This window comes from Podarcis gaigeae (genome assembly GCF_964106915.1).
Source record: "Podarcis gaigeae genome assembly, chromosome: 4".
Lineage (NCBI taxonomy): Eukaryota > Metazoa > Chordata > Lepidosauria > Squamata > Lacertidae > Podarcis > Podarcis gaigeae.
This window is the reverse complement of record NC_139677.1, coordinates 71,003,246-71,291,603: the sequence shown is the minus strand read 5'-3', so window position 1 is coordinate 71,291,603 and position 288,358 is coordinate 71,003,246. Positions and strand designations below refer to the sequence as shown.

The window sequence follows — 288,358 nt, the reverse complement described above, 5'->3', positions numbered from 1 at the left end:
TGGTAGCTGCAGTAACACCGGAGGTACTGCTCCAGCACCGCGTTCGCCCATTCCGTCTGGCCATCGGTCTGTGGGTGGTAGGCTGACGAGAGGCAGACCTCTGTCCCGAGAGTCTGGTGTAATGCTCGCCAGAACCGGGACGTGAACTGAACGCCCCGGTCGGACACCACGCGCTCAGGTAGGCCATGCAGGCGGAAGACATGCTGAAGGTACAGCTGAGCGGTTTCCTTGGCTGTGGGTACAGATGGGCAGGGGGCGCAGTGCACCATCTTGCTGAAATGGTCGGAGAAAACTAGAAGGCAGGTACAGCCACAAGACGGGGGTAAGTCCACTACAAAGTCCAACGAAACTGTGTGCCAAGGGCGTGGTGGAACTGGCAATGGCTGAAGTAGGCCGGGGGGTCGCCCGGTAGGGCCCTTGGCACGCCGGCAGACCTCACAACCAACAACGTAGCGAGCCACGTCAGCCTTCAGGCGGGGCCACCAAAACTGACGACTTACCAGATGGGTGGTCCGATACCGTCCAAAATGCCCCACTGCTGGGGCATCATGAGCCATCCGGAGAACCTCCAGCCGCAGTGGCCCTGGTGGGATATACAGACGACCGTGGTGCAGCAGAAGGCCCTGATGCAGGACCAGCCCCGGATACTGAGGGCTGGACCCTTCAGCCAGCTCCCGGAGTCGTTCCTGGGCCCAAGCGTTGACCCACTGCTGTTCCCGCACCCGAGCCTGCAGTGGCTCCGCCTCCTGGGTGGCCAGGAATGCAGCTGGAGTTAGGATCGTGGTGGGTACTGCTTGCTGTACCGTGTCTGCGTTGTCTTCAGGTTTCCGGGACAGGGCATCCACTTTCTGGTTCTGAGAGCTAGGGATATAGCGGATCCGGAACTGGAACCGGGAAAAGAACAACGCCCACCGGATCTGTCTTTGGTTCAGCTTGCAGGTGGTCTGGAGGTACTCCAGGTTCCGGTGGTCGGTTCTCACCTCCACCAGATGTCGTGCCCCCTCAAGATGGTGGCGCCAGACCTCAAAGGCCACCTTGATGGCCAGTAGTTCCCACTCCCACACAGTATAGTTACGCTCCGCTGGTAGGAGCTGGCGGGAATAGAAGGCACAGGGTAAGAGTGGCGCTTCAGGTCCATTCTGTTGAGACAGGACGGCACCGAGAGCCGTACTGGAGGCGTCGGTCTCCACCACAAAGGGTCGACAGGGGTCAGGGTGTTGTAAGAGTGGCACCCTCTGGAAACAGGCCTTCAACCCCTGAAACGCCTCCTCTGCCTCCTTGTCCCAGGAAAACGGCGTCTTTGGGCGCAGTAGCCAGGTCAACGGGGTGGTGCGATGAGCATAATCTGCAATGAAGGTCCGGTAGTAGTTGGCGAACCCCAGGAAACGCTGTAGGTCCTTGCGGTTCCGGGGTGCCGCCCATTCTCGAACCGCTGCCACCTTCCCAGGGTCTATCCGCACCCCATCTGGAGAGAGCCGGTGACCAAGGAAGTCCACAGTCCGCTGATGGAACTCGCACTTACTGAGCTTTGCGTACAAACGGTGCTCACGCAAGCGCTGCAGCACGGTCCCTCATGGCGAGCCGGGTCACGGGAGTAAACCAGTATGTCATCCAAGTACACCACCACGTACTTGTCTAACAAGTCCTGGAACACGTGGTTGATGTAGCGTTGGAACACAGCAGGCGCGTTGCACAAACCGAAAGGCATAACCAAGTATTCAAACTGCCCGTACCGGGTCCCAAACGCTGTCTTCCACTCATCCCCGGTTCGGATCCGAATCAAGTTGTAGGCCCCCCGGAGGTCCAGCTTGGTGAACACCTGTGCCCCTTGCACCCGCTCCAGCAACTCCGAGATAAGGGGCAAGGGGTACCGGTCTGGGATGGTAATTTTGTTCAGGGCTCGGTAATCATGGCAAGGGCGGAGTTCCCCACATTTCTTCTTAACAAAGAGCACTGGTGCCGCGGTAGGCGAGGTGGAAGGCCTAATGAACCCACGCTCCAGGTTCTTGCGCAAGAAGTCCTGCAAAGCCTCGCGCTCTGGCTCTGTTAGAGAATATAAGCGACTCACTGGTAAAGGCGCTCCGGGTTGGAGGTCTATGCCGCAGTCAAAAGGCCGATGCGGTGGCAGCTGGTCTGCCCCCCGTTCCTCGAACACGTCCTGGTAGTCCTGGTACATGGCTGGGAGCGTGGCTGCTGCCTCCTCCGTGGGCGCGGCCGCCAGCGTCTCGGATTGAGCATGGGAACATGGGTCTGGGAAGTGAACAGTCCGTTTGACCCAGTCAATCTGAACGTTGTGAGCTTCCAGCCAGTCCATCCCGAGCACTAGGGGGAACCGGGGCATAGAGGCAATGTCCAAAGTTCGCAACTCCCGGTGCTGCTGGAGACACAGGACCAGGGGCTGGGTCTCCTGAGAAACGGCACCTGTACTGGTTCTGGCTTGTTCCGAAGTGGCACCTGATGATGAGCGGCAAAGGCAGCGTCCATATAGGAGCGGGTTGCCCCCGAATCTACCAGAGTGTGGGTAAGAATCCAGGGCCCACCTGGAGGGTAGAGACGCACCAGAACCATGAGATGTCGCAATTCCACTGGCGAGGGCCCCTCTTGCATGGTTTGGGACCCCAGGTTGCTAGGGCCTTCGGCTACCGAGGTTGGCGGTTTTCCTGCGACTGGCATCTTCTCGGGACAGGATCGGGCGTAATGTCCACTCCCACCGCAGTAAAGACACAGGTTCCCCTCCCGACGCCGCGTCTTCTCCGAGGGGGAGAGGCGAGGTCGCACAGCCCCGAGTTGCGTTGGCTCGTCCGGCAACTCAGCTGTGGGCGTGGACCTGCTGGGAAGGACTGGAGCCAGGAGCCAGGGGTGCTGGCGGTCCCGGGCCTGGCGACGGTCCTCCAACCGATCGTCTATCTGCAGGCTCCGCTGAATAAGGGCGTCCAACGTGGTGGGACGATCCATCATGGCCAGCTGGTCCAGTATCTCATCCGAAAGCCCCTCAAGATACTGGTCCCGAAGTGCAGAGTCATTCCAAGACAAGTCTTGCGCCAACAACCGAAATTCCATGGTGTAGGCGGCCGCAGTAGACTTGCCCTGTTTCAAACGCCTAATTGCCCGGTTGGCCTGACTCTCCTTCTGGGGGTTGCCGAACGCGGCCTCCAAATGGTTGCAAAACCCCATATAGTCTGCCAGCAAGGGGGAGTCTTGCCTGAGTAGCGGCAACGCCCACTTGGCCGCCTGGTCCTTTAACAAACTAATCAAAAAGTGCACCTTGGTGCGGTCGTCAGGAAAGTTCCGGGCTCGCCCCTGAATATACAGCTTGGCCTGGGCAAGGAACATGGGAAAGCTGGCCGGGGCCCCATCAAATTTCTCAGGCAAAGCCACTGGGTACTTGCCAGGAGCCGGGGCGTCGGCCCCAGGAGCCGGTAGGGCTTCCAAGCGCTGCTGAAGTGCCGTAACTGCGTCGCTGAGCTGCTGCACGGTGTGAGTCAAGGCCTGGTTCTCCTGGGCCAAAGCCACCAGCGCAGCAGCCTGGTCAGCCATGGCCTCTGGCTCTTCCCGAACGCACCCCAACGAAGGGGGAGTGCGGGTGTGGTGGGAGCAAACTGTGCTGGTCCTGGGGGTAAGGTACCATGGGCGTAAGCAGAGTCCACACGAAGAGGGGCGAGGTCCGAGGCGGAGAGCCGGGCGGGGAACAGGAACGCTGGAACAGGAGACCGAGCAGGGAACAGGAACACCGGATGATCAGGAACAGGAGGCCGAGCAGGGATCAGGAACACAGGAAGGTCCGAAGCCAACAACGACGTTGCTCCCGCAACCTGGGACCGGGCTGACTAGGCCTTTATCCTCTTCTAAGGCCGGGGGCGGTCCCGGCCCCCAGGAGCCCCGCCTCCTCTGGCCTTAAGGCGAGCACTCCTCCTGGGAGCAACCAGTTCCCTTCGCCTCTCTGCCCTAAGCCTCTGCAGATCAGGAGAGGCCGAAGGGTTACTGGGCCCTGGAGGAGGCTCACCTGACGCCACTGAGTCCTCAAGCACCTCTGGGGCCAGAAGGGTTTCACCTGGGGCCAGCTCCTGGTGCTCTGCCCCAGGTGCAGGCTCTTCAGCATCTAGGCCTTGCCCCAGTTCAGCCGGCCCTGGAGGCGGGGACTCCTGTGCAGGCTGGGATTCCTCTGGTTCATCCTCTGAATCGGAATCCCAGGCCATCACAGGGAGGTGCTTTTTCCAAGCTCCGCATACTTCCTACAGCACCTCCCATGCTGTTCCAAAAGATCCCCCAACCCTTTGGAACAGATTGTGGGAGCATAGGGTAAGGTGGTATAAGTGAAAATAGCTTTTCTCCCTGTTCTACTAATGGAAGCCTCTGCTGCATCAGTGGACCCATTGTTGCTTTGACCAGTATATAGATGACAATGATTAATTATTTTAATAGGCCTCTAAAGTAAGTTCAGATTGTGAGTGGAAGATTTTTACAGAACTCCATAAGATTTTGCTGGCACCAGGTATTAGTTTATTCTCACACATTTTCACCACTAATCACCATTCCAAACATAAACAAGCATTGAAGCGGGTAAATAATATAATTTTACTGCTCCTTTATGTCCCTAATTTTGATACAAATGAATGATTAAAGTATTATCATTCATGTCTTCATTATACAGCACCTAATAATAAAAATAATAAACCCTACAATAAAAATATATTAAGGGGAACTAATCTGTGTTGAAAGTTACCTGTATGCCTTGGGAGAGAGTAACCATCGACTAAGGAATATAGAAAAGGAAAACCAATAGATGAGAAAAGTAACAGGTTCCTTAGAAGTGACCATGACAGGTTTTGTCAATGGGATATTCAGAATAGCAAATTCCGGGATTCCCTCCTGAATAATCTGCTATCTGAATCCAGACCCCTTCAATGTTTGGGCACAGTTCAGTACCACCATTAAACTCCTGACACATAGCCCTCATCAAGTTGATGGCTTGTACAGTCCTGGGAGTATGCAGAGGAGCATGCTTAAACCCTGGATCTTCTTGTGAGCATAAAGTGGACAGTCCATTGATGTCGGGAAGCATGGGAAAGGTAGCTTCTTGTACTTTCCACATCTCTAACAATTGCAGGAATAATTGGGAACGACATTTGTGTGTTGAGGTCCCCAAGCCACCCCAAGTTAACTCACACTTCACACAGAAATTTTTGTTTAAGGTTTTTGGCATAATTTTGGCCCTCACGTCTCCCCGCATGCTCCCAGGAGCTTGTGCGGCCCAAACCCGATGCCAGGGATTTGGACGAAGGCATGGCAAGCCCCTGGATTCCTTTAACGGAATTCCCTTGCAGCACCAGCATTGGAGGGGTAGGCACTTACCCCTCCAACAACCAATTTTTTAACCAATGCCTAACCGCAAACCTTACAAGTTATGACGATTTGCTACGCAGTAGGCAAAAAACCAAATGGCACCAGCCAATCAGCCAAATGGACAAAATTCCTACCAGGCCCCTGCCCCAAAAGCAGGTGACCCCATGACAGGCATAGCAAGGTCAAGCGAAATAACCCTCATTTCAGGGAGAGTGGGCGGGTGATCTGGTGCACGTATGCAAAAGAGAAAGTCCAAAGCTGTGTGACCTGTATTTAAAACCTTTGTGTCCCACCCCCAAATGGGCAACATGAAAATCTCCCCAGAAACTCAGCTGCCCAATGATTGCCTGCGGCCATCCAAACAGATCTGCCCAGCAACAGTGGGGTGGCCTGCTAGACCCCACTGCAACACGTGCTCTCTATTAGGGAGAACACGCTTTCCCATGCCTGATGACATCAATAGACTCTGAAGCTTATGTTCACAAAAATATCCTAGATTTAAGCATGGGCCCTCTACTGCTACAAGCCCTCCTGAAAACAATTTCTCCTTATCAGACTAAATCTGACAGGACCGGGTTGGTGGCAGTGCTCAGTGGAAAGCTCTACAATCATAGCACACAGAACAGAGGAAGATCAATTCCAGAATATCTGACCTGTGGATCAGGGTGATGTGGCATGCCTCTGAAGACCAAATGCAGGAATCAAATAACCTGTTGCCTTCATGACCTGTTTCTGCATTTCCTCCAGATAACTGGCTGCCCACAGTTGGAAACAGGATACTAGGCAAGACAAATGTTGGCCTGATCCAGTGGGACACTTCTTATGTTCTTCTGAAGACATTACTAAGAATCAGCAGCTCCTCTTCTCTTATGCCATCATCCTTCTTACTACTCCTCTTTCTGAGGGAAAAGAGAGGTGTCATTTGAACATGATGTGGAGAATTGGAAGTTAAGGATCTTGGAGGCTTGCTTGCCTCTGCTACCATTCTTTTGTGTGACCTTGAGCAGGTGACTGTTTAAAGTCTTTAAACAGAGACTGCCTTTCCCCCCCCTCCTGATATATTTTGAGCAGATGAGAGAGAGAGAGATAGGACAGAGAGAAGCTTTCAAAAATTGGGCTTGTGCTAAAGAGAGAAGAAATCCCAATCAATAAAGCATTCTGTCATATCCAGCTTGACACTGTCTGCCCTTGGGGTTATCAGGCTCACGGATGACAATGGAGCAAAGCCTCCTCAGTTAATGTGATATACGGTATGGGGCATTTATATATTGGTAGATGAGATACTGTTAGGGAGAATTAATGAATCTGTAGCCATGTTTATGTTTAGTGGTCATTAATACTTGGCTGTGCCTAGATAATTGCAGAACCTCCCTTCCACATCATCAGTGAGGGGATTAATAATTATTCTTTGACTGTAAGCTCCGCAATTGCTTTGTATTTTGCAGGATAGGCTTAGGGTCTTGAACACTGCTTTTCATGCCTCTGCTGTATGTTAGGGGCTTTAAAAAGGCTACATACACACTATATCTTGACAACAAATTTAAAGCACCTTTCTCCCCCTCAGAAAATTCTGGACACAGTAGTTTATCCCTCATAGAGATAAAATTCCCAGCACATTTGGCAAACTACAGAATTCTTCAAGGCGGTAAATATGCTTTGAAAGTGTTTTAAAGTTATAGTTTGTCTGCAGCACTAGTTTCTCAAGAGGTTAGGTAAAGGACCCCTGGACAGTTAAGTCCAGTCAAATTCGACTGTGGAGTGAGGCTCATCTCACTTCAGGCCAAGGGAGCCGGCAGTTGTCCACAGACAGCTTTTCTGGATCATGTGGCCAGCATGACTAAACTGCTTCTGACACAAAGGACACCACGACAGAAGCCAGAGCACACGGAAACGCCGTTTACCCTCCCACCATAGTGGTACCTATTTATCTACTCATGCTCAAGAACGGTTAATATAAATGTGACACAGCTTGGGCTGCTTCTGAAAATGGCAGCCACACACCTGGATGCCCCTCCTCCTCAGTTAATGTCTAATAACGTCACAACATACTGCATTTTTTCCTGCCCTCCCACTGCTATTGTCTGCTAACAGGGAATGGGAAAATGGGAAACGCATCCTGACTTCATTGTCTACATTGTGAAGTAGAAGTGTTCGTTATATACAGAACTGCCATTTCAAGAGCAATCTCACATTAACATCATACAGCTAGTTTGACCCTGGATTTGGCCAATAACAGACAGGTGTGTTTCTGTTTTATGTGCTTCCCAATGTAATATTGGGGGCTGTACCCAGTAACAGAGTGTGGTGGTGTTGCTTACCTGGTTTCCCCAATACAAAGTTCACTGCTGGTAATTGCTGTGGAGGAGCTGTGAGGACGTGTGAGGAGGTCAGTTCAGTGTGGGCACAGCAGCTTGGCCAGCTCAATGTTCCTGCCACTAAACCTGCAGCATGCCAACCTCCCCACTGCCTTCCTCCCTCATATGTTGGGCAGCAAATCTCAACATTTGGAAGGCAGGTAACCAACATCTCCACACCCCATTGGCTGTTACTGGTTGTACCCACATGTGGAGCACTGTCTCACCAGAAGGAAATATTACACAAGGGTGGATGCCATCCCTTCATGCTTCCCTTCATCTGTGGGCATGTAACATCAGCCTTAAAGGATACTTCATTTGTGACAAAATGTCTTATAGGGTAGGCCTCTCTGTACCAGAATGAAGATGGTGTGCATTCGTATTTGTATGGCCTTCTGAAAGGATCAGTCAGATGTTTTTACTTATTTCTGGTGTTTCAGCAGGTGATTTTTCAGAACTAATAGTACAATCCTGTGCATTCCTACTCAGAGTTAAATGGGGCTTTCTCCCAGGTAAGTGTGTTTAGGACTGCACCCTGCGGCTAAAGAACTAGCATAACAAAACAGCAGCATTTCATTACCCTGAAGAGGTTTCCTGCTGCATTTTATGCCATCTCACTCTACTACACCTGCAGTCATGAAAAGCACATCATTATAATCTATCCTGAAGTTGATGAAGACAGCCTCAAGACATGGAAGACACCCTCAAGAGATTGCTCCTGGCTGAGCAGAGCAGAAACGTCCATTTGCCTGCTCTTTGGGACAAATGCATTTTGATAACATATTTTGAAGTTTATCCTCCAGGTTATAGCATTTGTATCTTGAGGCGAATAAGGTTGTTAAGAGTTATTGCATCAAGTACTGACTTTTTAAACTTGGGCCGAGCCCTGGTAAAGTATTGATCCTGAGCACATTTATAATTTAAGGTGAAAGAAAGGGTCTATTCCTAAGCGAGAGTGATGAAGGACCTCCTGCATAACAGGATGCAGTGCTGCTCAGGCAGCATTTTAAAGAGGATCCATGAGGGTTATAAAATATCGAGCAGAGGTAGGGCTGCAGGCCAAATGGCCCTTGGAACTTTCCTTGCTATACCCCTCATCATCTCTGCACTGTGACTTACTTGAGTACTTTTGCCTGAACTGTGATAATGCTTCTTGCTTCCCTGAACTGAATGGGACGTGGGTGACTCTGTGGGTTAAACCACAGAGCCTAGGACTTGCCGATCAGAAGGTCAGCGGTTCAAATCTCCACGACGGGGTGAGCTCCCATTGTTCGGTACCGCTCCGGTGGGAAGGTAAACAGCGTTTCCGTGTGCTGCTCTGGTTCGCCAGAAGCGGCTTAGTCATGCTGGCCACATGACCCAGAAGCTGTCTGCAGACAAACGCCGGCTCCCTCGGCCTATAGAGCGAGATGAGCGCGCAACCCCAGAGTCGGTCACGACTGGATCTAATGGTCAGGGGTCCTTTCCCTGAACTGAAGCTTATTTAAAAACCTGTAGCTTTTGTGTAGCTGGAATGTACCCTACTGTATGCAGATTAGAGTCACATCTATTGCTCCACCCACTTTTGCCTCTGGCCACACCCATTGTCATGCATCCCTCCAACATTTCTCTGATAAAAATAGGGACTTCCTATTCAACAACAACAATGACAATTTTATTATTTGTACCCCGCCCATCTGACTTGAGTTGTCCCATCCACTCTGGATGGCTTACAACATATATAAAACACAATAAAATATTAAACTTTTAAAAATCTCCCTATACAGGGCTGTCTTCAGATGTCTTCTAAAGGTTGTATAGTTACTTATCTCCTTGGCTTGTGGGTCACATAATTTCACACTCCCAGCGTTTCTCTGATGAAAATAGGGACGTCCTTGTTCAAGTTAGAAGGTGTAACTTGAACAGTCCTAAGAAAAAGCAGGACATTCTGGGATCAAATCAGAAACCAGGATGGCTTCTGTAAATGTGGGACTGACCCTGGAAATCCGGGACTGTCCCTGGAAAATACCCAAACTTAGAGGGTCTGCATCCATGGAAGGTTGCTCATGGGGAATGCAGCCCTCTGGCTGAAAAAAAAAGGTCTCCACCCCAATGTAGAACAAGGCAGAAATACAGTATTTCAAGCCACCAGAGGGAGCAGTAGAGTTTACACAACACTTTTGCTAAGAAAGCACTGGAAGGCTGCTGGTCAGTTTCTGCTGTTTCAAAGGTAAAACAGTAGTGACCTGCTTGTGAGAGATCAGAGGAATATCAGTGCCTTCATTTGTTTTTACAGATATTATCAGAGCTATGTGCAATCCAGGCCCTCAACAGTAAATCAGACCTCTAAGTACTGCTTTCCCCATACATCATGCATCTAGGTCCCAGTGCAATTGACTCAGACAATACGAGATAAGAATATGGGCATATATGCTCAGCATGCGCACGTAAGCCATACTTCAGCTCCAGATATGTGGAAGTTTCTTTAATGACGGTGGTGATGTTGCTGCTCACAGAGAAAAGGCATCTATACTATTTATGGTTAGCAGATCAAGTAAGAAAAGTCAAACATATTTATAAATATGGTGTTCAAGTGTGCATGAAAAGTGCAGCCTATGTGAGCTGCCAAAGGCAGGCAGCGATGAAAGAGGAGGGAACAATGATGAAAGAAGCAAAGGAAATTGGATGGAACAATTTCCCTACCCACATGAAGGCGGAAAATGTTGCACATGGCAAATAGTTGTTTTTATTCTCCTGGAAGAGTCTTACATTTTAAAATGAAACAAATGGCTCCAATAGCAGTTAAACAGGCCCAGGGAAGGAGGGAGGGAGTATTTTTACACAATGTAGAGGCAAGATGTGTCGCTGCCGGCACAGGAGGGGTGACATTGGCGAGGAGAACAACTGTGAAGTGATAAAGAAAAATGACCAGGGGAGGAGGAGAAAGAGGGTGAGGAGAAATGGAGCAGGAACAGCATTATTTTGTGTAAATGAAATTTAAATAAGAAAAGATGGCACTCGCTCTGATCTTGTCAGGCTAAGGCATTCTATTCCCAGGGCTTGGCGGTAATAAGAGAAATATACATACACCAAGTGCCACTGGCCTGTCTCTTTTTGGGTACTAATAACAGAGCTGCTGCTGCACATTTGTCAGGAAGACAAATAAACCGGGGGAAAGAGTAGCCAAGAAAAATACAACAGTCTATTTAAGTGCATATCCTTGGTGATTGCACTAAGGTAAGAACAGATGTAAGAGAAAGTCAGGAAGTTTAAAAAAAAATGCAGCAGACCTTTGAGAGTTGCCTCTTTCGTGACCCGTCTTTACAGTGTCTGTCAATCTTCCTTTGAAGCTGGGCACGGGATGGAATGTCCTTTGCTTTGTCCTGCAGTTCCTTTGCTGCTGTACAAGTTCCCTCCTGATCTAAGGAGTGCAGCAGCAGATGTCTTCAAAGGCAAAACCACTCCAGCTTAAAGAAAGGAAATGACCTTAGCCAGGACTTACAGGAAAGGTTCTTTGAAAGCTAGGACCTTTGTGCCTAGCTTATTTCAGTGAGTACTGACCAGGGCTTTTTTTTTTCCAGCAGGATGTCACTGGAACTCAGTTCTGGCACCTTTCAGCTGGGCGCCATTGCCATTCTAAGAGAATGAGGGAGGCATTCATGGTGAGTTCTGGCACCTCTTTTTCTAGAAAAATAGCACTGCTGATCACTATTGCACTGCGTTTACAGTAGCATGCACCATACTCTCCTGAGTATCCAAAAAGTTAAATAGTTTGGGAATCCGCAAGATGCCCACAGGAAGAGTTTCCTGCTGGTGATACCTGGATGGAAGGGGCAATAAATGCTAATTAACTCAAGGACTGAGTCACTTACAATGCAAACCAAAATAGGATTTTTACTGCATAACGGCAGAGAGGTCATGAACGCTGTCTGGCCAATCAGAACCCACCACCAGCTGACTGAGTTGTCCCTTGTGAGGAAAAGGCAGTTGTGCTTTCTGAGGAAATGCAAATTTAGACTCAATCCACCCATAGAATAAGAAGTGTGTAGAAACCACTGGCTATTGAAGAAGAAGAAGAAGAAGAAGAAGAAGAAAGAAGAAGAAGAAGAAGAAGAAGAAGAAGAAGAAGAAGAAGAAGAAGAAGAAGAAGAAGAAGAAGAAGAATAGTAGTAGTAGTAGTAGTAGTAGTAGTAGTTTGGATTTGATATCCCGCCTTTCACTCCCTTTAAGGAGTCTCAAAGCGGCTAACATTCTCCTTTCCCTTCCTCCCCCACAACAAACACTCTGTGAGGTGAGTGGGGCTGAGAGACTTCAAAGAAGTGTGACTGGCCCAAGGTCACCCAGCAGCTGCAGGTGGAGGAGCGGAGACGCGAACACGGTTCCCCAGATTACGAGACTACCGCTCTTAACCACTACACCACACTGGCTCTGGTATGTGACCTTCTGAACTAGAGGTAAGAGTCACACCCATTGCTCTACCCCCTTTTGACTCTGGTCCTGCTGGCCTGTGGTCGCATCTACAAAGAGGTTGTCCCCAGGAAATGTGGCTTCAGGCTCATTGGGGCTTACATGGTGCCTAGAATACTATCACCATCGTCTTTTCTGTCTGTGGAAACCTCAACTAGAGAACATGGGCACAATTCGAGACCTGGGAAGAAGCAAATCTCATCTCCTTTTCACTTTTTTTAAAAAATCTACCCTTCCGAGCTAGAAAATATATATGGTAGTCCAACACTAACTGTCCCCAGGAGTGTCTGTGGAGTGGCACATTTACCCAATCCACATTTCAAATAAGAGCAATTTTAGGGCATAGGATAAGACACAAAACAGTTCCAAATCTAGGCAAAGAAGGTAGTTTATTGCTGTTGAGCTTAACTTCCTTGTAATTTCCTATGCAAGGCAGCTCAGAGTAAACAGAAATTCTGTACTACATTTCCCAGTGATTTATTTTCACATGGGAGTGTTAATGATATCATTTACAATCATAGCTGTAATATTAGTTATGTGTGTTATTAGGGAGCATGATTTATTTTCACAGTCTTAATGATATGTTTACACATATCAATGACATTGTCATCAGCAAGTAATCTGACAGATGACACCAGCCTTTTTAAAAATAAAAATAAAAAACCTCCTGAAAGGAAGCATTTAGATAAAATATTGAGGAAACTGCTTAGGAGAGAGCATTAGGCTAACCAGCAGCGGATTGTTATTTTTGGATTAGACTTCTAATATTTTTGTATGTTGAAGGGTTTGTTAATGCCTAGAAGTGAAGTTAAAATCTTGAACTCCTATCAACTTCCTTGTCCTGAGCTTTTGGGTCTGCAAGCCAGCCCATCTACTAAGACATCAGTCTTTGAGGGGTGGGTCTGAAGATGACTTACAAAAGAGTGGGTCCTAAGGTGGGTCACACAGTGGCAATTTTTGTTTATGGTGCTTTCTAAAAAGCTGAAACTATGGTAGGGAAAACCACTGAAGGGGACAGAGAGTAGGAGGCAGGGGATAGAAGCTAGCCTGATTCAAAGTGTGGAAGATAATTGAAAGGGGTGACTTCATCACCCCTGTATGACAAGTTTCACCTGCAAAAATAATCCATACCATTATTAAAAGTACAGGACTCATCCTTTATGTATGCATCTGTGTGTGTGTGTGTGTTAAGTCTAGTCAAAGGCAACTATGAGGTTGCAGTGCTCATCCCACTTTCAGACCAAGGGAGCCGGTGATTGTCCACAGACAGCTTTCCCAATCATGTGGTAAGCATGACTAAACTGCTTCTGATGCAATGGAACACCGTGACAGAAACCAGAGCGCATGGAAACACCATTTACCTTCCTGCCACTGCAGTACCTATTTATCTACTTGCACTGGTGTGCTTTTGAACTGCTAAGTTGGCAGGAGCTGGGACAGAGCAATGGGAGCTCACTCCCTTGTGGGGATTCCACATACGCATAAACATACACATATACTAAAGAGAGAAGGATGGGCATATATAATAATAACAAAACTGAAGTTAATGAATCCCTTGTTGCAGCAGTCAGAGCTAAGACATGTCCAAACCCATTCAAATGAAGGGGTTTTTAAGGAACCAAATTTTGCATAAGACTTTAACTGTAAAGTAATCATAAAAACTAGAATGTTTCAGAGCAGGTACAGAATGTTTCAGAGCCTATTGGTCCCTGATCAGCCTCAGCTCTTTAAAGGATTATGGGGCAGGAGGTTTCTTGGTCTGAAGTTGTTAATTCCAGGGTCAAGTTTAAGGTCAGTACCATTGAGATGAATACTTTACTGCCAGAGCAATGCATACCACCCCCCTATGCACTGAAGGAGGTTGGATTAAGAGGAGGGGCCCCTCTGCCCAACACTGTTGCTATCAGTGAAATCACTCTGCCAGCTCAGAGTTCTCCCTTCCACCCAGCAAACATGTCAGTGGGCTGAAGTGCCGCCAGCAAAATCTTTGCTTTTTCGTGAGTCGTGCCATGTTTTGATTATGTGTGTACAATTTTGTAACAATAAAATAAAAAATAATAATAACATGGGATTTAACTTTGACCGTGAAGGGGGGGAAATGCTAGTATAGTGATACCTCGGGTTACATACGCCTCAGGTTACATACTCTTCAGGTTACAGACTCCGCTAACCCAGAAATAGTGCTTCAGGTTAAGAACTTTGCTTCAGGATAAGAACAGAAATCAGGCTCCGGCGGTGCGGCAGCAGCAGGAGGCCCCATTAGCTAAAGTGGTGCTTCAGGTTAAGAAGAGTTTCAGGTTAAGAACAGACCTCCGGAAAAAATTAAGTACTTAACCCGAGGTACCACTGTACTGTAATGCTCACACTATGCAAAACAGATGGTCCTAATCACAATAGAGATGTGTCAGGTAAATGCTTTCAAATTTGGAGAGACCAACGTCTTTGTCCTTTTCATACCTTGCTTTCATTTTGTATAAAAAATATGTAAATTCTGCTTCTGGGTAAAGTGTTGAAGGCTGGTCAAGGAATGAGATGTGCAACAGTGACATCTAGTGAAACCGGTAGAAAAATAGCAAAGATCTATGCCAGCCTTCAGAGGAAATGAGATAATTAACAGCAGAATGTTACCTATAAACCTAAATTGATTCCAGTCCACACTTGCTATTTTCATGAAGGGGTCAATCAAATGTAGGTTGAGCAATTAAAGCTGATTTGGAGCTGCTGCACAACTAACCGTCATCCCCACTCTACGCCAAAGTGGAGTGTGGGATAACACTTCCTTGATGATACATTATCTAACCTGCTCACTCTCAGTTCAGAAGGAATGCTCAATGAATAGTGAACATCAGCTAACCTCCTTGCAAACGTTGTGCAAAGAAATCAGGATGAATCTTCAAAAGCCTGATCATCTGGAAACAGACATTGAAAAAGCACAGTCACCATAACCAGCAGCCAGTGATGAATTTCCCCCTCATAAATCTGCCTAACATCTCCTTTTAAAACCATCTGAGCCGGTTACCATAACAATTGTGATAGTGAAATCCATGCATTAACTCTGCAGTCTGTTAAGAAATGCTTCTGACTCTCCTGCTAATCAACAACAACAACAACAATCTTTATTACGGTCCAGAGACCCAACAAAACATTACAAATCAATACAGAGTTCATACAGCCTACCTCCAGGTTAATCAAGCACTTTGTTTAGAATATAGGGCTTGTTTGTTCTTGCCACCACCGATAAAAACTTTGCCACTGCCAACGTTCTAGCTTTTGTCCGGTCTTCCAGTAGGAACCTGACATAGTGAGCCTCTGATTTTCCTGGGAAGGCACCAGCAAGGGTAGTATCAGTTCAGCCCTGGCCTGCTCATACTTCGCACAAGGCAACAGAATATGATTTATGGAATTGATGTCTTGAGCACACGAGCAAAGTCTGTCCTGGTAGGGAACTCCTCTCAACCTACCATCCAGCACTGCAGAGGGGAAGACATTTAGTCTGGCTTTGGTGAAAAGCCTTCGATAGTTGGGTACTGTCAGGTTTTTGATGTAAGATGTTAACTCAAAGACATACCCATATTGAACTCCTGCTGCCAGCGGACTACAGACTGCATGGGATCGAGATCGCAAGTCACTGTGTGCATTGTCCCATAATCTTTGCTTTAAAACCTTTTGGGCGCCTTCATAACCCAGGTAATACAGTTGGGGGGGGGGGGAGACAGACCAATAGAGGTGGCTTTTTTAGCCATGGTTTTCTCCCATTTGCTGACAAATTCCTCATTGGTCAAATGTTGGTACAGACCCTTCCCTAGATTAAACACTGAAATCCTGAGCCAATGTTTTAGGGCAGCCCACCACGCTCTAGCTGAAATTGGGCATTCACCAGCTTCCAACAGAAGTACAGAGTTGGGGACGCAGTTAGGTACCTGCAGCAGAGATTGTATACATTTTGCCTGAAAGCCATCTAGCTTTGGCAGGTCCCCATTATGCCAGACATTTGCCAATGGAGCTTCCAAGATCCTGTATGATGGAATGTGAGCCCTAGGTAACTGAAGTATTTTACCTGTTCAAGGTTAATGCCATCCAGCACCCATTTAGACTGGGAGAATCTTCTTTTGAAGAGTAAAATTTTAGATTTTTCATAATTAATGGATAAACCATTTCCAGAACAGTAATCAGAAAATTTCCTCAACAGATAAATCAAACCCGGTCTGGAACGCGAGATGATGGCCGCGTCATCAGCATACAACAACAAAGGGGTCCTTCTCATTCCTATTTTTGGAATGTGTCCATCTGGTTCCATTGAGTTCTCTTCTAGATCATTTAAGAATAGACAAAACAATGTTGGGGCCAAAATACAACCCTGTCTCACCCCCCTAGTCATTTCGATGCTGTTCGATAGCTGTCCCTGTTGACCACATCGGACCTGCAGTTTGGTTCTATTGTACAGAGAAGTCGTTTGTCCTGCAAAATCAGACTCAATTTGGACCATAGCTAGGATCTGGGGATGGAGTCAAATGCTGATTTCAGATCCATAAAGGCCACGAAGAGTTTACCCTGTAGAGGTCTGGTATACTTCTCAGCTAGGAAGGACAGCATTAGACAATGGTCTGTTATTCAATGGTTCTCACAAAAAGCTGCCTGGGCTTCAGAGAATATATTATGTTCATTTAGAAAAGTTGTCAGTTTGCTACTGAGGAAACGGGCATATACAGTTTCCCAATTATTGAGAGCAGGCTAATAGGCCTATAATTTGAAGGTACATTTGGGTGGCCTCTCTTAAAGATTGGAACTACTATAGCATGTTTCCAGCTATATGGTACCTTACCCGAGTTATTTACTACCGTAAAGAGTGCTGCCAGAAGCGGAGCCCACCAATGCTGGTTTGATGTAATCAACTCAGCTGGGATAAAGTCTTTCCCCGGAGCCTTTCCACTCTTCAGATTCCCAATTAATGTATGGACTTCCTCCACAGTAACCGGCCTCCAATTAGGGAGCAGTGACAATTCTGCCCTGTCATCCTCCTGTAAGCTGGAAGAGAGGTTTGGATTTTCCATAAATAAATTTCTGAAGTGGTTCTCCCAAACCTGAGCTGGAATGTCACAGCTGGGGCTAAGGAACTATTTTTCATAGAGTCAGAGACCAGTTGCCAAAAGAGTTTAGTTTCATTGTTTAGTGAGGCATTCAATAGTAGGGACCAGGAATTTTGTTCGGACTGCCTTTTTTTTTGAGGCCAAAAGGGCTTTATACTCTTTTTTGATTTTAAAATAATATTGAGGTAAGTAGTTTAATCCAGCATTTCTATAGGCCAAATAGGCGTTCCTTAAGGCTTCATTCTTTGTGAGGCACTCTTGGTCAAACCAACCGCACTAATCAAAGGACTGTGCCTTAGTGTACAACATCTGTATATTTACCAGAATATGCAGTACTGACAAAGCCATATTCAGGTTACCCACTCTTGAGTTCTGTCAACACCCCAAAAAGGCAAAATAGAGGTCACGGTTAACTAAGAGAGCCAGTGTGGTGTAGTGGTTAAGAGTGGTAGATTCGTAATCTGGTGAACCAGGTTCGCGTCCCCACTCCTCCACATGCAGCTGCTGGGTGACCTTGGGCTAGTCACACTTCTCTGAAGTCTCTCAGCCCCACTCATCTCAGAGTGTTTGTTGTGGGGGAGGAAGGGAAAGGAGAATGTTAGCCGCTTTGAGACTCCTTCGGGTAGTGATAAAGCAGGATATCAAATCCAAACTCTTCTTCTTCTTCTTCTAAGGAACTAGACTAGAAAATAAGATCTGTAGTCAGTAATTAAAGATAGCTGAGGTTTGTGCATACAATGATCTGATGCTTGACTTCCCTTTTTTTGGCCTAGTTTGCCTGGTCTGATAAGGTTAATTCTTATCAGGTAAAAGTACAGTGGATAGTAGCACATACCAACTGTAAGGCTAAAGGTAAAAGACCCCTGGATGGTTAAGTCCAGTCAAAGGCAACTATGGGGTGCGGCGCTCATCTCGCTTCAGGCCAAGGGAGCTGAGGTTTATCCAACAGCTTTTCCAGATCAAGCATGACTAAACCGCTTCTGCCTCAACGAAACACTGTGATGGAAGCCAGAGCGGATGAAAACACTATTTACCTTCCTGCCACAGCAGTACCTATTTATCTACTTGCACTGGTGTACTTTTGACCTGCAAAAAAGGAGGTGCTGGTATTCTGTACAGGTGAGAACTGTCCACATATACACACACTCATGGAAAATTGCTGTGAGAGGAATTTTATGGTCTTTTATGTGAAGCCATCTTTTTTTACTTTTTTATCATTTTTCTTTCATGTGCTGTGTGTATCGAAGATGCATTAAAAAAAATAATCAATCTTCTTTAGGTCTCCAAAGGAAGCTTTTCTTCTAACTATGCTATTAGGTTATGTACTCAGCAGCTGGTTCTCAGAGCCCTTTCGCTGTTGTATCCGAATGAAGGGAGCATGGACTGGTGGAACAGTTTTTAGAGATTGGATGACCATAATGTAGAGCACACAGAGGAGGGCCTTTGAATGCAGAGTCCTTATCACACAGGAAACACATTTTTAGAAATTTATTCCAGCAGTTGATGGGAATTCAATACAGAAAAGCCCTATTCAGATAACATATGTGAGTGAACACATAAAGATGTCTTCTATTATGTCATACTATTATTTCCTATCTCAAGTGCCTCGAAGCGTTCCAGTGTCTTGGGCATGGTCTTTCAAGGTAGGGTCATTGCTCAGTAGTAGAGGATCTGCTTTGCATGCAAAGGTTCCAAACTTCAATCCTGGCGTGTCTAGGCACTGCCAGTAAAGAATCCTGTCTTAACCCTTGAGAGCCGCTACCAACCCATGTAAATAATACTGAACTACATGGACCAATGGCAACTTCTTTTGTTCCTTTCCCATTGCCTGCTGTCTGATTCTTTTAGCTGGAGAAGCCAGAACTGAACCTGGGACATTTTAGATGCACCCTGTTGTTGAGGGATGGTCTCTCACCATGTACACATGGAGGGAGAATGGAACTGAAGCAGGACGTCTTGGTTGTTTTGTGGTCACTTGGTCCCTAAAGCCAATGGCTTGGCTTGGGGGGTGGCCATGAAATATTATTTAATCCCTGCGCGATGTTTGCTGGACCTCTTTGCCTTCGTGTAGCAGATCATCCACCCACCCAACCCCTTTATCTGCTGCGTTGGCCTTGCAATGGACATTGTTGGTTGCCTGTTTTGCAATGGGGGCCTGGTAGGTATTTTTCCATCTGACAGATTGGCAGAGCCATTTGGTTTTTGCCTACCGCGTAGCAATTGTCACCACTTTGTAAGGTTTGGCGGTTAGGCATTGGATCAGCAATGTGTGGGGAGGGGAGGGGTGGCCATCACCTGCCCCTCCAAGCTCAAGGGTATTCCGTTAAAAGAATCAGAGGTTGGCCTGGGTCTTGTTCAGAACCCCACGGTAGAGGCTAGGCCCATACCAGGACCCCACAGGGGCACCCGGGGTGAGCCTGAGTCAGTCCGCATTGGCGGGGCTCCCTCTGGCAGTGTATCACCCTTTTATCAGATTCCCCGTGATGAAGGTGGGAGTCTGATATAGTCTGGATAATTCCAATGTCTAAGCCAATACTACTCACATTCTGTATTCAATAAAGTTGTGCCCTAAATTTTGCCCAGTAACTTAAACTAAAATCCTGTGTCACTGTGTCTTCATTTGGGGGGGGGGGGTTGGGGGTCTTGAAGCGCAAATGGGAGAATTACATTCAGTTTGCCTCAGAAAGTGAACCTACCCCATTCACTGTTTCCAAAACAACATGAAAACCAAAACGCAGTCAGCCTGTGAAATTCTCAGTTCTCTGAATTTTGCAATGCAGTTCTTGAACCAGGTAATGTGTACAAAAATGCATATACAAAAGTAAAGTGTGCATGAAAATGCATATATTAATGAGAATAAGATGCAAAAATTCCTATAAGGAGAAAATCACAACAAAATGCTGCTGGGTTTTCATGAGGATTTTTTTTTTTTAAGTTGTAAACTGATGCAGAAATGCAGAGTGGTAAGATTGTTAAAAATGAGAAATTGAGAGGAAATCAAAATGGATAGATGTGCCATTCCATACCAATTTATGGGGGTTTGTGATGAGTGGCCTTCATGTACCTCATCTTTCTTCAGGTAGAGGTCTTTTATTCCCTCCACCCATCTATAATAAACCCTGAATGTGTGCAACCTCAGATATTGGGGTGCTACAATTCAGGTCATGGAGCAGCAGAGGTCAAATGTAAGTAAAACAGGATAAAGGCTCTGACAATTGTTGCAGACAATTGTTGCACTAGCCCATATTCCATTTTGAGTGTGCCTGCCTAGAATGCCTGTGCCTGCTCCTTTTTATCTTAGCTTGACTCTGAGCAAAGGCTCCCTGGGCTTTAAAGAGAGAAGGATTCTGTAGGGAGAAATGCATAAGAAAATGAGCATGTATTATTAAATAGTTCCAACTTTGATCTTCTCTCCTCTCTGTGGGCAGTGTGTTTCATAATTCTACCTGGTGACATTGTTCATTTGAGATTCAGAATTTTCTCCTAACCACACAAACCTTGTTGTCATCTCCCTGTCATCCTGAAATAATCATGCTTTGCCAGAAGGTGTTTTACTCATTGATGCCACACATAACATCAAAACGAAAAGTTCTATAAAGAAAATGTTTACCACACATTCATAAAGCTGCGGAGGGAAGGGTTTGGGGGTGTTGTTTTTTTAAGTGACCAGTTCAAATGTGATAAAGGGAGCCAGCGTTTGTTCACAGACAGCTTTCTGGGTCATGTGGCCTACATGACTAAACCACTTCTGGCGCTGTCAGGACTGCCGCTAGGTACCAGCTCACAGAGGACCAACGCCCAGTGGATATTATATACAAAAGTCTTTATTGAAGTTTAGTTTCCATTTCCAAGCTCTGGGCGCGCAGGCCCACGTCTTAACGCTAGACCGGCTAAGTCCCCTCTGACTCACTGCTCCACCCACACCAGTTTAAGATTCTAGCCCGGCTCCACCTCTTGCGCTGCTCTTTCCTGCGTTGGGTCCTTCTGCCCTCTGGGGTTCCCTCCTTCCTGGACTCCTCTGACGCGGAGCCTCCTGAGTCTTGCCCCTCCCTCCGGCGGGCTTTAGGACCTGGCTCCCTTCCTGGGCTCCCCGCTGTGCCGCGCTCCTGTACATTCGAACTTGGCGCGCGCGCCCAGCCGGTGACTTTCCTTCTGACCGTTTCCCCGCTTCCTGATGTGGGTGTTGCCAAACCTGACTCCTCTCCTCCCTCTGGTGGTGAGGACACTGGTCCCGACTCCTGGGACTCCCCCTCCCCACTGCGCTCTGGTGGAGACGCTGGCCCTGATCTCCAGCTGCTGTTCAGGGACTCCCCGCTGGCCCCTCCCTCTTGAGGTTTCTCCCTTGGAATCTCCCTTGCTCTGGCCACCGGCGCTCCCTTCTGTGAGTCCTCCGATTCGCTAGAGAGGCTTGTGGAATAACTCTGGCCACTGTCACTGCCTGCGCCCCCCTCGTACTCCTCCTCCTCACTCTCCATTTGCTCCCCCTCCTGTGTCTCTCCTTCTGAACCCCTGACATCCATCCCCCCCTCGAAGCCCCCCCTTCCCCCCTCCCCCTCTTCCGGTGCGGGTTCCGGGTGCTCCATTGTTGTAGGGGTGAGTCCAGGATACAGCTCGTCCCCTGAGGCTTGCAACCATCGAGATAAGTCCGGGAAGTCCCCCATGGGCTCGTCGACGACGCCCTCCTCCGCTTCCATCTCCTGCGCGGTGTGCTCGAAATCTGCGCTCGACCCCAAATCACCCAAGAGCCCTCCTCCCCCTGTTGCTTGATGGGGGTCCACCTCCCAGGGCCCCTTCGGCATGTCTCTGCGCCAGCCCACTTCGGGTTGGTCCTCCCACCAATAAGATCCCCCCGTGCCAAAACCTGAAAGCGATCCCTCCGGAGAGCTGCCTCCCGGAGCCGAGTCCTCAGCTGACGAGAAACCCCGGAAAGTGCTGGCCGAGAGTGTGGGTGTGAACAAACAATCCTCGAAAAAGCCCGCCGGCATAGGCTTGTGCGGGAAAAGTGTGTGGAATTCTTCCTTGAGCAACTGCTCTTCCACTGCGTAATCCGGCACCCACCTGTTGGCGCTGGCCGGGGTGTCCTCTGTGGCGAGAAGATATTCAATCCCGTCCTCCCCCCACCTTGAGTCTAAAATCTCAGTGGCTTCATTAAGTGGCTCCCCTTTCGGCGACCCCCCTTTTTTGGGCGCTTCTCTGAGCGGGTCTGGCGCCTTCTCCGGTGCTTGAAACCTGTGGGGCTCTCTGTAGGGCGTGAGCACTGATCTATGAAAGACCGGGTGCATTCTGGAACCCTCCGGGAGTGTCAACCGGAAGGCCACTGGGTTGATCTGCGCCTCTACTTGGTAAGGCCCTAGCTGCTTGTGCCCTAGTTTCTTCTTGGCTAACGATCTGGCTGGAACTGCTTGTGCTGCCAACCAGACCCAGTCTCCCACCTGGATGTCCTCCCCAACCCTCCTGTGTCGATCTGCCTGCACTTTGTAAGCCTGTTTTGCCAACTCTAACTGCCTCCTGAGCTGCTCGTGGATCTCCTGCAACTCCGCTGCCACGTCCTCTGCTCCCTGTGGCTCCCCCTCCCGCACTGTGTCCAGACCCGGGAAGGTTCTGGGATGCCTCCCGTAGTTGGCGAAAAATGGGGTCACCCCCGTGGACCCGTGCTTCGTGTTGTTGTAGGCAAACTCGGCCAACGGTAGATAGTCCACCCAGGTCGATGGCTGCTGGTTCGCGTAGCATCTCAGGTACTGCTGCATGATGGCGTTGACCCTTTCCGCCTGCCCGTTAGTTTGCGGGTGTCTCGCCGACGCCAGGCTGACCTTGACGTTCAGGAATCCCATCAGCTTTTGCCAGAAGTTGGAGATGAACTGGCGCCCCCGGTCGGACAAAATAGACCGTGGTAGGCCGTGCACCTTGAACACGTGGTCTATGAACATCTTAGCGGTCTGCTCGGCCGTGGCCACCTTCGCGCACGGAATGAAGTGGGCCATCTTGGTGAACAGGTCCACTACCACGAGCACTGCCGTCTTGCCCCTTGAGCTGGGTAGATCTGTGACAAAGTCCAGGGCCACCCTCTCCCACGGTACGAACGGTGTCTGTAGCGGTTCCAACAGGCCCGCCGGCGGCTGGTGCACAGGCTTAGCCCTTTGGCAGGTGTCGCACCTATTGACATAGTCCGCGACATCCCCCCGCATCTTAGGCCACCAAAAGTCTCTGGCTACTAAGTCCACCGTCTTCTCCTTGCCGAAGTGCCCCGCGCTGGGCGCGTCGTGCAGCTGTTGCAGGACCTTCGCGCGGAGGCTGTCTCCTGGTACGTAGAGGACTCCCTTGCGTAGGAGCAGGCCGTCGCGCACTTGGAATTCGTCGCCCCTCGCCTTGCCACTGCACACCTCCTCCATCTTGGCTCGGGCGAACGAGTCCGTTTGCAGCGCGCGGCGCACCGCGTCCAGGTCCACCGTGGCTGACGCGCATGCCCACGCCTGTGGTGTGAAAATGTGCTTGGCCGCCGCCGGTGCCTCTGCCTCCAGATACTGCGGTTTTCTGGACAGCGCATCCGCCAAGACGTTGCTGTTTCCTGGGATGTACTCAATTCTGAAGTCGAAATCTGCAAAGAACTCCGCCCAGCGGATGTGTCGCTGGTTCAGGAACCTCGCCGTGCGCCAGTACTCCAAGTTCTTATGGTCTGTGCGGACCTGCACCGTGTGCTTGGCTCCGACGAGGAAGTGCCGCCACGCCTTGAAGGCTGCATGTATGGCCAGCAACTCCCTGTCCCAAATGGTGTAGTTCTGCTCCGCTTTGCTGAGTTTTCTGGAGTAGAAAGCGCACGGCCTCCAGTCCCCCTGGTGGTCTTGCTGCAACAGAACGGCTCCCACGGCCCTGTCTGAGGCGTCCGTCTCCACTCTCATGGGCCTGCTGGGATTTACGTGCAGTAGGTTCTCTTCGGAAGCGAAGAGCTGCTTGAGCTTCTGAAAGGACTGCTCTGCCTGCTCCGTCCAGATGAACCTCTTCTTCTTGGAACTGAGGGTGTCGGTGATGGCCGCTGTCTGCATGGCGAAACCCTTGATGAACTTGCGATAAAAGTTGGCAAAACCGACAAACCTCTGTACTTCCTTCCTATTGCGTGGGCTCTTCCAATCCAGTACTGCACGTACCTTGGCACCGTCCATAGCCAGTCCCTTGTCGGACAGTTTGTAGCCCAAGAAATCCACCTCCGTCTTGTCGAACTGGCACTTCTCCAGCTTGGCGTACAGCCTGTGCTCCCGCAGCCTCTGCAGAACTTCCCTAACATCTCTCTCGTGAGCCTCCGGCGATTCCGAGAAGATTAGGATGTCATCCAGGAAGCAGACGCACTTCTTGTAGAGGAGACCCGCCAAGACATGATGCATGAAGGCTTGAAAGCAGTGGGAACCATTTTTTAATCCAAAAGGCATAACTCTGTATTCATAAGTGCCCAGTGGCGTAAACATGGTTGTTTTCCACTCGTCGCCTTCCCGTACGCGAATGAGATTGTACGCTCCGCGCAGATCCAACTTGGTAAAGATGCGACCCTTCCTCACCGTCGCCAGCAGGTCATCAATCTTGGGCATAGGGAAGGCTGAGGGCTTGGTCTTGAGGTTCAAGAAGCGGAAATCAACGACCAGCCTCTTTTGGGGCGTGTCCCGCTTCTTCACAAAGAACACGGGACTGCCTCCTGCCGCCTTGGACTCCCGGATGAATCCCCGCTTCAGGTTGTGATCTATGAACTCCCTGAGCTCTTGCAATTCATCCTCAGACATGGAGTACAGTTTCCCCGTCGGGAGCGTCGCCCCGGGCAGGAGGTCGATCTTGCAGTCGTAGGGTCTGTGGGGTGGCAGCTTATCCGCCTCTTTCTCGCAGAAGACCTCCAAAAACTCCTTGTATTTGTTAGGCACCGCTTGCAACATGCCCAAGTTCAGCTGTGGTCCATCCTCGTGCCCCTCATCTTCCAAGTCCGCCAGGATGCAGTGTTCTGCGCAGTAAGAGGAGCCGAAGGTCAGTTGCCGCTGGTACCAAGCTAATGCCGGGCTGTGCCTATCCAGCCAACTCATTCCCAACACTATGGGCGTGTCTGACAGGCGGGTGACGTTGAAGCTGATGACCTCACGGTGGTTTCCAATGCGCATCACCATTGGCGGCGTCTGCTGTAGCACTTGCCCTCCCAGTAGCTCCCTGCCATCCACTGTGACGACTTTCAGAGGTACCGCCGCTGGCAGAAGGGCTATGCCATGTTGCTGGAGGAACTGCATGTCTATAAAATCTGCATTGCTCCCCGAGTCGATGGTGATGGGAATTTCCACAAGTAGCCCATTGGGGAGCTGAAGGGATGCGGTGAGCTGCACTACTGGTTTGGGTGGGAGGGGGTCGGTGGGCTGTAAGATCCCTGGGGATTGCTTCACTGACTTGTCTGGCTGGTCCCCAGAGACGCCATCTCCAGCCAGACAGTGGAGTTTTCCTGCTGCGACTCCCTCTGCTGAATTGCGTCTGTTACTGTCGCTGCGGCTGCAGTATGCTTGTGAAACCGCTGGGGACACTCTTTTGCCATATGCTGAGCACTGTCGCAGATGTAGCACTTCCTGGTTCCTCTAGGAGGCTTCATCTTGACTGCTCCCGGAGTTAGGGCTCCGACTGTGGAGTGAGCCTTAGCACCACCTATCTCCATCGGCTCCTCTCCCCCTCCCAGCGGAGGCATGGATCGAGCGCGCGCCGCCTCCTTGGGGAAGGGAGGCAGTCCTCTCGCTGGCGTGCGTCCCAAATGCCCTTCCTCCTTGCCCCAAGGGCGTCCTTCCAACCGAACCCCAATGGAGAGTGCCCGTTCCACCACGTCCTTGGTGGTTTGGGGTCTTCCCCCCCTTGCGATCTCGTCTTTCACAGCTCCGCTCAACCCCTCCCAGAACAGGTCTCTGACGGCAGGCGATTCTTTCTCCCAGGCTAGTACATTCACCAATCCGAAAAAACGTGAATGATATTGCCTCACAGTGGCTTTACCTTGTCTTAGTCCGTGAATCTCCCTCCTAGCGATATCCACATCAATCTCAGATAAAAAACACGCATCCATCACTTTAATGAAGGCAGCCGCATTTTGGAGGGCTGGATCCTTGTCTCTCCATAGATTGCGCAGCCACGATTTTGCCTCCCCCCGTAAATGCGAAATAATAAATCCCACTCTCTCTCCCTCATTTTTAAAGTCTTTGTCAAGTAGCTGCAATGCATAAATTACATCTGCTCTGAAGTTAGGATACACCTGCAGGTCCCCATTGAAGTGAGATACCAGGCTCCCTCCTCTGTTTCCCAGCCCAATCCCTTCTGGTCTGGTGGCGGGTAGCCTCTGTGTACTTAGCACTTCTAACCTGGTTCGCAGATCCTGGCAGGCAGCAGCTGCTTCCTGTTCTTTCTTTCTGGAAGCCGCAATTTCTGCAGTCAACTGCGTCACTGCGTTTTGCAAACTCGCTATCCTCTCTTCGGTAGTCATTTCCCTGTTTTTCGTGAGCTCGCGAAGCACCAATCTTCACCCCTCGCTGCTTTCCCGCACTCCACGAGGTTGCAAAATTGGTGAAAATGGAGAGGGGACTTACTGTCAGGACTGCCGCTAGGTACCAGCTCACAGAGGACCAACGCCCAGTGGATATTATATACAAAAGTCTTTATTGAAGTTTAGTTTCCATTTCCAAGCTCTGGGCGCGCAGGCCCACGTCTTAACGCTAGACCGGCTAAGTCCCCTCTGACTCACTGCTCCACCCACACCAGTTTAAGATTCTAGCCCGGCTCCACCTCTTGCGCTGCTCTTTCCTGCGTTGGGTCCTTCTGCCCTCTGGGGTTCCCTCCTTCCTGGACTCCTCTGACGCGGAGCCTCCTGAGTCTTGCCCCTCCCTCCGGCGGGCTTTAGGACCTGGCTCCCTTCCCAGGCTCCCCGCTGTGCCGCGCTCCTGTACATTTGAACTTGGCGCGCGCGCCCAGCCGGTGACTTTCCTTCTGACCGTTTCCCCGCTTCCTGATGTGGGTGTTGCCAAACCTGACTCCTCTCCTCCCTCTGGTGGTGAGGACACTGGTCCCGACTCCTGGGACTCCCCCTCCCCACTGCGCTCTGGTGGAGACGCTGGCCCTGATCTCCAGCTGCTGTTCAGGGACTCCCCGCTGGCCCCTCCCTCTTGAGGTTTCTCCCTTGGAATCTCCCTTGCTCTGGCCACCGGCGCTCCCTTCTGTGAGTCCTCTGATTCGCTAGAGAGGCTTGTGGAATAACTCTGGCCACTGTCACTGCCTGCGCCCCCCTCGTACTCCTCCTCCTCACTCTCCATTTGCTCCCCCTCCTGTGTCTCTCCTTCTGAACCCCTGACAGGCGCAACAGAACACCGTGGCAGAAACCAGAGCGCACAGAAATGCCGTTTATCTTCCACCCCAGCAGTACCTATTTATCTACTTGCACTGGCGTGCTTTCGAACTGCTAGATTGGCAGAATCTGGGACTGCGCAACAGGAGTTCACATCATCACGCTGATTCAAACCGCCGACCTTCCAATTGGCAAGCCCAAGAGGCTCAGTGGTTTAGACCACAGCGCTACACATGTATACATACATTCATACATGGATTCATACATGGGGCACACAGTCCACTTCCACCAGTGTCCGTGTGCATGTGCAGGGGAGGAGGCCAGCAAGAAAAGGGAAATTAATTACAGGAAGGCACTTACACACATGCTGAGCTGCCCATGCAACATAGATGGAGCCAAAGAGGTACCCTCATGTTAGAAACATAAACAGATCTCTTCTTTATTTGAGAGGTAAACAGGCACAAAGTGCTGCTGTGAATGTAGCAATTAAAACTGCAAATTGCAATTTTAAACATGGGTAAATCACTGTAGGCTATAATCTGCAAGCCCCCCCCCCCGCCCTAGAATCACTAAATTTTGGTTTTAGTGATAGGAATTAAAGACTATAACTTGAGGGTGTAACACGATTAAAATCCTTGTGGCTTTGACATGAAAGATAAAATGCCTTTTACATGGAAAATATCAAATAGTAAGACAGCATTTGATTCATAGTGGGTCTTTGTGTGTTTGTTTCTGTTACAGATATCTCACCACAGAAATAAAATAAAATAAAATAAAATAGCATACTTTTTCTGAGACTACATTTATCTTCTGTAGGTGCATATAGTGGGAAGAGAGAGATAGGAGCTATGCTCAGAGCAGAATAAAAACAGATTACAGCTTTATTAAATCAAGAAGCTATGCTAGGACAACATATCACAGATGTAATATTAAACTGCATGGACAGACAACGTAGAATAGAATTGTAAAATTGCAAGGGACCACAAGGGTCATCTAGTCCAGCCCCTGCAATGCAGGGATCTTTTGCCCAATGTGGGGCTCAAACCCAAGACCCTGAGATTAAGTGCTCTACCGACTGAGTTGTCCCTCCATATTTTATGGACTACAACTCGACCATGACATCCTTCTGGTCTGTCTTGAGGGGCTGGGAACTGGGAGCACTGTTATACAGTGGTTCCGCTCCTTCCTCCTGGGCCGTGTCCAGAAAGTGTGGGGGGGATGAGTGTTCGGACCCCTGGGCCCTCACTTGTGGGGTGCCTCACAGTTCCGTCCTCTCCCCCATGCTTTTTAACATCTACACAAAGCCGCTGGGAGAGATCATCAGGGGTCTGGGCTAGGTGTTCATCAGTATGCGGCTGATACCCAGCTCTACCTCTCTTTCAAATCAGAACCAATAAGGGCAGTGAAGGTCATGTGTGAGTGTCTGGAGGCAGTTGGAGGATGGATGGCGGCTAACAGATTGAGGTTGAATCCTGACAAGACAGAAGTACTGTTTTTTGGGGGGAGAAGGCGGGCTGGTGTGGAGGACTCCCTGGTCCTGAATTGGGTAACTGTGCCCCTGAAGGACCAGGTGCACAGCCTGGCAGCCATTTTGGACTCACAGCTGTCCATGGAGGTGCAAGTCAATTCTGTGTACAGGCAGCTGTCTACCAGTTCCATCTGGTACGCAGGCTGAGACCCTACCTGCCCATGGACTGTCTCACCAGAGTGGTGCATGCTCTAGTTATCTCCCGCTTGAACTACTGCAATGCGCTCTATATCAGGCTACCTTTGGAGGTGACTCGGAAACTACAATTAATCCAGAATGTGGCAGCTAGACTGATGACTGAGAGTGGCTGCCAAGACCATATAACACTGGTCCTGAAAGATCTACTCCCAGTACATTTCCGAGCACAATTAAAGTGTTGCTGACCTTTAAAGCCCTAAATGGCCTTGGCCCAGTATACCTGAAGGAGCGCCTCCACTTCCATCGTTCTGCCTGGACACTGAGGTCCAGCGCCAAGGGCCTTCTTGTGGTTCCCTCACCGTGAGGTTACAGGGAACCAGGCATAGGGCCTCCTCAGCAGTGGCACCTGCTCTGTGGAACGCCCTCCCATCAGATGTCAAGGAAATAAACAACTATCTGACTTTTAGAAGACATCTGAAGGCAGCCCTGTTAGGGGCAGTTGAAAAAGAGACAAAAGCTTAATACGGTTACAAATCTAGAGATCGAAGGGAGAATGGTTCAGAAACCCGAGGAAATCAGAAAGTGCTTCCAGAGGTACTTCAAAGAACTTTATACACAAGGGCCGCAAAAAGCCTCAGAGGTGGATCAATTTCTAAAAACTAATGGATTACAAAAAATACCCCTGGAAATGAGAACAAACCTGAACTATAATATTACACAGCAAGAAATTGAAAGTGCCATTCAAAATCTTCAACTTGGCAAGTCCCCAGGCCCGGACGGCTTAACCTCCAAATATTATAAAGTTTTAAAGGATTATTTGATACAACCTTTGATGGAGGTTTGCAACCAGATAATGGAGGGAGGGAGGGCACCGGAAACGTGGAAAGAAGCTTTCATCACATTGGTACCTAAATCAGAGACTGAAAAGACCCAACTTAAGAACTACCGCCCCATCTCACTCCTAAATGTGGATTATAAAATTTTTGCAGATATTTTGGCAAATAGACTTAAAAAAGTACTAAATGAAGTGATTCACAAAGACCAGGCTGGCTTTCTCCCTGGTAGGCATTTGTTTGACAACACAAGAAACATTATTGACATTTTGGAACTTCTACAAACAAATCTGAATACCAGAGCGGTTTTGATTTTTGTTGATGCAGAGAAGGCCTTTGATAATATTTCTTGGATGTTTATGAAGAAAAATTTGGAAGGGATGGGAGTGGGGCGGGGGTTCGAAAATGGTATAGAAGCAATCTACACAGAACAAAAAGCTAAATTGATAGTAAACAATGTGGTGACAGAGGAGTTTAAAATTGAAAAAGGGACACGCCAGGGGTGCCCTCTATCCCCCTATTGTTTATTTCAGTCCTGGAGGTGTTGCTAAATATGATTAGAAAGGACCGGTTGGTCCAGGGAATTGAGGTCGGAGTGAAACAATATAAATTGAAAGCATTTGCAGATGACTTGGTATTAACACTTCAGGAACCAGTCTCCAGCACTAAAAGAGTGTTAGAATTAATTTCTGATTTTGGTCGGGTGGCGGGGTTTAAGTTAAATAAGCAAAAAACCAAGGTTTTAGCAAAAAATTTGACAGCTACAGAAACAGATGAGTTCTCCAAAGAAACGGAGTTGAATGTGGTTAAAAAAGTAAAATACCTAGGGGTGTACTTGACCTCCAAAAATTTGAATTTGTTTAAAGATAATTATGAGAAATGCTGGTCAGAAATCAAAAGAGACTTGGATATATGGTCAAGACTGAAACTTTCCTTGTTAGGCCGAATAGCTGCTGTAAAGATGAATGTATTGCCGAAAATGTTATTTTTGTTTCAGGCCCTACAGATCGTGGACAAGGTGGAATGTTTTGGAAAGTGGCAGAAGGATATTTCTAAGTTTGTTTGGCAGGGCAAAAAGCCCCGAATAAAGTTTAAAATATTAACTGATGCGAAAGAAAGAGGGGGATTTGCCCTGCCAGACTTGAGGCTATATTATGAATCTGCAGCCTTCTGCTGGTTGAAAGATTGGATTTTATTGGAGAACACTGATGTCCTGGATCTGGAAGGGTTTGACAACGCGTTTGGGTGGCATGCATATTTGTGGTATGACAAGGCCAAAGTGCACAAATTGTTTAAAAACCATATTGTCAGAAGAGCAATTTGGAGGGTCTGGATAAAATACAAAGACTTATTGGAGAGTAAAACTCCGAGATGGCTCTCACCGGTGGAGGCCAAGGCACGTAAGAGACCCAACATGGAGGCCCACTGGCCTAAATATTGGGAAATAATTGAAAAAACTGGAGACAATTGGAGGTTGCTAAGTTTGGAGAAATTGAAAACTAAGGTACGAGATTGGTTGCACTATGCGCAAATTCAAGAGGTATTTAAAATAGATAAAAAAGTTGGATTCCAGGTGGAAAAATCGAAACTAGAGACTGAATTGTTAGAGCCAAAAAGTAAACTACTTTCGAGAATGTATAACTTGCTGCTTAAGTGGAATACACAGGATGAGACAGTCAAATCCGCTATGATAAAATGGGCTCAGGATGTGGGGCATAACATTATGTTTGCAGACTGGGAAAGGTTATGGAACACCGGTTTGAAATTCACGGCATGTACTGCCTTGAAGGAAAATATTATGAAAATGGTATACTGGTGGTACATGACCCCAGTCAAGTTAGCCAAGATATATCATCTGTCTGACAACAAATGTTGGAAATGTGGAGAGGCGGAAGGGACATTCTTTCATCTCTGGTGGACCTGCCCGAAAGTGAAGGCCTTCTGGGAAATGATCCATAATGAACTAAAAAAGGTATTGAGATTTACCTTACCTAAAAAACCAGAGGCCTTCCTTCTGGGCATGGTGGACCAGAGAGTGCTTAAGAAGGACAGAACCTTTTTTATGTATGCTACCACAGCAGCAAGGATCCTGATTGCAAAATACTGGAAGACACAAGATTTACCCACGCTGGAGGAATGGCAATCGCAGTTGATGGACTATATGGAACTGGCTGAAATGACTGGCAGAATCCGAGACGCGGGAGAAGAAACAACTGAGGAGGATTGGGAAAAGTTTAAGGACTATTTGAAAAAACACTATAAGTTGTATGAATGTTAAAAAAAAAAAAATGCACCTTTCAGGAAATTCTAGCTTCAGCAAATGTAAGTTATTGGAATGAAAATTAAGACACAAGAATTCAGAGGTAAAATAATGAAATAACTTTATTGTGTTTAATATAAAACATATAAGAATTGAGCGACAGTAAAATTGAAAATAGGGAACATGATAAAATGGAAGTTACAATAAGTTTTGAAATAAGTTAACAAATTGCTGATGCTTTATAAGACAGAGAACGCAGGGTTCGGAGGATGTGGGGAAGTCCTATAGGTTAGATGGAAAAAGAATATGCAAATTTGTTATTTATATCTCTCTTTCTTATAACCACTCTTTATTCTTTTTTCTGTATTTCTGTACTTTTAAAAAAGCAATAAAAAAAATGTTTAAAAAAAAATGAAGGCAGCCCTGTTAGGGAAGTTTTTAATGTTTGATCTTTTATTGTGTTTTTAATACCCTGTTGGAAGCCACCCGGAGTGGCTGGGGAAACCCAGCCATATGGGCAGGGTATAAATAAATTATCATCATCATCATCATTATCCCATCATTCCTGACTTATTGGCCATGCCAATGTAAGTGATAGGAGTTGTAGACTAGCAATGAACACACATTGGGAGGGGCAAAATGATATGAACTGCCCACAACCTGCGGACATTCATTTGAAGGCTTGCAAAGTTGTGCACAGTTGTACAACTGTAACATGTAACACATTCAAACAAACAACTGTAGGTTGGGGCAGGGCTTTACACCATGAGCCCCCAGCTGTGTTGAGCGTACACAGACTGAAAGCCTAGAAAGTGCTAATGTAATGATGGAAGCCGCCATGATAAGTACCTCTAAATGTGACGGAAGGGGGAGGTGGTAAATTCTCCATATGGTGGCAGCGCTGTCACAAGTGTAGCAGGTAGTCCTGAAGTTTCTCGCTTCCTGGAAACGATAGGCCAGGCATAGGCAAACTCCGGCCCTCCAGATGTTTGGGACTACAGTTCCCATCATCCCTGACCACTGGTCTTGTTAGCTAGGGATGATGGGAATTGTAGTCCCAAACATCTGGAGGGCCAGGTTTTGCCTATGCCTGCAATAGACTTTACAGATCCAGTTAGAGATAAGACCTGAGACATTAGAATTTCTAGAGCAGGAATGGAGAACCTGTGACTCTTCAGAAGTTGATGGATTCCCATCATACCTGACCATTAGCCTAGATGGCAGGAGCTGCTAGGAGTTGGAGTCCAACAACATCTGGAGGTCCACAGTTTCCCCATCCCTGTCCTAGAAGTTCTATAGTGTTCCCCTCTCTGTGGTGGAGAGTTGTAGGAGAACTCAACTGCTGAGGTTTAGCCACTGTTTCTTCTTTCAGGGCAGTGCTGAGCTGTCACTGACAGTATTACAGTATTCCCAGATACTACATATTATCCTCATTCAACAATATATAAATGTTTCTGCCCACATGAAAATGCCTTGTATCTGTCTGTCTCCTGTTTTTCCCCTTCTTCCCTTTTCTCCTAAATTTGTCACATTTATTAAGGCTTTTATATATTTTTTTCCTCACACACTGTTTTAATTGAAATTGGAAAATACAGCTCCTTTGAGGATGGGCTGAGCATTGTCTCCAGTTTTACGCAATACTTTTCCCATTTTGTGCAAAGAAGGGTGGTGCATTCCAATTAAACTGCAAGGAAATTTAGGAAGGCAGGACGTAATTACCTTGGAAGTTGTCCAGGATGCAAGCATTAACTCTCATAAGGGGGATTTTAAATCTGTTAATTAGCTAGTATAGGGGAATGTGAATTTAATATAACTTGCTTAAGACATTTTTAATATGGATTTAAAATAGAGCTGACAAGTGGCTGTATATCTAGAAATGTCTGGCTTAGCATGCTTGCAACAGAGCTAAGGTCTTGCAAGGAAATCTACTGGGCAATATGGCATTTATTTTATTTTATTAATTTGCACAGGAGCAAAGGGTCTTATCATGAACTGTGCTTTGACCTAACAGACTAGGTTTAGCAAAGGCAATTAACCAGCAAGATGGATTCTTAGAATTTGATTAAGATGATGAGAAGAATTTACATCAGACCCTGGAATGACAAAAAGAGCACAGAATGTGTAATCTGTAGCAAAACAAAGGAAATAATAAGAGCATTTAAGAACTATGATTGCCCAGGTTTAGAAAGGAAGATCTGTGTGTCCTAGCAAATGTTCATACATGATAAGTACTCTTGCTTGATCTCCGTGAAATTTTCAACAGAAACATTGTGTACTGCATGAGCTGGATGCTCAACTCCTGGAACCCTTCATGTTGTATTGATTGGGAATTGTGCATGAATTTTCATAATTGGACAAATAATCCATACTTTAAAGACAGATGTTTTGCAAATGCTATATGCTAATCAACATGATTTATGAATAGGTGCTTATATATTTTGGGAATCCTTTGCAGCATAGGCGATGACTACAGCTACAAGTGAAACCCATATTATATTTGCATATCAGCCCTTTTCAGTCATTCTTCTCCACAACTCCATATGTGGTGACATGAGTGACAGGGTGCCTCTCCTCCATATCATCCATGGCAGTGGCTGCAGCAAATTCCATGTTGGAAGGGGAACCTCTGCAGCAGGGAACCTGCTGAGTTCATGTGGGTTCCCTGTACAATTCAGAACCCTGCTCTTCCAGGTTTGTAAACCATGTGGGTATTGAAGTTATTAATATTGCGCATATGGAAGCAAACTGGATACTTAAAAACTGACTCTTCTTCCAATAAAAATTGTCCGGTCCAAACATACAGTTCAAAAGCTCTACTACAGAACTTTACTTCAAAACAACTTGCAACAAATAAGAGTTGCATTCTGATAGTTGCATAATATCATATGTTGATCCCAGCACAGGTAAAATATGAAATATAGTGCATCCAGAGCTAGAAATCAAAATCCTGCTTCTCCTCCAAACAGCCTCCATTAGCCTGAGGCTGTTTTCCTAGAGAGAGAATTAGTGCATCCTTTATCTCCTGTGGCTTCAGAACAAAGACTAATACACCCAAGATGGAGACCTACAAATTATATCATATGCACAGACTTGTAATAGAATACTTTTCATGTGACTCAGGCAGCAGAGATCCAGCCCTACTAATCATTAACTTCTTAGGCTCTCTGCACCTCTTGTTTAGCTTCAGTGGAAGTTTCCATGCCAAGCTACATTGTATACATACAGACATATTACAGAATTATTTTCCATTTCAATGTACAATTAAACAATTACACTTAGCAATGGGGGCCTACTTGAGAAGGGAAGCCTTCCCTTCTCATGTAGGCCCCCATCGCTAAGTGTAATTGTTAAGTCTTCCCCTTGCAGAAGTTGCCTTCCCTTAATATAGAAGATTAGGAAGCCAGCATCAGGGCTGTGTGGACATCTATTTTAAGGATCATTCTCTATTTGCATGTTTTCCTGTGTGGATGAACATCCATTCTAATCTAATCTACCATTCAGTGTGTGTGTGTGTGCACATGCACACACATGAATGGCCAATGAGTGGGTATAACTGTACACTGACTGAAAGAAAAATAGTCAAAATATTAGCCAATTCATTGACATGCCTATTTACCTGTCATGGCTGTGGTACTCAGAGTCAGGGAAGGCTGCAAGGTGCCCTGCACTCATGTCAGGTGCTTTTTTTATTCTGACACAACTAAATACGATAGCTATAGTTATGTTTGACAAAGTGGAAAATGGGAAATGAAAATTCACCTATTAACTTGGTTCATAACAAAATTGCTTCAGAAGGATAATGCTTTCGTGACTAAATTTGGTACCAACTCACTAAGCAGCGACACTTAAGTCTCGGTGTCTTTGTCAAGTGAAACCACAAAAGGCAGGAAATGGGGTGTCAGATTCAAAGATTATTCTCCATGACTGATTTCAGAAAGAGAGAAAATGACGCTCAAGTCTTGCCCTGAAAAAAACTCATAATTCGGAAGCCCTTCTTGCTAATTCTAAAAGTATGGTGAATAGGTCAGTGGTGAGGAAAAGATACTGAGCACAGCCTGCATATGATTAATGTGCAATTTATTGAGAAATATGTCCAGTTCCCAGTGGTGGCCCCTCCTTAGCCAACTGCCTCCATGGGGGCTTCTGAAAAATCATGAGGCCCTGAGAAGCAGAGACAACTTCTTGAAGACAATAAGGTGTGGGTGTGGGTGTATTACAGTGCTTTGTTTCTTTAAAAAATGTTTAGGGGTACTCTCATTTTGACTCTAGAAAATCACCATTTTATCGTTCAAATTGGGGAAAATAAATACAGTAAATGGACAAAAGTACAAAGATTCACAAAATGTTTAGGGGTATGCGTACCTTTGCGCACTCTCTCTCTCTCTCTCTCTACACACACACACACAGAGAGAGATTATATATATATATATATATATATATATATATATATAACTATCAGACTTTGAAAAGCTGAATCAAGCCCATCAGTTTTGTTGAATTCATTAAACCAAATAGTTTTAACTGGATTTTGCATAGATGTGCAATTCATTGTTACTGTTTTGAACTTTATTGTGATATCATATTCCTCAGTGGGTCATGCAAACCCCTGTTCTGAATAATGCTTTTTATAGGGTTGGAGGCACTGGGGATGAGTTTATGGAGCCAAGAGGGTGCTGGCCAGAAAAAGTTTGTGAACTGCTGATTTAGACCAATGCGGAACTTAGTTCTGTGGCTCTGCACACCTTCTACATGTAATCTAGTGCTCTGCTGCTTTGTCTGTGCTTGCATCCCCACAAAGCAGCCCCCTTTCCTAGGAACTGTCTACCTTTACACTTCCAAACGCGCTATTAAGAACACATAAGTGTTTTTCCTTCTGAACCGTCTGCCAATCGTGTGACAAGAGAATAGGCAGCATTTCCTATGCCATGGGAAGGACAAGCAGACTCTCTGCAAGGTTGGCTGTGGAAGTCCAAATCCAGCTGCCTCCCTGCTCAACAGCATGCTTGGGATAATAGTCAATCCAACCCTTTATGTAAGTAATAACTATTGACCACTGTTATGCTTTGATTCATAGAAAAAAATCCCTCTCACTCCGGGGGATTTACAGCTGTGTGCTTGAGATTTAGTCCTGAAAGTACTTGTGCTGCTTCAGTTGTAGACTTTAATTTCTTTGAGAACCATTTATACATTCAAGTTGACAGTAACACTAATCCTCCATTATCTATTTGATTATCTTCTGCAGAGACTTGCTGTTAACTGCGGGTGACCAAAGCTTCTCAAAATGAAACATTATTGGCTGCTCCTAAGTGTCAAGGAGTCTTAATTTTTTCCCCCTTACTAGATGGGTTTCTCATTCATGCAACCAAGTAATTAAGGGTATTAGAGTCAAAATTGCTTGTAACAGGCCTATTCATCCCCGTTTTCACTTGCGCAATCCAATCTTGATTTCTCATCCCCCCACTTTGAACATTTACAAGGCCAGACAAGTGCATTATCTCTGCATCATATTCATTATCAGACTTGACTGGAACAGGTAGCAACATACTGATGTGCATTTAATGAAACTCACATTTGAATACATATTTCGAAAGCAAGGAAGTGATTTCTTTTCTAATGCTGTCAAGCCAAGTCAGGCGACAATAGTTTCGGGGATGTGCTACAAAGTCCCAACTGGCATTTTGCTTTCATGTCTCGGAAAAGCATGTTGTTGTTTTTCTTTTTCTTTTTTTTTTTTCTTTTTTTTTTGTTTGTTTCCTTCTTCACTGATGTCTGCAGTGAGTGAGTCTACTGGTACACTAATTTCCCCCTTCTCCCTCTGTTCCTCTGTGTGTTTGTGTGTGTGTAGCCTCTATCTAACAGTGTGAAGATGATTAAACTGAATCACAGAGAATAACCACAAGTGGCACAGTGGGAAAACTAGCACGTACAAGAGTGTATCACTCATACAATCCCTCTTGTCCTAGTCTTCTACAAACAGCCATGAAGCAAGTTCATGAAGGCAAATTCACAGGCTCAAATGCGAGCTTCTAAATTTAGTACAGTGCAGAATTTCTTAACTTTCCCGGGATAATTAGATGTGCATCATAGGCTGTAATGGTAGGTGACCTGGTTGCTTCAACCCTTACTTGCTAGTAAATATTATTAAAGTGTTTTAAAAAATAATAATACAGTGGATCCTTTAAATTATATGCCTTTTTATTAAACTATAATTACATCTAAATCACAGAAGGTGAACCCATCACCCCCCAGGTGTTGATGCATTTTATATCAGGGATGATCAGAGCTGGAGATGAGCAACATCAGGAGGGCTGCATGTTCCCTCATTTCTGATCCTGATAAATAGATAAATAAAGCAAAGGTAAGAAAGGGGAAAAGGGAAGATAAGGGAAGAGTTATCTTTGAGTATTGCTAAATGTGTTCATAAAGTTTGTAAAAATGAAACCTAGAAGCTTGCTGAGTAAGTTACCAGCATGAATGCACCTTGCAAGAAACAGAAATGCTTTTTTTTTTAATTACAACTTTATGTGACCTCTGGGGTCCTGATCATGGTGTGGTTAAAAACGTTTGGCCACAGTTTTGTTCATGAGGAATACCCAAACAATGTAAACCAGGCAGTGTAAATGATCATTTCAGATAATACAAATGGCAGGTAGGCTTTACTCATTTTTCACATTCAATTCCCCTTCTAAACAGGCATAGAATTAAAGGTGAGTAAGACAAGGGTTATACTGTGATCTGCACTCTGAAAGTACTACATATAGGTGTCTTTGAAAATCACAGCCCTCTTTATAGGAATGAAATGAACCTCGTGGCATGGCCTCTCTTTTCAGGAGAGTAACTGATCTACTAATAAATGTCAATCATCTTTCATTCCATCAACCGATACATAGCCAGGCCAGTCTTACTATTTGCAGGCAAAAGGATGAAAATAGAACTAATGAGCTTCATCCACAGAGACCCTTAGCAATGGTGTGTCAAAGATGGCAGCAAGAGAGCCAAAGGCTTTCCATTAAGTTCTGTCCTCTTTGGCCATGGAGCTCTTTGCTTTAGCAATCAGAATTTTAATCTTAATATCGATGTGAGGCTATGTCACCAGCACTGATGCCATGAGCTATACGTTTCCCCAAATTCAGACAGAATATATTACATTGAAAGGTGTTTTGTTTTTGTTTGGTTTTTTTTTAAAGGTAAAGAACCCCTGGATGTTTAAGTCCAGTCAAAGGCGACTATGGGGTTGCAACGCTCATCTCACTTTCAGGCTAAGGGAGCCGGCGTTTGTCCAAAGACAGCTTTTTGGGTCATGTGGCCAGCATGACTAAACCGCTTCTGATGCAATGGAAGACTGTGACAGAAACCAGAGCACACAGAAAAGCTGTTTACTTTCCTGCCACAGCAGTACCTATTTAGCTACTTGCACTGGCGTGCTTTCAAACTGCTAGGTTGGCAGGAGCTGGGACAGAGCAATGGGAGCTCACCCCATCGTGGGGATTCGAACCACCAACCTTCTGATCGGCAAGCCCTAGGCTCTGTGGTTTAGACCACAGTGCCACGTGCGCTTTAAAAGATATATTACAGATATATTACATCTATAATAGATGTATAATATTACATCTATCTAGCTTTTCTTCTATACTCTCCCACAGCCAACACTACACTGTGAGCAATCAGCAATTAATTGGTCAAACCAAGAAGAGAATCGTGATGAATATGTTGGAAGGGGAAGTTTTTAAGCAGAGGTTGAATGGGCATCTGTCATGGTTGCCATAGTTGTGATTCCTGCATTGCAAGGGAGATGGACTAGATGAGTCTCAGGGTCACTTCCAACTCTACAATCGTATGATTCTGTGTTGTGCAGAGTTACTAGAGATAAATAAGAACCTTTTCTCTCTCTTTTTTTGGTAACAAAAGCAGTCAAATGCAAAAGCAGTTGCACAGTGCTCTTTCTTTGCTCCTACCAGTCATCGTCTACTGATCAGTTCAACTCCCCTTGTGTACCATGAAATCACAGCTCTTGGAAAAGGCACAATCCCACAGTCAGCAACAGATGCAGGCAGGTGTGCTGGGAAACGGTGGGCTGATTTATCCCCACAGGTGACAAGTGTGATATAATGAGGTACTGGAAGGGAGCAAAGCTAAGCTCTGAGCTGCAGGCTGACTCATTCCTGCTGCCAATACTAGAGTTTTTCCTTGAATATTAAAAACATCCTTTTGGCTCAAAGGGATAAGGCTTAAATTGTAAGTGCAATTTAGGAGAGGGTCTTCTGTCAGACGGTGTAAAGCCCCAGGCTGTCTCAAAACACGAACACATCTGTACTGTCACCCAATTTACTATACATTTTGAAATGTACTTAAGTAACTCTCTTTCACTGTGGTGGTTATAACAGTCATTAAGCACTCGGCACTGGCACTCCTGTGAGTTTGAAGAGTTGCAGGTTATTACCCAAGGACCCAGAGCACTGCATTATTCAATAAATTGCCTTTTATTACTACATATAATTCTAAAACATTGGGTCCCTTTATGGGTGAGGCAAAAAAGGGCCCTTGTGAGAATTAAAATAAACAAGTCCTCATATTACATTGTAATCAAACCACCTGAATGTAACAAGTCAGTTCCTTTTACATTATAAAGAGGAGGTATCTTCAATCTGTTTTTTGTTCATCATTTGCCAGCGTAGTCTTTCATATGGCTCACTCCCCATGTGTAGCAGAAAGTTTTAGGAAGATCATTTTAAAAAATCTGTTTCCATAAGAAGGTGTCTTATGGAACTGAGGTGTCTTTTCGGTCATGGTCGGTGATGTGGTTCACAGAGGGACCCAATGGTCACCCTTGCAGGGTGACTGAAATGGGGAACTGCAACCTGTAGCTATAATTATTGGTAGAGGCAGGGGAGATCTTAATCAGCACCACGGATAGGGATGTAAGAAGACTGAGATTTCCATTCAGGTCTGTACCTCCAGTCCACATGGATTCCATTCTGCTGCATTTTCCATTCTGCTACATTATTTGTCACACTGCTAATTAATGTAACTATTATTATTATTATTATTATTATTATTATTATTATTATTATATTTATTTCAATTTATATTCCACATATCCTCCTGATGGAGCACAGGGCAGCAAAAGCATCCATAATAAAATAATTACAGTGGTACCTCAGGTTACATACGCTTCAGGTTACATACGCTTCAGGTTACAGACTCTGCTAACCCAGAAATAGTACCTCTGGTTAAGAACTTTGCTTCAGGATGAAAACAGAAATCATGCTCCGGCGGCATGGTGGCAGCAGGAGGGCCAATTAGCTAAAGTGATGCTTCAGGTTAAGAACAGTTTCAGGTTAAGAATGGACCTCCGGAACGAATTAAGTACTTAATCCGAGGTACCACTGTACATATAAAACATTATAAAACAGTTAAAAACATTATCTCATCCAATGATCTCAGAGCTGTCAGGGAAGTGTTTTTCAGCCATCAAATGTCTGAGTAAACAGGAATGCTTTCAAATTCCTTCTGAAAAGCAATAATGAATGAGACAGATGCACCACATAAGGGAGGGCATTCCACAAATGGGGAACTACTATTGAAAAGGCCAAGCCACAGGTCAGTGTCAACCGGGCAACACCTGATGGTGACGCCACCAACCACGACTCACCTACTGACCATAGGTCCGAGATAGTTGATATCAGGAAATGTCCTCTTTTAAGTACGTGGCTCACAAGCTTTATATACTACACTGAATGCCTTGAATTTGGTCAGATAGCACACTGGCAGTCAGTGCATTCAGGACTGGTGATGCATTGTCTCATTGCGCTGCCCCACCTTACCAGCCTAGCAACCACATTCTGCATTAGTTCTAGACCATCTTCAAGGGCAGCCCCACATATAGTACATTGCAGTAGTCAAGAAAAAAGGTCATTAGAGCCAGACTATACTGGTTCAGGAATGGCCTTTGCTCAGCCTAAGCTGGGCAAAGGATTCCTAGATACAGAAACCACTTCAGGCTCTAGTAAAAAGTTGGAACCTAGGAGTACTCCCATACTATGAACCTTCAAGGTGAGTGCAGCCCCTCTCAGAACAAGTCATAATTCCCAGACACAGGAACTGCCCACCCACAGCACTTCCATCTAACTGGGATTCAGCCTCATGTAGTTGTCTCCATCCATACTACCTCTGCTTAAAGACCCCTATCCAATGCCTTCACTGCCTCTCCTAATTCTGATGGAATGGAGAGACAGAGCTGCATGTGATCAGCATAGCAATGACACCATTCTCCAAATCCCAGAATGACAGCTCCCAATGGGTTCATATAGATTTCAAATAGCTAAGGAGACAGAATGGACCCTTGTGGGACCCCAGAGCTCCAAAACCATGTAGCCAAGCAACCATATCCTGGTGCTACTTTTGGATAGTGACCCTGGAGGTAGAAGTGGAACCACTGTAATACAGGACCTCCCACCTCATTGAATTGCTCCAGAAGAACACCATAGTCAATGGTGTTGATGGTGTCAAAAGCCACTGAAATGTAAACTGGATCCAAGAGTGTTGCACTTTCCCTGTTGCTCTCTTCTGATGGTCACCCATGGGGTGACCAAGGATATTTTGTTGCCCAAACAAGGCCAGAAGGAATCTAGATTATCTGCTTTCTGCAGGTATATCTGCAGCTGGCTGCAGCCACCACCCTCTCAGTCACTTACCCCAGGAAGGGAATATGTGAAACTGAACCATAGTTTCCTAAAATGTCTGGAGTAAGGGAGGACCTCTTCAAGAGGGTGCACACACTACCACCTCTTTCGAGTTAAGGTATGTCTCTTTTTGTGGCATTTGGAGGAGGAGAGACCTGGTGGCTGTGGCTATTGGCAATGATTTTTATTGCGTTTTTATGTGTTTTTAAGCACTGTGTTATTTCATGAAGTTTATGTAAACCGTCCTGTGGGCTGTGAAAAGGGAGGTATATTAATTTTCTAATTTCACACTTTTTCCAGGAAGCAGATTCCACTGCAATTTCCCAGGCACCAGCTTTCATGGGTTTAAAAGCAGGCTGTAAAGAAGTCGGTCCCTCCCTGCCCCCATTTCTTTCCCTGCAAGCCATTGCAACTCTGCTGAATTTGATTTACTAAAGACATCTAGGGTTTCTGAACAGCTTCTTATATGAGATAAGTGGATTCTCCTCAGGGATGCCCTCTAATATAGATATTGTTGTTAAGAAGTTCAGTGGGAGATAATCCTTGGTGCTCATAATTCTCTGAAAAGATATTGTGACTTGTCGGAGAGACTTGACCTGAAGCTGAGGAATGTGCTGTGAATCATCAAAACAGATCTATAGATTAATAAAAGGAAACGAAAAGTAGCACTCTGTAGAGGAAAGGAAATGCAGTGACTAAATGTATGTGCTGCCACAAAACTGCTCCTCAGCTGATTAGAGAAGTCAAATCTGATATATCCTCTGCATCTTAATGGGTTAATCACTCTATTAATGGTCAATTAAATTTTCACATTACAAAATTCTCAACGTTGGTATTTCTTTACAATACTGATAAGAATGTGAGATAACTTAGTAAATAAAAACTGTCACTCATCGACAGAAGCAAAGGAATTCTTAAGGTACTTTTGTTTTTGTTTTTTAGCTCTTTTTCCTTATAACACTAGGAGAAAAATAGTCTCCCAAAAAACAACAACCATGTATTTGGAGAGGCAACAGCTCCATCTGGTGTCTGTGATTAATATAAATCAAACTAAAATCTTAAATTCCATTGAGGATATAGGCCACATTTTGGCTACATACTATCAGAACTTTTATAGTCTGAGAATCCAATGGGGGGGGAAACCATCATCATCATCACCATTTTTTATTTGTATGCCACCTTTCCACAGTTAAAAACAATGCTCAAGGCGACTTACAACATGACAAGATTTACATACAGTGGTACCTTGGGTTACAAACACTTCAGGTTTCAGACTCTGCTAACCCAGAACTAGTACCTCGGGTTAAGAACTTTGATTCAGGATGAGATCAGAAATCGCATGGCGGTGGCACGGCAGCAGCGGTAGGCCCCATTAGCTAAAGTGGTACCTTAAGTTAAGAACAGTTTCAGGTTAAGAACGGACCTCCAGAATGAATTAAGTTCTTAACCTGAGGTACCACTGTATTTACCAAAGCCATAAACAATAAATAAACCACATCAAAAAAATACACAACCAAATGGAAAACAATTTCCACATAAATCAAAATCTAAAACTAAGAATACAGCATTAATATCACAGTTTAAAATGACATAGGTAAAAAATAACAGCAATTTAAACAAAAAACAAAACAAAACAGAGCCCTCTCTGCCCAGCTGCAGCAGTGGCAGCAGTCCTTTATCGAGCTCATCAGGCCCTGCCCTGCGTCAGGTGGTGAGTGGCAGGCTTGGGGCCGTCAGGCACTGACCAATTTACATTACCAATTTTAACTGTATGCACGTGTTCTGCAAACTTGGGAGTAAAATTTATTCTTGCAGTGTGAAAACTTGGCAGGACCACCAAGCTACCTGAAGGAGCATCTCCATCCCCACTGTTCAGCCCAGACAATGAGGTCCAGCTCTGAGGGCCTTCTGGTGGTTCCCTCACTGCGATAAGTGAGGTTGCAGGGAACCAGGCAGAGGGCCTTCTCAGTAGTGGCACCGGCATGTGGAATTCCCTCCCATTAGATGTCAAGGAAATAATATTCAAGGAAATAAACAACTAGCTGACTTTTAGAAGACATCTGAAGGCAGCCCTGTTTAGGGAAGTTTTTAACGTTTGATGTTTTATCATATTTTTAAAACTCTGTTGGAAGCTGCCCAGCCAGATGGGCAGGGTATAAATAAATCATTATTATCATCATTATTATCATTGGGATGTGCATATATTGGAATGCATGGCAAGAGGAAGAGAATTACATAAGCTGCCTGTTTCATGCAGGGTTAGGGAACTAGTGGCCTTACAGACTCCAACTCCCAACAGCCCTGGCCAGTACAGCCAATGGTCAGAGGGTGCATCCAAACATGGGCGACATTGTGTTACATTTCTTCACTTGTTTACTATTCTGCATGTCTTAACAAACTATGTCATTCTGCTTTATGGGTGTAATGAGGTGATGTTACAAACCTGTTGGTGGATGGAATGACCTATGACGAAGGTAGTCTTATTCAGCTATGGGAAAAGAGAGTCCCAATGAAATCAGCAAGGGCATCATCTGATGTGACTGCACTGGGAGTGATGCTGTGCATTTAGGCATGATGGCCAATGATAAAGCAATGTTTGGAATGGGATCCAAAGCATATGACAGTGGGCAAACAAACACATTTCCTGATATTGCCAAAAAGATTCCAGTTTTTGCTTCTCTAAGAAAAACAAGCATTGTGTGATTTCTGTTCTGAACTTTTCACTACTTAGAGAAGATGGGAATAGAACGACGACTTGGGCACGCTTTCTTATGTAAGATTAATGGAAGCAGACCACCCCTCCACCCAAAAAAGTAGCCATTTTTTAAAAAAATCTCTCATTCTTGAGGACACTTAAAACCTGAAAACACTTCAAACGAGTCCACTGAAAACTTATGACAAGGTCAGTGAAAAGTCTTGATACAAGTTTATGTTTCTTCATAAGACTTGAAATGCCTGCGTTCTATTCCATCTAGATGTATTTCAAAGCAGAATAACATGCTTGTATGACTAAAGAGATATTTTAGTTGCCCTGTTTGAAATGTTCAATAATTAAAAAGAAAACTTAAATATGGAAATGAAATGCCCTCTCACTAAACAGACACTTCCTTTCCTTTGAATATATTATATAATATGCAGCAGACATGAGCTGTTGACACTTCATGTTGACTTATAATATAATGTGTTAAATAATGTATATTATGTGGGTACAAGTTCTGGCAAAAAAAAATAGCCATCTTTAGATATTTATTTAGATTTACAGGCACAATAAATCTTCTCCAGGAAATTCATGCCATCACTCATGCATTAACATGTCACCTTGAGTAATATGGTTCACAGACATCATTTCAAATCTTTTCTGTGTAAAGTTGGTTGAATAATGCAAGAGGATGGCATGGCCCCCTTGATTTGTAGCTTGCACCACTGCTGAAATGGTTTTGACCACAAATAACCAGTTCAATTAACCACAATGCGACTTCCCTTTTGGGACTAGTTCTAATGCAAACCTCAAAATACTTTAGCAATAAGAGGGGCATGTTCTTCATATCTGCAGGAAGAGACACAATCAAAATACTTACTGCTGCAAAAGATGATGAGGCAGTTATGGACCACGTCCTATATTAGAAACATTGATTCCACTTCACTAAACAGCTTGCTGTTTCCAGCTCTTTCTCATCCTTTACTACTAACAACTTCTTTTACTGTCAAGACTATCAGAAACAGCATATTTGTCACATAATTGAAAAATGGCTATCTTGCTTCTCGGGTCTTCCTTTAATGTAGGTACCCTATGTGATATGCAAAATGTATTCTACCTAACCCACTTGAACATTAAATCTACTCTTCTCTTGTCTGCATCTATCTTCACAGTGCTAGAAACAGTGTTGTTTGAAAAAGGAAACAAAGGTGGACTAGGAATCATTTGTGTAATACAGTCATAGAGGCAGAAGAGTTAATCTTGATCATTCCTCTTGAAAAAATAAGAATACAGTAATGAGCTCCATGAATGCCAGGTGGTTACAGCCAGCAAGGAAATGCCATTTTTCCTGCATTAAAAATATGCAACTTCATTGATGCCTGTGCTTATCACTTTCACATGTCCCCATGGTCACTGTAGCCAGGTAATAGGTATGCACGACAAAGAGATAAAAGTAATTGGAAGACATCCAGAGCAGGACACCAGCTAGGTTCAGTTTGTGCAAGGTTTAGGAAAGTATGGATTGGGTAAGTTCACTTGAAAATGCAAACTGGATCAAATTTATCTCCCATGGCCTGCAGACACAGCAGTTGTAAGGAGCTGTAAGGAGCAGACAGATCCCATAAAACCCTCAACTCAGAGGTGTCATGCTGATGAGAGAGTCTCCCTTCCCATGTTCACATAATGATTTAATTCAAGATGTGATGTTCACAAGCTGGAAACAGAACCTGTGAGGCACAAAGCACAATGGAGATCCTGTAAGGAGCTTTGTAGTCATTGTGGGAGAAGAAATCAAAACAGACACTTTCTGCCATGCACTAGGAAATAAAATACAATATAAAATATGTCCCTCAGCTGAGAAAGGGTAAATGGCTTGTCAAGAAAGAAAGAAATCTGAGTTGTGCAAAGCAGTTTCCTTGTAATTCTGTTTCTTCTCAGTTTATGGCAGCCTGCCACCACCTACCAGATCTGCAGTGAACAATCATGCAAAGCAAAATTGATTGTTTTGCATTCCCGTAGCTGCTGCAAAAGCCACAGCACATACAGTAGAAAGCCAACATGATGCATCTATGTAGAAAATGTCACATGACACCTTGGTCTGAAGCTGACAGACCAGGGAAGGTTTTAAATAAAAAACAAAACATTAAAATGCCTTTCATCAATTAGATAGCAGAGCAATGTTCCACAATGGGGGCAGCCTTCTCTGCTATAGTGCTTCCCTGTGTTTAGATCCACTCCTAGATAGGGGAGGTGTGCTTGCTTGTAAACAGAATGAATAATTATAGGAGACAATCAGTCCATGAATACAGGCAGATTGTAATTCCACGTGTGAGAAGTCATACAAACAGCAAAGACAGACAAAAAACGAGGATCAACCCACACCACAGAATCATTAGAGGTGTGTTAATTCTGGAATAAAATACTGTAGTAATTTAGTACTGGGGAAAGACGACAATGATTTTGGACTCCCGAAAACAAACTTACATTCAATGAATCCCTCACACTGGGGGAATAGAACGCCACAAAACAACTCCATACCTCCAAGGGGGAAGAAGGACAGGGGTCATAACCCTAACACCCACCCTGAAAAAAATGTTTAGGATTAGCATCCACATTTTAGGTCAATGGGACTTCAGAAGAGCTCCATCAGATCACAGCAACGAGATGGTAATGTGTACAGATTAGACAGTAATCCAAAACAAACTTTTTAAAAAAATAATAATATAAAATTTAGATTAAATTTATATCAAGTGATATAAGTTTTAAAGCCTTCTTATCAAAAGGTAGGACTTCTGGTGAAAGGAAGGGTGCAGCACCTGTCAATTTTTGTGGGTGTTGTAAGGTGGTCCCTATATTCTTCTGGCATTTTCTAAAACAAACAAATAAAACAAATGCATAATTGCCTATTCATCTTATGTGCTTACAGAGATGTGCACATACACCCTAATACAAATTCAGGAACAAAATGTTCAGGCAGATAGTGAAGGCTGGGAGAAGAGTGAGAAAACAAACGGCCGCACTGGTTGGGCACATTGTACCGTTTCACAACCGCCAACAATGTACCCAGCACATCAAGAACCAAGCCAATTATTTGGTACTTTATGAAGAAGAAGAATTGTGTAAACCTTGTATGACATGTGAATATATCTCCATAACTGTAGATTCCTAGCTGTGCTAATCAGTTTATGGGGCTTTACATGTCTGGTGCCTGCCAGATTTTTGGGGCTGCATCTCATACCAGGCCCAGCTAGCATGGAAGGCACTAGGCTGGCAAACTCTGTTTTATGGTATATTTCTCTGGACGCTGCCAGACCAAATTTTCACCCAGGTGTGTCCTTATTCTATAGCAGCAAGTGATTTCTCATAACCTTATTTAGGGAAAGAACAGTGATATATAAGCAGACACTGAGCAGACTGAAATTATATTCTTTTTTCCCTAAGGACAATGTTTGCAAAATTTGTTTATTAGCCGCAAATGCAGAGTAATTGAATTTTGCTTTCCGGTTCCACATAGCCGTCATCCATTAGTCATGCTCAATTAAAGACATATGTATTTCATATTGTCAGATATCTCTTAGGCCATAGCTTGCATAGCATTGTGCAATAGCACATCTGTCTCTTCACCAGGTTTGGAAATTATTATTTCTGCAGCAGAACAAAACACATTCTCTTTGCCTATGGCTTTTGCAAGATATTTTGTCTTTTCCTCCATTTTTGGATTTTAATATCTATCTTTCTTGGAGCTACTTCATCTTTGTATCATTGCAGCAAGCAATGTGATCTTCGTTGTATGATCAGCAAGTGGCACAAATATGTTTTAAGATAATTGTGCCCCGCCCCGCCCCCCATTGCTGAATCATAATACTAAGATGCTAGTTAGCAGTTGCAAGTTGTTTTTTCCACATCCAGACACACATATAACTTCATTTCCCTTTTTACATTTGCACTGGGATTAAATTATTTGGCATCAATCGCATTTTTCAATTAAGTTCCGTGTCATGATCTGGCAGGACGATGGGAAGGAGGAAAAGGATCCTAGTGAGGGGGATAGCTGGGAATGGGACACACCAGGGCAAGCAGGGAATGGGCAAGAAAGTACTCACAGGATGATGGAGAATGGCAAGGGGATGGAGGCTCATGCACAAGAACCAGAGTACAAGGACCCATCACCAGAGTTCGAAGGGCCCCTGTCTCCATGATCATGGCAGGCTTTGAGGTGTAAGGAGCAGTGGGATTGGTGCTCCAGGAGGCTGAGGCAAGCAGGTGGGGGTCGCTAGTTCTGGGAGGTGGTGTGTGATTCCTCAGCTGGAGTAGGCTTGGAACAGGTGAGGGTCATATTCCTTGCCAAGCCCAGGTGCTGCAATCAGCAAAGTACAAAAGGGAAGCAGAGCTGAGGGTCTGCTGAGCTGCCCATATTGGTGAACCTTGACTTGGGTTCTCCTGGATCTCTATGGGACTTGTGCTTTGGGTTTGACTCTGGACTATACCCTGAATGTGGGATTTCAGACTTGGCTGCTGGTCCTGGACTGTGTTTCCTGACCTTTGGATTTTGGATTCTGCTTGTGTGGATTGACCCTCAGGCTTTGAACTTTGGACCGCATACTGACTTGCTGCCAGGTAGGCCAGGGGTTCAGGACAGACGGCATCATTTGGGTAAGTGTTATTTCCTTTTAGAAAATAATTCATTTCATTTGGCAATGGAACATCTTAATGACAGTTATTCAGTGGGCTGTTTAAAATATTTATTGAATTTATTCCTTTCATAATTTTTGTTTAAGGGACGCGGGTGGCGCTGTGGGTTAAAGCCTCAGCGCCTAGGACTTGCCGATCGAAAGGTCGGCGGTTCGAATCCCCGCGGCGGGGTGCGCTCCCGTTGCTCGGTCCCAGCGCCTGCCAACCTAGCAGTTCGAAAGCACCCCCAGGTGCAAGTAGATAAATAGGGACCGCTTACTGGCGGGAAGGTAAACGGCGTTCCGTGTGCTGCACTGGCTCACCAGATGCAGCTTTGTCACGCTGGCCACGTGACCCGGAAGTGTCTCCGGACAGCGCTGGCCCCTGGCCTCTTAAGTGAGATGGGCGCACAACCCCAGAGTCAGTCAAGACTGGCCCGTACGGGCAGGGGTACTTTTACCTTTAATTTTTGTTTACATATTTCTATATGGAACAAGAATATATTGTATAGAAGTACAGTCAGTTCACATTTTTTCTAGCATACTGTCTCTTTCCATTTAATCAATTTCACCCAGAGTTTCCAGTAATCAATACCAATTTATTTTTAAGACCTTTTGTTTAACCAATGTATTCACCCACTTGATGTCTTGCACTCTGATCCTAAGAATACTTAATGGAAGTTTATCTTCTCCTTGATTTAGTCTAAATATATATTGATAACTCCACCACTGGGTATAATTCTTCCCACTGCATTTCTCCCCATATTTACTACATCCCTAAATAATTTTACAGTTATGCAAATTATAAAAAGCAGCAAGCGTCCTTCATTGGTTTTCTCCCATTGCGATTACGGCAACCTCCTCCTCTCTCTCTCTCTCTCTCTCTCTCTCTCTCTCTCTCGCCTAATCTTCTCATACCTCAGTCCTTATCTCTCTGCCTAAAATTCCACTCCCTGGGCCCATACGTTCAGTCCATATGCTTATTCATGATAGTCTTGTTTTTTAATGTCTTTTGACAAATTACATGAAAACTGTGGTTTGGAAATTAGCAAAAAAGTAAAATACCTGGGTATATGGCTCACACACAAAAAATAATCTATTTCAGGGTAACTATGTTAAGATTTTAAGGAGATAAAAAAAGAATTTGGAGATTTGGAACCGATTAAACATCTCCTTTTGGGGAAGAATATCTACAATAAAGATGAATGTGCTCCCAAGAATGATATTTTTGTTTCAATCAATTCCAGTGATTGAGGGACCAAGCTGTTTCAGAGATTGGCAGAGGGACATCTGAAGTTTTGTTTGGTAAGGGGGAGACCCCAAGATCAAGCACAAACTATTAATTGGTGTTAAAGAGAAACTGTATGAGGCGGCTTGTCTCTCCTGGATCCGGGAATGGTTGATACTACAAAACACTGATTTGCTGGATCTGGAAGGATTCGATAATCAGTACCATTGGCACACTTATCTAGATTATGAAAAGGTTAAAGTTCACAAAAGCTTCTTGAACCATATGGTTAGAAAATCGCTATACCTGCTTTGGGCTAAGTATAATGACTTGTTAGAGCCCCAAAAGCCATGGTGGTTATCCCTGATAGAAACATTCTTGGTAATGAAAAGAAAGAAAAAAAGAGAGGTAATTGGGCAACTTACAAAGATTTAGAGAAGGAAAATAGGCTAGAACTAAAACAACCTGAAGACATTCAAACCCATTTAACAGATTGGTTACAATATTTCCAGCTAAACGAGACATTCCAAAAAGACAAACAGAATTATCAAGACTTGAGAAAGATCTAATTCAAACAAAAACAAAAAACCACCGCACTCTAAAATGTAGAGACTCCTCCTAGACTGGGAGGTCAAGGAGGAAGAATTAGAATGGGCCAATGGGCCAAAGATTTCGGTTACAATATCCAAATGTAAGCTTGGGAAACATTATGGAGGGAGGACCTGAAATTCACTGCGTGCAATGACCTGAAAGAGAATTTCATGAAAATGCTTTACCGATGGTACCTAACACCTGTAAAACTGGTCGAAATGTATAAAACCAGGTCAAACATTTTCTGGAGATGCAGAGAGGCGGAAGACACGATGATCCACATGTTGTGGAACTGTAAAAAAAAATAAGAACATTCTGGGATATACCGGTAATATATAATGAGCTTAAGAAAATGTTTCAATTTTCCTTCTCCAAAAAGCCTGAGGCCTTTCTGCTGGGTATAATGAGTAATGAAATTCCAAAAAATCTAAGGAGAATTTTTATGTATGCAATAGCCACAGCAAGAATTTTAATTGTAAAAGGATGGAAAGGAGATTCCATCCCTACCAAATTGGATGGGCAGTTAGCAAAAATGACAGCAAGATTGAGATGATACAGAACAAACATTCAAGAGAGTGGGATATTTACAGAGTATACTTAAAAGAACATTGTAAAAATCTAAATTCTTTGGCAGGCCTGGATTGACTTCTGCATGAAATTAAGGAATTTTACAAAACCAATATAACTGAAACAACCTAGGAGAGACAATGGAAAGTGCGTAGTCGGAAATGTAATTTAGGAACCACATTGGGGTGATCGGAAGTCATGGTGGAATTTGCTACATGTGAATCAAATTATTATTCTTATGGTAATATGTATTTATTTTGGATTGTTTTTGTCGATGGTTTTGGTGTTTTTTTTAAAAAAATTAAGCATTTAAAAAAATAAAAAAGACAATGTTTAACAAAAGCAGAAGATAGAAGATATCCCCTCTTCTTTCTTCATCAGTCATGACCAAAAACTCAGTTACTAGCCAGTCTTTGGGGGCAGTTTTGGAGCTGCATGGTGTGAAAAAGTGGTTTCTGTTCTATCCTGCTCACAGCTTTAGCCACCTTGTGAAAGAAGTAAAGTCAATAGTGTCCAGAGCGGACTATTAGGAATGATGAAGTGATTGTGCAGATGTCTGCATTGAGGGAGGTGGTCAATGCCAACTTTGATGAATTCTGCCAACATTAATCATACACATAATCATTGTATTGTGGCACCCAGGATTTTACCCATTGTTCACTACCTGATCTACAATGCATATTTCATATGAACTGCAATGTGTATCTTTCCTAATGTTTTTATCGGCAAATTATCTCCGATGCCAATTGTTGCTTCAAAAGGCAGTGGCAAGTCACATCCTGGGCTGGGCATTCTTGTTGTTCTGCAACCCTGTTTATACTTTTGAATCAGTAATGGCAGTAATGAAAACTGTCACTCTTTGTTTCAAAGCAACATTGGCTACTGTTTAATATTCTGCAGCTGGACACAGTTTCATCCAAGGTCACAACTGCAATGATGTCAGCTGGATTATTAAAAAGTGCAATAATTTATCCCTCGTTTCCATTACAAATGTGCTTTGCATACTGCTGGTCTTGAGGTGGGGGGAGGTTGTGTACTCAAAACAACAAGATATACCCACTTAGTATGCTATAATTAAAATTAAAAGATACAGCACTGTAATGCACACTTTTTAGTGTATCTCATATAATGGTTTTTGCGATGGCTGCAGGATCAGTATGGTACAACATGGAATACCAACTGTAAACACAATTTTTTAGGAAGCCTCGTTGATTTCAGTAAAACATATCTCCCTTAGTCTAAGGGTATGTTTAAACAATAGTTATTACCTCTCTTTGGGGAGCCTTGGGAACATGTTCTTTGAGGAGGGGCCAGGAATCTCTACCACTGATGAATCAACATTCTTTTCAAATTTGGGGAAAGGCTGCCGTTTAGTGGTAGAAAATCTGCTTTGCATGCAGGAATGTCTCAAATCTTGAAGAAAGGCTGCCAGTCAGGGCATACAAGCTAGGTGTGCCAATGGTTTGACTTGATAAAGGCAGCCTTCTAACAAAGACTCTTTTGGTTTAATAACAGCTTAGTTTATGAACAACTTGGATTAAGGGTGTTGCAAACCCGGAAGTAGGTGTTTTGGTTTGTGAACTTTGCCTTGGAATAAGAACATGTTTTGCTTCCTGTTGAGTGTGTTCCATTTGTAAATTGAGTCCCCCACTGATATGGGAAAGCACGCCTTGGTTTAAGAACGGGCTTCTGGAACAGATTAAGTTAATAAACCAAGGTACTGATATAAAAGCCCTGTACTTTTAGAGTGTAACTATGTCCTAAGAGTATCAAACCCCTCTGTCATTTTTTTTTATTTTTTTTTTGGAAGCCTAACAGCCCCTTGCTTGTAATACTGCCAATGGCTGTGCCTCTGTTCTCTGCCCTCAGGTAGGGTGAACAGCACAGCCAGAGGTTTGATGTTTTATTGTGTTTTTAATATCCTGTTGGAAGCTACCCAGAGTGGCTGGGGAGGCCCAGTCAGATGGGCGGGGTATAAGTAATAACTTTTTATTATATTATTATCTCTTCACAGTAAGGTTGACAAAGTCTGTATCTTTATAGGTGAAAAGCAAAGCCACCATCTGTATTTCTTTCATTGCAGGGATATTCCTGTTGAATACTTAAGCTGTTTCTCAGTCCTTCATTACCTTTGCAAAATCCCCGATTCTCATAATCTGATCTTATTCTCCTGTCTGCGCCTGTGTACTGAGATTCAGTACAGCAGAGAGAAGACTCAATGGGGATAACTTTTATCCATTTAGTTATTTATCTGCAATATTTATTTTTTCCACTTATTATCCAAGCTAGTCCACAGAAAATGAAACAATTAAAACATCCCATCACACACAATAATTCAGCCAACTAAAAATTTTAAAAGACAGACAGAGGGAGCAGAACAGCTGTAATTAAATGTTTAAGCGTGAAGTTCTTCAAAAGGCAGGGATAACACAGCACAGGTGGGGCAAGATCTCTACGTTATAGTAGGGAGTTATCAAATGCAAACTCATCAATGCGGGAACACTTCCCACAGCTGTCCCTGCATGGACTCAAGCCACCAACCTTCTGGTCAGCAGCCAGACCCACTAACCCATTGTGCCACTATTAACCAGGATCAGAAACCTCTTGATTTAAGAATAGGTTGCAAATGTTCACTTCACATGTTTAGATGCCCACTTAAAAAGAATACAATGGGTAAACCAACCTTTAGAGTGGTATCTCAAAATACAGTAATAAGAAAGAGCCTGGTTTACAATAAAGTCACATTCACTGAACTATGTATGGAGTAAAACCCTACTTTTCAATAAATTTCACTTTCTGAGGATATTCCTTTTTAACTGTGTGAAAGTGTGATACAGTTAATAGCTCCTAGCTCATTTGTTTGCTATAAGATGTGAGGCATAGGTCTTGGGTTTTGAAAGTACAGAGCTACAGGTTAGAGGTCCAGTGCAGGATTGTCCAGTTTATGCACATCCAATCTATCAACACAAAGCACTGGTGTGTTGTAAGAAAACGGTATAAGATTTACATTACCTTAGTGGCTCAATGGAGCATGGCTGAAATCAGTGGTGGCTCCTCATTCTGTCGAACACAAAACTGGTTCTAAATGGTTAATGTTGGGTTGAATACAGAGACAGCACATTCAGAACTCGGTGTAAAGAAATCAATTACTTGAAACCAAGTTTCACCTCTGAATTTGCGATGTCTCAGGTAAGACTAAATTACAGTGCCCTACTGTGTATGGGGTCAGCATTTTCCTATGAATGCCTTTTCAGCCTAGTGTACCATGGCAGTCCCAGAGACTCAGAGATGTGACAATGTCTGGAGGTAAGAATTAAAACTGTTCTGGGAACTATTGTTCACCTTGCACAAGGGAGTCAATTTGGAAACGGCACAGAATAGCTTTTTCTTTTCTTTCTTTCGTTTATCTTCAAACACAATCTATATTCTCCAGGTTAACAACTTTAGCATCCATGGTCAAATGTTGCCTGCATTATTTTTTCCCCAGACTCCTTCTTTTTAATAGCCTTGACCAGTGCTTTTTTTCTATTAAAAAAAATGTTAAGGGGTGCTCTCATTTTGACTCAATAAAATCACCATTTTATAGTTCAAATAAATACAGTAAATGGACTAAAGTACAGTGGACGCTCTGGTTGCGAACGTGATCCATGTGGGATGCATGTTCGCAACCCGCAGTGGCGCGTCTGTGCACGTGTGGGTTGCGATTTGGCGCTTCTGCGCATGTGCAAAGCGCAATTTAGCACTTCTGCGCTTGCACGACCACCGAAACCCGGAAGTAATCTATTCCGGTACTTCCGGGTTTCGGCAGTCCGTAACCCCCAAAAATGCAACCTGACACGTCTGTGACCCGAGGTATGACTGTTCAAAGATTCACAAAATGTTTAGGGGTATGCGTACCCCTGTGTCCCCTCAGGATAAAAAGCACTGGCCTTGACCATTCCCATATATGAATTCCTTATTTCAGTTTGTCTCATGGAAGACTTCCCATAAGCACATGCACTTGGGAGCTGCTTTTTCATTTTATGCTACGCCGCACTACATGCAGTATGGGAAAAGGTAGCTATTTGCTGCCAACGTGCTTACATGTAGCACACCATTAGAAAGGGGTCCCATAGTAGCTGCTCACTATCACTATACATTCAAGAGCAACATTGTTGCTGCTGTTTTAATGACATGATACCCTCTTTCTGCAGCTTGGGAGGAAGCTGTCAACAGGACGTTCTGGGCAGAGGGAATACTTCAAGTCCTCCTCTGAGGGATACCATTCCTAGTTAGAGCCCCATTGAGTTCTGGGTCACCACAACAGGATAACTGAACATGCCCCTGTTTATGGCCTAGGGAATATTTTTGTCTGAGGGCCACAGGTGAACAGAGCCCAGAGGCAAAGAAACCAGGCAAAATAATTATATTGCCTTGGTAGTAGGCTAGGTCCCCCCCCCCCCTCAACCTCCATTCAGGCAACCATGAGGCATTGCCAGAGTTCAAGGACAGGCAAAACCATTCAAGGAGGCAAGTGATGGAGTCTGACCTGGGCAGAGAGTGGGTGGCCTGGGAACAAGTCCTAATTCAACAGAATTCTTTGTTGAGAAATATCTTGTGATCTCCAAGAAACCTATGCTACAATAAGACTGAAATCCTGTGTACACTTTCCTTTAAGTTAGCTGCAATGAAAACACAAATAAAGCATAAGTAAACATGAGTAAATCGAGTTGTGCTGCACATTTCTTACTTCTTCTAAATGTTAATTATTTTGATTTAGATAGAGGAGATAAAATTTGCAGAGCAATCCTATTTAGTCTGTTCAGAAATAAGCCCTGCTGAGTTCATGGGGAATACTCCCATGTAAGTGTGCATATATACACTTAATGAATAAGCCCCACTTAACTCCATGGGTCCATTTGCCCAAATAAACATTTATAGGATAGTGCTTTAAGTTTGCTTTTTCTGGAAACCAACTAACTGCTTGGAATAGTAGCACTGCATAATATACCATTAAAGGAACATTTTATATCTGAACAAAAATATAGGTCAGCATGTGAAAAAAAGAAAATAGTATAATTGTTGGTGATCACGTTGGAATTAACAGTATAACACCGTCTTCCTTAGTTGTTAATTTGTGTGAAGACTTTTCACTTTCACTATATGTTAGCAGGCAGTGCCCCCTGGCGGCACAAAATTAATCAAGTTTCATTTTAGTCACTAGGAAGGAAGTACGGGTAAGGCACTAGCCAATTTACAACTAAGGCACACAATGATGTAGTTGTGGGGTTTTTTTTTCCCTTTGAAAGCATGAAACCTTCTGCATTTAAGAGATATATCTTCTCCCATGCAGGTGAACATCAATGGGACAGGAAGGGACTCCTTGTACCGAGTCAAACCATTGACCCATCTTGCTAAGTATTGTCTACAACTCTCCAGGATTTCAAGGAGCCTCTCCCAACTGTACCCAGAGATGCTGGGAATTGAACCTGGGAACTTCTGCTTGAAAGGCAGATGCTCTGCCACTGAGCAATGGCCCTTCCCCAGCTGCAGGCTTCTAGATTAGACACCGACGCACAAAGTATTGTTTGAAAAAACCAAGACTCCTTGCACTCTCCTCTGCTCCCTCTCAGTGACGTAGCATGGGTTGTCAGCACCCGGGGCAAGGCAAGTAATTTGTGCCCCCTAACCCGTGGATTTTAGCACTTGAGTCTCTTCCACTAGATTAGCACACACACACACACACCCCCTTAGATGTTGCGCCTGGTGCGGCCGGGCCCCCCTGCACCCCCCATGCTACGCCACTGCTCCCTCTTTCTTTCCACCCAGGGCAGCCCTGCCTTCTGGGCCTCAGTGGCGGCAGCCTCTCTCCTCCTCCTCACCTGCTCTCGAGTAGCCACTACAAGCTGCCCAAGGGAGGAGACCAGCAGCAGCAGCAGCCAGGGAGAGGCAAGGGGATGCTTCCTTGCCGCTGTCACTCAGGACAAACGCCTGCTCATACACTTTCCTGAGCTTGGCAGTAGCAGCAGCACTGGCAAGAAAAATAGGGACATTCCGGGATCAGATGGCTTTTGTAATTCCAGGACTGTCCCTGGAAAATTGGGATAATTAGAGGGTATGGAGTCATGTGTACTAGGCCTAGGATTCCATAATTGGGGGGGGGGGGGATTGGATATAATTGTAAAAGAATAATTAAAAAAAACACTTATTGGGAGTTAAGCAGGCAGGTATACGTTTGCATTGTTAGTCACTTATATCCACCTAATAATTATATGCTGGCATTGGATCTTGCCTTGAGATACACAATATTTATTTACTTATTTATTTATTTATTTATTTATTTATACATATCACACTCACCTGGCTGGGTTTCCCCGGCCACTCTGATCTGAGCGGCTCCAAACAGAATATTAAAAACACCAAACATTAAAAACTTCCCTAAACAGGGCTGCCTTCAGATGTCTTCTAAAAGTCAGAAGAAGAGTTTGGATTTGATATCCCGCTTTATCACTACCCAAAGGAGTCTCAAAGCGGCTAACAATCTCCTTTCCCTTCCTCCCCCACAACAAACACTCTGTGAGGTGAGTCTGGCTGAGAGACTTCAGAGAAGTGTGACTGGCCCAAGGTTACCCAGCAGCTGCATGTGGAGGAGCAGGGAATCGAACCTGGTTCACCAGATTATGAGTCCACCACTCTTAACCACTACACCACACTGGCTCTCAGATAGTTGTTTATTTCCTTGACATCTGATGGGAGGGTGTTCCACAGGGCAGACACCACTACCAAGAAGGCCCACTGCCTGGTTCTTTCCCGGCTACTATGAAAGTAGCCTACTTTGGTTCTTTCCAGCTATGTAGACTTGGAAGGGCATAGCAAAGCACCATATGTGTCTTGAAGGATGTGCTTCTATCTTTCCTCCCACAGAGACCCATGTGGTGGAAAGAGAACATAGCTCAGTAGCAGAGCAAATGCCTTGCGCTGGATAGGTTCCAGATTCAATGCCTGGAATTACCAGGTAAAAGGTTTGTTTAGTAACTGAAGTAAAGAATTTGGCCTGAGACCCTGAGACAATACTGGGCTAAATGGATAAAATGTCCGCTCTGGTATAAGGTAGTTTCCTTTGAAGCTGTTTTATTCTGTACTAGAACTAAACCTGCGCAGGCGTATTTATCAATTCAGCAGTTACAGCCAAATGATAGAGGGGCGAACCAAACCGTATTTCATAGTCTGTAGTTTTATTTGAATAAAAAAGATGGCCTTCATTACAGCTTTTTCGTTCATATCCTTTCCAAATATCACGCTTTCTGTCTTCAAATGAGAGATGACAGGGAAGAGATAACTTGTAGGATCTGTGCAGGCTTCTGCTATTCTTAACTGACCCTCATCAGGGTGCATCTCATTTTAGCTCATTTTGCGAGAACTGCTTAATGCAATTAGCGAATGCAGAAGACAAAACGAGGCAATGTCACCAGCAAACGGAGAATAAAAGACAAAGCATGCAGGAGTCATTAGCTCTAATGGAGATGATTTAAAAATAATCAGGAAATTCCTCATTCACCGAACACTATCTACATTGGGATGGGGCGGGGAAATGAGGAAATCTAATACTGCCAGCCTGTTCAGGGAATGGCTTTTGAGCTAGTGAAGGCAGAAATGCCTTTATTTCTGATTCTGTGTGATTTTTCTGATTTTCATGGTGTTCCGGTGGGCTTCCCCAGTCCTGCGGAACAAGTTTTCAGAGTATACTGGGAGCTACGGGGATAAGCAGGAGTCAACAAACATCACCTTCCCTTCTCTTACGTTGGTAAAGAAGGTAAAGGTAAAGGTACCCCTGCCCGTACGGGCCAGTCTTGCCAGACTCTGGGGTTGTGCGCCCATCTCACTTAAGAGGCCAGGGGCCAGCGCTGTCCGGAGACACTTCCGGGTCACGTGGCCAGCGTGACATCGCTGCTCTGGCGAGCCAGAGCCGCACACGGAAACGCCGTTTACCTTCCCGCTGGTAAGCGGTCCCTATTTATCTACTTGCACCCGGAGGTGCTTTCGAACTGCTAGGTTGGCAGGCGCTGGGACCGAGCAGCGGGAGCGCACCCCGCCGCAGGGATTCGAACCACCGACCTTTCGATCGGCAAGTCCTAGGCGCTGAGGCTTTAACCCACAGCGCCACCTGCATCCCCTCTCTTACGTTGGTAGATGCCTCCAAAAGATATTCATGGGTTGTCTTTACAAAGGCTTTTAGGCTCTTGTCTGGAAGATCGTTGTACCTTAATGCTGTGGATTCGACGCTTCTGGTTTCCTATGGCAGGCTTGATGGTTTCATAATAATAATAAAAAATATTTTCAAGTAGGGCCGCAGGAAGCTGTCAGTGTTAAAACACTCAGAAGCCTTCTATGACAGGAAAAAGAAAACAAGGTTCAGAATGGAAGAGAGAAAATTCATAGGTGCTAGAAAAAGAGGTGGAAGAGTATCTGGCCACAAGAAGGCATATGATAATTATACAGTGGTACCTCGCAAGACGAAATTAATTCGGTCCAGGACCTCTTCTGAAGGCTGGCGGTGGGTGAAAGTCTTTGCTCCCGACCACCAGCATTTTAAAAGAGGTCCCCGGAGATTTCCCTATGGGCTTTCTTCTTGTGAAGCAAGCCCATAGGGAAATTCGTCTGGCGAAGCACCTGGAAAAATGGAAAACTCTTTCTTCTTGCGAGTTTTCTGTCTTGCGAGGCATTCGTCTTGCGAGGTGCCACTGTAATCATAATGTTCTGAGTGTACTATCGACCTTCCTATGGGCAAAGGTAGCAGATTTGACTGGTGTGGTTCTTTGTTGTTGTTTCTTTGCATTATCGGCCCAACCTTTTTGCTCTTTGAAATAGGATGCTCACACATTTGGGAGATACAGGGGCATTTTTATGATATGAATTATTATGTGCCTGCTTATGCCTAGATACGATTCCCCTATCAGCAAATAAATGACAAAGGGTGCATTAGTTGTTAGAGGAAGAGATGCATTTTTTCTGATTCTCTATTCTCTCTGCAACACTCTACACCACTTCTGTGTTTCAAGGTGCAGACTCTGTATGTATGTGTGTGTGTGTGTGTGTGTGTGTGTGTGTGTGTATACACATACACACACACACATGCGCATGCACGCTTGCGTGCACATACACACACACACACACACACACACACACACACATTTTTCCATGTATAAGACTAGGTTTCCCCCCTAAAAAATAATGTCCAAAATTTGGGGGCATCTTATACATGGGGGCCATCTCCTTCCGTTTTCTTAAACTGGAGTCCCCCAAAATACATGGGGGCATCTTATAGACGGAAAAATACAGGGCGGTGTATAAAATAAAATATCTCCTTTTTATAAAAGGGCTTCATGAAGACAAAGACAGAAAATTTAGGGATGATGGGGGGGAACCCTCAAGTTTTGAATCCTGAGGCAAGTCTAGCTGTCTCACAAATTCATGTTAGATGCAGAGCCATACTTGAAATACGGTGTTCCTGAACTGCTTAAAGTAAAAGATCCAACCACCTTGGTTTGAATTGGTTTGGTAATTACAAGGTTTCTTAATGAAAATTTTCGGCGGGGGGAGGGGAGAGATGCTGGGGGCTTCTGTCATCATCTGAGAGTTCTCACCTAGCTTGTAATGTTGTACGTAGGGGTGGGGATTATCTACTTTTATGTTCTCTCTACTATACTCTCACGTGGTAAAAAGAAAAAACACATGTATTCCAACAACAGCTAATGCAAAATTGTCACATTAGTAATTCATCCTTCTTCCTGAGTGGATGTGCTCTGACCTCTAGTGGCAAGAGAGATAAATTATTGAGTTCTATCCATTTCTGCTCATACATTGTGACATATGACATAATACCTGATATGATTCATACAATAATATAATTAGAAGTCATACTATTAATAATCTAAAAAGGTTAATTATGCATTAAATACAAAAATGGCCTGCAGCTTGATTGGCAATGTTCCTTGTTTTCCTTATCTTCAAAACAATAGAGCTGATATTTTATTTTAATGTTTAAAATATTACTTAAAATGCAAATAAGTAATAATAAAATTACTACTCCTACTCCTATTTACACCCCATTTTCTGCTCTCTTCTCAGACTGCTGTATAACATAACCATGAAACCATACCGTAAAATTATTTAAACACAACTAACAAATATTTTTTTAAAAAAACAACACAAGAATAAGCATGCATATAATCCCTAATTTCTATGAAACATTGCTTGTAAACATACTGAAAGCTTAAGAAGCAGTAAAATGCCAATTAAACTGAATGAACAAAAATATTTGTCAAAGGAGGGTGGGATATTATCAAGTGCCTTGTTAAAATAAACACCTTTAATTATACCAGTAAAATGAGTCCAATTCTTGCCTTTTTTAAAAGGAAAAAAAAAGTCCCCATAGGAATACTATTTTTTTCCTACACAGAGATTATCTCTATTGACAAAGCAATGCACAGACAATAGGAAGTGGAGTGTTCTGGCTTGTCCTTGCCAGATCCATGCATTCAGGGATATGAGTAGAGCCTGCATGCTTACCTGCTGTTACATATGTAGACTCCTGCCATGTGACCAGGGGTTTTCCAAAGGTCTGAACAGAGCCTACTCAAGCTCTCCCCCTGAGACTGGCCATGTTTCATTCTGCTTGCATGTGTACATCTTATTTACATGTACACCACAATTTCAGGTTAATGTGTCCGCTGGGTCATTTATCACAATCCTGTTTGCCCTGCTCCCACATGATTACAATCCTGAATGTCACAGGAAGAATCATTTCTGAAATTTATTACTATTTAATTGTTTTAAGTTGCTTGCTCCACAATAAATTCTCCAAGTGACATGCAAAGCATAAGTAAAAGTAATGCATTGTAACAAAAAAAATATAATGGTTCATAAAATGAACAACTGTCAATAAAACAGCAGCAAAAGTGTCAGCAAGAACAAATCGTCGATTGCAGCAATCAACAAACATCACTGTTGTCCTTCACATGCCTGGGGAAGACCCATGTCTTCGAAGACCCCAATGAATTTATCATAAAAAGTTTATTGTATATGGCATAGAGGCTTGCCTTAGACATGATGCTGTCTACTCTGACTGGCAGAGCTTCTCTGCAATCTCAGGCAGAGGTCTTTCCTATCACCTGAGATTCCAGGAATCCGACCTGGGACATTTCTGAATAATGCAGAACTTGCATTATGAAATATACTCAGAATTATTAATAATAATAATAATAATAATAATAATAACAACAACAACAACCCACAGGGCGGGTGCCACTACCGAGAAGGCCCTCTGCCTGGTTCCCTGTAACTTGGCTTATCGCATTGAGGGAACCACCAGAAGGCACCTCAGTGTCTGGGCAAAACACCAGAAGGCACCTCAGTGTCTGGGCAAAACAATGGGGGTAAAGACGCTCCTTCAGGAATCCCATAGTGATTTCATGCTCTATTATTGCAGCTTGTAAAACAATGATTGAATTGCCCCCCAAACCTCAGGCTTTTATATACATTAATTACACAATGAGTCCAGTCTGATTGGCTGGTTCTGCTTCCTTCCTGGAGCCTGATTGGTCTTTTCCTGCAGGCCAATCAGTTGTTGCATTCTGCAATCCTAACAGCCTAATGGGCTGATTAACTTCCTCCTGGAGCCTGATTGGTCTTCTCCTGCAAGCCAATCAGTTGTTGCATTCTAGGATCCTATTTGCCTATTGTTCTAGGATCCAAGGTTAGTACATAACACATTAACTTAAAATTGTAAGGATCTAAACAGAGCTCATGATATTTCGCGCAGAGCAAAACTGTATGACTGGCCAGACCTTTAAGAAGTCAGAAAGCTGTAGGGGTTAAGTCTTATCAAGCCCTACCTCTTTGGTACATCAGTGTGCACTCCCTTGCTAAGGTAGTGTGGGACACACAATTGTACAAATATAAGGGGATTCCTAAGTAAAGCTGACACTGCAGTTCAAACAGTACACAGAGTACACTGAGCTAGCTAGCCTGACACAAAAGATATCAAGGAGAAATACATGCTCTGCTGCACTTCTGTTGTTATACAGCCAATGCATAGTCTAAATCTAAAAACTACTGGGGATTATTAGAAGTCAATCCTGGCAAGTGTTTTAAACAGGCGTTTCTTTTGTTGCTCCTATCTAAGCAAGACAAGAGACTCATTTTGGTGGCACCTCCGGCGCAGTTAAGAATTATTTTCCCCGAGCATCTTGTCTGCTGGCAAATGATCTCACCGCTAGGTGGCGTGCGGCTCAATTATTTTGCAGGTTTGGAAGTCGTCGAGCTCACAAATGTACTAATGTAGGAACACAGGAAACTGCTTTATAGGAAGTCAGGGCTCAGTGCTGTCGGTGCATCTCCAGGCCACATTCCGGCTTTCAGCTCTGATCAATCTGGCAGCCCAGCCTGGCTGAGTCTGTTGGGTGTGGAGGGCACCAAGTGGGCACAGGCTGTCAAAAATTCAAGGCGGGTTATGGCAGATTGCTTCTCTGATAACTTGAAATAATTGTTTAATTTGCCACAATTTCAATAGTATTACCAGGCAAGGCTAGTTCATTACATCTGAACGTTATTGACTATCTCCAGTAAGCTCTGACCGACAAGGAAACTTATAAACCATGTAGGCATATCTATGGGTGAGCCAAAATGTTACAAATAATTACTAATAATAAAAAAGTGGCTGTTTTTCAAATGCCCCCAAAATCTGTACAACTAAATCCAGAATACTAGAATGGCTATGCAAAAATCCCCAGAGCCCAGTTCCAAGTTCCTTATGTGGCCCAAGTACAGTCATTTATTATTATTTGAAAATGTTATTTATATGAAGGCGAAAGAATGCAGGAAGTAGCAGGTGAGAGTAGGACTATGCAATGGATCTGAAACACTGTGTATAATGGATTAATTGAAATGCTTTTAGAAGAGTCAGCAAGAGGGAACCTGTGATGAGAATGGTCCCTCTGTTCCTAGGAATGTAGGAGCCCACCAAGCTAACCCTGTGGAGGACTCACTTTCACGACCTCCACGTTTTATGGAGTATAGTAAAGCCTTGCTCCTACATAACTGTGTAATGTGCACGGACTGCACTGTGAGTCACTCCAAGATAAATGTGCAGCCTTAGGCAGAAGTCCTACTCACACTTACCTGGGAATAAGTTCTGTTGAATTCAATTGGGCTCACTTCTGAGTAGAAATGGATAGGACTATGCACTGTTGCATTCAGCTATATGCTGTCAACTACCTATTTTCAATTACATACTCTTAAGTATGTGTTTTTGTGTAGTCCTGAATACTTGAATCTTTTCTAGTGCTTTCCTGAAATTGACTTTCTTGGCCCAAACTTGAACAAGGTGAATTCTTGGAACATGAAACGTCCTACAGACAGATCTTAGAATTAACACATCAGGGCATCAAAGGATGGCTGCTTTTGCATTGCTAAAAAAGAAGAAGAAATGCAACACCAGAAAGGAGGGGAGAGGAAGATGTAGATTTGCATTAAAAGCATATGAGCTAATTTATGGTATAAATGCAAACATAGAAATAATTACCTACGGGACCGCCTCTCCTGGTATGCCCCACAGAGAAACTTACGGTCTTCAATAAAAACATCTTGAAGGTCCCAGGCCACAGAGAAGTTAGGCTGGCCTCAACTAGAGCCAGGGCTTTTTCGGCTGTGGCTCCGATCTGGTGGAACGCTCTGTCACTAGAGACTAGGGCCCTGCGGGACTTGACATCTTTCCGCAGGGCCTGCAAGACAGAGCTGTTCCACCAGGCCTTTGGCCAGGGCACAGCCTGACTCCCTCCCTCGGCAATCTTCGTGGAGCTCTGGCACAATGGTTGCCAGTGGCTTGATTTGAATCAATTTTATAATGAATGATTTTAGAGTGTTGTTTGTGCTATACTTTTGTACTGTTTATTGTTAGCCGCCCTGAGCCGGCTTCGGCTGGGGAGGGCGGGATATAAATAAAATTTATTATTATTATTATTATTATTATTATTATTATTATTATTATTATATAAATAAAACAATATCTCACCAAAGTGCCTCATCTGCCAACTGTTGAAGGGCAACTTCAAGCCCCAGTTTCCTTTCTTATAGTTCTTTAGATCAGACTTGCACCAGACAACACTTCAGATAGAAGATTATTTTTTTTTTCGACTGAGGACTATCCTCTGTAAAGGAGGATACATGGCCAACCTAGAGAATCAGACACATTTCAAAGTGCATATGGCCCTTGATCAAATATTAAAGGAAATAATCAAAGAAGTGTGGAGCTCCTCCAATACGTCTGGGAGTATATCCAGAGAGACATGCACACAGCAAAGGTGGTTTTGGTGTGCGCTGTTTGGCATTGAAACATTCACCACATCAAGACACAATTCACTCAAGAGGTGATTCACAAGTGACCTTCACCACTGTGCTAGTAAATAATACAGAATCTCTCTCTACGTACACACATTTTCTTTGCATAGATGAAAATACTTCCCTGGATCATGGCCACAGGATTAAATCCAGAAAAGGTTTTAACACTCATAAACACAATACCACAGTGGTTGTCAACCTGCTGTATTGGGCTGCAAATCCCAACCAGCATGGCCAATGGTTGGGAATGGCAGGAGCTGTAATCCACAGATTCTAGAAAACACCACCTTGGTTATCCCTGCAATACCACTCAGGCTTTTCATGCCAAACTGCAAGCCACAGTTTTCATCCTGGGAGAAAATGGGCCCTGCTTCCTCTTGATAACAGAGCCACTTCGCAGGTTGTGCCTGTCTCCTCTGCATGATCTTGACTATGTTCCTACTTCATCTATGTGTTGCAGGCTGAGTTGAAATGTTCCAGAATTTTACCAGATAGCACTTTTGTATACCAGTTAATGTGTATCTCTACATGCAGATCAGCACACACAATGCTCTTATGTGCCGCTGTAAATGCAAGTGTGTTGCTGCATGTTCATGCAGCGTACATGTGCTAGAAAACTATGGTCCTGGGCAATCACGTCATCCCTCGATGATGCATTCATCAAAATGCTCTTACGACATCTGTTTTTATTTACTTTTACATTTTAATCAGTTTTCCAACCTGCCTCTTTGCTTACCTTCAAAAAATCCAGGTGACTTGCAATACAAAATAATTTTCAAAAACAAAAAACAAAAAGCATGAGGGAAAACCTGCAGTATACTCTTAGGTAAAGGTAAAGGGACCCCTGACCATTAGGTCCAGTCGTGGCCGACTCTGGGGTTGTGGCGCTCATCTCGCTTTATTGGCCGAGGAAGCCGGCGTACAGTTTCCAGGTCATGTGGCCATCATGACTAAGCCGCTTCTGGCAAACCAGAGCAGCGCACGGAAACGCCGTTTACCTTCCCGCCGGAGCGGTACCTATCTATCTACTTGCACTTTGACGTGCTTTTGAACTGCTAGGTTGGCAGGAGCTGGGACCGAGCAACGGGAGCTCACCCCGTCGCAGGGATTTGAACCGTGACCTCCTGATCGGCAAGTCCTAGGCTCTGTGGTTTAACCCACAGCGCCAACCACTAGTATACTCTTAAGCATAGCTAAAATAGCCTGGTCAGTTTTCCTGACCAAATGGCTTCTGGAATAAGATCTTTATATCCTTCCTGAAAACATGAAGGAAGCAGGCTATGCAGATATCCATGCAGATATCCTCAGGTGGCATTGATGAAGTTGCTCTCTCTCCATGAAGGAGACACTGGGTGAAACTCACGGCTCTGTTTCTGCTCAGTATTCCTCTCCTTACAGCAATCCACTAACAGGATAACAATGGCAGCTATATTCTTTATTCTGTGATTTTGGGTGTATCATATTTCAACGTAGCACCATGTCTAGGGGGAAAAAATGTGGCTAGGGAAACTGAAGATAAGAGAAAGGGGAAGGTGAATTTAGTATTGGGTTCATTTCTTGCTCATGTTGTCATCTTGGAAAAATTGCCAATTCAAGACCACATTCAGGGCCATGTATAACCAAATCAAGAACTACACAATGGCATTTCCAGGTCAAGGTCTCCAAAGACGGCAGCCTAAACTGGAGGTTCAGGAATATACAACATGAAAGATAGCAAGAAAGCAGCACACACTATTCTGTTGAACAGGGTAGGTAAAAGAGAAAAGGAGTAGGCAGAAGGCAGATGTTGATACCAGGCATGGTCAATTTAGAAGGATCATATTAACTTCTAGACGCAGGGACTAACATTGCATTTCCTTCTGCAGATATTGCTAAGGTCTGAGTTCCCAAGATCCAGCCATATCTCTAAGTTTTGGGCTGAGACAGAGTTGGCCAAGCACTTAGCACTCTCAGGCAGCTGTTGTGGCGCAGATGCCTTAGCAGGGTTCATTGCTGTGCTAATCCTGGACCCTCAACGCAAAATTGCTATGTGAACCACTCACTATTTTACTTATCTTCAATGCCCCTGGTGTAGCAACATGCTAGGGCATTGTAGGAAATTAAATGACAGGGATAGGGATAGGTACTGGAGGAGGGATTCATAATGGGTCAGGGAATGAGGAATTCATTTGCTCCACTTTTTTTGCAGCAGACCAAGCCAATTTGACATCCCTGAACTTACGGTTGCAGATCCAAACTCAACCGTAAATTGGTTTTCAGACTTCTCTGGATTTTGCAATGCTATTTTTCCGCCCCACCCCCTAAAGCGTGTGCACAAAAATACATTTTAAAATGCATACATTTTACAGGCAGATCGTGTGTGCATTCAGAAGCCTACAAGAACAGGGTGAAACAGGCTTATTACGGACACCAGCAAAACTGACATAGGATGGATTTAGGTTAGCCTGTCCATCTCTACTACTGTGTTTCAGGGTGATTTGCAGGCCCAGCCACTCGTCCCTTACTGCTGAAGCATATAAGCCTGCCAGAGGGCCCACTGATGTAGGAGCTGGGTCAGAAGATGGCACTTTGCTGGGGACCCCTCAAACCTAGATGCAGTCCTAGAATCTGAGATTCCCACCTGAAGTTCTGGGGTCCCCTAACACAATTTTAAAACACAGTGCCTTTCTGTTAGAGTGGGTTTCCTGTTGCTATTTCATTTCACAATGCAGCATAATAACTTTATAATAAGCACAAATACAACCAACAGCGATTAACCCATGGAAGAACATAGGCCATGTCAGTAAGCCTGCATAAAGGAGACCTGTGTAATATAAGCATCATGGGTAACATTTTTACGAGCAATTTAAATGTGAGGATAGAGACTTGATGAATCAAACTGGACAAGGCATGTCATGTCTAGAAATTGCATGCAAAAAATACATTTGGGAACAGTCTGAATGGAGCTGGAAACACTGTTCAACAGGACTTACGATTTTAAAACTATAGGAGGAAATGCAACCACAAAGTTGAAAAATATTACATGCGTATATGTGCAACTTGGTGTTTAATCTTTTGCACCAGGGTTTGCAGAAAGGGTGAGATCGTTAGTTATTGGCTATATTGCTCTCACCAGCTACTTTTTTTCCCTTTGAATCGTTTCATCTAGGTAGGATAAAAATGAAAATTTTAATTAATTATGGCAATGATATGTTCAGGAAAACATAGAGGAAAAAATGTTTACGATGGGAATAGTGGCATCTGATCCTCACAAGAGAAGAAATGAAAGGTAAAATAGAAATAAATTCTGGGAAAACCAAAACCTATATTAAAAAACTGAAGACTGTATTCAAAACTATTCATGAGCTAAACATGCAGGTCCCAAATAGCATTCTCAGACTGTGTCCAAGAGTAGCTTCAAAAACTGAAGAAGGGACATGCTTAAAGCAAGGAATATTTTCTCCTATCAAAAAGAAGGCAAACAAGCTCTATTTTTTTAAAAAAAAACAGAACCTTGGAGGTAAGCAAAAGTACAATTAAAAGAAGAAGAAGAAGAGAAGAGGAGGTGAGCTATAGCATTTAGTGTAGTTTCTTTTTGATTCTGCCACACCTTCAAATGTTTCTGTCTTCTAGTTTGTTTTTTCTCTCACTCTGCCTTCCCCCTCCCAAAATTCTGGTTTTGATTTCCCCCACAAATGTCCTGAGTAAAGTTAAAGCTCATTTTCATGAAAAGCATTGTGTGGATTGTTATCCTATGCATACCTTCCAGATGTCATGGGAATGCTTGTATCGCTACTGCTTAGAATGTTGGACCATGTCAACCAAGGGCTAGTTTCATATCTCCACTAAACCAGAAAGATCAGGCCAGTTGATCTCACGCCTGTTGTGAGGGTGAAAAAAGGAAATCATACGCACTGCTCTCACGCCTTGGCAGAAGGGTATGATTAAAAATGTAATAAATAAATATTCTTATAGCTGCACAAGAATCCATCCTGACAGGTATTAATCAAAGGATTACAGGAACCTGAAATGGTGCCTTTATTTTGCTTTGCACTCACAAATTTCTATTTTCACATTTGTGAGTGTGAAGCTGTAAACTAAATACTCTTCTTTAGCTCCAGTGCAAGGTCAGGCTCACACAATCTAAAGCATAATTCTTGAGAAGTGCCTGGGTGCGTAGCACTTGCTGGTTTCTAAATGGACTGAAAATTATCAAGCTCTTGTTCTTCCTTATCAGTATCAACTAATTCTGTCGGTATAAGCTTCTAAGCAAAAAAAAGGCAACCAGAAGTTATTTCCCAGAGCTATCAAACATTACAGAAAAATGCAACCTGTGAGATAATGATCTAATTCATAGCAACAAAACCCTCATAATTCAAATCTGCCATTCTCTCCTAACAATTCAGAGTTTATGATATACCTCCTTCTTACATAGAAGGTTATCAGTGGAGTAGTGGAGTCAGAGAAATAAACGAGGAAACATTCCCAAGAATTTCTTGGAACTCTCCTTCTACTAGTTCTTTGCTTTTGCTAGCAAGCCTAAATCAGAAGAACCCTCTTAAAGCATTCTCTAACTCCCTTCCAGTCGGGATTCAGGCCTCATCATGGGACTGAAACTGCCTTGGTCGCACTGGTTGATGATCTCCGGCGGGCTAGGAACAAAGGTGAGAGCTGTTTCCTAGTTCTGCTGGATCTCTCAGCGGCGTTTGATACCATCGACCATAACATCCTTCTGGACCGTCTTGAGGGGCTGGGAGCTGGGGGCACTGTCATACAGTGGTTCCGCTCCTTTCTCCTGGGCCGCGTTCAGAAGGTGGTGTGGGAGATGAGTGTTCAGACCCCTGGGCTCTCACTTGTGGGCTGCCTCAGGGTTCTGTCCTCTCCCCCATGCTTTTCAACATCTATATGCAGCCGCTGGGAGAGATCATCGGGGTTTGGGCTGGGTGTTCATCAGTATGCGGATGATACCCAGCTCTACCACTCTTTTAAATCAGAACCAGTGAAGGCGGTGAAGGTCCTGTGTGAGTGTCTGGAAGCGGTTGGAGGATGGATGGTAGCTAACAGATTGAGGTTGAATCCTGACAAGACAGAAGTACTGTTCTTGGGGGACAGGAAGCGGGCAGGTGTGGAGGATTCCCTGGTCCTGAATGGGGTAACAGTGCCCCTGAAGGACCAGGAGCGCAGCCTGGGAGTCATTTTGGACTCACAGCTGTCCATGGAGGCACAGGTCAAATCTGTGTCCAGGGCACCTGTTTACCAGCTCCATCTGGTACGCAGGCTGAGACCCTATCTGCCTGCGGACTGCCTTGCCAGAGTGGTGCATGCTCTGGTTATCTCCCGCTTGGACTACTGCAATGCGCTCTACGTGGGACTACCTTTGAAGGTGACCCGGAAACTACAACTAATCTAGAACACGGCAGCTAGATTGGTGACTGGGAGTGGCCGCCAAGACCACATAACGCCGGTCTTAAAAGACCTACATTGGCTCCCAGTATGTTTCCGAGCACAATTCAAAGTATTGGTGCTGACCTTTAAAGCCCTAAACGGCCTTGGTCCTGTATACCTGAAGGAGCGTCTCCACCCCCATCATTCTACCCGGACACTGAGGTCCAGCACCGAGGGCCTTCTGGCGGTTCCCTCACTGCGAGAAGCCACGTTACAGGGAACCAGGCAGAGGGCCTTCTCGGTAGTGGCGCCCTCCCTGTGGAATGCCCTCCCACCAGATGTAAAAGAGAACAACAACTACCAGACTTTTAGAAGACATCTGAAGGCAGCCCTGTTCAGGGAAGCTTTTAATGTTTGATGTATTGGAATATTTTAATATTTTTTTGGGAAGCCGCCCAGAGTGGCTGGGGAAGCCCAGGCAGATGGGTGGGGTACAAATAATATATTATTATTATTATTATTATTATTATTATTATTATTATTATTATTATTATTATCTAACACAGAAGTGAGAACAGGGGGAAATCAGACTAGTTCTGCCCCCAGTGTCATTCTCGTCACCCTCTAAATCATGGCGGGCAACTACCTGAAGTAGCAATTTCCAGGACTCATGGAGGTTTCTGAAATATTTTAGAACCTTGGAAAATCGGCATTCTAGAATGGGCTTCAGACCCCTACCCTCCGACTTGTGGAGAGTGATGAGAATGGCAGTGCGGTTTGTGTGTGGAGCTAGGAAGCTTGTCTCGACTGCCTCTGCTTACGTGCTTGCATCAGGGATTGCTAGCACAATGCCCTCCGGATATTGTTGGTCTCCAGCTCCCATCATCCCTGACTATTGGCCATGGTGACTAGGCCTGCTGGGAGTTGGGAGTTCAGCATCTGGAGACTGGAGGGAAAACCACACTGGACATTCCTTCTGCTCTGCAGTGTAGCAAGGCTCAACCAGGTTGCCGGGCAATGTGAGGACGCATAGGCAGAGCTCTGAAGTTGTTCCATCAAGGAACAAGCTGAAACGGAGCCCTTATATGGGCTTCAGTTGTAGCCTGATTGTTAGCAGTACTGTACTGCAAGATGCAGATGCTCAGGTCTTCCAGGATGTTCTATAGTGAAGTTCAGAGGATGGCAGTGCCACATCCTTGGGCCACGGGTGCAGTGGCCCACGTATTCTTCTGGTAGATGTGCCTCTGCGACTGTCCCTGCATGCCCTCCACCTGCATGTTCAGAGTCCTTGCCTCCATCACCTCATGAATTCCTGGCACCCATTCTGCATAATTAAAGAATGTTACATCATTAGACTTTATCTTAGTGAGCTTCCTGACATAAAGTGGGGGAGGAAGAGTGTTGATCGTTCAACTTTCTCAACTGTTCAACTTTCTCAAATGCCATAGAGGCAGGTTGTTCCTGGTCTTGTAGCTAAACAGATAGGTTAAAACAAAAAGAGAATATCCAAACCAGCCTTCAAAGGAGACCTTCCAGACAGCGAAAAGACTGTGGGAAATGGGTAACTGCCCGAATAAGTACTAGCACCATCAATTAAAAGATAGGAAGGTACATATCAGATTCAATAAAAGTAAATACAACAATATTGCTGGAAGAGGAATGAGGGAGGGTCTCTTATTCTACCTGTGCCTCACTTGAGAGGTGTATTATGTATAGAGATAAACTGGAAACCTATGGCTTTATAAAATGCATTTTTTCTGTTGTAACATTTAAAAATATGTATGGCAGGGCAATGCCAAAGGGTTAATAGCAGTGGTGGTAGCATTGAGCCTCAGGCTGCTACCCAATAAGCATTATTGTCCAAACATGAAATATCCAACATATTTTGATTTTTTTTTAATGTTCAGAAATAATGTTGGGAAAAAGAATACAGCAATGCAAATATGATGCAAAATGTCAGATTTAGAGAGGTGTGTAATATTATGTGTTGTAATAGTACCAATGATCTTGCTGTTATAAGTAAGAGAAAGAGACATTTGTCTAATTTTCATAGGTTTCATTCCATTTACAATATTATCCCTTTCCCCCCTGTATTGCTTGAATTATGGAAGTCATCGGATATATGGATATGCATGACTCACTGTATATCGGTATGGCTCATATTACTATATTTTGAGTTATTAATATGATCCTTTAATTAATGATATATTCAAGTAATGTTTCTGGCACAAAAATGTTGACTACAAGGAAGGGAGCAAATTGTCTCACAATATGCACAATGAATGATGTCTTCCTTCATAATTTGCTTACTAGCCACTGCCTAGGTGGCAGATGGATTGGCACCATTTATTTTATATATTTTCTAGCAAATTAGAGACTATATGGCCAGCGTGATGACATCACTATGACACTTAGCTAGTAGTATTTGCTTTTGTTACCATGTTAGGGTGATATCAGGGCTTTCTGCCCCCATTGCAACTCATCTACATAACCCTTCTGTGAAAAGCAGTCATTTCAGCTCAACCATAAAGGTAAAGGTAAAGGTAAAGGGACCCCTGGCCATTAAGTCCAGTTGCAGATGACTCTGGGGTTGCAGCGCTCATCTCACTTTATTGGCCAAGAGAGCCGGCATACGGCTTTCGGGTCATGTGGCCATCATGACTAAGCTGCTTCTGGCAAACCAGAGCAGCACACGGAAACACAGTTTACCTTCCCACCGGAGCAGTACCTATTTATCTACTTACACTTTGTGCTTTCAAACTGCTAGGTTGGCAGGAGCAGGGACCAAGCAATGGGAGCTCACCCCGTCGTGGGGATTCGAACCGCCGACCTTCTGATTGGCAAGCCCAAGGCTCTGTGGTTTAACCCACAGTGCCACCCACGTCCTTACATATTATAATTATACTTAAGCTCAATATTATAATATAATATTGTATTGTTATAATTAATATTATAATTGTACTTAAGCTCAACTTTACATATTATAATTATACTTCATTTGAGATCTGGTAGTATGGATTTGTTTTGTTGCTTTGAATTTAGTTTAACATGCGTATAATACACATGCAATTAGTGTGCACTGAATATTTAATATTTTTAGCCTAAATATTTTCTGGGTATTGGTCTTTCAGTTGTACACACTGGTTCTTTAGAGCCCACCTTTCGGGAAGTGTTTCATAGCAGCAAATAACTAGTGAGAGTTTTGCTTCCTATGATACAGTAGTGTTGCTGCTGCTGTCCAATGGCTTCCCCCTCACATTCTTGATAATGAATTCAGCTTCTTATATGTCGCTATGATGGAATGTGTGGGTTACCTTCCATGTTTGCCTCATTAGAAGGTATATTAGTTCCATAAGAAAGATCCCTCTCTTTGGCATTTTCTGTTATCGTCCTCATAGTTTCAGGGCACCTAAAAGTCAACTATTAATGGTCTCTGGACCATAGCATAAAACCACTGAATTACTACTAAAGAAGTAAGACATTTTTCTTGCTTCCTCCATGCAGAGAGATCCTATGGGTTTGTGTTCCCACAAAAGGATTAGATGATAATGGGAAGCCTTAGCAGCCCGTGCCAATATCCGAGGAGTTACTGTTTCAGAAAGTCAACAGATTAGAATCACTGTCAATAAAAGGAAACGATCTAAAACAATGTCTAAATCATGAAGAGGAGAAATACACTGAGCAAATTGATTTAGGGAGGAGAGAGGACTGCTTTTAAGAGATGACATTTTTGGAATGTCTTTTTATATAATGGAACAAATAGTAAAGCAGAAGCTGAAAATTCAAATCGTAATAAAATTATAAACCCTGAATTAATTATTTGTGGGTACGAATAGTCTATCACAACTGTTTATTTCTTGGACAAGAATGAATTGAGCCTCTTTATAACTGTGTAAAACCACTGTGCATATAATACATTGTTTACCATTTCGTATTTCATCCTACTTTGCACCTATGCATGCAGCAGAATGAAGCAAAAGCAGAATGAAAAGGGGGTAGAGGAATTGGGGAAGAACACAAAAATGGTCATAGTATGCTACACTATACTATATAACCTTAAGACTCTCTCGGCTCCTTTCCACCTCCTTCTGCCACTTGTACTGAAAGACAGTTGCTTACCACTGGCCTTGGTCCTACATAGACCATATAATAATTATAAACATTTTCTGTGGCCAAGCAACAGTATAATGAAAGAGAAGGTAGGAACACAGAAATATGTAAGTTACAGATAGGTAGCCGTGTTGGTCTGCCATAGTCAAAACAAAAAAATTCCTTCCAGTAGCACCTTAAAGACCAACTAAGTCAGTTCTTGGTATGAGCTTTCGTGTGCATGCACACTTCTTCAGATACACATAAGATACACATTCTTCAGTGTATCTGAAGAAGTGTGCATGCACACGAAAGCTCATACCAAGAACTGACTTAGTTGGTCTTTAAGGTGCTACTGGAAGGAATTTTTTTTGTTTAGAAATATGTAAGTTCATCTAGGTGAAAATATTACTGACTTGGAGTTTGTTTTGTTGTTTCTTTTGTTTTTGATCAGGAAGTAGCAGCAATAGTAGTTATGGTAATAATAAGACAAGCTTCCTCAACTTAAGCCTCCCAGATGTTTTTGGCCTGCAACTCCCATGATCCCTAGCTAGCAGGACCGTTGGTCAGGGATGATAGGAATTGTAGTCTCAAAACATCTGGAGGGCCGAGGTTGAGGAAGCCTGTAATTAGAGGTACAAGAATCCTCCTCATAACACCATTGTTAAAACATCTGCACTAGATGCTCATCTACCACTAAGCCAGGTTCAAGCCCTGAAAAAACTGAGGTCCAGTGTACCTTGGGGATCACCTGAACCCTTGTATCTCAGCTTGATGACTGAGATTATCCACTGGAGGTGTTGCTGGTTGTCCCAGGAGACCTTGAGGATCATGTGACGTCAACTCAAAACTGAGCCTTCAGTGTTATCAAGACCATTCTGGTTGAAATTCAGCAGGCGTCTTCTGCTGTAATTTTTAAATGTTTGCTGAAAACTTTTATATGCCACTATGCATACAGTTGGAGAAGAAAAATACTATTGTTCATGTTAATTGGTGAGCTATGATTCTAGGTTTTGGTAATGTGTGTGTGTGTTGAAAACTGCTTTGATTTATTTATTTATAATAAAACCATGGCACAGAAGTATTTTTGTAAATGAAAAAATAGCTTACAATACAACGGAGAACGCACCCTTCCCTGTACCATAGATAATAGTTTTTAGACATATAATTGTGTATGTAGCAATTTCTTCTTTTAAATATTTTTTGATAATTTCTTTCTGCACAAAAAATATTAGAATTAGTGAAAATATCAACACTTTGAATCTGATTCTACAATCACAACTAAAATTCACATTTTTACCCCCCCTCCTAATTTTCAACTCATTCTTTATATACTGATATTGTGTGTTCTTTAGTTACAATGAGAGAGGTCTACCTTTAGAATATTTGCTGTTATTAGGTGAATGTATTGTTACATCCACCAGATGTAAGGATGTTTCTTTTAAGAACATGAACAGAGAAGATGAGCAAAAAACAATTACAGGTGTCAGTATGGTATGTAATTAGAGGTGTAAGGTACATACTCACTACCCTCCCACTTTTTCCTGACTAAGATGAAGCCTGTGACAAACATAATAATCTCTTGGAATGGCGGAACCACAAACACACAGCTAGATAGTTACACTCAAGCAAGAGCTATTGAAATCAATAGGGATTGTTCCAATGAAACTGAGCAGCTGATCACAGGTCAGGGTTATAAATGAGCTGATTAGCCAAGTTATAGAGGATGAAATGGGTACCTAGGAGCAGGTTTCAATGTTCAGAAAAAATTACGTGTCGTGATTCTTACGGACCATACTATTTTAGAATGCAGGGAGACTGCGTGCCCAGAAAATTTATGCATGTACACAATTGGCATGTATGGGGAAATGCTATTTATCTCTAAGACTGCAATCCTGCATATACTTCTCTGGGAGTAGGTCCCAATGAAATCAATAGGATTTACTCCTGAGAAGACATGCCTATGATTGCACTGTAATTGAATCCGAAGGACTATCTAATGGAATGTGCTTTTATGAGGGCATTTCATCCTGTGTTCTCTCTCTCTCATTCTCTCTCTCTCTCTCTCACTCACACACTCACACACACAACCACAGCAATGGATGCATATCATTTTTGTCCTGATACAAATCATTTGAACTTTGAGCTCTGGGAAAATGTAATATTACTGCATGAACTCTTTGCAACTACTAAGAGATGTGCATTTATTGCACGAAAAATCTATGTGCTTGTGACCACGCCCGGTTGGCCCTGTGTGCGTGTCAATCTCACAGCCATTGCCACTGGTTTAATCACAACAGTGAAACTTTTCATCAGATTCCTGTCAAAATATACTACCACAACTGTTATCTGCTGCAGGCTTCTCAGTTTATACATTCTGCAGATTGGGGTGTGTGGTAAAGGCTTGTAATCTGGGGGGGAAATTGCCTCCCTAACATACATGGTCTGAATGAAAATGCTGGGCTTTCCTGTATGCTTCATCAAACTGATGAAGAATCTTCCACTTTTGGGTGGGGGGTGAGATCTGTAGAATAATCCATAAAGTATGTATCGGCAGCAGCCTGCCATGTTTTCTGTTTTGTGCTGCAGTGCACAAAAGAAAAGGTATATATCTCCCTTCACAGGCGCGTGCACACACACACACACACATTATTGGAATAAATCTGTGCATCAAAGCCATTTATTTAATTTAGTCAAAATATTTGCCTTTTCAGCTGAGTGGTTCTCAATGCGGCTCACACCAAATAATAAAATAACAGTACCCCACTCCCACCAAAATATACTGTACTGAATATTAAAGACAGGCTGAAGTTCACCAAGGACTGGACTAAATTTGTAAATTATTTGAAAGACAATTGTAGTCAATCAAACACGTTGGTAGAATTGCAAGAAGCTTTGTAAGGAAAGGTATAAAATCACTGCAGAGAAGAATAAGAAAATGAGATTCTTTGGTGTTTTTTATTTGAAAGCAATGGTTAAGTAGTGAAAATACAGAAATTTGAAATGAAAGATAGAAAATCATAAGGAAGGTTTGAAGGAAGTCATGGTCCTAAAAAGCCAAATTGTATAATCCTGTATAAGAGGAGAGATTGTAATGGAAAGCATTGTTGTAAAATTAATAAAAATGATATGGCAAAAAAGGCATGCTGATTCTCGGAGCTGGTGTGTGTGTGTGTGTGTGCCTGCCCACGCCGCCTCAACCTGGCCACTGCCCTAGCAAGTGGAAGCAGCTCCACCATTAAGTGGGTGGCCGCATGGCAGGTGCTTTCAGAGGCCACATGCCAGTGGCGGGCAAGGCCAGAGGATAAAAGTTGGCAGAGAAATAGATGTGACTCTCAGCTTTGTACAAAGGGTTTCATTCTAATTTCTAAACAGGCAAACACCCGTCTCTCCATCCACCATCCAGGCAATTGCATGGGTATGTGTGGATTAGGACACATTGCAGCCAGGAGAAAGCACTCAAGGACACCAAGCAGGCAGGTGAGGGGAGAGTACTGAGGGCTGAAGAGAGATGGCCAGAGGGCTGTATTCAGCCTCAGTACCACAGGATCCCCAACCTTCTTTTTATGCAGTCACATAGCACCACCAGCTGCGAGACAGAAACAGACTAGCTCAGATGCAGAAATGCTACCTTAGTACCACTTGCCAGGGAAGATGTGGATAGTGGTAGCACAAGTTATTGCCATCTCAATATCAGCACCCTGGCTGCTGGGATCTTTTTCAGGAAAGGTTCAACTGGCCTCCTTGTTGATGCTTTTTAGGTGGGAAGTTGATACATGTTTTGCCTAAGGCCTTTAACAGGTTTGAGCTGTGCGGTAATTTAGACTGCTGTTGCTTTTTTACATTAGTTTTATAGCGGTTTTACTTGTTTCCTTAAAAAACAACAACACAATGTATTAAGACATTTTTATTGTTGCAAACCGCTTTGTAGATCCCTAAGGTGGCTAACAGTTAGTATATAAAGGCTTATATTTAACAAGCAAATAAGCCCAGAAAATCCCAGCAACTGCACCTTGGTTTATTTTTGGAGCTGAATGCTTTGTTTCAGAGCTCACACCTCCCAAGTACTTGGCTTCCTCAGATATTAGGCTGTTGTTTTTGTTGCCCATCTCTTTCCCTACTTCATTTATTTAGCTTTTATGTCAACTTTCCACACCGGTCAACATGATGTATGCCTCACTGGTGAGAAGCCCCTCCTGCCTGCTTCAGATTTGTGAGTCAGCAATAAGACAGCTGGACTGAGGTCATAACTCATTCTTTCCTAATCTCTGCACATATCATGTGGCAGCAGCAACAGTTGCTAACCAGACTTTATTCTGCACTGTCACACTCACACACTGTTTCCCCATCCTGATAATTCCAGATTCATACAGCGCAGTGATGACGGCAGGTGACTGGATATCCAGCGTGCAAGGATTTATCCTAGTGCAGGCTGAAAATAAGAAAGGTGGTTTGAGAATCTTAAGCTAAACACACCTCTGGAATTTATTTTTGAAACGAGAAGCTAGTTCAGTGCTCCTGAGCTCCAAATTCTAGCAGCATCTTTCTCTCTGGGTGTGGATTTATTTATTAATAATAAGGCCATCAGTGTTTTATTTGTTAATAAAAAGTATTTATTCACAATAACAGTATGATTTTTAGCCCATGAATTTCACAGCCATATTTATTAATAAGATATGTATTTATGGGTAAGAAATTCATATCTCCCCATTCATCCACTTTCATTTAAATGTGTATGCAAGCTTTTGTATCATTCTGGGACTTTAAAAAGTACCTTCTTCGCCCTCTTTAAATGTTGTTAGAGCTGCCAAAATGTTCATATGCTGAAAGGCAGGCAGCACCAATTTACTTATTACTCCACAAAGAGACCTGAGAGCCCAAATACAAGCAGCTGTAAACTGCGACACAACATTCTAACCTTAAATCGCTTTTGCTATGTTTTGTACTCTGAACCAACACCTATGGTGAAAATGGATGTGCATGGCATGATCTATGAACTGTGCCTATGTATACAAATAGCAAGTTTTGGCCAGAAAATTGGACATAAATTCAACCTTTTAATTGTTGCCACTTGCATCAGGCAAAAGTTGATACAGCATGTTTGTGCCATTCATAATCACATTTTGCACATGTATAGCAGCTGTCAGAGTCCTTTCATACAGGAGTGACATGGATCAAATAATAAATGTACATAGCTGGGTGGGTTACACTAGCCGTAGTAAATAAGAAGAATTAGAAGAAGAATTAGAATTAGAATTTATATACCGCCCTATACCCGGGGTCTCAGGGCAGTTCACAGAATAAAATCAAGATATAAAACCACAAAATACATAATAAAAATAAAACAGCCCAATAGCGCCCGCCCCCCGGTGTGCGGCGTAATCCTTAGAAATACAAGGCTTACGGAAGTTTTATGAATTAAGAAAGGAAAAGAGTTCTTTTTGTGGGGCAGAAATACCACATCTCAGTTTGATATTTTAAAGTTAAAAAAATCAGAAGAAGCCATGCTGGTTAAAGGTAAAGGTAAAGGTACCCCTGCCCGTACAGGCCAGTCGTGACCGACTCTAGGGTTGCGTGCTCATCTCGCTCTAGAGGCCGTGAGCCGGCGCCGTCCGAAGACACTTCCGGGTCACGTGGCCAGCGTCACGAAGCTGCAGCTGGCGAGCCTGCACCACGTAGCACACGGAAACGCCGTTTACCTTCCCGCTATAAAGCGGTCCCTATTTATCTACTTGCACTTAATTGTGCTTTCGAACTGCTAGGTGGGCAGGAGCTGGGACCGAACAATGGGAGCTCACCCCGCCGCAGGGATTCGAACCGCCGACCATACGATCGGCAAGTCCTAGGCACTGAGGTTTTACCCACAGCGCCACCCGCGTCCCTATGCCATGCTGGTTAGGAGAACTTTAAAACCCATAGTCAGATAATAACTTTATTAGGGCCAACAAAACGTCACAAAAGACAAAGTGAGCTTTTGAGTTCATGGAACTCTTCATTGGGCTGGATGGAAGGGGTGTGATTCTATAAGAAATAATAGACACAATCTGCTCTAGCACCCCTCTGACTTATCTCTAGGATGCCACATTATCCTAAATTCTAGTTGTATACAAAACAGTTTTCACATATCACAGTTAATTTTGCCATTTGGTTCCTGTAGCTATGAATACGATAGCCTCAACAAAATCAAGATCCCGACAGCCTTCGTGGAATCAAGGCTGCCGTCCAAATTTGGGAAGGATTGTCTTTTGTCTCCTTTTTTTGTTTTACAAAAGAAAAAAAACCCTGATAGGCACAAGAATGTAACAACAGACTTTCAAATGAAACATAATTAGGCTTGATTGGCAATGAGGCTTTTAATCCTATAATGTGAATAATAGATTCAAAATTAAATTCCACCCCTATTTGCCTGATTCAGTAGCATTAAGAAAATGCTACGTTTAGCAAGTGCTAGTCATGCTTTCAGAACGCTTTCATTTGACACTCTCTTCAGTGTAGTTGTCCTCTCCTTTCTCCCATGGAATAAAAACATTTAACAGAGTCATCTTTTCCGCGAAAGGTTGTTTTCCTGGAAACCCACGAGCTACTGTGTTCATATCAATTGCTTCCTTTGGGCCTGCCAGGTTGTTTTGGAACTACTTAACTTCTGGGATCACTTTTCACATCAGTTTCTTTGCCAAAGGACCCTGGAACATATGCCACAAAATAAAATAATAATAATATTTTTTTATTTATATCCCGCCCTCCCTGGCCAGAGCCGGGCTCAGGGCGACTAACATCAGTAAAATTACAATAAAAACATAATGGGGGGGACCCAATTTAAAATACGGGTTAAAATACAATTTAAAACTCAGCCTCATTTTAATAGTAGCCCATAGATCAAAACCATAAGGGGAGGGAAACGTAAGGGTCAGACTGAGTCCAAACCAAAGGCCAGGCGGAATAGCTCTGTCTTGCAGGCCCTGCGGAAAGATGTCAAGTCCTGCAGGGCCCTGGTCTCTTGTGACAGAGCATTCCACCAAGTCTGGGCCAGTACTGAAAAGGCCCTGGCCCTAGTTGAGACCAATCTAACCACCTTGCGACTTGGGACCTCCAAAGGGTTGCCATTTGTGGACATTAAGGTCCTCCGCAGGGCATACCAGGAGAGGTATGTGGGTCCTAGGCCGCATAGGACTTTAAAGGTCAAAACCAGTACCTTAAACCTGACCCTGTACTCCACTGGGAGCCAGTGCAGTTGGTAAAGCACTGGATGAATGTGATCCCGTGGCAAGGACCCCGTAAGGGGAACCTCTGGTCATTGCAGAGGATTTGGTGGGCTGTTCTAGAATGCATGGCCACAGAAATCCTGCCGATCAGGATATTCTTCCTCACATTCGTTGAGAATGAAGAAGCTTTGCCTACAAAGCTACATCAGTATATCCTGACCTTCATCTCTGTAGAGTACAGTACAAGTTTAGTTCAGATGCCTTTTCCATGGATAAACGATTGCAGCCAGGTCCTGTCCTTTGCTTGTGAATTGAAGTCTTCTATTCTTTCAGGTTCAATAGATGAAGGTCAAGGTATATTGATGAAGCTTGCTAGACAAAGCTTAATCATTCTCCTCACAGTTGTAAGGGAAGATATCCTGATCAGCTGGATTTCTGTGACTAAAGCACTCTTTTAATTTTTCCTATAGCTATGGACTACAATTTCTTCCAAAACCCATGTTTTACACTTTCAAATCTTCATCTGCTTATTATTAATAGGTACATTTTTCATTAAATACCAAGAGTCTTAATTTTGTTTGTATGTTGACACTTTAAAATAAATGGTATGTAATGAAAATACTTAAGAGATCTTGTTATTTCAAACATTTCATTCCATGAGTCACAAAATTCACCAGAAGATGTGAATGATGGTAGTTATACATTTAAAGGTAACATATGTTCATTTAAGCTTTGGACGTGGCTACATTGGCAAAGAAAAAAACAACACTTTATATGCAATGTTTATACATTCTAACACTGTGACACCAGGTGGTGCTGTGGAGTTCCATTTTTGCCAACTTGATTTCTCATACAAAGTTTGCAAACGCTTCTTTGATGTACTTAGATCACGGATCCTCAACCTTCGGCCCCCCAGATGTTTTGGACTATAATTCCTATCATCCCTGACCTCTGGTCCTGTTAGCTAGGGATCATGGGAATTGTAGGCCAAAACATTGGGAGGGCCACAGGTTGGGGATGCCTGGCTTAGATCCAGTGTTTGTTTGCATCTTGCAGTAAGGTACTTTCTTTACTCACTGTGAACTTTAAAATATATATTCAATAAAAGAAATGCAGCCGTATGCAGGACGTACTATAGCCCTCCAGAGAAGATTTCAGGGATATGCAGCAGGAAGATTTGGAAGGAGAAACCTTACTGTAATATATTACACAAGTATATTTTATTTATTTTATTTACTTAAATTAATCTGCATTTTCAGAAAAGTATAAGAAGGCAGTATGCAACATACAAGACTATACTAAAATCAGTAAAAGCATAAACAAAAATATCAATCAAGCAACAGTAAACACTGGTTAGTTAAAGGGGGGGAATCATATTGTAAAGGCCTGACTAATACAGTTTTCAGAGAATGTCTCAATTAAGGTAGAGGCAATTCTCAAAGAACTTCTGCTGGTAGAATTCAGGGCCTGCTACTTGGTTCCTTTATAGCAGAATATGTGTCTTTGGAAAATATAGTTTATAAATAACCCATCTACAGCTGTGACTGCTAATACATTTTTTAAAAAAACAAAAACAAACTTAATATTTGCAGGTGTGTTTATCCCAATTTCAAACAAGATACATTGCTTCAATTGTAGTGCCACTCTGTTGCGATAGGATATTGCTAAGAGACTGTGCTAATCCTTTGGAAAGTCCACAGAGTTCACTAAGATCCCATTTTTTTGTGTGTGTGTATGTTCTGTAGAAAAATAAATAAACAAATACAAATATTAAAAATATAAATGTTATATTTTATATAAATATTTTAAAATACAATTCTTAGGAAAAATGGCTCCTGTGCAAAAAAAATCACCAATCTCTCAACCATGGCACACCAAGAATGAGAAACATAAAACATAAAGCAGGTCAGATAAGAACCACAGTCGCAGTGAAGGAAAGGGCTGCTAGTGCTTAACAAAGTTAGTGCCTTCCCCTTGCCCCACTAACCAACAGACTGTCCCATTAAACTTTAATTAGTTTAATGTAAATGCCCAGTGCGCTTCCATCGTCACAAGTCCCACTACAGCAGAGTATTTCGCACAGCAGTTGAAGAAGGGCAGGAGAGGCAGTATCTTTTCAAAGAGGAGTCTTGGAGCATGCGGTTTGTAACTCAAAGATAAGGTTTATTTACAAAAACAAAAACAACCCTGGCGAAGAACCACACATCTCAGCAAACATGCCCAAAAAAGGAGGAGAAAGAGGAGAACAAACACACAGGAGACTATTTATACAAACTCATGTTCCTGGAAGCCTAATGACCTCCAGCTGCTCAGTGATTAGAGCGTTTCTGCTACCTTTTAACCCTTTGATAGCAACACCCCCTCTCGCTCGTAACACTGAGCTGTACCAACCTTAATTCAAATTTAAACCTGAACAGAAACATTTATGAGATTGCGGACCCAAAGCTTTCGTAAAACCGTCTGCAAGGTTTTCTTGGCTTGGACAATACTTTAGTTCAATTAAACCTTGTTTTACACTTTGGCATACATTTTGATAACGGATATCCAAGTGTTTTGTGTGGGCCTTGAATTGACCTGATTTAGCTAGTTTAATACAAGGTTGGTTGTCTTCCCACACTCTGATAGGTAGGGAACATTCTCCAAACAATTCTTGTATCAGTTGCTTATAAAATTCCAGTTCTCTACATACATCTGATAATGCATTGAACTCAGATTCAGTTGAACTTAAAGCTATAAGTGACTGCTTTCTTGATCTCCAACCAATTAGTGCATTTCCAAATTTTATCGCCATTCCTGACACTGATTTTCTATCTGGTCCAGCATCTGCCCAACTGCTGTCAGCCCAACATTCAAATTGTGTGCTGCCCTCTGCTGATAGTTTTAAGCGAAACCTTTTGGTAGTTTGGAGATACCTTAAAACTCTTTTTACTCCTTGCCAAGCATGCATTGATGGTTTTTCAGCTTGTCTACACAGCATGTTGACAGCATATGTTATATCGGGCCGAGTCCACTGTGCAATGTGGAGTAGACTGCCTATCGCTGACTGGTAAACCCCGGGATTACTGAACTCTGTCTGTTGCTCGGCTTGAGCATCCTTTATGTAACTTAGCTCCATTGGGGTTTTAACACCAGCACAGTTGTCCATTTTAAACCTTTCCAGCAACTGCTGGATCTTAGCTTCTTGGCTGAGCCAATAGTTCCCATTTTCATCTTGCTGAATTTTAACTCCTAGATAAACAGATACATTGCCTAGTGATTTTATCTGAAACCTTTCTCCAAGCTTTGTGGCAAATTGTTGTGCAAGTTTATCATCCTTTCCACTGTATAATAAATCATCAACAAATATCAAGACTGCTTCTTGTTCACATCCCGAGCCTTTTAGATAAAGACACGCATCTGCTGCGCTCTTTCTGAACCCCATGCTCTCTAGAGCATCGTTTAAGCAGGAATTCCAATTACGGGCGGATTGTTTCAACCCATAAATGGATTTGTGTAGGCGCCAGACGTGGTTTGGTTTGTCTCCTTCAAAACCCGGTGGTGGTGTCATATAGACTTCCTCCTGTAAGTCTGCATTTAAATAAGCCACATTGACATCAAAATGAAACAGCTTATTTCCCTTCTTAGCTGAAGAGGCTAAAAGCATTCTTAATGACTCCGATCTTGAAGTAGGGGCATAGATTTGAGAATAGTGAACACCTTTGCGCTGCGAAAACCCTTTTGCAACTAGTCGGGCTTTATATTGCAACTCCTCAGTAGTTGTGGGCTTTAAACGATATACCCATCGACAACCTACAGCTTATTGCCCTTTCGGAAGCTCTGTACTTGTAAACACACCGAGAGACTTCATTGAAGCCATCTCTTTTTCCATTGCTTCCTGCCACTTTACGGCTTCTGAGCTTGGAAGCTGTTGTACTTCCATATAGCTATCTGGCTCACACTGTGCCATATTTGCGTATACACTTGTCACCTTAAACCGCTCTGGCGGCTTGCCCTTTGTGGCACGATTTGACCTGCGCAATTGGTCCTCTTGTGCCCCCTCTGACCGTTGGCTGTCAGAATCTGTCTCAGACTTTATACCTGGATGTGCCTCTAGGGATAAAGACCTCCGTTTAGATACCTCCCTTGGGCTTGGTGTTGCAGGCGACCTGCTTCGCTTTTGCTGTCTGCTAGGCCTACTGACTGGCGATGTTGGAACACCCCTAGATTCTGGCTTTTCTACCTTAGGAGAAGAACCTTGTGCCTGGTCAGAATCTGCATCTGAACCATGTGCACCATCCCCTTCTGGCTCACTACCCTCTGGCCTTTCATTCTCAGCATAAATGCCTAAATCATCTCTCAAAATGTCAGGGTTAGCATGTAAGTGAGTCCATCCGGCTTGCTCACAAAATTCAGCGCTCCTACTGAAGACCACTCTTGTAGTATCCCCATTTGGGTTCACGAACCTCCAAGATTTGGCGTGTGGTTCGTACCCACAAAAGATGAGTTTCCTAGCCCTTGGACCTCCCTTTTTCCTTAACGCTTTTGGGATAAGTACATAGGCTGGACATCCAAACACCCGAAAGTAATTAATTTTGGGCTTCTTCCCATATAAAGCAAAATATGGGGTAGTGGCAATTACCGAATTATATACTCGGTTCAGAATATGAGTAGCCGCCTGCCAGGCTTCCGCCCAGTAACTTTGAGGGAGTTTAGCATCAAACAACATAGAGTTTGCCAACTCTTGCAGAACCCTGTTTTTACGTTCGGCCACGCCTCCTTCTTGGGGGGAATAAGGTGTAGACAGACGATGCTTAATTCCCTTTTTCTTAAAGAAATTCTGCAACACAGACCCGGTAAATTCTGACCCTCTGTCTGTCTGAAAAGCAAGTACTCTAGTACCGAATTCAAGTTCCACTGCATGAACCCAATTTTTAACTGTTTCTGCAGTATCTGCTTTTGTTTTGAGAGGAAAAAACCATGTAACCTTTGTTTTGTCATCCGAGAGACACAGTGCATACCTCGAACCTCCCATGCTAGCAACAGGCATTGGGCCACATAGGTCCATATGCACAAGCTGGAATACTTTGTCAGATTTCCTATCTGAACTGGGATAGCTGCATCTATGAACCTTCGCCCTTTTGCATGCAGTACAATCCAAATACTTCGTACATTTGTTCATTTTGCACCCTTCTGATAATTCAGGTTGCCTTTTAACATACTGAAAATTAATATGTCCCAGACGGCGGTGCCATAAATGGACACAAGAATTATGGGTAGGCGTGTTCACACAACTAGCATGAACCTGTTCAACTTCATCTGGACTTGTCTCAAAATAATATAACCCATCTCTGCATTCCACCTGCAAAAGAGATACGTTATTCTTTGAAATAGTGCAAACCCCATTTTCAAACACAGTTTTAAACCCATTTCTATCAAGTTCTGACACAGACAAAATACACCCCTTCAATCCCTTTAGCACGTAGGCATCAATTTCTGTTTGCAAACATTTCAAGAACACTGTGCCTACGGTCTCTAAGGAATGTTTAGTTGAATCTGCCATTGTCACAACTTTAAGGGTTTGCAAATGTCTGCAATTCTGCAAACGGACACTAGATGGCGCCACCAGGTGGTGAGATGCACCACTGTCGATCAACCAGCGTAGATTGCTGCCTTGGCCACGCCCTTGCATCAACGCCATTGCTGAAGCCATGTGCTGTGTGCTGTGGGAGTAGCCACGACCTCCTCCTCTTCTTCGACGTCCCCTGGAACTCCTTGTCTGGTAACTAGGGGTAACGGCCTTGGTGCTGTCTTGACCAGGTTCACGTGTGCAATTCCTAATTAAATGGGAAGGGGAACCACAGCGAAAACAGTGTCTAGCTGCAAAAGCATTTACTGTGTGCTCAAACTCAGCATCAACACTCTTAGGCACAGCATAACTCCCCTTTAAAGACAAACCTCTTTCTCTTTGCCTCTTATCCTGTTCATCTGCAAGCCGAGATGAAATGTATTCAAGGGTTAATTCAGTTGAAGGCATAGCTTCCAAAGTTAGAGCTAGAGTCTCATAGCTTTTATCAAGAGAAGACAACAATATGTATGACTGCTGCTCCATAGAGAAAGGAAGGCCCAGCTGTCTTAGTTGATTAAAGGCAGACACCATTTTGGCAATATGTTCTTTCACACACGCTCCCGGTTGGAGACGTAAATCAAACAAACATCTTGTAGCATGGATCTTGGCCCCCGCAGTGTTTCTGGAATTTAGCCGCTGCAGAACCGTCCAGACCTCATGCGTGTTCTTTAACTCAGAAACATAAGGCATTTGTTCTGGTCCCACTGCCAAAACTAGTAGACCTTGGGCTTTCCTGTCGCGTTTCTGTGAAGCTGCTGCTGTTGCTTTGTCTTCTGCAGACGCGTCTGCAGCTGCCTGTAAAGGCGGTGCTTCAGTGCAACTCCACAACTCTTTTGCTTGCAACCAAACCCTTACTCTAGCCTTCCAATCTTGCCAATTTTTCCCATTGAGTCGCGTAAACGGGACAGAAAAACTTTCCTGGGACTCTGCCATCCTCCCTGGGGCTTAGGAACGATACTCACACACCTGTAGACCGTCTCCCAGCTGCTGAGGTGGCTCCTTGAGGAATAAGACGTCTTCCAGCGAGTACAAACTGCTCAGTGCCTGTTTAAAACTTTTCTAGGCACATTGCAGGACTCAAGCTGCTTTGAAAGCTTTCGTTGTCGGCAACCGCTTCTGACTTCGCTCCAGTGCTTTCATAAATCACTCTGAACTGCACTCCTTAGCTCCTTCTTGACGTACAAACATCCATAACCTGTCCCATTAAACTTTAATTAGTTTAATGTAAATGCCCAGTGCGCTTCCATCGTCACAAGTCCCACTACAGCAGAGTATTTCGCACAGCAGTTGAAGAAGGGCAGGAGAGGCAGTATCTTTTCAAAGAGGAGTCTTGGAGCATGCGGTTTGTAACTCAAAGATAAGGTTTATTTACAAAAACAAAAACAACCCTGGCGAAGAACCACACATCTCAGCAAACACGCCCAAAAAAGGAGGAGAAAGAGGAGAACAAACACACAGGAGACTATTTATACAAACTCATGTTCCTGGAAGCCTAATGACCTCCAGCTGCTCAGTGATTAGAGCGTTTCTGCTACCTTTTAACCCTTTGATAGCAACACAGACAGAGGTGAGTGCTGGAAAAGATGGCAAAAGAAAGAGGATGGAATAGATAACACACTTTCCCAGAGGGATTATAGTTAAATCATTGCCATTGTCCAGCTTGTCAGGAACCAGCCATGTTGACGGGGTCACATTACATGAAGGTTATGCTGTGAATTGGGAAGGGTGACATTTTAGATAAGGAAGGGATGAGATGCTTTTCAATATGTACCGGGTACATCAATGATCCATCCCTTCCCTCTGGTGGTGTGCTGTCGGGAGTGCTAGTTTAAACATTTCTGATGCATGAGATGCCTGTACCACATTATATATTTATCTAACAGTGTGGTGCAGACCCCCGCTATTGTAAAATATTATACTAAAGATGAAGGGTGAAAATGCCCAAACTGAAAAGATATGGGGAGATTAGAATGGGAAGAGGTTAGTAATAATACAACATATGTTGCCACTATCTTACAATCGGCCATGATCTATTGGCTGCAACCTGATACGCACTTAGGGAGTTGTACAGTTGGTCTATTGTACAGTTAGTTCAAAACAAGGCCATTTTAAAAACCTTGGGCCCAAATTTATTTACGCATTTAATTTCTATCCTGCACTTTCAATACATTCTCTCCAATTGGCTGGCAGTTGTGGCTTAATCCAGCCTGGCCTTGGCATTTAAGGCCTGTTTCATGAGGTCTTAAGAAAGCTTTCAGATAGTTCATTGAACTGAAGCAGAATGAGCAAGAAGAGATCGTTATGATTGTTAATATCACCTCTCATTTAATACTTCTGATGTCTTTATTCATGTAACTTTATGGATATATGGTTTTTGTTGTTTTAATCATAAGCCATTTGTGATCCAGTTGCATGAAAAATAAGAGGTTATAAATGTTATACATAAATAAATGTTATGATTTGGTAGGCTTAACACTGGTGGGAGGCAGTCTCTGCATGCATGCAAGGTGTCAAGGACAGTTTAAAGATGACTTAACTGTACCTTGATGTTTGTGTGTTCTGCCTTTATCAGCAATTTCTTGTGCTAATCCCTCCTTGTGACGAACCCCTCACTTCACCCCATTTTTTGGTATAGTATTTGTTTTCAATCCTACAGATCCCACTGTGTCTTTTTAGTTATTAAATACATTCAGATGTAACCTTTTCACATGTTTTTTGGTGTGCCAACGCCATTTCACTGCCGTGTTGTTGTTTTTAATTTTCCTAGTGGCCTTGTGTTTGATACTCAAGTTACATTGACTTCAGTGACTGTTTTTGCATAGCAGCCACTGACGGCCAAATGTAGCAATAAGCTCAAATGGATGAAACAGAGAAGTGGTTGTGCTGAAAGAAGATATGATACCGACCCTCTCATTTTATTTCCCTCTACCTCATTTATTTTTCTTTCTTGTCTTTCTTTCCCTGTAATTTGTTAATTTAACCAAGTGCTTTTCAAACTGTTACAGGAACCCTGCTGAAGTACCTTTAAGCAATGAGAAGCTCAATTTATCTACAATCCTCATCCACAGGAGAGTGTTGGCCATCTTCTAGGGCCCACTCTCAGTTGGGTTTGCAGCTGGGTGGTGACTGGGGGGGGGGGGGAGGAAATCCAAGCTTCTTCCCTCTTAAACCAGTAAGTAGCTGAACTTACATTCAAAGCCAAGGATAGCTTTTGACATAGAACTAAGGAGAAGGTTCCATCAGCTCAAGCGTTTCTGCTTGCCCCATGGAACAATCTCCTTTTTCTTTCCCCCCTACACTGTTCTGCAGGTTCTTGCAATCCTCCAAAGTGAATTTGGGGGAGATATGGGGGCATGCAGTGGGGAGGAGTGAAAACACTGGATTCTTCTAATGGAACCAGGTAGCTGAATCCAGCACTAAATATTGAATGTGGCAGTTGAAATTATTATTATTATTATTATTATTATTATTATTATTATTATTATTATTATTATTTAAAAACAGATTTTAATTTGAGTCACAGAAATATTCAAGACTTGTAACACTTGCCTCTTCTTTGAGATGAGCATTACGGCTCTCCATAACTCATATCTGGATTAACAAGCTGGGCTGGCATCTCTAGTTAGCTTGAGATGACAGTGAGACTTGGCACACTTATTTGATATCCAGTGAAAGCAAAGTGCATCCTAAAACATGCCCACATGAAGCAGGAGGTGAAACAGGGATATCACAGCAGACATTCTGAAGCTTGCAGTAGTGGGAAAATCAGGAAGACTCTAATTAATAATAGTTTACAAAAGGCTTGTTCATATTTCAGTTTATTAAGTTATGATTTCCTGAATGTGGACAAAGTGAGGAAGCCTTCTGAGATACAGCTTTGGAGCTCCATTAAAAGGCATCAAATGATAAGTTTATTTAGTTTGCTTTGTTTAGATTTGTACGTAGGATCATTGTTTGAGGGAGATCTAAGACCTTGACATTGCCCCCTTCCCCATTTTTTTTAACATAAAAAAGGTTGCTCACAGAACTACATATTCCTCTGAAAGTTGACTCAAATTTGCTTTTAGAAAATAAATTAGCATATCCATGTTTTATGCAAATATATGTCATGGATCTGTTCCTCATGGTCAGTGAGGTGGGTGAAGGGAATACTTGGGCCACAGCCAGCAGAAGCACCAGACTCCTAGCTTGCATTGAAGAAGAAAAAAAGCAAGTTGAATGGACTTCTAGTTACAAATCAAAACATGCAGGCAAGCCTTAACTGTCCAAGAGATTTCTGTGAGATAAGATAACCTGGCTACTCCCACCTTCCTGTGCTTTTAGCAAATTAGTGAAGTCAGAGCTGTGACTGACAAATAAGTTGTTCAGACACCATGAATTCTTGTATTCTTACGGAACAGCACTTTTCTTTCTTCCTTCTGCCTCCTTTCCTATTACTTTGAATCCCCCCCCCCAATGGTTTTTTTCTTTTGGCAGACTGGCTATTTTTTGTCACTGGCAAATAAAAAAAAGTAGGGGGATGCAAAATATGAAAACTTTGCAAAGAGGCTCAGGCACATCCTCTGCTATGCAGGACCTCATGTCCAGGTACTTATTAAAGTGGTATTCAGCTAGGTTTTACTCAGAGTAGACCTATTAAAATGACTGGCCCTAACTTTGTCATGTTCATTAATTTTAATGGACCTATACTGAGAAAAAATGGAATATCACCCCCAGAATTTACTGTATAGTCAATTTACAGTACAATAGTATATATGCCTACTCAGAAGTAAGACTTTTTTGTTTAATGAGATTTACTTCCAGGTAAGTGAGTACAGTAGTGTAACCTAGGCTACTTGTAAGAGACAAAAATTGGTTCGTGGTGAGAAAATCCTTTTTTGCACACACCTGTTGGCATCCCTGTGCCAAGTTAAGGATCGTAACAACACATCTGTTTATACCCCTTATTATTTCACAACACTTACAAGTAAATGCACCTTGATTAACCACCTTCAGCAGTCAGTGGCTGCTTCCTAAACAGTCAAGGAGGCCAGTCTCTTGACTTCTTGAGGAGTTACTTTCATAACTCTATTTTTTCTACTGGAGTGGCCCTTCCATGAGGCAGAGTGAAGCAGTTGCTTCAGGCAGCAAAATCTGAGGGGCAGGAAGTGGCTAGAAATGTGTGGCATGTGGTTTGTCCTGCAGCTCCTTGCTGCCCTAGAGTGTGATAGAGGACTCAGTTCCATCAGTGCTGAAGTAAGATTCAACAACCTTGTCTAGTCAAATTTTGTGCACAGAATGGGGAATGCACCAACTTGTCCTTTGTCTCAGGCAGCAAAATGGCTTTGACTGCTCCTGTTCTCTACCAACAACCCTTTGTACAGGCAACTATGAGACCTGACGTTTTGCTTCCCCACCTACTCAGAGCGGTCAACTTTTCCCTTTTCTTGCGAGGAATCCTATTTGGAATAAGGGAATTTCCCTTAAAAAAAGGAAAACGTTGGCAGCTATGTGCCTGCCTCATAACTGTACCAAGATGGATGAGGATGGATAATGCTATAGCCTGAATATAGGGTATGTTCACATTGAAGTCCAATGAAGTTCACAGGTCTTTTCCACCTAGTTGTTCACATCAGCATGGCTTCCATTTGTTTCTGTTTGTGTATCCACCAGGGGAGATGTCTTTGCCCCATGCAAAGGTGTTAACACCTTGCTTAGAGGTGGATGAAGGACTCCAAAGTACAGGAGACATACACATTTTGCTGTGGGAACAGAGATTAAAAATCCAGCAGGGGAAACACAATGAGTGCATAGTAAATGAGAATGTAAAAATAGCCATGGTATGCCCTGCTTCGGACCCATGTCTCCTGAAAGGGGGAAACTAGAAGACAACTTAGTAAAATGTAGAAAACAGTAAGCAGGATTTATTTAACCAAGAAAGCAAAAGAGGGGAGGAAGTTCAGATTAATATATTTGGAGGAATGACTTTGCTGAGAGTCTGAACCTGTGTGTTTTCACCTGGAGTCTGTTAAGCTGACTGGGGCTGTCTGCTCTTCTCTCCAGGTGACTTTAATAGCTCAGGCCTTGGTAGATGTGCCAGACTTGAAGGCCAAGATCTAAAGGGATCTAGTTCTGTGGCTCTTCTCCTAGGGCTTGTGACATCTATGAGGAGAGAGAGAGAGAGAGCCCATAGCACGCCTCCTAAGGGATTGTGGGAAGGGAATCCTAAGGGATTCTAGAATACCCCACATGGAGAAAAGGCACTGCAGACAAGGGGGGGTGGTCATTGATGGAAGCTGTTGTCCCACCCCCTCTGAAAACAAGTAATTGAATTCTCTCTTTGAGGGTGAAAAAGAAGTTGAGATGAAATAGTATGAAAGATATTGCTGCCTCTGGGAATGTGCTGCTGCTGCTGCTACACTGGGTAAAGCAGCCCCTCCCCAGAGATATAATAATAATAATTTATTTGTATTCTGCCCATCTGACTGGATTGCCAACTGGCACAGGGGTAGTGCTCAGCAGCTATTTCTGATATTTTGAATAATAAGGAGTTTGTACTGAGTTGTAGTAACTGTTGTTGTTATTATTATTATTATTATTTTATTTATATGCTGCTGTGTTTTTGATATTATAGCAATTGCAATGTTTGTTAATTTTTAATGCCATTGAACTTCGAGCTTAGCATTTGTTGTGGAAAATATTAAATCAAAATTTTAAAATCAAAATATGTAAGTTAAGTTAAGGTTCTAAACTTTAAAAAAAATGGACGGGATTGAGTCCAATAAATAATTTCTCTGTAGGTGAGAGATTTGTCTCTCAGATCTGCTTCTGCTCACACAATCCTGGGCTGGAGTGCAGCCCTAGGCTTCAGTCTGTCACTCCCTGGCTGTGGAACTGTTGCTGAATAAATGCTTCGGGAGGGTAGATAGTTACTGTTTTTCCCCCTCCACTATTTTCTCTGGATGGTTTCTTCTTATTCACCTCTTTATAATCTACACACAAAGCCCCCTATTTCCGATCTTCAATTCTGGCAGCTCCTCCAGATCAAAAGGCTTTGACCTCCAGGCAGTGGCATACATAGGGGGACACAGGGTTGGTTGCCCATGGCGCAAAATTGTTAGGGACACAAAAAAATGAAATATGCCTCAATATAGATGCATGCTTCTGTTGCTGGGCTCTGTTGAAAAACGACTTCTCCATGCAAACTAGGAAGTGATCTCTCCAGATAACAGAATGATTCTTCTTTTCTTATCTTTGCGGCTGCACTCTCTTGGGTGATGTGGATCCTGTTAAGCAGTTGAATGTGCATGTGTAATCTGTCCGTTTCCCTTCCCATCCTCTCCGCATGGCCCTGGTGCTGGCAACCCACGCTATGCCACTGTCTCCAAATATCTTTTAGGAGGCTGCACTTCACAGGGCTATGTTTACTTGAACATAAACTACATAGTTGTATATTTACCATACAAAAGGATTTTGACCCTCCCCCTCAGGTAGCCAAACACCTTGGGGTGGCTCTGTAGCCCAAGAGCCAATTTACTTTACCTCAGCATATTCTCACTTAAAAGCTCGGCATTTATTGTGGAAAATCAGTGTTCTTTTAAAATGCTGGTGCTGGTATCTCTAACAGCCAGCTTCAAAATTCAGAAGCATGGCTCGACCACAGTAAGATTGAGAGCTCAATATGTTCTCTAAATTCTCACCATGATTCCACTCCATACACTTTATTAGAAGTCATATTCTATAGAACCTGTTGAATAGAGTATTTAGATAATGAATGGTTAAAAAGGTAATTGGTTTTTATCTATTGATCATTGCTCCCGTAGCATAGTGACTATAATTTGGTACACATTTATGCAAAGTTTAAAATGAAATTCTATATAAAGTTTCATGGCAGTAAGTGCCATTGAAGTCAGTGCAGCTTACTTCTAAGTCAACATCTATAGGATTGCACTGTAAATCCCATTAACCCCAGTATAATTTATGCATTTTTTTTGCATACTCGATTGCTATCTACACTGAATATAATTTTACATGAGTCTACTCTGATTGAAAAGCCCCATCCTATACATATGGTGAATGACCTAACCAATTAAATACACCAATTACTTAATAAATACACTCAATATAATGTTGACAGCTAGTTGCTAGCTGGAATATATAGTAGAGTTTGTTGTTTCTATTAAATTTTCTGTTGGACTCAAGCAAAAATATACTATAAGCCTTCAAGCAAGGCTTCACTATTTTATTGCTATCAAAATTCCATCATTGAAGTGTGTAAAGGTAAAGGTAAAGGTACCCCTGCCTGTACGGGCCAGTCTTGACAGACTCTGGGGTTGTGCGCCCATCTCACTTAAGAGGCCACGTGGCCAGCGTGACAAAGCTGCATCTGGCGAGCCAGAGCTGCACACGGAAACGCCGTTTACCTTCCCGCTGGTAAGCGGTCCCTATTTATCTACTTGCACCCGGAGGTGCTTTCGAACTGCTAGGTTGGCAGGCGCTGGGACCGAGCAGCGGGAGCGCACCCCGCCGCAGGGATTCGAACCGCTGACCTTTCAATCGGCAAGTCCTAGGCGCTGAGGCTTTAACCCACAGCACCACCTGCGTCCCATTGAAGTGTGTAGTGGCCCCAAATTAATCAGGATGGTCAAATCCCAAGAAGACTACAAAGAGGTCCAGAAGGATCTCCTGAAACTGGATGAACAGAATGGGATTTAATTGGTAAAAAGTGAGGAACCAAGGGGTGAAAACCCCTAATTTCATAAATACACTTAGAAGATTTGAACTGGCAGTAAGAAACCAAGAAACAAATGGTGGATATTAGGGGGAAATGTAATCCAGTTTTCTTAATATTTTGTACACTTGTTGAATGATCAAAATTTTAGCTTTTTACCACATCCCATTTTTTAATTATGAGGGTTTGACATTTCAATAAATTGACAATTTTGGCCTTGTCGGACTACACAAAAATCTTAAAAAGCTCAGCCCAGCATTGAGAGAAGTCAAAACTAAAAACACCAATCTCTTCAGAACTTCATGGACTTTAATATGATATGTCACAAGATGGACTTACTTTAAATTTTAAATTTAATTTACAAAAATTAAAATTATAAAAAGTGATTAAAATTAATATGATTAATTGTATTGATCTACCTGCAGAATTTCATACTGGAATCTCAATGGGATCACATTGGGGGAAAATATTTTGTACATACATGTCTGCCTTATTGGGTTCTATTTAGGATAAATGGATATCAGTTACTTCAGGCATTTCTTTAGAAAGTTATGCAATTAAAAGGTATATGAAATGCTAGCCAGGCTTTTCTTTTAAAAACGTGTTCCAAAGCAGAGTGATAGCTTGTTTGTTGCATTATAGAATTGATGATGACGTGAAAAGAATTATTGTTAGTACTTCATTGTAATATTGTAATGTGTTTCAGATTTTTTTTTTAGAAAAACAACAACAGGAGTTTATACAAGTCTGTAAAATTATGCACGGTGGGTGCAAGTCACACAGTGATGTGGGCGGGAGCCTTGCAATGATGCAATCCTAACTTCTCTTGACCCCTGTCCATCCTGGCTGGTGAAAGCCATTCTGGTGGGGAAGTTATGAACAGGTGGGTCCAGGGTGTAGTGAATGCATCCCTACACAATGGAGTTGTGCATCTTGCCCTTCAACAGGTGGTAGTATGCCCAGATCGTGCTGGAATCCATTTCCCGTCAACGCCACCCAGCGGGGATTATGGGAGTTGAGCATCATTTGGAGGTTCCTGAACCCTTGTTTATAACTATTGCCATCTGGTTGAGAATATGCCCTTTTTGGGGTAAGGAAGTGGAAAAAGGGGGGGCAGTTGCAGGAATTCCTGGTGGATAGAGATTATCTGGATCCATTTCAGTCTGGGTTCCAGCATGGTTTGAGGATTGAATCAGCCTTAGTCAGCTTTCAGATGATCTGTCTTAAGAGCAGGACCGAGGGAGTGTGTTAGTGCTTCTTGATCTTCCAGTGGCTTCTAGTACCATTGACCCATGGTATCCTGTTTACACAATTCCCTAAGCAGGCATTGGGTTGGTCACTGTCAAATTCAGCAGGGTGCTCCTTACATTCTCCCTAATCCTAAACACATTGCAAGTTAATATTATAAATCTTAAGAAGGGTTCGTTGTGCTAAGTTGGGAGGAGGGCAATATTTAACTTTTTCTGCTTAAATATAATTATATAATTGAGCCTGAAGTAAGGACATGACTAGGCATGTATAATTTTTTTCTCCTAAATGGCTTTTTTTATAGTAGAAAATCAAAATAAAATCAAAAGCAGTCCTTAGCAAGCTTCATCTTTGAGCAAAGGAGCAGCAAGGACAGAATGAACTTGACCCTTTCTCCTTGGGCTGTTTCCCTGCTCACAATACCCTTGCCATGCTTGTGAATAACTAATCAAAAGGCAAATGGTTAAGCCTTCTGATTATTCCCACCTACCGCTTTCTCTTTTCTCTACTGTTTTTGACATAGGATGTTTTCAGTTTTAAAAAGGGAGAAGTCGGTAGAAAGGTACATGCAACTATATGTGTCACATCTAGTTTGGACTTAAGACTGGGTAAAAACAAGGTATGCAGTTGCATCCATAGTTAAAGGAGAAATAAGGAATCAGGCATTGCGAAAACTGACGAGACAATGAGAAGAGAGGGGCAAAGGAAGAAGGAGGCAATAGGCGGCAGAGCAAATACTGACTGCTCTTTTTCGACTTGCTTTCTCTTAGACATGAAGGGTCCTCTGTTCCAATGTCTGCGTGGGATGACTCAACAGAAACAAAATACAAGGGCAAGTCAGCAAGAGTTTTCTCACAAGGAATAATGTTTAAAGCCCACAAATCAAATCAAGTTTTAATGAGCAACAACATGATTAACAGAGAAATCCCTGGATGTGGTGTAATACAAAACGGCTGTGCTGCAAAGTTTACCCAAAGGCATTCTGTGGCTCCCTGGCTCCATCACACAAAACACTAGATCTACTGGAACGGTATCCTTAATCATCCCCACCCCACATGGACAGGACCATTCAAATAAGCATCCATCCATCAACATGTGAAGCACTATTAAACCGTTCGTAAATTTGATAAGAATGTTGGTGTATTATCCCATCAGAATGTTTCTATGTCCGGTGAGTGCATTTTGGGGCTGATATTTTTGTGTGTGTTGTATAGCAGACACACGGAGAGACTACAGAGAGGCAGGTGGGAGGCAGTTGTGGTTAGGGAGAATAGTAGCAGCTACTTCCTTTTCGATAACTACAGGTCTTCCTAGTAAGAGTTCAGAGAAATCTGCTTTGCCCCCTGTGCTATAGGTAGAATTACAGTAGTAAGAGGTGCTTGATAGGCATTGCCTTAGTCAATCTGTCTCCATCTTCCACCAGTTAGTCTATATATTGCTGTTTCAAATGCTACGTGCTATGAGATTGTGTGGGACGCGGGTGGCACTGTGGGTAAAACCTCAGTGCCTAGGACTTGCCGATCGCATGGTCGGCGGTTCGAATCCCTGCGGCGGGGTGCGCTCCCGTCGCTCGGTCCCAGCGCCTGCCAACCTAGCAGTTCGAAAGCACCCCCGGGTGCAAGTAGATAAATAGGGACCGCTTACCAGTGGGAAGGTAAACGGTGTTCCGTGTGCTGCGCTGGCTCGCCAGATGCAGCTTGTCACGCTGGCCACGTGACCCGGAAGTGTCTGCGGACAGCGCTGGCTCCCGGCCTATAGAGTGAGATGAGCGCACAACCCTAGAGTCTGTCAAGACTGGCCCGTACGGGCAGGGGTACCTTTACCTTTACCTATGAGGTTGTGTCTCACAGGCACCTACTGGACTAGTGACACACAGCAGACCCGCACTTGCCAGCTTGCACTATTTTGTGAAGTATAAAAAGTAGCAAGGTTTGCTGTGTATGTCTTCTCCCTCTGGGTAAACCTAGGACTGCTCACTCTGCTCTGTGGTTACATTTGATTTAAAAACAAAACAACCCTCACTCCCCTGCAATTTTAGGAAACTTTGCTTGAAATTTTAAATTTCCCTTTTAATTTTCTTGCTTTATAGGCCAGTGTGTAATTTCAGGATTGCCATACTCACCCAGTACTGCTTCTAGAAAAGAAGTTCTGAATACCAGCAGTAAGGATACCCCACACTATCCTGGATGCTGAGCTATTGATGCAGGTTCAAAGCTTGTGCAAGCATCATGCTAAGCTAAAAAGCCCATTGTTTTTACTGTAGGCCAGGAAAGCCTGAAATCTGTCTTTTAAAGGGAGAGGAGAAGGTGGGGAAGTTCCACTGCACAGCTAAAATTCCTTACGCTAGCAGAACTGTTTAGTGTCCATGCTATTTTACACACACAAAAAGAGAGCAATGTTTTCAAACCAACAATTTATTTATTTAAAGTACTTCTAGGCTGCCTTTTTAGGCAATGCTTCTCCAAGCCTATTTACAATAAAAAATATAATGGACAACACAGATACAATAAAATTAACAAATCTTGCCCTCCCCCCTCCACCAAAGAGAACAGCCAGTAAAAATACCCAGTCAATTAAAACACTTTTCACAGCAATAACGAAGCAGAATTCCAGTTGTAAAACATCAATCATGAATATGCCAGATGCAAGAGGTATATCTTTCAGGCCTTCTTAATGGTTGGGAGCAGGTAGCTTTCTAAAGCCCATGCAGAGGGTGCCCTAGCAACTGGCTGTCGCCCAAATTTTCTCCTCAGTCTGCCCACACAAATATTGGAAATGCTCTGTGTGAGGGGGATGACACGATCTTCTTTATTTCTTATTATTACTCCCGTTTTCTTTTGAATTTTTGCGCCCCTAAGATTTTTGTGCCCAGAGCAATCGCCCCTGCAGCCCCACTCACACTATGCCACTGAGCAACAGTTACTACTGGACTGAGGTATTTTATAGTCAGGCGTGGCCCACCCATGAGATATTTACTCACCCCCTCTTCCCTGGCAGGAAGGGAGGACACTGTTGTGTAGTTTGCCTCAGGTGCCAAAATATATTGGGCTGGCCCTGTTTATATTGTTAATCTGACAAAAGTGCTCCTTGTCTTTGTTAGGTCCCTACCTAAGTACTGTACCAATATTGCCACTGCCACAAATGAGATCATGTTTACCATTAATACAGCAGTGTTTACTAGGCAAGGTAAATGGATAGCCTCCCTAAGAAATTCTTTATAGGTCTTTTATCTGGGCTTGGACATGTGGGGGGTATCTTACAAGAAAGGTAAAAGAAATTGTGTTGGAGGAGCACTTTAGGGGCAGGGACACCGGTCTTGTGAACACTCTGGATCAGGCTTCCTCAACTTCGGCCCTCCAGATGTTTTGAGACTACAATTCCCATCATCCCTGACCACTGGTCCTTCTAGCTAGGGATCATGGGAGTTGTAGGCCAAAAACATCTGGAGGGCCCAGGTTGAGGAAGCCTGCTCTGGATGCGTGCAAATGGTATGACTCAACCTGTCCTAGCTTAGTTTACATTTTGAACCTATACCAGGCTATGGGGGCCTGAGTCACAATTCCTTTAGATTATTGTAAGTCTGAGGCACAATTTCTGAACGTTGTAGACTTGATGGTGTATTTATTCCACATGTGTCAGAGATTTGTAAGAGGCTTTACAACACTGTGCATCTAACAAAAAAAAATGGCATTTTGTAATAGGGATGCTTAATAAATATATCTTAGGGAAATTCTTATATGAAATCTGCAGATCTTGCACTATTGTGTAGTTTGAAACACCAGCTTTGCCATTTCTCCTGAAGCTGTGATGCAGTTCTTGGCAGTTTTATCTATCAAAAGTCGTGCTGAAATATTACATTGAGATAAATACACATTAAGATGTACTTAGAGATAAAATAAGCATTTCAATCTACATTTTGAGAGAAATACGTGTATTCAGAGAAAAAATAACAATTCAAATTGTACTTTTAAAGTTTTTTTTTCTTTTTAAAAAAGACTGACAGATTAGTGGGGAAACAGAACTGAACTGAATTATGGATAAGATTACACTAGATATATTGGAAATAGTCAAATTTAGCCATAGCTACTTTGTACTATCTTTTGCACCTAAAACTGTTAAGTTGTGGGTTGACATAGCCGACGACCAGCGATTTCTCCAAATAGCTCTTTATTTCGTAAGCTGGAATAGAACTGACTGCAAACAGCTCAGCCGGCCTGCTTTTATAGGCAGCCGGCTGTCAACATTGTAACAACAGCCCAGAGTTCCCGCCTAAAATAACTGACGCGGACCTGAGGGAAAACTATCTACAGACCTGAGTGAAAACTATATACAGTATCCCCCTGCTGGCCCAGGGTGAAACTTCACTACATAACAAAAACCACATGAAAGTCGCTAATTGACCGAATCAAAACAAAAAAAAATCCTTCCAGTAGCACCTTAAAGACCAACTAAGTCAGTTCTTGGTATGAGCTTTCGTGTGCATGCACACTTCTTCAGATACACTGAAACAGAAGTTTCCAGACCCTTCTATATAGTGAGAAGGTGGGGAGGGGTATTACTCAGAAGGCTGGTGGGAATGGGTGATTGGCAGATAGCTGTGATCACACCCCTCCCCACCGAGATAAGGCGTTAGTTACAATCGTAATGGTTTCCTTATATACAGCACTACGCGTAATGGTTCAATTAGGCACAAAAGCATATTGGTTACATTTCCCATACTTAGACCAACAGTGATACATGTCCAACAACATAGTCCTTTAAATAAGTTGGGTGCTTGGAAACTCTGCCAGACCGCCGGGGACTGGTAGCCAAGTCCGGAGAGCCACACAGTTCTTGCTGAGGCTGTGGTGCGACCCTAGGTGGCGTTGGAACCAAATCCCCTGGATCCGCTGCTGTGGGTGGAGCCTCCACAAGTGGAGTGGTCTGAGTCTGTGGTAAGTCTGGCAGACCCTCTGAAGCGGCTTGGTTCGGCTCCACGCTGGCAGTTTGCGAGGGAGGTGTAGGTGGGGCCTCGCCATCTGTACGTGTCTCTTCTGGAGCCGCAAGCGCAGTTGGGGGCACCTCGGTAGTGTCCAAGTCCCCAACCCTGCGCCTAAGCTGGTCTATGTGCCGTCGCCACAAGCGTCCGTCTTCGAGTGCCACCTGGTACGAGCGAGGTCCAGTGACTCCCACTACTGTGGCTGGCACCCAAGGAATGTCCCCCACATAGTTCCGGGCAAAGACCTGGTTTCTTGGGACAAATGACCGTGGCGCGTTGGCACAGCCTGGGGGTTCAGCCACGGCAAAGTCCGGGTGTAGCCGGTCGAGCGGTGACCTGAGGCGGCGGCCCATAAGCAGTTCAGCAGGACTCCTCCCTGTGGCCGCATGAGGGGTGATGTGTTGCACGAACAAGTATTCGGCGACCCGCTCATGCCAGTCTCCCCGGTCCAGGCGCGCCAGTGCCTCTTTTGCCGAGCGCACCATTCTTTCCGCTTGCCCGTTGCTGGATGGATGAAAGGGTGCCGTTAGGGCATGGCGGATGCCCAGTCCCAAAAGATACCGCTCAAACGTGCCTGACGTGAACTGTGGTCCATTGTCAGAGACAAGGACATCAGGACACCCATGCATTGCAAACAGGCCTCGCAGCACCCGGATGACAGCTTCGGTAGTGGTGGAGGGCATCAGGGCGACCTCCAGCCATTTGGAATAGGCGTCCACCACTACCATAAAGGTCCAGCCGTGAAAGGGGCCAGCCAGATCAATGTGCACCCTCGACCAGGGTGTCTTTGGCGTCTCCCAGGTGTTTCCCTTAGCTGCCGGTGGTGCAGGCCTCGACTCTTGGCACGCTTGACAGGCGGACACCCAGGCAGTGATGGCATCGTCCATATTAGGCCACCAGACGTAACACCGAGCCAACGCCTTCATTTTGACAATTCCCGGGTGGCCAACGTGCAGAGCCTCCAGGACGCGCTGACGGAGTCCCTGGGGAATCACGACGCGGTCTCCCCACAGCAGACAGCCGCGATGAGCTGAGAGTTCATGTTGTCTGGTTGCGAAGGGCTGGAACTCCGATGCAAAAGGCCCTTGTGGCCACCCCCTCCACACCCAGTTGAGCACCCGGCTGATGGTGCGATCCTGGGCAGACGCGGAGGCCACAGTGGCAGCTGATACAGGCGCTGCCGGAAGATCCTCAATCAGAAGGAGCGATGAAGTTGGAGCCGGGTCTTCCACAAATGCTGGAAGAGGGCAACGGCTGAGGGCGTCGGCATGGCCCATCGATTTCCCCGGGCGATGGATGAGCCGGTAGTGGTAGGCAGCCAGGAAAACAGTCGATCGCAGCATGCGTGGCGAGAGGACCGGTGGAGTTGGACGATCACCGGCGAGGAGGCCCAGGAGTGGCTTGTGGTGAGGTCAAAAGTCCTGCCATAGAGGTATTCATGGAACCTCTTCACTCCAGCCACAAGTGCCAATGCCTCCTTGTCGAGCTGGCTGTAATTCCGTTCCGTCGGAGATAGTGTCCTGGAAAAGTAGGCGAGTGGTGCTTCTCTTCCATCTGGAAAACGGTGACTAAGGACAGCACCGATGCCAAAAGGTGAGGCGTCACAGGCAAGGACCAGCGGCCTGGATTCACTGTACTGTACCAGCACACTGTCTGATGAAAGGAGAGCCTTGACCGCGTTGAAGGCCGCCGTCTCCCGATGACCCCAGGCCCAAGGCGTCTTTGTACTAAGGAGTCGGTGAAGAGGCTCAGCCACTGTGGCTTTGTGGGGCAGGAACATGTTATAAAAGTTCAGCAGCCCCAGGAATGCCTGCAACTCCGTCTTGTTCTTTGGGGTGGGGGCCTGCTGGATAGCGCAGATCTTGGATGTGGTCGGGTGAAGGCCGGAGGCATCGATAAGATAGCCCAGGAACTCTACCTGTGGAACGGCGATCTGGCACTTCTCCCTCTTTACCTTGAGCCCGGCCTCTTGGAACCTGGTCAGCACGGCACGGAGCCACTCGAACAGCTGCTGGTGTGAGTCTGCAGACACCAAGACGTCATCAAAATATGGTACCACGCCCGGAAGCCCTTGCAGGAGACGCTCCATAAGGCTTTGGAAGATGCCAGGAGCCACACTCACCCCGAACTGCAACCGGCGGCAACGGAATGCCCCCCGGTGGGTGACGATCGTCTGGGCTTCAGCAGTGGCATCATCGACTGGCAGTTGTTGATAGGCTTGGGCAAGGTCCAGCTTAGCGAAGACCTTACCCTCACCCAGGGAATGCAGCAGGTGTTGGACAACAGGAACCGGATAAGCGTGCTGCTGAAGTGCCTTGTTGATCGTGCACTTGTAGTCAGCGCAGATTCTCACCGACCCATCTGGCTTGACAGGCGTGACGATGGGGGTTTCCCACTTGGCGTGGTCAACCGGCTCCAAAACTCCTTGGGCGATCAGTTTGTCCAGTTGTTCGTCCACCTTAGCCTTGAGAGCAAAGGGAACCCGGCGTGGCTTTAACTTGATGGGGGCGACTTGTGGATCAAGGCTAAAGGAGATGGGCGTACCTGTATATTGCCCCAAGGTGCCGTCAAAAACCTCGGCAAAGTCTTTGACCAGACCCTCAGTCTCTGCGTTAGAGATGCAGTTGATGCCGGTGACTTCCAGGCCGAGGGCATCAAACCAGTCTAGCCCTAGGAGGCTTGGCCGCTGACCTTCGACCACCACCAACCGGAGCAGGCCCGAAAAATCCTTGAAGGCAATCCGGAACCGGCCAACGCCTACCACGGGAATGTCGTTTCCCTGGTAGTCTCTCAGGTGTATGCGGTGAGAGTCAAGTTGCCTTTTGGACACTCTGGGTACCAGTCTTTTGATGGTGCTCCACGACACGATGGACAGGGCAGACCCGGTGTCGATCTCCATGTCACATGGAGCTCCTTCAATGAGCACCGTGACGTTCAGCTTGCGTCGCATAGGCGAGTCGGTTTGGCCAATCGTGGTTCCAGACGGGCAGCGGCAGTTGGTGAGAGCGAAACAACTTTCCTTGGCAGACTGGAGTGAAGGCTTGGACTTGCGAGTCGATGAAGGGGGGGTGTCAGACGGAGCCGATCGGCAGACCTTAGCGATGTGGCCCCTTCTGGAACACTTCCTACAGATGGCGTCTCTGAATCGACACTTGGCACGGGAATGGTTGCCTCCGCAGCCGGCACATTCCGGTTGGCCCTTGGACTTCTGTTGGAACTTCCTGTGCTCCCGCTTTGTCTGGTGCACGTCATCAACTTCACTGGAGGATGCCTCATCACTGCTGGCCTCTTCATGATGCACTGGAACTAGCTCCCTAGCAAGACGCTGGCTGCTGGACTTGCGGATCTCCTGGGCGGAGCGTTCAGCAGCTTCTGAGGCCACAGCCTCCTCAATGGCTTTCTGCAGCGTGAGGTCTGGCTTGGCGAGGAGACGCCGTTGCAGATGGATGTCCCGGACCCCGCAGACGATTCGATCCATCAGGGCATCGTCTAAGTCTCGGAACTCACAGTGCATTGCAGCCTGTCGCAGGGCGGTGGTGTAGTTGTTGATTGACTCCCCCTCTGCCTGGTTCCGGTGGTAGAACGCATGGCGGGCAGCAATCTTGGACGGCTTTGGTGCGTAGTGGTTGCGGAGCTTCTCTTGGATCATGTCCCATGGTGTTGCCTGGACTGCTTCGGGCGCAACCAATGCTCGGGCCGTCTCAAACACCTCAGGCCCACAGAGGCTGAGGAATAGGCCCCGCTTACGATCCTTTGATACTGCTGTCAGCTCGTTGGCTTGGAGGTAGCAGTCGAACCGAGCGAGGTAGGAATCCCATGATTCAGAGGCTGGCGCAAACGGCGGTAGAGGCACAAGTGAAGCCATGATTCCGATGCCGGCGTGAAGGGCGATGGATGGAACACAGTGCTCTAGCCAGAACAGTCAGCTCTGAATTGGTTCTATCCAGTGATTTCGCTCAGTGATTTCGCTCTGTGATTCAGCTCAGTGATTCAGCTCAGTTCAGAGGCTGGCCGCATCTGGCTGTGCTCTGATGTCCATCAATCCCATCCTCGTCGCCAGTGTTAAGTTGTGGGTTGACATAGCCGACGACCAGCGATTTCTCCAAATAGCTCTTTATTTCGTAAGCTGGAATAGAACTGACTGCAAACAGCTCAGCCGGCCTGCTTTTATAGGCAGCCGGCTGTCAACATTGTAACAACAGCCCAGAGTTCCCGCCTAAAATAACTGACGCGGACCTGAGGGAAAACTATCTACAGACCTGAGTGAAAACTATATACAGTATCCCCCTGCTGGCCCAGGGTGAAACTTCACTACATAACAAAAACCACATGAAAGTCGCTAATTGACCGAATCAAAACAAAAAAAATTCCTTCCAGTAGCACCTTAAAGACCAACTAAGTCAGTTCTTGGTATGAGCTTTCGTGTGCATGCACACTTCTTCAGATACACTGAAACAGAAGTTTCCAGACCCTTCTATATAGTGAGAAGGTGGGGAGGGGTATTACTCAGAAGGCTGGTGGGAATGGGTGATTGGCAGATAGCTATATAGAAGGGTCTGGAAACTTCTGTTTCAGTGTATCTGAAGAAGTGTGCATGCACACGAAAGCTCATACCAAGAACTGACTTAGTTGGTCTTTAAGGTGCTACTGGAAGGAATTTTTTTTGTTTTGACTATGGCAGACCAACACGGCTACCTATCTGTAATTGACCGAATGACAGACTTACCTCAGGATACAGTATTAGCAAAAGTGTGAAAATCACTATTCTGTATTACATCATTTTGGGGGGTACCTATTTCGACAAAGTCGAGAATCATTACTTTTCAGAACAAAATATGGCTATTTTGTTATCATAACAAAATAGCTTAACGGGAGTATATGTAGGCCAATTAAAACAAAATATATTAACACGTGACTTCTACAATCTGTGTATGTGGGCTCCAGGCAAAAAAAATTATAAGCTTTAAAGACACTGTAACTGCTCTACTGCTCTACAAAGTGTTACATGTTGAGAAAATAAGCAAGACTGTGGATATGTCATGCAACTGGGAGAGAAAGCATTGTACAAATAAAAGGTGCACTCCTCTGGCAGCCTCGCAGTCTCCCTTCTCTAAGCACACAATGGCCTTTAATGTAGCTGGCCATGGTAGCAGCTCATATATAAGGCCTGCAGGCTCAGGCAGCAGCTGGATGGCTAATGTTTCGCATCTCTCATCGTAAAGCATGCAGCACTACCCTGAAAGATCATGGTACTGCAGAGGCACCAATGGTCACCTCTGCCCTGGGCAATGTGAGAAAGGGGTGGAATAATGAAGCATCTCTTAAACGCCTCAATGAATTTAATAAGCTTCAATTTCTGAGTATTTTTTTTATAGAAAAGAATCCTGTTTGTTTCTGAAGGAAATTGATGGTATAGAAAAATGACGGTGCTGTTAAGGACAAGGGGTGAGGGGAAAAGGAAGGCAGTGAGTGGGATACAGTCTTCCACTGCAATAGTATCTTTCAACTTTACCTATTTCACATATAATAGCTATAGGTATATAGTTTTAATAATTAATAGGTATAGCATCTATCTAAGTATGTGCTTGTGCATAACTTGATGAAGAAATTATATAGAAACACACATATAGGTTTGTCCCCTATTATCTTAAACTGGAGTTCGAAACAATAGGCTGGCACCTAAATTCATTTAACAAATGTTACGGTATAACTCAGACTTTCCCCAATGTGATGTCATCCAGATGTTTTGGAATACAACTCCCATCAGCCCCAGGAAAGTTTGAGGGGGGCAGGAGAGAGACTGAAATAAGTAAACAGAACATAAGCTAACTAGGGGTAGTGAAGTGATTATCTAAAGCAGGGAAATGAAACCAGTGGCCCTCCTGATGCTACTAGACTACAACTCCCATCATCCCCTGCTAGTGGTCTGGGATGGTGAAATTTGTAGCTCAACAACATCTGGAGGGCCACAGGTTCCCTTTTTCTGATCTAAAGAATGTAAGGTGGGATGCAGCCTGAGCGCTGCTATACAGATCTAGCCAAAATAGAGAACTGCAAAGAGGCCAGATACAAGGAACGCTCCTTCAACCAATGAACCAGATCTTGATACGTAACTGTCCCTGGTACTATAAAAACCTCCCCTGTCAGGCCTGCTTCCAGATTGAGAGACTGGGTGATGCTGCTCACATTGATGACAGGTTGCCTGCTTCTGCCTTGACACACCCTCAGTTGCACAGCAGCTGTATCTGACAACATATTATATATATATATATATATATATATATATATATATATATATATATATATCAACAACAATAGTGATGCAAAATATTTCAATAGTGACAATAGATGTCCTAAGAAAGATGTGTCTCTGCATTCTGTATCATTTTCTTTATACTACTCATATTTGCAGCAATGAAATTTAGCAAAATGTGATAAGTGTAAAAGTGTGTTTTCAGCACCCACCCTATTCCTGAGACTGTAATTTCTTTTAACTGTTTTTAATGGGTTATAATTTCAATTCTTTTTTAACAGAAGGAAGGAAACTAGCCCTTGGCCAAGCTGAAGAGAAAGAAAGATTCTGACTTAGCCAATGCTGTCTGTATCTTTCTATCTGAAGAGGAGAGCATTCTGGGTAGAATCTGCATGTATCTTAAACTCTGTGATCAACTGGCTTCCTTTAACACACAAAGTGCTAATATTTTCCACAAAAAATAGAAATAAATCTACATAGAATAAATCTCCTGCAATGCAGGAATCTTCTGCCCAATGTGGGTTTCTAACCCATGACCCTGAGATTAAGAGACTCATGCTCTAACAACTGAGCTATATCCTAGACTTCCTATAGCATGACTCTCAGATTAACAGGTGCTTACCTTTTCTTCAACATATATACTATCTCATATTACCATCTCATGTAGCTTATCTCCACAGTAATTCCTAGAATGTTCCATTTTTTGCTATGTTATACCCAGATACAGTGGTACCTCAGGTTGCAGACAATTTAGGTTACACACTCCGCTAACCCAGAAATAGTACCTCCGGTTAAGAACTTTGCTTCAGGATGAGAACAGAAATTGCGCGGCAGCAGCGGGAGGCCCCATTAGCTAAAGTGGTACCTCAGGTTAAGAACATTTTCAGGTTAAGAATGGACCTTCAGAACTAATTACGGTAAGTTCTTAACCCGAGGTACCTCTGTAACCTTAATTTTCTCCACCTGGTCACACACAGGCCCACCTGGAAAATGCATAAGCAGCTCTTTATACAAGGATAGCAATTTCTGTGAGCAGTTGCCCTTTTTGCTACTGTGATCAACCTGCGCCTGTCCCTACTCTTAAATCTATGCATAGTATGTAGAAAGTGGAAAGTGCTACATCCAGTACTATTTTCCTGAATGTCTCCCTTGTTCTCTTATAACAGCTATGGCGCCCACCTGAGAGGTGCCAGTACTGTACTTAGTTTTGGCTGGGGGGGAGGGAGCCCTGACTACATCTTCTCCTTTTCTCACAACAATGATTTGCAGGAGATTTAGGTCAAACAGACCTTCTCCCAAATACCTTTCCACATGAATACATAAATAAAAAAATGGAATTTTCTGCCACAAGATTTGGTGATGGCTTTAAAGGGGGTTAAGGCCAATTCACAGGATAGTTTTACTATTTTTTATTCCATTTTTACATTAGTTCATGAATTTAAGAAATATCTCAAAAATACTATTTTGATATGTATATAAGCAAGCATTTCGCCGCCTAAAAATGCAGGTTTAAATTAGCATTTTCTCTTAAATTACATATTAAAAAGGCTAGAAGTGCACTACAACATTTAGCGAAGTGCAAAAACTTTTGGATAACAAAGTGTCAAGCCACACATAATTCAGAGAGGTTGTTTTCTATAGGCATTCACAAAAGACTAAAAACTTCAAGCACCCGTTAAACATTTCTGCCATGGCAGCCTTGTTTGCTCCAACTCAATAGATTGTGGTTATAATATATATAGTTTAGTCACTAGTTGGCAATAGACTTAGTTGTGTCTCGATGGAGTTAGGAGTTTCCTGATGTTGAGCAGTTGTGTAAGAGAGAGTGCCAAGTTCCTGATTGTTGTGCTCTCTAATATTCACGATATGTCAAGTGTTCTCGAAACATTTATGTCATGGCTGCTTCATCTGGTACAGCTCAGGTATTCATTGCTGACATGACAAACCATGGGAGTGTTTCAGAATGTCATTGACACGTGACAGGCTACGCTGCTGATTTCATGTTCCTGATTAGACAGTATATGGTGATGGGGGTGTTTAGGGAAGTTTATCATATTTTGATGTTTTATCGTGTTTTTAATATTCCATTGGGAGCCGCCCAGAGTGGCTGGGGAAACCCGACCCGATGAGCGGGGTAGTAGTAGTAGTAGTAATAATAATAATAAATAATAGGAACTTTTCTTTGACCCCCCCTTGTCATAGTTAGAGCATTTTCATGTGATTCTTAAACTTAAGCAATTATTTTGTTCTGCCAGTGTGGCAGCTCTATTAATGGGCCACCCTTAAAGGCATATGGACTCAGAGAATTCTGAGTTTCCTGCTGCTATTGCTGGTGCTCTGTAGGATTTGGGACACTGTTAACACACTCATTTCTAAGTACCATTTAGCAGAACCTGTTTACTCATTATTTTAAAATAAGATGAAGCTGTTAGGGAGATGGGCTGAACACAAGTGGCAGGAAACTCTTATGAGCCTAACTTATGAGCCTGCTCTACACGGGTGATAGCAGTGAAGAAACAATATTTTGCCACCGCCATCTAGTTGAGGTAGTGCTATCCAGCAGAGATTTTCTAGGCAGCTTGCAGCCTTTTGCAACCTAGTCTTAAAAAATTATATAAGGGAACTTTTTATGCATTGTTATGACTACTTTGCTAAACACTTGGATGATAAAATAATTTGCATCCACCTCAGCCTAGACACTACTTTGTTCAGTTGATGAATATGTCCCGGGCCCACCCTGGTCCTCCTTTTTTTTTTTAAAAAAAAAAAAACTTAGTTGTAGTGACATAAGGATGTGAAAAGAGTGCTTGGTGGAGTGCAGCCTACCCTTTGTCTTGACCCCTTTCCCTCATGCTTGTTTACTTCTAGTAGAAATGATTGGCTGAGTCCAGGATGTTAATAGTGTCTCCTTCTGTGAGAGACAGCTTTTTAGAAACCCTCTGGAACCCAAAGACTGGGTTGGCTGCAAATATCACTTTCCTGGTCAAGGAACTTGAGCAGATGGTTACTGCACAACCCCCACACGATTGGATTAGAAGAAGAAGAAGAAGAAGAAGAAGAAGAAGAAGAAGAAGAAGAAGAAGAGTTTGGATTTGATATCCCGCCTTTCACTCCCCTTCAGGAGTCTCAAAGCGGCTAACAATCTCCTTTTCCCTTCCTCCCCCACAACAAACACTCTGTGAGGTGAGTGGGGCTGAGAGACTTCAGAGAAGTGTGACTGGCCCAAGGTCACCCAGCAGCTGCATGTGGAGGAGCGGAGACTCGAACCCGGTTACCCAGATTACGTGACTACCGCTCTTAACCACTACACCACACTGGCTCTCCAATTAGACTGATTATCTGGACTCATTTTAATCTGGTTTCATGGTTGGCTTCTGCACATAAAATGACTTGGTCACATTTTGGGGTGACTTTCAAAGTAGATTCTCCTGGACCTCTTGGAGGCTTTTGATACCACTGACTGTGGCATGCTTTTGGACAGGCAGGCTTGGGAACTGGGGACACTGTGTTGTGATGGTTCCTCTCCCATCCAGTGGCTGTTTTGACATGATATTGCTCAAAGACTTAGAGTCCCATGCCTTTTATGCTATGAGGTCCCACATGATTGTAACTTGTATCCAGTTCTGTTCAACATATTTGAAACTGCTGAGTGAGATCATTTGGATCTTTTCTTATCTGATTCAGGTGACCCTGATGTGAGGGTGTTCTTAACGGCAAAGTACCTGGTTTTTTTTAAAAAATAATAATTTTACCTTCCCACTGTACTAATTAGGCTATCATAATTCAGTGTCTTAAGAAACTGAATTTGAATTTAACAATATTTCTAATGTTTACCTAATTAGACTGATATGTAATGTATCCCACTATAAGTTACCAGTTTTCCATTGAAAATTCCATTTTCAGTCTCTAGTATCTGTGATTAAAGTATCCAATACAACAGGTCTGGCAAAGACTTTTGCCTGAAGCCTAGAGGATCAACGGCTAGTCAGAGTTGATATGACTGGGCTAGATGGATCATTGGTCTGTTCAGAATAAGGCATCTCTGTATATTCTAAAATTATGACATCAAGAGGTACAAATGTGCTTTCTGAATTCTAGAGAAATGTCTGAAGTTAATGTTTCAGAAATTATTTGGCAGGGCATAGAGATGGCTCATTTATTTGGCTTGCTCACTATCATAATATGAACTTGTTTCTCCAATGCTTGACAAATGCACTGTTTTGCTCTGAGAAATGTCAGAGAGCATGTGAAACAGTGTCTTGTTTCAGATATGTCTATTGTTTAGCATTACAGAAACTAACTTGCATTTATGTCTCACCATTCCTCATATAGTACAAGAGTTTGAGTCAAATTTGAGGCCCTGAGTCTGTTCAAAGACAGGTGCCTCTAATGAGTCAAAGTTCACCTATTTTTAACATCCATGAAGATAATTAATGAAAAATCAGTTTTACTTGAACTTACCAAAATGCTGAAATACATATACAGTTTGCTTTGCTGCATATGCATCTGATTGAATAACCCCCCCAAAAGGGGGGGGGTTAGATTCCTACTCCCTCACTCTCATTCAAACCATATCATACTGTTCCTGAAGTAATCCAATAGATGTCAGAATCCCAATTACTGCTTTCAGCTTGTTCCATAGACTTGTTATAAAAATATGTTTTAATAAACAATAAAAGCAATTTAAAAAGATGTAAATAAGATAATTTATTAAATATGGATGTCTTAAATGCTAAGAACTATCAGTAAGATTTTTCACAGGTGATCAGCAATTTTGGGATGTCACTAAATCCATGTTGAAACAAAATGAAATAATAAATAAATAAATAAATTCCTTCCAGTAGCATCCTAGAGACCAACTAAGGTAGTTATTGGTATGAGCTTTCGGGTGCATGCACACTTCTTGCACACGAAAGGTCATACCAATAACTAACTTAGTTGGTCTCTAAGGTGCTACTGGAAGGAATTTTTAAATTTTATTTTATTTATTTTATTGTTTCAACTACGGCAGACCAACGCGGCTACCAACCTGTAACTAAATCTAAATCCATCAAAATGCAGGTGCTCACATATTTTGATTTAATTTAATTTTTCTGAATGTCAAGAACCAAGTATTACAGTTATCCAACAATGTTCTAAAAGGCACTGATGAGATAACTGTAATACTTGGTTCTTGACGTTTGGTATTTTGGTAAAATATAAGCATCTTAAAAACAATGATGCAGTTCATAGGATGAAACAACTAAACAACTTGGAGAGGGGAGGATGAAGGGGGGGGGAGGGAAGCAGAATACTAGTGCCACACTATTTATGTGTGCACATACAAAACACAAACACTTTTGCAAGTTGCAGAGCAAATAAGTTACAACAAATTAATTAAAATTATTAGAACACTGCGGACAAACCACTGAGTTAAAAAATAGTTTACTTTCCAACATATCAAACTTACACTACAGCCTTAAGCCCTTGATCAAGAGCCATAAGGCAGTCAGTTTGTATGCAGCATAAGCTTCTGCAGACTGGAGTGCACTTGTGAGATTTTAAGGCACCTCAGGACTCTTTGGATTTTGTCTAGAGAAGCAAAGGTGTGCACTTCTTGGAAGCTGCCTACACACATAAGAGTTTGCCATGATCAAGGTTCTGCATAAGCGGGAGTCAAATATGTGGATCTAGGCTGGCCATTTTCTTTCTGGCCTGCTCCTAACACAAATAAATTTAACATGCAAACAATTTTATGCCTGTTTACTTAAGTAAATCTCACTGTGTTCCAGTGAGGTTTACTCTCAGATACCGTAAGTAATATTGGATATTCTCGGCTCTAGCCTATACCCAGTTACCTGAAAGCCTCATAGGGCTTACTTCTGAGTAGACATGCATAGGATTGCACTGTAAACTTTTCATCATTCTATGTCCTGGAGAACTTTACTTGCTACATATGTATCAATTTTCAGTTATTTATTATTTGTTAATTGCCACTAATAAGCATACGACCACCCCATCGCTACCTAACTAGCCAAAAAGCACTCCTTGCTCCCAAAGTGCTTTTAAATCAAAACAGTTGTGTTATATATCTTTGTCAAAATGGTTGCTTATCAGCTGTAATGTGACCTTATAATCTATTTCTTCCTCTACCTCTCTCTGGTCCTCATTGTTATATAGATATAAAAAAAGGGGGGGGGGAATCTAACAGTTTTAAAGTGAAAAGTCATAGTGCATTTTCACTGTCTAGGAGGACAGAATTAAGTTCTTCATATTCTTAAATGGAAACAGCTTCTGTGCTTTCAGAAGCACAGAAATATATACTCACATCACAGATTTACAGTTAGAAAAGAGGATTGTGGGGCCTTTCATGCTTTCTTTCGATTACAGAAACAAGAACTTTTAATAGGAAAAGAGACTACATCTCACCTCTCTCTGGATTAATATGTACTTTTGTACGTATGGGAAACTAAAATGGAAGAACCGATAAACAGGCATGTATTTCCAAAGAAAACCTGTGAACTTTGGAGTTGATCTGGAGTCTTTCTGTTCCTAGGACTTCTGTTGGTGTCTACTTTTCTATGTGTGAATAGCATCAGATAAGGGGATATGACTATACAGAGGTCATGCAATCTTTAAAATGTAAGAGTAGTCATTGGATAGGCCTGAAAACGTGATTTAGAAAACTGACTGAGAAGCTGCTTCAGTTATAAATTGTTGTTTGTTTATTTCTTATTATGTTACCATGTAATGTACAAGACTGTGAAAGCTTTACAGAAACCTGACCAGTAGTTGTTTCTACATATCATACTGACCACTTAAGCATAAAATACAGAAAAATGGATGTCATAGGACTTTCTCCACACCATACGATATTGGCAGTAATTTTATTTTAAAAAAGAAGTGATAGATTAATCCTTGTTTGAGGCATACATAAGTGCATCCATACTGTTAACTGCACTTGCGATGCCAAGGTATACACATGTAATGCATAAAACAAACATGTTGTTCAAGCATACATCCATGCCATCCTGCAGACAAGACAGTTTAACAGAACTTTAAAACTTGTCAGGGAACAGACATGTATCCACAGGCCATACTGTCACCATTGAGCGGCTGTAATGTTTTCTTACAATTTCCAGAGGGGTAGCCTCGTTAGTCTGTTGCTGCAAAAAATAATAGTCTTGTAGCACTTTGAAGATTGAAAAAATTATTATGGTATAAGCTTTAGTGACATAGGTATTCAGCATGATACATGGAAGCAGCTACCGCAAGATGAGCTATACTCTAGTCCACAAAAGCTTAAGCCATAAGGAGGTTGAGTCTTTAAGGTGCCACAAGACCCTTTTGCTGTTTTATTAAAGCCATCCATCCACCCAAGTAATAATTTAAAGAGAGCATCTCAATATGAAGTCAATACTGTTTTAGGTCCCTGTTGTGGATCACCAGCCCTCCCTAGAATCGTGCTGCTGCACTGTTGTTGACTGGGAGAGATTTTGGGAAATGATCAGCCAGTAAAATCAGTATTTCGCACCGTCCCCCCCGACCTCGTCACTGGGCAGACTTTTGTGTAGCTAAAAGTATTGACCTCTCAGTTGGGCAGCGCCCCTGAAAGGCATTTTTTTTTTCGGGTGCTGCGAACTTCTTCTCTGTGAGGTATTCTTGGCCTCTCCGTGGGATCAGCCCAGCTAAACAGCCAGATCACCACCAGCCACTGAAATCCTGCCCCGTGGCAACTGTCTGCCAGCTCCCCTTGGCAAATCGTCACACAAAGCCCTGCTTTTCCACGGGGCTCTACACACCGGGCGAGCAAGCGCCCCACTTCGGCGCCCAGCGGAGTTGGGAGTTTATGACCACAGGAAACCTCCCATGTCAGTTAATGGACACCAGTTTCGGGCATGTTTTTTCTTCTTTTTTATGCACCGGCGCGGCTGCTTCCCCCTCCCCTCGCTACTTTGCTCTTCCCTTCTACCTGCCCTCCCTCCACCTGACCAAGAAAAGAAAAAGCTGCCTACAGGTCCCGAAACGCCGGGTTTTCTGTTTTTGTTTTTAACAAATACGCGATAATATTTTTTCTGCGGGCGTGTGAGTTTGTGCACGCGCTCGCCAGTGTGTGCATGTGAGGGAGAGAGAGAAGGGGGGGAGTGTGTGTGTGGTTGCGTGCGTTTCTCTTCGGGTGTAACAGGCGAGCTGTATGGCTGGCCAACCTGTCCCTCAGCCCCGCGAGCCAATGGCAGGCTGCCTTATATAAAAAACGAATGTTTTCGGTCTTCTCCCCGGCTTTGCAATGTACTGTATATGTGGGGGAAACAGTGTACAGTGTGGGCTCAGCTTGAGAGCTGCTCTTCTCTCTCTCCTCACTTTCACATAAAGAAACACTGACTGGCCACGGCCGCCAACACTCAACAGACACTCATTCACACACACACGGGCACACAGTCGGAGGTAAGTGCAGCCAGCAGCCTCCCCTCCCTCTCTCCACCCCGAGCCAGGAGGAAAGGGCTCCCCTTTCCCAACACTTCCCTTTCTATTATTACTCACTTAAAAGCATGGGGGCAGCAGCCCCCAAGGACTCCTCCTCAACCGGCAGCAGGGTGGACTCCCTGAGAAGGCAGGCGCGGACCTCTCGGCGTCCCCGCTGCCCACCATCCCCATTCACTTTTCCTGCCTCAAACTTTGGATGGGGAGGGTCGAGGCGAGAGAGAGAAGGTCAGGGGTGGGCTTCTTCGCAGCCCTTGCGCGAGGGGAAGCTGCAGCTCTAGAGCTCTCTAGATTATATAGGGCAGGAGTGGTGGTTGTGGGGAGAAGGTGGAGGGGGGGGGGGAGAGAGAGAGGATATGAAGAGAGGCGGAGGAAAGAGGTGAGTTGCAATGCTATGCAATGCATTTAGCAGGAAAGGGAGAGCGAGCGAGGGAAAAGAGCAGCACCAACCCAAGGGTAGGCCAGCCAGTGCCAGGCTGCGTTGGAAACCTCACCACCGCACGGAGGCAAGAGCAGCAGCAGCAGCAACGGTGGGCCGGGAAATATAATAACCGGGACTCCCACAGGAGGGATTCGAAACAACCCACCCCCCACCCCCACGCATCCCTTCCCCCGCGTGTTTGTCTCTTTGACAGGGGCAGCGAGAAACGAAAGTTCATTGTAAGAGGGGGGAGGGGGCGACGATGTCGTCGGTGCGTTGATTTATTTGTGTTGCGCGGCGGCGGCGGCTCGTGTTTTGTGTCACTGTGGGCGAGGGCAGGGTAAGGGGGGGGCGGTGGGAAGCACCCCCACCCCCCGCAGCCCCTCCGACAAACGGGGCTCAGTTGCTCGGGCTTCGAGAGTTGGGAATCGTTCGTTTTCCGGTAGCGAGAGAGAGAGAGAGGGGATCATGTCTTGCAAGGCACTTTCCCTCCCTCCTTCCCTCCTCCTGCTTCCTTCCACACAAACAACAACATCAAAATGTGCAATTATTAGAGGGGAGTTTTGTTAGTGTGTTGTTTTTTAAAGGAGGGGTGGGAGGGAGAGATTTTACATATATATAAAAATATATAAAAAAGTAATAGTGCAAGCCGGGAGCAAGGAAGAATAAAAGAGATGGGGGGGGGGGGAGGGACGGACGGAGGAGGAGAGAGGCTGTGTCAGGATTTTGCATGAATGTGGGATTATGTTGTGTCAATAAGTTTAAGGTGGAGAGAGAGCGAGGCTGCGAGGGGAAGCGGGGGGAGAGGAAGGCCTTGGCAGTTTAAAGTCCTGTTTCTGAAGGTAAGTTGTGACACCGGGTGGTCGCGATGACAGAAAACTTGCAGGTCGTTTGCACAGGGAGGGGGACGCGTGTCTTCCGGGGGGGTTACGGAGCCACCAGCCGGCAGATGGGTGTCGAACTGTTATTTGCTGTGCTGCGAGATCGGGTCGCTGGTAAATTACAGAAATCAGACGCTCCTTCTTCCTTCACCAGCCCTCCCCTCGCTCGCTCTCCTTCCTCTCTGGTGTTTTATTTGCGAATGTATGAAAACTTGCATGGCTGGATCCGGCATAGGAGGTTTTTGAGAAACAGAAAAAAACCCCCAAAACCAACGCGCATTTTTTTTTTTTTGCCAGGGAGGTGGGGTGAGCAAAACAGAAACGTCTCGTTAATCCTGGGATCTGGAAAGCAGGAGGAGGTTTGCGTTCGGAATATCTCTGTGAACAATCCGCTGCCGCTGAATGAGGAAGGTAAAATGAAACGATGCAAAAAGAAGCTGAGACAACATGTACGACAGAGAGCGGGGGGGGGGGGGCGGAGAGCGAGCGGAGAGCCATAGGCAAGCTATTCTCTCCCTTCACCCCCCCCCCCCAATCCAGCGCTTTCCTTTTCTGTCGTGGTGGTGGGGAGGGGGGCGGAAAGAAAGCGCCCTGGCGGGTTGTGGGGGGATCTGGGAGAGAGTTAAAGCAAATACCCGGTTCGCGGCCACTCTTGTTGCGAGCTGCGTTTGGTCTTCTGGGGTTATTTCCGTTTCTCTCCCCCCCCCCTCCCGCCGCCGCCGTCGTCCCCAGCACCCCGAAAAGTGCGAGGGGGGGGGAAATTAGCGACTTCTCGCGGGTGGATCTTGTCGGAAAGTTTGTCAAGAGAGAGAGGCGAGCGTGGTGGTGGGGGAGCAGGCTGCCGCGGAGGATGGTCACTTGGCCTGGGGCTCTGAAACCATTGCCTGTCCTGCTCATGACACGTTCAGATCCCCGGCTCCGTGCACGGGTGAGGCCGAGGGGGGCAGCTTGCCACCCACCCAGACACCCACTCTCTTGGTGCTGGTCCCCCCCTTCTTCTTCGCCCCTAACACGCTGGAGATGGAGCAACCACAAGGATTCTGGGCTTCCATGTGGCTCCAGCAGCAGCAGCAGCAGCAGCAGCACCTCCTCCTCTTTCCCGGTGGCAGCAGCCGCGGGATCATAGCTCGGGCCCGCGGGGAGGAGGAGGGGAGCAGTGGCGGCGGCGGCGGCAGCAGCAGCAGCAGCAGCAGGGAGGTGTTTGCTGCCAGTCTGATTCACCGAATCTCGCTGGGGAGGCAAAGGGTGTGGAGGAGGAGGAGTGGGGGGAGATTCGGCAGCAGCCCCCCACTTCCCCCGGCGCCCGCTTCTCCGGCTGCCTTTTTCTGCTCCAGGCTCTCCTACAAGGTGTTGTGCAGACTTTTCCCCTCGGGGAGGTTTGAGGTTTTCTTTCTTTCTTTCTTACGTTATATTATTGCTCCTCGCTCCTTCCAGCAACACTCTCCCCCCCCCCCACCCCGCAAGATGGACTCTCTCTCTTTCTCCCTCCCTGTGTCTTGTCAGCCTTTAAGATCGACATTTTGTAACTAAGATGCAAACTTGATGCTGACCAGAAAGAAGAAGGGAAAGCTCTGGGCTTGCTTTATCTTCCTCGCGACACTCCATGTTTAACAACCTTCGCTTTCACCCCCAGACCTCAGTGGCCCTGCCTACACTTTGCATGGTGGGGTAGGTGGCTGGCCGGGTGGGGGTGGCTTGCAGGCGAATGCTCTCTTTCCCCGTGTGCTGGAGGAAGTCAGGTCTATATAATATTTCTCTCTTCTCTCTTTGGATTGCGATGGCGAAAGGAGGTGGGAGGGGGATCTTATCAAGAGGGATCGGGAAATGGGGACTACCTGAAACTATGTTGCAACGTCTCGTGTAGACCGGCAGTCTGGGTCTCAGATTTTGTTTTGGAGAACGGTGATGATGTTGCTTAAATTCATCCACGAAACTGACTAACCGATTACATGTGCACATCGAGGGGCTTCCTTCCTGTTCGATTCCCATTTGCAATTTGAGTTCAACTTTCTCTGTATTTGCCATCTTGGATGTGCTGTTTAATGAGGGGGGGGGGGGACCTGCCCTAGTGATGAATCCCCCATACAATTTCTTTCACTTGTTCACTCCCAGTGCACTTTATAAACACTTTGCTGGTTTTGTTTGCAGTTTAAACTTGACAGTTTTGTATGTTTGTGTGTTTTCCTTCTGGAGGCACAAAATTGCTTCATATTTTAATAAGAACTTACTGTTGGGTGGGTACAAAGGGGGACAAAAGTAAGTTGCAATTTTGGGATCCCTCTAGCCTTGCTGCAGTTTTGGGCCAGCTGCAATATTGTAAAATCATGATGTGCTGATGATATGCCTCTATTTGATACTTTATAGGTCACTATCACATGACAAAGGCTTGGATACAGCTTCATTTTCCTCTGCCTGTAATTTCCATTTGCCTTCCTGGGTAAGTATGTAAACTGTACACACACAGAACAAGATTGATGTTAGTGAGATACTGGCTACCTGTCTCTTACATTCAGATGTAAGGTGCTTGTTCAGTTTTTAGATTTCTTAGAGAACATGTTTTCTTTAGACACAATCAGGAAATGTGACAGCATGCAGTGTTTGTGGGGAATAGGGGGACTGTGTTGGTATGTGGGGTTTGTTAATCAGGAAATTAGCATGTAAAAATGCCCACGCTGGGCTCCCAATATTCGTTTCACTAAGCTGAATAGTTTTAATGGGGAGGGGAACCTAAAAATTGCAAGTAAAATTTTATAACCGAAGATGTAGTTTTTTTGAGTGATGCAACAGGGTTTATAAACACTGTCCAAACCTAAGAGTTAAATCTAAACTCAATATTCTGGAATCATCTTCAAGGAGTTGGGAATGACATCCATATGACTTTAACATTTAAGACATTCTCAGCATAAATTTATACCTGTCTACTCCATTAAAATTTAGGGAGGATTAATCCCAGGAAAGTATTAATCCCAGGTATAGGATAGCAGCCTCGGTGTTGTATCACTTTTCTTTGGAAATTCCTCTTTCCTTCTATTTATTTTTCTGCAGTCATTAATTTAGGTCAATTAAATAGCTATTAAATTGTCACTATTTGCACAATAATTTTTTACAGCTGTAGATGTTTTAGGGGAATTTTGAATTATGTAGATCTATTGTGTTCAAAAGAAGATTATAGCCAGCAAAATTTAACTTTAGAATAATGAGTGACTGTCCAAAGGCTATTCTGTTTGAACCTAATGATTATACTATGCTGTATTTATGCACTAATAGTGCAAAACAAAGCAGAACTATCCTATGACTTACAACAGGAACATGTAATTAATGGTAGTGGTGGGGAGTATAATGGTTTATGTTTTATATTCAGTTTTCATAAGAATTTGTGATTAGTAGCTGTATTCCAGAAATAGGTATTCAGAGGTAGAAACAGTGGGGTCTATTTCAAGTTTACAGGCTCAAGAATTACTCCAGATAACCTTGATCATTGAGAATCCCTAACGAGAGCATGGAATGGGTGACCGCTTCACGCTGGAACTACTGCAGCCTCTCTGTGTTGACATTCCAATCATAGAGTACGAGATTGCATGCCTTGTTAGAAGTTAGGAGAAAGGAAAGCTGTACTCCCACTTCCTTTGCCCAAGGCTTCACATTTCCTAGCAAAGATAGTTTTCTTCAAACCTCAGTTATTAACTCACTGAATTCACAGGAATGTAAGTTGTATCTTGTGTCCTAAAATGCTGACTTAAAAAAAATGTTACTCTTCTTGGAAAACTACTTCGTATGTTATAGTTCAGTTGGGTCAAAAGTAGGAAAAGTTTATAGAAACTTGGGGTAGTCCTAAACCCGTCTAAAGTTAGGTTAGGCATGTCCATTTACTGCAGTAGATTTACTCTGAGTAGGACTATTGTTGACTACTACCCCCTTGCTTATTAAAACCTATGGGGACTGAAGTGTTTATGTGAAGGAGCAAGGGTTTAATCTGTACACCTCACCACTAATGGTAATAATACCACATACAGTCGTACCTTGGAAGTCAATCGGAAGCTGCGGAAGCCCCGTTGGATGTTCGGCTTCCAAAAATAGTTCGCAAACTGGAACAGTCACTTCCAGGTTTGCGGTGTTTGGGAGCCAAAATGTTCCAAGAACTAAGCTGTTCGAAAACCAAGGTACGACTGTACTCTGGTGTAGCTTAGTGGCAAAGAGACTAAGTTACGTATCAGGGATCTTTCCTCTCACTACTCCTAGGGTAGCTATTGTCTTCCTTTGGAAACAGGGAGATGACCTGCTTTACAGGGTTGGTTGTAAGGGTTGCAGCATGATAATGTATATGAAATACTTTGAACACAAAGTGCTATGTACATGCTAACTGTTGTTATTACCAACAGTAGATTAGATTTAATATATAAAACTCAAACTGGATGTTTAAATAATCCTGCAGTATATAATTAGATTCTTTGCTTGAAGTTTGGTGGGGTTTTATAATGGGGAAGGCTGTTTTTTTTCTGTGTGTCTGCGTTTTCCCTCTTTTCCTCACTGCTGTGTTAGTGAAGTTTTTAGAGAGGACTGGCTTAGCACTGAAAATGATTATATGTGTACTGTCTAGCTCTTGATTGCCATGCTAAAGGGATACGTATACTTCTGATTATTATGTATCCTAAATTATGTGTGGCTGTCAAAAAACTTTATAAAGAGACAGTTTAAAGTTTCTTTTTGTTGGAGAGCGGCTCTGAGTAATGTTAAAAGTGTCATCGGAACCTAAAAATGATGATTAAAGCTACAACATGTTTAAAAGTCCATATAAAAAGAAAAGAATAATTGAATATCTTTGAAAGAAAGCACTGAAGTAATTTACTTGGAAACATAATAGAAGTGTCTAAAAACTGAATTTTCTTCAACTTTGTACATACTCTGTTGAGCTTTTTAGTGTTTGAATATAGTTTCTTTCTAAATATATTTGTCTAATACATTAGGTTTTAAGTACACTTTATTAGCAAAATCTACAGATAAATTCCAAGTGTTGGCTCTGATCCTGACAACTTTTACATGCTGTTCCAGTTGGATAAATGGACATGAATCTGTGTAGGCTTGAAGCCACTGGGTTCAATCCAAAGAGTGTTAGGCATGCTTAAGCTCCACTGAAATCAAAGGGACATGAGAACATAGTTAAGAAATATGCAGGTTGAGTTTATATATGTTTATTTGGCTGATTTTACTAGTTAAGTATGCATAGGACTGCATTATTAATTTCATTGGGGAAAGTGTCCATCGGATATCAGGGTGGTGGAATACATGTCACTCAAGTATTAAAATCCATTACGGTTCAAGTCTATTAGCAAATCTGCTAAAAATCTTTAAAAGATTGGGCTTTGTACACAAAGCCATTCTGCCCCCTCAGTAATGAATTCCTTTGACAGTCTTAACAGGAGAGCTCTTTCACACCTCTTAAGAGTCAGGGTTACACTCAGTAGTCAGACTTAACGAAACTGGATAAACTAGCAGGTTAATGAGTTCATTTCAACAAATCATAAAGAAAGGAGTCAAACATAAGATAATGTAAAACAGTTTGTGAAGCTTTATACTTTTAAAAAGAAGGTTGGGCTTTCCTTGTCCTCTTGTGGGCCAGCATTTTGGCAAATATGCATTTGTTATGTGAAGTGCCAGGAATTCAAACCCGGGACTATGTATGGCAGCTTGTCAGAGGAGGGGTCTGCTAGCTTGTGCTTTGGTACCACTAGTGTTTGTAGGCCAGAAGAAGCTGAAGCAGCCTTTGGGCAACACGAGAGTCCAATGGAGTTACATCTCAGACTCTGGCTCTTTATTCTGAGCAACTTGTTGCTTGAGTCAACACCACTCTTCTCTCATACTGAGCCCAGGAGCCTGTTGCTTTGTGTTCTCACTGGCCTGTGCAGAGCTTCCTTTGCCTCTAAACTCCTAAATCTGATAATAATCCTGTGTCTGTTGCGCATATGAAAGAGCTGCAGGGATCACAGGCAGTCAATGGGATAAATGGAATCAGTAGAAAATAACGTATAGTTTTTTGTTTTACTGGATATGGACAGAGGAGAGCAATAACCTTACTGTTTTCCAGCTGCTTCACATATTTAAAAGGCAGCATGTTCTGCAAGACTGAAAGTGGATAGGGAAGATTGTAGGGGCCTTTTATACCAGCACAGTACTATATAAAAAACGTGTTCCGCTGGTGAAGCCATCTATGTATACTAGTGCAATATTTTCATTTTGAGCATTGCTAGGCAGTGCATAACTATGATATGGATGGAGAAGATAAGATGGTACAAATGAAACATTGAAGTTAATGGCACCAAGTGAAATTATATTTCTGTGGACAGGACCAGGATCCTTCCTTGTTCTGTGGAATGTTGCAAACAGAACACATCAGCATGAGTAGAGATATTTAAACCCCAAAAACTACACACATGAAGAGTGTACATAAGGGGCAGCGCTATAGAACACACCAGTAGCATAAGAGACTAACGTAAATAAATCTTTCCCAATGACACCAGTTTTCCCAGGGACAGAGCAAGAACAGTGAACAAAATAGTAGAATTCAAACTATCTTTCCTTTATCGTTGCAGTAAACTTTGGTAATAAGCTGTATGTTGTATTGGTAATATCTTCTAGATTTGAAAGTAGTGTTCTTTAGCTAACTTATTCATTTTATTCACTCTGGTATTGTTCCAGCACTTAGCAAACTGGTATTTAATTCAACTAGTGTATAAACTCAAATCCGGTATGTTTCTTCAACAAAATTTGGAATATTGCTGATTGTTTTAAAGTAACATGTCATGTCCATGCTTTAGGCATCATTGGGTAAAATGTCCTGAGGCTTGGCAGGTATTATTACTTTTGCATACCCAGAGTTCTTCAAACTGTTTTGCAGTTCTGCCATTTTGCTTTCCTGCATTCCATTCTATCCCATCTGTCCTTCAGAGAGCTATAATTTATCATTTTGGAACTTTATGAACTCCTCAATTAGATTGAGCATTATTAATAGCTTTTCATTAGATAGATAGATAGATAGATAGATAGATAGATAGATAGATACTTATTTGTATAATGCAGTGGTCTCTGATAGCTGTCATCCAGACACTTTTGAGCTTCTTGCTTATAGATGAGTGTTGTATAGCTGACTGCACTTATCCTTTGCACTTTGTTGTCATTCTACCTTTTGAATGCCTGTAAGCAGGCATCCTGAAAGGGAACAGTAGCTCCACTGCTAAAAAAACTGTGTTTCCTGTTTCTGGGGTCTATAGGCATATATTCAGCTTGTCCACTATTGCTCCCAGATATGATAGCCATGCAAAGCCTCAGAAGATTCTCCATGTCTGGATTACTGCAATGCATTATATGTGGGGCTGCTTCTGAAGTCGGTTCTGAAACTTCAGCTGGTGCAGAATTCAGCAGCCAGGTTACTCACAGGGGCAAGACGGTTTGAGCATATGTTCCAATCCTGCCCCCTGACTACATGGGCTGGCAATTAGTTTCTGGGCCCAATTCAAAGTGCTTGTGTTGACATATAAAGCCTTACATGTCTCATACCCTCAGTACCTTAAGAATTGCCTCTTCCCATATGAACTGCCCTGGACCCTGCACTTGTCATCCAATGTGCTTCTCCATGTTGCTTCTCCCGAAGAGGTTCGGAGGGTGGCATCACGAGAGTAGGTCTTTTCGGTGGTAGCTCCCCATCTGTAGAATGCTCTCCCCAGAGACGTTCTCCTGGTACCATCATTACATATCATTAGGCATCAGGCTAAAACATTCATTCCTCTTTACCCAGGCCTTTGGCCATAAAATAATTACGGCCTGTTAAAACTGCCGGTGGGGGCTGTTGTTGTTGTTGTTACTACTATTAATATTATTATTATTGTGCTCCATAAAATGTGTTCTTTTGATAAAGGGAGGTATAAATCGAATTAACAACAACTTTAATCAAACAGGTTGCTTAGCTTAAACCTGTCAATATTGTTACATTTTAAAAGGAAGTGCAGTAGTTTCATGGTCCTGCACCTCCAAATCTGTACTTCAGATTTGTGCTTTACCGAATGTGTAGGCAAACATCAGGCGGGCATATTTTTATGACTCTTATGGCTCTTCACGGGTGGAAACCAGAGCAAATGAGGCTTGTCTCACTGAAATCAGTGATATTTAGTACAGTTAAGTAAATAAAGTTGGTTTCCTATGTACATTTCCTTTGAAGGAAATCTTATAGAACTCTATGGGATTCTGGTGTATCTTACTTTTCTAGATTATGTCCCATGGGCATAAATGCATAAATAATATCTGCAGATATTGGTGTAGGTGGGTATAACACTCAAATCAATAAATGGACCCTCAGGCATCTTTGATGCATAACTATTAAAGCAAATTATAGTTTAAGCTGTAACAGAGAAGAGAATGGTGAGATTTTAGGTCATGTAAGACTTGTGTCCAAACCCTCTTCCGGCTGTCAATACGGTAGTTCTGAAAGCTTCAAAGGTGAACTTTGCTAATAACTGACTTAATTTGTCATCGTCCTGCTGTAGGCCTTTTGTGCTCAATTTATTGAGCAACTTCATTGTAAGTCAGCAGAAGCTCCTGAGTGTAAAAAAAATGAAGATTCTATATCTAGGTTATTACAGGAGTTTGCAAGTACAGAGCAGTTACTTGAGAAGCTTCGTTCTGTTTCAGAATGACCCCTAGGGTTAGAAAGTAAATGCCCTGAGATGAATCAAAGGACAATTGCTTTTAGACATCACGGAGTTGACCCGGAGGAAATCCATATTTAGACTAATTTAGGATAATTTTCCAGATGTCTGAAAGCAGCTTTAAAAAATACCGTACATTTGAAAACAGGCTTTTATCTCCTTGTATTACGTATTGTATTGCCAAAGTAAAATAGAGAATTGTGCTCTTCTGCTGTATAGTTTGTTGGGCCTTGTAACTGAACATTTGATACCTACGATGCAAAGTGTTTCATCAGAGATTTGTATAAATCATTTTGTAATGATTTCTATATGTGCAAACCATATAAGAATTATTTATATTTATTTTCTAGTGTTTGTTATTTGTGCACATATAGTGGCTGAGGTGAAACAAATGTATGTGTAATTTTAACTTTTGCTCATTTCCCCTCTGATTTTTATTATATAAACATATAGAATACAACATCTTTGTATATAATTCTCTACCCATTATAATCAACTAACAAAAATAAACTCATAATTCCCGTTTTACATATCATTCAATACATAGGGAAAAATGCTATATTATTGCAGTTTATTTCCTAAACCTATATTAGTGATATCCAGTTCCCTTTTAATGTACAGAACTTTTGATATTCATTTGGTCATTTTCCGATTGCTTACTTTATTGGGTTGCATCATTGCTGTCAATTTTGTGATCTAATTGCTCCCAGATTTTCATCACTAGTAAGGAACTATTGCTACTTAAATGTGTGACTTGGCTTGATTTAAACAATTCATTGTATATTTGAGAATCTTTCTAGTTAATTTATTTAGCCATTTAGCCCTGTAGATATATTTTCTTGTATGAAATGGGTTTGACCCAGACACAGTCATTTGGAGTAGACCCATTGAAATCAAGAGAATTGTGTTCAATATATAGTATTCAACTAAGTTTTACTAGTGAAATTACGTCCTGTAATCTCAGTCAGTCTACTTTGAGTAAAACTTACTTGAATACCACCCAGTAGGCCTCTTTCAACTACTACTATGTCTGGATTCAAATCTATGGTGTATTTTTCTTTAATGACTGTTGCATCCAATTGGTATCCCTCTGTTGACTGACAGAAGGCTCTTAGAACCAATACAGATATCTGTCAGCAGGACAGGGATTTGAGGTGACCTTCAGCAATCCCTTCCACCTCTCCCCAGCCCTCCAAAATCTGTTCTAGATGGTTGGGGTACCCTTTGCAACACAGTAGGAGGTATTGTGGGATGGTACAGAGAGAAATATTGCTTTGTTTCTTATTTTGCCAATGGAAAATCCAGCTGGATCAGAGTCCATCAGTGGATGGACTCCAACTGGATTCATTCCTACAGTAAACTATTAACAGATAGAAACACTGAAGTGTTATTTTCTTTTACAGATTAAAAAAACCCCAGTGCAAAACAACATTGCAGGTCTTCTAGGGAGTTTACAGTGAACTCTATCTTTAATACTTTAGTTCTAAACATTTGCACAAGTGAATACACTTACAGTGTGCCATCTATAGTTTCTGATATTTTATTGGTGTAGTGGGCATACTGCATCTAATGTATTTGTATGACCTGAAAACTCATGAAGCAGAAACCTTGGGAGAAACTTAAGATAAGCAGGTCTGGCTCTAGTCTGTGCCTGTATGAGAGATAATCTTATATAACTTCCAGGGGTATATACGTAAGGCAGGGTATATACACAATGGTAAGCCAAATTAATTGCCTAGTTCTTGGACCAGAGTTGATTTGTTTTCATAAAACTCAAAGGAAATAGGCAGGTTTAATTATAACCACTCTACTTCAGAGGTAGCTAACTAATGGGCCCCAAACATTTGCCATAAAGCAACTTTATTTCCCTGCTCCCTGCATGCATCGACATCATTCCCAAGCAAATTTTAATCAAGGTGCAGTAAAAATTTGCATTCACAGTTAACTTGAAAGGAGAAGATAGGACTGTTCAGCCTGGACAGGTTGACTGGGAAATAGAATGACCCCAGCGAATGCTCTTCGAGTTTAACTGGTTTGCGGGTCCTAATTGTGCACCTAAATGTGAGCATTCTTTTTATAAAGCTTTATTGCCTGGTCACCTGCAGGTAACTATTACTGTCCACGGGTTACCAAGCAAGTGGCTCTTTCAGGCCTGTGCATGTAGCTATTTCAGCATTTAACATTCTTCCCAATCTTTATTCATTGTCACAATGATCATGTGATGTGAGTTCTTAGGACCAAACTATGTGCTAGTTTGCAAACTAATGCAGACTTGCAGTTATTATGTGTTCTTTAAAAACAATAAAACTGAAATGGGGATAGCAAGTAGATAAAAATGATTTAAAAACAAGGATCCATAAACTTTTTAAACATTTTATTAAAAAGAGATAAAGTGATACAGGAAAAAAAGGAGGAAAAGTGAATAGCATTCCATTAACCTGGCAGGACAGTGCTTGCCAGAAAAAGTCGACTGCAGACTGTGATAGGCCAAACGAGGTGGTCAAACAATTTCATAATTTAGGTGCAACTTCATGCACTTTTGCATTCTACCCAGTCAGGCCTTAGCTAGCACTAGGGGTCAGGGTGGAGCCTGTCCAACAGTTCATAATGAGTGGGCAGGATTCTGTGGGTGAAGGTGGTCATTGAAGTATATTGGTTTCAAGCCATTTAGGGTTTTAAAGGCTGCTTGGAAATTTAAATTTTGCTTGGAAATAGAATGGAAACCAGTGCAGCTTTTGTAAAGTGGCACTTTGATGCTCCCAATGGCAAAAGGCTATCTGTTGCATTCTTGACTAATTGTTGGTTTTGAAAACTTTTGTGAGGCAGTTACAGTAGTCTAATTACAAAAATCAACAAATCTCTGGGTGGGGAGGGGAATGTAATACAGTTGTATCTGGGTTTTCGAACAGCTTAGTTCACGAACAACTTGGAACTCGAACCTTGCAAACCCGGAAGTAGATTTGCAAACTTTGCCTCGGAAGCCGAATGTCCAGTGCAGCTTCCAATTGGCTGCAGGACGCTACTGCAGCCAAATGGAAGCAGTGCCTTGGTTTCTGAACGTTTCGGAAGTCAAACAGATTTCCAGAATCCATTCTGTTCGAAAACCAGGTACGACTGTAGTTATTTTGTGACATTTTGTCTACACAGCTGATGCAGGCATAAACACCTTGCTTTAGGGCAGCCTACAACTCCCATCATCCCTGACCGTTGTCTAAGCTGACTAGGCATGATGGGAGTGGTAGTACAACAGTATCTGGCATCAAGCCCTTTCCCCACAAGGTTCTGCTCAGTGGCAATTGCAGCTGATCCTGCTCACACTGATGAATATTCCCTTATGATACATATAGTTTCAAGTATTTAGTAGTATCTCACTGTAAATTCCTGCTCTGCAAATTGTGCATTGAAGTATAGACTTTAAAATGCAATATATGAAGAGGCCCATTATCTTAGTTGCTTAAAAAAGATATACTTTTACTAAATTTTTAATCTTCAGGCTACAGCTCTGGTGCATGTTCTTAGCATAAAATTATGTATCCTATACTTCTACAGAAATATGAGTTACTTTAAAAGTTAGATATAATTGTGTAAATGTGTAAAAAATAAATTGGAATAAATACCGTTAACATAATAACCCATTCTTACATACTCTGTTACTTCCTGGTGTGCAGTTTTCTGAGAAGCAGGTTTGCCCCGTGTATTTGTGTATGTATTTGGGTTTTTTCCTGAATCAATGTTACTGGCTGTGAGTTGTCAGGACCTGCAATTTAATATAAATTGACTTTCAGAACCTCTTTTATTCCAAAATTCATTTTAAGACTGTAAAGAAAACAGCTTGGAGTTATATTAGAACCAGCATCTTACTATTGATCTGCAGTTTTTCTTGTACATATGCCACAAAAATCTGATAGCAGTCACAGATACGTATCTAGATGCCAACACACAGAGTTCATGGGCATTGTATACTTTCAAAGTGACTCCTGAGCCATGCAGTTTTGAATGTGTTCTCTTTGTTGGATTTCATCCTCATAAGCATTTGAGGCATTTTAAGTTTTCCATTGCACAACCAATCTAGAATCACTATGCTTAAACTTTTTGTATCGTGATGTTACGTCCTCAGAATTATGAAGCGTATAAAGCATGAGATCTGAGAAACTGAAAGATTTGTAGCGCATATAATTTGCCTCCCGATTCTCAGCCTTTTAGTTATGCTTACCTGCAAAACCGTGAGGCCTAATGATTTTTTTTTGGGGGGGGGGGAGAGCACACCTCAAAACAAAATCTGACATTCTTAAGATTCCAGCAAGATTCTCCTTTATGCTTGAGGGGTTGGTTTAAAGTCTGCAGACCATATGTTTCCTAGATACTGCTTTGAAAGATAGATCTGACTCTAAGGCTAGAAATACTCCAACAAATGCAAAGTAAAGCTGGCAAAGTATCATTATCTTTCAAAATATATTGGCTTTTGCCAGCCTTGCATTTAGGTGGACCTGTGTAATATACCAAGCCATGCAGCTGACCCAAGAAAACACAGCCTTTAAAGCTGTGCTTTCCACATCTCTCTTGGTGTGCATTCAGGGAGCTAGCCTGACTGCAGAAAAGATGATGACCAGTACTAAAATGACATCCCAACTAGAGAGCACCTTGCCCAAACATGTTGGCTCAGTGATTGCTTTAGTTTCTTTTAGGCACTAAGTAAAAACTGAGCATTTTTACTCAAACTTTTAATGGAATAGAATTACGCAGTTTATTATGTGAGTCGTTATTATTATCTACTGTGAGTTGTTAGTTGTTTTAATTGCATCACATGTCTAAGTGCAATTCACTTCTACACTACAGGCTGGATCTTGCATTGACTTTGCAGAGTATGACACAATTGTAGATACCTGGTTGTAAAAAGCTTCCACTAGCACTTATGGAAAAGTGCTACAACTTAATTGCCTCCACTCACACCTTTCTGGATCCTACCCTTTATATTTTATTCTTGCTACACTTTATACTTATTCTTATTATAATGTGTGGCACATGCACATTGAGGACAACTTGACTGCAAGATAACGTATGAATCTTTAAGATGGATAGAATGAAATTTTCCCAATTACGTGTTGCTTCGTAAAATGTTACACATGTAGGTATCTGCATATATGATGGATGATATTCAACTAAGTTTTACTCAGAATGAAAACATTGAAATGAATGAACATGACTTAAGTTAGGTCCATTAATTTCAGTGGGTCTACACTGACTGAATACAACTTAATTGACTACCACCCAGTACATGAACTTTTTACTCCAGCCTGCTCTTAGTCCTTGCTTCCGAATTAAGCCCACCCCCAATGTCTTGACGCCCCCCCCCCGAAATCACTTACTTTTACTGGTTTGACCGTTGCGGCTGACATTTTTAGGAAAAAATCAAGGATTAGTAGAAAGATTCCCTTATGCATTTCTGAATGTTTATCGCTTTGGGAGCAAGACATTTGCATTGTAGTGTAGAGCACGATCAGCAGAGCAAAGTAACTTCCTTCATTAAATGGATAATATATATAAATATAGGTGGATAGGGTAAATCAGGAGCAGAACAATGTTTTGTGGGAGAACAAACAATCTAAAACTTTTTGCACTGGCTAATTGATCTGAAAGACTTCAGACTTTGTGGTAAACATTTTAAAGACTCTGGAGTAACACATTTAGATGGATTGTTTGGTGGATATGCAGTGAGGAGAACACGCATGGTGGATGGTGGATAGCTATCAATAATTTTTCAGTAACTGTTTTTTTATTATTAGCACTGGTGTATCAGAGAAGTATGCATCTTTAGCATATATTTTTACTATTTCAGAAATGTCATTTACTTTCCACATGAACAGCATGGAGGTGGGGACAGTTAAAAAAAGTAAAGATTTGCATGTTCAAAATGCCTATAAGTTGACAAATTACCTTCCCACAGACATGCATCTGACACCTTCACTGTACAGCTTTCAGTGAACACTCAATGTTTACCTGGGCCTTTGACACCTGAGTTGTGCATCTTCAGGACGCATGCTATTCCTGAGACAGTAATTTGTTTAACTATTTTTTATTCTCAATTTTACATTGTTGTAACCTGCCCTTTGATCTGTTGAGGAAGGGTGGGTAATAGATAAATCTCATAATACTATTAATAAGGTGCTGGAAAATGTGAGAAGTTACTTTCTTTCAAGGTGGTCTTGCACAGCCTGATCTAGTAGATCGATTTTAGTTGTGGCAGCGTCAGCAAGTGCCTTTTCCCCCCACAGGAAAACAACATTCAAACACTGGCAAATGGGACATATCTATCTGATACTAAGCTAGGAAAATTGTTCAAATTATTCCTTGCATCCATAAGATCAATGTATAAACCCTAGTGGACATTGACTACTAGGATCATTAATGCTGTACAGTAGTAGCACTTATATCCTAGTGACAGCACTCTGAATGGAATAAAAACTTCATTGATGATGATGATGCTGCTGCTGCTGCTGATGATGATGATAATTATAATAATTTATTATTTATACCGCGCCCATCTGGTTGGGTCTCCCCAGCCACCCTGGGCAGCTTCCAACAAAGTATTAAAATACAGTGGTCTGTTAAACAGCTGCCAAATAATAACTAGAATTTGCCTGCAAAAATAACTGATACTGCCTCATTTTTATCAATTACCTATTCATTTCTGGGCCTAGTTAAAAATGTTAGTTTTGAACTTTTTAAAATAATACTTTCAGGCTTGGCTCCTCCCATTGGACATAAGAGGCTTGGCTTCATGTCCCCTGCCATCTGAGGTATGGTGGTTTGGCACATGATGAAGTAGAGTCTTTTCTCCTGTGACACCTCAGTTGCAGAATGTTGACCCTAGGGAGGCCATATTTCCTCATGCTGTTGGGCCATTGCATTTCCTGAAGTACTTTAGGCAAAATCAAAGGTGATGAAGGTGTAAAGCTATCACTGCTGATGGAGGGGCTGTTTTTCCTATATTTTGGCTGAGTTGGATATTTGTGTTTGGTTTTTGCATAACTTTGGGGTGCGGTGAGTTTTTTATTTTGTTACATTTATGCTGCTTCTGGTTTTGTTGATTTTGATTTTTGTTTTGTATTCAAATTGGGCAGCATCTCATGATGTTTGTCTGCTTGTATGGTGGGAATCAACCTGCACAACAAGACTTCCACTTTCTCTTCTCTGCCTTCCAGCACCCCCCTCCCCAAATTTTCCCCCAACCCAAATGGCAAAACCCCCCTATAAATATCTCTAAAAGGATAAGTCCTGTTTCAACAATTATTGTTGACTGCCTTCTAGGCCCTCTGTGTTAGAAAGGTAGGTTAAATTATGAAACTAATAATGCTAATAAATATAATAAATGTAACAGACTTATGTTATTTTGCTGCATGTGCACATTGAAAATGCATTTGTGCAGCAACTGCATTCAGTAGCAGGAAGTAAACATAGAACAGCCCATGATGTTGCTTGCTTTTCTGGTTGCCTGCTTAAAACATTTAGGCAAGTGTATCCACACGTGAAGCAGTTATGTATGTTCTATCTCTTTTTAGCTACTGTTGGTTTTAATAATCTTTTGAATGTTTTAAAATACCTGTTTTTAACCATTTTTTAATCAATAATTTTGTTTTGTTTTATAATTTTGTTAACCACTTGGATGTTTTTTTAAAATCAAGTGGCATGTCAGTTTTGCTAAACAAACAAATAATGTAGGCTTTCTGGTAAAGTTTGAATTGGAAAATTTTCTGGTGCAGGTTACAATTATTTATTTATTTTACTTTTTTTAAAAAAAAAAAAATTTTCAATGCAGAATCATAACAAATATTACAAACATTGAATCAAAAATAATACTATACAAACACAAAAAACCGGAACATACAAAAAAGAAAAAAGAAAAGGGAAAAAACATAAACACAAATTGACTTCCTTACTTATATTTAGTAAACAAAGCTAAAAAAATTGAAACTACTAAACCCACCTAATATTTATATGCATTTGGCATCCATACATGGTTACTAAAAGAATGTATGAAATGGGATAAAATCCATAAAATATAAAGCACTGTAAAAGTCTCCACCCCCCCCCCCCAATCCCAGAGTAGAGCTGTGATGAAACTTGTTTATTTTATGCTGGTTTTGGGATGAGTATATAGTACTCTATCCTATAAATCGCTTTGCTGATGGAACTGATTCCATGGTGGCTATAATCTTAGGAAATAAAATGTAGGTGAACCACCCTGAGATTTTATGAACAGTAGTAGTAGTAGGTTGTCGTCTGTTTTCTTTTAAAGACTATGGATTGCAGCACAATCCATTACTGATTTGAGGCAGGTGTACCTATTAGTGAGCAAATTAAATGTTGATATTAGATTTCCAGGTTTCATGGGAAATGTATGTGATGAAAAAGGAATGTAATGATTGTAAGTAGAAATCATCAAATGTAGAAACAGGAAAAAATATCTATATGATGACATATTATTCATTGTCCTATGCAAAAATTGGAAAAAGGACTGCATCTTGGAGTTGCTTCCGTTTCTTCAAGATTTCTGGCAGAATTAAAAGAAAATCACTTACTAAGCCATGCAGCTATTAAAAGCTTAGGTGCACTTGCTATGGGGGGACTTGGCAGTCCTTGTTCTTTTCAGGAGATGTTTCTCAAAGCATATATATCAAGCTATATCAGCTATAAGAAGCTAAGAAGAGGTTTGCTAGATCAGACAATGGTCAGCTGTCCACAAGTATAAATAGAAGATTATGAAATCAAATTCTGTATTTCCATCAAATCCATGCTTTTTATTTCAGTTTTATTACTTTTCTGCCAGACAGTATTTCATATGTATTTCACATAGTACTTTACCCAGCTTGTCTTTATTACTACTGCTGGTATGTCACTGGTGATACTCAATGGCAGTGGTAATAAACCCTTACAGTAATTAATGCCAAAAGTACACCAGTGGGAACTGGTTGAGGACTGTATCCCATAGTTTGTGAATAGAAGGTAGCTCACAAACTGATTGTTCTCTTTTGACGTAGCCAAGCCAAATTTATGGATTTGAGACTAATGCCAAGTAGCAACTTGTCCATGGTCTGGCTCGATCCCGAAACCCAAACCATGGGGCACCTTTGTACTATGAAACATTATTCTTTTCACATGTGTTTTATGTACAGGATTTGGAAGTTTGTGTGAGACTCTGTTGTCAGAGAAAGTACAGTGGTGCCTCGCAAGACGTTCCGCGAATTGTGTCGTCTTGTGATTTTTTCGTCTTGTGGAGCGCGGATTCGCTGGGTATTAACGGCTTTAAGAAAAAGGAAGCAAACTCGCAAGACGTTTTCATCTTGCGAAGCAAGCCCATAGGGAAAATCGTCTTGTGAAGCAACGCAAAAAAACGAAAAACCCTTTCGTCTTGCGTGTTTTTCGTCTTGCGAGGCATTCGTCTTGCGAGGTACCACTGTAATAAGCCACAGTTGTCCATGCATTGGTAACCCCGGTTGGATTACTGCAGTTAGATTACTGCACAAACTTTGCTCCACTCTATGTGGAACTCTGCGTGGGCTTGATCCAGAGGTTCCAGCTACTACAAAATGTAACAACTAGATTACTTGTGGGACAAGCTGTCACCAGCATATAACACCTTGCTTCTCGGGTTTACACTGGCTGCCAGTTTGCTGCTGGGCCAAGTCCAAGGTGTTGCTACTAACATGTAAAGTCCCTATATTGCTCAGAACCAGGTGAGGAATTAATCTGTTTAATCACTGTTTGCAAGTTTTCTAGAAGCAACTATATGTACAATCTCCCCACTTTCCCCTTTATTTTCATTTCCTTTACTGCTTGCTTGATTCCATATCCTCTCCTTTTGCCACTTTATCTTCCTATTTGATGAAATTTGGAACAGCACAGTACAGTCAGAGACACTCACTACTCCCATTGGAGTTGTGTGACTCACACTTCATAAAATGCTGTCACCAATAAGACATGCAAAATAGTTTTGAGTCTGCCCATCTTCTCCTGTTTTCTCTAGTGGCACCCAAAGTTTGAGAAACTATGTCTCAACAAGAATGTGTATGCCATGATAAGATTAGTTAGGAGCCACAGGAATTCCTAACTTCAGCTAGTGTGTTAAGACTATTTCTCTTAATTATCCCACTCACATTGTTGATCTTTGTTATTTACAACAGTTTCTGGCAATGAATTCCAAAGAGAATTTCTGTGTTGTATGAAATACACTAAATGAATTTAATTTCACTACGCTTTCAGGCCCTTTTGATACATCAGTTCAATGACATTTATAACAACAGTAGAAAGAATTTTCTTAACCTCTAGTTATAAACAAGAGTTGTTCTGTGAAACTAAATATTTAGTTGAGAAATTGGTGAGAAATTCTGACATTAGTCATAGCCCAGAAGCTGTATTGGGAGATTCCTCCCATTCTTGATTAACTTTTTTACTTGTTACTTTCTCTCTCTCTCTGAAATATATAAAACAGAGCAGCCTGGATACTTAGGTGATGTGCAGATTTTAAATTTGGGGAACTATGTTGATGCATCATTTTTACATAATATCTAACTGGTTGCCATATTTATATTAATATTTATAAGATTTTTCTTTTAGCTTCGGGTAACTTGCTTGAGACTTTTTTGTTGTTGTTTTTGCTAAACTTACTCCTTGTTCTGCACAATTGTATTATGCGATACACCATAGTTGTGCTTATGGTGTGCATGATAATAGATATCAACCTCACTGTGAGGTGTCAGTTAGGCTTATTGCCGCTACAATTTTAGGCGCTAATTACTACTATTTTACTATGGACAGAGATGTTTTTAAATCTTTAATGCAAAAAAAAAAATATTTAGGATTAGAGTACTTTCTTGTTCCAAGCCTGTAATCCTGTATACACTTTCTAAGCAATGAGAGCCCTATTGAGCACAGCAGAACCTAACTTCTAAGTAAATGTGTGCATAGTACTGTGTTATTAGAGTTCTGCCTCTAGACATAGATGATATGTGCGGCATTAGCTGAGTAGACTATTTTCTAGAACCATTGAAAAGTGTTGTATAAGATCAAACTAATTAAACAGTAAGCTTAAATAAATCTTAAAAACAGGTTGTACCAAGGCTGCTGGGAAAAAGGAATTTAACAATGGTTGATTGTTATGGGAATAAACCATTGTTATGTTCCTTCTTCCCTGCAGGCCTTGGTGCAACCTGGTACCTGCAAAGCACCTAAAAGAGCCTCATTTGAATGTCTGCTACCCCGCCCATATTCTGCTTTAACACTTAAAGGTAAAGGGCCCCTGACAGTTAAGTCCAGTCGCAGATGACTAGGGTTTCAGCGCTCATCTCGCTTTACAGGCCAAGGGAGCTGGCGTTTGTCCGCAGACAGTTTTTCTGGGTCATGTGGCCAGCATGACTAAGCCGCTTCTGGCAAAACCAGAGCAGCACACAGAAACGCCGTTTACTTTCCTGCTGGAGTGGTACCTATTTATCTGCTTGCTTTCGAACTGCTAGGTTGGCAGGAGCTGGGACCGAGCAACGGGAGCTCACCCCATCGGGGGGATTCAAACCGCCGACCTCTTGATTGGCAAGCCCGAAAGGCTCAGTGGTTTAGACCACAGCACCACCTGCGTCCAGCCTTAACACTTACCAGATGCAAACTCACAGTTTTACTATCAGCCAAAATTCTCCTCTACCCCAAGCACTGTTTGCCATCTAGTCTGATGAAGGGTTTTGGAAAACATAAAAACGTATGCACTATTTAGCTGCCTTTACTTTATGTGTGTCTTATACAAAGTTTGCTTGGTGCATGCACAAAATTAAGTGATTATATATATATGTGTGTGTGTGTGTGTGTGTGTGTGTGTGTGTGTAACCCAAGTCATGGCTTGCTGCTTGTGAAACTTCCTTTAATCATTGGAACACCTTTTTGAAAGCCCATATCCCCACTGTTTCTGTAGTAAAGTGCAGTGCACAGGACTCCATAGTAGCATTTTCTAATCTTGATTTAAATTGTGATAGTTTAGACCAAGCTTCAAACTAGCTAATGTGACCAGAAAAGTCTTGCTGAAATCAGTGGGTTAATAGGTCATTTTCTGGAGCAAATGGTTTGTAATCTTAAATAATAGCACCGAACACTTGCCTCAAAATGTCATGGTCTCAGTAACTTAAAAGATTCATACAGATCTGAAGCCTGCTTCATAATCACCATTCTGCCAGAGTATATCTGTTTTATATTTCTAGTAAATATTTTAACAGTAAAATTATTTTTCCCCTGCCTTCCTTTCTGTTCTAGTTCACATTCTAACAGCTTCTGAGATGCATTTTGTAGTAACAACAACAATAATATCCTCAATCCATGCATGTTATTCTTCTCAAAGTGAGATGGATGGCTCAAGTTGATAAAAAAAAATCCCATAGCAAACCTGTTTTGCTATATGCAGCACATTCCAAACCACACAGCTTTTGGAGTGAAATTTCCCACGCAAGTCACTTGATCCACAAAGAGTACCAACTGCCTAGTTGTTTTTTTAAAAAATAATAATAATGAAATTCATGCATTCAAAAAAGAGCAACCTATTTACAATTTAGAAATATTGTATAACTATATGTAATAACATTTTATTTCTTTCTGCACACAAAACTATTGCTTGGGAAAGTATGTTGAGGATGCTTAAGTTGTGCTTAATACTGTATAGTCTATAGTTCGTTTAAATTTGGTTGGATTTGTATTCTTGCCTTTATACTATGGAAACATTAGTGGGTGTGCTATCTAGAAGCACAGGGAGGGAATTCTTCATTTGTCATTACAATTCAGATTTAGGTTATGGTCCGCTTTCGTTTTCTAAGCTCTTCTAGAAAAGCGGATTGATGGCAGTGTCATCCAAAGACAGTTTGTTGTCTGATGTGAAGGGTAAGATGCCCCCTTCCCCTCCCGTTCAGCATACAGAAGCTGAAGTAAGTTAACATTTACTTCAGTAATGACAACACTACTGCACAGCATATATTCTACGCTTTTCCTAAGAACAGCAATCTAGTTTAGGGAATGCAGAGCAGGCTAGGTAGCACCCACACCTTTGCTCTTAAATAACGGGCTGCTGCTCAGTCACTATTCTACCTGATGCCTGCCCACTTACACAGATTCCGCAGGGCCAGTGTGCATTTTGTGAGCAAAGCAACATACACGCTTCCAATACCTGCTGGAGTGCATGGCTTGGGCTGTCTTGTCTTTCTACCGGGTCACTTGATCAGATGATGATGATTTTATTAGTTGTACCCTGCCCATCTGACTGGGTTGCCCCAAAAATATATAAAAACATAATAAAGCATTCTACATTAAAAGAGATCTTTCCCAGGGGGTCTTTCCCAGTTGTGCTGTCATTGGCATTCCGGGAGAAGATGACTAAATGAGTCATCCAGCCATCCCAGGCCAGCAACACACAAGCAGTGCTGCTGGGATGCAGATTTAAGGGATGGGGACAGCCAGGAGCAGAGACTCAGGGTGGCGAGGACAGCTGGAGGATTTCGACCAGGCCCCCTAGCATCTGTGCCAGCTGAGGCAGTCATGTTCTGTCTTTTGGTAGCCTCAGCTTTGATTCACTGACAAATCATGGTTTATATTAGGAATGAGCTTACCTTTTACCTCTCTAACATGTAGTATGCCATTTCCGTAGCATTTTGTCCTGCTTCAAAAGCTACATGACAAGAAATTGAAACCGAAACAGAGGACAGCCACAAACCTATCAAAGAGCTTTAATAATATAACATGAAAGGAACTAACAACACTGAGATAATGCCAAGGGCCTACATTGTTTTGAAATCTTTCCGTGGGAACATGTGGGCATTATAAATAGTAGGCCCCAGACTGGTGAGCCTTACCTACAGCATAGCTGTCAACCTTCCCTTCCAGCGCCGCTTCCTGCTGCTATCCCGGATTGTTAGATATCCCGTAGACTGTCTGCGGGACAGGTGAGGGTGCTGATCCCTTATTTTCAAATCCGAAAGTTGACAGCTATGCTGTTGATCCCTTATTTTCAAATCTGAAAGTTGACAGCTATGATCTACAGAGGTTCATCTCTGTATCTTTTGAGCATGTTCAGTTGGAGGGTAAAGACCTACTAGACTTGACAAAACACTAAAGTAGAACTTGGGGGACAAATGTCCTGAAACTGGCCTTATGTGCCTGTGTTGTGCCTTAAGCTATGACTTTTGCCACATTTATTCCAGATCAAATTAAATAATATATCAAAGAATTAAAATTTGTTGTCCTAATATCCCCACATGGAAGTCAGAATGCTAGGCATATATTTTCCCCTGCTCTTTCAACCACAGTTCTGTGAGACTGAGAGAAGTGACTGGTCTAAGGTCACCTGTTAATCCTTGTGGGCAATCAAAAATGATAACCTGGGTCTCCCCAGCCTTAAGTCCAACACATTAACCAGTGCTGTTTTTCTAGAAAAGAGGTGCCAAAACTCACCATGAGCTCCTCCCTTGTTCTATTATAATGGTAATGGTGCCCACCTGAGAGATGCCAGAACAGGGTTCTGGTGAGTTCCGGATGAAAAAAAGCCCTGACCACGATACATTAGTTTTTCTTTTAAAGTTAGTTAACCACTTAACTTAACCACTTTTGTAGTATTTTAACTGTAAACAAAGAGAAAATGATACTCATGTTAATAAATATGTGCAGGAACAAATGTCAATAAAATTTGGGGGGGGGGGATAAAAAGAGAATACTGATAACAAAACAAACCACCACCAGTTCACATTATGGGTACAGTACCTGCATCTTAAGTTAATATAAGTTAATTTAAGCCAACCAGATGTCCAAATAGGTATCCATATATTTGTTTAAATGTAGCCAGAGCAGTGAGGTCCTCAGACCATTGTATAATAGATGGTTGGCATTTATCCTTCCAGGCTCACAATCTATAAGTCTCTTAGCAACCATAAGGGCTCAAAAAGCCCACTTTTGTTGTCCTGCTGTTATTCTTCATACCACTGGAATACAATTTAGAAGTAAATGAACATCTGCAAATATCAATGATTTTGCCCCCCCCCCCAACTGATGTGGATAACAACTTCAGTCCAAAGAGAATATATGCCTCAATGAGGAACTGCAGTTTATATCAAGTCATCCTCCGCGCAGGTTAACATCATTTATTTTGAGATAACATATACAAAGTAAAACTGCAGAAATTGCAGAGTTTAAGAACATGGTATAATGTAGCACACCAAACAAACAAGACGACGGCAACAACAACAAAAATAAGAAAACATAAACAGTTAAACAATCCAAATAGCAATAAGGAAAGGTAAGTAATGGGTGGGGTGGAAAGGATGGGATAGGAGATCAAGTTATCATAACCGAGTCCCTCTAAAGGCAGTTTTGAGATTGCGGAGGGGCTAGTCCCACTTCTACTGCATTAATTAAAAAAGGAAGGGGAATCAAATAGATTTGAATATTTGGGATGGTTTTGTAGTTTGTACACCAAGGACTGTGTGTATATATTCCTTACTTTGATATTGCAATGTTCTGCCTAATATGGCCCATGATGGTCACTTGAAAGCAGTGGTTGCTGTGCTCTTGAAGCGCACTGACCACATTATTGACAGATATACTATTCATTCTAGAACTGAGTTCAGGGGAAACTGCTTCTGCCTGAAACATTGAGGGAGCCCAGTCTTTTTTAACATTTACATTGCTGGTAGGTATATGTCTAGAGAGAAAAGCAAGAGGAAGCCAGGCTCATCCAGTAGTAGAAGGGGGGAAATCAGCAGCTATTTTTAGGTACATTTGGATGCAACCTAGGTGAAGAAAACATGGTATTCAGCCAAATGATCATAGATTTCCAGATTTCAAACTCAATTTATTTGCAGCCAGATACCTAAAATGCACAAGAGAATAACCATATAACTTAATGAGATATCCACATCTGTGAAACCATGACATTGTTCCATATAGCACAGTTTTGGTAGTCTTTTCTCCTGCACTGATTTTAATTTCAAGTAACCCAATTTCAAATCTGTTGGCTTTGGAAGAAACTGAAAACTTCCCAATATTATTAGTATTCTGTGATTTGCACAGAAGGTACTGCTAAGATAACAACATAGACAGAAACCGTAGACATTTATTTTCCAAAGAAGCAGAAAGGGGTTTGTGGGCTCAAGACTTGTTCCTGTAGTGTTAAAACATAGTTTGCCATTATGTCTGGACCATCTACTGAGTTGGGTGACGCTGTTCCAAGGAGGGGGGGGAGAGTAATTTTTATTATGTTCTGATATTTAAATATGTAGTTTTTATAGTTGGATATATGTGCCTTAATCTGAAAAAAAATAATGTAAGGGATAAGCGAGAAGCCAATTAGATACAATTGATAGTATCAACTTATTGATAGCATCAACATATTGGGAGAACCTTCTTATAGACAAAATATGGGAAGACATTAAGATTCTCATCTTAATATCCTTAGCTATGCATGGAAATTCTCATTGAAGTTAATGGGCTAAAACACATAAAAATTAGTGCAGAGCTGCATCCTAAATGAATAATTGATCATTGTCAATTTCCTGTACAAGTGTTCACTGAGGGGAGAGAAAATTTCATGCCTCTGAAAACAGATCTTTCATTAATACCCAAAAGCCAGAGAGAACTTATGGAGGGTTTTTGGGTACCCCCCCCCCCCCGCTATGACCAGTTGAAATTTGCAGTAATATACATGGCAGTGACCTGGTTCACACTTCACATTAACACATAAGCTAAACTGTTGCTTAATGTGAACAAGCAGGGTGTTGGTGCACTGCTCAAACATTTTTACAATTCTGTTTCTGCTGCTGCCGCACAATGAATGAAGCAAGCTTGAGTCTGTCTTGTCACCTTATCAAACCTAGGCTTGTGGCTTTACCCCTCCATACAAACAACGAGAAACAAGCCAAAAGTGAACTTTAGTTACTGCTCAGAGTTTATTTGGAGAGAGATAGGAAAAAAAAAAAACAAGCTTGGATTCTAGACAACACAACAATCCAGACTCTGGCTTACGATGTCTGGTGCAGCATCATCAAGAGGAGTTGGGGGTGCCACAGAAACTTTAGAGCAGCATGTTCCAGCACTCAGCTCATTCCCATTAAATCATAGTTTGCTTTCAACCAAGGTTTAATGTGGTATGCAAAACTTATGTGATTTTGTAATTTCAGAACCTATTCATTCTTTATTGCTTGGCATAATGGTGCTTAATTCGTTAAGTACTTAATTCGTTCTGGAGGTCTGTTCTTAACCTGAAACTGTTCTTAAGCTGAAACACCACTTTAGCTAATTGGGCCTCCTGCTGCAGCCGCGCTGCCGGAGCACGATTTCTGTTCTCATCCTGAAGCAAAGTTCTTAACCTGAGGTACTGTTTCTGGGTTAGCGGAGTTTGTAACCTGAAGCGTATGTAACCTGAAGCGTATGTAACCCAAGGTACCACTGTACATTAGGTGTTGCTAATTGGGGTTTCCCCACAAATTTCTGTGAAATTATCATGTTTTCACCTTCGTGTTTAAGGATGTTTTCATGTCCACAAGAATACTGGATCTGAATATGCACACGTTTCTTGATACAAAAGTGGCAAAGAAAGTTGTACATATTGTACAAGAAGAACATGTTGTAAAGCGTAGAAACGTCTTATGCATTCATAACTTCAGGTGTCGTTATATGGCTGTGTCAGGGACAAGTGGCAAGTAAGGTCTGGGATGTCTGGAAGGCTCAGTTTCTGAATCCAACAGAAATATCAGTCTATATTGAAAAGCCTCATTTGTGCAATTCATTTTAGCCTACGGGAATTGAAAATAAAGCTATAATTTTTCACAAGAGTCTATTTTGACATGAAGCTGCCTTCAGAGCATAAATGTGTGAACTTGTAAGCTATTGTTTTCCTTTGGTACATACATTTTGTTTAAATTCTTTCAAGGATAATTATGTATTTAATTATGAAGGAACTTGCATACTGGGTGTCACTAGTGATTTATGCAGTGCAATATCCGGCCCATAGCACCAGTAAGTGCTAAATGCTCCAGAGAAGGAAACCAGGGCACATAGGAAGTGACACATGCCCTGTTGTTCACTTCCAGCTTCTGGCAGTCAGATCTTTGGGGATACTTTTAGAATAAGTGCACATGATGCCTGATAATTATTTGAGTCTTCCAGGAATTTGTCTAATCCCTTTCTGGCTCCCAGTTACAATTTTACTGATCATGGTATCCTAGTGCAATGAGTTCCACAGGTTAATGTGTACATTCTGTACAAAAGTATTATTATTTTGCACCTGCTACTTTATTGATTTAATTTCTTCCAGAAACAAATCTTTACCTTAAACTTTTACAACTCTCGTATGAAAGCTCTTTCATAGGCCTATTAATAAAGCAACAACAAACATGTTTATGCTAGTTGGGGAAGAATTCCACACTGTGTTTAAAATAAAAGGGCACTCTGGATTAACAAGTGGTGTGTTTTACATTTCAAAATATTTCATAAAATGTATTGTTTGTACAAATCTAGTGCCTCACAATGAGATATCATTACCAATGACATTTTTAATAAGCAGTAACCACTAATAAAGTATTAACACCATGGTGTATTTATTATAATCAACCTATAAGTTTCTATTTAGAGCTTATTCACTTAGAGTAGCTTGCGTATATACAGATGTATAACCTTTATCAGAAAGGTGGGTTATACGTCTGTCAACCTACATTTCCAAGTATAATTAAAGAACATGTGGAACACTGTTGGAAGGAACCCCAATATTCATCTTTTTGTATACAGCCCTTAAGGGCATCCCTTATTTAATATAATCATATTTGAAAGAGTTGTCCCCTGTTTCAAATCGCTGTCCACGGGACATAAAAGATTCTCCTGGTGGCAGGTGACCGCTTTAGATGACTATAAGACAGGCAGTTCCACGTTGTCCATTATAATTGTATTGATAAAGCAGAAAACTCACTGGATTGTGCAGAGGAGGTCATTTATGTGGCAGAGGGAATGAATAAATAATTACATTGACAAAAGAGGCAAAGGAATGACTTATCTTTGGTATTTAAAGAATGCTAACTAACTTGCTTCCCAAGAGATGTGGACACGTATTTTCCAAATACTATCAAGTCTCTTGGTGATTCCGAAAGTCTCAATCCATTCTGATGTGTGCATCAGAAGCATTGTGTGCACCTAACCACCAGTAGATCACCTATTAGCACCAGGGGAGCAGAGAGTGGGATCTGGCTTGATTCCCCACTCCCCTAAATATGATGTAATTATTAGATTAGCTGTGTTTAGGCATTTAAACTGTGCTCCTATTAACGCCTGGTGTGTGGGATTCCCTTCAGATTTTACACAATCTTGCATTTCGTCTGCTTGATTTTGGGTGATTTTCCTCCTTCCCCCACCCACACTGCAGCAAAAGTAAAAGGGGGGGGGGGTAGAGAAGGGAAAGATCCATTGCACAAGCCACTTTCCACTTCAATGTTCACATGAGTACACACAACCACATATTGTTCTTTCTGTTTCATATGGCATATTCACGTAGTAGCATCTGTGTTTCCAAATAATCTACTCTAGATCAGTGTTTCCCAACCTGGTGTCTCCAGCTGTTTTCAGACTACAGTTCCTATCATTCCTGACTACTGGTCTTGCTAGCTAGGGATGATGGGAGTTGTAGTCCAAAAACAGCTGGAGACCCAAGGTTGGGAAACACTGCTCTAGATAATGCACTGGTGTATCATTTAAAAAAGGAATCAATATAGTGCTCAGTTTGCCAAAGTCTTGAAACATATCTAGCTAGATGGGGGATTATGTGATTCCCCCCACCCCCAGTGGATATCGTTCAGTTGTCTACAAATTAAGTAACTTTTAATATCCATCTAGAGTAAAAGTTTAAATTGTTGTACTGGGCTTTCTTTGAAATCACAAATGCATCTGAAATTCTCTTCTCTATAGGTCTTAGATCAACAGTGATGAATTCAGCAGCAAAACTGGTTCACATGGTCACTTGAAGTGATTACCTTTTTAGGTTTAGATTCTGGAATATTTGGCAGTGAAGCTAGTTTTTGTAATATTAATAATAAAAAATAAGTATTTCATTTAAGAGCATGAACTTTGCATTTTGAAGTATCTGAGTGAAGAGTTGGCATAGCCGCAAACTCATCTGATTGCCCTAAGGCAGGCCACTATTTCAGTCTCTAGTCTCAGCCCTCCAGTTATAGTATGAGGCAAAATAGTGTTGACCTAATTTACAGATTTGTTTTAAGAGCTGCCAAAATAATGTAAATGTTGTGGACTCCAGCTCCCATTCTTCCCAGCCAGTCACGAATGATGGAAGTTGCAGCATAGCAGTGTTTGGAGTAATAGTTTCCCCATCCCTAGCCTAAAGTCACCAAGTGAACTCATGGCAGAGATTAAATTTAATCCACAGGTTTGCGCCCACGTGCGCGCGCACACACAAAATATTTTGGTTTCGTTTTGTTGTATTCAATTGTTTTTTTCTTTTGCTTTTTTTGTTGGGGAATTTTTTTTGTGGGGGTCTGGCCTGCTTTTTTAAAAATCATTGTTTTATTTGCTTTGGGATATGTGTAGGTGTTCCACAGGGTGGCCTTTTTTTTGGGGGGGGGGAGGACATAGTTTAGAGCATCATCAGCTTTCCACCTCCTGTGAAATAGGTATTTGTTGCTGCCCACAACAGTTTATTAGATTTCTGTATATGCCCTCAAGCTGCTGTAATTATCCTAGAAAAATGAATTGTAGTTTAAAAACCCCACCAAATAATATGATTCCTCAAAATATTTTTTGAGATTCAAAATTTTCGAATAGGCGCTCTGGTGTTTTAAGTTTCCTGCCAAATTAGCTTCTTCTTCCGTTATGCTGTGAACCGAGCCTTCATTACTATTGCTTATGATAGTTTAATGTTTACTTCTAAAAATGGTTTGTCACATTTGCTATGGTGGTATTTAACTAACAATGGGCACTGTTCTGCAGGAAGTTCTCCTGTTGAAACAAACACTGAATGCATAAGGGCAGCAATTAGTCAGTTAAATATGCGATCATCAGGCTGGGGTATCCAGTGGTCCCAAGGATAGTTATTTATAGTTTCAATTAAATAATCTTCTATTTATTTTCATCTGTACAGGAACTGTAATAATAAAATAATCAGAAACTACAATACAGTGATACCTTTGTTCTCAAACTTAATCTGTTCCGGAAGTCCGTCCGACTCCCGAAACACTCAACTTACTTAGGTAATGAGTAATATATGATAGTATGGCCATTATTTGTGATCAGTCTCTTAGCATTCCACCTCTCTGTTCACTGAAACTGAAGATCACGTCAGTGCATCTATAAGTGTGCATTTATATGTGTGCATATATGTGTATGTGTGCATCTATAAAAACTCAAGTCTTTGTTTAGAAACTGACTTGACTCTGATTAAAATGGTAATAGTTCTCATTTTTGTTTAATGGGTGAATCAGTCATGTGTAGAGCAGGTAGCCAAAATGATGCCCTCCAGGTGTTTTGGTCTGAAACCCAGCTTCAGCCAGCATGGCCAATGGTCAAGGATGATGGGAATTGTAGTCCAGCAACACCTGGAGGCCTCCCATCTTGGGTTTCCTTGCTGTAGACAAGGGCCATTTCATGTATTACATTTTACAGTGAACTCTATTATACAGGCAACTCTCGTTTTAGGCGCATCCAATATGTGTGTGATTATATACAAACACACACACACACACACACAGACACACACACACAGCGCTGAAGTAACTTGGAAACATAATAAAAGACATCACTAAAAGGGCAGGGACAGAACAGGAATGGAAAGAGGTGTCTCACTTGCATGTGATTTCACGCAAATGCTCAATGTCCCAGAACACAAACCCCATGCGAATCGGGGGTTGCCTATACAGACTTAAAATGTGTTTTATATTTGTCTGTGCATTTATTAAAGCATGTGTTTTGAAGTATGATAGACCTTCACACTCCTGGAAATTCTTGATGAGCTGTGACAACCAGCAGGAAAAACCAATATAGGAAAACTCATTTTTCCTTGAAGTGCCCCCAAGAGGGTTTTTAAAAAAAGAATTTTGAGCTATTCACCTTGCAACCTGTTTCAAATCTCTCTGTTTTGGGAGGTAACATTAGTGTCACTTAGGGGTAGGTCCTTTTCTGTTGTGGCACCCACCCTAAAGAGTACATTGTTAAGTGAGGTTTTCAGGCCTTAAGACTATACTGCTTTAGGCAGTTGGTGAAGACCTGGCTTTGGGGAAAAAAGGTTTTTGGTTAATATGTCAGTTCCATTTTCCTCTTGTGTTGCTAGAATTTGTTAAACAAGTTGGATATTGTTAAATGTATTAATTGGATTTTTAAAAATGATTGTTGGTTCTATTCTGTTTTTACCAATATTTGCTAGCTGCCTTGAGTTTATTTGGAGAATAGTTGGATAGATTTAAAAAAATCAATAAATCACAGGTCAACTTACTATATTGTATTATCAAGTACAAATGAATCAAATAGTGAGATCATCCAAGGCAAATGTTTATTCAGGTGCAAAAAACCTCAAGTGAAATTATTCTCTGAAGGTGAAATGACCTGATTTTTATAGTGAAGTCAGAACTAATAGGATTATTCTAGTTTCTGTTTTACTTCTAAGTAAGAAAAATAAGATGGACAGGTTGCTCTAGAGACATCTGTACTATGATGGAAACAAAAATATAGATAACTGTATTGAATATGATGCTTGGAATAGTGCAAGAAATTCAGAAAAATTGGCCCTGTTTCCCAGGTGGGCAAAATCCATAGCTGTCAGCATTTCCCTTTTTTAAAGGGAAATTCCCTTATTCTGAATAGGATTCCTCGCAAGAAAAGGGGAAAGTTGACAGCTCTGGCAAAATCTGATCATCTAGAATCTGGAATTGATTGGGAGAAGAGAGGAAGCAACAGACAACCAGGGAATGATCTGGACATGTTCTGTAGTTCACTCACCATGTTTTTGTTCTACCGGTTATCTGTCTTTGCCTTTGCATATTTTACCCCGTAATACTTTTCTGTATAGAAGAAATATAACTGATAGCTACTCCACTAGGACTTTCCAGAAGCTTTACTGACTTTCCATGGTGAATCAAAGTGCAACGAGCTTTCTGATTGTACAGAGTGAAGTTTTTACTGTGCTTTATCAGTTATATTGTATTGAGAAGCTTCTGAAGCAAGAAAGCATAGGATTGTTTGCTGTAGGATTTGCAACAGTAGTGGCCAGTGTGGTGGGACAGAGCTGTGGAGCCAACTTCTCGAGACTGGTTTTGTTACAGCTTTTACGTGAGCAGCAGAGAGGTTGGGGCTGCCTGGACACGCCAGAGGAGCCAATCCAGCATTCCCAAAGGTGTGTCCACAGAGCCTCACCTCACCACTGCCTTGCCCACCCCAGAGATATCCAGGTAAACTGGTGTAGCTGGTGTCAGGATGGCAGCTCCACTGCTCTGCCTCATCTCGTCAATTAATACTGACTTGCAACACTAAAGAATACCGGTAAATTACAGCTGAATGGTTTGTGTTCCAAGTCCCAGTGAAAAGGGCCACTTTTTGAGTGTGTGCTGTACATAGTGATAAACAACTTTCTAGACTTTCTGTATGTGGAGGACATTCTAACAGGTTTCTTTACATATAGCAGCCCTTCCAGAGGTGGAGTTTTTGTCACATCTGTCTTGAACCTCCCAGTGGGTCCGTATGTGTTTCCCTTACTCTTTCTGCTCACCTGTCCACTGCCCATACTTCTTGGCTGTTTCCAGTACCATCCTTCTTGCAGTGTGTGACCCCAACATTTGCCAAATGAACTCTTAAGACATATTAAATCTTGGAATCATAATATACCAATGTCAGTATAGCTAGTCGTGTTCACCCATAATATTTAGCTAGTCTAATAAAAGATGTCATTAATTATTTCTGTCCTAAAACAAAACAACAAAAATAATCTTCTCTGTGCTCTACCAATGTATAATGTGCATTTGGTATGAACATAGGGAGAGGCTTTCACATCTAGTCTATATTTCTTCTAGTTTTTCTTAATTTCTTTTAGATTTTTGGTGTGCTAGTTTTAATGTTTTAATGTGTTGGTTTTTTGCTTAGAATATTGTAAGTTGCATTAAGTTGCTGTAGCAAAAAAGGACTAATAGGATAATAATGATAATGGATTTTCAGTACAAGCCTTCTGGACCTCACTTCAGTTGAGAAAGAAGCATGCCTTAAAAGAGGAGAGGTCATTAAATCTTGACTCATGTTTGAAAATATCACAGAATATGTGCTATTCTTATATGTCTATTTAGTTTGAAAAATGCTTCAATACAAACAGTTTCAAGGTTAGTTATTATTATTATTATTTGCAAAAGTGAAGTTGGGGCATATGCTTATCAGTGCAGACAAGATAATTTGTGAACTGAAAAATTATATGTTTTGACTCTAGGTGATCTGTAAGTTATGTTCAGAGCAGATTCATTGAAATTAATGGGTTTAAGTAACTGAAGTCCATTGATTTTATATAGTCTAATCTTTGAATATGGCTAAGTTGGATTTCATTTTCTGCGTGGGTAAATGGTAAAGGTAAAGGGACCCCTGACCATTAGGTGCAGTTGCGGACGACTCTGGGGTTGTGGTGCTCATCTCGCTTTAGTGGCCAAGGGAGCTGGCATACAGCTTCCAGGTCATGTGGCCAGCATGACTAAATCGCTTCTGGTGAACCAGAGCAGTGCACGGAAACGCCGTTTACCTTCCCGCCAGAGCGGTACCTATTTATCTACTTGCACTTTGATGTGCTTTCGAACCGCTAGGTTGGCAGGAGCAGGGACCGAGCAACAGAAGCTCACCCAGTCGCGGGGATTCGAACCGCCGACCTTTTGATCAGCAAGCCCTGGGCTCAGTGGTTTAACCCACAGTGCCACCCATTGTTGGTACATATTGCTAAAAACAAAGAGATCATAGGCATGTTACTGTAATTACATCTTCAGATGTTTTAGAATATTTATTGTGATGCATCTTGTGTAATAAGAAAAAACCCAACAGAGATCTTATATTCATTCACATTTCAAATTAAGTGATGTTTAATATTGCCCACATACTCAACTGATTTATAATAAACAAATATTTCAGTTTGGGGGGAAACTTAGCTTTGATTCTCAACAAGTTAACCATTTATTTATGTTTGTTATAATTATTCATTGCTGCCGTAAACTCTTGTTTTCTGCAAAATATGCTGGTATGTTTTGAAAGCAACCATGGCTACTTTCCACTTAATTCCAATCCTTTTTTAAACTAAGTTTTATATTGTACATATTACCTCCGTATAGAAATAAATGTTAAAGGGTATGTTTGAATCGACAGTGTCTTAGAAATTGCTTTTTTTGGTGAAAAAGCAGAGAGAGATTATTGACTTTTGAATATATTTTTGCAAATTTTAGGAGGCGAAATTAAGGATGGGTAGACAGGCTCTGCGAATCTGGTGAGGTGATGGTAAGTGATAAAGGAATGTACAGCAGCAAGGAATTGGTTATATCTAATAATCAGTTCTGTAGGAACTAATGAAAAAGCATTTCATCCCTATTGATATGCCTGTGTTTCTGCTGTTGCATCTCTCCCTGTTCTCATGCTGTTTGTTTCCCCTTCCTCCTCATGCCAACTCCTCAGCTGCCAATTAATTTTATGTCACCTTCTCCATTTTGCTGTTCATGAAAAGTAGCAGATTAGCATCCTCAAGAGAGGTCAATCCAGTTAAGAGTCTGAGCCACCTGGTTTTTACTGTCCCACTTTCAATATTAATATCGAGGGTTTTTAATACTGTCCATAAATCTTTGGGATAAAACCACTGGAAAGTTTCCCCTACTCTTTCCCCTTCACATCTCTCTTGTACGGTGTTCTCTCTTTCCCCACTAGGTGTACACTGAACAGGAATAATAAAACAATAATTTCTTAGAATGGGTATACACTCTGGGTGTCCGCTGACCACAGGATTTTGTTCAGACCTTGATGATGTGCTTTGGGGGAAAGCCTGCTTTCATTTGAAGTCCTTCAGAATATTTTTTAATTGGGTTTGGAGTCCAGCTTCACTTCAGAAGAAAAACAATATTTTGTTTCCTTCACATCCTTCTTCACTATTACAGTGGTACATCTAGTTGCGGACTTAATACGTTTCAGGGTGCCGTTTGCACCCCGAAAATTCTGCAACTAGAACACCTTCTGTGCATGTGCACAGTGCAATCGGGCGCTTCTGCACATGTGCTTTGTGCATGTGCGAGTGGCGAACCCAGAAGTAAACACTTCCGGGTTTGCCACATTCGTAAGCTGAAAGTCCGTAACGAGAGCAGAACGCAACATGAGGTATGACTGTATAGGTGAATTTTTTAAAAAAGAAAACTCTTTTGACAGAAGTGGATAAGATTTGCAGGCATAGTAAACCCTCCAGAAATAGGCAGATTGATCCAGCAGCATTTGTGCTGGACATCTTTATATGTATCTATAACTTCTTTATTTTTGGAACAATGTTATTAAAATTCTATGGGAGCAAATCCTTCCACATTTCAGAAGGATAGTAGCAGTAGCTTTTCCCACAAGGTCTGCCTTCACAACTATGGGTTAGGTAAAAAAAAAAAAGGAAAGATTTTTTTTGTGGGCAATTGATCTGAAGTAGCAGATATGAGAGAGGCACCCCTAGGAAAGAAAGCTGTCAAATTTTAAAGAAAGTTTTTGATTGTGGGGGAAGAGAGTAAAAGGGAGCCACTTTCCTGTGATTTCATTAAGGTAAAGGGACCCCTTTCGTGACCTAATGATTTCATTAGGGGGCACCAATTCAGTAGTGTTAGGTAGGTGCTAACAGCAGTTTTATTTGAAGAGTAGTCTGGTGTGTTCCATCTCACGAACCCTTAGTTTCCCACTTTAAAACCTCCATAACTGCATGTCCAAGTTGCTTCTTATGTGGAGGGGAGCATGAGAGGGGGAGAGAGAACAAGAGCTGCTGTGATTCCTCGACCTCTAACAAGCCCAGAATCCTTCCGAAGCACCTGACAGCAGTTTAAATTCATCCAAATCTGTTCCACGCCCCAATATACACCCAAGTGGAGAATCTTTCATATTTATTCAACCTACACGTTCTGCGCATAGTTCTTATAAAGGGCTTATGCCCCCTTCCCACCGAAGAGCCTTTATGCTCGCGAAATTAAATGCCTTCCCCTCTGCAGTGACCAAAAGTAGATTCTCACATACCCCCATATTAAGCCCATCTGTTTGCCTGCAACCAAGAAGTACCTGATTCAATGGACCACATTCTCTTAGTTTGCTCTCCACATAGTAGACCTTTCCAACAGATGCTGAGCAAAATGTTGGACCTCGGGCCTATAACTCCTAGAAGATGTAAAATGAGGTTTCTCCTGGCAGATCAGGACAAAGATATCACTGCTTTAGTAGCTTCCTTTTTAGCCACAATTTTACCCAAAAGGGTTCCCAATGAACCATCATTTCGGGGAACAGACAGGGCAATATCTAGGTGCACACGATCACAGTGTGACCTTACGACCTTCGACAGCTTCACCCATGTCCTTTTAATTATCCCAGTGACCTGAAATGTTTTATACTGTGATGCCAATAAAGGTATTTGATTTGATTTGAAGGGCTTATGCAGACATAACATTTGTGATCCATTAAATACTGAGAAAAGAAATAGTGACTACCAGCATCACTCAGTTAACTTCATGGATGAGCATGACATTCTACAAGAATTTTGCAAGATAATGTTATCAAGTCTGCACTCCGCCCTAACAAAAAAATTATGACTAACTAATTTTAGTAACTGGCAAAATGAGCTAGCTCTTAAAACGCAAGTATAATTCAAACCTTTTATTTGTTTTATCAAAATGTATTTGAAGGAAATTCAGTCTTTTGATTCTTAATTTTTAGTTCGTTAATAGGGGGCTGCATTTAAATAATTATTACAAAAGACTGTAGTCCCGTGACCACTAAACTGGGTGTAAGTGCCGCTGAACTCATTGTCTGAGTTCAGTATTTGGACAGGGATGGTCTGATAATTAATAATAATAATAATAATAATAATAATAATAATAATAATAATAATAATTGCTTATACCCCGCCGGACCTTCGTAGCCACCCAGTGTTGGCCCGTGGAGCAGAATGTGCTTTGTGAAGCAAATAATGTCTCCCAAGTCTGACTGGGCTCTTAGATGCAGAGGCGGCTGATTTCTCCATCTCAGGCGAAACAAGAATTAAGGCTGCCCCCCCCCCCCCACCACCGGAATGCCCTGTATCTTGCAAATTTCTCTGAGAGCCTGAGCATTCCGCAAAGGATTGCCGCTCGGCTTCTTACCCCAGGGGCAAGGAAGCCAAGTGGCATCATTGTGTGCAGGAGCGCCCTGGATTTCAAAAAACTTGGCGAGAGCCAGGGCATTCTGCATGGTGTTGCCACTCATCTTTTCTGACCGGGGGGGGGGGGGGATTGTTCTGGTGGCAGCGGAAACAGTTGGGCTAGGCTGCTGTGACATATTTATTGCAGAGCTTTTGAATACATGTGAAGGGGATTCTGTGGTAAAACAAACGTTTGTTGCCTGTATTTCTGCGTGGAAAACAAACAATATAGATGTTCTTCATTTCTAATTTTAACTCGCAGTTGTTTTATTTTTAAATAGTAGACTTGCCGTATTCCAATTCCCCCAAACTGGGTGGCCTAATTTGCATGTAATGCAAATTGTTTCCTAATTATGCACATTTTCCTGTGATTTTTTTTTAAAGAAGTTTTCTTTTTAAAAAAAGAGTGTGAAAATACAACTTGTCTCCAACAGGGTAATGTAGCACAGGTTTTTTGTGCAACTGAGTACGTACTAGGTTTCGACTGGAGGTGGTCAAGAGAGGACAATTTAATAGGCTGACTTGCTGGAAGCTAAAGGGTGATTTGCAGGAAGGATATTTGGCTGAAAATCCAAATCAGCCTAATTGCTACCCTGCAATATCAGTGTTTTATATCACTCAACCACAGCCCACTGCTCACAATGTTGGATTATGCTGGTGTTGCTTATTCTCAAGGCCATTTTAAAAGTTTTTTTTTTAAAAAAGAAATTTCCACATGAAGCAAGGGCTGAGTTCGAAAAAGAATGAAGTCATGTTGCTACTTTTTGTTTGGTGAGGGAGCATGCTGCTGATTAGTAACAGGTATGCTAAAATTCTTGGTCTCTCCACCATTTTATATAAGCAGCTGTCGTTTTCACCCAAGGTGTGGAGAATTTTAAAAGGAACTTGAAAGTTCCATCTCCAGGCAACTGAATTGCGACTCTTGTTTTTCCTATCTCTATGGATATAGCTACTCCTTTTTCATGTCAGTTACAGCTGTGATTTCTGTCATTGGCTACAACAACAAAGGTGGGAGAGGGCTTATATATCACAAAATGATTTTGCACATTCTTCTTATTTCTGATTCTATAAGAGCTATCAATTTGCTTTATACATACGAAAACTGGGAATCTAGCCTTGCTAATAGGGTTAAATGGGCACCAGCTTGCAAAGCTGAGCCAGCTAGACCATGTGACAAATATTGTTAATAGTGTATGGTGGTGGGGCAATTAATGAAGCAGTATTTCATTTTTGTTTTTACAGTCCCATAATAGAAACATGTTCTAGAAAACTAGAAAAAGACAAAAGATTTAACTAAAAGTTAGTACTTGGTATCCCACATTCTTAAATGTAGCAAATATGCAATTAGATCTAAGTTGTGGATTACTGTATTAGACTTCTCTAATACACACAGGAATTAATTATGAGGAACCATATATCCTGTGAACCAGGACTAGAATTTCAGTAATATGGTAGATGTGAAATCACATAGCCATGGTGGTGTTTGGATATTTTTCATGTCTGCAAAGAAACTGGATTCTAGATTCAAAGTTCCACAAAATTTCTCACATTTGCACTGAGTTATAAAGGTTTGCAATATAACAGTCCATCCCCACCAGGTGGCCTGTAACCTTTCATGGTATTCAGTTGTTCAGGATAGTACTGGTCGGTGTTTGTAAGAGTGATGACTGATAAGAGCAGCGCTGAAACCACTGTGGTACTAGGATGAGCTTTTCCACGTCAGAAATTACTTTCCCAAACCGAAAAAGGGGTTTTGAAGTTCCTTGGTTTATTAGTTGTCCCTTGGCCTGCCCCTCAATCTTATCGATCGCTTCATTTGTTTTTCAAGTTTCCTTTCCTGGAGTTGTATCTACAACTAGGAAAAACAAGACACATTGAATGTTTACATCAGTTAGACTTGCGGTATTAAGGAAACGTCAACAAAAAACACTGTCCAAATTACCGAGGAAAAGAAGAAATTGGGTGCCTTGATATTCTGATTTCTATTCTATGAATTCCATAATTTGGCAGTGCCAATCAAATATTTTTAATCCGCATGGATTTAGGTACATATTGAGATCATACTTCTCTCAGTAATGTGTATCAGTTTATTAACTTAGCATGCAGACCCCAGTACTGAGGGCAGATCGATTTCCAGCCCGGAACAGGTACAGCATTTGGGCTCGGTACTATCACACCACAATAGTAGGGCTGGTTCAGAATCCCCTCTACCTCCCACCTCTAGCTTCAGCACTTTTCATTGGCTGCTGCCTACCCACATGTTTGACAGGTGGAAGGGGGACCTCTAAACCAGCTGGGGGGTGCTGCAGTCAGCTTTGCAGTTAAGGGTTGGAGGGCTTGGATGGAAGGTTAAGTTTCTTCAACCCAACCCCCAGCGCAACACAAAATTGGCACAGATTGCTCTGTTAAAAATGCTACAAACTTACTTGGGAGCTAGCCCCAGTGAATGTAGTAGAACTCAGTGACTAAGCATGCGTAGGATCGAGCCACACAGTTCTTTCTGTGCAACCTGTAAATTAGTTGAGTTAGGATATTTTTGATTTACAGCTCTTGGACCCATCCACACATCTAAAGCACATTTAAAACACATAACTTTTCCCAGTGCTTTCCCTCCCTTTAAAAATGTTTAGGGGTACTCTCATTTTCTTACTCATATTGAAATACTGCCCCTCCATGAGGCCAAACTTAGATTCACAAAATGTTTAGGGGTATGCGTATCCTAGCGTCCACCCAGAAAAAAAGCACAGGCTTTTCCCAGTAAGTCCTGGAAATTGTAGTGTTTTAAGGGTCCTGGGAATTGTAGCTCTGTAGGGTCTAAGTTACAGTTCTCGGGATGTGCATTAAATGTCATCTGCAAATGTGCTTTAAATATATGGTGTGAAATTAAGAACAATTAAATCAGAGCATTCTCTGTCTAAAGGTTTGTGGATGGCAACCTACCGTATTTTTCAGCCTATAGGACGCACTTTTTCCCCTCCAAAAATGAGGGGTCCCAGGCTTTGCGCCGCTCTCCCGAGGGCTGCGCAGAGCTGCCTGCAGTCCTGGGCTTCGTGCAGCTCTGCGCAACCCTAGGGAGCATGGCGCGAAGTCGTGCCGGGCTCCCGAGGGCTGCGCAGAGCTGCCTGCAGTCCCAGGCTTCGTGCAGCTCTGCGCAACCCTAGGGAGACCCGCGCGACCGGGCTCCCTAGGCTTGTGGATAGCAGACTGTTCTGGGGGCTGGGGTCGGGGGAAGCTCGGGCTTCCCCTGCGCCAGCCCCGCGCCTGGGGGGGGAAATAAAATTTTTTTCTCTTTATTTCCCCCCCCCCCAAAAAAAACTAGGTGTGTCCTATGGGGCGGTGCGCCCTATGGGGTGAAAAATAAGGTATATTTCTTACTTCACGTTTAGGAGAAATATTCTCAGAGCCCATATAGATGCCATTTTATGCCTTCCAGTTTATTTTTCTAAGCACATATTGACTGTATGCCTTATGAAGTACCTTGTATAATGCAGCAAGACTTCTACTATCTAAACTTTTCTTATCCAAAAGACTGTTTTTATTATCTAATTCCCATACAACCAATTGCCAAGCAAACTCTTGTGTTAATAGCTGTTGCCTTTGTCTACAATTCTGATTAGAAATATGTCCTTTATTACCCACCCTGGCCTCCTTACTTATCCACCTTTGGATAATTGAGGCTATACTGCAATATAAAATACATTATTTATAGCCAAGCTGTTTTTTTAAACAGCGTCTGGCCAGTTTTTACCCTTATAGAAGTTACTATTTGACTTGTTTTGTTAAGTGCAGTAATGCAGAAATGTGGATGGAAAGCTTACATTTGAGAAACGTAAAAATAATTAGAAATGATATTGTTACTTTGAGGAATACTCTGAGAATGGACAATGAAGTGGCTTAGAAGAAGGTGTACGTGATTAGGGAATTTTGCAAGCTAAGAGGGACAAAACATATTTTGGGTGTCTGATGCATCCAGGTATCACCTCCAGATTCTACATGAAGCTGGCCTCTTACCCATATCAGCATTTGTGAAATCAGAGCCGTCCCCATGGCCCACTTTAGGTGTTACCGTTATAAAAAGGCCTCAGTGGAGAATGTACGTTGAACTGCAGCTGTGAACAGTGACTTGTGGAGAAAACTGCTGCAAATCTGTGCTGAGCTATGGGACTTGCTGGTTGGCCTTGAGCAAGTCACTATCTCTTTCGCCTCATTGTTGTGAGCTCCTTGGAGAAAGGGCGGGATAGCTAAGTAATGCATAAATGTTGTTATTTATTTTTTTCGTTTCCAAAACAGGATTGTGGGAGGGCATGCCCTAATGCATTGTATGTGGGGCTGCCCTTGAAGATGGGTTGGGAGCTTCAATTAGTGTGGAATGCGGCTTCCATAATTTTTATCAGTGCAGCCAGATGGTATTGTGTTACACTGAACAAATCGCATTGTCTGCCCTTTTGCTTCAGAGTCCTGGTGCTTTCCTTTAAAGCCTGAAATGACTTGGGACCAAAAGAGGTGAAGGAGCACTTTTGCCTCCCTGTGCCTTAAGATCTTCAGAGCAGGCTCTGCTTCATGCCCCACGTCAGTTCCATGCTGGTGCAGGATGGGCCCTTCTCTGTGATGGCACCGCGGCATTTCTCTCCTAAATAAGGCAAGCAGCTTCTCTGCTATCATTTTGGCCCCAGGTGAAAACTTACGGTACTTGTTTGTTCAGGCATTGTAACCATGACTGTGTGGTTTACCCAGTTGCTTTTATTTTAGGTGCCTACGTTACTAAATAGTTGCTTTTGTTTTGATGCATTTGTTATTAGTGCATTGCTAGTGTTTGTGTTTGAAATTGGTTGTTGTGGTGGTTTTGTTGTACCCTACCCTGGTATCAGAATCGATGAAGAGTGGGTTACACAGATACAAATAAATGTTACTCAGGCGGGAATCAGAAATAGATATTGGCATGAAATGGAATTATTGCCTGTTCTGTGCATTATCATTTCTTCTCTCCCCCCCCCCCTACACTTGTCGCCGTTGGATAAACATGATCTGGAGCGCTGCAATATCCTGCAAAACCTGCCTGCCATAGACCATTACGCCTCTCCTCTACCACCTTACAACTCTCTGAAACAACTAGAGAATACCCCTCCAGCCTCAGGGAAACAAGTGTACTGGAAAACTACATATCTAGGGCACAAGCCCTGTTCAGTATAACCAGAATTTCGATAGGCCAGTACTCAACTCTGTTTTGAAGAACTGTAAAAAAAAAAAAAAAGTCACGTGAAAGAGCGGGTGGGTTATTGTTGTTGATGTTAGCAGTAATACTGGTATGCCAGTAATGCGGTGGCTGTTCGAATGTGCAGCTGAGCATAGACTACAAGAGCCAAGTCTTGTTCATGTTTCATTCTTTAGTGCCTTCTGGCTCCACCCTGTTCTTCTCTGTTCAACTGAAATCATTTTTCCGTGTTTCGTGTTAGCTGCTGTCGGAAGCTAGTACTCCTGCTCAGAAAACAATCATTTTCATAGCCCTAGCAACATTTTTTTTAAAAAAAACCTGTTGGATTTATTCATCTGTTTCCCTTTTCTGAAAAAGAAAAAGCAACAGGCTGGGAAAGTCATGGTGATTGTGGTGCTGATGATTTAGAAAGTAATATCCTATTCACTATATTTGGCACAGTGTTATAATCAGAGTTGTAGAATTTTCACCAAAAATAATGAGGGGTGAATCTGAAAGATGGATGGGTAGATGAATTAGTCTCAGGTAACATATGTCTGAGTATTTACTTGGAGATGGCTATACACTTGAGGCTATAATCCTTTCCTAAACACACCTGGTAGTGAAGCCCATGGAACTCAGTGGAACTTATTTCTGAGTAGATAGATCTGTTTGCATTAGATTAGGAAGTCAGTAGCTTAATACCAGGGATAGAGAACTGGTGGCCCTCCAGAAATGGCTACAACTCCCAACACCATCACTTGTTACGCACATTGATCATTGACATCCAGAGGACCGCAGATTCCGCACCTCTGCTTTAGACCATCAGTATTAATATTTCCGCATCTCTTAAGGTGTACTTAACAGTAGTTCATGCTTTTGTCCCTTATTAGCATAGCTTTGTTTAAGTGCCCACTTTCCAATGGTAGTCGGCTGTTACTTAGTAAACAGAAACGCTTTAGCAAATACTCATGCGTTGGGCTTTCCCCCTTCTGTTTCCACAAATAGTGCAACCCAGCCCACACACAATTCATTGTGTTGTAAGCTGCTTAAACACAGAGCAGCTTCAAAAGGAGAGTTTTTATGATGGAGCCTGTGAATGGTTTTGTTCAGTGGGTGGTGTGAGTGGTAGAAAAGAAAGTTGCTACACGAGCAATCTGCAGCAACCTTCTTTGGATCGGGCCCACAGTGATTAAAGGTAGTGTAGTTAGGTTGCAGTCCTGTACTTACATACCTGGGAATACGTCCCATTGAACTCTGTGGGTCTTATTTCTCAGGAGGCATGAGCAGGATTGCAATGCAGTAATAGAGATCCTCATTGGCGTAATGTAGTGGGTAGGAGTTGAGTCAGGAGGTCCCTGGTTCAAATCTTACCCCTTCCATGAATTCAGGGGGCAAGCCACTTTTCTCTTTTCCTTGGCTTCAAAACTGCCACAGGGGGACAAGAAAAGTGGCCTGCATTACAGGATTGCTGTACTAAATAGTATACGCAAAGCGCTTCAGACACTTGAAAGGTGTTATATAGGCATTAAGTAGTACTCTATTTTTACCGCACAAGTTGTAGAAGAGAGAAAATAAGAAAAAGCATGGGATTAGTGCAGAGAAAAAGAAGTACAATTATGCTTAAGAAACCTCTGTTGGTAAAATGAGAGATTGCCACCTGACTGCAAACAAGCATAGTTAAAATGATTTTTAAAACACTGAAGTGTGAATATTATCCTCGCTATGTAATTAATTTTCTTTACTCAAGATAATAAATCAGGAATTACTCCAGTACAGTGGTACCTCGGGTTACATACACTTCAGGTTACAGACTCTGCTAACACAGAAATAGTGCTTCAGGTTAAGAACTTTGCTTCAGAATGAGAAAAGAAATCGTGCTCCGGCGGCGCAGCAACAGCAGGAGGCCCCATTAGCTAAAGTGGCACTTCAGGTTAAGAAAAGTTTCAGGTTAAGTACGGACCTCCGGAACGAATTAAGTACTTAACCCGAGGTACCACTGTATTCTGTCACCTTGCTTTTATGAAGAACTTGCCTTTGCCACAAACTGCTACCAATTTTAGAAATATTTTTATCAACGTTGACAATATTTACTTATATAAGTTAGCAGCACAGAGATTTAAACATGATGAACAATTTTTCAAATTTTAAATGGGGGAAAGTATTTGATCCCTTGCTAAATTTGCCCATTTGCCCTCTGATGAAGAAATGACCAGCCCATAATGGTAGGTTTTAATGGTAGGTTTATAGTAGCTGTGAGAAACAGAATAACAACAGGAAAACCCTCAGAAACCCAGAAGACAGAAGTCAGGCTTCTGCTACGTGTACTGGTTTTCCTGAGGACCTCATAGGGTAATCACTTACACATCACCAACAAAGAGGAAATGCATTGCCAAAAAAAGAAATAGATTTTTGCATAAAATTAGCATAGGGTAATTTATTATACAGGTTTCGAAATGACTGTAATTTAAATAGAAATACAATATAGCTCACCATAGAGGGAATGAGTGCGATCAGGTAACCTTTGCACATGCTCATTGTGCTCTCTAGGTCTGAGGCTCTGCAGGGATCCTTTTTGCTTTTCCTTCTTAAGGGTCTGTATATTTAAACAGAACTTGGACTGGACGGGCAGTCCTCCAGATCAAGAATTGGGGAATGATCCGTAGCTGTGTTCAGGAGGCCGGTTAAGCACATTCTTAACTCTCGTGGAAATTGGAAGAAATTACTTCTGAGTAAATACAAGACTGAGCTTCAAATCCTATTGTGTTCACTGGGGCTTACTGTATAGTAAGTATGTTTAGGATTCCAGTCTCAAGTACTTAATGTTGGTTGAGCTGCACACGTAATTTCAGCAGTTGTCTTCAATGTATAGAGACAGTATGGTTTAGATGCCAGTTTAAGTCAATATACTGCATATCAAGTTGCTGAAACATGGTGTTCATGTCCTCCTCCTATCCTCACTAACAATTAATTACTATAGTTGCTTGTTAACATTTCTTCGGTTTTAAAGTCTATAATGAAACTTCATATTTTCATACGGAGTACTGTATAATTTAGTGGGGTTTTTTTAAAAAAACAAAACCAAAACCAAAACCAAATGCTTGAATTGCATAATTTTTAGATTCAATATTATTTCCTCTCCCCCCCCCCATTTTTGATGTTGTCTTGCAGGAAACTGGTAAAGGGCTTTAGCAGCTGTTAAATTAGTGTGGAATTCACATCACTGTTAGGCTTATCTTCATGTCCTATTTGCTGCTTGATGTGTATCAAGACTTCCTGTTGTATCAAAATGCAGTGGAATCTGAACCACTGACTAAGAAGCATATGTTGGAAACTGGAAACAGCCTCTGCATGATTGATACTTCACATTCAGGCAATAATGCCTAAGACCACTGATCATGTTGTTAATATAAATTAAATAGAGATTCCAATCCTCAGGTGCAAAATACACTTAAATTCCATCATATAAGAAAGGTACACATGTTTATCAACTGCTGCTCTTCTGTTGGTGTTGCTTGGTATAAATTGCCTAGTCCCTTTGACTCAATATTCATGTCTACTGTAATGGTGGAAAGGGACATGCATAACTATATATTAGGGCTGGGCAATATCAGGTTTTCAACATTGTGGTGTATCGCCAGCCAAACATAGCGGTTTGGCGATATACCATGCTGTTGAAAAGACAAGATGCATTGGCCTCTGTCTGCGAGACACTGAGGTGAAACTGCCCCAGCTCTCACCTCTAGAGCTGAGTTACAGATAGGTAGCCGTGTTGGTCTGCCATAGTCAAAACAAAAAAAATTCCTTCCAGTAGCACCTTAAAGACCAACTAAGTCAGTTCTTGGTATGAGCTTTCGTGTGCATGCACACTTCTTCTTGTATCTGAAGAAGTGTGCATGCACACGAAAGCTCATACCAAGAACTGACTTAGTTGGTCTTTAAGGTGCTACTGGAAGGAATTTTTTTTGTTTTCTCTAGAGCTGAGGCGGTTTCACCCAGGTGCTTGCCAGCTGAACAACGCAGCTTCAGCTGGGGATTGGGAAGGTTCCCCCTCCCCAGCTGAAACAGCCCCCGTGCTGTCACTGCTCAATCAAGCAGTTTAAAGATGCAGAGGGAGGAACAAGCTGTATTGATGCCTCGCCGATACAGCTTGTTTATTCCTCTGCGTCACTTGAGGGCAAAGTGGGATGGAGGTTTCACTCAGCGATATATTGCGGGTGAAACCGCCGCTGCTCCTGAGTCCCTCTGCTAGCAGCGCCCACTGGAGGAAGGAACTCTTGACTCCCCAGTGGTGGTTTCACCCGCGATATACTGCTGAGTGAAACCAACATCCCCGTCTGCTTCTCATCCCGGTCCTGGGCAATATATTGATATATTGCCCAGCACCCCCCCCCCCCATATGCATCCCTTAGATCGGGCTGGGAACTTTTTTGATCCAGTGGTCCCACAGGCAAATTTTGTCAGATGGGCAGGACCAGCCACCTTTCAGTCATCTGACATCATAATTATGCTCAGCTGACTGATGGTTGGCAGTCTTGCCTACCTGTCAGTGTTGGTCCACAGAGATGTGGGAAGAAACTAATGAGTGAGGCAGCAACTAGTAAGCTTAAGCCCTCCACTCACCAGCTGATGCTCAGAGTTCAATCTTGCTCTCTGCGGGGGTTAAATCCTACAGTTTTGGCTGCAGGAGTAGACAACACAGAACTGGACCCTGCACATCAGAGTGATAGTTAAAAGGCCTGCTGAAAACTTTTCTGTTCTGCCAGGCCTAAAGGTAAAGGGACCCCTGACCGTTAGGTCCAGTCGTGGACGACTCTGGGGTTGCAGTGCTCATCTCGCTTTACTGGCCAAGGGAGCTGGCGTTTGTCTGCAGACAGCTTCTGGGTCATGTGGCCAGCATGACTAAGCTGCTTCTGGCGAACCAGAGCAGCATACGAAAGTGCCGTTTACCTTCCCGCCGGAGCAGTACCTATTTATCTACTTGCACTTTGACGTGCTTTAGAACTGCTAGGTGGGCAGGAGCTGGGACCGAACATCAGGAGCTCACCCCATCAGGGGGATTCAAACCACCAATCTTCTGATCAGCAAGCCCTAGGCTCAGTGCTTTAGACCACAATGCCACCCGCCAGGCCTATGCAGGCAGTTAAGAGTCTGCCCCCCAAAATGATCTATTGAAGTTTGTTTTTAACCTTTCATTATGTTTTATGGTACAGTATATACTGATAGGGGATTTTTAAAATGGGAAGTGTTGATGATGTCATAGCCTAAACTAACTTGTTTTTTCTTGGGTTGTAAATACTTCCCTTAGCACCTAGCTAGTGCTGCTTGCTGCTAAACTTTCTGATTGGTAGATGCTGATAGATAGCCTGATTGGTAGATGCTAGGCACAGACTATCAGGAATTTGTTCTGTACATCACTCAGTAAAGCAAGTCCATTCTACATTACATTGTGAATGTGAAATGTGAAATGTCTATGTACAGCTGGTTGGACAATTGTTGTGTGTTTTTTTAAAAAAAAGTATAATAAATTGTAGGTTATGAAATTTACACTTAAAATTATTTGAACATAATCATATATGCCCATTTCTTTTCATTTGAAGAAGACAAATAGGGTTTACATTTCAAAGGAGGGTTAATTGACTAGGAATGCATTAATGTCTTGCTTTCATGCAGTGGCATTTTTTTTTGCAGATTTCTGTAATAAACTACTCTCATTCATAGCTACAGCTTAGGTACTTGTAAAACCACTCTACAAACATAACAAATGTTTTAGGTCACTGTGCTGTCTTTGGAATTGTGCTTATTTTAGGTGTATAGCCTGTGATCACACTTTTTTATATTGATGCTGATGAGCAAGACAAGCTTATTAACTTGTAAAGCATAAAAAATACTTGTTTTAAAAAAGCAAGTGACTTTTATTTCTTGGTTACATAGAGCATATTTCAGAAAAGTAGGCATGTTATTCTGCAGACAAAAACCAATGTGGTACCTTTGGAGTTGGTGATTTCTTGTAATAAGATGCTCCATAGGCCCTGCTGTTTATGAGCTCTCACAGGATCAGAACAGAAAATAATGTAAGTGCCAATAGTCTGTTTGGCCACCAGAGGTCTCCTGTTCCCTTCTGTAGAAAACTATAAAACTGGAGAACATCATTCAGATTTCATCCTATGCAAAAAAAAGAATGGCATGAGTGAAATGTGATGTCACTGCTTTCCTGAAGATTTCTATTCAGGCAAACCTGCATGACTTGCACATCTTGGCTAGATCACAAGCATGTCTCATACTTGCTACCTAAAACTCAAACTCCACATGAAAACATTCCCGTCTTCAGATTTCCCTAGGTATGACTGATTGTCACATGTATCTAAGAGAGATTTGCATAGGCATTCATCTCCATTATGAATGAATATTGACAGAGCATAGTGATGCTTTAAGTAAAGCAGCCTTTGGCTTAAAACTTCATTCCACACTTACCGTAAGTATCTTCAGTGGCATTTGCTTACATGCGTATCTTGTTCTTAAAGCTACCTCCTCTCTATTATTTCCCCCCCTTGCTCCCCTCTTTTCTTCCTTCTATCTATTGTCTCTTTCACTTTGAAAATTTAGATGCTAAGCTCCATTGGGCAGGGTCACTGTAACTTTTTTTTTTAAAAAAAATTCCTTTTCTTCCTATGATATTTTGCAGGGCGGGGGGAGTTTTTGAGCTGGCTTACCATGTTAGACACTTGACCTAAAGAAGCGTCATGAAATAATTTCATATTGCTCCATTTTTCTTTTAGTTTTTGAGATAAATACAGAGAAAATTACTTCTGATATACGCTAAAAAATAATAATAGTTCTTAGTATTTCCTTAAATACTTAACAAGCCTCTATATTCTGCGAAGAAAATCTAGGACAGTTCTTCCTTTTGAAATTCCATTTTTGCGCTGGGTCATACTTGAGTTACTGAGGGTTTCTCATGTGTTCCAGTCTTCTGTAACCATTGCAGTTTGATTTAAAGTTGAATTTACTTGGCGACAATGAGGAGAATCCCTAAATGCAGGACTCCATAATTCAGCTTTTCTGTCCTCCATTCAAAATTACGATGGCTGCAACCTTGTGCGCAGTTTAATCCCACTGAAATCAATTACAATTCTTCACAGAATTGCAGTCCACGTTTGTGGGAATCTCAAAGTACATTTTATTTTCAATATAATTGCTGTGCTCAGTACAAAGTGGTTAATAAATGAAAGGATTGTTGTCAACAAGGGTGTGTCTGCACAGGGACCTCGTACACTCCCATTCAAGCTAGAAAAAAAGCTAAATTTGCTGCTGTTAGTCTTGCAACTTTAATATGTGAATCAAGTGTTCGTTGTGTGTAAAATAAACACTGTGATGGAACCCAGTGGGGATGAGTTTGCTAGCTGCTCCTTCCTGTTGCCATTCCAACCTCCCTCCACAAGTACAGCCATCTTTCTGCAGTTTTATGAAGCAGGGAGCTGGTTGTGCTTGTGGAGACCCCCAGGTGTTTTAGAAGTTAAGGCATGTTAGTGAACATGCACTGGTGGGGGGGGGAGGGAAAGGAAATGCATTGCTATTGGTTTGCATCACAGTTTTTCTTCAAGCCTCTGTGGAAACATCTTGTCACCTTTTCAGTCACAACTTGTTGCATGTATTTCCTGATTGGGAGATGGAAAGGGATTGACCTTATTTGTGCCTAGCTGGGCATTTGAGGAGAGAGAGTTAAAGGATTCAGTCGAACCCTATCAGATAACTTGAACACGGGAATAAACCATGCCCCTGGCTCAGTACTTTTTACCATTTTTTTGTACCAATTGAAAACTCGGAATGTCACCAGTCTGGGATTTCAGGAGGAGTTGCTCCTTCCTCGAAGACATAACACTCGCCCTCATCTGTGATGAAAGAGTGAACTGTTTGAGTATGCAGGCAGTGTCAGTCCTGCAGGATAGTTCCTACCCCTGATGATTGTGTTAATGCATAGACAATACGAGGCTGATAGACATAACCAAGTTTATTGTTCTAACCAAAGGCCATGACAAACTTGCAGCAATAGTATCAATAAAATGATACAGAACATACATCCACAATATACGGCAACACCCTTGTTGTAAGAGAGATGATATCAGAGACACCAGCAAGCTTAATCTAGCTTGATTTCAGATTAAACCTCTGCATCACCACTACAATTTATAGTGATTTTTATCTTTTTGTTTTGTTTTTTTTGCAGCCAGTGCATAGAACAGGGGTAAAGGTAAAGGGACCCCTGACCATTAGGTCCAGTTGTGACCCACTCTGGGGTTGTGGCACTCATCTCGCGGTGCTTCTGGGTCATGTGGCCAGCATGACTAAGCCGCTTCTGGCGAACCAGAGCAGCGCACAGAACCGCCGTTTACCTTCCCACTAGAGCGGTACCTATTTATCTACTTGCACGGCATACTTTGGAACTGCTAGGTTGGCAGGAGCAGGGACCGAGCAACGGGAGCTCACCCCGTCGCGGGGATTCAAACCGCTGACCTTCTGATTGGCAAGTCCTAGGCTCTGTGGTTGAACCCACAATGCCACCCGTGTCCTTTTTATACCTACCGCCCACTAATGCATCTTTCTTGATGGTAACCAAGTGCTCACCAGTGCTCAATGGAAGGAGGATTCCGCTTGTGCCGTAGAACCCCCTACCGCCCACCTAGAATTCTGAAACGCCCACTAGTGGGCGCTAGGGACCAGGTTGACAACCCCCTGGCATCGAGGGCTACTTTGTGTGTTATGAGGTGAATATTGTCACTCAAAAGAAACCAAACCGTTTCTGCTGGGGTGGATCTGCTTGCTTGTGCATGCAAAGGTTTCAGAAGCAGTCTCTTGGGTCTCTCTATAAGGGGCAGGATGTCAGATAATGAGTGACATAACAGAATGATGTATTAATGATGCAGTTACAAAGAAGCTTTCCGTTTAATTTTGTGGGAGTTCACTATGTTCTCAAAGTGAGTTTAAGAGCATACCAGTTTCATTTTAACCAACTTTATTGTGGTCATATGCATTACCAAAACTGGAGAGAGGTGGGAACATGGAGCATGCAATTCCAAAAACCCTAGTTCACCACAGCCTCTTATTTAAGCACTAGGTTGGTAGCCATAGGCAAACTGGTAGAGGAGGGATGAGACACACTGTCCGTACTCTGTGCCTAGCAAGGAAACCAAGAGGTTTCTCACTCTTCAGTGCCCTGCATAGAAATGCAATAGGCTGCTTGTTCAGGAGCAGAGCTCTAAGTCTCTCCTTTGCCAGCCCTGACAGCCTAGTTGCTGTTGTGTATTACTACTACTACTACTACTACTATTAATATTATTATTAGAATTTATATACCGCCCTATACCTGGAGGTCTCAGGGCAGTTCACATAAAAAGATCACAGTATATAAAATAAAAATAAAAGCAGTAAAATAATACCTCCTCCAAAAGAGCCACATTTTAAAAGGGTATGGGATGTTGACCAGGTCAACCAAAGGCCTGGTTAAAAAGGAAGGTTTTTCCTGGCGCCTAAAGGTGTATAATGAAGGTGCCAGGCGAACATCCCTGGGGAGAGCATTCCCCAGATGGGGAGCCACTGCAGAGAAGGCCCGTTTTCATGTTACCTCCTTCCGGACCTCTTGAGGAGAAGGCACGCGAAGAAGGGCCTCAAGATGATCTCAGGGTCCAGGTAGGTTCATATGGAACGAGGCGGTCCTTGAGGTATTGCGGTCCTGAGCCGTTTGAGGCTTTAAAGGTCAAAACCAGCACTTTGAATTGGGCCCGGAAACTAATTGGTAGCCAGTGCAGTTGGACCAAGATTGGTGTAATATGCTCAGTCTGTCTTGCTCCGGTGAGCAACCTGGCCGCTGAATTCTGCACTAGCTGAAGTTTCTGAACCGTCTTCAGAGGCAGCCCTACATATAACGCATTGTAGTAATCTAACCTTGAGGTTACCAGAGCATAGACAACAGTAGTTAGGCCATCCCTGTCCAGATAGGGGCGTAGCTGGGCCACCAGCTGAAGCTGATGGAAGGCAGTCTGAGCCACTGAGGCCACCTGAGCCTTGAGCGACAGCAAAGGATCCAGGAGTACCCCCAAGCTACGACTCTTCAGAGGAAGTGTAACCCCATCAAAAACAGGCAATCTCCCACCCATCTGATTTAGGGAATGTAAAGGCAAGTAAGTCCTGTGGGCTTCTTTACAAGGCTCGGTTAGGGAGACACAGATTATTTTGCACATAGAAAAATGTATTTAAGTAAGGATGACCTCTGTGTAGACAAAACGTTATACAGCAACCCTGAGAAACCCTGAGAAACCAGCTATTGTAGAGACGTACAAATGTGTGTGAAATTGGCCCTCACTGACCTTTCTCACCAAAGCCTGAAGCAGGAAGGATGATAGAATGAATGTAGAAAAAGTGACCTTAGTCGCAAGATAAAAGTTTAGATTTAGGCATGGGAACTATCTCACAACTGATTGTTGTGAGCTTATCTTGGACCGTTGTCCTTCTGAAGAGTAGGATAAAAATACATTTAATAAAATAAAGACTAAAAGGGAAGGGATTATACCCCTCTGGAGAATTTTAACATCCATTTTAAAAAGGTGTTAATAGTCAAATGCAGCTAAATACTAGACAGTTTTTTTTTCCCATTTCTTAACGGTTAGTTAAAACCACAATTCTTTTCTTGAAATGAGTTTATTTAAGGAGTTGGTTGCTAATAGTGAATAAAGAATTGTTGTACTAAATTGCTGTCCTTGAAGTTGCTGGATTACTTTGATGATAACAGTTCTTTTGGAACTTGCCTTGTGATATCTGAGATCTGTAAACTTGAGATCTGTGCAGTTCAGACAAAACAATCCAAGTCTGGGAATGAGCTGGGTCTTCACACTCTCCCTCCACCTCCATCTTTCTTTCTTTCTTTCTTTCTTTCTTTCTTTCTTTCTTTCTTTCTTTCTTTCTCTCTTTCTCTCTTTCTCTCTTTCTCTCTTTCTCTCTTTCTCTCTTTCTCTCTCTCCCCCCCCCTCTCTCACACACCCCTAGCTTAGTTTGGTTTGATATTCTGATTTGCTGGTAGCCCTTAAACTATAGTTTCCTACAATGGTCATATCATACAAAACTTTTTTAAGGATCTAGGATCTGAATAGTGTATTTTGTCTGAAATCCAACATACACATACCTTGAGTAAGTCCTGTTGAACTCAATAGGAATTGCTTCTGTGTAGACATGGATAAGACTGCACTGTAAATTATTTATTTACCGATAATTGCAGGGATATTATTATTCATAATTTAGTGAAATACCTAAATATATTGCATCCAGTCAGTGTTGGATACATGAGTTAGGCACCAAATGGTGCCTTAAAATCTAGGTTATGGTCACTGCAACAAAATGTCTAATCGCAAGTGGGTTTGGACTAGATAACCCTTGGGTTCCCTTCCAATGCTACACTTATACAATTCTATGTTCTTAACTACGGTGCTTGACTGTAGCTTACAACAACAATTCACTTGTCCCAGTATGCAAGAAGGAGAAGCACACACAGGGGAAATGGAAATGGTATTAACCATTATCTATGGCAGAGGTTTTTAAACTATGGTTGCCATCCTAGCACCCAGAAATCTCCACGCATTTGGACCTGTATCAGTAGCAAAACGTGCCTGGCATTTCGAATGCTGCATTGAGTATATAAAGAGTATATAAAGAGTATATAAAGATGCAGTATTGTTCTGACTTTAAAAAAAATTCCTCCTTGCAATGTATCGGGTCTCAAAACATTTTTTTAAGCCCAATTGATGGTGAAATCCCAGACATGTTTGTTCAAATGTAAGGTCTGTGGAGCTCAGTGAGGTATACCGATTTTATCCCTCACTGCTGCTGACTTGCACACATTTATTTGGAAATAAGCTCCACTGAAATTCAGTTGAACTGAATGTGTTTTTGATGTAGACAGGATTTGCTGTCCATCACTATAGAAAAAGTTTGTGAAAATCGGAACACTAGATGGCAGGCTGCAACTTAAGTTAATAATTTAGGTTTTCTAAGTTGGAACACTGTTGAATTACTATAAAATGTAAAGTGGATTGATGCATGACTAGAAATAGGTACAGTACTAGCTTGTGTGTTTATGAACTGGGAGGAAAGCACTATATTTTTCCCCCTCCCATTTACATAAAGGTTTAAATAAGATTTTATAAAATTATTTCTGAAAGATTACTTTCCAACATAACAAATATATATATATATATATATATATATATATATATATATATATATATATATATGCTTTCGTAGATTTTCACGGGTACAGGAATGCAGGTTTTGGTGTCCTCGGGTGTCTTCCCGTGTAAAAGTTGGGGTGTCTAGGCGACGTTTCGACGAGGTCTCACTCGTCATCTTCAGGCTGGTGCTTTCGGCTTCTTGTTACTGGAACAGAGCGGGATCTCAATGTTTGAGTTCCTATAAATATTGTAGAGGGGGTGTGGTGTCTAGCCTCCAATGTTCTGGGCAGAGAGGAAGTTCCCAGGCTAGTGTGCCTTTTCTTCTTTTGTTCCTTAATTACTTGAGAGATACCTTGAGTGATTTCTTGAGTGATATCCTGAGTACCACTTAGGTGGGTCATTAGGTGTGGATTAGTTGCTAAAGTCTTTGTGTCTTGACCTCTTGAACTTTGTGAAGAGTTTTCCTGAGAAGATGGCTGTATTGCACTTAGTTGTGCTTTGGCTTGGCTTCGTGTATAGGGGCGAGCTGTGGTTTTGTGGCTTGTGTCAGCCAGATCTGTGTAGGGATTGCAGGGGGGTGCAGCATCCGGAGGTGCCACCATGGATTGGCTACTGGATGGTGTCAGTAATTCATCTGTGGAGAGGGTCTGGGTTTGGGTCTGGTGTGGTTGATTGGTGTTGGCGTTCTGTGTGCCTCTGGATCTGGTGTCAGTTTTTGTGGAGAGGGCTAATTTCCAGATGTCTGGCGTGACGACACATCCCGCTTGCCAGACATCTGGAAATTAGCCCTCTCCACAAAAACTGACACCAGATCCAGAGGCACACAGAACGCCAACACCAATCAACCACACCAGACCCAAACCCAGACCCTCTCCACAGATGAATTACTGACACCATCCAGTAGCCAATCCATGGTGGCACCTCCGGATGCTGCACCCCCCTGCAATCCCTACACAGATCTGGCTGACACAAGCCACAAAACCACAGCTCGCCCCTATACACGAAGCCAAGCCAAAGCACAACTAAGTGCAATACAGCCATCTTCTCAGGAAAACTCTTCACAAAGTTCAAGAGGTCAAGACACAAAGACTTTAGCAACTAATCCACACCTAATGACCCACCTAAGTGGTACTCAGGATATCACTCAAGAAATCACTCAAGGTATCTCTCAAGTAATTAAGGAACAAAAGAAGAAAAGGCACACTAGCCTGGGAACTTCCTCTCTGCCCAGAACATTGGAGGCTAGACACCACACCCCCTCTACAATATTTATAGGAACTCAAACATTGAGATCCCGCTCTGTTCCAGTAACAAGAAGCCGAAAGCACCAGCCTGAAGATGACGAGTGAGACCTCGTCGAAACGTCGCCTAGACACCCCAACTTTTACACGGGAAGACACCCGAGGACACCAAAACCTGCATATATATATATATATATATATATATATATATATATATATGCTTTCGTAGATTTTCACGGGTACAGGAATGCAGGTTTTGGTGTCCTCGGGTGTCTTCCCGTGTAAAAGTTGGGGTGTCTAGGCGACGTTTCGACGAGGTCTCACTCGTCATCTTCAGGCTGGTGCTTTCGGCTTCTTGTTACTGGAACAGAGCGGGATCTCAATGTTTGAGTTCCTATAAATACTGTAGAGGGGGTGTGGTGTCTAGCCTCCAATGTTCTGGGCAGAGAGGAAGTTCCCAGGCTAGTGTGCCTTTTCTTCTTTTGTTCCTTAATTACTTGAGAGATACCTTGAGTGATTTCTTGAGTGATATCCTGAGTACCACTTAGGTGGGTCATTAGGTGTGGATTAGTTGCTAAAGTCTTTGTGTCTTGACCTCTTGAACTTTGTGAAGAGTTTTCCTGAGAAGATGGCTGTATTGCACTTAGTTGTGCTTTGGCTTGGCTTCGTGTATAGGGGCGAGCTGTGGTTTTGTGGCTTGTGTCAGCCAGATCTGTGTAGGGATTGCAGGGGGGTGCAGCATCCGGAGGTGCCACCATGGATTGGCTACTGGATGGTGTCAGTAATTCATCTGTGGAGAGGGTCTGGGTTTGGGTCTGGTGTGGTTGATTGGTGTTGGCGTTCTGTGTGCCTCTGGATCTGGTGTCAGTTTTTGTGGGGAGGGCTAATTTCCAGATGTCTGGCAAGCGGGATGTGTCGTCACGCTTGTTCATGTTGTGAGGGTGTTTCTCTATCTCGATGGCTTCCATGATTATTCTCTTGTGGTGATGTTCCGTGTTAAAGAGCAATTTGGAATCTGCAAAATTAATTTCGTGTCCTGTTTCTTTCATGTGTTGGAAAAGAGAGGAAGTTTTTTCTTCTTTTTTGACGGCATTCTTGTGTTCTGCGATACGTGCATTTATTCGTCTGTTTGTTTGTCCAATGTACGTGGCTGGGCAGACTTTGCAGGGTATTTCATAGATCCCTTGGTTTTCCAACTGGATTTTATCCTTGGGGTTTCTGAGGATATTGGCTATTTTTTGGTTGGTGCTCCCTAGGACACACTATCTACCAGAAAAAAACACACACCAACCGCTACTTACATGCACAATCACACCACCACCCTGCACAAATAAACTCCGTAGCCAAGACTCTCATCTCCAGAACCAAACGCCTGGCTGACAAAGACCACTTGACAACTGAGTTACAGAATCTCTCAAATGTGTTAATTGCCAATGGATACCAGCAAAACAGGATTACGAAGCTAATCCAAAAGGAAACACCCCCCAAAAACCAAGACACAGAAGAAAACAATGGCATGGCCCTCCTTCCTTATATCAAGGGCACTACAGATAAAATTAGCAAAATCCTCCATAAACACAATATCAAAACAGCCTTTTGCACCAACCAAAAAATAGCCAATATCCTCAGAAACCCCAAGGATAAAATCCAGTTGGAAAACCAAGGGATCTATGAAATACCCTGCAAAGTCTGCCCAGCCACGTACATTGGACAAACAAACAGACGAATAAATGCACGTATCGCAGAACACAAGAATGCCGTCAAAAAAGAAGAAAAAACTTCCTCTCTTTTCCAACACATGAAAGAAACAGGACACGAAATTAATTTTGCAGATTCCAAATTGCTCTTTAACACGGAACATCACCACAAGAGAATAATCATGGAAGCCATCGAGATAGAGAAACACCCTCACAACATGAACAAGCGTGACGACACATCCCGCTTGCCAGACATCTGGAAATTAGCCCTCCCCACAAAAACTGACACCAGATCCAGAGGCACACAGAACGCCAACACCAATCAACCACACCAGACCCAAACCCAGACCCTCTCCACAGATGAATTACTGACACCATCCAGTAGCCAATCCATGGTGGCACCTCCGGATGCTGCACCCCCCTGCAATCCCTACACAGATCTGGCTGACACAAGCCACAAAACCACAGCTCGCCCCTATACACGAAGCCAAGCCAAAGCACAACTAAGTGCAATACAGCCATCTTCTCAGGAAAACTCTTCACAAAGTTCAAGAGGTCAAGACACAAAGACTTTAGCAACTAATCCACACCTAATGACCCACCTAAGTGGTACTCAGGATATCACTCAAGAAATCACTCAAGGTATCTCTCAAGTAATTAAGGAACAAAAGAAGAAAAGGCACACTAGCCTGGGAACTTCCTCTCTGCCCAGAACATTGGAGGCTAGACACCACACCCCCTCTACAGTATTTATAGGAACTCAAACATTGAGATCCCGCTCTGTTCCAGTAACAAGAAGCCGAAAGCACCAGCCTGAAGATGACGAGTGAGACCTCGTCGAAACGTCGCCTAGACACCCCAACTTTTACACGGGAAGACACCCGAGGACACCAAAACCTCCATATATATATATATATATATAGTTGGGTATCCACTGCAGGCTTGAACCCTTGGAGGAAGAAGATTAAATTGGGAGTCCTGGAAAAGGCTGCTTCTTCTTCGCTTGTTTCAGCCTCAAATGGGCACAGAGTGACACTTCTGTCCTTATGCATCATCTCATTAGGCCCACTTCATTCTTAGATGGGGAGAAATAAATCAGCTTAAATTCAAATTGTTCAGTTTCACTGGGGAGCGGTGGTTGTTTTCCCAGATCTAAAAGAAATTGAAGGTCAAAGAGCTGAAAATGCTTTCACTAGTTGAGAGAATCAAGAGTTTCCGGAACTCGTCTGTCAGCTGTAGTGGGGAATGATGCTGTTCTAATGTCAGGTGTCACTCTTCTTAATTAGAAAGAACCTAGCAGGAGGTAGAGAGTGTTACCTATGCAGGTCACTGAGGATGGTATTAGGGGCTTAATTTACCCTCTGAAACTAGTTAAAGGACTTCCTTTGACATCAATAAATGAGATTCTAAAATCCAAAATTAAGTTATGCAGAACATGAATATAAAGCTTTTGACAGTTTTAAAATAAAGCTCACTACCATTACTTTGAAAAGCACAAGTGGCAATATTCTAACTAAAATAAAATATTTACTTTCTTTGGAGACCACCAATTTGTAGATTAATAGTAACTCAAAATGGTTCTTAACATTTCCAAGGCTATTTGTTTTAAAGCTTTGCTTCTCTTCCCCCTCCCATTACCCTAAGAACAGACTTATTAATAAAATATGATAATAGCAATTGATCTTTCCAGCTGTGTCCCTGGACCATAAAAAGGAGACTGGTTTATTGTATGTTACTTCAGAATATCAAAAGAAGCAGAACAGCTGGTTCTTAATGTGTGAAACCAACTTCTTTAGCAAAATTAGGCTTATGGAAGGAAACTTCTGATTGGAAACAATGCTTTGTCGTCTTGGTTTTTGACATAGCACTTTGCAACTCAAATTAATATTAAGTTGTGATGCATTAAGTTATATTATCAAAAACTCCAGAATTAGGCTTTGAAAGTGATACTAGTACTTTAATTGTTATGGTTCTTTCCTATAAAATTGTGCCTTTATTTCATCTTGTTAGTACAGTACAAATAAAATCTTACACTGAAACTCTGCTTTTATAAATACTTCAAAACTATTGAATAACACACTCAAAGCAAATAATGCACAAAATAAAATTATTAAATGGTGCAGCAGTAAAACTGCTAGTAATTATTTATTTTTTCCCCACCCATCTGGCTGGGTTTCCCTAGCCACTCTGGGCGGCTTCCAACAAAATATTAAAATACAATAGTCTATTAAACATTAAAAGCTTCCCTAAACAGTACATTTGCAAACCTAAGCAGGGTCTGGTATGGTTTCATATTTGATGGGGGATCAGGTGTTGAGCTTCTTACATTACAGGGTGTTGGGCTTGATGACCTTTGTGATCCCTTTTAACTCTACAATTTGGTGACTCTATGAAATGCAGTTGGTACACGTATTGTAAATTGGTTTAAATGTGATCTCTTTGTTGCTTGTATATACAGTCCCTGAAACATTCATGTGTGGTTTTTAAAAAGAGCTGCACTCCTCCTTTTTTCCTGTAAAAGTTGGAAAGCGTTCTAGAACATTGAATCTGCAATATTCTAGATCACAATGTGCAGGTTAGTGAGGGTTCCTGTATGTTTACCTGATTAGATTCCTCCAGACAGCAACAGATCAAGGCCTGCTGGTCCTGCCTTCATTAGTACTCTACTCAGAGCAGATAAATGTAAGTTACTACTTCTTGACACTTCTTTTCATTAACATTTCTAGAAGTAATTGCTTATTTCCTGTGTGTTGTGACTAGCTAGGTGCTGTTTTATGAACAGGGCAGGGAATGGGGAATCATAACTGCTATAGTTCACTGTTTCTCCGCTGGAATAATTGAAAGAGAAAATGTAACTCGGTGTCAGTCGCTAGCATTAAATTTACAGTAGGGATGGGGAACCTGTGGCCCTTCAGATATTGCTGCACTACATCTCCCGTAATTCCTGTCTGGCTGGAGTTGGTTGGATTTGGAGTCCAACAAATCTGGAGAACCATAGTTTCCTCATCTCTGATTTTTACAAGTACATGCAGTTTTATGCTTTATACTAAAGCTATCACAGCTATCCCTCGGGAATATTTATAGGAAGCCACCTAGATGCTGCTCCCCATTATTCCTTGCAATGCTGAAAAATGGATTCCTCAACTTTTAGATTGCACACTGCTCTTAGATTGCACACTGAGAGCCAGTGTGGTGTAGTGGTTAAGAGCAGTAGATTTGTAATCTGGGGAACCGGGTTCGCGTCTCCGCTCCTCCACATGCAGCTGCTGGGTGACCTTGGGCCAGTCACACTTCTTTGAAGTCTCTCAGCCCCACTCACCTCACAGAGTGTTTGTTGTGGGGGAGGAAGGGAAAGGAGAATGTTAGCCGCTTTGAGACTCCTTTGGGTAGTGATAAAGCGGGATATCAAATCCAAACTCTTCTTCTTCTTCTTCTCTTGAAGGTAGAATATTCCTGGGCTGGCCCTGCTGTTGTACTGAAATGCTATATGATGAATTAGCATTGTTTCTTTGTTGTTGAAGACCAGTTACTATTTTCCTGTAGGGTTCTCAGAATAGGATCATGTTTAACCCTGTATACACATATTTTTAATGGTCAGTTAAATGTCTTGGAAAGGCATGGTGAGCCATATGTAAACCTTTATTCTTAATCCAGGACTTCCTTGTAAATAAATGTTAAACACTTAACCTTTTCAGGATGCTACAAGTCTCAAAAACTTAAAGTCATAGGACTTCCGGGTCGGCGCCATCGCCGAATGGCGGACTCCCTCCGAGCTCCGGAGGGAGCCGGCTTGGCAGGGGCTGGGTCCTACCGCACCGGCGATGCGGGGACCCTTAAAAACCACGGCCAGAGGAGGCCGTGGACATGGAGACTCGGCTGGCACCGTTAGCGCTCTCCCGACTCGTGAAGGAGCCTTTTTAAAGGAGCCCCCCGGGTGCCGGGGGGAAGCGTGGTGCTTTGAGTTCTCTGCTATCCCTGCCGAGCGCAGCCGCATGCCATCCGACGGAGAGCGCTGACTTCTTCTATTGAAAATTTGGCACTAAAGAAGAACCCGTGAGTAATTGGAATATGGACTAAAAAAAAAAGGGGATAAATTTTTAAAATTCGGAGCGAACGGGGGAGGCGGAAAAAAGGAAGTCAGCCCACCCCTAAATTGTAGAAGAGCCAAAACAAAGGACTGGACAACTAAGATCGAGTGTAACCTTATCTTGCCGAATCAGCAACTTCGCGAGGGAAAATTATAAGATTGAGCTGGAGGAGAAAAGTGGAATTGTTTTAAAAAAAAGCAACCCCCCCCCCCCGGAATCCCTGGAGCGATTCGTGAAACTGCCTGGAGAAAAGCGATGGAGGTTTTGACAGCTGTCAAAGAGCTGTCAAAAAGGAAGATTAAAATAGAGATTTTGTTATGAGGACTTTGCCGGTTATATTTGTTATAAATTGAATATAAATTGTTTTAAATATCGGTTAACAAGCTACTTGGACTGGTGGATGTGATTCTGGAAGGGAACTTTGCTACTGTAATCCACCTAGAGGAGCCGAGGGATATTGCATGTGTTTTTGACAGGAAACTTGAACAGTTGAATGGAACTTTTAATCTCCTGGGAAACTGCAGGAATGGAACATTATTTTGTCTACAGAGGTCTATACACTACAGGAAACAATGGAACTATTTGTTGGAAAATGAAAGGAACATGATGCAATGCTTTGCTCCATGAGTAACAAGCCTCTGCAGAGACACTAGAAACTTTTGGAAAAAGAACATTTCTATGGGAGAACAGAGAAATAAAAAGGAGGAGAATGATTGACAAGAACAAGGAAATAACAAGAACTGGACAGAACTGGGAGAGGGAACATTTGGGATATTCAGGTTTGACAAGCTTATGGAAACAAAATTGGAGTTTTTACTCCTGGATATAAAAACCTGGATAGAAGAAATGGGCCCCTTTTTTTTGATAGACTCCTTCTACGATTGGACACCCGTAATCAAAGACTGGCAAAGAACCTGAGGGACATAGTGTAATGTGGGAACTCCAGGAAGATATTAGAAGTAGAGGGATAGGTGAAACGCAAAGGGGAAAGAGGGGAGGGAAAATTGGAATCCAAAGGCTGTAAAATCACTATTCATATTTATCTTATTTCCATCTGTACTATGTTTGAAAGGGGGAAACTCGTGGAAGGGAATAGATCGATCTTAGGGGATGGAAATCTGGATAAATTGGGTTATTGATGATGAGTGTAATTTGGGGATAAGAACTTGTTGAATTTAATTGCTTATTTGGAAGATTTGGAACACAAGAGGGGGTAGGGAGGGGAAGTCCTGGTTATTGGCAAAAAGTTTATAAATTGGATTTAATTTGTTTTAATTTGTTTTAATTTGGAAAACCTTAATAAAAATTATTATTAAAAAAAAAAAACAACTTAAAGTCATACATTATTTTATATTCTTCCATTTGGAAAGATTGCTGTTACTGCCCCGTAATCAACTCCATCATTTGCAGTCATTGCATTCCTCAAGAGAAAAAACACGAATATATGAACAGGGTCAGTTTCTAAATGAACGCTTTCTTTTGGTCACAGCCACTATTCACTTGTTAAGCTGAGCTGAGGATATCTGCTGCTGCAAAACCTATGGCAGATTAGTACATTTGATGCAGCTATTCACAATTGGTAATAACATTATTATTCGGGAAGAGTAAGAATAATATTGCCAATTGTAGATAGTTGCATCAACTTTGTTAGCATCTGCCGTTATAACATCACTGTATTTCAACGTAATCTGCCCCGGAAGACCGTTTGACAGCCAAGGTGCAATGGGTGGTCAGCAATTTCAATGGAGAAACGCAACTTGGAAGCCATTGGACTTCTGAGATGTGTTCGAAAATGGAAGCGTTCACTTCCAAGTTTTTGGCGTTCCGGTTCCAAATGGTTCAGCTTCCAAAATGCCCAAAAACCGAGGTTCCACTGTTGTACTGATTTGTTGTCTACTGAATCATGAACGGCTTTTGCAAGGTCCATAGCTGATTGGTAGGCCACATGCTTAGCATGCAAAAGGTCCTATGTTTTCCCCATCTCCAGTTAATATTGGTAAGGGACATCTGCTTGAACACTGGAAAAGCCATGCCAATTAGAGTAAATAACATTGGGCTATAAGAGACCATGAAAAGAATTTGGGCTCTTCATGTATTCCCTTAGATTGCTCAAAAAACCTTGAAGGGGATTTTGACCATTTGAAGGAGACTTGAGAAACTAAGTTGTATATTTATTCAGCAGCTTCCTCCTCTGCCATTTCCCAGCCCTCAGCAGAAACAACCCTGCCAAACCCTTGAAAAGAGGAAGGAGGTACCGGTGGTGGCACAGGGTTGCAAAGAGATAGGCTTATGTCTGTGAATCTTACCCACTGCGAGATGCCCCTTCTGCATTGCTAGCTGTTACCTTACTAGGAAAGGCGAACCAAATGACCAGAGAGGATACCTGTCTGGCTTAGATGAATATGACCATTTCTTGCTGGCATTTTGGAGTTTGTCGGTTTCTATGTTGCAAAGGGGGAAAAAGGAAAGAAATTTCACAATTTTTGTAGTAAATGACTCATGGACATGCCTAAGAGCATCTTTTTTAACGTAGATCAGGCAGCTGCCTTCTCTGGATCTGGTTTTCAGTGGTAAGGGGAGAACAAGTGGCAGGGATGGTGGATAAACTCCATTTCAAGTCAGCATTAGTCTTGAAGGGTCCTAGAGTCAACTTGAATTGAGTATGCTTTTATGAGTAGGGAGAGTCTGTGTTTCAAGACCCATTTACTCAAATTTCATCAGCATCACTAATGAAAAAGACACTCTAGCCATTTTTGTTCATTGTTTCTTGAGAGTTTACAAGTGCATAGGGCCTTGTGCAACCACCATGATAATCATCTATCTCCCAGCAGTTCCACCGCAGTAGGGAAGGATGGGTGGATACTCATGCAATTCCAACAGAGCTATAAATTGAGGACTGGGTTGTAAATTTCCTAATTGCATACGCCAACCTTGCAAATAAATCTACCGAAGTTACTAGCTTACAATAATGTTTATTAGGAGATTTTATTAGCCCACAAAAAATCTCAGAGTCTACAAATGTTTCCTTCACTGGTAGCATGCAGGTGATTCTTATCATAAGTTACAAGGTAAATGCCTGCTTAAAATGCCTACTTATGCCACTTTAAAAGTAGTCAGATTCTAAACAGTCTGTCAGAATCACTTTATGCATTACATTTTTAGCATAATATCTTAGATCCTAAGTTTCTCTCTCTCTCCCCCTCTGTGTGTGTGTGTGTTAGTGGGGGGGGGTGTTAGTGGGGTGGGCAGGGGAAGGACTAGACCATATGAAAAATGAACATAATATTTTAGCTGCAGTTCATTTATTTTCAGTGTTGTATTCTTGTTATAAAAAAGCGTGCCTAGACATTCCATTGTTGCGCCCTTAACCTAGGTTTAAGGTGTCACTTAGCTCCTAGCTTTCATATCTCAGTTTCTAACACTGACCCTGATGCTGCAACTAGTACCCAGGTGGACAGAACTGGGTGAGATCAACTCTACTCTGCTCACCCACCCAGGTCTCAGTGACACAGACCAGACAAGCCTCCTCATCCACAATCAGATCATGGATGAGGGAGGTCTTATTCAGAGCCAACCTGGCATTCAGCAACAGCAGCCACAGACCCAAGGGCTGGCTGATAGGACCAGCACAATGCCCCAGGTGGGATGAGGGGGCTGGCATATGGCACAGTCACTAAGAGCCTGTGCTGTGTGCCCCATACCTGGCCTGCCCCACTTCCCACACCGTACTTCGCCCTACCCTGAACTATTTCAATTGGGGCCCTCCCTGCTCTACCCAGCTCCTCTGCTCCACACTAGCAAAAGCTTCTTCTCCCACATAATAGCATAAAACCTCATGCAAAGGGGGGGGGGTGTGTGTGTGTGCTTTTGGGCGGTCATGTGGGTGGATATCAAATGCTACTTGTTTTCAGAGATTTTGTGCTAGGCCTTTATTTTCATCACTTGTTATTATGTTGTCATTTGTGGTTAACGGAGAAATTCACTCTGAGAATTTAATAGCATATTATTCTAAGTTGTTTATTAATATTAAGAGTCTGCTGTTTTTGTGGAAGTGTCTGCTGGATATTAATTTTCTGGCTGGCGAAAATCTTCAAAAGACTGATCTTGTTTTAGTTCCCTTCGTTTGGTTTACATTCTGTAAAGGTAAATTGATTTTTATTTTGCACATTTCTACCCAGCCAATTCAACCAACCAGAAAATCTCAAAGGTTAATTAAAACCAAAACAGCACTATAAAAATCATACAGTGAGAACTGTAATAGCAGTGGCAATCTGATCTTCTTTGCCAAACCACAGTCCTGAAGACTGATAACACAGAACTTTTTTCACCATTTTAAAAAAATAAATAAATCCCAGTTCTTCATGTGAAAGAAAGGAAGGTTACTTCTCAAAAACACCTTACATTTCCAGTGTTCAGATAAGTATTAGCAGGCTTGGGGGAATTCCAAGATTTGGGGGAATTCTACATGAGGACACAAGCCGATAAGGACTCACAAGCCCAGTACAGAACGCAGACAGACTGTTTTAGGGGAAGGGGGTTAGAAAGGGAAACTGCGTAAGTTGGGAAATGGAATGGAGTATACTAAAGAAGGGCTAAACAGGAGGACTCGGCAGTGCAGCACTTTGTTGCAGATGCCACTTGTTCTCTCACATTTAAACCAGCCTCATTGGATGCTTCTGATTCAATGTTAACTAAAGATTGGGATTGTATGGCATATTAATCCTGGCATACTTTGAGAGCTAGATTATGACAATAATGGCCACTAGGTGGCACCTAATAGTCATGCAATGAAATGGGTGGCCCACCCCTCCATTCTTTTTACTAGTGTGTTAACAAAGGAGTTTTGTGTGACAGGAGACTATTTTTAAAATTCAGCATCACATGCTTTCCAATGCTTTTTTTTATTTCTGCAGCCAATTTACAGCTTTCTAAAATGGCTACAAAAAGAAAAGAAGTTTCACGTAGGGTTTTTGGGGTTTTTTGCAATCATTTGTACGGTCAAATAAATAATGAGTGTTAATATGTCATGTTCAGGTTTTCTGCACATGCATCACCTTGTACAAGTATCAACAAAATTACGAACACACTGGGTGAACCGGAGTTAGCATCTGCTTCAGCCATTTCTTTTACCTCTCCACATAAAATATTTGTTGGCATCTGTCTGTCTCAAGAGACAATGGAAGAGTGTGTCTTTGGGGATAAAGTCAAGTCATTGGAGAGTTACAGCGCCTGCTGTGGCTGTAGAGACTGATACAGGACAGACCTGTTTTAGGGCAGGTGGGGCAGATAAAGGTGTCCGGTTTTGCTGCTACAGGTGCACCATGGCGTTTCTTCTCCCTCTGTTCTCCTCCCAGCGGTTATTTGTCCTGTGATCACTGCTGTGGATACACAACCTGACCGCCTGTCTCCAGGCACTGCCATCATCTGCACGGGATTCCCACATGGCGGGGTTAATGTTGTCAGCCTTTATGCCACGTTTGCAGACATCTGTGTAACAGAGAGTTAGTCTGCCAACATCCATTCTGTGTACATATCTTGATTATGATAATACCCTATCTTTCAAGTTTGCTATCGTAATGGCTGAGGTGGTATATGTGACACATATCTGATGTGCTTCGTGCACTTATGAGACTCCCAACTGTCCCAGCCACCATGGTGAACAGCCACAGGCAATAAATTACAATCCAGGAACATCTGGTGCTGGCTGTTGCTTTAGCAGACTGATCTGTATGGTGGTGGGCAGATGGAGCTGCCTTATGATGGCAGGATTGTACCAAATGAATGTTTAGCTGTTCAAACTCCTGTTGTCTTTCATTGTCTTCCGTTGTCTTTTCTTGACGGCTTAATTTTCCAACGTGTTGTCCCACGATTGCTCAGGAGTCACAAATCTTCACAACACATGCAATCTAATTTCTTAACAGGCCTAACAATGCAACCCTATACATATCTATTCAGAAGTAAGGTTACAATTCTAACCCCACTTACATGGCCTTTTGAAATCATTGGGGCTTACTTCTGAGTAGGCATAGCTAAGATTGCATTGTAAGGATTTAGTTAGTCCAATTTAGAGTGTATCCATGGACATTAATAAACATGACTAATTTACATCCATTAATTTCAATAGGTCTACTCTAAGATGCAATCCTGAGTTCAATGGGATTTAATCCCAAGGAAGATTGTAGCCTAAGGCATGCTTTTTGTGTTCTATTACCTTTTCCATCTTTACAGTATTCACATAATAACCTGCTAATGTGTTGGATAGGCACTGCCTCTATTTGAAAATGCCACCAAACAATGAAGCAATTTCTTTCTCTTAAACAAGATAAAATGTGTTACAAGTAAAAGCACATAACAAATTGATTCTAAACAAACCTAGTATTCTTAAGTTTAGTAATCATTAGATTCTGCTTAGGCAGAAAAGGGAAAGATATTACAGAGTTTCTTGTGGATTTAATTCCTTTCTGCCTTTGATCAGGTCTGGCAGTTTTTCCTTGTATCCATCAGCCGGCTTTCCAAAGAAACAAACAGCTTGACAACAGAAGTGTGTACATCATAGATCTAGGAAGGAATACCTGCCATAAACATTTCATGGCCAACCTAATGTAGCCAAGAGTTATCTTGAACTTTAAGATGTGATTAGGTTTTTGAATATAATATTATTGATGGTTGCTGCATGTGGACCTAGCAGCTGCCTGGAATGGAATTGATGTGGAAGCCCCATTATTCTGTTCCAAAGTTATTTGGTGAGATGAAAATTAAGTGCACTTTTCCAAGTTGTTAATTAACTATTTCCCCACTACTTGGTCAGAAGCAGCACTTCAAGAAGCAAGTTGTCTTGACTGGATGCTCCTTGAAATGCTGGGTCCTTTAGGAAAGATCTGCTGCAGTACCTAATGAACAAATCACCCTCCTTGACTTTCTGCTGTTAACAGCAATGAGAGCAACAACACTATACATTGAAATGAGAAACAAGACTCAGGAAAAAAAATCAAGGGAGACTTTTACTCAGCGGTTAGTTACTTCTGACAGCACAATTTATCATAAATCTCAGCTAGCAAACTGTATTCCATTTGCTCACAGCATGTTCCCCATTAGACCACTAATTCTATGAAAGTTAGAAATGCTCATTACTAGCTCTCTGCTGTGAAATGGTACAGAATTGATTCACTGTCTGGCCAGTAATTAGTACCAAGTAAATGAGCTTTTCTCTCTCTGCATTTCATAGGCTGAAATTTTGTAAACGAGTTTTCCAGGAGTTAAGAACCCAATTACATTCTGTAACTGTCTTCTGAAGTTTAAATATGTTTCTTTTCACTAAGCCAAACCATAGAGAAAGCTCTGCATTGGCTCAGTAATGCAAAAAGAGGTACAAGTCTTGGGGCTTTGCATTTCAGCTTTGTCATATTTCCCCCATAGTCCTTATCCCCTAGTCAGAAAAAAGTTTGGTATATGTAACTGCATTTGTTAACATTTGCCCCTTGTTAGTCCGCTTGCCTTATTCCTCTCTGTGGTGGCACTTTAAACAGAGCTACCAGCAATTCAAAGCGCTCCTCAGGAAAACACATGACTCTTACAGCATTAGTGGGCATTGGTAGCAAAAGCACTGCAACCTGCAACATGTTTCAGCAAGCGTCCTTCCATTTTAAATACCTTTCAATGCTCTGCCAGACCATTGCTCTGGAATAGCATTGCAGGAAATTTTAAAATGGCTGCTGGGCCAAAAAATGAAAACGGGAGATTCAGGGAAGGCAGGACCAATCCTGAGAGTCAGATCCTTGGCAGCTGCCCTAAAGATGTAGAAAGCAAGTCACTTGGACTGTAATATTCTAGGGAAGCATGAGAATGTTCATCTAAAAATGTGACTAATGACCAATCTCCTTTGCATTGAGCGCTGTCATTTGTAATTTGGTGGTACAACTCTCTAAACAGGGTAAGTGTGTGGTTCATATTGTTAGGGCTCCCAGACTCTCCAAGGGACGTCCCTGATTTAGAGAAGTCATCCCGGTTTCTAATTTGATCTTGGAATGTCCTGGTTTTCCTTAGGATGTCCCTATTTTTATTGGAGAAATGTTGTAGGAGAGGGAGTTATCCTACACCTGAGCCACCTGAAGGCAGACCTGTATAGGAAAGTTTTTCAATGTTGAAAGTGTTATTATGTTTAAACACTGTACGTTGGAAGCTTCCCAGAGTGGCTGGGGAAACCCAGTAAGGTATAAATAGGTATAAATAGTAAAATTATCATTATGGAATGGGGCATCCCTATTTTCATTGCTAAATGTTGGAGGGTATAGGCTCCACCTCTTGCTGTTAATGGTAATACTAAACTTTTTTTGTGGAATTCTTTTGCCCCTGTGAAAATAGAGAATGATGAAACCCACACTTGATGCTTTTTCGTACAGTTATTGCGCTATGTATGATCTGTATATTTTAACATAATATGTGAAATATCACCCTGGAAGTATCTCTTTCAATGAATCTGGAAAATTGGCCCTGACACAAATCCTCTGGTGGCGATATGCAGTGTTTACTTCATATAATATCTGCCCCTTTTTATTGATATCAGAAAATGTAACAGGAGGATGAAACAACAAAAAATGAAAACTAATTTGACAGAATTTTAATTGCACACTTCTGAAATAAGTAATGCAATAGTCTTGAAAATTTAATAAACAGTGTGCAGTTTATTTTGAAGAATGCTATCCATACTTTTGTTTGCTGGAACAGATTTCTTTCCACCTTGTATATATTACTTATTGTGTATGCCCTTGACAGTTTCTTGATCTTTAATAAGATTCTTGGAGAATGTGTTGCTTCTAATTTCCTCTTAGTGAACATATCAAAATGGTTTATATATCTGATCAGGTCTATTTCAGGCTGCATATTTTGGACTAAGTGCAGGAATTCTGCCTTGGCTAAAGCTGTGGATGTTTTATCTTCATTTGAGTTTATTAGAGTAATTTATACTTTCTTTCCCATATGCATGACTTTAATATTTTTAATACTAAATTGACAGATTACATGGGCCTGACGCCATCACACGTTCTTAGCAAAATGCCTCTGACTAGCATGTGTGCTCGCAGACCAGTTCTCTATACAGAACAGCATAGTAGTGCTGCTACATAGGATTCAGGTTTTAGAAGACATCTGAAGACAGCCTTGTTTAGGGAAGTTTTTAACATTTGATGTTTTATTGTGTTTTTAATATTCTGTTGGGACCCGCCCAGAGTAGCTGGGGAAACCCTGCCAGATGGGCGAGGTAATGTTGTTGTTGTTGTTGTTGCCGCTGCTGCTAATATTAATTCCATTTTGTTTTTTTTTTTATAAATATTTTTTATTAAGTTTTCCATAGTAATACATATTTAACAAATGATACCTTTGTTAACATCTTTTCATTCTGTCATAGACTCCCTCACGCCTCCCGCTTCCACTTGCACATTTAAAAATAAAATTTTTCAAAACAAATTATTAAATGTTCACAAACTCAATAATTTTGTTTAAACTCAAAATATAACTTATAAAATATGATTTAGTGATAGACAATTATCTTTGATCTGGCAACCTTGTTAGCATTCAACCAAATTACAATGCTTTTGTAAGTAAATCTTAAATTTCTTCCAGTCTTCTTCACTCCTTTCTTCTCCCTGGTCGCGGATTCTGCCTGTCATCTCGGCTAGTTGCATATAGTCCATCAGCTGCATCTGCCATTCTTCCAGCGTGGGTAGATCTTGGGTTTTCCAATTCTTAGCGATGAGTATCCTTGCCGCCGTTGTAGCATACATGAAAAATGTTCTATCTTTCTTTAACACATACTGGCCGACCATACCCAGAAGGAAGGCCTCTGGTTTCTTGATAAAGGTATACTTAAACACCTTTTTTAACTCATTGTATATCATTTCCCAAAAGGCCTTCACTTTAGGGCAAGTCCACCAGAGGTGAAAGAATGTTCCTTCATTTTCCTTACATTTCCAACATTTATTCTCAGACGAATGGTATATTTTGGCCAGTTTCACTGGGGTCATGTACCACCTATATATCATTTTCATTACATTTTCCTTCAGTGCATTACATGCAGTGAAGTTCAGCCCGGTGGTCCACAACCTTTCCCAGTCCTCAAACATAATATTATGCCCAACATCCTGTGCCCACTTTATCATAGCCGATTTCACCGTTTCGTCTTGTGTATTCCATTTCAGCAGCAAGTTATACATTTTTGACAATACCTTCGTCTTAGGTTCTAACAGTTCTGTTTCCAATTTCGATTTCTCCACCTGGAATCCTAACTTTTTATCATTCTTGAAAATTTCTTGAATCTGAGCATAATGTAGCCAGTCTCGCACTTTACCTTTCATTTTTTCCAAACTCTGCAGTTTCCAATTATTTCCATCTTTTTCTATTATTTCCCAATATTTCGGCCATCTGGCCTCCATATTGGGTCTTTTTAAGGCCTTAGCCTCCAGAGGGGACAGCCACCTCGGTGTTTTGTTCTCTAGTAAGTCTTTGTATTTAGTCCAAACATTAAATATTGCTTTTCTGACAATATGGTTCTTGAAAACCTTATAAATCTTAGCCTTGTCGTACCATAGGTATGCATGCCACCCAAATGCGTTGTTAAAACCTTCCAAATCTAACACGTCCGTGTCCTCAAGAAGTAGCCAATCTTTTAGCCAGCAGAAAGCTGCGGCTTCATAGTACAGTTTTAAGTCTGGCAGGGCAAAGCCCCCTCTTTCTTTTGCGTCTGTTAATATCTTATACTTAATTCTGGGCTTTTTGCCCTGCCAGACAAATTTGGAGATATCTTTTTGCCACTTCCGGAAGCACTCCGTTTTGTCAACAATCTGCAGTGTCTGAAATAAAAACAACATTTTTGGCAATACATTCATCTTGATGGCAGCTATTCGTCCTAACAAGGAAAGTTTTAGTTTTGACCAGCTATCCAAGTCCCTCTTAATTTCAGACCAGCATTTTTCATAATTGTCTTTAAACAGACTCAAATTTTTAGCTGTAATGTTTACCCCTAGGTATTTCACTTTCTTAACCACAGTCAACTCTGTCTCTCTCTGAAACCGTTCCGACTCAGTGTCCGTCAGGTTTTTCCCCAACACCTTAGTTTTTTGCTTGTTTAGTTTAAATCCAGCCACTCGACCAAAGTCATGAATCAGTTGTAAAACTCTTTTCGTACTAGATTCTGGCTCCTGTAGTGTTAAAACTAGATCATCTGCAAAGGCTTTAAGCTTGTATTGTTTCATTCCGACCTGAATCCCTTCCACCCGCTGGTCCCCTCTAATCATGTTCAGGAGCACTTCCAGGACTGAAATAAACAGTAACGGGGAGATCGGGCAGCCTTGTCGTGTCCCTTTCTCAATTTTAAACTCTTCTGTAACCACATTGTTAACTATCAATTTTGCTTTCTGTTCTGAATATATTGCATCAATCCCATTTTCAAACCCCCGCCCCACTCCCATTTCTTTTAAATTCCCCTTCATAAACTTCCAGGAAATGTTGTCAAAGGCCTTCTCCGCATCTATGAAGATTAAAACTGCTCTTGTATTTATGTTTGTTTGTAAGAGTTCCAATATGTCTATAATATTCCTAGTGTTGGCATACATATGTCTACCTGGGAGAAAGCCTGCCTGGTCCTTATGAATTACTTTGTTTAAAACCCTCTTGAATCTACTTGCCAAAACATCTGCAAATATTTTGTAATCCACATTCAAAAGGGAGATGGGGCGGTAGTTCTTGAGTTGGTTCTTTTCAGTTTCCGATTTTGGTATCAATGTGATAAAAGCCTCCTTCCACGATTCCGGCGCCTTCTTTCCCTCCATGATTTCATTGCTGACCTCCATTAGTGGTTGTATCAAATAGTCTTTCAATGTCTTATAATACTTGGAGGTCAGCCCGTCAGGTCCTGGCGATTTGCCCTGTTTCATATTCTGGATGGCCTGCTCAATCTCCTGTCGTGTTATCTTGCCGTTTAAAATTGTTCTATTTTCTTCTGAGAGTTTTGCTAGTCCATTTGATGCCAAGAATCGTTTAATCTCGGTTTCGTCTTGTGGCCCTTGGGTATATAATTTTTTAAAGTATCTCTGGAAGCACTTTCTAATCTCTCCGGGGTTCTGGATATTCCTTCCTTCTATCTCTAAATTTGTCACTGTATTTAACTTTTGTCGCCTCTTCAACTGCCAGGCTAGCAGTTTTCCACATTTATCTGCCGATTCAAAAGTTTTTTGTCTCATTAACTTAATTTTCCATTCTATTTCCTGGTTTATCAATGTTGAATATTGTGCTTGATGAAGTTTGATTTCTCTTAGAATCGGCTGGGATTTTGGATTAGATCTTAACTTCTTCTCTAATTCCTTAATTCTTTCCAAAATTTTATCTTTCTTTTCGTTTTGCTTTCTTTTCTTTATCGTATTCTGTTGTATCAGCAACCCCCTCATTACAGCCTTGCTCGCGTCCCAGATAGTTCTTTTTTCAATTGTAGTATTCATATTAATCTCAAAATAGTCCTTTAGTGCTTTTTGGGCCTTCTTGATAATCTCTTGGTCTCTAAACAGGCCATCATTCATCTTCCATCTGAAGGAACCTGTTGAAGTCAATATCATATCCATTCTCAGGGCATTGTGGTCAGAGCATGTCCTTGGGCATATTTCCACCTTTCTGATCTTTGGAGCCAGGCCTCTAGTTATCCATATTTGGTCGATTCTTGTCCATGTCATCTGGGCCTCAGAGAAAAATGTTCCTTCCCTTCCCAAGGGGTTTCTCACTCTCCAAATGTCAATCCAGTCCATATTGTCTGTCATTTCAAAGAAAGTCTTTGGTAATCTTCCGTTTTTAGTAACATTTTGATTCTGTGACTTATCCATGTTTGTTGAAGCAACTCCATTCATATCTCCCATCATGATGATGTTGTCATAGTCCAGATAGTCCAGCATAGTCTCATGCAATTTCTTGTAAAATTCCGATTTTCCTTCGTTTGGGGCATAAATTCCTAATATCAAAATTTTTTCGCCTTGGAACTGTATTTCTATTGCTAGGATTCTGCCATGTTCATCTTTAAACAGAAATTTAGGTGACAGGCTCTCTTTTGCATAAATCACCACACCTCTTTTTTTGACATTGTCCGAAGATATAAATTCCTGACCAAGTCTCTTGTTTATTAGCACTTTTCTGTGGAGCCTAGTCACATGTGTTTCTTGTAGGCAAATAATGTCCAATTGTTCCTTTCTTAATATGTGAAAAATTTTTTTCCTTTTTTCTGGGATGTTACAGCCATTTATATTCCAACTCAAAAGTTGCAGAGACATCCTGAAAAAATCTGGTTATTCTTGCTGTGGGAGTGCTTTATTTTCCGAGTTTTCAGGATCTGAGGGTGCTGTTCCCCCTGAAGGTTCAGGCCCTGAAGGCAGTCCAAGTCCTTTGTGAAGATCCTCTCCGTGTGCCGCCAAAAATTTGTCTCTGTCCTCTAATGTTCTGATTTTAATCTTTCTCCCTCTAAAAGTAAACGATATTCCTTGAGGGAACTCCCACCTGAAGATAATCGAATTGCTCCTTAACAGTTTTGCTAGTTCCTGGTATTCTGCTCTGAGATCTAATAGCTGTTTAGGAATATCTTTGTAAATTTCAATTCTTCTGTCCAAAATGTCCAGTGACTTCCCGTAGTGCAGGCCCAAAATCTTGTCCCTTTCCTCCTTTGATCTCAATATTATCAGGCAATCTCTGGGTTTCTCTTTTCTTATAAGCCTTCCAAGTCTAAAAGCAGATACAATTTTAAAATCTTCTTCTTGTAAATTCCAAAACTTGGAAAATTCTTTAGTTAAAAATTCGACTAGGTTGCCTTCTTCCACTTCTGGTAATGAACGTATCCTCAAGTTGGCCTCCCTGTTCCGAAGTTCTGTCATAGAAAAGTAGATCTGATGTTCCCCTACTTGTTTGCTGAGTGGTCTCACTTCTTTTTCAAGCTGGCCCACTCTTTGGCTGGTCTCCTCAGCCAATTTCCGATTTTCACCTACAGCCTCTTTTAGTTCTCCAATAGATTGAGCATTCTGTGCAACTTGTCCAGTTAGTCTGTTCAGGCTTTCTGTGTTTTGGTCAATTTTTGCTGTTTGCTGATCAACTTTTTTGTCCAGAGCCTCCAATTTTTCAAAGATCTTTTCCAAAATAGAGCCACTTCCTCCTGTGGCCATTTCTTCCAATTGCGGTTCCTCAGTCTCCCCCTCCCCTGACTGAAGAAGGGAGGCCGCTTCTGCCTCAGGAGGTAAAGTAGAAGGTAAAGTAGGCACAGATGATCTACGCTGCGAGACTGCAGATAACGTTAGAGTAGCTTGTTTTGTTCTTCCCCCTTTTTTTCTTGTTCCACTCATTCCAGAGCTATCTATAAGCCAAGGTCAACTTTGAATGTTCCCATGAGAAAGCAACAACCCAGATGTTCACATTCAAACAGGAGGCCGGGAAAGAGAAAGTAAATTAAAGTCACTGCTTTAATTCCCAATGCCTCTAGGGGGAGCTTATAATGTCTTTAGGGAGAGAGATATCCAAATCAAATCAAATCAAATCAATAAGTACAGTTCAATGTCCAAAGATCTCCACAATATAAATTTTGGCAGAGTTAGGGCTTAAAAACCCATCAATATTTCCATCAGTGCTTAGACAGCCAAAGTTTCAAAGTTACCAGTTCAAGCTCAGAATGTTTCAAAGTTCTGAATCTAAGTATCCAGCTTTGCAGGCTGACAGCCACTTACCCAGGCAAAACCCGCGCCTGGGTTCTTTCTTTTAATTGTATCCAAAAGCCAGACAGAAGAGAGGTATCTTTGTTTCCATATAGGTCCAATAAAAAGTAGCAAATTTTAGTCCTTAATCCACCCAATGCGATAGTTAAATAGGTGCCAGATCTGTCAGTTTGAAAATTGGCTCTTTGTCTCCACTCCTCCTGCTCTTTGCTTTCAAGTTCAGTGTTAGCGGAAGACGGACTTCCTGTTTATCGTCAATCCGCTTTCAGCCAATTTCAGGGTTTTCGGGGTGTTAAAAGTATAAGTCCCATTTACTCACGAATTTCTTCCTTTCCAGTTTTAGCAGTCACAAGAAGAAAGGTCAGCGCTCACCGGCAACGGCTCCGCGGCTTCACTCCGCCGATTGCGGAACGACCCTCAGCGCCGCAGCCTCCTCCGCGATCCGGAGCCCCTTACGGGGTTCCTTCAACGTTTTGGGGGCTGCGCCTGGCGCCCGCCGGGTCCCAAGACTGCAGGCTTCTGCTGCCTGCAGTTTTCCGATGTGGGTCTCCGCTTCGCCGTAGCGGACGACCCGTTCTCGGACGGAGCTCCCTTCCCAGTTAGGAAAGGGCAGCCATTACCCTTCGCGCCGCCTCCGGAAGTCCTATTAATTCCATTTTGGTGCATTTTCCAAAGGGACATGGGCAAGATTTTGGGCAATGAGCAATGTTTGGAGCAATGTTACATGATGCCTAACAGCACAATCCAAACCCAAGATCTGCCTGGATGAGTGTTTTGGATCTTGGGCTTTCCTGGATGAGTTGGGGCAATCCCCAGTGCTGAACTGCAGATAACACTAGTTTGTCCCTCACCCTGACTCAGCTGGCGATCAGACAGCAGAAACTTGTAGCAGTGTAGGTCCCCCGAAAAGAGTATTCTGGGAGAATGGCCAGGGCAGGAGACACAAGGAGAGATCTATACTTATTCCAGACTCTGTTCAGCTTAGTCATGTGACATTGGATCCATACTCCTCTCCCAGAAGCAGAGTTTGGAATAGGGGTAAATTATGCTGGTCTAAATTACACTGGCTTCCTATAGACAGTATTTCTTTTGACAAGAGCATTGGGGGGGACCTGATATCCTCCCTCCAGAGCACCTGTATAATTGATTGAAACCAGAATCCAACCAGAATCTTGAGGTCTTGGAAGGGGGTGAATGAAGTCTGCTGGGAAAGAAGTGGTTGAGGTGGGCTTAGCATCTGCACATTTTGCTCCTGAAATATCCTGGGGAGTTTCACAAACACGCACAGGTGGGGCAATTATTTGCAGCAGGGACGTTCCCAAATGCTAGCTGGGCCCCGTAATGTTCGTACTGCAGGCATTTTACTTTCATTTGAGCTGCCAGACTGGGTCGTTGAACTACAAGGGCAACACAAATCACAGCTTTAACTAATAAACAAAATAAACTCCAGGAAATGCAATCTGCATATTTCACCCTTTCAGTAAAGCACAGTAAAATATTAGATTCTGTTAATTTGTTAATTGGGAAATTAGGTAATTAGATTCCGAGCAAGTCATTTGCAACACATAGAGCAGCGTTGGGAAGGCTGTGACCATTGAGTTGTAGGCAAAAAGCAGGAACAGTCATTTGCAATGCACAGTACAACTTCCATTACCTCCCGCTATTGGTTATGCTGACTGGGGCTGATGGAAGCTAAAGGCCAACAATTTGGGGGGCAGCAGTTTCCCCTGACATAAAGACTCACAGCAACCATGGCTTGAAAGCAAAAGGGACTTGATGGAACTTAATTAGTTACTCATTTTTTAATTACTGATTTTAAGTATCATTGATTTCAGTGGTTCTGCTGTAAGTAAAACTTAAGTCCGGATCTAGCCGCATGGCACTGTAAATATCTCCCGTCTGGCTTTAGAAAACCCTATTAACTTTTTGTTGCCGATTGGTTTTAAGCAGTACGTCATTTTGGAAAATTCACAAGTACAATAATAGAGTGCTTAGAATCATGCTGTGGGATTACTTATACAGTATTCTGTGAAGATTTTCTTAATCCTATTAAATGTAGGGAACAGAATAGTTTTGGTTGGTTGCAAAATAGTAACACTGCCTTTTCGTGTGAGATTGTTTTGTATGCTACTTTTCAATATATTTTTTTCCTTGAAGGTTTTTAGTATTATTTCAGAATGATTGGATACTTATAACAACTGCTGAATTAAGTGAAGAGAAGCACAATGAGAAGTCTATGGCATAGATTTTTTTTTTAAAAATGTATATTAATTTTCATTTTTTAACATCACACATAAAACAACATAATTCAACGCATCAGTTACTATTATTTTAATATTATTTATTACATTTATATGCCACCCTTCATCCAAAGATCACATAATAAAAACAAACCAATAACCCCTCCCAGGCCAACCACGTTGCTTTAAAGTATCAAATAAAATTCTTACAGGTCTCTCCAAAAAATCTTTCCACATATTACTATGAGATATCGGGAAGTTATAAACGCATTTCTCTTGATACATATAATCAAAAAACGGTTGCCACACATTATAAAAAAGATGGGGATTAGAATTCCCTTTGGTTGCACAAACCTGGCACATCACCTTTTCAGCAAGGGCTATTATCCATGTTCTGGCATGCTATGCTTCAATGTTCAATCCCAAGACAGTACACCACCACATAGCTATTTCCATACACACCGTCATGAAGAGGAGGCAGTGACACATTAAATGTTCTTTATGAGCAACTGGTGGAATAGGCATGTCCTGAGTATTCTGAGTCAAGCAAGTTGAGGAGATGGTTGTAGGTCTGTTTGGTATAATACACCTAATTCTTTATTTAGCAAAAGCCAAAATGAGTGAACAGATTTACAAAACCATCACGTGTATACAAGGTCCAGTGACAATGAATATTGAGTCCATAGTTCATTCCAGAAGCTTTTTTTTCAGTTTTATGCTAAACTGTGGTCTAGACATGTGCTAAGAAAATTTCATAGCACCTGACTTTTGATTCAACAAACACGGTTTATCCACATCTTTGTCCTGAGTCAACGGTATATGCTGAAAGAGAATCCAGGAATCTGGTTGTCAACTTGTGCCATTCAAGTGTTTTTTTTACTAGTGTTCCATGCATAATGTGCTGTATGAAGCATACTTTCAGGAAAAGCAGGCACGCAGCCCAATCCAAACACCTTTTCTTGGAAGTAAGGATACATTCGTAAGTCACAGTTTCTAATGGTGGTAACGTGACAGCCTGCTCTGTAGGGAACATGGAAACTTTCCACACAATTAGGGTGATTTGCATAATGGATAGCTCTCAGGTGTCACAGACGCCACCAGTTTTCACATGGCAGCTGTAACTTAAAAATAGACAGTTCCTATACAAGGTCAGACAACTTTTGGCTCTTAATGATGTTGGACTCCCATCTGTCAAGGCAGCATGGCCAATGATCAAAGCTGATGGGATTTGTAGTCCAGCAACATAGGGAAGGTCACAAGTTGCCCATCATTTTCAGCATCCCCCTCTTTTTTTTTTACTGTGCCATGAACTGAACAAACACTGGTGTTGTCTGCTTACATAGGGGACCAGGGCTTCAAAAAAGTAGGGGCATGGCAAGTTCCCCTCTCTTCTACCACACATTTCCTCAGCTTCATCCCCACGAAACTCCACATACCTGCTGTAGGTAGTTATCAGCCATGAAAATTTAAATGGAACCTATGTTGGGATTTCAGTTCCCACCAGCTGCCAAGACACAGCCAGGATGTTGACATCAGGTGATGTTGCTGCCTGTGGGAAAGGAAGTCTGAGCCAGTTCTCAGACTGTCCTGAGTGTAACCGGAGGGACTTACTCTCTCCCTCCCGCCTCTGGACTGAGGCAGTGATGAGTCGGAGAACTCTGAAGCTGGACTGCTCAGGTAGTGCAGTCGTGTGTGTTTTTTATTAAGTTTTAATAAAGTAGCCTGTGTCTACGAACTGCTCTCTTTCTTCTGATGCATTGCCAGGAGGAAGTTGGTGTGCTTCTCTCAGGAGGGAGAAGTCGCCTATTTATCAGTCTCTCTGGACTGAAGGAGGATTCCTGGGAACCAGCCAGAGAATGACCACCGGATTGATCGCCCCGGAGATCTGAGAGGCTGGCAATGCTCCTGGGCGGGCGTGATTCCAACAACCTAAATGTACAGATTGAGTTTATCAGGGATGGCCCTCCAGATGTAGTTGGGCTGCACTGGCCATGTTGATTGGCATTGATGGGAGTTGGGAGTCCAGCAGCTTTGGCGGGGGCACATTGCTTCCCCATTCCTTCGGTATAATTATCGGATGCCAGAAATAAACACGGCATGGCATGCTGCTGTTCTTGTGCTCTGTTTGTCAGCTTCTCGGGGAATATGCAACTGCCCAGTGCTAGAAAGAGAGGTGCAAGGCTTGTCCAAGACCTCAGTCTGAGCACAAGTCAGAGGTGAATGCTGAGCTCAAAAACAACCCCACAAGTGTTGCTGCAACATAACATCCAGATTACAAAAGACACAACGCTAACAAGTGACTTGCCCACAAACTGAGAGGTAAGGTCTAAAACCCAAACATCAAACCCTGAAGATAAATCCCCCTTCAATTAATTTACTCCAAAATATTGAAATTCCACCCGGAGCCCCCCAATCAGTTCCTTTTTGCATTATTGCACCAGTTCAACTGGCTTATACCTTGTTTCCCGAACGTCTTACAACTCAAACGTTTTGGCTCCCGAACGCTGCAAACCTGGAAGTGATTGTTGCGTTTTGTGAACGTTTTTTGGAAGCTGAACGTCCGATGCGGTTTTCTTGGCTTCCGATTGGCTGCAGGAAGCTCCTGCAGCCAATCGGAAGCCATGTATTGGTTTTTGAACGGTTTCAGAAGTCAAATGGACTTCAGGAACAGATTCTATTTGAGAACCAAGGTACCACTTTAGTGTGCTTCTTGTGCCAATTCAAGATGTTGTTTTCAACCTATGAAGTATGACTGGGACATACATACCAGCCCACACACATTGGACATGTAAAGAGTGCTTCATTAGTAGGAGGGGAAGAGGGACACACACCTCAGCCCTGCTCCCCAGCATCTGTGCATTGAACTTGAATGTCTTACAAAGAGATCTATGCTAGAGCTTTCAACATGTAGGCTTCCAAGCAACCAGGTATTGTAATGTAATCTGAGTCCACCAGTGTCCTACAAGGAATTTCAGTAAGGACTGCTGAGGTGTAACATTGTTGTGCCAAGCCTTGTGCCGAAGCTTCAGCAAACTCTCCCAGTGGCCTTCTTGAGAAAAAAATTACAGGACCCCCCCCCCCCCCCAGATGATGGCTCAACATTTTGTGTGCCTATTAAAGGATCTATAACAACATGCCTCTACTATGATAACATGAATTTTCATGTTTGGGTGAAAAGTACTCTGTTGCCTAACTTCTCGTGATTTACATTACTGCTAAATTTCTCATCCTTTTAATATTAACATGCACTTTCTTATTTTTGAAAAATGCAAAATAAAAATGAGGGCTATAGTTTAATAACACAGTTTAAAAAGAAAAGTGTATGAGTTATATATAATTAGCATTTATGTGGTAATATCATGTTAACATGTCAAAAGGTTTTAATTAAAATTACATCGGCAATTAAATATATTATTCTAAAATGGTGGCATAAGGTAAAGGCAGCTCCTTAGCAACAAAAATATAAGAGTCTTTTTCATGTGTGTTTTTTTTATCTGGGAGGGAAAATGAACATTCTCATACTCATGTATGAAAACAGCTTTCCATATTCACATTTTGCAACCTGCCTTCTCTAATCTGGGCCTTTTTTAATATGCATTTGTGAGCTGACTATTTTTTTAAAAATAAATTTATTGGTTTGGCTTTTTTGAAAATAACATCTCCCTTAACAAAAAACTTGGAAGTATACAGCATAAAAATACACAGTCAGTAGGCTAAAGCATAGAATATGATTTAACCTAGAGCAACTAAAAAAGTTGACGAAGGTTAAAGATTGTTTTTCTTATTTATGCAATCAATACGACAGTACCAGTCATCTGAAACGAGTCTTTCTGTCTCTAGCTAGTCATATTTTGTTGGTCAGCTGGGTTGGTCACCAAACCCAGTTAAGCCAATTTGTCCAAGACTTTCCAAAACCAGGGTATAACAAGTCGTAACTGCTAATGACAGATATCCAGTAAGAGATTTAAATGAGAGATCAGCGTTCTGGCCCTGAAATATGTTCAGTAAAGTTAACCCAGCGGACTGAATGACTTGTTGACCAGTGGTATTAGGTAAAGGTATCTATGAAAACCCTGTTTTTCGAAAACCTGACACCTTAACAATACCACCATTTATGCTGCCATGTTTCCTTCATTTCACATCCTTGTGAACAAAATGGTTTAAGAGAAAGTTGCATGTGTGCAAGATAAAGAGTTATAAAGTGCCATTTTTGCAATGTTTTTAGGACTGTTTATTTACTGGGCCATTTCTTCAGGCTCTCCTGTGTTAATATGCTTATATTTAGCACAAAAGATTTTTAACCCTGAAACACTGTGGGTAATATTTCCCCAGTGCCATGAAGTTCAGTAGGGAACTGAGATACCTTGCTCCAGAGGAATAAATTATAACTTAGTGAAGAAAGTAATGAGTTGCTACCAAACTGTTTAAAGTCACCTGTGTATTGGGGAACTCGTTAAAATATGTCAGGGATGCCCAAATTAAAATACTTCTGATTGCATATGAACAGCAGGTGCATTGAACTTTCACTGAAAAGTTATCCAGTTTTTGATGAACACAATGATGACCTAAAGTTATAGTTCTAACTTTAGCTTTAAGTATTTTTAAGGGTTTTTTGGGTTAGCTCTAGGCAAAAAATCCAGATCATACTATCAGATGCCATTATCAGATAAAGCAGAAAACCTTCCACTCCCTAGCCAACTAAATCTTAAGCAAGAGCTCCTCTTATAATCCTGCTGCATACATCGTCCTTCTGTCTAGTGTGACTAGTGGTGTGACTTGGATAACTCTGGCCAGTGAATGAGCGGACAACGAGGCTTTATTGTGAGAGATTAGCATAGAGGAAGTCAGAATGAGGAAGTTACTCAAGGAAAGGCAGAATACTTCTTTCCCTTGATGAGGTTCCTGCTTCATGGCAGCAGATGAAATGGTAATACATCTTTGCAAGGTTGCCTGCATTTCTAATTACAAGGTGAATGCATCCCAGATACCTGAAGATCTTTTTTAAAGCTCAGAGTGTTTTGCGAGTTGAACCGATACAGTGAGAAGTATGCACCACTGGATTCAATAGAACTTGCACTCAGGAAGCCATGTACAGAACTACAGTCATGCTGATTCTAATAAAATGTGTCTTATTCTATATATTTTTGCTCTTTCATGGCAAATCTGTATGATAGATCAGTGGTGGGCAACTGAATCTGGAACATTTTTCTGTCAACAGAGGAAGCATTTTTAAGGGACACTGGTTTGTGGGGAATGGCCTCATGGTCCAAACTGGGATACATATTGGGCCTAATTAGTCCCAAGAGCTGAAGATTCCCCACGACTGTGAACACTTGAATTTCCCTTGGAGGTGTTGCTATGGGGGCTGTCACAATGAGCTTCTGGGATTCAAAATTTACTACTACACCACTAAATGCATCTTGAGACATCATAAAAAAGGAAGAAACATCTGTCACAAATCCATAGACTGCTAGTAGTAATCTGGTAAAACAAATGTGTGCATTCTCCTACCTATTTTGTACTTGGCTGCTCATGCAGATGTTCCACTAAAATCTACAGAGCTTATTCATTCATAACGTAGTAGGACTGCATCTGTCAACATCCTTTGGGTATATTATCTATTGGGGATTGAGATTAATAATTCAGCATTCGGTAGTAAAGCTGAAAAAGTGTGTTCAATAGCATATTTGATTTTATGGGAACATTTTATTTATTTCTGCTAGGTCACAGTAATGAAAGGCAGCAATAGGAATAAAGATCATTCAACAGACGGAGAGGGTACTGGGAAACGACCAAAGAGAAAGTGTCTTCAGTGGCATCCACTACTTGCAAAGAAAATCCTTGACTTTTCAGAAGAAGAGGAGGAGGAAGAGGACGAAGAAGATATTGATAAGGTGAACCTAGGTTGTCAAAAAGTAGAGCTTTAGTATGATATACGTTGGAGATTGGTTGCCTGTGCAAGCCTTCTAAAACCCATTTGGAAATCAAATTCATAGGTTTTTTTAAATATCACTCAGCATGACTATCGTGGTTTGCCCCCATTCATATTGAGTAATATCTAAAAAGAGTATCTTTTCCAAATGTTAGACGAGCCCCACACTGTATCATGCCCGTAGTGGTTAAGAGCGATAGACTCGTAATCTGGTGAACTGGGTTGGCGTCTCCGCTCCTCCACATGCAGCTGCTGGGTGACCTTGGGCTAGTCACACTTCTCTGAAGTCTCTCAGCCCCACTCACCCCACAGAGTGTTTGTTGTGGGGGAGGAAGGGAAAGGAGAATGTTAGCCACTTTGAGACTCCTTCGGGTAGTGATAAAGCGAGATATCAAATCCAAACTCCTCCTCCTCCTCCTCCTCCTCCTCCTCCTCCTCCTCCTCCTCTTCTTCTTCTTCTTCTTCTTCTTCTTCTTCTTCTTCTTCTTCTTCTTCTTCTTCTTCTTCCCAACTTTGTGTGCCCACAGAGTAGCTCATGAATGAAACAACTATCCCATTTAGCCATCCAGAAGTTGGTATTCAGATACATAGGTCTTCTGAATACAGAGATTTTGAGTTATCATGGGTAATAGCTGCGGATAGGACTGTTGTCCATGAATTTGTTTAATCATTTAGTAGCCATTGCCACATTCAGCAAATTCCAAAAGTTAATTATTTGTTGTGGAAATTATTATAAATTACATTATTTTTCATAATAATTCATTTTTTAAAAAAAAAATCCCACCCAAGGCAACTTAATAAACTTTAAAATGATAAACTTTAAAATAAAAGCATTTAATACCCTATATTCAAAACACATTGGGGTAGTAAATATCCCTTTTGCCCACCCACTAAAACAAGTGGGCATGCTTCCATCAACAAAACTGTTCAGTGCAACAATTTAAAGCACAAACCAGTGCAGAACCTTAAAACCATTCAGATCACAAAAGCATTTTAAACAGGAAGACTTTATTTACCTAGTTAGAAGGCCATTAATGAGGGGGCAAGACAAGCCTGCCTTGGGGGGAAGTTCCATAGTCTGGGCACAGAAAGATAGATTTCTGTCGAACCTCACTTCAGTCTCTGAGTGGAATCTGTCTTTCATCCCACAAAGTGTAAATGCAAAGCTAATGTAATATTATTTGCTCAGACATTTTGCTGAATTGATTGCTTCACTGCAGGGGATTTGCAGGTTTTTAACACAGAATATTAAGTTAGATGTTGGAGCGAATATCTAATAGACACGAGAAATATCCATTACATCTGTAGAATTTTTATTTGTAAAATAGGTCCATCTTCTTGGTGCTGATGGTCTTGAGCACGATGCTGACGAAACAGAAGATGAGGAATCTTCAGAGCAACGAGCTCGCAGGCCGATGAATGCATTCCTTCTGTTCTGCAAACGCCACCGTTCCCTTGTGCGGCAAGAACACCCCCGTCTGGACAACCGTGGTGCTACCAAGATCCTGGCGGATTGGTGGTCTGTTCTAGACCCTAAAGAAAAGCAGAAATACACCGACATGGCCAAGGAGGTACCCAGTGACATTATTGTGCCACGTGTTTAAATGGTGAACATTTGAAAAACAGCATCGTGCTTAAAATCCCTTCCTCCCCCAATCTGTGTCAGGTTTTGCAAGGGAGAGGATTAAACAAGAATTCAAGAAGGAAAGGAGCTTCGTGACCAAGCTAAACAGTTCAGTTTATACATTTCATACAGTGTTTTTTATATCATGTTACTCTGACCTGAACTACCTGATTCAAAAAAGCAGGATTACTAAATTTTTACTAAATATACAATTTTTTTTATCTGGATACCCTCCTTTTACAGAGGCCTGTTCCCATTTTAAAACCCAAAAGGTGTTCCAACAAATATGTTATAACTGGTTTCTCAAAAGCAAGAGAAATACCTGTTTTACTTTCTAATATTTCCCTTTCCAAATTACTGCTACTGAAACAGACCCAAAGGGTAGATTTATTTTAATTAAGGGTTTTCTTGACGACTAGCTATTTGCTGGTGATATGCTTTGAATTCTAATCAGACTTATTTTATTAAAAAAGAAAAATACCTTGCAACAACTTGAGACGTTAGAAGAGCATACTTTTTTTAACTAAAGCCGATTTTAACTATTTAATTTATCAATAATTTGATAACCTAGACTACCATAACACCTGATTTGGCTCTCTAAACACTAACGCTCATTGGCTACATTCAAATGAAGGGAAACTACTGCATATCAACCTAAGCAAGTTGTGCTTCCTTTTTCTGGTTAATTGGCTATAACGTTTGATAGAATACAGATAATTGAACTATCTTTGTTGCATTACATTCTTCATTAAATTTTCTTTCCATTGATATATAATTTCATGGTATTACTCCAATAAATGTGGAGTTGTGAGCCATCAAACCTCAGAAATACACTTTTTCCAAACGGTTTTCACAATTTTGGCCAGTAGTGTACCTTCACTGTCAGAGGCAGTATGTCTCTGAATGCCAGTTTCTGTGAATCACAGGTTGAGATTGTGCTGTTGCTTTCAAGTCTTGCTTTCGGGCTTCACTGCTGTGAAACAAATGCTCGAACTCCAGTAAGGAATGATCTCCCTGCAGAATTTATAAAACTTGTATTTATAAAATAATGGTCTGCTGCAAGGAATCTCTCCTAAATTAATCTATACAGGTAGCAGATAAGATCCAAAATACAGCATGCCATGATAAATAAGAAGTCTTTCACAATGCAACTGAAGTTCGATTCAGGGAAAGCTTCTTGGGGACAGTGTATTATAACTGGTGTGATACAATCAAAAGCCCTCTTTATATTTATTCCGAATCACCCCGTAGTGGATAATGTCTTTAGATATTCTTCTTCATTGATTCAGAATAACAAAAATAGTTTCCATTTGGTTTTTTCAATACTGAAATTAGGGACTTATTATTTCAACTCGTAGTAAAAAAACAACAACAGTAATAATAATGGAATCCAGTAGTGATCTGGAAAATTAGAGAGTTGAATTTATAGGACAAAAATGTCTTTTGGGATTTTTAACTTCCCCTTGAACCTTTGTCAGTGGGGAAGAAGAACAACTGCATAACACTCCTGTGAAAAGTGACAATTAGAAACTTCTAACAATAGTGTGTTGAAAACTGCTATGCCTATGGTGATATGATTCACACAGGCTTGGTTCTGAAAGCAAGTCTCACATTTCTCTATTGAAAAGGAACAATATAGCCAAGTGTGTTCAGCTCAGTAACATTCATTCCAAGAATGTGTATGAGACGTGCAATTAAGCATATAATTTTTATTCTTTCTGTAGTTTAGCTGTGCAATAGCAGTAATTATGAACAAAAACTTGCCACTGGGTCCTCTTAACAATTTTTTCCTGGTAAAGCATTGATGAAAATACATACAGGAGAGAGAGGGTTTTCTTTTTAATTGCATTTTAAAAATTGTAGTTATAATTTGGCTTCATTATGAACACTGCCCAGACATAATGCACAGCTTAGAGCGGTGGCCATACAATGTGTCTCTTGGAGCTAGCCCTCAGATTCAACAAGGCTATTAAAAAAAAAGATCTTGGAGCAAGCCCAAACTTCAAATCTGGTTTACACCCAGCTCTCTATATTTGCGACCATTTTTTTTTTAGTATGGGCAAATGCTATAAATATTTATACCTTGTAAGAGTAAATAGGGAAACCTGACAGTTTCAATTTCATTAGCTGAATGATCTGAAATGCAGAAGCACACAAAGGCTTAAGTTGTTCTTTTACCCAAAATATATTGGATAGGGCTCAGGGCTTCCAACTCAGACTAGACATACTGTAAATGCAATAGGCTATCTTTGTGATCAGGGACGTGGGTGGCGCTGTGGGTTAAACCACTGAGCCTCTTGGGCTTGCTGATCAGAAGGTTGGCGGTTCGAATCCCCGCGACGGGGTGAGCTCCGGTTGCTCGGTCCCAGCTCCTGCCAACCTAGCAGTTCGAAAGCACGTAAAAGTGCAAGTAGATAAATAGGTACTGCTCCGGCGGGAAGGTAAACGGTGTTTCCGTGCACTGCTCTGGTTCTCCAGAAGTGGCTTAGTCATGCTGGCCACATGACCCGGAAGCTGTACACCAGCTCCCTCGGCCAGTACAGTAAAGCGAGATGAGTGCCGCAACCCCAGAGTCGGCCACGACTGGACCTAATGGTCAGGGGTCCCTTTACCTTTACCTATCTTTGTGATCACGTAGCACAACATTGAGAAACCTTAAATCAGGATCATAAGAAGAGCCTGCTGGATCAGGCCAGTGGCCCACCTAATTCAGCAACCTGTACTCACAGTAGCCAAGAGCTGTGGGAAACTTACAAGCAGGACCCGAGAACAAGAGGAATCTTCCCTCTAAACCACCCCTCTTCAATTAAAATTTGTTAGTCTTGGTCATATTTCCTGGTCATATTACCAAGATTTCCTATTCTTCAGGTTGAGACCAAATTTTTCAGTTATTTGTTAAGAAATGAACATTCTTTATTAAAAATTTGTTGGTATAGTGCAGGTGGTTGAGAAAAATAGTTGAGCCATTGATGCTTTGAGAAATGTTTTTATGGAGTAGCTTGGCAATCTGAGATCATCCATAAACTCATATTTTATAATACAGGTTTTATAGCTTTTTGGATGACAAACATAAGCAATGAGTGCAATCCTGTGCACATTTATATGGGAGTAAGCCCCATTTGACTTGAATCAAAGTAAACATTCAAATTGTTGTATATTGCATATCCTAAAACCAGTACTTTGTAAACCACTTAGAAGGTTTTTTGTTTTGTTTTTACAATTGCCATATTTTTTGCTCCATAAGACGCACCTAGTTTTTAGAAGAGGAAAGCAAGAAAAAAAATACAGAGCACGCGAGGGAGAATATCCCCCTCCTCGCTGGCTCCTGGCTGCTCTCATGCAAGTCACAGAGCCCCTCAGATGTAGGGAACTCTAAATAGGGTGTTCTAAAGCTCTCTTCCCCCGCCTCGCCTTTCCCCACCTGCTCGTGCAGGCTCCACCATTAGGACACTCGCACGGGTGGTGTGCCACGCCCCCGCCACTCCGGGAACCAAAGCCCCCAGCTCCGCCACTGCCAGGGACCACACATTCGCTCCATAAGACGCACAGACATTTCCCCTTACTTTTTAGGAGGAAAACAGTGTGTCTTATGGAGCGAAAAATACGGTAAGTGGTGTATAAATGTTATGAAATAAATAATTAAGAATACTAAGTTGTTACATTTCCCCAAGGTTTTCTACAAAACTGTGCTGTCCCTTGACGCAATTTTTTCCCTTTCTTCTTCATAGTACAAGGATGCATTTATGAAAGCAAACCCTGGCTACAAGTGGTGCCCGCCTACAAATAAACCTGTGAAAACCCAGTCATCTACTGTTACTAACCGGAAAAAGCTGTGGGCTTTCCCATCAGAACCTGCAAAAGATTTGCCAAGTCCGAAAAAGTTAGTGAAGACAGAAGAAATGCCTCAGCTGAATTTCGCAATGGCAGGTTCGTTCGATATCTCTGTTGACATCAAGCCCCAAGTCTCTGGCCTACAGTACGTGACTGAATCAGGCCTAGAAGTCAGAGGTTCCAACAAGATTGTACTGTATTTCATTAGAGTCAATGGGAATATTTGTTTTATTATAATCATGTACAGTGGAACCTCAGTTTTCGATCATCTCGGAAGCCGGACAATTCGGAACCCAAACACTGAAAACCAGAAGTAATTGCTTCCGTTTTCGAATGCACCTCGGAAGTCGTTTTTTTCAATGGAATTTGCCAACCACCCATTGATCCTCGGTTTTCGAATGATTCGGATGTCTTCCAGAACGGATTACGTTCGAAATCCCGAGGTTCCACTGTGCAGGGGCGCCGACTTATAAAAAATATTGGGGGGGCCCATACCGGGGTCCTGCCCCGGGAAGTTTTCTAAATTTTAGATGAAAATTAGTGAGTTTTAAAGTTTTTTAAAAGTATTTTAGAGTCATATGATCAACATTAGAACCCCGAAAACTCGACTCTCTATAACTCCACACTCCGGGAAACTCGACAAGCCTGAAACACTTTTTGGCTTTGAAAAAAGAAACAAAACAAAAACACGCACGGTATTTTCGTAAAAAGCTAATTTAATTTACAGTAACAATTATGCTTATAGACTATTACAGAGCAGTGAATATATAGCTCTGAAAAGACTGAAATGATATTTAAATAAATCCTAAACTATCATTAAAAGAATAAAACATAAAATATTGCTGTCGCACAGTAATAGCACTTTGATTAATAAGTGAAATAGCTAATTTAAGCTTACTTTGAATAAGGCTGAGGGTTCATTAAATAAAAATAATATCTCAAAGTTAATGCTTTAATACAGTTAATAAAGTTAATACAGTATGCCTAATACTGTATGTAAATACTGTAATACTGTATGTAAATAACGGGCTTTAATTGGGTCTTACACCCTAAAAATATTTAAGTATTTGAAAATAACTAATACAGTACTATAGTAATATAGAAATACTAAACTAGTACTAATATTTCAAAACTGAAAATCTAACATTCTGTATGTATTTAATTCTCTATTTTATAAAGATTTTTAATATCTGACAGTGAGTTTGGAGTAGCCCAATGCAAAAATCCTGAGGATCCATGTGGATCCATGCTTTGTAACCACGTTTTTGCACCACTGTGACCCTAGGCAACAGTGGGTGCGTGATTTTTTTGGTGCAAGATGTAGCCATGGACATGCTATGTGATCTGATGGTGAATTTGGGGTGACCCAATGCAAAAATTCTGAGGATGCATGTGGATCTGTGCTTTGTCACCACGTTTTAAATGGGGAGGGAAGGAAAAACACAGAAGGGACAAGAAGCACAAGAGGGGTGTGCGGAGAAGCAGCTGGCTAAGAATGCAGGGGAGGAGTTTAACGGGGTGGGGGGGAGGAAAGGAAGGCAAAAGTCCCCCCCCCAAGCCAGCCCTCTCTCTCTCTCTCCCACCTGCATCCCTAGAGCACGGAGAGGAGGAGGTGGTGGGCTGGAGCCTGCACGCAGTGTGACTAGGAAAGAATTAGAAGGAAGGACTCAATCCTTTCCTTAACCCTCTGCTTGCCAGGAGGGCAGGGGATTCCCTGCTCTTTGTTGAGTTTGAGCAAACGCAGCAACAGAAGCGGGTGGGCAGTAAGACCCTGAGGCAGAATGCAGGAAAGCAGCAGCTTCCGCCTTCCCTCCGCCCGACCGCCGGATCTTATTTTTGCCTTATTTTTGCCTATTTTTGCCCCTGCGCTCCGGCGAGTCAGCTCCAGGGACCACACATTCGCTCAATAACACGCACAGACATTTCCCCTTACTTTTTAGGAGAAAAAAATCTGTGTGTTATAGAGCGAAATTTACGGTAATAATTTTCTTAAATTATTGGGGGGGCTCTGCCCCCCCAAACGAATTTTTGAGGGGGCTCGGGCCCCCTCAGGCTCCATGGAGTCGGCGCCTATGCCACTGTGTTATTAAAATGGGTTGATTCCCGCAATCATTTTGTAATAGGATGCTATAGGGTTGTAGATATTCTTGAAGCTGTTACTGTTTTGTAAAACATGCCTTCTATATATTTTAATAAGTTATAAGATGCATAGTCAGTGGAACACCTCATTCCAGTAATGACTGCCACATTTGATACTGTTACATCCTCTTATGGTATGTTCACACAGTGCAAAATACACAGTCCCTGTTGTGACTGCCTTCCTGGCTATGGGATGGATACAAACTAAATTAGTCATGACTTTAAGTCCCATGATTTCATTGGGAACTGACTGTGACTAATTACTCAGTGGGATCCAACGCTGTGTATACATGGATAGATTATAGTCCCTGTCGCATTTTCCTGCATGATCATAGATGGATCATATTGCTGCAACTCTTCCTACCTAGGGCTCTTTTAAGCTACTTAAATCAGCTTAAGTTAGATGTTTTGAGCAAAAAAGTATACATTAGACATTTCTTGTGTCTTTAATAAAGTAGTTTCCAAACCCTGAAAATATGTTTAACTTCCAATAGCAGCATAAGTAGCAGCACTAGGCACAAATCATGTTTTGCTTCGTTGTTAATAGTTCTCTATTTCGAATGGAAGTGAAAGACTCATGGTGAGTCTGACCAAATACAAGTTACAATCCATTTGAAAGCATAGTCCATTGTGATTGGAGGGAAGGTGTATTTTTGAGTGGCAGGATCTAAAGATACAAGTTGCAGGTGATGGTGTGCAAGACTCTGCTTCAGCAGAGGGAGTGGGGGTTGAGCAATGCCTTTTTCAGGCATTCTGTCTTAATTTCATGGGGCTAGAAAGTGGAGCCATATGCCCACTATGACATTCACACCAGCCCTTTCCTCCTCCTCCACATTGGCGGAGACATCTGAGGGAAGAATGCTAATTGCCTGGGGTTCTAAACAGGGAAACCTATATGAGTTTTCATTGAGTCCTATTGTCAAACTTCCCTTCCCAACATGGGGGAGAGAGAGACTTGAGTGTGATCCCATGCAATCCCATGTTGCTTCACATAAAAATCATAGAATTGTAGAGCTGGGAGAAACCACTTGGGTCATCTAGTCCAACCCCCTGCAATGCAGGAATCTTTTGCCCAATATGAAGCTCAAACCCACAACTCTTGAGATTAAGAGTTTAATGCTGTACCAACTGACAGTTGTATGCAGGAGGGTGCCTGAAGTTCCTTGTGTATATTGTCTGCACTTTGTTGTAACACTTAAAAGTTACCAGCACTAGACTGAGATTTTCTGAAAAGAGTGACTTTATGAATAGCTTATCATGATATTATCAAGACTTCCTTCCCACTCTTCCCACTCCATTTTTTAAAAAGATATATATATATATATATGAGGTGTGTGTGTGTGTGTGTGTGTGTGTGTGTGTGTGTGTGTGTGTGTTGATTCCTTTTAAGTAGTCTTAGTTAAAAGATGTAATCTTTATAGTTCCTTTCAGTGCTGTGGCCCAGTATGTTTAAGACCTGCTCAGGCTGGCTCCAAAATAAAACATTTCTATCAATATATTTTTATTCTCTGATAGATCCTACACAAATGGGAGGCCTCAGTATGCTACTGTTAGCAGGAGAACATGCCTTGACTGCACAAGAGGTAAGGAGCTATCTTGCCTGCTTCATCCTTTCATTAATGCAATGCATGTTTGACAGATATGTATAGTAATGTAACTTCTGCTGACAACTATTTGATAGGTTTTGTATCTGCAGTCAGTGACACAGTTTTGCCATTCCGTAGCTATAGAACCTAATCATTTGTGCCAGTTGTACAATGTGAAACACTTTGGTGTCAAGTACAGTGGTACCTCCGGTTGTGGACAGGATCCGTTCCAGAGCTCTGGTCGGATTCTGAGGTTTCTGCAACTGGAGGTGCCTGTTCTATGCGCGCGGCGCGATAGAGCACTACTGTGCATGCGTGCGCGGCGAAACCCAGAAATATACTTCTGGGTTTGCTGCGTGTGTATCCCGAAGGATACGTAACAAGAGGGGCTCGTAAGTGGAATGTATTGCAGAATGAAGTCCTTTATATCTAAAGAGTTTCTAGTAAAGAGGAACTATAATCAAGAGGATGTATCTTGAGTCAAACTGTCTGTGAATGTAAACAGTTCTGTGAACTTAGAAGTCCCAGCCTTGAGAGCAAAATCCATTTACTTTGTATATTGTCTGATACATATTTGTCCTTCCGCCATTTATAATTTGAATACCATAGAGCAGTGATGGCGAACCTTTTAGAGATTGAGTGCCCAAACTGCTACTCAAAACCCACTTACTTATTGCAAAGTGCCAACACGGCAATTTAACCTGCATATCTCATTTTTTCTGTGTGTTTCACATTTCTTCTTTATGACTGCTGTTGTAATAAATAATCCTTCATAAAAGTTACTGCATTAAATCATCTTTCTATTGATATATAATTTTGTGGTATAACTCAGTGCTTTTTTCAAAAAAATATGTTTAGGGGTACACTCAGTTTTACTCAAGATAAATCACCACCGGGGGAAGAATAAATAAAGTTCAAATTGGGGAAAATAATTCATCTACCGTTAAATTCACAAAATGTTCAGAAGTATGCGTCCCTTTGCATCCCCACAGAAAAAAAGCACTGGTATTACTCCAGAACAAAGTGGTGTTATGAGCCATCAAACCTTGGAAATACAGAAGGTTTCACAATTTTGGCCACTAGTGTACATTGGGGGGCTGTACTAAGAGCAACCCTCTCCCAGTCTTTAATATAAGATAATAGTGATTGTCTGTGTGCGCACATACAAATATATATAAATAAATAAACCCAGCCAGATGGGTGGGGTATAATTTATTATTATTATTATTATTTGCTATTTTTTTGGCAGCCGTTTGATGGCTTACTCCATGGAATGAATTTTTCTGTTGGCTTCTGCAGGAAAGCCCAGAGAACATGTAAACCCAGCAGCCCCTTCTTATGTTGCTTACTGACCTGGGAGTTAAGCCCTGCTGAACTCAAGGCAGCTTACTCCTGAGTAGGAAAAACAGACTGGCAGAAATCAATGCCTGCTCAGCCCCTCTTTCACTCGCCAGGCCCTGGTGCCGCATGCTTTGGACGGCACATCCAAGCCCCCCCGCCCCCCCGGCATGGAAGCTACAGCCCTGCTGGGGCGTTGGTGTGCGTGCCCACAGAGAGGGCTCTGAGTGCCCTCTCTGGCACGCATGCCATAGGTTTGCCACCACTGCCATAGACTATTTAGAATAACGTGACTAATATTTGGTAGCATTATTTTAAATGCAAAAAGCATTTAAAAATATAGTTTACATGCTATTAGATCCCACTTTCCTAATCAACACAGGTAACTCAAAGCTACTTAAAATACCGTTGTAACAAATAATTTTAAATACATTATCTCAGTGATATTCATCATCATCAAACCTTTACTGGCATCACTTACAAACATTCAGAATAAATAAGCCAGTGCGATCTCTTCGCCATTTACTCAGTAATATTTACTTCACTACTGCTAAGGTGTTGTATCATTACCTCCCATTTTTCAAGTGTGGGTTGGGACATTGCCTACACGGCAGCACACTTGAGCCTAGAATCAGGAGTGTTGGGCTCACAGCTCATGAAGTTCACCGCCGTACCACCGCTGCTGCTCAGTTTAAAGTAGCCATCTGCCTGTTTACATTTCACCAGCTTTGCAATACAAAATGTATTAATGTGGCAGCTTTTAGCACATACATGTTGAATTTCTGTAAGAAGTAGAATGTGATTTTGTACTGGTAGTGGCAAAAGAGTATCATGGTTCAATATAAACACAATAACATTTTGTAGCATCTTGTGCTTCAATCAATCAATCAATCAATCATTTGTTTGTTTGTTTGTTTGTGTGTTTGTTTGTATGCCATGTTTCCAAAGTTAAAACATGTTCTAGGTGGCTTTTTAGAAACTACAGCACTACAAAGATAACAAAATTAGTCATAAACAAAACATCAAAAAGTACACAGACTGAACAATTTCCACATAGAGCATAAGATACAAAACAAAGATACAAAAAGACAACAGCAACAGCCCCCATAAACAATGCCCCAGCCCAAGATTCTGTTTGGCAGCTTCAGCTTTTATAGCTGGAGTCAACCGGGCCTTGCCTCTCAGGCCAGGTGGGAAAAGGCCTACAAGGCAGGGAGCAGATCTTGCAGGGCTCAAAGCAAAGATAATAATAATAATATAAGAATTATTTATTATTTATACCCCGCCCATCTGGCTGGGTTTCCCCAGCCACTCTGGGCGGCTTCCAACAAAATAATAAAATACAATAGTCTATCAAACATTAAAAGCTTCCCTAATCAGGGCTGCCTTCAGATTTCTTCTAAAAGTCTGGTAGTTGTTTTTCTCTTTGACATCTGGTGGGAGGGCATTCCACAGGGCGGGTGCCACTACCGAGAAGGCCCTCTGCCTGGTTCCCTGTAACTTGGCTTCTCGCAGCGAGGGAACCGTCAGAAGGCTCTTGGCACTGGACCTTAGCGTCTGGGCAGAACGATGGGGGTGGAGACGCTCCTTAAGGTATACTGGGTCGAGGCCATTTAGGGCTTTAAAGGTCAGCACCAACAATTTGAATTGTGCTTGGAAACATACTGGGAGCCAATGTAGGTCTTTCAAGACCAGTGTTATGTGGTTTTGGCGGCTGCTCCCAGATGGTCTCTTAAGCAACTTTTTATGTACTACAGGCCACTTCATCAGATGAAAATTATTTGAATAACTTGCTGGCCTGTGGGGACAGGGGAACATTTGCAAACCTAAGATTTAACTTGAATCATTTTACTTGTAGCTTATATAGTCCATCCTTCATTTATACAAATACCAGGTACAGCTTATAAACCAAAGCAACCAGAACAGTAAGCCATTCTGAACAAATAAAAACTGCTAAAAACAGCATAATAAGCGAATCAGCAGCTTAAAATGCCTGGGCAAATAAATAAGTGTTAACCTAGTGCTGGAACAATGACCACATCAGCCAGGCAGACTTCTGAGTGGAGGGCATTTTTGACAGCTTATGTAGCCATAATGCCATGAGTAGGAAGTAACATGGTGCTTGTTAAGCCCTTGTTTGCAAGCCTGGTGTGTCTACCAGCCATTCTGACAAATTTCTTATGAGAAATCCACTTTCACAGCTCCTTCCCAAAACATTCTGGGCAGACATTTGGCTGGCAAGTGAAGCATGCAGTGGTAAAAAAAAAAACCCTTTTCATTTTCTTCAAAGAATAATCAGGCAGACATTAAGGAGGCAGTGTGTGTTTGAGTGTTAAAAGCAGACAGAAGGCCATGTTTGCTATCTTTTCTTTGCATTTAATAATACATGGGCAAGTATTATTCTGATACATTGACCTCTCATTTCTTAACGCTTAATCTGATTGCATTAATGATATTCATCTTCTCAAGAGTTGTATTAACAGTTGTTAACTACGCTGAATTTTTAGGAATCTCTTATTGCCTCATGATGTGAGTGTGAATGTGTTATATCGTGTCCCAGCCATGAAAATGAAATGTAGAATCAATGCTGGTGTTTGCACACTTGTTAAGTGTCAAGTATGCCATTATACTCTTAGAACAGATTATATTACATGATTTTATAGGGCATTTTTCTGTATTTAGCTCATCACAAACTAATTTTTCCCTTAATGAATGGAGGGACAAATGAAAGGTGATCTCTTATTGTCATTTCTTACTTGGTTCCTCCCTTCAGTCTTTAGTGCTTTCCATTTTTCTGCATACCATACCAGTGGCTGCTTTGTGCTGGCAATGCTACTAAAAAGGCAAATGGCGACTCGTTTGCATATGTACCTGCCTGCCTGCAGGGAAGCATCTAATGCCCATCCTTCCCATTTCTGATCCCTTTTTCATTTTAAATTCTGCGGCTCTTTCCACGCTCCTTATTTTACACGTATTTCTCTATCCCTTCACTTTTCTAAAATTGGCTTCTGTTTCCCTAAAGCATTCTGTTTAAATTTCTTTTGGCTTACAGTGCTTTTGTACACTTTCTCCTCCTTAACTTTTCAGTTCTTTCTTTCTCTTTGCTCCTTCTTTTCCCCTTATGTACTTCTAATCAAACCCAAAACCTGACTATTACTTTTCATTGTTGCTTTTATCTGTTGTTATTCTACAGCTCTGGAACGCACTGGCTACATGGAATGTGCTCACTATCGATATTCAAGCAGCTCTGCCAATTTTGGTTCTTAAACAGCTTCTAAAGAGCAATCTGTGCTCTGAGGCTTTTCCTTGCTCATTAATCCTTCCAGGTTTCCCTTCCTCTTGTGACCATTTCCACCCCCTCCACTTTTTTTTGTCTGATACATTGTAAGCCTCCAGGCAGGGTTTGTCATTACTTTTATCTCTCCTATGCCATTTTGATTTGAAAGTGCTTTAGAAATAATAATATATGCGCACACCACTTAGCAGTAAAAGCCTGCAACTCACAGGCAGGCCTCTTTCTAATTGACACACGAAGCAGAATGTAGTCCCTAAAGTTTCCCCCCCCCCAATAATCTTTGTTTCAGATTTCTTCAAGTACATGCCATTCTGATGCATCCAATTCTACTGAAGGATGTCTAAAGTCGCCGTTGTTTCAATTTGCTGAGGTGAGCTTTTTCTAATTTCTGGGTTTTTTGGTTTTTTAATAAATAAAAAAAAAGAACACTAAAGGCTTTCAGATAAGCTCCAAAAATGCTTCAGTTAATTTATCATCCATTTCAGCAGTGGTCACATACATATTTACCTGAGGATTATGGGTGACTTCTGCATCTTTAATGGCACTTAAATATAGTTAATTAATTAAATGCTTTATATGATGCATTGCATTAGGTAGGCATTCTTGAGCAGAAGCAATAATTTCTTTCGTATATTTAGTAGAAAGCATCCTGAAGCCAAAAATGTGCCAGCTAAGGACATATTTATTTAATTAGCAGCTATAACGGATGCCCTCTTCAGGCATCAGATCTTGACAGGCTTCATCAGGTGGCTGTTCAGGTTAAAGTGTGGAAACACTCTTTCAGTACTAAGTCAAGGTCAGGACCATCCATTAGCATATTAGATAGATAGATCGTGCCCCCGTATGTTATCAAATCCTATATTGTCAAATCCTAATCATCTTTCAGCATATAACCGAGGGCTCAAGTCGCAAATCCATTTTTTGATCATGTAAGCAGCCTTTAGCATCTCCCGATACATTCTCATTGGTGAAGGTAGTGTATGAACCAGGCATTCAGTTCTCATTCTTACTGAGCCGCTTCTCTTCAGGGAGGGGCAGGGTTGCGTGCAGGCCTCATGCTTTCCCGCCCTCACCGGGGGGCATGTCAAGACCCCTACTGTCAGCCAATCCGGCTGGCGGGGGGGTGTGGCTAGCCGCATTTAAGTGGCTGCGCAGCTGGGAGCTCCTCCTCCTGCTCCTGGCTTCCACGGATCTCCCGCCCTTTCTTCTTGCGTTTATCACCTTGACCTTGCTATGGACTTGGGTTGGTCACCTGTTGGAAGGGCCTGGTAGGAATTTTCCCACTTGGCAGATTGGCACCAGCCACTTGGCTTTTGCCTACCTCTTGGCAAATGGTCACAACTTTATAAGGTTTGCGGTTAGGCATTGGAAAAGCTTGGTTTATGGGAGGGGAGGTTGTGGCCATCACCTACCCCTCCCTTTTAAGGGTATTCCATTAAAGGAACCCAGGGGTCGTGGTTCCTGTCCGAAGCCCAGGTGGAGGCTAGGGCCATGGCACGACCTTTCCCATGACCCTGGGGGAGCACCGAGTTGATGTACATCAACAGGGCTCTCCCTACAGGTGGTTAACCGTTGTAAGACTTCCTGCATGGCGGGCAGGAGTCAGATATAGTCAGTTTGAGTCCAATGCCCAAAGCCAATACCACTCACATTCTGTAACCAATAAATGTTGTGGCCTTTTTTCAGCCCATTAACTTAAAATACTTGTGTCCACGTGTTTTTATTCACCAAGGGAGGGAGTGTGGGGCCTTGACGTGTAACAGTACCATTTTCAGCTGCTATGAGTACAGGACTTGTTACAGAGTAAATTATTTCCTACATATTAGACACAACCCAACGGACATTGGTCATGACTAAATCCCACTGAAATAAATAGAACTTGAATTCATTGCACCAAAAACCCCACTCCTTTGTTTTTGATGTCTTTAGTTGTGGATAATTTTTTCTGGATGCTGCTCATTGCATCGCCCCATGAAAGTGGGTACCTGGTCAAGGAATGTGTGAACTGTGACCCTAAGGTGCTGGTGGAGCCCATTAAAATGTTCAACCCAAGCACAATTATATAATTGCAATCTGAAACACAGTTACTAACGATTAAGCACCACTGAATATACCACCACCATGGGTGGCAACGCAAGAGGAGATGCAACAGGAGACTTGTGGAGCCAATGTGAGCACCACTCAGCGATGTAGCAGGCAATGTAGTATTCACAATTATGTAGCTTTTTCTCAGAAAAGCTCAGTAAGAGATTAAGATGCGACCGAAGAAGAGAATACAAACATCAAAGTATAGAGGGTACCCAATTTTTTTACTCCCAAATATTATTTTAATTAGAAGCCATTGTTTCTAATAGATTTTTTTCTCATCTGATATCAGAAAACCAAGAATGTGTGGATAGTTGGCACATTCCAGCTGAGATTAAGTACTTTTAAAACACCAATTATTTTCAATGGGTGAGTTAAGTATGTAATTTTAAGCCCCGTTGATTTCAATTTGAATGTTAAGCATGTGTTTAAATCTTACCCGTTGAAATCAATGGAATGTAAAAGTGTTTCGCTTTGACTGGATCGTGCTCATTATTGTCCTGAAAACAATCCAGAATATCATAGTATTCTATTCCAAATTTTCGTGGACATTTTTGACCAGATAGTTAAGATTGCTGTTAACAGGTTTCCAGCCAGCACACTTGAACATCTCAGCGGTGAAAAATGAAGCCAGAATCATAAGTCTCTCATTTAAAACTTCCTTGTAAGTAGGTTTCTTTGAAATCAGTGGGGTTTATTTCCAACTAAGTGAGTTCAAAATAATATTGCTTATTTTAGACTGGAAATTCTGATTTCTTATACAGTTCTTTCAGCATGGTACTGATCATTTTAGTGCTTTGTATGCAATTAGTGTGTCAGGTGAAATGCTTAATTTGCGTCTGTTAATGCAAGGGATCAAAGCCTTTGGCTTAGCTCCAAGCCGTGTGATACTTTATTTAATATTACCATTGTGACTTTTCATTGTTTTATTTTGTTGCTCTGATTATGGCAGAGGTTTCCCTATGAAAATGATGCTTGTATTTTTCATAGTTTGTCATTTACAATCCATTAGAAAAGTAACATTCATAACACTTTGTGTCCTGAAGAGCGACAAGTTTTGCCATTTCTGCAGAACATGAAAATCAGATTTGGCTTAAACAGGGTGTTCTAATGGCTCTTTTTTTTTAATGTGCCCCCTCTCCCAGATTTCTTCAAGTCCATCAGAACCAGATGCCCCTGCAGATTCAAAAGAAAGTGAGGAATCAACACTATTTCAATTTTCAGAGGTATGACAGATCTGACTTTAAAAAAAATAGAAATACAGTGTGATAAAGCAAGATGGCTTCAAATGTTGCCGTCCTTCTGAAATACACAATTGAAGCATATAACAAATAGTCTCTCCAGCAGGTTTAATTTTTATAATGTGCTAGATACAACTGATATGTGGAAGTACATAGCAATGCCTCCTTCAAGGAAGTAGGATTTTCCCACACAGAATTAGGCTGGAGACTCTCTGCATGCAGTCATCCTGGGACAACAAGAATGAGCCCAACAAGGGGCTGCGTTCACACATTATGGTAAACCATAGTTAATGTTATACTGGTAACTGTAAATTGGCTCCTACTTGGCTCCTCCATTGGCTCTGGTGGGTACAACAAACCATGATCCCTGGTTTGTCGTTACATCTGAATTAGGGATTGTGGTTTGTTTTAATCCCCCAAAAACACAATCAGGAAGCCAGTGTTTGTTTTTGGACCATGGTTTGTTGCTCCCACTTGTTTTTAGGAGAGGAGAGGTTTTCCACCTTAGTATGACTTCGCATGAGACTGCTCTAGAGCTTCTTTCAGTGTTGAGGCTCAGCTGGGAAAGAAATAAGGTAGTAGTAATAAAAAGAGTGTACACAGTGTGCTTTCCCTATTATCACTGAGTAACTTAAACTAGCAGTTATTTTTTGGGAGGAGGAGCACACTTGTCAGAAACTATGAATTCAGATAGACATGAGCCCCAGCACCTTTCAATTAAGATCCTTAACGTAAAGGAGGTGGCGGGAAAGATCTAAACACTTCAGTAAAATACAAGATTCTTCTTCTCACAGGTGCCTTTAAGTCTCTATCCTACCTTCAAAATGCTACCTGTGTTCTAACCCACCTCCCAAAAAAACCCATGCCTTCACACCAATCTGTTTATTGGGATAAATAGGTGTAAATCAGTATAAGGCAACTGCTTTGATTGTGGGGAAAGGCATCATACCTATATCATTCTCATCCCTTTTCTTAATTGCAACAATTAGTACTTCTAAAGTCCTTAAGTCTCTTGACCAAAGGATCAGTGGTTTTGCTTGGTTGTGAAGGGGGAGGTTATATGGCAGTGATGGGGAGCTTCCCACGATCCCAATTAGATCCTACATGTCATGTTCTGGTGCGATGCTGGATTTCATGGAGAAGGAGGCAAGGCATGACACGCCAAGGCCCTTTTGTGACTGACTAGATTCTTAAAGCCCCTGATCTAGAGACAGGCACTCCTTTGTTCCCTAGCCTACTGCCTTACGTGCTTCCTGCACTGCTTGAGGTCCTGGGGAAAGCATTTCGTTACTCCACCTCAATGGAAGGTTCCTGTGAAGGTTCCGACTCTGACCCTGACCCAAGAGGTTCTTCCTGATTTCTCATGTTCTCAGGCTCGGTTGTTTCCTGATCTCTATCAGCAGACTTGGAGCCCTGCACCTGGTCTGGCTCCTTAGCTGGCAAGTCTTCGGCTTCTGACGCAGGAGTCTTGATTGCTGCCAGCCTCTGGGGTCATGACACTAAAGGCCTCTGGATTTGGCCCACAAAAAAACTGTTTGGGGCAAACTATGCAACCTTTCCCATAGTTCAGTCTGCAGCTGCAGAGTGATGATTGACAGGAGCAGCTTTGGAAACACCTGGGATATGACATCAAGCAATTGATAGGGGAGCAGCCCTGGCCACCTGTCAAAATGGCCACGGAGAGTTAACCATAGAAGTGGCTCCCCATCCCTGTTCTTTGGGCTGGCAAGGAATCTTCCCTGTAGGGTGTCCTTCATCCTTTGCACAGACTTGAGCTTCTGTACAGTACAGCCTTGTAGCTGTATCTCTCATTAGCCAAGCCTACATCATTGTTAAACCAAAGGAACGGTATACTGAGATCGCTGCCTGTGATTTTCATCCCCCTTAGCTTGACTATATAATGTAGCTATTCAAGGCACAAAACTAAAATATCTTAAGTTTAAATAAAAAATCAGTTCTGGGATGAATTTGCTTCTGAATAGCAATATCCCAGGAAATAATAAAGTAACCTCTGTCAATGCCTATGAATTCTGCTACAGAGCACTTCTCTCGCCATTGCTGGGAACTGCTGCAGCAGAGGCAGCGAAGGAAGCTTCAGCTATATGCACATTTCTCCTCTTTGTGTTACGATCATGAATTTAGTAGGCTGCGAAGATATGTAGCACACAGTTTGGTGGCTTACTATGAAGCTTGGTGCTAGTGCAGTGTTGCAAGTCCTGGTGTTAGGTATATGCAGTGCTTTTTTTCTTAAAAAAAAGTTTAGGAGTACTCTCATTTTCCTACTCATATTGAAGTGCTGCTGCTCAGTGAGGCCAAACTTAAATTCAAAAAATGTTTAAGGGTTTGCGTACCCCCAGGAGAAAAGCACTGGGTGTATGTAACTTACACAAGATGTGGCACTAGAGCAGCACTGCCACAAACCATTCTGCTGACACCCACATCCAACTGTGCTCAGGGTTCCACCCCTTCATTTGAGGCCCCTACTCAACATTCAAGCATTGCTTCTCTCTGTTAATCACAGAGCACAAGATGGGGGTGATTCCAGTATTGCCACTTCTTCTTTGTGCTCCGTTCCCATGATGCTCCAGAAACATGTATATATAAGTGATGGAGAAGGGGAATGAGGAACAGGGACCCTGGGGTCCTCTAGTCCAAACCCGTGCAATGCAAGATGACATGGTTACTTATTGCAGCCGCCTTAATTTGGGCCAAGGGCAGTACTGCAGCAAGCACAACATCCCAGACCCACATTTGCCTGGGTAATGCAATTGTGGGCATATGAGGCAGCATTTCTGGGTAAGAATCAGAATAGATAGGTGCTTAGCCCTCTCTATGGCTGTGTTCACATCTCATGTTAAACCATGGTTAATGTTTAACTCTGGTTTACTATGAACAAGCAACATGGTGGTGCATGCTACTCAAAAGTCCTTGCTCCACTCCTCCCCCACTCCTGGCTATGTTGGGAGCATGACTAAGGGGATATTTCCCACAACAAACCCAGACTAGGGAGGTTATTTCCCACAAACGCACCACAAAAACCAACCTTTCCCAACCACCTTTTATTTTAATCATCAGATTATACGTAATAAAATACCTTTTAAAATATTTTAAAGCATATTGGTAGCTACACTAAAATAAAGCCGTTCCCCATTTCAATTATAAATAAAAACAAAGCTAGAAGGATATCATATATCCAAACAGTCAATACTTTGTGAATCCATGATGACAATTAGGTGAAAAAACCTGTTTTCTTTTACAGTAATCAGTACACTTTTGCCACTATACCAATAACTTACCTTGTCTCGCTTCTCATTCTTGATATCCTAAAAAATGTGTTCTTAGCCATAGTTGCATACTACCATTTTTTGTCTCTCGATTCTTTAATTGTTGGTGTTTTATGTGATTTCCAGTATTTACATAGACTGTTCTAGCCACAACTAATAGATAAGAAACAAGTTCCCTACATTCTGAGATAACTTACTGTTTTACATAATTTAAAAGAAAATGAGCAAAATGAAACATTGTATCTTAAAATATTTACCACTTGGGTTTTAAAATCATTTCCCATTTTTTAAAGGGGGGGCGGAAACATATCTCTATCACATATGGGGAGAATCTTTCTTTTTATTCTTCCAACATAAAGATAAATAATTTTTATTCATGTTACTTATCTTTTATGGCTTAATTTGCAATCTACTCATTATTTTACAATTATCTCTTAATTCCTGCACATAAAGAGAATTTAAAAGCTACTTTCAAAAGATTTTCACATACATACATCAGGTTTCCGCCCGCTGCCCCCAGTATTTTGTGCCCATTTCACAATATATTATTTTAGTTGTCCCTGTTCTGTGTCATGTTTAACCAAAAGTTTATATATCTTTGCTAATCTATGTTCTTTAATCTTCACAACTTTCTTTTCCAAATTCTGTATGTTCTCTCCTCAACCCAGTTTTCCTTTGATATTCTTGCACTAATGATCTTACCTGACAATATTCAAACCAATTAGGGGTTTTTGCCCTGCATTTTTCTTCTAACCTCTGAATATGAAACCATCCATCCTGCTTTTCTAAAATCATTAATCCTGAATAAATTATTGTTCTTCCATGCATGAAATCCCACCTCTACATTTCCTTTTATGTATTAATTTTTCTAAAGGAGACTTGGACATGACAAATCTTTAATAAATTAAATAACAAAAAAATATTAATAATAGTCTTCGGTCCAAATTTCTTATCTCCCCCAAGTAAATTATGTAATAAAGTTCCCAAAACCTTTCTGAAATAACTGAATATGGTTCTTTAATCCAATCTACTAATGAGTTGAAAACAAACCTTGGCCTCAACTCATGGTTTGATTAGAAAGAAGGAAACAAACCACGAGCCCAGGATTTTATTGAGTTACTTATTTTTAATTGTTTATTTAGACCATTTCCATACCACTTAATATATAAAAATATAAGCAGTGTACAGAAAACGAAAGCAACAACAAAAGACAGCTAACAAATCTTACAAAAATACAGACAGTTTTGTATGCAAAGGTTGCATAATACAAACTGCTAATAAACATAAACTAGTATCAGCTCATTCTCCTTCCAAAACAACTCACTTCTCAGCCTCCATCATGGCGCAAACAAACACAGCTTACTCACTAGATGTCATAGAGAAGAGGACATCTGAAACCTGCTGATGTTACCCTAATCTCTCACTCCAGACTTGCTTTTGCAGGCAGGCACAAAGCTTCCTGAGGCTGCCCACAGTTTTGTCCCATTCAGCAAATTCCACACCCAGTCCCAGCCTATAGCAAGTTTGGTGAAGGATGGGCAATGGAGCACTCCTCCACTCACAGCTCTTTCTCCGGCCTCTGCACACTTCTCCAGCTACTTTCTTTGCGTGCCACAACAAGCAAAGGAGTGTGGTTTGTTACTCCCAGTATGGCCAGGAATGGTGAAGGAGTGAGGCTATAGCTTTTGAGCATCCTGTACGAGTGCACTGCTCCATGTTGCATCCCTGTTAAACATTAAGTATGGTTGCCTGTGATGTGCAAATCAGTGCCAGGGCTCCCCTGCCATTGCTCTCTCAGGTGTTGCTTTCCCTTGCTCAGATGTCCTCTTCTTTCCCCTGATTTTTGGGGGAGGAACAGCAGTGAGAGCATGAAAGATAAAGCATATTCAACAGTCTGTTGGTTCTCTCCTGCAAGCTCGCCTCTCTTTATAACACATTGCTGTGCTCTAAGGTACCAGCTGCCTTGAACCAGTTTTAGAAGTTGGTGTAGCAACGGCTGCTCTTTGCAGACACCATAGGATTATTATTTTTTAAAAAAAGTTTATACTTTTCAGGTATATATATTTCACTGATTTCACAATCATTTTGACATTTTAAAACTTGACTTCCTTTCCCCTCTTTCTGCGGTTCCTTAAATTTATTTTTAATATCTTCTGCATATTCAAATTAACTTAATTTACTCGTTTATTTTTCATATATATATATATATATATATATATATATATATGCAGGTTTTGGTGTCCTCGGGTGTCTTCCCGTGTAAAAGTTGGGGTGTCTAGGCGACGTTTCGACGAGGTCTCACTCGTCATCTTCAGGCTGGTGCTTTCGGCTTCTTGTTACTGGAACAGAGCGGGATCTCAATGTTTGAGTTCCTATAAATACTGTAGAGGGGGTGTGGTGTCTAGCCTCCAATGTTCTGGGCAGAGAGGAAGTTCCCAGGCTAGTGTGCCTTTTCTTCTTTTGTTCCTTAATTACTTGAGAGATACCTTGAGTGATTTCTTGAGTGATATCCTGAGTACCACTTAGGTGGGTCATTAGGTGTGGTCTTTTCCAACACATGAAAGAAACAGGACACGAAATTAATTTTGCAGATTCCAAATTGCTCTTTAACACGGAACATCACCACAAGAGAATAATCATGGAAGCCATCGAGATAGAGAAACACCCTCACAACATGAACAAGCGTGACGACACATCCCGCTTGCCAGACATCTGGAAATTAGCCCTCCCCACAAAAACTGACACCAGATCCAGAGGCACACAGAACGCCAACACCAATCAACCACACCAGACCCAAACCCAGACCCTCTCCACAGATGAATTACTGACACCATCCAGTAGCCAATCCATGGTGGCACCTCCGGATGCTGCACCCCCCTGCAATCCCTACACAGATCTGGCTGACACAAGCCACAAAACCACAGCTCGCCCCTATACACGAAGCCAAGCCAAAGCACAACTAAGTGCAATACAGCCATCTTCTCAGGAAAACTCTTCACAAAGTTCAAGAGGTCAAGACACAAAGACTTTAGCAACCAATCCACACCTAATGACCCACCTAAGTGGTACTCAGGATATCACTCAAGAAATCACTCAAGGTATCTCTCAAGTAATTAAGGAACAAAAGAAGAAAAGGCACACTAGCCTGGGAACTTCCTCTCTGCCCAGAACATTGGAGGCTAGACACCACACCCCCTCTACAGTATTTATAGGAACTCAAACATTGAGATCCCGCTCTGTTCCAGTAACAAGAAGCCGAAAGCACCAGCCTGAAGATGACGAGTGAGACCTCGTCGAAACGTCGCCTAGACACCCCAACTTTTACACGGGAAGACACCCGAGGACACCAAAACCTGCATATATATATATATATATATACATACTCTTACATAGCTGCAGGTTATTACAATAATCATGCCAGTGTTTTTATCTGTTTACAATTTATCTGTAAATATTCAACAAACCTCAAAGGATTAAAATTAAGACAATAGCCAGAAAACTTTCTGTTTGTCTCATTATCTAATTGAGAAGTACACTTAATTCACCTCTTGAAAATGTGGCGTTACAAATTGCACTCTCAAAATTGCTTTATAGCCTAAAGCAAAGTTCTTATATCTCACTGTATTATTATTTGAATTTGAATTTATATACCGCCCTAAAGCTGGAGGTCTCAGGGCGGTTCACAGAATCACTGTAGTGATTCTCCCTAGAAAAAAGTTCTTTTTGAGCCTCCTCAAGATTTTTTCATTTATATAAAGCATGTCTCAATTGCCCAGCATTAAAAAAGAAAATGATGGCGATTACAAAAAAAACCCCAAAATAAATGCAAAATACAAAGTTAAAATGATAAAATTACATCGAATCCATCTGCAAAACTATCATGAACAATATCCAACAATGTTGCTCAGAAAAGTGCTGGTTGAATAAGCAATATCCTGAGGAGGCACCTAAAAGAACAAATTAACAGAAAGAAGATAAGCAGTCCAGCTGCTGGTCTATAATTGTGTCTGAAGACAGGCAGAGTAAGAGGGAAGATGCCAGCTGGGGCAGCCATCTTGCTCTTCTACTGAAGTCGCCATGCTGGCAGAAAATAATTGTTCTCTCCTATCATTGCCACAGGATAGGCTCGGTAATGAGCTTTTACATATGTTTGGTCAGACTTAGAGTGAGTTTTCTACCACTTGCATTCTAGCTGTCTTCCTTTCTTCTCCATTGTCCTTTGGTCTCCAGTATACCAAGGAGACTTTGCAGCAAGGGAGAGCACTTTGAGAGGATTCCTGTCAATCATCATATTTATTTATTTATTTATTTATTTATTTATTAATATTTTAATATTTATAATTATATTTATACTCCGCCCATCTGGCTGGGTTTCCCCTGCCACTCTGGGTGGCTCCCAACAGAATAATAAAAACACGATAAAACATCACACATTAAAAACTTCCCTAAACAGGGCTGCCTTCAGATGTCTTCTAAAAGTCAGGTAGTTGTTAATTTCCTTTGTTAATTTCCTTGATGGGAAGGCGTTCCACAGGGCAGGCGCCACTACCAAGAAGGCCCTTTGCCTGGTTCCCTGTAACCTCACTTCTCGCAGTGAGGGAACCATGAGAAGGCCCTCGGAGCTGGACCTCAGTGTCAATAATAATAGGACAAGCTTTCTTTCAAGGAAGCTTGTCTAATGGATCATAAAATCCCTATAAGCTTTCAATGAAGCCCTGGCAACACATAGTGAAAACCTCTAGCCTAGAGCAGGGTTTCCCAAATGGTGGTCTATGGGCTTCATCCATGTGGCACATGGTGTGTCTGTGGATTTGTGGTTGAAAATTGGCACATCCATCACATTAAATGCTCATATTTATTTTTAATTGTATTTTCATCAGCTGCTCCAACTTATCCCATTGTATTCTATTGCATTGCAACCCAAACTTTATGGAATTCTAACTGAAAAACAACAAAATACAACACACAAGAAAAGAAACAAATATGTTATCAAAAAATAATGCAGCATCTAGCACAGTGCATTACAATTGCTATAACAGACACCCCCCCAAAAAAACAACAACAACCAGATAGAGGGTCTGCCAAGACCCTCAGCAATTTTCATCCGGGCCATGGCAAAAATGTTTAGGAACCCTGGCCTAGAGTATTCACCATTTTAAAGCACGCATATCTTAATCAGTGAGAGAATGTAGAACAGCAAGTCTATCTACACTGAGTTTTCATAGAAGTCTGGAAGCATGAAAAGCTAGGAAACAATCAGCCGTGTATTAGTTGCTGAAAATTAGAGGGTTATATATTTTACAATATAAGCTCTTATAATGTTGACTTTAGAGGCCATTCTCTGCTATAAAGCAGTCCAGAGCCATATGGAAATGTAAGAGAATCCTTTTTGTGCCAAATGAATTATCTTTGGAGGTAGAACTACACTCATTTCCCTCAGATTAGAGTGTTTGGAGAGAGCTCTGAGGACACTTCATTGATAGAAAAGATCTTGAACTTGTTCAGCAGAGCTATTCCCCCGGGTCAGCCCAAGCAGTACTTTGCAGAGTGACTCACATCTTTCTTTGCGAGAGAAGAGGCTGTGGTTTTCATCCTGAACATGGCAGAGTACTTGCTTTTAGATTATTCAAGAGAGGAGCGCACAAAATCCTTACTTCAGCTACTGGAACCCATGTGTCTTTTATTAGCGCAAAGCTATCATTCCCTCTGGACATCTTTGGCACATTTTGTATGCCAAAATTACCCTTTTCCCCTTCCTTTTACACCCCCCCCCCCACTTTCAAATTTCCCACTGAGAAAAGTATTGCTGTACTTTGCACGCGGAAAGCAATCTGTTGCAGTAAAAATTGTACAGTGGCTGTAAACATGCAAAAAATCCAGCAGCACAACAGTCTTATGTTGCCCTGGGACCCAGAATGCCTGAGGATTCTTGGCAGTCGTCCCAGACAGCGTTTTTGTTCAGCCTGGGTGTTCTTCATATGTTTCCTTTCTCTTTATCCCTTTCACCGTAGGAGAGAATAATGTTAAGTCTTTGTGAAAGGAATGATACCATCAAGTGCATGTGTCATTCATAATGGACAACCTTTAGCCCAGGAATAAAAGTCCCCTGTCAGTCATGCATACTCCATTATACAGTATGACACTCTTCACTGTCATCTCCATATGTTTATCACCCCTTTGCTTACCCAGTGGCTGTGTTGTTTTCCAGTGAAAACAAATGATGTGGCTAATAGGAAAGGTGTCCTTTCTTCTCGTGCTCAACCATGAGACTAGTTAAAATAGCAGAATGATGTGCAGAGATGCCTTTGTATCCTGTGGAATTTCAGAATCCACATCAACAACGCTACAGCTTATTGTGTTGATATTGACAAACTAAAATGTCACAAAGGGCAGCTGTCTGCTTGCCTGTCTGCCTCACCCATTGTTGAAAGAGACTTTCTCTGCATTTTGTTTTTAAAAAATTATATCCCTTTCTTCACAGTTGGCGAGTCCTGAACCTATAAAGCACTGTAGGAAGTCAGCACTCTTCCAGTTCGCTGAGGTAAGGCACCTTTTTTTATGCGTGTAAAAAGAAAAGAAAAGGTATATTTTTATTAATAATATTTTGAATTTAATACGGACTGCAGAAGGTTGACACCAGAAGTATCTTTTAGCAAAAGGTGTTGGAAGAAGGAGCTGTGTAGATAAGCATGGGATTTCTGCAAAGATGTATTTCTTATAGCTTTTATGTTTTCATATACAAATGAAATTACAGGTGTAATTTGAAAAGAATTAAATGTGCCTGAGATGTGCTTTCCCATATGACAGATAAAGCTAGGTCTCCACATTTTCACAGCTTGTCAGTCTCATATTTTCTGTAAGTTTGAAAGGGGATAGCTGTACAGAAACTGCCACCTGAGCATTTCCTGCTTCTTGCTACACTTACATCTCCCCTTGAATGGGACAGAAAAGATTTGATTGACATTTTGTTGTAATTCAGGGAGCTGGTTTTTCTGCAACATGCGAAGTGGCTCTGTGGCCCATAGGTTCCAGCAAAATGTAGAATTTTCTGTAGCCTGTCTTTCAGTTTCCTAGAAACCAGAAAGGGAAAATATCATTGCTACACTACTTTAATGTGGCAGGCAGTCTGGAAAGTTTGTTTCCCATGTTGAAGTTGACTGCAGTATTTGTTCACCTTATACTAAATGAACCATTAAAGAGCCAACTATCTGTTTGGTTATAAAGATGGGTCTGGGAGCCGTGGAAGCTGAGAAGTGAATGGGGGTGTTTAACATCTTCCCACCTGCTACTTTCCCCAACACCTAGGCCAGTTTTTGCTAGCCGGGTGCTCACCAGGTGTCTTGGACTACAACTCCCACCAGGGCTTTCTTGGGTGGGCATTGTTGCCCAACAGAGCACCAGACTGGTCAGGGTTGAACTAAACTATCCAGAGGTGTGTTTGCTATTTCAACTAGGCAAAATTGATGCAGCAGAAAAACAGCAAGCAAAGGAAAAACTATGCTGCCTTGACCACTATTACCCCTTTTAAATTACTACACATACAAACTTTGTACTGGAGAAGCCATGATCAGGGTTCTTGGACTGATGCTTACTGCCAAATTAATGCTCAAATTTTGTTGACTCTTTTGGTCTGCATTCAGGCATTATATATAGGAGGAATGTGAGACTTCTATGTTTTATAAACCTTCATAAATTATTCTCTGATTTCCTGTAGAACAAAAACTCTTTGGAGTGGTTGCATATATTGTAGCATACAGAAATGTGTTTACGCAGATGTGAGTACAGGTAGCTAGGAACCTTGACCAAATCATTTCAGAGACACATATATTTGTATGGTACATGTGCTTCATTGGTGTAACTTAATATCCAGATACAATGCTTGTATTCTCATGACATATCCAGAGTGACAGAACATGCATGGAGAATCTACATGCATTCAGTTGAATGTTTGCATGGCGTTCACGTGTTTAGATAGGTGGCAGTGCTTGCTCTCATGATCCTATATGTGTTCATTCAGAGTAGATTAGCTGCAAAAGCATGACTCCAGGTAACCAATGTGTTGCACAAGGGTATATATTCTTGCACAGCAAAACAGTTATTACTTTTTGCCAAGATACCTAGCCAAGATACAAATCACATTTGTAAATTAGATCATTTCGCCACCAGCCTTTCAAGTAAAATGGGAGAATCCAAACTACCATACAAAGGTAAAGATGGCCTGATTTACAACTGTGTAAATTGATACAGCTCTAGTGAGTTGAACATAGACAGTCAATGAAGATATATCTGTTTACACTAAAGGAAACACTTGTCCTGTAGTTTTACAGTCTCCTTAGTGATGGCCTAATTCATTAATGTTTACCGCAGGAACTGAATGCCATACTTGAAAGCATTACTTGATTACTTTCTAGTATTAACATAATATTTCTTTATATAATTCTTCTCTGTTTGGATCCCCAGCTCTTCCAAGTGTAATTGTGGAATTTGAAATTTCCTTTGACGTTTTGCATTGCACTTGGAGGCACAACTTTTATCAGTGACATTGTGATATTATCTTCCCCCACCCCTTGCTTTCTTTGTTTCTACTTTAGATTTCATCAAGTACATCCCATTCAGGTCCTCCTGAATTAACAAAGCAGTGTGGGACATCGGCATTGTTTCAGTTGGCAGAGGTAGTATTAAAATCCTGTGGCTTAATTACTACTGAATGATGCTGGTTGCCAAGGTCTGGGAAGCGGAGCAGTAGTACAGTCATAATTAGCATTGTTGTTTATAGAACCGTAAATTACCACGTTGGTTCCAAGGAACAAGATTTACCTTGTCTAACCATTAGGCACACAGTCTCCGTAGAGCCAAGGCGGCAAGTTAAGAACTGCTAGCTTCAAGGTGCAGTAGTGCACTGGGTAGTAGGCAACAGCCAATATGTGAAATACTCCTCTTAATTCTTTTGTTCTTGGTTTTAAAGAATGCTTTATATCTTCCGTGGAAAAGTTCACAAAATGAAAATTGCATGGTGAGAGAGTTGTGCTGCTTCTCCCAGTGATGCAACATGCATTGTCCAGTAGAGGAGCCCATGACTCTCATGCAACCACAACCTGCATGTACCAAGTTAGTAGTCTCTATAAAAGCCAGTTCCCACCATTCCATCATTCCCTAGGGAGACCAAGAAAGAGAACTAAAATATTAGGATATTTTGAAGAACAGGCTTTATTTTCAATGAGTGGGATCACTGTGTCCTGAGTAGGTCCATGCAGTGTAAAATCCTCTCTACTGTACATGTTTTAACCATATTCTAATCACAGATTTTGCTTCTATTTAAATAATGATAAATGAATACATGTAGAGGTGGCTGTTTTCTCTTCTTTGGTTAGACAAGGCAAATCTGAATTACACTTGGGTTTTATATTGAACTGAAAGCAGCTGAAAGCAAAGGCACTCTTTGTAAAATCTTCTTACATGTACAGTCTTTTTTCACTTGATCATGATGAGCGTGGCTTACATAGCACCACTGCTTTCAAATTCAGGATGACACCATCAGGTTAAAAACTAACAAACGACAGTGCCACTTTTCTCAAGTATTTCTTTTAACATCTTTAAGAAGATATTTGCCACAGTTTAATATGAACATAAGGGTGCTCCAGCCCACTACAGTTGGTGGGTTGAGCACATTTAACTTTGTACAGGGACACCTTGTTTTAAAGTGCTTCGCTTTATTGTGCTTCACAGATATTGCTCCTTACGAGAATGCAGGCACAGCTGCAGGCAGTCCCGCTTCCCACCACCACTGCCTCTCTTCTGGCCATGGGAGTGGAACTGGCTGGAGCCAGTTTTTCCCCTGCAGCCTCAGGTGGCTGGCTTAATAGACAATAGTATAGTTTAACATTACTTTTATATGCCACTAGGGGCTGCGGGTGGTGCTGTGGGTTAAACCACAGAGCCTAGGACTTGCCGATCAGAAGGTCGGCGGTTCGAATCCCTGCGACGGGGTGAGCTCCCGTTGTTTGGTCCCAGCTCCTGCTAACCTAGCAGTTCGAAAGCACAAAGTGCACGTAGATAAATGGGTACCGCTCCAGTGGGAAGGTAAACGGCGTTTCCATGTGCAGCTCTGGTTCACCAGAAGCGGCTTAGTCATGCTGGCCACATGACCCGGAAGCTGTCTGCAGACAAACACCGGCTCCCTCGGCCAGTAAAGCGAGATGAGCACTGCAACCCCAGAGTCGGTCACGACTGGACCTAATGGTGAGGGGTCCCTTTACCTTTACCTTTAGGAAACCAAAACATTTAGTGCCTGACTCATTCAGCCCTCTCAGGCTCTATTTATGAGGATCCAAGATCAAGGACTTCCCAGGTCCCTCTTGAACTCTAGTGAGGGGAATTTCCTCTTATCCTCTTCTGTTTCTGAGTTGGAGGAAGGGAAACAGTCCAGAGAAGAGCTTCCCGTCCCCACATAAAACACATAAGAAACCTCCTCATTCCCTTCATTCCAGGGGATGTCCCTCCACCTGCAGGTCCAAAAGCAAATTTCAGGATTCCTGGATCTCCTCCTGATCCCAAGGCCACTGCAAATCAGGCAGAGGCTTCAACTAATATTGGGCTAAGAGGTGCCAGTTCAAGGAGACCCAGGAGCCTGCTGGTGGGAGGCAGTCTGCATCTGTTCACAGAGGAGTGTAAATGCTAATTATAGGACCCACGAATGCTGGACAATGTTTATTTATTTAATACGTTTATACACCACATTTTCTTCCAAAGAGCTTATGGTGGTGCTTCCCTCCCCATTTTATCCTCACAGCAATCCTGTGAAGTAGGTTAGGCTGAGAGGCAGTGACTGGTCCAAGGTCACCCATTGAGTTTTATGGCTGAGTGGAGATTCAAACCCTGGTCTTCCATAGAGCTCAGTAATTGTGAGGGTTATCACATTGTGCTATTAGGATGTGCTCCCCGTTGTCTGGTAATCCTCCTGCGAGTATATAGGCTGTGTAATGTTGAACTGCCAAGAACAAGGGTGGTTTTTCTAGAACAAGTCACAAAGCTCTTACCCAGCTTTGCACTAGAAAAGTGAAATTAATGTTTTACCCTTGTTTTAGATGTGCCTTGCCTCAGAGGAAGTAAAAGTGAGGGAACCAGGGAAGGGAAAGCTAGAAGCATCCAGAATTATCAAAGCCTTGGAAGCACCAGAGGAGATCAAAGTTGAAGAACCAGAGAGGGTGAAAGTAAAAATCGAAAAATCTCATAAGGTGAAGGGCCAAGAGCATGAGAAGACAAAGATTGGAACGTCTGAGGAGGTGACAAGATGCAGTCACATTGCAGATCCTTCTTTGGACAGCATGACATTAGTTGGACCTGACAGCACAATTGCAAAGGATTCTGTATGCCATTCCCAAGAACTGACAATGGCTGACATCAGCACCTTAGGATTAAGCAAGCCGGAAAAGCTAAAGAAGAAAAAGAAGAAGAAAAATAAGCCGGACCAGCAAGCACTTGAAAAATGTACCCCTAAGAAGGCTTGCAAAAAGAGGCAGTCTTCTGAGTCAGACATTGAAAGCGTCATTTATACTATTGAAGCGGTTGCAAAAGGGGACTGGGGGGCAGAGAGACTCACAGAAGTGCCCCGTAAGAAAGCCCGTCCTTCCTCAACGGCGAAGGGGAACATCTTGGAAACAAAGTTACCAAAGAAAAAAGTGAAGTCGAAAGAGAAAAGAGCTCTAAAGGAAAAATGTGTAGAGACCACCAAAGAATCAAAGCCTCCTGATTTTTTTGACGTTGCCGACAACAAGGAACTGCCATGCGAGGTACCCGAAATCATCAAATCGGAACCGCTCACCCCAACGGAAGAGATGATGCCACAAAGCTTACCAGAGCAGGTCAAAACCGAGGACAGTGACTGTAACAAAAAGACAGAGACATGTGGCTCGAGGAAATCTGAGAGAGCTTGTAAGGGTGCTCTGTACAAAACTCTGGTGTCAGAAGGGATGCTGACATCCCTGCGTGCCAACGTTGACAGAGGTACGTGGCTTTTAACCTGCCTATGTTTGGCATGTCTGATACAGGCAGTGACTGCTGCTGTGTTAGCATCTTGATCTGGAGTTTCTTCCAACAGCACGAGAAAGAACAGTGGCAAAAGCCTAGAGCGAGGGTAGGGAACCTCAAGCCCAGAGGCCAAATGCAGCCCTGCTGCCAAGCTCTCAGGCCACACCCCCTCAGTAGCCATGCTCCAAACCATCCCGGGGTGCCTTTGCATGGCTGAAACTATGATAATGCCTCTTGCTTGCCAGGATGGGATGCTTGTTTGTGCATGATGGCTGAAAAAAACTGATATTCACATAGCTGGAATGTAGCCTACTGTACAAAATAGGAGTCACGTCCATCGCCTTGGGCGCTTTTGTTGAAAATAGGAATTGATTTAAAAATCATTTTTAAAAGTGATGGATTAATTTGGTTGCTTAAATCTGATGTTTTTCCTTGACAGACTCAGCCTTAACAAGGTAAAGGTACTTTGAGATTCAGGATAATTAATTTAATCACACTACTTTCACAAATATATGAGGAGCTGCTTGGGAGTTGCAACATTCAATAATAATTTAAGTTGCATGAGTTTTGCAGGTACCAGTGTAGGTGCCCATCTGCCTGCCTGTCTGCCCAGCTTCCTTCTGTCTTAATGTCCCATGATTCTATAACAGGTTCTATGTCTCTTAATGTCTTTCCTAGGGAAACGAAGCTCAGGAAAAGGCGGCAGCTCTGATCATGAAGGATGCTGGAATGAAGAAAGCTGGGCATTTTCTCCTGGTGGGGCAAGTGGGAACAAAAAGCTTAAAAAACCTAAGCCAAAGGAAGAAATAGTTGTGGGGTAAGTGCTATAGTGTGCAAGTGTGCCGTTTTGAGTATGCAAACTTTTTCAAGCTTGTTTTAAAGCAAGTAGAAATTGCCTCATTTTCATAGGTTGACTGTGCTTTATGTCACTTTAGTAAAAGATACCGTATTTTTCGCTCTATAACACACAGCCGACCATAACACGCACATAGTTTTTAGAGGAGGAAAATCCGTAGGCGTGCCACCCGTAGGCATTCCCTCCATAACACGCACAGACATTTCCTCTTACTTTTTAGGAGGAAAAAAGTGAGTGTTGTGGTGCAAAAAATACGGTAGTCTTCTAACAAAAGGAATGCAACATTAAATCACCTATTCAAAGTTATTTTCCACTTTCCCCTATGGTTCTTGTTCACTATCAGTCTTGTGCTGGTATTTAGCCTTAGACAGAGTTTACCACCTATTTGGGGCTGCATTCCCTAGCAGTTGAAAGCCACAGTCCCAGCACATGAGGTATCCCCTACCAACCTCATTCCGTTGGCTGTGTCTCAGTTAGAAGGCTTGAACTCTCCAGAGTTGAATCACCTATTCAAACCCATTTTTATTTCAATGTTAGCCTTAAGCCATACTAGAAATACAGCACATAGACGATTGATATATGTAAAATGATTAACAGTATCTGTACAGATGCGTACAGTAGACTAGAAGTAGGTCAACCAAAATTGTCATTACAGCAATCGTGACAGCAGTTCACAAATGGGGGGACTCAACAAAAGCACCAATAGTGAATAAGCTCTCGTTCTTTGTTGACATCTGCTTTTAAAGAGTCATTCCTTTGTAGGAGTGATGAACTCTAGTCAAATCCAGATACTCCAAAATTGGATCTGATTTTATTCATTCTGTGTAAGGATGCAGATACCCTGCTCAAAAAAAACACACACAAACAAAACACACACGCACATTGGAAGGCTACATGTACACGACTGCATACCATGGATAAACATTTACCTAGTAAAGCATACACACTTGGGTGAGGAATCCCTACAGATTTAGAGTGTGTGGATGTGTTTTCAGGTTACTAGTATAGTCTTTACTCCTGCATGCTGGTGTAGCCAAATACATGTTTTCACCCACAAATTGCAGTTGTTGAATTGGAGCCAATTCACCATTTCTTTTGAGCCACTTTCCCATTTGAGACTTAGTCTAAAGCCATTGTTTGAATGATTCATAGCTACAGGGAAAACCAATAATACATTATGCTTAACTGATCTGATAAAACAGAGGTGTTCATCTTTATAACTTCTTAATGGAGCAAACTACTAGCTATACTCCATTGCGAGGCTGGGAGTTTTCATTTCTCAAACAAACAAGGAAGATTAACTTACTGGCAAGCAATATTTCCATTCCTATAATGCACCACTGGGTAAGGGATTTTTGATTCTGCCTCACCGTAAAGTACTTGGATTGCTAGCATTAATTATCTTCTTTCTGTTGTTGAGAGGTAGGGAGAGATAATCTGTCTTCGCAAGTTGATTTTTTTTTTCTATATGAAGAATCACATCCTATTTCTTTTTGCTAAAAAAACTAGTCAACCCTTTTCTAATTTTCCCTGTATCATATTTTTTTATTTGCTAGGAATAATAGCCAGATTCTTTGTCCCACAGTAATCTGCAAAAATATTCAATAACCTTTGTAATTCTGTTGAATTCCATTAAATTAATGATGCATTGTCTGCACTCAATAAATACTGTAATGACATTTTTTCAAACATTGTGAACCTAAAATTTCTCACCCCCTGTATATGAATTGTGGCACCCAATCTGTTTTTAAACAAACTTGTGGAACTTCTTATTCCATTGTAAAGCTGTTAGATAATGTCTCTCCTCATCCAGACCTTATGGTGAAATATCTGTGTTGTTTAAAAATGTATACAGCCGTACCTCGAAAGTCGAACGGAATCCATTCCAGAAGCCCGTTTGATTTGCAAAATGTTCAGAAACCAAGGCCCGGCTTCCGATTGGCTGCAGGAAGCTCCTACAGCCAATTGGAAACCGCAGAACCAGCATCAGATGTTGGGGTTCCAAAGAAAGTTCTCAAACCGGAACACTCACTTCCGGGGTTGCAGCGTTCAGGAGCCAAAACGTTCGCGTCACAAGGCATTTGACTTCCGAGGTACAACTGTATTATGCTTTATCTAGTTCCTGTCAATTTTCCCCACAATTGCCTTCAACTCCCTTTAAATCAAAAGTCGTGTAAAGCTGCTCATTCTTTCTGTACCTTTAGTAGCCCAATCCTGTGCATGATTACTTGGAAGCAAGAGTGCTGTCCTTTACATACCTACTGAGAAGTAAGACCCATTGAGTTCAGTGGGACTTATTCCAGGAGAATGGGCGAAGAATTGTAGCCCAACAGTTTAATCCATAATTCCAGTCAGGCAGCAATGGGATAGGATAAAGCAGCATAGCAACATCCACAGCCTTGCTGCTTAACACCAGGGTGGTAGATAGACAAAATGCTGTTCTGCATCTGAAGGCATCCCTATTTAGGGAAGTTTTTAATGTTTAATGCTGTATTAAGTTTTTAATATTTGGTTAGGAGCTGCCCAGAGTGGCTGGGGAAACCCAGCCAGATGGGCGGGGTATGTATAAATAAATAAATAAATAAATAAATAAATAAATAAATAAATACTATTATTATTTGCCTGGAATCACATGACAGCAGCTGGGGCCAGCTCAGGATCCGTTCTATGCCTCATTCTATTCAAATCCCACCAGCAGTACTTCTGCCCACTCATGATTTTGTTGGGCAGAATGGGGAGCTCAGTGCTGGAAGAGTGACACTGGCATGGCTGTTTTGGGCTGTGCAGAGGGAAGCCTCCGCCCAATCCACACACACAAAACCCATGGGGGATCAGGGTTTTGGATGGCAACCTAAGTCCCATTGCTGGTATATGACTTCCTCCCAGGTACTCCTCCCATCTTTTTTCACACTGTATAGTGATTTTTAAAAAATTGTTTAAAACACAATCCCCCTAAATACAGTGGGATACATACTTCCAAGTCAGTATGTATAGGATTGTTCTGCACTATATTGTAAAACAAAGTAATGATCCACGCAAGAACAGCGTCATAAAAGCTTTACTGCTCTTTACTATTGTACAATTTTACTGAATAAAAGTGACTTACTGGTTTATGTTATTATTACAGGCTTCACAGCAAATGATTAAGTAATTGTCCATTTTAATAGTATTATTTTAATACTATTAAATACTATAATAATATGATTGTTCCTTTTCCCAAAGCTTACCTGGCAGTTTTTCTTAATAATATTGTTCCTTTATGACTATATCCATGTTTCAGTTTGTCTCACAGCTGATTGCAATTTATTAACAAAATGCAGTAAATTCTGTGTTCTAAAAATAAAATAATAATCTATGAATATTTGAGGAAATCCCAGTAAATTCCAAATGAAACCACGTTTTACCTGGAAGTGAGTGCCACTGACTCATTGGGACTTATTTCTGAAAGACTGAGGTATTAGCCCTAGTGTGGCAGACTCTTGAAATTGTAGGCACAATTGCATGTGGAAAGCTGTTTGTTTTTTTAAAAAAGTATTTCCACATGGTCTGACCTGTGGCTCCATCTTGTTGATTTGGTCCTGTTGATCAAAAAAAGAGTAACAACAACATTTTTATTTTTTTTGGCCTTCCATTTTCTAGCTTAGCAAAGCTGGAGGAAGAATTTGAGAAAAAATTCAACAGCCTCCCTCAATACAGTCCTGTCACATTTGACCGGAAAAGTGCATCTGTTCCAAGAAAAAAGAAGAAGCTTGGTAGCTGCTCAACAGACCAACAGAAATCTAACAAAGGTGAGAGGCTTCTGGATAATCCATTCCCAGTTATTAGCAGCCACCCTGCTAGGCCAGAAGCTCTTATAGTCTCACTTCACTTAATGTATGCATGTTTGAGCAAAGATACATATTTTATTTGATCATGTCAGAATTTTCACACATTCTGCTTATTGCTTTTCCATTGATGCCTGGTTCTGTGTGGGAAGAGGACAGGCAAGTTATACCTCAGGAAAGAAGGCCTACTGTTTTATTTAAAAAATACTTCAGTTTTGCCTGCTTACTATCTTAACTGCATAAACTTTTAAGAATAGTTTGCTTTAAAAAAATTTTTATTTATTTTTACAGCTTTTCAAAACTTCTTTATTTTCTGTTCTAGGTTGAGAAAATACTAAGATTAGCCATGGGCATATTTGGTAGTCTTGAACAAGCTTTTTAATCTCTCATCCTGAGACCTTGTTTGTGAAATATAAACAGAAACATGCCCTATTGCACATGGATGATAAGAGGAGTAACAAAATAAAAGTATAACTTGTTTGTGCGTTTGAAATGTAAATACTTTCTTTAGAGAGAGAGAGAGATTGGCCACAATCTTGCAGTGATTGAATACCACCAAAATCAGTGAAACTACAGGTTGCTTCCATGCTAAGTTGTGCTGTTATTGCTTTTCTGCCAATCAGCTAGAAATGGCGCCTAATATTCCATTATATTAACCATAGGCTTCTATAATATTTACTCAGAAATAACTTTGATTCAGCAAAGGTCTCCTATATATTTCATTAAAGGTTTCCTCTTGTGGGGAAGAAACCTGCAATTAAACACCACCACCCTGGTGGGGTCGGGATTAATTAACAGTTATTGTAGTCACACACACAAATCAACATATATGCCCTTATTTTTAGATGTAGTTATCTCCCTCACTTCAGTTTTGAAAGAATAGTGCTTTTTCCAGTTAATTCTAGATAGACTGCCTCTGCACTTGTGTTTGAAATGAGGGGGGAAATCAGCGTAACAGTGGTGAAAAAAAGATTAGTAGACAGTTATTGAAAATACTAGGATGCAACAGGCTGGCAACAATCTCAACTCAAAAAAAAAAAAAAAAGTGAATGTAGAAAAGATAGCAATTTCTGACCAAATGTCTAGCATGGAGGCATTCTGAATTTCTTGATTCTCTTTCACTTGATTTCAGTGGCACTTAGCCACCACTAACTGTTGGTGGATTGTGCCTGTTAATCAACAAAAAGTCACTTGCAGCACAACAATAATGCAATCAAGGGAATAATTGCCTTGTTTCAATGGAAGATGGTGACAGGCAGAAACTTCTGACCGCCTATACTGCAAGCCTAAATAGAAGCCCACCTCTGACATGGTGTGTGTGTGTGTGTGCTCCTACACTTACCTTTGACTCCTGGCAAATGGTTAGTGCTGTGGGTGGTCGATTGTGGAAGTGCCAGTCCCCAGTTGGACATGGGAGAAAGGAACCAGGCTGCCCTTTGCTCTCTGCACTGTCAGCCTATGTTGTGATCAGCACAGTCACATTTAACAACAGGGGTTGTCTGTAAGATTGAAGTGACAGAAAGGGAAGCTACTGTAGCAGCAACCATGCAGTGGTCAGTACAGGAAAATCAGAATTCTGTGTCTCTCCTAAATACTGCAGAGTCTGCGACAATGCAAGAACCTTTGGTTGGCAGCCAGAAGAGAAAAGCAAGGAAAACCAAGATCACACACCTGGTTCGAACTGCAGACGGCCGAGTCTCACCAGCAGAAGTTCTGGGTAAGAATGTGACTGATTTTTTTTTCTAGGTAGTTTTCAAAATTCAAAATACTTGTTCTTTTGTTTTTGTTTCTTAAAAATAAACATGATTTGTGGGCTGGGTGGGCAGGAAATAGAGTTTGGGGTTGAGGACAAACAAGTCCTAAGTTCTCCTCTGGGAGATGTATTTCTGCCTCTACAGGGTACAGCTATTGTCAGAAGAGAAGGAAGAAGAATTCAGTGCCTTCTTTGCTTGTAGGCATCCTCTAGTTGGCATTAATTTATTTCATAAAACTTATATACCTCTTGATTGTAAAAAGCCTCAAAGCAGTTTGTACTCCTGACAAAGACTAATATGGGTCTGTTACAGAGAATATATTTTCAATTTTTGAGCATCAGTTTGTAGTCTGGCCTCTTTCCTGCCCCCACCTTGTGCCCCAAACAGTACCTGTTCAGAGAAGGAAGAAGCACTGAACAAGGCCGGACATTTTGAGCAGGGGGGGAGGAATGTATGTCTCCAATCCTTACAGCTTTAGGAGTCCCTTCAGCTGTTGTTTAAAGTTTACATTTTGCTTTCACTTTAGAAGAGAAACCAAAGGAGCAACTGCAGAGTAGTCTTCTGAAAGCATCGAGTATAGGGATGGACTGCAGCGAGGAATCCTTGCAAAACAGTGAATTGGAGGAAGGACATAGTGTTACACCAGACATGCCATCTGTCTCTGCATTCTTTAGCCTAGCTGCTCTAGCAGAGGTAGCAGCGATGGAAAATGTGCACAGGTCAGTATGTGCTTTCTTCACCCCTTTGGCTTGTAACAACTCTTCATTGTAGCATCTGTACTTCTATTTGAAATAAAGCACCCAGATCAAGCAGCACTTGAACTGTCTGCTGTGATCTACTTAAGAGCACCTTATTTGGTACATATTACTTGCATACACTGTTGTGTCCAATGCAGCATTCATGCAAGATGAGCTCACACAAGCAGAATTCCCTTCCCTTCCTCCCCGCTGCAGCCCCGTGACTCCTAAAAAGCTTTCCTAAGGGCCAAGGAATCGTCAGGACAGGCCTGGCAGTTGGGACAGGGGGTGTATAGTGAGCAGGAAGGCTGTTCTCATTCCTGCTGCTGCCACCTGAGGCAGTATGCTTTTGGAAACTGCAAAAAGGAAGAGTGCAGCTGTGCTCAGATGATGCTTGCAGGCTTCATTGATTGCTTTTACTTATATGCCACTTTTCCACAACAAGCTGTGCCCAAAACGGCTTGCAGCAAACATAAGAAACATTGAAATAGAGCACATTAGGAATACAAATATACAAAATACAATGTCAGTAACTTTTCAAAACAATACCAATCAACAATCTAGCAAACACAGAATAAATACAATGTTACAAAAAAAAGAGAAAGCCACCCAGATTTGGGCTTAAATACATCAATACAAAGCAAAAACAAAAGTTTACTGACAATAGAGTTTCTGGTACTGGTCTTGTTGCACTCCAAGGAGCCTGGCTTAAATACAGTTCAAAAAGGAGTGGTAGATTACATACAGCTGGCCTACAGGCTAGGTGACATATGGCTGGCTCCTACATCTCTCATCCAGAGCAGACTGACAGCACCAAAAAGCAAGTGTTGGGAAGAGCGATGATAGTACGTCTCTTCCCTAGCCTCCTGGAAATACCACCTGGTGGTGCAGATCTTATGGCTTCCCATATGCATCTGATTGGCTCCTGTAAGAATAGGATGCTGGACTAGATGGGCTGCTGGCCTAATCCAGCAGGACCTGCTTATGTCCTTACAGCAACTTTTCTCACTTCTGAACCTTTCCTGGGGGTTTCACATCTCACATCCCTGGCCTTTTTAGGGGGTTACAAGGACTGCATTGAGAAGGAGGAGGTAGGCAAGTGCTGCATTGGATACAATCCACAGTCATCTTTGACCCCTTATTTGTAGGTCAACCCTTTAGTCTCGCTTGACTGTTTAGCATAATTTGTTCATAGCAAGAAACCAGGCTAGTATGTGGTGGGGGGTTTTAAGCCACAGTTTCTGTGTGCCAAGTTCAAAAACCATACTCGTTTTCTAAAGAAGCAGGGAAATTCAAAATATATCGTGCTAAGCTGCTTTCAAGACAGAGATATCAGAAGAGAAGTTCATGTGCACAGTCGGAACAATATCTCCCTTGAACACAGAGATATCTTAATGAAATTTGGTGTGTAGGTTTGCAGCATAATTTTGTTTGAAATTCAGACCTCAGTGTGACTCCTGCAACTGTTTTATGGAAGAAAAGAGAGAGACAGAAAGAGATAATACAAAATACCGTATTTTTTGCACCATAACACTCACTTTTTTCCTCCTAGAAAGTAAGGGGAAATGTCTGTGCGTGTTATGGAGCGAATGCCTATGGGTGGCGGGGGGGGGGGGGTCTGCTGCAGTCGTGAGCAGAGGATCCATGGTTTCCCTTCCTTCCCTCCTCCGTGGCTCGCTTTGAAACAGCAAAGCGGGAGAAGAGCCACTGAGTGGGGAGGAGAGAGGGACAGAGAGCCTGCTTGCTTTAAAGGAGCAAAGCGGGAGAGGAGAAACCCCTCTCCTGCATTATTAGCAGCATCCTTCTCCACACACCCCATGCGTGTTCCTTCTCCCCTTAAACCCCTCTTCTGCATTATTAGCAGCATCCTTCTCCACACACCCCATGCATGCTCCTTGTCCCTTGAGTGCTTTTCCTTCCCTCCCCACTTAAAATGTGGTTACAAAGCATGGATCCACATAGATCCTCAGGAGTTTTGCACTGGGTCACCCCAAATTCAGCATCAGATCACATAGCATGTCCATGGCTACATCTTGCACCAAAGAAATCACGCACCCACTGTTGCCTGGGGCTGCAGTGGTGCAAAAACGTGGTTACAAAGCATGGATCCACATGGATCCTCAGGATTTTTTCATTGGGCTACTCCAAACTCACTCATATTTTTTTTTCTTGTTTTCCTCCTCTAAAAACTATGTACGTGTTATGGACGGGTGTGTGTTATAGAGCAAAAAATACGGGTACATTTCCATAGTGAGGCTCTCAAGCGATCCGCTTTACTAGCGAGCACGATGGGAGCTGTGTTTATTGACCAAGCTTTCAGTGAGGCCTTTGTATTCATTTGACCATTCAGCATTCCATTCGTTACTGCTTGTTGGTTTGTAATGCGTTAACTCTCTCGAACCCTGAGACAGCAGAGTGAAATTTGGAATATGCATTCAGGAATTAAAGTTGGTGTGTATGTCCAGGACACAGCATGTCAAGTTCAGATCCCTCAGGTTAAAAGGAAAGAAGGCAGATGCAAAGTAAGATTGTGATGCAGAACAGGAACAAAGGTCTCCTGAACACTGCACTTTCCTCGTTTTTTAATTAAACTTACTTCAAAATATATTGAGCACTTAGGATCCTGATTCCTAGTCAGTGGAAGAGATTGTCTTTATAATTCCCAAGCACGTGTGATCCAAATGAAATGTTTGCATTTTTAAGGTTTTAAGCGGCATCGAGAATGCAAAGATTCCTTAAAGGAGATATTAATAAATCTGTCAGGCTTTATCAAGGGTCTAGGAACCAGGGCTTGGGGAGAAGCTGGCTGTTAGTCAAAGTGGGCCAGAAGCAGGTGTGTAGTCCGAAAGAGTTTGGAGAGGCACATACTAAAGTAGAAATGGAGGATCAAGAAGGCCAGAAAGCGGTCGGTAGCGAAGGAAGGCAAAGTAGGTGTCAAGATGGATTTAGGGACTAGAGGCTGCTGCATGGGCTTGGAAACATAACTTTGCAAATTAATTCTGGGTTGACATTCCATCTGTTTTTCCTTTGCAGAAATCAGAGGACGGCGCCTCTCCCATGTGATGGACAGCCAAAAGAAATGTCTCAGGCTCCAGTGCTTATTTCCTGCGCTGACCAGTGAAACTCTACCCTATTGTAAAACGTTGTGCTTTACCTAATATCCTAGCCTTGTCTTTACCAACGGATGCTAGTCAGTCCATGTGCTGGAGGAACCCATAGACTGAAAATGAGTGGTTTGTGTTCAGGGTAGCACAGATTTCGCTTATAGCTTGGGTCAGGTCCCCTCCGGTTTGGGGCACAAGAATCTGCTACAAGGGTGTTGTTGTTGTTTTCTCTGTTAAGCAACAGAAATGAAAAGATCCTGGAGCTTTGCTTTCTATTGAAGGTTTTTAAAGTGGTAAATACATAGTTACATGGAAGAGGGCAGACTTTACTGTAGCTCACACAGCATCTGTTTTATCAACCAGAATATGGAAAATAGTTTCATATAATAACTAGCTACTCTAAAAGAAAGAAAAAAATACAGAAGAGGAAAGGGGGAGAAACTGACGCACTGCACTAGTTACTAGATATTCTTAGTCCTTTTTGTACATGAAGATTTCAGTTCGGAGATGGTTTATATAATAGGTTATGCCTACATTTATATATTTTAGAGTGAATTTAAGAACCTGTTTGGAGAATTCAAGAAAGCGTGGGGCAAGCGTACCATTGTTAGTGGCGTATGCGCAGCCCTATGGCCCCTAAGTTCTGCACTTTTTTGTATTTGCCACCAGGATGGTAGAGTTTATTGGCAAAAAATGTTGACAGACTTTATTTTGCTTGGGTTTTTTTTAAAATTAAGCATAGAATAATGAGGATGATCTGCATTTAAAACAAAGGTTTGGCATATTGAGAAGAACAATTCTGCAGATTACTGATTTGTCTTTCAAGCCTTGGAGGGTTCATTTATTTTTGGATAGAGGTCTAAAATGACTATGTGGGAACTAAAGCAGTGAAACAGGAAAAAAAAATACTATTAATATGTTGTTCAGAAGTGACCTTAGTATTACTTCACTCTTTGGGGCAGGGCGGGGGAATTTTCAATTGACATGCACACTGATGAACATATTATACATTTTACAGACACTGGAATTGTCATAAATACTATGCACAGTCTAAATTGGCTTCATTGGTTGTATGAAGTGCCAATGCTAGTTTGGGATAGCTAAGTGCTGAGTGTTGCGTAAGTGAGTGATGACTGAGAAATAATGTTCCTAAATTTAGGCTGTCGGACAGATACCTTTCCAGTTCATGTTCCTTGTCTTTACTCTATATGTTCTAACTTACTCCCATACACACATCTCATGCCAGAGCAGATTCCAGCTTTCTTTACTTTTTTCTTTCTGTTTCTTAACCAGTTCTCTTTTACCAGTTGCCTACAATCCAGTACGGCACACCTGGAGCAATCAGGGCTGCGTGTGCACAGAGCCCTCAAGAGTTAGCCCCACAAATTAGCTGCTTGATGTTCAACAGCCAATTGGCAGGATTTGCGCTTTGGGGGTAGCGCCCCCCCAGCCCAGCTGTTGGATCATTAAAGGGAACTGTGCACACAACACTTGTTTGTGCCTCATCCAGCTAGGGACACACAAATAGAAGCCTGTTTCTTCATCCATATAGCCCCTGGCTGGATTGAGGCAACATTGTTCCTAGCAGCAAAATATTCATTTGTTATTAGAATTTGACATGAAGTTACACATTCAACACAGGGTACTTCTTCCACAGCACAAGATGTTTCCCTGCATATTTTGCATCATAGCACAAAGACTTAACCAAATGCTATTGACCAGACCCCAGCAATAATTTTCTATGAGTCTTCTTCTCTCTGGTGGGATTTTGATAGTGTTCAGTTCAGCGAGACCCCTTTTTTATTGATTAGGTCTCTAAATGATGAGAGTTTACACAATTTTATCAGGCTTTCTTAATTTATACTTGACAGAATTGATAACGGATGTGTGTTTTGGGATTTTTTTGTAATTGGATTTAATAGCCATATGAAAAGTGACTCTTGAAACTTGCTTGGCTTAGCCTTTAATTGTTGTAACCAATGCATGTATTTCAGTGTCTGTGTCAGAAACAACATCAAACAGATCATACTCATTGTAAAAATTATGACAACTTAAAAGGAAAGTGTCACTTCAAGCCCATGTAAAAACAACAACAACAAAAAACAGACTCCTTGAAAGATGCAAATGGTGACTTGGATGAAGGAAAAATGCAACTTCAACAGGAATGAGACAGTTAAATGTTTTTTTTTGTTTTGTTTTGTTGTTGTTTTTTTTAGAAAATTCAGGTAGAAAAATCTTCCACATGCTGCCGGAGCATGTGGTGCAATTTTAATAGCTTGATTTTGTTAACATTTTCTAAATTATTTTAACAAAACAAAATGCTGCCATCATGCCATACTGTTGGACATATATTGTGGTGGCTTTGGGAATGTCAGGCCATGTACTGGCTATGGTTTAAAACATTGTAAGTAGCTGAAATCCAAATACCTTACGGTGCAGCCTCTTCATCTTGACAGTCGTACTAACATACAAACTCTGTTGAACCCATTAGAATAGATGCATTTTTGCTGGAGTACCACCTTCTGCCATTTAAATTTCAATATTGTTCCTAAAATATTTCTTTATATGAATGGTACATTTATAAAAGATGCATAAAATTAGCTTTTTTCTATGTGAATTAATATACCTTGATTATCTTCCTTTCTTAAACCTCATGAACTTTCCCTTAGGCAAGGGACTGGATTTGGGTCAATTTACTGAAAAGGAGTGTTTTCTGATGCTTATAAACCTTTATGTAGATATGCTTAATTTTTAAGCAGTTAGGCACTGAGAGTAGCAGAAATCCTGCAAAGCTTTGTAGTCCATTCGAAGCGCAGTCCACTTCAAAGTTCTCTTTGCACAAACCCCATTGGAATGAGCAGTACATGTTTTTCTTCAGTTTCCCGTCATTTCAGTGGTGCTTTTGCAGGAGAATCTACAGCTGGATGGTGCCCTGTGGCTTTCCCCCCCTCAGAATAATGTTTTGATTTCAATAGAGAGATTTGCTGTAGCGCTGAATTTGTTAGAATGGGTGTCCCTAATTTCAGGTAGAAAGAAAATTTGTTAGCACAGAAAAATTCAAACCAACAATGTACTGTTTAATTGTTTATTTGTTTTTTAAAAAAATTCCATTGTTTTGTGTTTTTGTTTTTTAAAAAAAAAGAATTGTGGCATGTATTTTCGTATACCAGCAATGTCACCCATCAACTTATGTCCATGAATTCATTTAGAGACAGCAATGTTGCACCTTAATTATTTCAAATGAACCAAAATATTATGTTCTCTGCTTCATGTTTATTCTGATTCTATTGTATTATAGTTTATCAAGCCCATTCTAACTTAGCAAAAGCTATCAGTATTTATGCATTTAACCATATTCTCTAGATTTGAACCTGTGTATGTCTTTCTTTTTTACAAGAAAAAATTTAAATAAGATAAAACAAATTATTCTTACCCTCCTCTATGGTTTCTTAATGGAAGTGAGGATATATTTCTCAATATGTAAATTTAGCACTATCACATTTTCTTTGTTTTTGTTTATTTATTTAGTGACCTTTGATATTTCATGTAGTTTTGAGGTATATACATAGAAGCTGATACTGCAAGCATAGAATCAGCTGGGAGAAGGATACTGTAATGTCATTTTCATGTAATTGTGTTAGTACTGTATTACAGGGGGGGAGGGGAGGGGAGTTCTGCAAAGTATTTAACATGTACATTTGATTTTGATTCTCCCATTAGGTTGTATTCCAGATACAAGACCAAATTTGATGTAAAATCTTGTGGAGCTTATATCATGCTGTTGTACTTATGACAGTATTTTTCCCTGGATTGTACTGTGATCCCACAAATAGGATATATTTATTTAAGAAGATATAGTATGCTTTTTTACTAATACAATATCCCAAAGCTATGAGCAAAGGAGTTCTTTCTTTGTCTCGCTGTCCAGATTACAGTTCAGTCAATGATTTTCAGAACCGTTTTACAAAGTGTTGTGGATGTGGTGAAGGCAGCAGAGATATACTGGCCTCTGTGACTTTTGCTACTTTTTTCTAAACAGCTTACGTAGCATAAATGTAGCTGCTAGTCACTTGATAGCTGCTCGCTCCATATATTCACCTGCAAACCAGTACAAGTTGTATATTGCGCTTCAACGAGGGGAACATACACAGGGTGGAAAATGCCTATCAGTTTTTTAAAATGGTGCATCCCAAAGGGTCCATTCAATCTTTTAAAAAGAGAAACGTCGTCGTCTCTGCTCAGAGGCACACAAGAGGAATAGGTCTGAGAGTCGTCCCTGGCACACAACATGTGCATGGAAAAAGGATAGGCTCCATGAATGCAACGAAATGTCATCTACATCCTGCTGTCTGCAGGTTTCTGGTTAAGGGCTGGAACTGCACATGGACTGTTGGGACTGGGGGGAAATCTACATGCTTGCAGAGCACAGGTGTTCCTTGTGCAGAGCCCGTTTTGCAGATTTTGGGGGTCCCTATGTAGTGAGATTATAACACAACATTGTTGCCTGGGGTGATAAGGAATTGCTGTGTGTTTTCTACTGACTGAATTTGAAACGGGCTGTAAAAATTTAGTTTTCTGATCCAATAGTGGCATCACTGTCCATTGCACACTGAACCCTTTCAGACAACTGAGTAGTACTGTATTCTCAGTAAATGATTATCTGTGGGGGTTGAGAAGGGGGAGGGGGCTGGTTGAAGCTACCCTTAGTGTGAAGCATTAGAATAGAACATTTTTTCAAATGTGCTCCATGCTTAGGAACTGCAAGAAAAGTGTTGTTTTTTTGTGCTGAAGGGAATAGCCTTGGAATTGGGTTAATCAAAGAGAAAAAAGGGGGCATTATTGCCACATGAGGGAGTTATATATTTTCTTAATCTCTGAAGGAAAAATGTGGTAAAGACTATAATGATTGTCAGGTTTGCCTTGTACTATTGTGTATTTATGCCTCTCAGCTGCACTCTGTTCTACAACTAATTCTAATAATGCTACCTCTATTAAAGGCTACTGCAGTTGACTTCCATTTGTTTTCAAGATTCCTCATGCAGTCTTTTCAAGTTGGTGGGTATCTGTTTTGGATCACGCTGTTTTATTTTCTAAGAAGAGCAGTTTGATAGAGGGAACAACATACATCTCAAATTGCTATCTGTACTCGTACTATTCATAAACAGAGCTACTTGATGAGTGTAGCTTTTGTGTAATTTTTTTCTCTGTAAATTGATAGTTGTTTTTTTTTAAAAGCTTCAAATACATCATGCACAAGTACTTTCTTTTCAATGAGAAGATAAATGCTCTGTATGCAGAAGTATTGGATGCTGCACCGAGCACTTGTCTTTCATTGAATGTAATGGGACGGCCTCTTTGCTTGTAGAATTCCTCAGGCACAAGTGGGCAATCTTCTGTGACATTCTTCACTGTCCACAGTGTGAGATTATTATCATGGGAAATGATCATTAATTGTTCCCTTTACTGATACGAGCTATATAAAGATTACGGAAATGTTCTACACTATACATGCTCATTTTGTTTCTTTGGGTGGGGTGCTAAATTGTAGAGTGGTTAAATAATCTGTCATACTTTCCTTCCTTTCTTTTTCTTTGCCTGGCTTAAATACAAAACCATCACCAGCAAATATCAAAACATAAAGACATTTCAGTGAGAAGGCAGCTGCAAACTAAGGCAATAAGAGAGGTCCGTGCTTCTTGGTTGTGGCTAAAGCTCAGTAAGATTACAGTTTGTTATTCTTAAATGTGCTCTCAACGTTATTGATTGTTGAGCTCCCACAATGTCTCTGATTTTATTTTTATTTTTTTACAAAACTCTTGGCTCCTGAGCGTTGCAAGCTATAGTTTGCATAGTGATGCTTTGATCCAGAAAGGCAAGTGATGTGGTAATCAGATGCATTGAACTGTGCTCTTCTGAATACAGATTAATAAGAGCTTCAGTTCACACTGGATTGTAAAACATGGGGCTGATAGTCTTTAACCCTGTTGTTCCAAATAATTATTTTCTGATGAGTAGCTTGTCAAGCAGTCATCATCCACTTACAATGGGGGGTGGGCTGGAATAAGTATTACCTTTCTAAGTAAGTTTTTTGGACAACAGTACTGTGTTTTCTTAATAAAGATTTTATCTGCCCTTTTAAACCCACATATATGGAGCAACTTATTTTTCTTTTCATTATTTGTGGATGAGATCCAATATTGCACCAGCGGGTGCATTGGATCCCCTCCTCTAGCAGCCTCCATCTGCTCCAGTGGGTTACTCAACCCAGTATAGTAGATTACCCTGATTGCGAAAGCAGAATTCCATTGTGCAGATGGAATGTATATCTCCCATTATTTGATTACATATTTTTATAATTTATATCCTATTTTTTCTCCATGGACCCAGACTATCTTATCATGATTGGGCTTCTCATATATAGGGCACAGCTACCTGGAACTGGGCTTGCACAAGCCCCTCTCCTCCCTTTCAAATGGGCACAATTGTTTTCTTGCACAACACGTCACTGAGGTTTGTGCAGGGGAAGCCTATCTGTGGATTGTGGGCTAAAAGTCTAATAATCTCCTTAGAGAGGCTCTGTGGCCTTTGCTTATTAGATTTATCAGTCAGGCCATATTTGCCATTGCTGAATGTTTCTTTTTGGTTGCCCTAGTCTACTAGCAGATAATTCCATTAGATTCTAACCCAGAACTTGGTTTTATTTTTTGTGAAGTTTCAACGTAAAATATGCCTTGTAAAACGCATTCCCTCCAGTGGTACAATAGATAGAGTTACTGCATTCTTAGCTTTTGTGTAGTGCACTTAGTAACTTAGTAAAGCTTTATACCTAGGTGGATCTGCAGATATATTATAAGTACACATGTTAAGTCATGTGTATTCCATGATAAAGAACATTGTGATACCTAATATGGAGCTATTATTTAATAAAATAAATGATTTTTTAATAAAAAAATAATAATTCAGATATGTTCGCATTTATGTTCACATTTTTGGCTCCCTAGTGTATAATGAGAAGTTCTTCCATTTCATAACAGAATGGCTATAAATACCGTAATTGATGGAAGCATATTTTCTATTTTTAGGTGATGTTGGGCCACAAAATGGGTGCCTAGTACATCAAGGACCAATTGAAATCATTTTAATTTTCATGTAGAGGTGACTCCAATGGGATTTAGGGACACCTAGATTTTTTGGGATTGTACCCTCTGGCTGTAAATCTATAGTACACAGTATATAGCTGTTAATGCTTTTTATAATCTTGGATATGCAACATCACTGGCGTAGGCTCTGACTCAGAGAGAATGTGTCATGATTCCCTTTACGTATACATGCAGAGAGAGAGTCATGAGAGTCATTTCTTACTCTGTGTGTGTGTGTGTGTGTGTGTGTGTGTGTGTGTGTTCTAACCATATCATCTGGGCCCATGGAGTGAGTTTATCCCACCGGATCAGTAGTCAACTAGAAATGAGAATAGGAGATATTCATTCAATTGGCCCTACCCATGTGTTTCCAGAATCCACACACAGTCTGCAGTCTCATAGACAAATGTCTTCCAATACAGCTCAACATGTTTGTGAAGGACACTGGAGTCCAAGCTGATATCAATAGAGCAGGGGCAAAACTAGGCTTTATTTCACGCAGGACAAAGACTCAGTTTGGCATCCCCCCTGCACATTTGTGTACACACACACACACACACACACACACACATATATACACAGAAGCTGGGAGCCTCAGAGGCTCCCCTCTGGAGGCTTCACATGGGGCAGAAAACATGGCTAGCACCCCTGTAGCTACGGCACTGCAATAGAGTAAGACAATCACAACTAAATTTAGCTGGAAAGAGGCCTTGGTGTTTAATATGTGACAGACTTAGAGACTGATTCACTGTCAAAACAATACTGTTTTTTTTAAAAAATGCATGTTCTGTTTGCAAACATGGTATTTCAAATTAAGTGTTGTGTTACAAAAATGCTAAGCTTAACAAGGAATTGGTGAAACCAGTGGCTACTTCACACAAATCCTTTGGAACCTTAATCAATACAAGGTTTAGTTCCTTCTACTACATGTTTATATTATTGAGAGGAAATTAATTCCAATGTAAATAGGATTTTAACATTGAAAAGGTAGGCTCCCCCCTTTTTCGTAACATTCTCAAAAATCCTGTTTTCCTCTTGAATATATACTGTGTGTCCAATAATAGGTACTGAAGCCAAGGAGACCATAGGGTCATTTCTCTACCATGCTATTAAGCATCTCCTCCATAGAGAACCCCTTCCCTGCCATCCAGTTGCAATGTAGCATATAGTGAGCAGGGACACAAATTACCGTGCTGGGACAACCCTGCCTGTATTGGGTTTGCATCACCATAGCAGAATAAAGGGAATGTTCTAGACCAGGGATTTAACTACAGCGCTCAGGAAGCCAGCTATATCAGTGACACCCTAGACACTTCATATTTGCTAGTAACCTCATAATCAGGTTGCAGCTGAAAAACATATGAGCACTCTCCGCTGCTGTTGCTCCTTTCACTGTAGTCACTTGATAGGTTGTCAAAGCCTTACTTATCTTTAGAATTGGACTACAAAAAATGCTTCTAGCTTCTCCACTTTTTTACAGTGGATTTTAAATAACACCACCATTAAGATTAGCAGGATCAAACATTATATCTTTTTTCATTTATACTTTGCAATAGAGAAGCATGATAACCAGTATGTCTCAACTAACATGCTAGAAAGCTGGAAAATTCAACTGGCTGCAAATACTGATTTTTTCTTTCCATGCAAAGAATATACCATCATTGATGACATTCAGTTGGCTGTAAAGAGAGCAAAAATGTGTCTTAGCACTCTGTTCAGTATTCTGATTTATGCCCGACGACTTAGCATAAGGTTTACCAAAAGCTTTTCCATCACATTGTATGATATTGTGTCAACAGTGTATTGTTAGCCTCACGGTCAGATTCAGCTCTTTCAAAATTGAAGGGCCATCAGCAGCTGTCATTTATTTCCATGTCAGTTTGAAGGGGAATGGCTGTACAGGTAGTTCAGAGAGAGAGGACATACTTTGCATGCCAGTCCCTGGTCTTTCTAAGTTGGACTGCAAAAGTGCTCTCTAAAGCCGTGGGAAACTGCCAGTCATTGTTGACCCAGGATGATGAACATGTGGCCCTCCAAATGCTGTTCACATATTTCCTAGCAGTTGGCCATGCTGCATGGAATAGAAAGCTAGTTTATCTCAAGATTGGTGCTCTTAGCTTTGTATTGTAATCAGAAATGGGAAACCTGTGGGCATCTAGTTATGGTTGAACTCAACTCCAATCAGCCATCCAGTATGGCCAATTGCTAGGAACTGTGAGAATTGCAACCAAAAAACACTGTGAACTTCCACCAATGTAAATGTGCCAGGCAGCATCCAGGCAGGTGTTTTTCTTCATATGTTCTTTTGCTATTAGGCCCGCTTTAATCTCACTTCCTAGTACAAACATTTCAGTACCGAGCTCAAGAGAAGTATTGTGCCATCTCTTTTTCTGGCATCAGGTTCTTTTTTTAAAAAATGTGTGTGCACGCTCATGCATGTAAATTTGGATTTTCCCACCCATTCACCCGTGTTCACATGAACGCATGAGGATTTAAAATGTGGCGATGGGCATTGATACAAGCTCCACTCCCAGTATCTCTGGGTGCATAGGCAAAGGGTTTCTAAGCACACTCAACCCAACACAATTTGAACCCCTGTTCAGGTCTAAATGCATGAAGGTCTGCAGAGAAATTATTGTGTTCCAAGGGATGTTGGGGTGTGGGACTTTCATGCGCATTTCTCCCCTCTCCCAGCAATGTTTTAAACCTTCAGATGTTCAGAAAAAATGGGTTACAGGCACAAAGAGCCACAAAACACAGTTGAATTTATTTGCTAGCACTGTGCTGCACATCTGCTAATTTATTTCCAAGCATCAGTTAGACTTGGCCACTTCAGAATCTTCTTGTGTTAAGGTTCATCCTTCCTTCGAGACAGCACGTTTTGTCACATAATATCTGAATTAATGAAAGGTGAATGGATGTAATTATGCAAGTTTGCGCACGTCTGACAGTTTGACCTCTGCACAGTGAGAGATGGTCTTAATCTTTATGCTTAAAATAATGTGTACTGAAAGCTATACTAGCCTTCTCTCTCTCATATAAAATTGAGACCTGCAGTTTAGAAAGAAGGAATAGAAAATGTGTGGGGAAATTAGCAGACATAATGAAAAGAAATAAAGTTAAATGTGGCAAAGAGTGCTAGTTTCAATGCTGTTATAAATTATGCTACCAATAGGAGGAGGAGGAGGAATTATTTGTCAAGGGTCTAAGAAAACTCCATGTTGCATAAGTGCAAAAAATGAGAGCCTTGACCTACAGAACAGGCAAATACAGTATAGTGGTACCTCAGGTTACAGACACTTCAGGTTACAGACTCTGCTAACCCAGAAATAGTATCTTGGGTTAAGAACTTTGCTTCAGGATGAGAACAGAAATCGTGTGGCGGCGGTGGGAGGCCCCATTAGTTAAAGTGGTGCTTCAGGTTAAGAACAGTTTCAGGTTAAGAACGGACCTCGAGAATGAATTAAGTTCTAAACCCGAGGAACCACTGTATTAAAAAGGACTGGGGCGGGGGATGAGAGCAGGCCTGATTCAGCTCAAAATACACGTAAACAACACACACCTTAGTACATAGATAGAGATTCATCGAAACACATATTGGAATATGCATCTCATTTGAAGCAGCCGAGCATTCACACATGCATGCTCATTTGGATCTGAATGTGCATTTAGATTGTGCATGTCTGCACAATCTAACATGTGACAGCAGAAATTGCCATGGAACTCAAAAATAGGAAGGTGCAAATTATGTAAGGCTCAGGTAGCCTTAGAACTGTAGAAATGGGGAACTGAGAAAGTCCTATCATCTGGTTCCCTGTTCGGAGCCAAACGTCCCTATGAACCAATGCTTAAAAAATTAGCCTAAGATAGCAAGGTTAGAATACACCACAAGCTGAGAGGAGGAAAAGTGACATACACCAATGTGATGTCCAGATACATTCAGAGAAATGCACCCAGATGTCTGCCTCAAGCAATCGCACTGAAGAGCATGTGGCTTCCTCCTGCCTTGGCTGCCATCCATGAGCAAGGAGTCAGTGTAATTAACTGCTAATCAAGCTAATTTTCACCCTGCCTTATAAGATGCATGGTAAGAAGAAGAGAAATGATGGGGAGCATGTGCCCAGGATATTGTTCTCAGCATGGCGATTCATATGCCTTCGCTCTTACATTGCATCACGACACAAGTCCCGTTCATCCCATTGAATGAATGAACTTTCAAAAAACAAAGCTCCTGTGGCCTTGATTCTGCTGGCTCTGAAAATCTCTGGATAAGAATTGTTGGGGGAAATAGCATTCTGTGGAGGGTACGGCTACACCTCATAGGCTGTCTGTGTAACTGAGAGCCATTCCTAGGCATCCCACTGGGACGCCTCCCACGATGTTGGTGGTGGGAAGGTTGGTTAACACTCGCTTACCCCATTCAGTGAATCCTTGGTGGGAAATGTGTGAAGAGTGAAACTTCTTTTAGGGGTCTTGGGATTGCAGGCAAATAAACACTTGTAATAATGAGATGCTGCTTGAGCAGTGTCTTCTATACGCTCCCACATCCCACTCCACCCCTGTCTTTGACCCAGGCATTTTCATGTATGGAGTCCCTCATTCACACATGCCATCCTGTCACTCGGATCAATGGAATTGCATGGACTACCCAACATGCATTTTCATTTAATTAATTTAATTTCAATGTAATTTAATCAGATCTGCATAAATGTGCATGTGAGTCAAACCATAGCACTGAAGGAAAAGGCATTCTTTGTTTTTGCAGAATGTGTCGCAGCAGGCACCATTTTCAAAGAGGGAATGCTCTTCTAAGATGGTGCTTACTTTGGATGGCACATGTGCACATTGTATAAAAACTAAATAAGATTATTTTTAATTCACCCTGGAGATCATTCTATATACTGCATAATAGGAACTACCAGATTAGGGTGTTTGGAGTTTTTGTTTCTTTTGTAACTCCCCTGAGTTTTCTGGTGTTAAAGGAACAGACGCGATCTATTCTAGCCAAAGAGCTAAAGTGAAGCAAGTACATAGTTTAGAAACAGCTGCCATGGTTTTGTTTCTGTGCTCGGGGCAATAATTTTCCCATCAGCAAGAATGCAGAAGACAGAAGTGCAGTGCATATTCTAAGAGAAGACTGTAGCCTCTTGATTAAATACGTATTTGGCTCATTGAGTGACTGCAGTTAACAAATGCATTTGTTTGCATATTTCATAAACAAAATCAAGTGCTTACTGTGGTCTTAATTACAGCCTAAGCAAGTTTTATATAACAGGCTCCTGAAAATATGCTGTTGGTTGCTGGCAGATGGTATCAGACTTGAAATGCACTAGGTGCGTAGAATGTGCCATTTCTTATTGGTCTCCAATTAGAACTTGGCTTGTAACAATGGAGTGCAAGGGCACATTCACTTCAGCAAAAAGGGAAGTGGAGTTGGCAGGCTTCAAATATGCTTAAATGTGTCCTAGGGCCAAATTAGATATGACATTAAATGCATAGTTGCATTTAACATACTGGGTTTTGTTTTGTTTCAGTGAAAATAACAGCTGGGAGGGGGTGATAATTAACAGGACTAGCAGGCATGATGGTGGTGGGGGTAACCATATCCTCACCTGCTGTGATCTGTGGTGGGGAAGCCCCCCATTGACACCAATGAGGGATTTCCTCCCAATACAGACACCACCATCAGAGGAGAAGTTATCATCAGGACCGCAGCAGTAGAGGAAAGAGTTAATTCCCCTCTTTCCTGCCTGCTGTCATCCTGATAATTACACACACCACTCTGCATGTTAAATGCAAAGACATTTAATATTATATCCAGTTTGGCCCCTGCTGTTTCTATATGACATAGGAACATGGCAAAAGAAAAGTGAGTGTGTTTAGAGTCTTGCTAAGCTGCCATACACAATGCTTTGCTTGGGGGTTTGCAGGCACAGCCAGGTTTCTACCCACTCCATACCTGCTGTCATATATGATGTCATGTGCCAGGCAGGTGGGTGTGGCTTGACTGAAGTGGTGGCACAGAGCAAATGGAGAGGCCTGGCAGACCCAATTAGACCCCCCTGGGTTAGAATATTTGGTAAAAATCAAATCTACTATATATTTTGGAAAGTTGTCTTTGGACACCTCTTAATATAGACCAAATTTTGCCAGATAGTTCCTGAGACCAAGGAGCAGGTTTTCATCTATGTTTGGATATGTTTGGAAGCTATTTTGGATCCAGATGGTGGACTGAACTATCTAAAACTGCACTGACTTCCTTAGACTTCTTGAGCAAAGTCTACTGTAATAGAATCACAGAATTGTAGAGCTGGAAGGGACCCTAGGGGTCATCTAGCCCAAGCACATATAATATAAGGATCTCAACTAAAGCATCCATGACAGAGTAGAATCATATAATATATAGAGTTGACCACAGGTCTATTTTAATATCAGTCAGGTGATTCTGTAATCACTTTTTCTTTACCAGTGACCACTGAGATGGAATTGCACATTAGGGGAGAGAAATTGCATATTACGGGGGGGGGGGGCAAAACACACACACAAAAACCCCCACCAACATGGCTGCCATAAAAACAGCAGGCCTGCATTTAGTTTTCCTTTCCATCTCCATATTGTGCATGTTAAACTTATGGCATGTCCTGTGATTATGCTGAACTGCCCCAACTTCATAGCGGTGTCTAGGAGGGGCAGAAAATACTGAGCATAATGGCACCAGGACAAATGTATGTTGAATTATATGTCACAGAGTGTGATACTGGATTCACAAAAGTTAAAACAAACAGGGATAAAACAGGAAGAGAAACATGGAAACAAAATGGATAGAGGGAACCATCTCATTGTCATTTTCTGGTTCACACTGAGAAGTTATTTTTGAATGGCCCCAGGGATGGACGTGAGAGCTGCCTGCAGAAATCGATGGAGAAATCCAAGGTTTTTATATGAACTGTAATTGAGCTAGGGAAGGGGACAGATGTGTCAATGCTCAAGAGGAAGAAAAAGCAAAAAGTAACGAGAGGAGAAGAAAGAGGGAGGCCGAGAGGAGAAAGTCTAGATGGATGTTAGGAGGTGGTGAGAGAGATGGGGAAGAAGATGGGTCGGCTGGTAGCTCCCCTGAGGAAAACAGAACCATAACTCTTTGTGAAGGCAAGCTTTCTCCTTTGTGAGGGGACCCTAGGGTGCCATCCTTCCACAGAAGGACAGGTGTTCCCTCAGGCCTCTCCCGCTTCAAGCCACAGGCTTGGGTAATGCATGCTTACCAGCAACAATTTGCTGTGGTGCCTCACTTGTATCCATTATAATCGCCACCAACCCAGCCTGAAGAGGAGGCTGAATTTGCCCCCTGAGGTGACTGCCTCATCTCGCCTCATGGGCAGGCTGGCCCTGGTTACAGCACAGGGTTCAAAGCCTTCATCAATCTACTCACCCCAATGAGGGTTGATTATAATGGAAGCTGCATACGATAAACAACTTCAGTACTGATGGCTATGTTGACTTTATTTTTGTCTTAGCTTTTCTCCGAGTAACCCAGAGAAGCCTCCCAAGAACCGTGTGGGCTGGGTGGTGATATAGCGAGCTTTGCCAACTAAGAAGAAATCTGAATTTTGGATTCCCATCCTCAGCACCGCCAGTCAAGCCATTGCAGTCTGACTAGTAGACTTTCTCCTTAGTCAAAGTAGGGATGAGGTGCCTCAAGCCTCTCTTGTTTCTACTTTGCACCTTCCCTTAGTGTATTTGCCTGTGTCCTTGGATTCTGATAATACTTCTTGCTTGCTTGGAAGGAGGAAAGAGAAAGCTGTGTGGAAAAGGAAGCCTACTGTACTGAGGTAAAATTGATCGTTAGTTTTGCTGCCAGCATGTGGCCCCTCAGGGTTGCCCAGAAGGGAATGCAGCGCCTGAGCTGAAAATGGTTCCCCGTCCCTGCCTAAGGCCTCTATGTCTTTGTGTCCCTCCTAAATAGGGCTTTTTTCAGCCAGAACCCAGTTCCAGCACCTCTCAGGTGGGCACCATTGCCATTCTAAGAGAACGAGGGAGGTGTTCATGGTGAGTTCCAGCACTACTGTATTTTTCTAGAAAAGCAGTGCTGCTCCTGAATAGTATACTCTTGTTTTTGACTTGAAAAACCTGTTTCCAGAAGTTTCAGGTTTCTTTTTGCAAAGACAAGTCAGTTGTTACCGTTAGCCATGTAGCTGAAAATTCACAGCATCCTCACTCTGGAAATTTTATCTTTTATAAAAAAGAACACTATTTGACTATCAAGTTTGGGCAGCAAGCATAAAATTTACAAAGCTCAGTCTTTCACCACAAGGCTCCAGAGGAAGAAACCTCAGCCTTGTACTTTGTGACAAAATCTTTCGCCTGAGATTTCAATTACTTGGGTAGCAAATGACATTTTAAAGCGCCCTCCTCCCAAAAGTTGAGCTGTGCTTTTCCTTTGCCCATCACACAGCTGTGGCTTGACACAAGAACACAGAGAAGGAAACGGATTCACATAGAAGCTGAATGCCTGTGGGCTTAACTACACAGTATTTGATGATTATTTTATTTTATTGCCTTGTAGCCATACTCAGAGACTTTTTCGATCCTAGGTGGGCAGGTGGAGGTATGGGGGATGAGGCAATTTCCATTGAGATCACGGGGTTTTACAAAAAAACCCTCAGCTGTGACCCCAAAGAAAATTACACAAATAGACCGCAATTAAATTATTGGGGTGGGGGGACCTCACCTTAGCACCAATGGAAGGATTTCACCCGCCATCTCTAAATGTAGTGTGAGGGGAAATAGTGAAGGAAGGCTTGAAAATCTCCCCCACATCTAGGATCCCTTTTTTTATCCCCTGACCTGGCTGCAAGCTACATAATTAACACAACACAGGCAGGTCCTTCAATGGGCGATTCATGAATTTATCCTGCGGTAGCCAAAATGGTGCCCTCCAAATGTTTGTAGACCAGAACTCCCCTCATCCTCACCAGTGGCCATGCCGGTTGGGGCTGAGCCCAGCAACATCCAGAGAGCACTATGTTGGCTATCCCTCGATTTGTTGTTGTTGTTTAGTCGTTTAGTCGTGTCCGACTCTTCGTGACGCCATGGACCAGAGCACACCAGGCACTCCTGTCTTCCACTGCCTCCTGCAGTTTGGTCAAACTCATGCTGGTAGCTTCGAGAACACTGTCCAGCCATCTCATCCTCTGTCGTCCCCTTCTCCTTGTGCCCTCCATCTTTCCCAACATCAGGGATCAGGATTCTATCTCTTATATGGCCCACCGATCCCTTTTCAGGAAAAAAAAATACTCAATGCCCCCCTGGGAAATCTACCTTCTTTAAGTGAACAAACAGAAAGATGCAGTGAGAAATTTGCGTTCTTTTATGTATCTATATTTCTACCTATCTCCTACAACATAGTAAAGAAAGATGTTGCAAATAAGTCACCATTAAGCTTAAAATTAGGGGACGTGGGTGGCGCTGTGGTCTAAACCACTGAGCTTTGGGCTTGCCGATTGGAAGGTTGACAGTTCGAATCCCCGCAACGGGGTGAGCTCCTGTTGCTGGGTCCCAGCTCCTGCCAACCTAGCAGTTCGAAAGCACGTCAAAATGCAAGTAGATAAATAGGTACCGCTCCGGTGGGAAGGTAAATGGTGTTTCCGTGCACTGTTCTGGTTCGCCAGAAATGGCTTAGTCATACTGGCCACATGACCCGGAAGCTGTACACCGGCTCCTTCAGCCAATAAAGTGAGATGAGCACCGCAACCCCAGAGTCAGCCACGACTGGACCTAATGGTGAGGGGTCCCTTTGCCTTTACCTTTAAGCTTAAAATTATAACTAGGCAATCAAAGAGCCAGAGGATTTGCTGGCCTGCAAAGCATTGCCCCACCAACCTCGCTTTGATCTCAGCCAACCCCCACCTGCGCACCTTATTACAACCAGAGGGTAGGTCTGCCTGTCATTGGCTCTGGCTTCACCTACTGTTGGTCTACTGTCCATCCAATAGGCAGCAGCCACCACTGCTTCAAGGCTAGCACCACATGCCAAAGGATTGCTTAGGCCTGGGCTAGACAACAGTGGCATAACGTGGGTTGTCAGCACCCGGGGCAAGGCAAGTAATTTGCGCCCCCTAACCCGTGGATTTTAGCAGGGGGCAGAGAGCTGCGAGTGCGAGCGCGCCCCCCCAGATGTTGCGCCCGGTGCGGCCGGCCCCCCTCCCACCCCCCACGCTACGCCACTGCTAGACAAAAAGCAGATCTTTTGCTGTAACTGTTCCTAGAGTCTACTACTTCAGACTACAGGGTCTGAATGCTTCCATAGTGGGTGGAGGAGGCCCTACACAAAGGAAGCTAGGTGTCAGAAGAGGCTAGGCTAGAATCCTTATGCCACATATGAATTCTATAGTTTGTTATTAATTTGATTTCTTAGTTTTATTTTCCAAATTTGTATACCACCTTTCATCCATAGAGCTCAGGGCGATTCACAACATTAAACTACAATATGTTGTATCATTTTACTGTTGTTAGCCGCTCTGAGCCCGGCTTCAGCGGGGGAGGGTGGGATATAAATTAAATATTATTATTATTATTATTATTATTATTATTATTATTATTATTATTATTAAAAAACCACAAAATACATTTGAAAAAATTAAGATCAACAACAAACCAAAAAATTGGTTGCTGTTGCTTATTTGGGAAATATTCAGTTATGTGATTACTCACCTGCAGCTTGAAATGGAGGTCCAGGAATGTTTATGCCACATGATCTGCTGTTTGTATGAACAGATCCTTAGGCATTCTAATCAATATGAAATCATTTTAAGTGAGCAAAATCGATCCTTCATCTGCTAAGCAGAGTGCTCCCTGCTATAGATGGAGGCTCATATTCCATTTATGTCCTCCCAGCTCCTTGCAGACTTGTGTTTATTGAACTGCCCTGCCTTTAAAGTACTCAATACAAAGGGGGAAAATTGTGTGGTGCTTTACAAAAACTAAAATATATTGCTTAAGGATATAATGGGAGCCTGTTAAGCCTGGCACTATGGTCTTAGAGCTAGAGCATCTGCCATAGTACCCTGCTTTTTCAAATACCGATCTTCTCTTGTGTAGCCGCTGGTATTCCTGATCACCCGTGTGCTAGTGCAAAGCGGTTTTGGACTGGGCTGTTAGGTTGCCCCATAAGCCATTATGTATTATATTTTTGTCAGAGATCAGCTGTTAACTGAAACACATGTACTCCAATCCTATGCCTATTTATTCAGAAATCAGGCCTCGTTCTCAGAGTAATAAATTTGTTTATAGAGACTCTACCACTGCAGTTGGGGTTCACAAAGTTGAATGTTCCTCTCTCTCCCCACCCCAGGCATAGGCAAACTCTGGCCCTCCAGATGTTTGGGACTACAATTCCCATCATCCATAGCTATCAGGACCAGTGGTCAGGGATGATAGGAATTGTAGTCCCAAACATCTGGAGGGCCGGAGTTTGCCTATGCCTGCCCCATGCTCTGCTTAATCCCCGCTGCACATGGAAAATTATATGTTAATGAGAAAAGCCTGGGGTTTTTTTTCCTGATACACTGGTTTTGTGTATAAATGTTTTCACACCCATAGAGGAACATAATGTGAACCCCCACCTATGGTCTGAGGCTAAGGCACAGATTTACAACTCAGCTGCTGGTTGTGAGAATTAGGCCAATATCCCACTAGAGTCAGTGGGATTGACATTTAAGTAAGTAAGCACAAGACTGAAGTCTTAGGCAGCCTATAGGATTGGGCTTCATGTTACAAAAAATAAAAAAAATAAAAATAGTAAGCTCTAACCCTATGTGAATTTACCAATTGAAGCCATTTGATTTAAAAAGGGTAATTGTTCTTTCTTTTTCCCATAAAAGCTTACTGACATTGTACAATTTTGAGGCAGGTGCTCAGCGAGTCTTGTCAATCTTGTCTCAGATGTGATTGACAGCTTGACGAGTCTGCCTGTAATATCCCCAAGCAAAAGGAAGTGTGTCACGTTTTGAAACGTCCAGCCACCAGTGCAGATGTCGGCATGCCCCATCCTCTATGCTTTTCGTTACTTATTGTCTGTTGGACTATAAAATTTCAGCAATTTTGAAAACCCACCAGAATGAATAGCCATTGACGAGAAATCTCTTAGCAAAATCTGAAAGCTAAATGAAAAAAACATCTGCATTCTATTCAGGTTGTCACAGCCTTTTCAGTGGCGTTTGAATAGTTTTCTAGTTGCTAACACTGGAGGCCTGGAACACCATCAGAGTTACTATAGGGTTTTTGATGAGGATGATAAAAAATGAGGATGATTTAAAGGAGACTCGCAGTGGTTTTGGTTTCAGTGACTTTGTCCAACTCACCACTGAAACAAAGCCCAAGCATGTGCAACTTGCCCTTTCTTCCTTTCATTCCTTCTTGAACTTACTTCCCCCCCTCTTTCTTTGTTGCCTGTCTCTCCTAGGACTAAATTTAGACTGTGGATATGAAGCAGGGGTGCATTTAAGGCAGTGCTATGCACTGGGTGCTGATGCTGAGCCAAGGGCCTTCTCAAAGCCTGGTAAGTAAGGCACTGGGCTTTGCGAAGGAGGCACAGGGTCCTAGAGTCCTCCTGTCTCCTTCTCAAAGCCTAGTTAGTGCTTTCCCAGCTTTAGGAAGAAGGTGGGGGGCTCTAGGACCCTGCCTGACCCTTCGTGCATCCTTCCCAAAGCCTGCCCTCTGCCCAAAGTGTTTGCTGAAAGGGGAATGTGGCCAAAAAATTATTCCTCCCTCTGGTTTGCATCTGGCATCCTTAGGCAGCTGCTGGAGCCACAGCACCCCCACAGGCCTGATGCCTGCCCTGAGCCTGCAAAAAAACCCACCCAAATCCTTACATGGTACTCCAAGCAGCACTGGGCAGTCAGGTCCAGCTGGCATACCACAGTCAGCACACACACCTGCCAAGTCCCACTGATGGAATACTGTTTTGTCCAGGGCTCCCTGTAAAGTGTTATGTGTGTTGATGGTGCTATCTAAACCCTTTCCAGCGTCTGGCATCTTCACCCTAACCAGTTGTGAGAGCCTATTTGCCACCATTGCATCTCTGCTTTGCAGGCTTCCATCACATTTCGTTTACACGTGGTTATCTAGAAGTAAGTTTAGTCAGGACTGATTTCAGAGTATGAGGATTTGGGACTCGGGTGCTTTCAAAATTAAATCTATCAACAATCTGCTGGCATCTCATAACTATAGTATCCAAAGAACATAACACAAAATCAGGTGCATGACTGGTGGGATCCAGTTTACCAAATCCTTGTGTTTCCCTTTTCGTCTTTTTCTGACTTAGAATCATAGAATTGTAGAGTTGGAAGGCACCCTCTAGTCGAACCCCCTGCAATCTTTTGCTCAAATTCACAACACTGAGGTTAAGAATCTCATGCTCTAACGACTGAGTTATCGCAGGACTAGATTCCTCATCTTTCTACATATCTGGTTGAAAATGGGCAACTGGATTTTCACTCATTCTTAGGAGCCCAGTGATGAAACAACTGGAGCACATTCTAATTATTCGTATTATATCACCGAAAGGAACACTATAGGAGAAGACTCCTGTCTGAAACACTGGAGAGCAACAGTCAATCAAAATAGACTATAATGAGCGATATGAAGAAATGAAATTCTGGCCTGGAGTCAGGCAGCTTCCTTTGTTCCCATTTCTCGTCATAAACTACTTTAAAAGTTCCCTTGGATTTAGACAAGATTTGCCAAGTGGCATGTGGGAAATGAGAATGGCCACCCTTCAGTGAATCCATGCAGAACTACATGCAACATGGTACATCCGTCGGAAGCTTTTATTCCTCGAGTAAATTTTGCGATCGGGCTATTAGAATTATAAACATAAGAACAGCCTGCTGGATCAGGCCATCTAGTCTAGCATCCTGCTCTCACAGTGGCCAACCAGATGCCTGTGGGAAAACCAGCAAGCACAATTTGGGTCCAAGAGCCCTCTTCCCCTCTTGTGGTTTTCAAGTGGTATTCAGAAGCATTACTGCCTCCAACTGTGGCAGCAGATCACAGCCATCATGGCTAGTGGCTCCTGATAGCTCTTTCCTCCATGAATTTCTCTATTTCTCTGTCCTCTATGTATTAAAACCCGTTAGATATCCAGCTTCCACCCTATGCTAAAGCTCTCATACTTAAACAAACAGGGTGAAGTTCTCCCAAATTCGTGCATGCATCTTAAGTCCAATAATTGCTTTGTGATAATCTCTTCAGGGTACTTAAACAAAAGCCGGCCCATTAACTTCAGTAGAGTCAGGCTTGCTCTTGGCATTATTCATACTGTGCAGTTAAACATTCAAGGCAGTCTTAGATACATACTGGATTTTTAAATGTTAATGATATGATATAACCCAACACTTCAAACAACTCAAAGAAATAATTAAGGGAAATTCCATCATTTCTGGATAATCATTTTCTTCTTGCTGCTGGATTGCTTTGCCCATATTATCAAAGCTGAACAGGTTCTCTGATTTTAAACATGTGCTACACATTTTTCAGCGTATGTATGTATCTGGGATGGCTGGAATCATATAAGATAGAACGAAAAGACAATAGACTGTCAACGTGTTAATGTCAGCACAGTGAATGAAAATGAATACTTTGCTTCCAAGAAACTTGGAGTAGTTTGGAGAGAAGGAATAGATTACCTAAATACATTTAGGTACTGGGTTCAATTTAGAATATTTTAGCTTCACATTAATGTGATCAAAGGGATTTCAACACAACACAAGAGTGCATCCTTTGGACATGTCACCTGTGTTTGATTCCTTTCTCCAGCTAATCCAGATCAGTGTTTCTCCGTCTGGGAATAGATCAGAAATTCAGTTCAGATTGTGTTTAAAGGAGAATATCCCAAATGCACACTTTCCAGAGCACAGCCATTCTTCAAAATTCACACTTCTCCAAATTTTGCAGTGTAGTCATCCAGCCAAGCAATGTGTACAAAATGCATATACTAGGGTAAAGTGTGCCTAAAATGCACATTTTAGTGAAAAGAACATAGTAAAAGGCATTGTATTAAGCAAAAAAATGTGTATATTAGGCAAGATTGCATACAAAAATGCTCTTATTAATAGGAATTTGCAATGAAATGCTGGCTCATTTTCATCAGGACTTTATTCGGGTGAGCAATTAAACCCAAACAGATGTGGAAATGTGAACTGTATTTAATAGTGGAAAAAATGAAAAATGGAGAAGAACCAAGATTGAGAGATTTATCCTTCCCAAGATCAGATTGCAGTTATCATGTCATGTCTTGAATCTTAATCACCCTCTTGAAGATTGGTGATGGCCTACCAAACCACTGGCAGAAATCTCACCCAACAACTTCATTATGGGCAGTTTATATGAATATTGTAATTTAGAGTTGGGGAAAACATGATCCACTGTGACAGCAGAAGGTCTGAGAGTTGGCCCTATGATTCTTTGGACTGTGCCTGTTGCCACTTCTTTGATACTTCACAGTGAATTCAGCCTCACGTGCTATTCTCAGCGGTAGAAAATAATGCTTACCCTTGTCACGAAAAGTTATGAAAAGTCCAAGAGCAATTCTGTTCGAACAACACACCTCCACAAAACTCCAGAGCTGCTTCTGCAAAATTCACAAGGCTGCCAATACACAACCGCACCCTATGATGCCTTTGAAGTCATCTGCCCAACAGCTCGGGTGCTTTAAGAGAGGACACTGAAGGCATTTTTGGTGTTGCATCGCTTGCCATTATTGCTATGCATAAACTGCCCATCAGACCAGAGTGGCGTCAGCGTAATTTGGTACTTTGTAATAGAGCGCAATAGGAGAGGAAAGGCTTCCATTGGAAAAGTGTGGGCCATCACACAAGAAGCTGTTTAGAGTTCAGTGTGTGAAAAATTTATAAGAGGTGATTCACACAACACTTCAATATTGCTACGTCAAGCCGTGGTCTATGAATCACTCTTTTAGCAGCGTATTTCCTCTAGAGAGCCATTTGAGAAATGCCAGGGTGAGATGCTTTTCAGAAGTGCAGAGCTCTGAGTGAGTAATCTATATTTCAATTCAAGCACAACTCTGTGTTTTTGTACATTCCACATCTCCCAACAAAATGCTATCACACCCTGAGAACCCATTGCAGTTTTCATTTCAATATATACCATTAAGTGCAAGGAGTTTAGCCATTGCAATTATGACAAAATAAATATCAAACAGAATGCCTGGAAACATCAGGTCTGATGTTGATGGCAAACTAAAGCCATAGAAAGGTGTCTGAAATAGACCAGAGACTTGGGTGACAGGGAGGACAAATTTATATGCCGTTTTTAATATAACTGCGCAAGCGCAAAGCTTCAGAAAAGGTACACTGCCTCTTTGAAAATTAGTGTAGGAACTACAGGTAGTTCACGTTATTTTTAAAATTGTATATAAAAGTGGATGTACAAAATTCAGCAGCCTGCATTACGAAAGGCTGCTGCTAATGTTCTGAGCAAATACTATATTACTGTGCACTTTGGTTTTGTAGATCTACTCTTAGATTGTATTTGTTTTGCTCCACAAAAGGTGCCTGTGTATATAGTTTATTTGTATCGCTTTCTGCAGAGTCACACACACACACACACACACACACACACACACACACACATATTTATTATAAGAATAAATGCTGTGTACAATATGAAATACAGAGGTTTTGCTACAGTCACTGAACCCTATAATGCCATTAGGAAAATAAAGGCTTGTTTTTTTAAAGAAGAAAAAAATCCTTATTTATATTCTGTATGAGTTATCGCCTAATGAATTGTGATGCAGTATTCCTTGTCTTTGCCTCTTCCGCAACAATGTTTACTCTTCGCTATGATTAATTAGCAGGTAATAAAGTCTATTTTGTGTTTTGAAGCCAAATTGTCTACTAAGTTCTTCAGTGCTCCGTCACTTGGGGATAAAATCCAGGCTTTAGTTTCCAGGCACGCATGCTGCCGTCATTCACCACCATAGAGTGATAGAACTTTGAGCACTAGTGACTTAAATGAATTTGGATGCCGTTGTGAAAGAGGAGCACTGTGGGAGCAATGCAGCTTTGAATGTGTAGCAAAGAGATGGATCAAGCTGCATGGATTCAGCTGCAGTCTTCTAATCATCTTCGAGATAAGAAACTAAGCTGATTTTTGCTGGATCAAACCAAAGACTCACGCCGTCCAGCATTCTTTCTCCCACAGTGGCTAACTAGGACATAAAGACAAAAACTGTGTGTTCAGGCTTTGTTTGTTTTTAATTAATGTGATACAATTTTTTATGGTTCTATACTGCATGTTAATGATTTCTGCTGTTGTTGCTTGTGAGCCACCCAGATAATTTCAGCTATGGGACAGCTATACAAACGGGATTTTTTACTTTAGAGAAAAAGTGAGAAAGAAGCTTAGAATATTACATATGGATACAGAATAGTTTTTTCTCCCTTTCGCATAACACGAGAACTTGTGGACATTCCATGAAGCTGAATGGTGGACGATTCAAGACAGATAAAAGCACGCATTTCTTCATGTCACATACCGTTAAACTGTGGAACTCACACTTGCAGGAGGCAAGTGATGGCCACCAACTTGGGTGGCTTTAAAAGAGGACAAATTAATGGAGGAGAAAGCTATTGATAGCTACTAACCATGATGGCTATGTTCTGCCACCACAGGAGGTCAGAGTGCTCTTGTGCTCGGAATCTGCTTCCAGATTTCCCACATGCTCTAGTTATCTCCCGCTTCGACTACTGCAATGCTCTCTACGTGGGGCTACCTGTGAAGGTGACCCGGAAACTACAACTAATCCAGAATGCGGCAGCTAGACTGGTGACTGGGGGCAGCCACCGGGACCACATAACACCGGTCTTGAAAGACCGACATTGGCTCCAAGTACATTTCCAAGCACAATTCAAAGTGTTGGTGTTGACCTTTAATGGCCTCAGCCCAGTATACCTGAAGGAGCGTCTCCACCCCATCGTTCTGCCTGGACACTGAGGTCCAGTGCTGAGGGTCTTCTGGAGGTTCCCTCACTGCGAGAAGCTAAGCTACAGGGAACCAGGCAGAGGGCCTTCTCAGTAGTGGCGCCCACCCTGTGGAACTCCTTCCTACCAGATGTCAAAGAGAAAAACAACTACCTGACATTTAGAAGACACCTGAAGGCAGCCCAGAGTGGCTGGGGAAACCTGGCCAGATAGGCGGGGTACAAATAATAAATTACTATTACTATTATTACTATTACTATTACAGGCACCTGGCTGGTCACTGTGAAAGCAGGAGGCTAGACTAGATGGGCCATTGGCTTCATCCAGCAGGCTCTTCTTAAGTTCTTATGAGTAGTAGCCAAAATAGTAATAGTAATAATAATAATAATAATATCTTTATTGTCATTATACAACCTGTGCACAATGAAATAAGATACTCCAGGAAGGTATCTAATCCCCCTTTAAAGCACTCTTAAGTTAATGGCCTTCATCAAACCTGGTGGTAACAAGTTTAACTATGAGCTGGGTGAAGAAGTACTGTACTTGGAAGGCCCTCTGAGGGTAGTCTAATCCGATCCTGTGCACTTCAGGAACGTCAACTAAAGCACCCAGGACAGATGGCTATCAACCTCCACTTAGAAACCTCATAGGAAGAAGAGTCCACCACCTTCTGAGGGAGTCTGTTCGGTGGTCAAACAGCTCTTTGCCATCAGGAAGTTATCAGAATCTCCAAGTTTTAATGGCTGACGGGAAATTTTCTATGCACTTTCTCCATACAATGCATAATTTTATCGTGTTCTCGATTATTTGCCTCTTTTTTCTAAATCAAACGCTGTAACATTTCCTTATGAGGGAGTTGCTGCAGCTCCCTGCTCATTTTAGCTGCCCTCTCTTGGCACCTTTCCCAGCTCTGTGGCATCTTTTTTGAGATGCAGCAACCAGAACTATACACAGTATCCAAGTGCAGTCGCACTATAGATTTGAATAATGACATTATGATATTGGCAGCTTTCTTTTCGATCCCTTTCCTAATGAGCCCTACCATGGAATTCATCTCCCTCACAGCTGTTACACACTGGCTCAACAGCATACCTACGCTACCCACCGTGACTCCAAGATCAATTTCCTACTCAGCCATCGCATCCTCAGACCCCCATCAATGTGTGTGCATCTCTTTACATTTAATTATGCTGAACTGTTTGCTTACACTGACCTTGCATTTGCAATTTTATCGATTGTTCACCCATTTGGGAGAGTCCTTTTTGCAGTTTTCTGCAGATCCCTTTTTGTTCTTATCACCCTGAATAATTTGGGTCATCAACAAAGTTGGCTACCTCATTGCTCTTCCCTAACTCCAGGTCATTTATGAACAAGTTGAAAAAGCACCAGTCTAAATCTTTGGGAGACCCCACTACTTAAACTTCTCAAGAACTTGGGATCAGGTTAACCAAAGAATCACCTTGCTCTTGTTAAAGCTGAAGTGGTGGTGGGGTGATGTTATTGTGATTTTGTTATTATTCCGCTGTCTGTTATCATGCTTTTTATTACGTTTTTTATTATTGATGCTCCACAAAATGTGTTCTTAATGTTGTACACCGCCTTGAGATCTTTTGATAAAGGGCGATATATAAATTGAATAAATAAAATAATAACAATATCAGATGAGGCTACTGCTGAAAGTACCACATGCCTTAGAGGTGCATTTAGTTTGTACTAGAAACTGGACTTTTTAGTGTTGCAGCTTCAGCCCTCTGGAATCAATTGCCAACCAAAATTAAACATACACATCCTGTTATTCGTTTATTGAATTTATATCCCTAACTTCCTTCCAAAGGAGCCCAGCGTGGGATATAAATTCCCAATGAGGTGCCTCCTAAAGAGGTTTTCTTGTAAAATATGAATAGTGCACCTGTAGAAATAGTACTTTTCATTCATAGAGTGTGTAGGAAATGCTTTAATTGTTTTTTATTTTGGGTTTTTTTTGTATTTTCTTTTATTTATAACTCATATACCACTTTGATGGCCTCAGGTAGTTTAAACATTTTAATGATACAATCTCTCCATTGTGAAAACTGTCCATTTATTCCTACTCGCTTTTCTTTAGCCAGTTACTGATCTGAATGATGATCTGCCCTTTTACCCATGACTATTACGTTTGTTCAGGAAACTTTGTTGAGAAGCTTTGTCAAGCATTTTTTTTATAAAAGTCCAAGATCTAAGTGACGCGGATAATCCTTATGCACATGTCCAAGATGGAAACTTCTGGTGAATTCTACAATGTTAGCAAAACAGGACTTGCCTTTGAAGAAGCTGTGTTGATTCTTCAGCTTCATGGGAACTTTGTTAGAGTTTGTTAAATGTTGACATTGCTAAGACATAATGGTCCCGAGGTAGCAAACTGAGTAAAAGCACCACAGCTTTCTCACCAGATGAAACACCATTATCACTATGAGTTTTAACACAATGAGAACAGAATGAGTGTCTATGGAAAAACACATAGATGGGTAATCTCTTCCTTCCATTGAAAGAGAATGATTCAGTAATAAGAGACAGAGCAACAATTACCAAAAAGTATCAAACCAACCTTGGCTGTGCATTTCACAACGTTTTAGGATGCATTTAAGGAACGAGGAAACTTCTCCACATATGCTAAGCTGGTCATCTGTTTTCACATTTCCTGTTGAGGACTGGAAATACGGCATGAAAAGCTGGCATTACGTTCACTTCAGAAAGAACCATTTCCATCCTGCCAAAGAGACAGGCAACATTTCCCAACCAACCCATTATCTTAAGAGCTCTTCACATCAGTTGTTCCACAGAAGAATTTTTTTTCTTAGCCTCTCTGCGTAGTCTTTTAATTTATGTGCTGGGTGCCAGTTTCACTCTGCTCTACAGCTCAGAAGCCAGTTTCTTGATTAAAGGCAGAAACCAAAAATACACATTTCTTCACATTGGAATGGAGCTTCAGAGAAGGTGTCCTCATCCAAGAGAACAGATGCATAGCAAAAGAATATGGTGGAGATCCAAAGTGCCTCATGTAGATGCCTAAATGCTATCGTGCCCTCCAGATGTCCCATCCCTAACTCCTTGTGATTATTGGAGGCTGTCCCAGGGCTTCCCTTCTGTTCTGACACAGCTTTGCAGAGTGTTCAGTAAGAAGGGAACATCAGCAAAAGTCCCTGTGGGTGGACGGCAATTGCGGGTACAGAGACTCCTGAACTCAGTTTCACCTTTAGCTCCTTGCCCCACATTATCCCCAGTTACAGAATGGGGATAAGAGGGGCCCATCTCGTAGCGCTATTGCAAGAATGACTGAGAACATGTGTGAATTGTTTTTAATCTTCAGCTGAAGTGTTGAAGATTAAAAGCTATTTTTAGATGTGTGCAGAGCTGATTTTTTTGTTTGTAATACAAAGGGAAGAGACACAGCATGGCATTGTTCAAACCAATAGAACTGCTCTAGAGTAAGGAAGGAATGCTTTGGAAGGGATATTCTAGAGGCGGTTATGTCGGAAAATATTTTGCCAGTACTGAACATTGGTTCAAAATGCCCACCTGTGATTCCATGAGATGAGCTAAAGGTCTTGTCAGCTTAGCTTATTTAATTATACATTTCTTTATCTTAGGCTTTGAGACCACTACTTAGGCAACTGCCTCTCAAAGCAGTTTACAACTGCAAACATTACAAATCCATGAAATCAACAACAATAATAGAAAGGCAGAGTTGGAAGGGGCCTCTGAGGCCAACCCCCAAATATGATTAAACATTTAAAATAGCCATTTCCTTCCAAGGTGTCCAGGCTACAGCTCGCCATACAAGAAGAGGGGGGAACCTTGCTGGCTTTTGGTTGCCTTGATCTTTATCTCCTCCCAAACTTCAGAACCATTTCAGAAACAGTCAACCATTCCAACATCAATGACACAAAGTGATTGACAAGTGGGTTGTCCCACAAACCTGCCAAAGCTGGTATGCAGGGGAGGAGATAGTAACCAAGCAGGATTGAACCTGCTGTGCACCAGCTGATGCGCAGGGAATTCAATCCTCCTTTCTGCAGGGTTCAGGTGCACCTGAACAGGAATGAATTCCTCACAATCCAGATTTCTGCAGGGCTGCCACTACTCTAGCTGCCTGCACCTAACATAAATTGAGCCAGAGGTTCCCCAGCCCTCCTATGCAATAAAATAAAAAGCTAGTTCTAAAGGACAACATCCAATTTACAGATCACAACCAGGACATAGCAGTATAAAATAGTTTTCCTTACCCTGTTGCACCTCACAGCAGCCCATGCTGGTTAGGACTCAACTGGGGATAACTGTTGACTCGGCAGCACATTAAAGCCCTCTTGAGCCTTATGAAGACTGGTTGGTCAGAACTTCCTATTAGCCTCCCCCGCCCTTCTGAGGAGCTGTCTGTTCTTTTAAAGGACCATTGCCATTGTGTAGCCTTGTTTCCCGTGGCATGAAGGTGCTGAGGGATGAATCGGAAGGGTGTCCTCTGAGCTAGAGAAGGCCACATTCGGTCTTGGGTGCAGGGGTGTGTGTGATGACTCCGCAGATGATATCTCCTTTCCCTCAGAGTTGGTTTCTGAGCTGAACAAGAGGATTGTGGCCAAAGAACCGTCTGTTCTCACAACTTTCTGTGTGCAACTACGCAAAGAGGTGCTTTGAGATACACTCTTGATTTCCCTTCCCCAATCTTGACATGTTTGGTCACTGAGAATGACAACCAAGCAAGATGACACCACTAGCCTGGGCTCTTTGAATCTCAGCACTGGTCATCCCACAGCTACGCAGATTGATGTTTTGAAGGCTCCAAATTTTCTTTAAGATTGATCTGGCTGTGATAAAGAAGAGCATCTAGTCAGAAAGTGGGAGGGATCCTCCTGTTTCTGTGGTTTCAAAGCCGCGCGTACGGCTCTAAGGAAGTTCTTTGTCCTGACAAATGGATGAATTATTAATGCCTTCACAAATACAAGGTGGAGAGAGATCTTTTTACATCCTCTGACACCCAGAGATATAATGAGTCTTCCTGACAAGCCGCCATAGCAAAGCAACAGCTAGAACATACCACACGTTACAACGGCGTATAAATAATACATGCTTATTAAAATGAAAAGTTGAGGCAAACAGCAAAGGATGGCTACTACCAGTAGGATTACAGTAAAACCTTATTCATCCAGACCTCCCATTTAGGAAGCCTTTGATGCAATAGGCCTCTTTCGTGGCACCTGGTAGCTGCAGAGGGAAGCACTCTTTCTATGAATTGCCAATGTTAATTGTTGACTTTGATGTATTATCTCTGTTTTCATTCCACATGGTCATGCTGTTCTCTGGAGGCTTCCAGGCTCTTCTCTGTAAAGTACAATCTGGGGGTAAATTATTGCAGCTCATTTCCCTCCCCCCCCCCAAAGGAATCTTGGTTTTTTGCTTGTCCAATGCAAGGCGTTGAGTCTCTTCTTCCCAGTAGCATTGCTACATTCCACCAATGTGCAACAAACTTTAGAGCTGTGTGTGTGTGTGGTCTACATTCACACACACACACACAAATATAAATTTATTTGTTTTTCCCCCAATTAAAGTTTTACAATCACATATCCAACATACAACATATAAAAACAAGATTCCAAAGAATCTCCTGGACTTCTCTCCTCCTCATTTGTGGGTCCTATTGTTAGTCATTTCCTCCTGCATCTTTTTTTATAATCCAAATCTTTTACATCTCCATCATATCCAAAATTCACCATTAAACTACAAGTGTTATTCCAATCTTACTAACAATTTCAAATGTTGACAATGGGTTTTTTTAGGATAAATTATAAATTTCCCCCATTCCTTATTGACATTTTGGTATTTCTGATTTCTGAGTCTTCCGGTCATTTTTTGCCATTTCGGCATAATCCATCAACACACACATATAAACACACACACACTAACATTTTTCCATCATGCAACTCAGGTATGTCTTCTATCCAGACCAAGCCTGCTTAGCTCTGCACACTTGCATCATGTCTAATCAGAACACATCCTGATCCCAGGTTAATGAATGGTTAAGGATGGGTCCAGAATTCCTATGGCCATTGGAAGGGTGAGGAGACTACTTGGACCTCAGAGAAAGAGGGGTGCCTTGATGGCAGAGGCTGATAGAGCCAGGCAGGCCTGTGAAGAGGACTACCTCTACCTCATCCAAACCTCCTAGAACACAGAAGATCAGGAGAAGGACTGTGACTCAGTGATACCATGTTGGCTTCCCATGCAGAAGGTCCCAGGTTCAAACCCTGGCATCTGCAGGCAGGGCAGAGAGACACCCCTGCTTGCAACTCTGGAGAGCTGCTGCCCATCAGAAAAGGTAATACTGGTTTGCATGGGGCAGTGGTCTGAATCAGCCTAAGACGGCTTCCTGAGTTCCTAGGTGTGGATGGCTGTGCCCACCTTGTGGAATTCTGTTAGACTTCAGAATGGACAAGTTTAGAATTGCACTAGGGTAGAAATAGCTTTCGAAAATAGAACTATGAAATACTGACTATTCTTGAGCTCCACAAAGAACAAGATGTAGAAAAGCCCCCCACATACCCGTGTTTTCTCAAACCCCTTAACTCTGCCTTTTGTAACTTAAATCAAATTGGGCTTGCTGAATGTGTGATGGCCTACCACGTGTCCAAACCCTTCGTATAAATTGCTTTGCTGTCGATTCCACTCCTTGAGGACTGTCAAAGAGAAGAAAAAGAAGAAAAAGGCATTATTTCAATACATGCATAGTATGACGCAAGTTTTAAATTAGATTGGATTTTTATTATTTTGGATAAAAAGCAATGGCAGCTACAAAATCACAATTGTACACCCGGCAGTAACAAACTACTGTAAGATGCAAGGCATGTCCCAGTAACATAAGCAAGTCTCATGGTGTCGTCATTCCACTTCTCTTACAATCAGTGATATGCTTCTGCACAAAATCCTGTCAATTTTCACACTAGAGACAGGAAAGCCTACTGCCTTGAACGTTATGCTGAAAACTGTCCAGACCTATGTTACCTCCTCTGCTCTTTCAGATTGGCTTTTAGAATGCAGAGAATAAAATCTCCTGGGTTTTGGCAGGTACCGGTATGTTAGAGAGGATGGTCTATGAAGATATTAATTAAAACCATAGAAACAGATTTGCCTTCGGGATTATAATGAGGAAGGAGGTGATGATAGGTTAGCTTAGCTGACAATATTCTCCGAGGGAATCGTCTTCCAAAACAGCTCTCTTAGCCAAGGCCAGAAGGAACTGCATTTGCCACCTCCACCAACGTGAGTCACACTGCCTTAATGTATATAATTAAAGTGATATGCACCTCTTAAGGAGGCAGAGGTGAAGCCAAATTAGATGGGTGATGGAGAACATCGCTCAAGTACGGTCCCGTGAGCAATGTGAGAAGTGGTACATTTAATAAACCGCTTAATGAACTTTGGTTTTCGGAGGCATAGGGGAACACTTTTGTCTTAAGCATTGTAAACACAGTAATTGGTAACCTGGCCTTGTTTTCAAAGGTGATGCAGCTGCGACTTCTGCTGAATATGCCCAGGGCTCTGTAGCTAACTATATGCTTCACATTTCTGTGGTCTTTCATTCAAGCCTGAGCCAGTGACAGTGTGGAAAAGATGAATGCAGGAGTGCCTGAACAGCCACTGCCAGCAAGGTTTGGGCCATTGTCATAATTCTGCAAATGGCTTCATAAACACTGCAGGTGGCTGAAAGATACCAACCTGCCAACCTATTTCTGTACACTATCTGCCCAGGTGTTCCTTTGTTCAGGGCTCCAAGGTGCCCAGGTATGCTTCTCTCTGTACTCAACCCTTCTGCTTCAAAGAATCAGGTACATTCTCTAGAAATGTGGTGTTGGAAGAACACAAGGACCACACTGAGAGCCAATGTAGTGCAATGGTTGGAGTGTTGGACTAGGGCCTGGGAGATCAGGGCTCATATCCCCACTCTGCTATGAAGATCACTGGGTGACCTCGGGCCAGCCACTACCTCTCAGCCTAACCTACCTCACAGGGTTGTTGTGAGGCTAATTGAGGAAGGCAATAGCCATGTGTGCCACTTTGAGCTCCTTGGAGGTAAAGCTTCTTGGTGGAAAAGGTGAGCTATAAATGCAACAAACAAACAAATGAACAACTCCATTATTGTTTCAATTGCCTTAGGAACACAGAATCTGGATTGCGGTCCATTGGTTACAATCACGCCTGAGTGCTTTGAGAAAGGTAGTACATCATTCACAACAAGCAAAACTCACCATTTCTGTATTGCTAAATTTCACTTGTAGTCTCTGGACCAACTCCCACATTTTGCAACTCAAGTACGTTCACACTCATCACAATATGCATTTAATTCCATATGCGGGTATGGATCTGTTTGAGAATATATGATGTAGCAGTGCAGATAGCAATCTTGTATGAACAAATAAATATCCCAAGTCTAAAGAAAGGATGGGGAGCCTTTGACCCTCCAGTTGTTCCTGCAACTCTGGAGGCCTGAGACTGATGGTAGTTGGAGTTCAGTAACATCTGGAGGGCCACTCATTCCCCATCCCTGCTTTAGACTTTGTTTAAAATATTATCTTCATTTGCCAACACAATATTTTTATCTGTACTACTAATTACCAACTACAAGTTGAGTCCAGACTTAATCATGCTTTTAGGCTCCTTGAAATCAAATAGTCTTAAATTAGTCTCATTCATTTCATTAGGTCTATTCTAAACATGGCTGACTCCATACCAATTTATTCCTATGTTTCATGCAGTGCATATATTTGTGTAAATAGACATTAATGACAAATCATCACCGCTGAAGTCCCCTATCTTTAGTATGCTATTTATTAGCCTCTGGCTGGTCAATTTAAATATGGGTTCTCTTCTCAATTGTTTGCATCTCAAGGAGTCTGGTTAGGAATTTATGAGGCATGATTCTACATGAGAACAATATATTATTATTAGTCTGTGCTCACTGGAATCACATCAATTTAACTCTGCCGTTAATGACAAAATGAGGAAAAGCTGCAGTTGGTGTGGAGACTGGAAAGGCGAGAAGAAAAGAAAACATACAGATCTGGGGTAAGCCATCACGCCTTCTAATAGCAAACTCACCCAATGAGTCCCAACAGGATTGCAAGCAACACACAGCCACTGAGAAACAAGAGGGAGATACCAGCATGCTCAAGGGAAACTCAAGGTTTGCAGAAGCCACTGAGAAACTGAGCAAAGAGAATGTCCAGCAGCCACCCACTTTTCAATGTCTTACTTCATTCTCTCGTGCAGTTTAATACCATGATCTTAAAAACATCACAACAATTTGGACAAAGCTCCATATATAGTCATAACTTGGTTCTCGAATTTAATCCATTCTGGAAGCCCGTTTGACTTCTTACTCGGCTACGAGTGATTGACAAAGAAGAAGAAGAAGAAGATAATACAGTCATACCTTGGTTCCCGAACGCAAGCCATTCTGAAAGTCCGTTCGACTTCCAAAAACATTCAAAAACCAAGGCGCGGCTTCTGATTGGCTGCAGGAGCTTCCTGTACTCAATCAGAAGCTGTGTTGGATGTTCGGCTTCTGAAAACGTTCAAAAACCGGAACACTTACTTCTGGGTTTTCGGTGTTTGGGAGCCGATTTGTTCGTCAACTAAGCCGTTCAGGAACCAAGGTATGACTGTAGTCCAACAAACCAGCCCCATCATTAGACAGAGTGAGGGAGTTGGTATGGATGTTACGAAAGGGCCACAGACTGTTTATTATTATTGTATTTCTTCTGCCAGGGAGAGGGAGGAGCACTTGGGGGACTTTCTGCCTTGGGTGGCAGAATACCATTAGGAACCATTAATTTGTAGAGAGGGCCATTTTTTTTGCTGCTCCACCTCAGGCAGCAAAATATCTTGGGCTTGCCCTGGCTGAACCTCTGTGTATAAAAATTGCTGTGCCATGAAGACATGCTCACACTTCCCCTTGTGGCCAAACGTAACAGCACAGGCATCACCATAAGCCCAGAAGTGTCGCAAGGAAGCAGAGTTTCAATTTGTTAAAATGTCAGTTATAATTAGCGAGTGATCAGTTCAACATTTGTAAGTGACATTTTTACACGTTTAAAACATACTGGGAGTGAAGCCCTCTGTTATTTACCCATTATTTTTTTTCTGGATGCAGTGCCACATCAGAGAGCTTTGCAGCTAGAGAGGAGCGATGCAGCAGCACCTACAACAAATCAAGGATGATGACTGCACCACAGCCTGTACGCTGCTTGATCATTAGCCAAAGTCTGCTTTCTGAGCGAGTGTCAAAGGCAGTACGTGGGCTCTGAAAGAAGACAGGCAGAATATTGTCTTCCACTGCGCTGAGACGTGCAGGGACACACACGCTTCTGTTCCCCATAATACTGAAACCAGCAGCTGTTAACAAGGAGTGGGATTAAAAGCAAAAAAGAAGAGGGTGGGGGGGAGGAGTGGAAAATATGATCCTTGACCAGAATTCTCAATTCTGCGTTGCTGCCTGAACCTAAAAATAGGCCGTAAATAAGCAAAGGTTTTCAGATAGTGAGACTCTTTCATATGGAAGCGTTGATAGGATTCATACCTGGGAGCCTTCACAACATACTATTGAAGCACATTTGAAGCGGATGACACCACACCCATGCAAACAATCCTGGGAACCATGGTTTGTTAAGGGTGCTGGAAGGTATAGCTCTGTGAGGGGGTAAACTAGATTTCTGTTGATACTTTGTGGGAGGCAACAAGCTTTAAATATATGGTGTGTGCGCAGCCATTGTCAGTACAGACGGAAAAGCCAGAGATTTTTTCATTTAAAGGTGCCAATCTTTTTGCTGAAAAACAGTGTGTTGTTGCCATGTATTGGTGAAACAAACTGCACAGAAATGGAGATCCATATGCATTTTTTAGGAATGTTTTGAAAAGTCTGCTGAAGTAACTTGCAGAGCTTATTCTGATGTGTATAGGGATATATTTTATGTATCCAATGTATTTAAAACTATTATTATTGTTATTATGTCATAATGCAGTCGTATTATGTATTATGTAATACATAACAGAGGGAAACACTGGCCTGTGAGCACTCCAGTTGGAGTACAGCTTTTACCAAAGGTGTAATGGGCTTTGAAGACACTCGAACTCAGGACGCAAGGGAGTAACGTGCTAAGGGGAAGGCATGCTTGGCAAATCCACACCGTGATCAACTCCTGACCAAACCAATGTCCCCAATGTGGAAGGGCATGTGGATCCAGAATTGGCCTCCACAGTCACTTATGGACTCATTGTTAAAACCATGTTTATGGAAGACAATCCTACTCGGCTACAATTGACAATGAAGAAGAAGAAGAAGAAGAAGAAGAAGAAGAAGAAGAAGAAGAAGAAGAAGAAGAAGAAGAAGAAGAAGAAGAAAAAAATAATACAGTCATACCTTGGTTCCCGAACGCAAACCATTCTGGAAGTCTGTTCGACTTCAGAAAACATTCGAAAACCAAGGCATGGCTTCTGATTGGCTGCACAGCTTCCTGTACTCAATCAGAAACTGCGGAAGCCATGTCGGATGTTTGGGTTCCAAAGAAAGTTTGAAAACTGGAACACTTACTTCTGGGTTTTCTGCATTCTGGAGCCAAAACGTACAAGTATCAAGGTATTTGAGATCCAAGGTATGACTGTACTGATATATTTATCTAAGTGGAAGTTGCTGGGAACCACAGAAAGAGAGAGTGCTCATTTCAGTCCTGCTTATGGATTTCCCACAGGCTTTGCCACTGTAAGAACAGGATGCTGGATGGACCATGGACCTGATCCAGCGGGCTCTTCTCATTTTCTTATCAGAACTATACTGGGGAGATTATTCTGACCAGTTTGTGGTGTGTGTGTGTGTGTTGCTTCAGTATTCAGTATTCCCATCTCAGTGGGACTAACAGTGCAATCTTATACCTTTCTACTCAGAATTAAGTCTCAGTGTGTTGATGGGGTTTACTCCCAGGTAAGTGGGCATAGAAATACAATCCCAGCTCCTTGGGTTTATGAAATAGCCATCAAGCTATGTGATTATTATTTTTAAAAAAGGTGTTCTGGATAACTTCCAATGTGACTAAGAGTGTTTTATTTCTACATATCACTTCATTCTGATGCTATATATTATCCTATTTCCATGGTTACAACGTAGAGAATTGCCATGAAACATCTCACAGATTTTAATGAAGAGGTGGCTGCATTTCATTAGTTGGTATAAAGACCTTTCCTGTGCGATACAGCTTACAATTACTTTATAAAGTTTGCTGAGTGCCTTCCCACAATAAGCACTGGCAGCTGAAATAATTCTATATTTACTTGCCTTTATGAATGCCACACTAGTAAATACCTCACCACTTTCTTTAAAAGAAAAAGAGAAAAAGCTTTGTTGCAAATGTCCATATTGTCATCTTTCATTTTAAAGACACCTTCTTTACGTATTATTGGTCCAAGGCTACAATATGGGTTTTGTTATTAATAAAACCTTTTCTTATCCACATTTATCTGAACCTGAATGGTGTTCAAGGACTCACTAGAATGCAGCGCATAGAAGCTGGTCATCTTCCTGTGCAGGCAAGAACAATCTTTTCTGTCCTGGTTCAGTTGAAATTTAATAAAATAAGGAAGTGTATGGGGAAAGAAATGTTCTCTCCATTACTGAAAGAAAGCCTTTGGTTTGCAAATTGACCATCCATATGCCAATATACAGGTAACACTTGAGGGTTGAATCAGACTAACGGTGTAGTCCTGAGCATGTCTGCCCAGACATATCTTCTGTTGAATTTAGTGAGGCTTCCTCTGTGGTACGTGGGGTTAGGGACACAGCATAAGCCATGTTTAGAACAGACCCGTGTAAATCAACGGGACTTAAAATAGTCATGGTTTCATTTCAGTGAGTCTCCCCTAAACATAGCTAAGTCTGTGGAATCAACCAAGTGTATATACTATTGAGAAAATGGGACCAGAGCTTATGTGTAATTTTTGTGAACCTTGAATAAAGTTTTTCTTCTTCTTAAATGACTGAATATTTCTTGGTAGAAGCTTTCAACCAATAAGCAACCGAAACAGTTGGAGCCTGTCTGCCTTCACGAGACAGGGAGTTTGCATTATCTCCCAGGTGGGGGAAAGGATGTGAAGTTGTAGAGAAGGACTTTTGTCTCCAGATGAGGGATGCCTGCAAAAGGTGGAGAGGTCTCTGTTTGTTCACATTTGTCCATCTAGGTAAGCAAAGAGGCATTGTCACAGTTTAAGTATGCATCCCAGCCTGGCAAAAGCACTCAAGGAGGATGCAGGACAAAGCCAGAGAACGATAGGACCTGAGAAAAAGGTAGTGTGGCCTAGGGAAAGACACCTTGGTTGAAGAGAGGCCTGAGGGTTGGGTAGAGAGGCCTGAGGACTTCAGCCTCTAGGCCTGAGGTTCCTCACTCTTGTTATGGTGAATCAGACCATTGGTCCTGGTAGCTCTACACAGTGGCGTAGCGTGGGGGGTGCAGGGGGGGCCGGCCGCACCGGGCGCAACATCTGGGGGTTAGGGTTAGGGGGCACAAATCCACGGGTTAGGGGGCGCAAATTACTTGCCTTGCCCCGGGTGCTGACAACCCACGCTACGCCACTGGCTCTACAGGGTTTCAGATGGGGTTTCCCCAGCCATTCCTGGTGGACCTGGATTGGGCTTGAGGCCTTTTCAATACAAAACCAAGACTATTGTCCGTAATGAATGCTCTGTGTTGGTATGTGCCGAGTGTTATTCTTGTATGCTAAACCAGCCTCATGTAAGCAGCATGCTTGAGTCTACTGAATGCATGAAGGGGTTACTGCCATAGAGTAAGCTGTCCTGCCAGGCTTAGCCTAGGTCATGTCCCCTCACCTTGGGAGGAAATAACCAAGCTTTTCTTCCCTCAGTCTACATGTGAACTTTGGTGTGTGAGGAGTGCTGAACTGCTCCCTCCAGCCACATGGTTTTAGCCAGGCTTTTTTGTTTCAGACAAGAATGGAATCTGAAACTAGTGTTATCCTATAGCAACTTTTACTATTTTGTAACCAAGCAACCTTTTATTGCCTCTGCAACTCTTTCTGACTGCTGTATGGAAAAGCACACGAACCTGACCTTCGGCGAGTTTCTAAATAAACCATTTTTATAACTTACCAAATGTGCGGTCTATCTGTGTGCTGGGGAAGAGGAAACTTTGGAAGGAAATTTAAAAGTGGGATAATATAGAATTCACCAGAAAGAGCACATTTTAAAGGTTTCACAGCCTATATTTCTATGCTTTCCTTTGCTGCATGTCTTGCCATGTTAAATCTCTGCTGGAGTTCTCTCACCAAAGAGTAGCTGCCCCCACCCTGGTTCCTGGTTTTCAGGATTTTCCAACAATTCTCTCCTCTCTCTCCTCTTGTGTTCAGAAGCCTGGGATTTTTAGAAACGAAGAACCTGGACTTGGATGATGCTTACTAGGTTGCAGGTTTATTTCAGACTAACTTCCTTGCTTATGTAGACATGTAGACTGGTGTTCTTTCTTCCAGAATTCCCTTCCTCCTTGTCTGCCTACTGTAAGTCCTGAGGTAGAGTTTTCTATGCTTACCCCAGAGCAGGGTTTCAAAAAAAATTGGATTTTCAGTTGTTTTTGGATTGCAATTCCCATCATTGACCAGTGGTCCTGCTGGCAAGGGATGATGGGAGTTGTAGTCTAAAAACAGCTGGAGACCCAAGTTTGGGAAGCCCTGCCACAGAGCAAGAAATGGATCAAGAAATAGATCTGTCATAGATATTTCTCCTCCAAAGGAGCTCAGAACATGTTTTCCCTTTTTATTTGCAGAACAACAGCTCTATGAGGTATCATTTTAAGGATGTGATCCTGCATTTTGAGACTGCAGTGCTGAAATGAAAGGAAGTTCCCCTGAATGAAGTAAGGCTTATTTCCAAGTTTTACAAAATTATCCTTTATATTTAAATATTGCTGAACTGAATGTTCTTGTATAGCAGAATGTAAATAATAAGACAAATATTTTCTCTTCCAGCCCTCCTATATTCCTACTACAGACACTCCTGGCAGCACATTCATGCTGGTTCTCACACCTCTGGAACATTCTGCTACAAAGAAGGTTTTCACACAATGCTTGCCACAGAATCAGAAATCTACAGTTCAGCTAATTTCTCTGAGTTCATTTCTGGAAGGTCAGAATTCACAAAACCATAAATGAGAATTCTTACAGAGAATTCAAGTCATCCTGATTAAACTTCAGTTCCCAGACTTTTTTGGGAGAAGGCTGTAAGTCATGTACGGTGTGCATGCCCTGTGCCAGCAACAACAATAATTTATGATTAGAGCTCCTGCAAGTGTGGTTCTCCTGGCCTCACCCTGCTCTCAGCAAGTGAGATGAAGACATCTGTATCCCATATAGCCAAAACGGTTTTGAATTTAAGGTGATATGGCAAAAAAGAAGGCATCTAAATATTTTACTGCCTCTTTCTTCATCTACCCTTGATTGCAGCAGTCAAAAACAAACCCCTGTGTTGCAATGAGAACCAATCACAGAAATATAGACACAGCACATAGGCTAATAACTGTTAAGTCTCTTGTGAAAAATATTGGGTACGTACCTTTCTTTATACACTTTGTTTTGTATCTTCTGTTTTATTATACAATGTGTATGCGGGTAGCTCAATTCTATTATCTTTC

General features: G+C 42.2%; 1 protein-coding gene and 2 long non-coding RNA genes across 18 annotated transcripts; 1 reads left to right on the top strand and 2 right to left on the bottom strand.

Moving 5' to 3' along the window:
- Positions 1-57,394: 57,394 nt before the first annotated feature.
- LOC310844008 lies at positions 57,395-66,953 on the bottom strand. Its single transcript, XR_014563876.1, has 3 exons — positions 66,809-66,953; positions 65,917-66,206; positions 57,395-57,419 (listed from the first exon to the last, which is right to left on the bottom strand). It is a non-coding gene; the product is annotated as an uncharacterized lncRNA (long non-coding RNA).
- A 51,892-nt stretch (positions 66,954-118,845) lies between these two features.
- Positions 118,846-252,527, top strand: BBX (BBX high mobility group box domain containing). 16 transcript variants are annotated; one of them, XM_083736408.1, is made up of 19 exons: positions 118,846-119,007; positions 120,643-120,756; positions 122,710-122,782; positions 154,502-154,553; positions 161,907-162,091; positions 204,577-204,747; positions 206,114-206,356; positions 210,138-210,336; positions 213,895-213,962; positions 218,888-218,968; positions 221,829-221,909; positions 231,690-231,749; positions 233,800-233,880; positions 236,293-237,211; positions 237,914-238,052; positions 241,731-241,879; positions 243,516-243,632; positions 244,196-244,388; positions 247,440-252,527. In XM_083736408.1, the coding sequence occupies exons 6-19, from the start codon at positions 204,586-204,588 to the stop codon at positions 247,525-247,527; spliced, it is 2,580 nt and encodes an 859-aa protein (XP_083592534.1). In that variant the 5' UTR covers positions 118,846-119,007; positions 120,643-120,756; positions 122,710-122,782; positions 154,502-154,553; positions 161,907-162,091; positions 204,577-204,585; the 3' UTR covers positions 247,528-252,527. The 16 variants fall into 16 exon arrangements, with proteins under 16 accessions (XP_083592534.1, XP_083592541.1, XP_083592548.1 ...); XM_083736415.1 differs by lacking the exon at positions 161,907-162,091; XM_083736419.1 differs by lacking the exons at positions 118,846-119,007; positions 161,907-162,091 and adding an exon at positions 119,144-119,271.
- A 201-nt stretch (positions 252,528-252,728) lies between these two features.
- Positions 252,729-262,492, bottom strand: LOC310843959. The gene is made up of 2 exons (XR_014563826.1): positions 262,076-262,492; positions 252,729-257,544 (listed from the first exon to the last, which is right to left on the bottom strand). It is a non-coding gene; the product is annotated as an uncharacterized lncRNA (long non-coding RNA).
- Between the last annotated feature and the right edge of the window lie 25,866 nt (positions 262,493-288,358).

Excerpts from the sequence above, each read along its gene's own strand:
- BBX (XM_083736407.1), top strand. Across the intron at positions 206,357-210,137 it reads ACACCGACATGGCCAAGGAG|TACAAGGATGCATTTATGAA; the intron begins GTACCCAGTGAC and ends TCTTCTTCATAG. Across the intron at positions 233,881-236,292 it reads CATTGTTTCAGTTGGCAGAG|ATGTGCCTTGCCTCAGAGGA; the intron begins GTAGTATTAAAA and ends CCCTTGTTTTAG.